This window comes from Eulemur rufifrons, chromosome 28, assembly GCF_041146395.1.
Source record: "Eulemur rufifrons isolate Redbay chromosome 28, OSU_ERuf_1, whole genome shotgun sequence".
Lineage (NCBI taxonomy): Eukaryota > Metazoa > Chordata > Mammalia > Primates > Lemuridae > Eulemur > Eulemur rufifrons.
In genome coordinates this window covers 20,987,416-21,273,481 of record NC_091010.1, presented here as the reverse complement: position 1 = coordinate 21,273,481, position 286,066 = coordinate 20,987,416, and the positions used below count along the sequence as shown (strand labels likewise).

Here is a 286,066-nt window from a genome sequence, read left to right as displayed (position 1 = left end):
CTGATATACCCACACACTGGAGTACTATGCAGCTACAAAAAAGAGCAACGAAGCTCTCCATGGACTGATATGGAGAGATTTCTAGGACATACTGACAAGTAAGAGAAGCAAAGCACAAAATACTGTCTATGGTACACTACCTTTCATGTGAGAAAGAAGCGGGTCTAAGTCCAGGCCAGACCTGCACCTATCTTCTTACTCGCTTTTAATGGCCTTTGAATGCATTCTGCCTCCCCCTCTGATGTCCCTCCCACCCTGCTTACAGATCCGGGCAGTGAGCCAGGCATGTGGGGCACGTTCCTTGTGCTGCCTCACAAGTGCCATCCTTGCCCCAGCTTGGATTGTCGTTCTGGCTTCCTGTGGTCCTGAGCACATCCCTTCAGCCCCCTGGAACTCGATCTCATCTTCTGTAAAACGGCAACGAATCCTACAGACAGAAAGTGGGACCAGCGTCACAATTAGTTCACATGTGTGCAAAAGGGCTTTGCACAATGTAGGATATAATTTTATTATTTACCTACAGGGTCTGCAGGTTGCTCCTTGGGTCTTTAGTCCTAGACCCTCCTTTTCTAGTCCCCTGTGACACACACACGTGCACACATACACCACCCTTCTATACAGAGCTGCAGAAGATGCTGAGGTGGCTGCTTAATTTGACCATGAGGGTCCCATCCCATACGCTCCATCCGCATGCCCAGTGTGTTGCAGTTCCTCAGAGTTCCTGGCCTCCCTCCCACTGAAGCTTGAGCACACAAGGACACCCACTGGGCCTGCTCTGTGCCCACTTTGCATATACTGTCTTATTTAGTCCTTGTAATGACTCTGGGAGGAAGGTCTCAGCAGAAGAGCTAAGTGGGGCTCTAGGAAGTGAAGTGACCCACCCAAACCTGCTAGCTTTCAGTGTCAGAGCCCGGTCTAGGTTTAGCCCTAGACTTTGGACTCCAGATTCAGTGCTCTGTCCATGAGCCCCCTCCACATCCACTCTTGTCCCCGCGCACCTCTCTGAATGCTGTATGCTCAGGAATTACTTGTGGAGTGATTAGCTGGTGAGTGAATAGAAGCACTTGGACCTGCTTTGTAAAATGCAGACTCCTCCGCCAATGTGATTGTGGTCTCGATAAAGAGCTGTTGATTGATGGACAGAACTGGGCCTTTCCCACAGGCCGGTCTCGGCCAGCTTCAGTCCGCCCCTTCGCCATTTGAAGGATCGGCCAGAGAGAATGAGTGTTCTTGTGGGCATATGGGGGCAACCCTAGCAGCCCCAGGGGCTGTGCCAGACCTCAGCGCCCCCACAGAGTGGAGGGGGCCTTGGGCAGGCCAGCGGGGACATGACTGCCTGAAGATCATGCTCCAAGCCTGAGAACTCCGCTTACCAGTCACTAAGTCGTTTATTACACTCATGACAGTGTCCTCCACCCCCGCCCCTGGGTCGTGTGGAGCCAGCTGAGGACCTGGCCTCTCCGGGGGAAAGGGCTGCCAGAAGCCTGGAGTACGCCGTCCTCCCCCTTCCCTGTGGACCAGAGCGCTCGCCCGAGCTCCAGAGGCCCGATCTCTGCTGGAAAGGGCAGCCGAAACGGAAGTTCCCTGGGTGCTTGGAACATCTCCCTCTCACTTCCCTGGGCTTCCTTTCCAAGGGTCCTTCTAGGGAGTTGTCGTGCTTATGGGGTGGGCATTGCAGTCTTCAGAGTTTCTTAGGAACCGCAGCCTGGCAGACCCTATAAAGGGGAGCCTGAAGGCCCAGCATCCCTTGGTTTGGGTGAGAGCTGGTGGCAAGAGTCATCCCCAGACCCTCCCTGGCTGTCATGCCATCACAGGCCAGGTAATGCCCCTGGCTCACCTTCACATGGACTCTGAGCTTCTTGGTAACCCCACAGTCTGCAATGTGAGTGCTTTCACTCTCCTTTTACAGATGGGGAAACTGAGGCAGAGAGGGAGCGATGACTTGCTTAAGTTACCTTCCGACTGGCGCTACTGCTGCCTGACCTTTCACTCCCACCACCTCCTCTCCACTCCTGCCTCAGGTTGGTGCCTGAGAAAGGTTAAGAGAAGAAGCATTTTAGACCAGTCTAGATTGTCCTTTGAGGACACGCTGTCTTACCTCCACCTTTTACCTACCTGTCTTACCTCCGCCTTTTACCTACAGGGAACTCAGCGGGGGGATTAGGAGGAGCCTGAGGGCTTTATCGCTGATTGGTCAGACAGTAGGGGCGCAGACCTGTTCCGGAGGCAGGCATTCACCTCCCCTCCCGGCTCAGCGGGAAAAGATGCTGACCCCAGCACGCAGCAAAGCCAAGGCCAGGCAGGCTGAAGAAGGGCAGCCCCTGGTCTGCAGCCCCCCTGGCTGCACCACAAAGGTGGAAATCACAGCTGAGCAAGAGCAGGCCAGTGGCCAAGTTCAAAATCACTTTCAATGAATGGTCTGTCCACCAAGTGGCTCAGTGACCCAGCCTGCCTCTCCTGGGAGGGACGTTCGAAAGACAGCCAGCCACTTCTCTCTGCCCATTCTGCCCTCCCACCCTGGGCACGTGGGCCACCTGCCCCCTCCCCGCAGAATGACATCCCCTCCCTTTGGGTGCTCACCAAGGGAGGACAGCTGGGGCCAACCTTCCCCATCAGGGAAATTCCAGATCCCACCAAATTCCAGATTCCATGGCCTTATCTGGCACCATTCTGTCTGGCCTTTGATGGGCTTCCCCGTGTGGCAGGAAGGACCTCCCACCCTCAGCGGAGGTCCCCACCTTCCCACCACCCACACTGCCTGGGTGTGCCACAGGCTTGTACGGGGCTGGGACACGGGTTGTTTGTATGGAGAGCAACGAGCACCAGGGATTTGGGGTGGGGCGGGGGTGGCAAGGGCTCCACAACAGCAGCAGGCAAGCTTCACAGTGAGGTCATCGTCCCATTGAACCCTTGCAGAGCTGAGATGCCACATCAAAGCAAATCACTTCCTCTCTCTGAGCCTCAGTTTCCCCATCTGTTAAATGAGGGGGTTGGACTAGTGAACCCTGGGCTTCCTTACAACTTTCAGCTGTACCTTTTCTAAAGTCCCCTTAGCCTAGCTGCCTGTAGTGTGTCCTGAGGGGCAGAGGGTATAATCGTGACCCCACTGGCCTCTTCCAGGCATTTCCTGTCTAGCCAGCCACCCCGTAAACAGGGGTGGGGGATGGGGGAGTTGGCGAGAGTGAGGGCTCTGCAGCCGATAGGAGATGTCCCTTCCCACATCAGCAAACGTGCCCCTGTGTGGATGCGCTCCCGCTGCACCCGGCGCCGCTGGCTTCTTGTCCTCTAGGTCTCGGCTCAAATGCCCCCTCCCGGGAGAGCCCTTCCCTGACCCCCTGCCTCTCTTTTCTTCCAACACCTGTGGGCATCTGGAATTACTGTTTGCAGACGCACTTACGTGTTTGCACCCCACTCCAGCAGGGCAGGGCTGTGTCCCTCAGTAGTGTGCCCGCATGCCCACAGCACAGAGTGGGCCTTCAGTGAATGAATAACCACAGTTGTATGTAAATCTCCTAGAGTTTTTTCAAAAAGGTTCTGGTTTAGGAAGTCTGGGTCAGGCTTGGGCATACGATTTTTGACAACACTGCAGGTGATTCTGATGCACACTTCATATTAAAATGAGACTACCTTGAGGGTTCTCAACCTTAGTTGGACATTGGGGTCGCCTGACACCTAGGCTCCACCCAGAGATTCTGACTTTATTGGTCTTAGGTTCTTACCTGGGTGTTGGGATCTTTAAAAGCTCCCCAGAGAGCCCTGTAGTGCAGCTGAGGTAGAGGACCCCAGAATCAGATGATCTCCAAGACCTCTCTGACCCAACATTCTGCCATTCTTGCAAAGCCCTACAAAATGAAGCCATTCTTTGTTCCACATGGCAAACTGAATTCTCAAATGGGGATCCTTGCAGAACCCTCCTGCAAAGGTTAAGAAAGTGATACCCTGTTTGACCCTCATATCTGAGTTGAGAGCATTGCTGGGGTCCTGTGGCCCGGGGCCTTGTGGCCCATCTCCGATGACTTCCCAGGAACAGCCTGTGGCTCTGCGCACAGCCCCCAGCACCTCCTTTTCTTGGCAAGCCGGCTGAGCCGTGTTGGATCCTGTCTCATCTCCTCCTCTGATAGCACACAGTTTTAAATAAGATCTTCATTTACCAGAAGTTCACACCACAGCTTATGTGTTATATGAGAAGCAGCAATCTTGTGTTCATGGGGGAAAAGCAATCAGGGGGCTGGAGGAGAAACGATTGCAGAGGGCGTGCACGAGGAGGGGAGGAACTCGCGGAATCCGAGCTGGCAGCCCGGCCCCTGCCCTGGCAGTGCCATGCTCCTCTTGGCTCAGTGAAGGACTTGGGGGTGGGGGGGGGACTCTCTGCGAGCTGACCTCAGCTGCTGGAAGGCTTGGAGCCGGGTAGGCATGTGATGTCACCGCGAGCTCCGCCAGTTGGCACCCCCAGGGTTGCTCTGGGTCATTTACATGTCTTCAGTTGGTTAAGAAGGAGCTGTGCTGCTGATTTATTAGCTGCCTCCTGCCTAGCCTCGCAGGCTGCGATAAGGAAGGCATTTGGTGGCCATAGACGGGTATCAGTCCCCCAGGCCATCCTGCCTCACTTCTTTCCAGCCCAGCCTGCCGTGCAGCTTGTAAGTGAATGAGCAGGTGCCAGTCGTACAGGACTTCACGGTTCCAGGGGGTTTGCATGCAGTCCTCCCAACCTCTGTGAGGTGGGTGTGATCACCTTGCTGCGCAGAGGGAGAAACTGAGGCTCAGGGAGTTTGAGTGCCTCGTATACAAAGCTGACCTTACGCCAGGATTTCTGTCAGCTCTGCCCCTACGTGGTAGGGACTGGCGGGCAGGTCGCTGTCACGGCTCTGAATGTGGTTGGGGTATTTTTACTCCGAGGGTATTTGTCTGTGCTAATGGCCTGAAAGCCAAGAGAGCAGGGGGTCAAGGACCGGTGTGCCCGTGACCTTGAACAAGGCTGTGTCTGCCTTGGGCCTCAGTTTCCCAGAGGTAAACCAAAACTTGGATCTGGTGATCTTTCAGGAAGGTAGAGCCCTCCGGCTCTTTCTTGCAGGTTTTCAAGCGTGTCCTGGCACTGAGGAGATGGGGGAAGGGGTCTCTCGGCGGCAGGGTCCGCGGTACGAAGCCAATGGGCTTGTAATAAATATTGAGCCAACAGATGCTGAGCCGCATCCCCAACCTCTGAATAAATAAAAAGCCCAGAATAACAACCCGGAAAATGCTGAAGGCTCCAGGCAGCTCTCATTTTTGCCCCTCCCACTGGCCAAGCCTGCCACCTCCTCCCCCACACCAGCCTGGCTTTAGTCCCACCCCAGCCCCAAAGGTGACCACCGTCCCAGCCTGGCTTTGGTTCCCGGCTCTGCAGCCTGCACACCCCCCGCCCCCTCAGCTGCCACAGCAGCTAACGAGAACCAGTCCTTGCAGATGACAGCTGGGGGACAGGCCAGCCAGGCCCTCATGGGGCCGGGGCGGGGCACAGGAGAGCGTGCCTTTAATCCCCAGCCCAGTCAGAAGTCTTTCCCTCTTTGTCAGGACCCTTGCGGGTGTTTTCTCCTCTGGCCCCTCCCCAGGGAGTTGAACTAGCCCAGCTCCTGCAGGCCAGCCCACTCCAGCTGCTCCTAGCTGAAGCCACCAGGATGTTAGAACCAGCGTCCACACAGGTGGCCCCAGGATGCTCTAGGACACACGGGCACACATAGTTTGCAGTTTTTGTGACTGACGTGTGTGTCAGTACAGTTATAGGTGGTTCCTGGTTCAAGTTTCTCAGGGGCAGGGCCCAAACTGTCAGGTCAAGTGTAAAGTCGCAGAATGTTAGTGCTGAAAAGACATCTCCCTCACTTTATGCATGAGGAAACTGAGGCATGGAGGTTAGGGGAGGGATGAGGACATTTGCCCAGGGTCACACAGCCAGGAGGTAACAGAGCCTGGATTTGAACCCAGATCTAGGGTCTGTGTCCTGGACCCCCATTGACACTGCCCTCCTCCAGGGGTGTCATCCTTGGGATTCAGCCCCTGCCCAGAGAAGTCCAGGCCAGGCAATCAACGCTCCTCGGTCCTAAGGTTGATGGACCACCCTGGGCAAACCTGCTTTCTGCTCTATGATAGGGACCTCTGCCATATTGTGGGGTTTCACTGAAAGTGTTGTGGGGCCAGAGCCAAGAAGCCCCTCACGTGGGCTCCCAAGCTGTGTGAGGCCCCTGGGGTGGGAGGCTCGAAGCCCCAGGCAGATCACACCCTCCCTTTGCCTGGTTCTTTTTAGATGGTATCTCTGGGGAGGATCCTAATAGCTCAGCACGAGAGAGGCAGTGTGGGGCTTCATCCCCATTCTACAGGTGACAGCGCCTGGGTGCAGCCAGTCGGAGAAGTTGGCCAGAGTCTTGTGGGGAGGCTGTGGCCCAGCCAGTTCAGGGCTGCTGGGTCGGAGTGCTCTGCTGGTTTGTTGGGAGCTGGGGGACTTGGGGACCTTAACCCCTCCCCTTTCTGTGTGTGGAGGTCTCAGGGCCAGTCTGAACACATGGGGAGACCCATCCTGAGAGCTGGGCAGGACCAGGCAGGATTTGGCATCCAGATCCCCTCCCCAGCAGGCCGGATTCCCATGGCCTCCTGGCCCAGAACAGGCCATCCCCTCTCCCCCTCCCAGTGCCCAGGGTGAGCCCCCCCGCTGCCGCCCCCCTGCAAATGCTGGGCTCCGTGGCAGGACTGCCTGCCCTGCTGCCTGCGCTGACATTCCGCCCCAGAAGATAAGGATCCTGTCTGGCGCCGGAGTGCTTTTCTTCCTCCTTCTTTCCGAATCTGTTCCCTGATTATCTGCAGACAGACCCTTGCTGAGGGGGCCCAGCACACAGAGAAAAACAGGAGGGGTGGGACCAAGAGGCCTGGGGCCTCGAGATGTCTCTTTGCTCCCCCGCCCCCTCCTGGGGCTTGCCGGCCATTGCTAAGCCCCCACGGTAGGGTAGCCGGAGCCCCTGGAGTCCCTGGGGCTGAGAGCTGAGGACTGGTTTCGCTGGGTGGGACTGACCCACTTCGGCAGGAAGACGGGGGCCATGCCAGAGTGGGCCGGCATGGGGACAGAGGGTGGGGTCACTTCCGTGGTCAGCGTTCCTGAGCACTGGGCCTGGAGAGTACCCAGAGGGGATGTGGTGGAGGCTGCAGCTAGCCAGACGGCCACATCCTGTGGGAGACACTGGTCCTTGCCAGGCCAGACAGGGGGAGGGAGGACTGAGGACACTTAGGGATGGGGAGGGCCTCCTAGGGGGCTCCCAGAGCCCAGCCTCCAGCTCTGGGGACTCGTCTCAGAGGATGGCCAGGGTGGTATGGCCTCCTGGCATCAGCCTAAAGAGGAGGGGCGGCGCCCCACCAACTGGGCCTAGGACCAGGCACCACTGTGGAATGCCAGCCTTAGAGTACCCGAGCTGCTCAGAGCCCCGGGGAGCATCTGGTGGCATTTAGGCAGTGTGTAGACAGGGAGAGCAGTTCGGAACACAAAGGGATCATCTCCATTTCGCTCCCCGCCCAGGTCAGGAGTCTGCCATCTCCCAGGAGTCTGCATCAGAGGGGCCTACTGCACTGGGAGTTGGGAGCCCTAGGTCAGGTCCACACTCTGCTGTTAACATGCTGTGTGACTTTGGGCAAGTTTCTTTCCCTCTCTGGGCCTCACTGTCAACTGTAGACTGAGGAGGCCTTCTGGTAGGGGCAGGAGGGAACAGTGAGACCTAATACCACAGACACCACCTTTCCAAACCTTTTCAAATTTTCTAGGATTCCTGGGAAGAGTAAATGAGATGTTAAGGGTGATACCCTGGCTTGGAGTGGGGCCACCTAAACATGAGTATGTGCAGCCATTAGAAGCTCAGCTGGGGACCCCAGGGCCGGACTGTAGGTTCCCTCTGTTAGTATCTGCTTGTGTAGGCTTTGAAAAAGACCCTACAACATCCCTGCCCCCAACCTCCGCTGCTGTCCCCTCCCCACCCTCCCTAAAAAGCCATTTGGGGGAAGGGAAGCAATGCAAGATCATTTTTTATGGCTTCCTGGCCCCGGAGCCAGAGGGCTGAGGGTCGGGTGGTGTGGGCTGGATTCCTGAGCCTCCCCCTCGGAGCCAGCTCGTAAATATGCAGCCTGGCGCTGGGAGGAGCTGGCTGTTAAGCTGTCAGCAGAGGCCCACTTAGAAAGTCGTAAAGCGTTTCTCGGAGCTGGGCCGGAGCTCCCCCACCCCACCTTGACCTGCAGTTGCCTCTGTGGGTGCTGGGCTTCCCTGCCCCGCCCCCATAGGAACCACCAGTCAGTCACTCATGTGTCCTCCCTGCCTCCTGCCGTTAGCTGTCCCTTGGTTTCCCCTCTGTGCAAAGGAAGTCTGCTCTGCTTCTCCTCTGGGGAGATGGATGGGGAAGCCCGGGCTGGGGGGCCCTGAAGCTCTTTGGAGGCCAGTGGAGGCCTCAAAAAGTCATAGGGACCCTGGTCCTGAGTATAGCAAACCCCATTATTTATACTTCCTTTCTCTGTGCCTGGCCCCAAGGGGATCTAGAACCTACCCCCAAGGAACTCACAGAATTCCGCTTAGGAATGAGAGAAGATGCATGCCCGTGAAGAGAGAGCTCGCATTTTCTTTAGCTCTGAGGAGTGATCTCTATGGCTGGGATGCAGAAGGCAGTCTGGAGGAAGGGGGAAATGTATATGGAAGACTCCAGGGCACCGGGGGATGCAGAGATTTCAGGGGAGTGGGGATGGGTGGGCACAAGGGCTGCCTAGGTGGAGGGGGCCTGGGAGCCAGGCTGGGTGTGGGGCAGTACAAGCCGTGAGAGCCAAGACCCTTGTGAGCAGAGGTCCACTCTGGGGACCCGTGCACATTCCCCAGGACCCCTCCTTTTCTTGGTCACCAAGACGCATGCTCGTGTGGACAAGCTCTGACAGCAGACTGGGTTCCTACCCTCCCCGCATCTGAGCCAAGCGTCCTTGGACAAGTTATTTAGCCCACCTGAGCCTCATCTTCAACCACAAATGGAGTTAATATCCATCTGCCCGATAGTGTCATCCCAGGCTGGAATGAGCTTCTGTAGAGAGGGCAACCGCGCGGTGCTTCAGGATCTTTGGAGCTGGGCAGCCTGGCTCTGAAACTCACTTGTGCCTCTTACTGACCACGCGCCCTTGGGTGATTATGTCCCCTCTGGAGACCTCAGTCCTTTCATCTGTAAAATGGGGGTAAGAGTAGTGAAACTTCAGTGAGTAAATAACAGGGAAGCCCTTAGTGCCAAGTCGGCACAGCCTGAGTGCCAGTTGTTGTGAGCGTCAGCTATTGTTATGCAAAGTGTCCGGGTAGGTGTGGAAGAAGCCGCCTCCCTCCCCCAGCCTCAGCCAGCAGCAGCCTCTGTAGGGTCGGTTGGGGAAGGGGAGGCTTTATTGGGAGCAGGAATGGTCTTTACCGGGACTTCTTAAGTCATTTTTTCTGTCTTAAGAAACATTTAATGCTTACCTTAAGGCAAGTAAAAGCAATAAAACGCCCGGCCAGTCCATTTCCCTCATTTGCGGCCAGCTGGGTGAGTCTGGGGGAGGAGGCAGAGTAACCAGAGCTAGGAAAGAGAGGAAGGAGGGAAGAGGCCCTGTCGGGCAGGTAATTGGGACCAGGGGCCTCCTCTGTCTTCCCACAGGGGGGCAGGAGAAAAGTCAGGTTCCACTGAGTCGCCTCATTAACTTCCCCACAAATAGCCCGACTGCCTGTTACCCTCTCAGGCAGAAATCTGGAGCCTTTCAGAAACTAAATAAATAGGAGTATGATCATTAAAAACAACAGGGCGCTGGGGGCCTCCACCCCAGGTGGAAAGCCGGCTTCCTGTTGGAAACCCCAGTTTCCCCCACCTGCCGCCTCCCTGATTTGGAGCCCCAGGAAGGGACTGCTCTGGAGGGTGCCGGCTGGTATCGAAGGGGCATGAGAGTGGGGCAGAGCCCACCGGGATGCCCACCCAGGGCAGGCCTGGGCACACAGATCATTTCCCTAGAGTTGCTCTTTTCTTCCTGAAGCTTCTGATGACCCCAAGCTTTGCTGCCCACACTCACTCCTGTCCTTGATCCCCTCACTGGGAATATCCCATAATCTCTGCTGGGGGTGTGAGGCCCCCTACTCTGTGCTTGTTTGTTCCCTGATCTTTCGTTTTCAGTCTTACATATATCCGCAGAGTTTGGTCCTGCCGGGACGTACAGACTGGGGCATGGAAACACCTTGCTCATGTCCTGCCTTCAGCTACCCTGGGAGGGTGGAGGAGAAGGTGACTTCAAGTTTGAGTGGCCTGTCCTCCAGACATCCGGAGCTCACCCGAAGCCCCAGGGTGCCTGGGACCCAAGCAAGGCTGACTTACCACCTCCCGCAAAGTGGGTGCCAGAAAGCCCCGGTAGACACCCCACCATCGGGGGCTCACTGGCAGCGGGATGGCTTTGGGGGTAGGGGGGCAGGTTTTAGCAGCAGCCCCGGGAAGGGGAAACATCTTCCATAAGGAAACATCAACAGAGGCGACACGCCAACCCAAGGAGAACCTAGTCATGGGGAAGTTCCTGAAGCAGCAGGAGGCCCAGGGCGCAGGGAATGAATGGCGGTGGCCATCGGGATTGTGGGGTGGTGGGATGAGGGACTCTGGGTGGCAGGCTGTGGTGGCCCCTCCTGGGAAGTTAGGGGATCCTTGCCCATGTCACTGGCAGATCACTTAACCTCGTGGGCCCTGTTTCCCCAGCACTAGAAGTTCCTACTTCATGGGAGGCCGGGAGGGTCAGTCGGAGGGTCCCTGAGAAGTGCTCAGAGAATGGATGCTCCTCCCCGCGCTGCCATTGGCATTTGATGCCCAGCTGGCCAGGACTCAGTAGTGCAAGAGGGGAGTGTCCCCTGGAGGCAGGCAAGCCCCTGCAGAGAGGATGGGCCACATGTGGTGGCCAGTGCCACAGGGTTCCTGGGCTGAGGCCCAGATACCTCCCCTCAGCTTCGCAGAGTTCCGACCTGTCATCTCCATGTGAGCACAAGGGGGACCCTGTACATACACTGCAGCCCCGGGCCTGCCTTCAGGCAGCTGCCCATGCCATCGGGGGACTGGCCTTGGGCTTGTGAATAAATAACCAGGTGCCCTGTGTGGGTGCTTGGAGGCAGGAAGGGCTGGGCTCGGGGTCAGGCAGGTGTGAGAGGCCGGCGGTGTTGGAGGCTGTGCTGTTCCGCCTTCCTTCCCCTCCCTCCCTGCCTGCGCCTCCCCGTGCTCTCTCTCCTTCCCCCCCTCCCAAACCTCTGCCCCAGGAAGGAGTCCCAGAGATGTGAGCTGCCCTTCTCACGTGCTGGCCCGTGCTCCCCACCACACGGGGCACTTTTGCTCTCCTGCCACGAGGCCTGCCCTGTTTCTGCGTAACTGGATGGCTGCTGGTGTCTAGCCCAAATCTGCATCCTCTGGCTTCTACTCGCTGGCCCCAGGCCAGCCACTTACTACCAAGGACACATCGATTCCTCTTCTGATGTAACCTCCTGAGCCTAATTTCCCCCACCCCCAGTAAAGGGGACCCCAATTCCCAGGAAGGAAGGAAGGAAGGCCCTCAGGGGGTGGGCAGTGTCCTGAGAACCAGTGGTCCCAGTGGTAGAGGTGATGCTCGCGGTGGGCTCAGGCCAGGCACAGGGCCAGCAGGATGGGCGCCGGCGGTGAGGCCTGGAAGGCCCAAACTCCATCCCCTGTCCTGCCTTCTGCTCCCTCAGATTCCAGCCTCCCAAGAGACCCACACAATCGCTTCCTGTTAGGGTCACAGCTAAGCACAGGCCAGCAGCAATGATTTCCTCCCTGCCCGGCAGACGCCTGCCTCCTGCCCACCCCCCAGCCCCCACTATCCCTCCACTGCCTGGTTTCATTTCTAAGACACCGAGGGGAGGATGGGGGCAGGGGAAGAGCAGAGGCGTGTTTGATATTTCTGGCCGTCCATCTGTCTAGCCTGAGAATGCCTGTGGCTGAAAAGCCAGGGAAGGTCCTTTGATGACCCTTAGAAGATGAGACAGGCTCCTTGGTACCAGTCCCTAAGGGCCAAGAAGACTTGGTGAGAATTCCTGCCTAAAGGGCAGGTTTGGGATGGCCTGTTAAGCTTCTTTTAATTTAACAGCCTGGGAGTCTAAGATTCTGTGATTTTTGTTTTGTTTTGTTTTGACTTAATGTGCCTGAGAGTCCATCATCTTGCTTGCCTGCATGGATACCAGGAACTTTCCCAGCGCTATATTTGTATTGACTCCATTAATCTCCAAAGCTGCCTTAGGCAGGAACCATATCCTCATTTTACAGATGAGCAAACCGAGACTAGGAGAAGTTAAGCAACCAGCTGGGTCTGGGTTTCACATCTTGCCTCTAGACCTCCTGTATCTCGAGACTGGGTTAGCTGTGATTCACGCTAGCTGGAGCAGAGGTTGCCTAAGCAGCCCTGAGAAGCTTGGTGAGTCGCTGATGCCACAGGGTCCCCCTGAAGACACTATAACTGAGTGGCTGCAGCAAGAGCCCCCAGAGATGTCCTCCGCAAGCCTGGCTTGTTGCAGAGGCATTTGAAGGCCTCAAACGCCCCACGTCCCCACTGCAGCTCAGCCCTCTCGAGTCAGAGAACCAGGTTGTGTCTTGGAAGCTGGTGGCCGACCATGTCCCTGGTCAGTGCTGTCTCCAGTGGCTCTGGTCTGCTCGGAGAATAAGCCAGAGGCCATGGTGAGCTCGTGCGTTGTCTGAGTAGGGGTAGAGTGTGGAGGGAGGGGACATGTGCTTACTGGGCACATCTAGCTTTGTCCCTGGGAGGATGGGCCGACTTGAACAACAGCAGTAGTAACTGGCACCAAGACAGAAGGCCTGTCTTCTTCTTTGCCTGGCACCTCCCCAGGAGATCCCTATCTTTAAATCACAGGCTGTCGGGGCTGGAGAGAGCCTCCCATTACCACTGCCGAGTGGAGGCCCAGAGCCTCTAAGTGCCGCCCAAGGACACAAGACCGTAATGGTGCTGGGCCATTAGAGTGGGCTGAGAACAGGCTGATATGAATAATCAACTTCTGACCGTGGGATAATCACAGCCCAGGCCGCTGCCCTATCATCTTGCACGTCACCTCTGATGCGCTTGCAGCCGGGGAGAGTGTGGGGCTGGCCTAGAGTCATGAGTGAGGAGGTGGGCATCGCAGGGGTCTCTAGCTGTGGGTAAAATGCTCACACGGCCTGGTGCTCGGAGAGGCTACAGAGCGGCCCACCTTGCTGATCTGCTTTCCTGAGGCCTGGGGCCCTTCTCCCTGGGCCACCCCCAGCACCCTGGGGTGGAGTAGGGAGGGGGCCGGGAGCAGGAGGGGCTCAGCCGCAGTTTGTCTGACTCCCTGCGTGGCACCCGCTGGCCATGGCCAGGCCCTGTGCATCTTGCTTCATACACGTGGGTGCGGTGGTCCCTGTGTGTGGCTGAGGAAGCTAAGGCTCAGAGTGCCACAACAGCATGGCCAGAAAGTGGTGGTGTTCACCGTGGGGTAGTTTGAAATCCCCAAGCCCTTGTGTAGTACGTCCCTATGAGGCTCTGGCTGTCCTAGAAGAGGATTTGGGGCCATGTCTGTTCCTGTAGACCCCTGGGTCTGAACTCTTGGTTATTGGGCCCCAAATCTCACACACGTGTAGGAGGCACCTCAGTGAGGCCTGGGTGAGGGGAAGATGAGCCACAGGTACCACCTCTCTGTCCTAGGCTTGGCCCCGCCAGCAGCAGAGCACCAGGTGTGTGCTTGCCTTCCAGCATGTGGGACCTGGAGCACCTGAGGAGGACCCTAGCCCACCTACAGAGGAGCCTGAGGGCTCCTTTGGGGCCGAGCAGAAAGAGCCTGGGCTTCAGGCTCAGTTTCCCCATCTGTGCAGCGGTGGCCGTCACACCTTCCCTTTGAACAGCGCTGTCCAGTGGAACGTTCTGCAGTGATGGGAATGTCCTCTGCCTGCACTGCCCAATACGGTAGCCACTAGCCACACGTGGCTATCGAGCACTGCAAATGTGGCAAGTGCAATGAAGGAACTGCCTTTTTAATTTTAACTAAAGTTTAAACAGCCACATGTGGCTAGTGGCCACCATGGTGGATGGCACAGCTCTGAAGGCTTCTGGGAAGACGCCATCCATCCATCAAGTGCCCAGCACAGAAGAGGTACTGAGCCAGGGTTAGTTCCCTCCCCTGTTCACCAGCAGGCTTAGGAAGCCTTCGCCCACCACCCCTTCCTCACAGATCACCCCGCCCGAATGGCCAAGGTTGTTTGGAGGGCCTCTCTGTCCCGAGAAGGCCTTCTGCAACATGGAGGAAGATAACTATAGCAACAGTGATCACCCAAGGTCCCTGGGTGGGTTCATACTCTTAAAATCTCTCCTGCGCATTGTAATAATAATATTTGTTGAGTGCTAACCATTATTCTCCTTATTTTATAATTGAGCACAATGAGGCCCAGAGAAGTGGAGCAACTTGCCCAAGGTCACACAGCTAGTGTGTGGCAGTACCAGGATCTGCACCTGAGTGTGTGTCTCCAGAGTCTGTGTCCTTTTCACAAGCCCATGTCTCTCCATTTTTTAAGCCACCACCTATTCTACTGTATCCAGTACTGGGCCAGGCATCCTTGAGGACACACAGTTATACAATACAAGGTCCCTGCCCTCCAAGTCCCCTTGGAGGAGCTCCTTGCATACCACTCCCCCAAACAGAAATGGTGAAAGGTGCCCCAGTACACAATCAGCATGAGTCTCTGAGCCCTGGCCTTCATAGGGCGACAGCATGTTTGTCCCTGCAGCCTGGGCCAGGTGACCCCCTAGACCTAGGTGCTAAGGTTTGATCATAATCTCCTAAAATGACAGCCAGCACTTAGCACATCGTCTGGCACTGCAGAAGGCTTGCGCTAATGTCAGTAGGATGAATGTTCTCCAGTGTTCTAGTGAGTGCTCTGGTGTCCTGGTGAGCCAGGCAGGAGACAGCATCCCATTTCACAGAGGAGGAAACCGAGACCTGGAGGAGCCTGGAGACTTCCCTACATCTGCCCCTACTCAGGGCAGAGCAGGATGGCCCCGGCTCTCCTGATGCTCTGGGCTCTCTCCGCTTCCCTCGGCTGCTGCTCTGGGATGACCAGAGAGCAGGTGGAAGGAAAACACTCAGCTTGCGTACTCAGAGAGGCGAGTCATAAATATGATAACATCCAAGAGGAGAAGAGGGCGGAGGGAAGGCGGATGCTGAGAGCAAGGATGTCCGCTTCCGAGAACGTGTGCTCTCCAGCCGCTGGGAGCGAGGGTCCTGCAGTCCCGGGGACTGCCCCGTGTGTGTGTGTGTGTGTGCGTGCGTGCTCTGAGCTAGGCGGTGGCGTGGGCGTGCTGGCGTGCCGTGTGTGACTGTGGGCGACCACGGCACGCAGACCGCCGGCAGCTCCCTCTGGCCCTCCCCAACCCGCTTCTTAGTTCTCCGGCAGCCAGATGTCTCCCAGATGTTTCTCGCTTCCTGCCTGGCTCCGTGCAGTGCATGCGTGTGTTTATTTTGGACAGCCTACTAAATAATAACCATTTTAAGAAAAGCTTTTCATAACCTCGTTCCCACGAGGAGTCAGAGTTCAGGAAATAATCCCAACTCTATTCACTATTGTCCCTGGGCTCCCTTCCCTCTGACCTCCGCTCCCCCCACCCTCGGGACCACTTTTGAAAAGATTTCTTTTCATCCTACATGGCGTGTGCGCTCTCCGTGAGGCTGGCTGTCTGGGAAGCTGGGCTCAGAGCTGGAAGCCCCTTAGAGCTTTGCCACCAGCATCACCTAGAAGATTGTTAGAAATGTGACGTCTCAGAATTGCCCCAGACTGGAAGCAGAGTCCGCGTTTTGACAAGATCCCAGGCGACTGGTGCCCATTCAAGTTTAAGATGTGCTGGTCTGAGCCCAGCTCTGCCTCGTTGATGGGGTAATGGGACTGAGTCTAGGGGTGGCGAGAAGGACCTCACTTTCAGGTCTTCCTAAGCAGAACCCAGGTAGGGCCTGGGGGTGCAGACCGAGAGCCCTGAGCCCTCAGAGGTTGGAGTTCGGACTGCCCTTCTGGGTGGGCTGGGGGGAGGCAGCCCAGCTAGCCTCTGATGGGGGAGGCGAGCGGGTGGATGCATCCAGACACTATGCCGTCGCATCCTTGGTAGCCAGTAGGGCAGCAGGCTGGTGCCGTGCCAGCCCGGCCATGCCCCATGGTAAAGGGGTTGAGGCCAGCCCTAGATCTGCCCCGGGGGCTCCCGTGAGCCCCAGCCCTGCTGCAGCAGCTCTCTGGAGATTGGCCAGGCCCTCTCTGGCTGCAGGCACTCTGGGTGCTCAGTTGGTGTTCTCCTGTCCCTATGTGACCTGGCTGTGGTCCTGCCTCCTGTTAAAATAGAGCAAAGTGTCAGCTCTGCTCACCTCACAGGGGACCTGAGGCGCCCTGTGCTGTGACTTCTCCATAAACTGTCAAACTCCCTACACGTGCCTGGGGTTTTTGTCTCTCGTTCCTGTCGCTCAGCGAGGGTTTGCGGAAGGCCTGGCACACCTGGCTCCAGGTGGAGGCAGTGGATGCCCTGAGAGGGCTGAGACCCAGGCTTGACCTCAGGCAGCTGGTGGCATAGCTAAGTACAAACCAGACTGCAGGTCAGGAGACCACCACTTGGCGAAGGCTGCCCCTCAGCAAGCGTGGACTGGGCAGGAGTTTATTCACCGACAAGATTGGCACAAGGCTGGGGGCGGGGCTGCGTACTGGAGGCTGGGAGAGGTGTGACCTTGAGGGCATGTGGGAGGTCCCAGCGAGGCGGAGGACCCCAGGGGGAGAGGAGCCGAGAGGTTCCTTCTAGGAGGATGGCTTTGTGGCTCTTCAAGCCCGGGACGGGTGGGACCACGCTGGGAGGGAGTTCAGGATGGTAGGGAAGCCGTCCTGGAAGGAGGGGGCCGAGGCAGGGACATGCCCTGTGGGCACTCTGAGCGCCCTCTACAGAGGTGCCCAAGTCGTGTGTCCGAGTGGGTCCACATTCAGTATCCACTCTTCAGCTGACCAGGCCGTGGCCTCCCTCCGGGGCAAGTGCTTGGCCAACCCTCCGGGGTCACGGTGCTCCCTGCAGCGGGCAGGGCCTGGCACTGAGTCATCCGCACTCCCTTGCCCATTCCCTGTGTTACCAGGGCCCCACCCTGCAGGTGTCCGGGGCCCGTCTGATCACGCCCCGGCTGCTCGGAGAGCACTGGCGCCAACAGTGCCTCAGCCTCCAGCCTCTGCCCGGATTCCAGCGCGACCCAAATGAGAAAGTCGATGGCCCTGATTGTTCACTGGGGGCACGTCCAGGCCCAGCAGCGTTGTCCAGGAAGCTCGCCGCTGAACAGTAATTGAGCACCAGCTGTTTGGCAGAGGTTCCTTGACATAGTAAGGATAGCAAAGGTCTGTCCCTGCCCCAGAGGTGCCTGTAGGGTCTGAGAACAGATGTTGCACAGAGGTAGCAACCACTCAGGCTACAGAGTGGATGTCCCCAGAACATCAGGGAAGGCTTCCTGGAGCAGGTGCCATTGGCTCTGAGTGTGCAGAGAGAGTCGGCCCTGGCGAAGGCACTGTTCCGTGTGGCCACCCACACCCAACTGTGCGCTGGAGAGGAAAGGTGAATCGACAGGCCCGGCTCGTTTCCTTCTTGCCCACTGAGGACTCGCTGTTGGATAAGCTCCCAGATGTTGCAAACAGTCAGCTGGAGGCCTTGCCTTCTAAGCTCCCCAGATCTGACCTCCTGCACCCTAACCTGCACCCATTTCCCAGCCGAGCTGGCTGTTTCAGGGACTCGAGTCTGGGCCCTTCTCACCTTTACGCTCCAGGCCCCAGTGTGGACATGAGCAAGCCGCACCTGACACTGAACCTTTGCGTGGTTGGGAGTTCCGTGCCATAAAACAATGAGAAACCAAGCAGCAGGTTGGAAATCAGACAGAGGGCCCAAGGAAAGACATGCTTCCTTATTAGCTTTGTCCTGGGAGGTAGGACCCAGGTGAAGTAAGCTGCCTGGTGATTTGGGGGTTTCGCTTGTGTCCTGGTGACCCCTGGTGACCCATTCTGAGGCCTCAGGGAAGGGAGAAAGGCTGGGGAACACCCCACTTGCCTTTGGCTGGCTGCCGATCAGCTCCTCCCGTGTGGCCCTCACCTTCCCGCTCCATGTAATAGGGGTGGACTCAAGGACCACCCCCGGCCCCTATTCTCCAGCACTGTCTTGCTAGGCTCATGCTATCTCAGGGAAAGAGCTGCTGGTTTCACCCTGGGACCCACCCATGCCCCCAGGCCCCCAGCACCAGCTCTCAGCTCCTAGGAGCAGAGTCTGGGGGCCTCCCCAGGCCCCTTCTCTGGGGAGCAGAAGAGGAGCTGGGTCCCCCCACCCATGCCCACCCCTTGCCCCTGGCCTCAGCAGTGCTCGCCCAAGCAAGAATGCCTGGGAGGCTGTGCGGCCAGAAGGGAGGCAGTACAGACAGAGCCCAGAGGGAAAAGTCACAGAGGAGGAAGGGAAGAGGGGGCCCTCCCCGTCCGGGAGGGAAGGAGCTGGCGGGAAGCAGGGGAGAAGAGGGGGCACCTTCCCCTTCTTCCCCTGAGCTGGCAGTTTTTTCCCTGGGTGTTAAACTCAGCTTTTCCTTTTTCTCCTATTCCTGACTGCCTGTTAAATAATTTAAATATTTGGGCCTAAAGGGCTTCAATTATCCTTTAATTTACATTAGTAATTTATGTATTAGGCAGAATGGACACTCGGTTAGTGTAACAACCCCCAGTAGACCAGCCGATATCTGCTGCACTCCACATTCTTAAGAATCCCATCGTTTTTCTTTGCAGCCCAAGGTCTTTGTTTTAAAAGTGGTTCCTACTCATGCACATTTACGCAGACCTGTGTACACGCTCAAGGGTGCACACAAGAGGATGTCTGTACTCATAGTGAACATGGACACACACCAACTTAAGTACAGGCATGCTGAGGCCATGGACACAGGCTCCTCCCTGACATACACACACACACACACACACACACACACACACAGAAAGATGTAAAACACACACCCCATCAGACCTGCTGTCTCTACTCCTACCCGTCCCCTCCCTTGTTCCTATGGGCAGTAGTGTACACATGTGCTTGTATTTGAATCCGTTGGCCGGGAGACTCCAAACACAGCTCTCTGGCAAAGAGGCTGGTGGGCCCCAGCATGGCATTCAAATGGTCCGAGTTTTCAGCCCGTTTTTGTGCAGTCCCACCTGGGCACCTGTCCCCGGAGTTGAACACACACATGAGAACGTCCCTGCGGCCACGTCTCCAGCCTGCTCACATGCCACAGGCTAGTACCAGCCACAGACTCCCGCTGGGCTTCTCAGGCGTGCCGCCCACCAGCACCCACAGCCTGGGCACCAGCAGCCTGGCACAGCCTGAGCTCTTGCCCTGACATAGCCAGGCTGCCAGGGGGAGCACATTTGGGATTGCCAGCTCCTGGCTGCCCCTCAAATCTTGGCCCAGCTGCCCCCACACCAGCTTGTAAGGGCTGAGGGCTTCCCAGGGGATGGGGACAATGGTGGCAGAGAGTGTTGTCCCTATGCGTGAGTGTGTGTATCCAAGCTTGTTCAGCTGAGATGGCCCCGGCCCTGTGGGGACGCACCCTGCAGCTCTGTGCTGAGAGCGTGTATCCAGGCAAGGGCCTTCGGATCCAGAGCCATCCCTGAGAATGTGGCTCTCCCCAGCTGTCATTTCTGACTCCAGGAGCCCCCTAGCCTGGTCTCTGGTCCCTCCTACCACAGCTCGTCGTCTCTCCTTCACAGCCCACAAAGCCCAGGGCAACTAGGAGGCAGGTGGGTGGGCAGTGTAGACATCTGGTTGGTGGGGTAATCCACATATGGAGGGAAAAACCAAGGCTGCAGTTTAGGCCATGGGACAGAATACTTAAAGAATCTCCTGGAAAGGTCCCTTGTAGGGTACTGGCCATGTATCTTGGTGCCTGTGAAGCCTTTTGGAGCCCCGATTTCCCTCTTCCCACTCTGGTGCTCAGGCTGTGGTCCTGCTGGCTGGGATGGGGGGAGGGGGGACAAGGCTCCTCTCCCCAAGCACATGTCTAGGAGAGCATCCTAGGTAGAAAGTGTGTGGCCAGAGGTGCCCCTTCAGGGGACTGCCCAGGCACAGGCACCCCACTACTCCCAAGCAGGGTGTGGGTGCTGGGAGCCCACGGTAAACCCTGCTGTGCCTGAGCCTCCACCTGCTGAAGGCCTCTTGCCACGTGGGGCCCCAGGCCCTGCTCCACAGGGTGCCTTTAACGAGGGGCGGTGCCAGTGGGGCAGACATGAGAAGCCCTTTCACCTGGCCCCCAGGGGTGACCCTGAGTCCCAGCTGTTCTGCTGGGTCCAAACAGGATGCTCACTGCTTGGCTGCGTGTGCTAGGCCCCCCTGGGAATCGCCGCCATTGCCCATCTGCCATTGGCCTCTCCTCTTCCTCACCTGTCTGGTCTGGCTTGGGTGTTTGGGTGCTTCCTCAACTCCCTGCTCATTTCCTGACTTTCCCAGGAAGCCTTTCCTGATAACCCCAACCTCTCCAGACCTGTATAGCCTGTACCTCAAAATCTAGGGCAGCAGCGGCAAACGGTTTATCTCAGGTGGCTGTTTTGAAAGCCAGAGAGGCTGGTGTGTCATGTTGAGAATTCCAGGGCCACATCTGGACTCATTTGCAAAGGGCAACATCAATTAGTAATGTCTGCTGTGGCATGGGATGCGGAGGCGGAGACTCTCATGCCAGGCTTGTGCCGTCACAGATCCAGGGCTAAATGACAAAGTCCCATGATTGCTCTCCAGTGTCCCAAAGAAGGTTATCCTCCTCGTAGCTCCCAAAACCCCAAAATAGATTATAACTTTCCTTAGGAGCAGGAACATGCTTCTCTGTCTCCCACAGATTCTAACATAGGTCTGGGGATAGCATAGAAACTGGACAGGGGAATGCATGCTAGAGGTGGAAGAAATTCCAATGACCATTGAGCTCAGGGACAGCAAATAGGTTTCCTCTTGTCTACAACTCTGAACGGTCCCGACTTCCAGGAACTGTGCTGATGATTCTGAGACTCAGATTAGGCTCAGTCGGAGAGAGTGCCGCAGTCAACTAGTGATGTCTGTCACAGGCTCAGCTGTGGCAGCAGTTGTACCTTGGTATTGCTATCTGTGTTTTATTTCAATCTTCCAAATATATTGATAGGGGAAGTAGGGCCCAGAGGGGGGTAATGTGTGAGAGGTCACCCCACTGCTTGCTTGGATGATTAGAGAATCGCAGCTGCTGCCAAAGGAGTTCCCCTGTGAGGGGTCAGGGTAAGGAAGGCAGGAGCTTCTCCAGCACATGCTCGGAAATTCTCACTTGTGCTCATACTCACTCTCTGACACACACACAGACTTTTCCTTCTCCCCTGACAAACCTCATCCTTTCTCAGCGAGTCTGTGGGACCCAGGGACAGCTCCAGGAGGCCTGGACAGACAAACTGATGATGTGTCTGTCCGAGACTGGTCCCTGCAGCTGTCTTCTTCATCTGTCTTCATGCAGTTTTTAAACTTTTACCCTTTTGCCTTTTAATATCATAGGTGGTAGGGGCAATAGAAACCCTCTGTACATGGCATTCAAAGGCAAATTGGATTTTCTTCTGGCAGCTGCCCTGAACTTGAGACTCTAAGGTCCAAGCGCACAGGGGCTCCTCATCTGAGAGAGTGATTTTCCCTTTGGCCCACGAGGGGAAAGGAGAATCCATCATGTGCCATCGTGTCGGGAAGGTGGCCTCTACTTTGATGAATTTGCCTTTCAGTGCTGGCTGTCTCTCCAGCAGCCTGTTTCACTCGTGCCTGCAGACAAAGCGATTAAAGTTGCAGAGTGTGCACGGTCCCTACGAAGACCCCGAGCTCCGTCTCTGTCTGAAATCCCTACCACACAGTCAGTCCGGGGCCAGTAAAGGAATGAATGAACCAAGAGATCACTCCTGTCCCGTGAGTCTCATAGGCACACGCTGAAGCACAGGCAGGGAAGAATTGAGGATGACAGTTATATTTCTTTAAGTTGATTTCTCCCCCATGAATAAAGTCCACAGGCTAAGGATGTATATTTCAAGCCATTCGTTTTATTTCCTTTCAAGTTGACCTTACTTTTCCAGGACTCTGCATCTTTAAGTGGAGCAGCTGGGACAGTTTTGTGAGTAAGTGAAGTGCTATGCAGTGCTTCCTCTACCCCCTGCAACACAAAAGTGACTTGAAATCTGGGTTAAAATTAGTATCATACATGTATATATTACAATATTTTTCCAAATGTCTGTGCTTTAAAAAGAAGATGGGGGGAACAGTTAACGCTCTTCTTCAGTGGTGTCTGAGTCTTGAGTTTTATCTTTCTGGTTCTAGTCCCTTCAGTTGCTCACTCACTGTGGGACTCTAGGCTGATCTATTGCTCTCTGGGCCTCAGTTTTTTCATCTGTCAAATGGGCCAGCTTTGGGCCTGGGGCAGCAGAAACTGTGATCCAGCACCAGGCTATGGAAGGTGGCTCTCTTTTGTGGCTCTGGCCCGGGTGGGTAGGACAGGGTTTGACCTGCTGCCTGCCGAAGTGTCCCAGCCTGTGTCCCACAGAGCCTTTGCAGGTAACAGCAGTGCCATACCCTCAGCCTCACCAGCCACTTCTGTTACAGAGCACTTTCATAGCTCTCATCTGTCTCATGTCACAGTCATCTGTGAAGACAGGACTGGGGTCGCACTGGCAAAGGAGGAAACGTAGGCTCGCGGAGGTTGCTGATAAGGACAGCCACCAGCAGTTTTTTAGCTTTTATCATGTGCCAGGCATTTGTGCTGCACTTGTCATATGCATTGCTTCATTTAATCCTCAGAACAGCCCTGGGAGGGAGGCTTCATTTCTCCCATTTTGGAGTGAAGGAAACAGGCTGAGAGAGGTGAAGTGCCTTGCCCAAGGGCAGACCCCTTCGGGAGGACTTGCCTGGTTAGACAGCACCCATGAGTACAGGGAGGGCATTGGGAGCCGTAAGGTGCATTCCAGAGAGCAGAGAGGAAGTGACTGAGGGAGCTCCAGAGACAACCAGGACCCTCCCCAAGGGAGTAAGGGGCTGGCAGAGGGGATCGGAGGCTGGGCTTTAGGGCAGAGGAGAGGGGGGTTTTCCTGGAGAACTCAAGGGACAGGAGGAGAAAAAAAGGGCAGAGCACAAGTCTCAGAACCCCAGGGTCAAAGGGCATTTCACCCTGTCCCTCTTAGCTCTTTGCTTCTTTGCAGCTCAGACCTCTGACTCCACCCCTCACACCCACGCCCACCCCCTCATCAGCTGGACTCTGGGCCTACACCCTCTGCTCCTCACACTTGCTTACTGCGATTACAGCCTCAGGGACCCCCCCAAGGCCCAGCCCTCCCCAGCATGGAGAATCACAAGTGTCACACCCCCGCCATTAAAAGGGCCCTGCTGCCTCCTTTCCCCATAACTTGGTCTTTGCTTGCTGGCCACCCCACTGCAAGGCCCAGGCACCGGAGTAGACAGTAGCTGGAGTTTTGGTCTCCTGCCCTTCCCCCGACACCATGCCCCAGAGATCCTGATGCAAGGAGCAGCAACGGCAGAGCTTCCCAGGAATGAGGTTTTCTTTCCACCTGCTCCTCCTCTTCCATTGCCCCGGAAATACCTGTAGCAGGTGGGCAGGCTTGCAGAGAAGACCAGGGTGGCAGTCTCACGTCACTGCTCCCCACTGTTGTTTTGGTGCCGGCTGTGGCGGAGGTGGTGGTGGTGGCGTGTGTGTGCCTATGTATGTATATGTGTGCTGAGTCCACTAAGCCCAGGACAGCCCAGGGCTTTGCCTCCCTCTCCCTGGGGCCCTGCCAAGCTCTGTGGCACCTGACTGAAAGCATTTCCAGGTGTCAAAAGCTGCTGGCTTCCCCAGGGTTGCCAAGGGAAGGAGGGGCAGGAGAGCAGGGCAGGGCCTGGGCACCTCCCTCCCCAGGGAGCCCCACAGTCTGGGGTGAGAGGTGGGCACCGCCTCAGTGGTCAGTGGAGGTGGCATGCCCAGGAGGCCAGAAAAGCCGGCAAATGGATGTGTCCCAGGAGGTGTCCAGGGAGCATCTGCCCAAGGTGGAGATCACTTGGGGAAGTGATCCCAGGGACCGCCCCCCGGCTCCAGAGGTGTCCTTCCTGCTCACCATATCATCTCAGCTCCATCAATCCCCTGGTCAGGTGCAGACTTACAGACCAGCAGTCCAGTTCCCCAGTTCAGCAGGTGGAGAAACTTACGTAGAGAGGACAAAAGTGTGCGCAGGGTCACATCAAGTTAGTCGTATTGTTGGTGCTGGACTCCAAGGTCTGCTTCTTGGTTCAATGCTCTTTCCACTATAGCAGGTGGTTATGCAAATTGATGTAAAATATATGCAAATATCCCTGCTTCCTACACCTAGCAAGAGGGGTGTTCTGTATCCTAGTGGTGCTGACAGGGGTCTCCTCCCTTCATAGACTATCAGATCCAAAAAGGCCTGTGGAGATCATTCTACCCACCACCCATCCCAAAGCGCAGGCCATGATGTAGCGTTCCCTGGTGATCAGGAGGGTGTGAGATGGCTCTGGGACCATGGGCGCCTGGCGTCCTGCTGCCGTGGGGGGCGTGGGGCTGACAATGCCAGGAAACAGCCAGAGGAAGCCTCTGGATGGGCCCCCAGAGTCTACCAGACAGCGTGGGCCCGGTGCAGAGCAGTTTTCTCACGAGTCCTGGGAATGCGGCTCACTGTCCCTAGGCCCCCTGGGTCCCCATCAATAAGCCGGCCTGAATGGAGAGGCTGGGGGAAGATTTATTTCCTGGCTTTGGAACCAGCCGTTTTCCCTGCCCCCCACCTTCCTCCTGGCCACAGAACAATGGGGCATCCCCAGAGAGGCCTTCCTGTGGCAACAGGTGCACAGAGCAGGGTAGGTGGCCACCCTGGCCCCACAAGCCCCGGCCCCAGCCCCGAGGCTGTTATGCACACCATGAGCCTGGACTGTTTGCTCTGCTTCCAGAACAGTAGCCTGGGGCCCTTACAGTCTACACCGGCTCTGGCCCTCTCCCCATATCTCTGGGTCCAAGAAGTGGTTTGTTTGTTTGTTTGTTTATACAGTCCAGATAATGTTGCCATATTTCCCCAAATGATGGGAAACAAAGGTCTGAAAAATAATCTCCCATAATCCCACCCGGACCCGATCACTACTTGCATATTAGTGTGTTCCCCTTCAGGCTCATGCCCAGGTTTGTTTTATGGAATAATTGTGTACTTAGATGTTTCATTTCATGCTTGGGCCTCCTCACTTGGCAGTATTCCATGAGCCTTTCTTGCATAATTACATAGACTTCATAATTAGCACCATTAATACCTGAGAATAATCCACATTGGGGATATACTTTAAATTACTCAACCAGTTCACCCCTTGTTGGATGTTTGACTCTGGTAAATAACACTGTGGTGAACATCTCCGTGCTGTGGGCTGGGTTGAGGTCCGTGGGAGAGCTTCCCAGGAGTGGAATTCTAGGTAGAAAGACAAGCCCTCCTTCATTCACGTTGCCAGATTGCTTTGCGAATTTGAAGCCAGAGTCATCCGCAAAGTTGTCATTCTCAGAAGTCCCAGCAGATGTTCATGGGCCCATGGGGTGGTATAAAGTATGCCCTGGCCAATCCAGACTTCCAAATGTCACCAGGTCCCACTGACGGTGGGGGAAGGGGATGTGAGTTGGACACAACGGGAGCTCAGTGTTCTCACTTCCGGAGTCCCTCACTTAGAAACACTTGGGCCCTTAGGGACCTGCTTTACTGAGAGGCCACTCCTCGTTTGTAATTAGCGCCATCCATCTGCAGTCAGATCTGGAATGAGCGGAAGCCCTTTAAAGTAATTTGCTCTTTTAATATCACCCCTATGATCTCATTTAATTTTTCTCAACCCAACTTTGTTCACTGAGGAAGCCAAAAGCTCCCGTGCTCCTCCAGCCTGGGCTGAATTCTCACCCTTCCCAAACAGTGGGCCTGACTCCTGGAAGCTCTGCTGAGATTTGCTCCGCCTCTGGCAGCTTGCATCCCAAGCGAAAGAGCTGTCCCTGGCCAACTACAAAAGGGAAAAGTATGGTGTAAAAGCTGTAGCTTTAAACACGGGCAGGCAGGCTGCACTCCCCGCTCCGAGCCCGGAGCCGGCAGTGGGAGGTAAGCCATTATGTGCTCTTTGGCAGGCTCTGCACTCGCATTTTTTTGGTTGAAGGGAACCCTATGAGATAGGTATGATCGCCCATTTTACAGATAGGGACGCTCAGATAAGTCTGAGTCCCAACAACTTGCCAAGGTCCCTACCAGAACCCCTTCCTTGAGGGATCTCCAGGTGACACTGTGCAGGGAGCTGGGGTGCTGCTCACAGTGTCATGCCCCAGAGGTGACCAGATGAGTGGCCGTGTGCCTGCCGCACCCCCATGCCACTGCCACTCACATGGTCCCTCCCAGCCGTGGCCCCAGCTCCTCCAGCAAGGGAGCCACAGAGGAGCGGGGCTGGGAGAGAGAGCCACGGTGATTTATGGTACCCCGCCTGGGCCCGGTGTACTCACTGACTAATGGAAGCTCACATGGAGGGAAATAACTGCCAGGCACTGGCTCCAGTGACAGGGGCAACCACCATTGCCTCAAGGAAAGGATGGGATAGGGAACAGAGGGAACTTGGGCAGGGGCCAGAGGCAGAGGCACAGAAGGCTCTGAGAGAACAGATGGAGCCCAGGTGGGGACTCAGGGGTGTAGAGAGTGGCACCGCCTGGCAGTCCAGTCCCCAGACCAGCTTCTCCAGGGTCCCAGCAGGGAGCAGGGAGGTGAGCCAGGAGCCCAAGGCCCCAGATGCCCAGCAGCACACCAGCCTGTGCATTTGGTGTGTGGGTTTTGACATTCATAGAACATCCAAGCTTCTCACCTACCCCCCACCCATGACAGATGGGAAAGCAGGGCCCAGAGAAGCTCAGGGACTTGTCCAGGGTCACACAGCATGTGGGTTACTGAGCTCAGACAAGAGCCCAAGCCCCCTGCCTTCCTGGGATGTCACCAGAAGACCCCAGCCAGTGTGGAGGGGAGTGGAGAGGAGGACCTCGCAGAGGGCAGAGAGGGGAGTGAGTGGCAGAACGGGGCATGTGGAGTTTGGGGGACAGTCAGGGTCCAGGGATTAAAGAAGCTTGCCAAGGAGGATGATTGGGATGGCCCCAACAGCGGGACCCAGGAAAGGGGTGCAGCAGCTGGTACAGACCAGGCCAGGGCAGGTTAAGGGGAACCCTGGAAACCCTCAGCCCCGATGGTTTCCCTCTGTTAACCAGCAGGTGCTTCCCGAGGCTGCCAGGCACTGAGGGGTGAGCTGCACCCCAACCTCACCTTGCTGCTTTCTACTGACACCCTCAGCCAGCGCTGCCCCCACCACCTCTCCTGAGCTTCTGTGTCTTCATCTGTTAAATGGGACTAATGCCCACCTCAAAGGGCAGGTGAGAGGTACCAAAGAGAGTGAATTGGGAAGTTTGGTTTGAGAGAAAGCCTAAGTGAGGAAGAGACTCCAGCCTCGGTTCAGTTGTCTAAGCACCCCTGGCACCTCTCTTGGTCCGCTTCCCCCTCCAGGCCCACCCAGACCAGTCATGTAGGTCGCTAGGGCCTCTGTGATGTACCCCAGCTGTGAAATGGGCACCTCCCCTGGCTCCCGGCTGCCCTCCCAGGCCCTGGCAAGAAGGAATCTCGCTGGGCGGTGAGCTCCCGCCTCCTCACCTCCTCCTCACGCCAGGTGCCATCGAGGGCGCTGTGTGGGCTTGGAAGATGTTGCCCATGGCTGGGGGCCCGGCAGCCATCTGGGCCTGACAACAAGAAGGAGTGAGGAAACAACCCCCGCCTGTTGCACAGCAAAGAAGAGGCTCTGTCCCCTCCCTAGAACCAGGACAGGCTGTGGCCAGGTGTGCAGAGAACTCTGCCAGGTCACCTGGCCTCAGTGGCTTCTGCAAGCACCTTGAAATGTGTGCTGTGAGTAGGCGCCGAGTCTGTGCTGGAGACCTGTCATATATGTGAGCCCTGGGAGGCAGGCAGTGTTCTGATACCCACTTTACAGATGAGAAAACAGAGGCCAGAAACACGTAGCACCTTGCCCAAGGAAAATAATTTCACTGGGAACTGTTTTTGAGCGTTTATGTCATGCCAGGTGCCTAGCTAAGGCTGCAACATGTGATCACGCTTATTTCTCCCCCTATCCTCCAGGCGAGGGACTGTTAGCCCATTTTACAGGTGAGGAAACCAAGGCCAGGGAGGCAAAATCGCCTGCCTGAGGCCCCACAGTCGTGGATGCTGAGATTCCATCCTGAGTGTGTTGCGCCCGTTGAGGTGAAAGCGAGGCCCTCGCTCCCTGGTGTCTGCTGGGTGCCCTCAGCCCGGGCAGGGCAGGATGGAGGCAGGGCTCCCTCCTTTCATCCCAGGCTGGAGGAATCTGTAAATTGCTTCATGCTTGTCTCTGCCCACCTGCTGGCCAAGCCCAGGATAGCAGGAGAGGGCTTGCAGCTCAGGGGACCCTGGGATGAATACCTGGTGGTCTCAACTATTCTTGTTTCTTGAGGGTCCGGACACCATCCCATGCCCCTCCAAACCCAGCCCTGCTGCTCCTCCAGGAAGCTGTGTGGAGGGTCCAGCTCCCTGGCACCCGTCCTAGAACCTGCACTCCAGAGCACCTGAGAGCAGCAGGATAAGCCATGGACTTGGATAATATCTTTGCAGAGGAAGGAGGAGGTCCAGAGAGGGGAAGGGACTTGCCCGAGATTGCACAGCTTGGGGCATCCCAAGTAATCCTTCTGAGGTTCTTCAGAGCAGGACAGAAGGAACCAAGGATGAGCTTTGCTAAGGGCTCCCACCCATGCCCACCTGCCCACCACCACCTGTCACTAAAGCCCCCAGCCCACCTCAACATGACCTTTTCCCTTGGGGTTGATTCCCAGTCTAGAAGAGGAGCCACCTGATGGGTGAAGACCCTCTCCCCAAAGAAGTAAGCGTCCCAAGCCCCTCTTGGTCCTCCCTGCCCAAGGACCATCCAGTCACCTCCCTGTCCAGGAGGCAGCTGGCAGATAACAAGGGAAGAACTGAGCCTCAGGGTGGCAGCCTATGTGGGGCTATGTGTCACCAGGGTCCCACAGGGTGCCTCACGGGCAGGGTGGCAGGAGGTGAAGAGTAGCAGTTCATTAGAAGAGTAACAAGGAAGCCGGGCGTGGTGGCTCACGCCTATAATCCTAGCACTCTGGGAGGCTGAAGCGGGAGGATCGCTTGAGGCCAGGAGTTTGAGACCAGTTTGAGCAAGAACGAGATCGTCTCTATTAAAAAATAGAAAAATTAGCCAGGTGCGGTGGCGCGCAGCTGTAGTCCCAGCTATTGGGAAGGCTGAGGCGGGAGGATTGCTTGAGCCCAGGAGTTTGAGTTTGCAATGAGCTATGATGACACCACTGCACTCTAGCCCAGATGACAGAGTGAAACCGTGTCTCAAAAAAAAAAAAAAAGTAATAATGACAGTCTTAGACTTGGATGACACTTTATAAAGTACTTTCACATCCATAGGAAGAATGTACTGTTCACCCATTCAAAGATTAAGAAACCAAGGCTCAGAGAGGTGAAGTGGCTGGCCCAGGATCACACAGCGGTTAGTAGTGGTTGGGTGGACTTGGCCCTAAAGCAAGTTCAGCATGAGTTTGCTGAGGCCCAGTGAGACCCTGGCTGGTTACTCTCACATACATGACTTTGTTTACCTTAACAACAGGCCTGGGAGATTCATGTGGATCACCCCATTTTATAGAGGAGGAAATTAGGGCACAGAGACCTGTGACTTGCCCGGGGCCACACAGGGAGGGAGGGTGGAGCACGGCGCCTCAGCCACCGGCGGGCTCAGCCAGGTCAGTGGCCTGGGCCCTGCCCAACTTGTTGAGGGCCTCAGGGGCCCTTCTGCCCTCTCCGGACATTTGGGGGCAGACAGCTGGGGCCAGCCCGTCTTGGACGTGGGAGAACACTGTCTGTTGGGGACAGTGCCTGGGACAGCACAGCCTGACTGCCAGCAGGACCTTTGTCATTGTCCCCTCTGGTGGAGAGAGGTGGGGGGCACAAAGGGTCAGGGACAGAGGCCCTGGCACCCACTCCCTTCTGTGGCCACTGCTCCCACCGCCTGCCCAGAGGGCGGCTTCTGCACCTCAGCCAGCTGTCTCCAGCACCCCCGTTTCCATGCCCGGCTCCAAACCTCAGCTGGAGAGGCCACACCTGAGAAATCCCGCCTTCCTCACCAAGGGCTCAGGCCGGGGGGACTCACGCAGGGGTGCTCAGGAAGGAGGTGGCCGTGGGTGGAGGCGAGAGGGGCAGGTTGGCCTGGGAGCGTGGAGGCCTCTGACGGCACCGGGTGTGGCCCATAGTCCCGATGGCTGGCTGCCCTGTTTCCTAATTAACGTGTCCTTCTGAAAATGCCCTCCGGTCTGCGCCCAGCACTGCCAGGTGAGGCGGGCACCTCCCCAAAATCTCAGTGGTTCTCCCCTCTTCCCTGCAGGGCCTCTGGGCTCAGGGCCTCTGGTCATCCAGGTGAGGCTGGGGGGCGTCAGGGCTGTGCTCACCCTGTCGTGGGCCCTGTTCCCCCAGCAGCGCCAGCTCCCTCCCACCCCTTTGCCGAAGGCAGCAGGCTGTCCTTATTAAAGAGCCTGGAGAGCCGGATCAAAGGCACTATTGAAGAGGCTCCCGAGAGCTGGGGGATGCCAGGGGCAGAAGACAGGAGGGGGAGGTACCAAGGAGACTGAGTCACCGCGGGCCAGTTGTGGTGAGTGGGCAGTGGGTGGCTGGAGCCAGCTTTTCGGGCTGGGAGGAGAGCCCAGCCAAGAGGCCCAGGAAGGGGCAGGAAGGCAGCTGCGAGCCGTGCGGAGAGGTTGCCACTTCTGCGCCCAGACACCTCTGCTGGTGGGCAAGCCTGTACCCCGACGGTCTCTTACGAAAGCCGCCTTCTGACCAGGGCAGCGGAGCAGCTGGCCGTCTCGCACTGGGGCCTGGGTGGCGATGGGCGAGTCCAAGTCTCTCCCACCCAGGAAGCCCAGAGTTGACGGGGCTGGTGGCAGGTTGGCAGTACTCACAGCCTGATTGTTAAGGAGTAAGTGCCACTCACTTATTTGGGCAAGTTGCCCGAACCCTCCGGACCCTGTGTTCCCCACGGGTTAAGAGCGGATGAGCAGGACTAATCAGATCTGGAGGGTGGGGCTCTTCTTTGTCACTTGATTGGTTGTGGCTGAGTGCAGTCCTGTGCTGAGAGTCTGAGCCCCTCTCCAGATGTGCCACGATTGACGGGTGTGCCCGCCACAGCCCTGGGATGGCCCAGGCCGCCGTGCACCTACCCCTGCAGTAGGTTTTCCCCATCGCCCTTGCGCACGCGAACTTCCTGAGATTTCTGAGGCCCACAAGTCCCAGGCTGGGGTGGAAAAGGCCTCCCATATGCTGGCTCTGCCTCGGTGGGTCCTGAGATGTCAGTGGAAATCTGAACCTCAATCTCTTCATCTCCAAAAGGGGGAGAAGGACTCAGCTGCGCCTCTCAGGCCTCAACTTGCAAACCACGTCATTCTCAAGATTAACTGAGAATGCCACTCCTGTGCCCAGTGCGGTGAGGGGTGCAAGATGGAGGGTACCTACGCTCTAGAATCTTCCCCCGTGTGGGCCTGGCTGGAGCCCTGCCCCTGCCTCTTGCTGGCTGTGTGACTGGGGGCGAGTTATTTTAAGCGCTGAACCTTGGTTAGTAAAATAGGGGTGATGGTGCCCATGTGACCCCAGCCCTTGCACAGATGGCCCAGCCCTCAGGTGGGGGCTCTCATGGAAGGGCTAGAAGAAAAGCCTCAGTTGGCTTCTTTGCCTGTTCTGACCTTGGCTTTGGATGGGAATTTTGACGAGGGTGGGGCGGGGGGAGGTGGGAGGATAGTTTCAAAGCAGCACAGGCCCAGACTGTTAGCTCTCAGCTCGCCCGAGACCGCAGCCCCAGCCCGAGCTGGCTTCTCCATAAACTCCGGGTCCCTCCCTTTAACCAGCCCATAAAAAGGGAGTGGGGCAGGAGGGAGTCCGGCTGCAGACTTTGTAATTTGGCTTGGAGGTGGCTCCTGTTCGTTTTAACCAGGCTGTAATTATAGCTGGCACCCGACACCCCCTCATTACCGGAGCCTGGAAGGAGGACTCTAATTATAGCGTGCTGGGTCCCGGCTGGAGTGGTTGGGAGGGGGCAGACCACAGAGGAGGCCTGTGGAGGCAGGGAGGGACCCTGAGCTGGCAGGGGAACGGGGGCAGAGCTGGGGGTGGTGAGGCCAACACACTGCCCTCCGGGGGCGCTGCCCTGGGCCTTAGGTGCCCTTCCCTAAAGTTCCTCAGTTCTCTTCCAGAGCCACCCGTCAGAAGGGCGGGCATAGATTGAATGGAGGCCACTTCCTCAGGGAGAGGAGGACCCAGAGGGGCCCACCCAGGAGGTTCATTCATCATGCAGGGAGCATTTATGAAGCATCTAGTGTGTGCCAGGTGGCACTGGGGGTAGGGCAATGGGCAGACAGGTGCCGTCCACCCAGGGATGGTGTTTAGACAGAAAACACAGTAAGGCTGTCCTGCTGATGGGAATATCTGCAGATGTCCCCATTGTGGGAAATGGCCACTGTCCCCAGCCTTGGGTGCCCTTTAGTGGCCCCAGTCACTCCCCAGGACCCTGCCCCTGAGCCCTGTTAGATTGTTTGGTGCCCACATAGGTGGTTAAATATGTGACTATCACTGTCTGCCTCTGGGACCCCAGGTTCCGGGGGGGCCCAGGCATTAAACACAGAAATACATAAATGAGTATATAATGTGAGAAGGTGACGGGGGCAATAAGGAAAAGAAACGCTACAGGAAGAAACGGGCCCTGGCTTAGGTGGGAGGGGTGCAGTCAGGGCAGGGCTCTGAGCAAGTGACCTTGAAGGTGAGACCTGAAGAAGGAGCAGGGGTTAGCCAGGTAAGGGCAGGTGGGGCGGGAAGGCAGCAGTCCAGGTGTCTCCACAGGAGGCTTGCAGCCTGGACATCCGACACTCTGAGGTGTCCCCAAGCCGGAGGGGAAGCAGAGGGATTTCTCTTCCACGTCGTACAAAGAGCACTGGACTATGAGTCTGCCAGAGCGCTATTCAATCTCAGGCCGGTCACACCCTTTCTGGACCTCAGCTTCCCCATCTGTCCAAAGGGAGGCCCTTCAGACCACAGGCCCTCCCCCTCTGCCCCAACCCTGAGGACTTGGGGAGACCAGCAAGTCCTGTTCAAATGCCACTGCTCAGGATGCCCCTGACTGTGTAAGGCAAAGAGGCCCGGCTGCTGGCGCAGGGGGTGGCGGGCCAGAGAGCTCCGGACCATTCTGTCTCCTTCTCTGAGTTATTAAGAGCCACCCGGAAGCAGACACAAAGAGAATTGTCCTGAGCTAGAGTCAGCCCCCAGCCCCCAGCCGAGAACAATCAGAGAGGAAAACCAAGGCCATTTGTCCAGCACGGAGTGCGGCAGTGACGGCGGCTGGGAAAATGCCGAGTGTTTCTCAGCTAAAATTAGCCACCTACTAAACCTTTACATCAAGGGCAACCTGAAGCCTCTATTGTTTTGAACTTGGGATCCCAGGGGACTTGGGGGCAGGGGCTCTCAGGAGAAACAAGTGACCATCGCCTCTCCCAAGGACGGGGCCAGCCAATGCTGAGCTGGCTCTTGAGCCTCAGGGGTGCCCAGTAAGGTGCCAAGAGGACAGATGGACAGACAGGGAGGGCTGCCCAAGGTCACCAAGTGTTGGTGGCTGACACAGTCTTTGGTTCCCCCAGTTGAGACATTCTCCCTTCAACAGTAACATTGATTATACTCTGGGCTAAACGGGATGAGGGCAGGTGTTGAACTGGAAGGAATTGCAGGAAATATAAGTGAGAAAATAACTCTTCATCCTTTCCAGAAGCAGCAGCAGAGTGGGCATCACGCTTTGCTACCCCTGGTTCCTGCCACTGGGTCGCAAACCTGGCTTAGCATCTTCCCTTCGCCACTTAGTAACCTCTGATTTTGGGCAACTTTAGGTAAACAATAGAGGTGGCTTTGGATACAAACCTCATAAGGTGGTTGCAGCGATGAAGTGAGATAATGTAGATGATGTAGATATTAACAATGGTAATAACTTTAAAATGTGTTTATATTCATTAAGCCCCTTTGATGTGCCAGGCACGGCCCTAAGCTCTTTATGCGCATTAACCTTGCTAGAAATACTACTACCCCATTTTGCAGATAAGGCAGTGGAGGCCCAGAGAGGATAAGTAATTGGCAGGAACACACAGGCGGGGCGCGGTGGCTCACGCCTGCAATCCTAGCACTCTGGGAGGCGGAGGTGGGAGGATCGCTTGAGCCCAGGAGGATGACACCACTGCACTCTAGCCGGGGCGACAGAGTGAGACTCTTTCTCCAAAAATAAATAAATAAATAAAAATTTTTAGAAAGGAACACAGGTGGTGGCCGTCACTACCATCATCGCCACACACAGGTCCTGGTTCAGACTCTAGGAGCCGAGGCCCAGCACGGTGCCGCCATGCCATTCCTTTAGGTCCTTTTGAAAGGCCTCCAGCGGAATCACGGCCGTGCAAAGGGAGAGGGAGCTGACGGATGTCAAGCACCCTCATCCGCACCAAGTGTTTGATATTTTCATCGGGAGGCAAGAGAGCGTGGAGCCGTGGCCCGGCAGCGGCACCCGGAGACTCGTCAGAGAGGCACGTCCTCGGGGCCCACCCCACACCTGCTGACTCAGAACCTGGGCCGGGGGGCCGGCTGCACTTTGTGTCATTACAAGCGCTTCGGGTGGCCCTGGTGTGTGCCACGGTTTGAGTGCCACTGGCACGGAGGTTAAGGAGTGTGGGCTTAGACTCAGAGAGCCCCAGATTCCAATGCTGGCAACCCCGCTCTGTCCTCGGGCAAGTAGCTCAACCTCCCTGTGGCTGAGTTTCCTCACCGGCAAAGCGGGGAGGATGGTAGGAGTACCTACCCGGGCGGGCTGTTGGGAGGATTCGGCCAGATAATGGACGCCAAGTGCTTGGCGCCGTGCCTGGGAGCCGGTTAGCGCTGTAGATGGTGGCTGTTATGGGTCACCTGTATTGCCTGCTGGCTCTGAAGGGGTACTAAAGGGAAAGGCGGATCGCTGTGGCCAGGGAAGCCCATTCACCCCGGCTGGAGTGAAGCTTCGCCTGCTGGGCAATCCGGCACAACTGGGGGACCAGTTAACAAAGGCCACCCTCCCAGGCTGAGGGGATCAGGACAGCTGAGATGGACACCTCCTCCCCTCCGACAAAGGCCCCCTGTCTTCCAGGAGCTCACGATGCCCAGCAAAGAGACCATCAACTAAGTACTTTTCTCCTCCCCTCCCTCAGGGAAAAAACCAAGGCATCTCCAGGAAAACCAACTTTGAGAATTATAGTCTGATGATGTGACTCCAGCCCCTGGGCTGGTGGGGTCGGGGGTCCTCGGCTGCGTGCAGGTGGCCTGGCAGCTTCCAGGAGCATGTCTCTGCTGTTCTCTGCTCCACCTGCATGTTTTTGATGGAGGCCCAGGGGAGCGGTGTGCTACTTTTCCCTGCCTTCCTCCCTACGGAGAGGCTCCCGGGGCCAGGCCCTACCCTCCCCGCACAGCCGCTGCTCAGGAAGGGCCTGCTCAGCTTCTGGGGGCCCCAGGCTCTTGGTGAGGCACCCCACCCCTGACTCCCGGCTGTCCCCAGGTCCCCCCAGCTGTCCATACACTTTAGTGTCCTGTCACACTTTCACACCTCTGGCCTCCAGCTGTCTCTGTGAAATGGGTATAGTGGTGATGTGCCCATTCCACAGATAAACAAACTGAGGCCTCAGGAGGTAAGGCAGCTGGCCCAGAGTCACCCACAGAACTGGTAGCCAGCCAAGATTGTTCTGGTGTTTCCCGCCACTGAGCCACACTTCCAGCTTTTCTTTTTTTACCCTCTCAGCCTTCCTTATCCACCCTCCAGAGAGCCATGGAAGAGAACTGACAAACTGAGTACCTGTTATGGACTAGGTTCATTTCATGAGATCCCTGCTGAGGGAAGCCGGGCTCAGGGACGGGGGACAGCTCCCTGAGCAAACGGTGGCAGAACGGGGGTTGAAGCAGCCCCACTTACTTCAGGGTTCCTGCTCCTCCAATAACCTTGTGCAGGTTTTCAGGCTCTGCCGCCCTCTGCCCTCCCTGGGACAAGGGCCCTCTCGTGGTGCCCGTGGCTGGACGCCCGCCCGCCCCCTGCACCCTGCCTCTGGCTGCTCGCTGAGAGGACAAGGTGAACAGGCTGCGCCCTGAGCCAAGGCGGCCCGGCGATTACATCAGCAGATGCAAACAGGCAGGCAGGGGCAGGGACGGGCGTCCCCCGGGGCAGGAGACGGGCTCCGTCCGCCCCACGCGAGTCTGTTTCATTCCCTCCTTCTAGCTTGCATCAGCCTTTTGCAGCTCTGTGTCATCACAGAGTGGGCCAGAGCAGCAGTGGGAAGGCCGGGCAGGTGCGGGTGGGGAGCGGGGGCCTGGCTGGCACCTCGAGCCCGGAGGACAACCCTGGGGCTGTTGGCGAAGGTGTCCCTGGCAGCTCTGGAAGGCGTCGTGCCCACCATTTCTCATGGAGAAAGGCAGTGCCGTGGTTCCCTCTTACCCGCGGTTTCGCTTTCCGTGGTTTCAGTTACCCATGGTCAGCCTCGGTCCAAAAATATTAATGGAAAATTCCAGAAGTCAACAATTCACAAGTTTTAAATTGTGCACCCTTCTGAATAGCGTGATGAAATCTCACACCATCCTGCCCAGGACGTGAATCATCCCTTTGTCCAGCTTGTCCACGCTGTATGAAGTGACCCGCCCGGTAGTCACTTAGGAGCCGTCTTGGTTATCAGATCGCAAAAACAGTATATAAAGGGTTTGGTACTACTCGAGTTTTCAGGCACCCACTGTGAGTCTTGGAATGTATCGCCCGCAGATAAAAGGGGTTACTATAATAAAAATTAGCTGGTGCACAGGGCTGCCCAGCTGGCAAAATATTTGTGTACTTCTGATATTAACACCAGGGCTTGGTGTTAACAACAGCCCTGGAGACAAAGCAAGTCAAAGTGGTCCCATTTCTCAGAAGGGCAAATTGAGGCCCAGAGGGAGCTGGCTTCCCCAGGGTCACTTTGGGGACCCTGTGAGTCAGTGACAGCACCAGTGCATTTCGGCCCAAGCCATGGATGGGATTATAGGAGCCTGAAGAATAAATCCCTACAGTGGTAAAAGTAGACAAAGCCTGCTTCCTAGAGGAGGTAGGCTGGCTCCCCGACTGAGGCGGAAGAGCTACACACAAAGCTATAGATTTATTCTGCGCTGGTCGTGGGTCGGCAGGCAGAGGGGCATTACATGACTGCAGAGCTAGGCTGAGCACTGGTCTGAGAGTCAAGATGTCTGGGTTCTAACCTTGAAGCTTGGCTGCGAGCTTCCCACTGGTGGAATTAAATCTTGGTCACTGCTCTCAGGGCCCTGCCACAGTCAAGGTCAAGAGGAGGCAGTCAGGAAGTGTTTGGTGAGTGAATGAATGGGCACGAGTCCCTGCCCACCATCTGCCTCCCTCGCAGCACACCTGAGCAGCCACACGGGCCTTCCCCTCGGCCACCTGTCTTCCCACTTCTCCACCAGCTGACAGCTCAGCTGCTCACCCAAGCCCCAGGGCCAGGGTCTTCCCCACCGCTGGCCCAGAGAGGCCAGGGCAGGCGCATCGGGCTGCCTGCCAGGAGACCCACGCTCCATCCAGTCCTAGCTTTGCCTCCAAGCTGCTCTGTGACCCGAGGCAGGTTGCTCCCTGCCTCAGGTCCCCAGGGTGTTCCTGGGAGCCTGTGTCTACAAGGCCTGCTCTCCCAGGGGCCCATGGAGCCTTAGCCCCAGTCCTGGCCTCAGGGAGGGAAGCCAGAGGTGGCTGCTGCCTTCCTCGCCCCTGGGGACTGAGCAAGAACCCAAGTGGCTTCCAGGTTCGGAAAAGTCCAAGGTCCCTTTCCCTCACCCCCCACTGGCAGGCACTCTCAAGGGCTCTCTCTTTCTCCCTGTCCCCGTGATGCCATCTCTTCCTCTGTTCATCTCTCCCCTTCACCCTCTTCTCTCGCTCTGCCCCATTTCACAGACTGGCAAAGGCCAGAGTCTGGGAACCCCTTTTTTTTTTATCTCCCTGCTATGACTGTTCTTATGCCAATGCAGTGCAACGTAGGAGGGGGGCTGCAGCCACAGACTGGCTATTTGCCCTTGAACAGGTCATTGTCTGACCTTGAGGTCCCCATCTGGAAGTGAAGTGAAGTAGCCTAGGGTCTGAGCCGCCTCCTAGCAACAGGTTATGGCAGTTTTTCCTCTTGGTGACATGTCTGGCAGTTGCCTCCCCTTTGCAGGGAAGGGTGCTGGGCCCTAGAGTGTGGCGCTGAGGGAGGCAGAGAAAATCCACGTGCCTCGGGCGCTCCAGGAACAGGCTTGACCCTGGACTCCCCGGGGTGGCATGGGGACACAACCACCCTTCTGTCTGGCCTAGCCTAGGCGGCCCCTGGGCCAGAAGGTATACCTATGGGCGTTTTGACATTTCTGAGGGAAAGGGGCAGGACACTGGGCATTTTTCCGTCTGGCACCCAGACACGCAGACCCAGCTCGATGGCATTGCTAGGCCGGTCCCCCATGCCAGCTCTGTCTCCTGCGGCTTCTGCAGCAACCTGGAACACCTGACGGGAATCAGCAGCCCAGCTGGCCCACCCGTCTGACGCATGGGGGTGGGGGCAGGGCCGGAGAGAGAAGCCCAGTGCATTCTGCTGGTGGTTTAAAAGTCTGCAGTTAACAGCCTTGAAAGGAGAACAAAGGATACACAACTGCAGATGGTGGGACCCCATTTAAGTAACTAAATATTTGTGCATTTAAGAAAGTCAGAGAGGATCAACATCCAGTGTTAGTCACCTGGCAGTAGGAATGGGGTGGTTTTTATTTTTATCTTTATTTTTTCTTTTTACTATTTACAATGCAAGGGTTTTACCTTTGTAATCAGAAAAGGCCAAAAAAAGAAGTGCTTTCATTGGAAGGAAAAGAGGGATTTTTTTAAAATGAAGTCCCCCCTCCTCCACAGGAGTCTAGTGCCCAGTTTCTCTTTCTGGCTCTATTGCTCAGTTGCTGTGTGATCTGAAGCCAGGCCACACCCTCTCTGGTCTCTATCCTGGAGGGCAGTGATTAGATGGTTTCTGAAGTTCCATCAGTCGGTGGCATCCTGCAGGATGGGATTTCCCAAGAGATGAGCTCCTGCAGCCCAGGTCGCCCCAACCCGTGCCCACTCCCTCTGGCTGCTCCCTCCCACCAGCACCTGCCAGCCCCAGTGCTTGTGGAGAGGCTGGCCATGTGCTGGAGGAAGTCTTGCGTCTGCAGTGGGCCTAGCTACAAAAGCAAACAAGGTCTCCAGCCCTCATGGAGCTCTTCTAGAGAGCAGACCTCTCCAGAGACAGGACAGCAAACAAACACATACGTGAAGAGGGTGGTTCCAGAGGGAAGTGTCCACGGGACAGGAAGGTAGAGGATGACGCGTTTACATAGGGTGGTCAGAGAAGGGCTCACTGGGGAGGTGGCATTTCAGCTAAGGTCTCAATGGCAAAGAGTCAGCCCAGAGCATGTCGGGGTGGAAGGGCTAACAGGGCGGGTGGGTAACATCCCTGAAGGAGAGATCAACACGGTCCCTGGGGTGGGAATAAGCAGGGCGTGTCCCAGGGACAAGAAACATGCCTGGGTGGCTTGGAGCCCAGGGAAAGATGGTGAGCATCTGACGTTTGAGGGTCTCGTGTGGCTTAGGACCTCCTTCCAGGTGCAAAGAGAAGCCACTAGTGGGTGCAAGCCACTGAAGGGGTGGTTTGTATTCTACAAGCTCACCCGGCTGCAAGGTGAGAGGCAGGGAGCACGCTGAGGAAGGGTCCAGCAGGAAGACTTGGGCTTGGAGACTGCAGGGAGGTGGGGCGGGGGTGGCCGTGCAGTTTGAGGCATGTCTTGAAGGTGTATCCGGCAGCGTCCAGGTCCATCCAGCAGCGTGGGCTGGGTGCGGCCGGGAGAAAGGGAGGCACCAGGGGGCCGACCCAGATGGGACCTGAGCAACTGCTGTTTGGTGGAATCTGAGATTACAACTGAAATTCACCCAGTCCAATTCTGGATGGGGGAGAGGTGACCAAATAAAACAGCAGGTCCCCCACAGGCTGGAGTCACAGGTGGGAGACTGCCATTGCCTTAGAGGGGACAACAGCGTTGACATAGGCAGCCTGGTTGAGGCTCTCAGGGTGTGCAGGGGAGTCAGCTGTGGGTGTGACCTTGGTGGGGCATGCGTGGGCCTGCCATTGTGAGCACGTGTGTCTGAGTAGGGGTCAGTCACCTGTCACTGAGTGGGGTGCCAGGCTGGCACCAGGCCTCTCCCATGGATCTCTGTTTGGCTTGAGCATTCCAAAACAAGTCCAAGCCTTGGGAGGGCCACGCCCACAGAAGAAGGGAGGCCAAGACTGGGGTTAGGAAGCCAGACCCCCTCCCATCCAGCAAGCTAGTGAACTCCTAGCTGTGACCTTGAGCATGTCCTTTCACTTCTCAGAGCCTCAGTTTCCTCCTCCATAAAATGGGACAACTTTGCAGGACTGTTGCGCTGTTGATGATGTGTGTTATCAAATTCAAACACACGGGCTTTTAAGTGCCGTGCTGAGTGTGTGGTTATTATGTGGAGTAGGATGGATGAGAGGGCTTTGCGCTCCTTGTCTGGGAGAGGAAGGGGGAGCAGAATGCCCCCTCCTCAGGGCCCTGGCTTCCAGGCACAGTGACACCATCAGACCTGGGACTTGGACAGAGAACCAAAAATTAGCCCAGAGGGACCCAGGTCCAGGCCAAAGGAGCCCAGCTGGCCAAGGAAGGGTCTGGAGGAGGGGCCTGGGCCTGTGGGTGTGGCATGCAGCCTCCCCAGTGCCACTGCGAGTCAGAGAGACCAGTGACCCAGTGACAGTCGTGTCCTTCCCCACTCAGTAAGCAGTGTGTCCCCTGTAAGATGGGGCCGGGCTCTGTTCCAGCGCTCTGTGCCTGCCCCAGGCCTGTCCCCAGCCTCCCGTCAGCTCCTTCACACACCCCTCAGTCCTTCGAGGGGACACGTCACAGCAGCAGCAGACACCCCTTTGGGCTGCAAGCCCCCGCCCCGTGGCCTGCCAGTGCAGGAAGTGACGTCACGGGCACAGATGGGTGCAGAGGGTGTGGGAAAAGGGCTGTACAAGGGGCCGCCTTTGTTAGCAATGACTCGGCGTCCCCCAAGCCCACCGGCCCCATTTGTCATCAGTAACGGCCATTGTGACCGCCTCTGAGGGGGGCCCCAGCCTGAACCCCACAGCCACGAGGAGCCAGGGCCAGATGGAGGAAGGGCTTTGTGTCCAGAGAGGGGTCCGTCCAAGTGGGGCTGTGTGTTTTTAAAACATAATAATAAACGGGCTCCTCTCCCCCAGCTCCCCGCGCTCCCCACTGAGCACATCAGCCGGGCGGTGAATGGAAGAGATTTTCCATGCAGTGGGCGAATTAGCCGGTGTCCAGGGGCTAGAGAAAGACTGTGATTGCTGATGATAAATGTGCCCAGTGTGGGGCGTTTCTCTGTCCTCACCTCCCGCCTGCACCCCTACCCGCTCCCAGTCCCGCGCCAGCCAGCCCTGCAGACACGGCCCGCTCAGCTCCAAGTGCCCGCCCTGGTTCTGAGCCTGGGGGGCCCAGGCCTGGGGACAAAAGCCAGTGGCAGGGCTGTCAAGGCCCTCCCTACCAGACCCCTGCAGCCTCCCGCTGAGGTCTCCGCCCTGGGCAGCAGGGCTGACCACAGGTGGACCGGCTGAGACGGATGGCAATGAGTTTCCATCCCAGGCACAGGGATGACAGTGCCCAGGCCTTTACCCACAGCCCTGCCATGGCCGTGCTGTCTCTCTGGGCTCTGTCTCCCCTTCTCAGTCCCGAATCTGACACCGGGCTCTCATCTGGCTGGGCTGTTAATTTGCTGTGTGATGTTGCATCGGTCACTTCCCTTCTCTGAGCTGTAGAATGCAGGGCTCTAGGGGCCCCAGACCATCTGAGCATCAGCTTTCCATGCGTCTGGTCTACTGGGGCTCCGGCCACGCTAGGCCGCTAGGCCGAGGGAGCGACCAGTGTGGGGTCTCAGAGCTCCCACTCACAGCTCAGCTAGAGAACAACTCCTGCCTGCTGCCGTCTCCTGGCACACGTTCTGCCCAGTTAGTGTAGCATATTTACGTCTGTTTCTCAGCTGACCGTCACAACAGCACCTCAAAGTTGACAGAGCCGGAACTGCTATCTCCTTTTTTATAGACGGGGAAACTGAGGCCTTGCGAGTTAAAGACCTTCCCAAGGTCTCCTGGTGAGGAGTGAGGATTTGAACCAGGGCTGCTGGCTGTGGGGCCAGCCTGTTCTGCTGCACGCCCGCCCAGCTTGGGCCCCGGGCTCAGGGCCAGGGTAAGGGATGCAGAGCCCCTCTCGGCTCGCCCGGGATTGGTGGCAATCTCCCATTCAGGGATGTCTGCTGCTTCCTCCTCCCTTCTGGAGAGGACACACGGGAAATACAGTTGTCCTGAGACTGTTCCTTCACCTCCCAGGCCCTGACTCCTGCTCATCCTGGTGGCTTAGATTTTGCATCTCCCATCCAAGTACTAACTAGGCCCGATGCTGCTTAGCTTCCGAGATCGGACGAGATCGGGCGCGTTCAGGGTGGTATGGCCATAGACAGATTTTACATCTCTGAAACACATCTGTCCCCCCTGTGGGCGCTGCCCTGGCCCAGCCCCTGGAGGGAAGCCTACAGACTGGCACAGGGCCTGCTGTCCTGTAAGCTCCGCTTCCCTCCCAAGCAGGTACCCTGTCCTGGACGCCGTGGGGGACACCAGGAAGGGTGTGATGTGTTCCCTGTCCTCCAGGAGCAGCCGCCAGAACTGGGAAGCAGCCTTCAAGCTGCCTGGCTCAAAGTATTCTCACCAGAAGCAGGAAGGCACCCACTAGACCCTACTGTGGTCACCTCACCACCCCGCATTTTAAGTGGGTTGTGACAGGATGGAATTTGTCCAGAAGGAAGCCAGGATGGTGGTGAGGGATGCAAAACTGTGTTGTAAAGAATATTTGAAAGAAAGATGAGAAGGCCAGGAAGGGCAAGCTGCAGCCTCCAGAGACCAGGAAGCTGTCACCGGGAAGAGGAAGCACACTGTGTGGTGTGACCTCAGAGGTTAGAGTTTTAGCAATCGCTGGAACTTCAATAGCAAATTGCAGCTGAGAGTAAGGAAGCCCTTACTAACTGTTAGGTCTGTCCAAAGGAGAGCCTGGCTCAGAAAAGCAGTGGTGAGTTCCCCGTCGCTGGAGGTGTGTGAGTCAAGGTTGGATGAGGAGTTGATGGGAGATATCCGTCGAGATGAGATGGCCCTCTAAGTAACCTCTAGAAAGACCTCACCCAGAGGCGCTGGTGGTCATTTTGGTCTGAGGCCTGGGATGGGTGGGCTGGGGCGTGGTTGGGAGAGCCCAGCAGCACGCAGTTCTTCCTCCTTCTTCCCTGGGCTCCGCCCACGCTCTGCCTTAGGACCACTGTATAGGGCCCGGGGGAGGAGTTTGAGACAGGATCTCACTCTGGCTAGAGTGCAGTGGCATCACCACAGCTCACTGAAACCTCACACTCCTGGGCTCAAGTGATCCTCCCGCCTTAGCCTCCCTAGTAGCTGGGACTACAGGCATGCACCACGACACCTGGCTAATTTTTCTATTTTTAGTAAGACAGGGTCTCGCTCTTGCTCGAGCTGGTCTCGAACTCCTGAGCTCAAGCGATCCTCCTGCCTCGGCCTCCCAGAGTGCTAGGATTACAGGCGTGAGCCACCGCGCCCATCCTATGCTGAGTTTTTGAGTCAGGAATGGCAATAAGTAACCCTACCATAAGCAAATTTGCTTTATGGAGAAAAGCTTGACTCAGAAGGACACTTTCACACATGATCAGTTTCTTCATGAGGGACCTTAAAGCCGCAAAGTGTTAGAACCAGAGGAGGGCCTGCGCCACCGGCTTGGCGCCAACCCCCTCGTTTTACTATGGGAACGCCAAGGCCTGAGGGAGAAGGGCGCGCAGCTGTATCAGCCCCAGCTGGGGTGCAGACCGGCTCCTGACCTCAGTGGTGTTCCTTCCCTGCGTTCAACCGTGCGGCAGTTCCACTGTGCGGGGACGTGTCCTCTTTCATGCCTTCATCTTGGGGTATCTGGACCATTCTTGTACGGCTTTAAGGGCAGGTTGCATTTTTGCAACTTGAGCCCAAATGAGCGCTACTATTTGAAAAAAACACTTGCTGTGAGAAGCTTTCCTGCCACAGGAAGTCCAGATCTGGCCGTCCGGGGAGCCCTCCTCAGGTGTTGCTCCTCTGTGACGCTGGGGCCGGCGGGGACAGCTCTAGGGCAGCCAGGGAGGCAGGGGGCCGAGAGATGTGGCTCCAAGCCTGGCTTCCTCCCCTTGGCCAGGTGACCCTTCATGGCCCCTGAAGCCCCATGTTTCATCTGTAAAAGGGGGAGATAAAGAATGAATGACGTGAAATGTTGGGAGCCCCTGACACAGAGGGTAGGTACAGAAATGCCAATTTCCAGTTCAGCAGAGTTCAGAAGACAGATTCCAGTATCAGATTACCTGCATTTCCTCCATAGCTCTGCTACTTACTAGCTTTATAGCCCTTTGCTAGTTATGGAAACACTTTTGGTCTCAGTTTCCTCATCTGCAGTATGGGGCTAATAATAATAGCTAACTGATAGAGCTATAGTTCCCAAACTGTGTGCCGAGTCACCCCAGGGTGCCACAACAGACTCACAGATTTTTAATCTTCAAAGGGAGCACAGCAATACCCGACAGCTGTCAGACATCACCCCAACTACTAGCTCGAGGTAGCTCACAGTTTTCAACATCACTCTACTTTCCTTTATTTGGCACCGTGTTTTTACAAAGCTGGGGGAAACAGTAATGGTGACGGTGTCCATTCTGATTCCAAAGTTTGAGAAGCTGTACAGTGCCCAACAGGCACACACATCCCCATTAGTAAGTCATGGAGGCTATTTAGAAATGCAACAAAAATATTCTTTTTTCTTCCCATGTATCCTAAGATTTTAGGATATAAAGACTTAGGAAGCTGTTTGGATCTAATTACTTAATAATACATTCCCATTAGGAATTTATTTTTGGCCTTGGGATACCATGAAAAAATTACTGAGACACTAAAGACTAGAACCGTTTGGGTATCTCTGTCTGGGGTTATCATGGGGTCACTGAGTTAATAGGAACCCCCCTCGGAGCAGTGCCTGGAGCAGAGGACTCATCTGGGAACCCCGAGAGCCTGGTGCTCTCCCTCCGAGCTGGCACCTACGGGGCCTGGCTTAGGGCGCCCTCATCTGGCCCACCTGTCAAGCCTCACTCAGCCACCGGCCCCCAGCCAGGCCGAGGAGGAGTGAGCGCAGGGGCCAGCTCAGCGTCACACAGGCCCTGGTGGCCACACACAGCCCCTCATTAATTGCATTCGCCGTGCCCCTGCTGCATGCCGGCCAGCACACAGCCCACCGTGGCCCCTCTAGGCAGGAATCTCAGGTCAGCCTCTGATTCTTCGTCCTTGTCTCCTGGCAGCGTCTGCCTCCAGGACGCCTGGATGTGGGGACACGGCAAGGGGCCAAGAGCTCCGTCAAGAGGCGCTGAGGGGATGCTCAGCCCATGTCCCTGCCCAGGCCAGAGACGGATCTTTGTGCCAGGGCGGAGAGGAGCGGCGGGGCAGGGAGGGCGGGGCGGTGGGGCTGCAGGGCTGCGGACACAGCCCCGCTGCACTAATGGATGTCTAATGTTTGCTTTCCTCGGTCACGTCTGCGCCTGCTTTATAAATGAGCTGCATTAGGGTTATAAAACAAGTCATAAATGCAGCCCGCAGTGCCTCGGAGCACCGGGGCAGCCGTCACCTGGGGACTGGGGGTGACGTGGTTAGAAGTAGGGGCGGGCACGCTACGTGCACCCACAGGCTCCCATGCCCCTTCTCTTGTGGCCGTCGCCCGCCCCCACGGGAGGCCTGTTACCCCCACTTCCTAGATGAGCTGCCTGAGGCCAGCAAGGGGGGGCGGTCAGACCCAGGGGTGTCTGAATCCGAAGCCTGAGTCTGCTTCGCCGCCGTCGGGGCGGAGACAGGCAAGAGGCTGGTGGGGGAGGTGGGCGTGGAGCCTGGCAGGTTCTCTGCTGCCCAGATGCCCTTGCAGCTCCGTCCTGCTCTCCCAGAGCTCCCGGCCTGGCTGGGAGGCCACAGTGCCTATCTCAGGTTGGGTCAGTGACCAGCTCTCAGGCCACTAGAAACCACTGTCCAGCTCCCTGGGCTGTGATCATGTCACTGTGTCATTGTCCCATCAACTCCCCCAGCTCCCAGACCCTAGGGGACTGTCAATTTGCCTACAGAGAACGTGTCTCCATACTGGCAGAGGGAAGTGGGTGTGAGGTGAGCCCTGGCCTGGCCTCGAGGCATCCTATTACTGTTTCCAGGTTAGCTGCCCACTAACAGGTGGCCTTGGGCAAGTCACTGGCCCCATTTGGATGGTCTTCAGGTCCCTCACTTTGAAATGAGAAGGACAGTCCAGCCTTGCCAGCCCTTGCATGAGAGAGCCCTGTATATTGTAGGGTCCTGGCCAGTGTCCGGGTGCTATTAGGATCCTCGGGTGTGGAGACACCCACAATGTTAGAGTTACATCATGGGAGCAGTGTGGCAGCTGGGGCAACATCCCAAAAGCTGAAGCCTGTTTCTCAGGTTTAAACCTTAGTTCTTCCTCTTACTAGCTGTGTGACCTTGGGTAAGTTGCTTAACCTCTCTGAGCCTCCATTTACCCATATATAAAATGGGTACTAATAGAACATGCCTTACAGGATTGTTGCAAGAGTTAGATAAGTTAACTATTTAAAGCATTGAAAATATAGCACCTGATGCTAGGTAAGCAGTAATTATTGCAATGCAGAAACATGTACCTACTATGTGCCCGGGCCCTCCCAGGCATCCACACGTTTATCCCACAGGATCCTGAAAGCAGCCCAGAGAGAGGGGAAGGGCACTCACTTCCCTTAACAAGGTGGGAATTAGGTCCTCTCCCTGGGCACATGGAACATGCTGGAGGGAGCTGGAGCCACACCCCATCTTGCTGGCTTCCCCTCTCTCCCAGGTCCCTCTGTCTGCCTTGCTCTCTCTCACACCCTGCCCATGCCTGGAGCCAGAGCCAGGGACAATTCATGCATTTTCTCCCTAAGTTGCTCCAGTCTTAGCAGGGTCTCCTGGTCCACAAAGAGAAAACATGGTCAGGCATGTCATGTTCATTCTGCTCTTGGGAGACAGGGTGTCCCTTGGCCCCTCTGCCTGTAGGGGGACTCTCTGGGCCCAAGCATGGCCTCCTGGACTGGAGAACAAGTGCGTGATCCCAGTGACCATTCAGGCCTCCCGGGACACCTCCCCCCACCCTCCACGCCAGGCGGGCACTCTGGCTCGAGGGGCTGGGCAGACATGCACCCCACAGCTCAATTCGCTGTTTCCTCTGGAGCAGTGAGCAGAGGAGGACAAGCTCCCCATGGCTGTCCCCAGCCACCTGATCGCTTGGCATTTGGTGTCGGAAAATCAGTTTTCCTAAGTGGACTGTAAAGTGATGGCCTGGCCTGGTGTCCCTCCCTCCCAGCACTGGCGGTGGCCGGCCCCTCCCTTCCTGTTTGTCTCCCCTCCTGAGGTGCTGTTCTTTCCAGGGACGCAGGCCGGCCAGGGTTTCCATTGGCCCCTTTGGGGAGGAGACTGCCGTGGCCACAGGCTCGCCGTGTTCTCTGGAGTCTCCTCACCCGTGGTGCTGAGGGCGTGGGTTCGGCTGAGGTGGAGGAGGCCAAGGGATGGGTCAGAGCCTCGGACCGGAGGCGGCTCTGGCGGGGGCTGCAGGGAAGGAGGCCTGCAGGGGCCCGTGCACCAGGGAGCCCAGGCCCGGGATCCTCTTCCAGCCTCCGTCAGCCTGGCAGGCCGGGGCTGCAGAGGGCGGCTGTGGCTCCGGGCAGGGCCAGCCTGGTTTGAGCTCCAGCCTCAGCTCTGCTTCCAGCACAGTACGTGTTGTGGCATCACCACAGGAAACCGGAACAGGGCTGAGCAGGGCCAGCGCAGGGGACACTAGGGGCTGGAGGGGTGTCCTCACCCTGACGCATCACCTCACCTCTCTGGGCCTCCCTGACATCTCCATCTGTAAAGTGGAATCACACAGCGTCACAGAGCTAGGACTGGCCCTAAAGCCCAGCCTATTCAATGCAGGGCCAGAGGGGAAACTGAGGCCTCAGGAGCGCCAGACTCTGCCCAGGTCGCAGAGCGCATCCCAGCAGGTCTTCCTTTGTGGTGGGCCCCCGGGGTGGGCGAGGGGCCGTGGGGGCTCCCAGCCCGCAGCCTCAGCCGTCTCCTTCCCCCGCAGGCGCTGAATCCGAGGTGCTCCCCGACTCCTTCCCGTCGGCGCCGGCAGAGCCCCTGCCCCACTTCCTGCAGGAGCCGCAGGACGCCTACATCGTGAAGAACAAGCCCGTGGAGCTGCGCTGCCGCGCCTTCCCCGCCACGCAGATCTACTTCAAGTGCAACGGCGAGTGGGTCAGCCAGAACGACCACGTCACCCAGGAGGGGCTGGACGAGGCCACCGGTGAGCCCACCATGTGCCCGGGGCACCCGGGACACCGAGGCCCAGAGGTGCAGGGGAACATTGCGTCCTGGGACTGGGCTCCACGCGAGGCTTCACAGAGCCGTGGTGCCCCCGGGCCTCAGTTTCCCCTCTGGGCTTCACCTTGGATTGGTATCTCCCCAAGCGTTGGCCACCTGTCCCAGCCTGGCTTTGGGTGACCATCTGCCATGAGCTGAACAGCACCAAGTCCCGTGCTGAGCACACTCCCGTTCCCGTTGCCCCGTAGGGAGCAGGTCCCAGTGGGGAACTAGGATTCCCCAACACTCCCAGATACCTGCTGGTCTCCCCATGTGACAGAGGGCCAGGCCTCTGTCCCACAGCCCTGGCGCCCCATGGCACCGACCCAGAATTCAGTGCCATTGTTATTTTGACAGGTCCTTTCTGTCTGTGGAACGTGAGGCTGTTTTCCATTCAGAATATAATATGACATTTCCTCTATAGAAATACGTTGTTTTAGGTTAAAAACCAAAAGGTTAATAATGTTCAGTAAATAATCATACAAGTGGTGCTGGGACGTACCGGAAATCCAAAGGGAGAGAGGGGAGCGGCTGAAAGCTGAGAAACGGGAGAAAGAAGGACCCTTCCGTCTGTGGTGCGAGGGGGGCTCCGGGTTCCCCAGGGAGGAGGGTGAGCCCTGGGGCTCCTCGCGTCTCCCAGAGGCGGGGCCTGCCCCAGTGGTACCCCCGAGTCTAAGTGGGGGGCTCGCTTGTCACCAGGGCCCTGTTTACAATGCAAGAACCCTCAGAGCAGAGGGATAGGTCCCCCCACTGCTGGTCACCTGGCAGACGGCTGGCAGGGGGGGCTGCAGCCTGCCTGGGTTTTTGTTTTGTTTTTACCGTCTCTTTGATCTCTTTCTTTTTTCTTCTTTTTCAGCCCTCTCTTCTTTTCTTCTTTCCCTATCTCTCCCTTCTCATCCCTCCCTTCCTCTCTCTCTCTCTCTCTCTCTCTCCTTTTTCCTAACAAGAGGAAAGAGGGTTCTTCCTCTCCCCCTTGTCTTGTTTTTCTCTCTCCACCCCCTCTCTCTGTCTCACTCTCTCTCTCCCCTGCATTTCTTTCTTCCTCCTTCAATTTCTGCTTTGCCGGGAAAAGCTCACGGGTTTCAAAACCACCCAGGCTTAAAACCACACCCCAGAACGGATGCAAGGCCACGGACCATACGCTTAAAAATGGCTAACGTGCCAAGTGTTATGTGTATTTTACCATCATTTTAAAATAACTTTTAAAAATAGATTTGGAATCCCATTCTCACCTGAAATGTAAACACGAAACAAGGAATTTTTTAAAGGCAAAAAAAAAACCAACAACCCAAAACACCACATTTGCCAGCTGTCCCCACTCTCTGGCTGTGTGACCTTGAGGAAGTCACTTAACCTCTCTGAACCCCAGTCCCTCTCTTTGTAAACTTGGATGTTAACAGAACATCCTGGTGAGGGTGGAGCGTGGTGGCTCCACTCGGCGCTGAGCAGCAAGCCAGGACCCGGCAGGCGCTCGGTGAATGCTGTTTCCTGTCCTCTTTCTGGGTTTTCTTGGCCTCTTTCTGTCTGTCTCTCATAACAGTCCTTGACTTCTCTGTCCCCTGAGCCCCCCTGGCCAGTGCCAGAAGTCAGCCATGGGGGTCCGGGCAAAGCAAGGAAGCTGTGTGCCTGCTGGGCCCTCACAGATGATTAGAAATAGTAGTAATAACCCTGTGATTATTAGTAATAGCGTGGCTCTTACTCCCCCACTCCCAGGCACACAGGCCCTGCCAGCCTTAGAAATTGGGGCACTGTTGTCCCCATTAGCTGCAAATAATGGACAGGGCTCCCCTGGCAGCCGTGGGGCCTGGTTCCACTTCAGCCTCCTGCTTCCCAGCCCCAGCCGACCCTGGCACCCCCCGAGGCCCTGGAAACACAGGAGCACAGCCGGGGGCCGGGAGAGGTGGGACAGGCCCACCCACCAGCTCGTGCCAGCACTGCCATGGTGGGGAGACCAGAGACCTCGTCCTTGTCCTCTCTGCATCCCTGCTCGTTGGTGACCGTGGACAAGGTGTCAAGCCTCCCTGGGTCTCCCTGGGTCTCTCTGTCCGACTGTTGGGCACTGCTGAAACCTTCTTGGATAGGTGACCCCCTTGAAAGGGACCGCTCCTCCAGATTCACAACCTGGTAAATAAGGGGCAGGGGCCGTGCAGCATCCATGGTGGAGCCGACCCTCCAGGCAGCCACCATGGACAGGCACAGCCGCCCACCCCTGAAACAGCCTCTTCCCTCCATGACAAACCCCAGCCGCCTCCATTTAGTTCCTTGGCCATCAGGTTGGGGCTGTCCTCGCTGTCTGCACCCCCAGTGCGAGGCCCCCACCCTCCCTGACAATGCAGTGATGACACCGGGAGAGGTCCAGAGGCATCATGGTTAGGGGACAGAGACACCAGACAGCTGACTTCCACCCTGTGACCACTCACTGAGGGCCTTTGGGCCTGCCACCTACCCTCTCTGGGCCTCAGTGTCTCCAAATGTAAAAGGAAGAAGCTGGATGAGATCCAGTGACTTGCCGGAGTAAACGTGTATCCAGCCTGGGCTGGGTGGCGTGGCAGAGCAATGGCCACGACTCACTTAGAGTTACCCTGAGCGTTTACTATGGTGAGGGAACGGAGGCTCAGAGAGGCTAAGTAACTTAGCAAAGGCCACACAGCTAGGGAGTGAACCAGGATTCAAACCTGTCTGGCCACCCAACCCTGCCCTCAGCCACCATTCCACAGGACCACACTGTGCTCAGTCCTGCCCTCAAGGGTCTTAACAACCCATGTGCCATGAGAGGTTGAGACAGAACACGCCATGGCCAAGAGGAAGCTTTGGAAATTCTGAGGCAGGAGGCAGTCAGGGAGGCTTCCTAGAGGAAGAAGCCTCACAGCCTCCCCTAAGCTGTGGGGAGGAGCTTTGGGTGGGTGCCCTAATCCAGGGAGGTTCACCCCTTTCCTGAGCATAGAGGGTTCTGTTGAGGGAGGGTGGCAGAGGATGCCCCCCACCCCCTGTAGGCTGGGAGCTCAGGGGCTCCCAAGAAGAGGGACCACCCCCAGCTCCAGTCCCACAGGCTCCTGGGTGGGGACCAGGGAGAGGCTGGCATCATACCCCTGCCACAGGCTGAGCCCCTTCTCCGTGCTGGGTCCTGGGCCACAGTGGCGAGCAGGACACAGCCCCGTATCGTTCCCCCGCAGGAGGCAGGCAGTTAACACGTGAACACGTCAGTAAATAATCTGGGTGCGGATAGTGGTCGGTGCTGGGAGGAAACGCGGCTGGGCAGGGGACCGATGACTGTGCAGACAGACGTCCAGTGCAGCCGCGGGTGCCGCGTGGCACCATGAGAGCGCGTGGGGGTTGGCGTGGGACGGAGGGCGGCTTCCCTCAGCAAGTGAGGCCGAGCCGAAAGCTGACGGTCACTGGGAGTCCACCGGGCACCGAGGGGACAGAAGAGAGTTCCAAGCAGGGGACTAGGGTGCAGTGGCCCTGTGGCTGCAGAGCCGGGGAAGGTGGGGACTGGAAGCTGCCCAGTGAGGCTGCAGCGGGGTGGGGAGGTGGGTACACAGCCCACGGCAGCGTCCTGGGGTGGGGGTGGGAAGGGGGGGCTCCTGCAGGGCCTGGAGGCCGCACGGAGGCTCTGGGTCCTTACGCTGGGACCCAGTATAAAGGGTCTCATGCCAGGGAGGAATGAGACACCATTCGAGCATTTGGAAGAGGACACTCCAGCTGCCAGGTGGAAGGTGGATTGGAGGGGACAGAGGGCTTGCGTTAGCCATTACGGTGTCCAAGCCAGTGGCCCTGGCAGGGTGGAGGCAGGGGACTAGCGAGAAGGGGAATATGTGAAACGAGGGGCATTTGGCAGAGCAGCCAGCAGGCCTCGGGCGGAAGGGAGCGAGCCCCGCGTCCCCCGCCTGCCCCTGACGACTCTCTCTCCTCCCAGGCCTGCGGGTGCGCGAGGTGCAGATCGAGGTGTCGCGGCAGCAGGTGGAGGAGCTCTTCGGGCTGGAGGACTACTGGTGCCAGTGCGTGGCCTGGAGCTCCGCAGGCACCACCAAGAGTCGCCGGGCCTACGTCCGCATCGCCTGTACGCCCCGACACCCCACCCCCGCCCCGCGCCCTTCCCTTCCCCGTGGATCCCAGAGAGGGAATTCCACGTCCATCCCTGGCTGAGGACGCCCACCACAGAGACACCCAGGCACGGGGACGCCAGCCCAGAAGGGGGCTGCTAGACCCAGAGCCTGGGCCACCTCTGGCCCCAGGAGTCCTAATGGCCCCTTTTCACTTATTTCTGTATAAAGGAAGCTGGCGGCTTCCTCACCACATCCACTGTATGTTAGGATCCCAGAGTCAGAGAGGGAACTCTGCTCCCCAAGTCCACCTAGTGAGGCCCCTCCTTTGGAGGAGGGGGAGTGCGCCAGGTAGAGGCCAGGTGGCCCCCATCAACAGCTCCCTTGGTGTGCACCGCCACCTAGTGGCCGCAGTGGGGAACTTCAGTTCCAATCCCCCTCGCGCCGCTTGACCGTGCCTTGGGACCCTCTCACTTCTCCCAGACCTGCGCAAGAACTTCGATCAGGAGCCTCTGGGCAAGGAGGTGCCCCTGGACCATGAGGTTCTCCTGCAGTGCCGCCCGCCGGAGGGGGTGCCTGTGGCCGAGGTGAGCGGGGACGTGGGCGGCACTGGGCACGGGGGAGACCAGGCAGGCACAGTATTTACTGCTAGTCTCCCAGAGCCCTCCCCATTCACAGATGGGAGCTCGAGGCTTGGGACAGAGATGGGAACTGCCACCTCTGCAGAACTCGGCACATTCCAGCTCCCAGCTGGGCCTTCCCCAGGCGCAGCCCCACGGGATGGGGGGAGCTAAGACAAGAACCCCCAGGCTCAGCCTGTCTCCCCCCTGCCCCACCCAGAACCCAGGACCCCAGCTTTATGGATGCCAGATGGTCTCATAATGTGCACGTCCTAGTGTGTTCTCACCCCACAGGCTGACGACCCCGTCCCCTCACCACACAGCCTCTGGAGTGTCCCATCCCCTCTCACCACCCTTCCAGACATGCTCCCTGCACTGGTGGGCCAGGAGTTAAAGCTGGGCATGGGGGACGTCTCAGCTTTGCCCTGGGGGCCCCAGTGGAACAGGGGCTTGGGGAAGACAGGACCCTGGACTTCCAGCTTAGGATCAGCCCTGTCTGACCCCAAAACCTTGCACTCATCCCTTAGCTGCCCCCAGCCCAAGCCCTCTTCTGTGTAAGGAGCTCAGACAGCTGGGCAGCAGCCGGGGAGGGGGAGCGGCCACCAGGGTGAGGAAGCATGTGGCAGAGCTGGTATTTGAACCCAGGCCTGCCCAGCCCAGGCACCGTGCTCCCCATCACCCGCCAGGCCACTCACCCTGGCTAGTGGGGCTGGTGGGAGGAGCTACTGAAGCAGACAGGGACTGCTGGCGGACGCTTGTTTGGTTAGCTGAACTCAACTCACCCTGAGCCAGGTGCTGCACTCACAGCAGCCCTGTGAGGCAGACGCCATTCAGCTCCCACCTCGGGTGATGAGGTTGAGGCCCTGAATAGGGAGTCCCTCCCAAGACCACCCAGTTGGCAAATGTCACTCTTAACCATGGTGCTGCGTAGCACCTGGCACAGTGTCCCGTCCTGTGGGGTCCTGCCTCACTGTTCCCACCAGTTAGGACTGCTGGCCTTCTGTTTATGTGCCCCCTTCCCCTCCACAGCGGGCCCCCTCCCCAGGATACAGGCAAGCAGGCCCCGGGCCCTCACTGTCCCCCAACCCCGCTCCTGCAGGTGGAATGGCTCAAGAACGAGGACGTCATCGACCCCACCCAGGACACCAACTTCCTGATCACCATCGACCACAACCTCATCATCCGCCAGGCCCGCCTGTCGGACACGGCCAACTATACCTGCGTGGCCAAGAACATCGTGGCCAAGCGCCGGAGCACCACGGCCACGGTCACTGTCTACGGTGCGGGCCTCTCGCAGTGGGGGCAGGCACGGCCGAGGGAGGGAGGAGCGGGGCTGTATACCCCCCTGACACCGCCCACCAGGAGGCCAGCAGGGCCCCTGGACAGGTGGGAAGGATGGGCCAGAGCGGGAGGGGAACTGACCAAGGTCACAGCACAGCCAGTCAGGCGTCCCTGGGTCCCCAGCCAGGAGCACATCCCGCCTCCTGAGACCTGCCTGTCTCTGAAGGAGAAGACCCAATTCTCTCCAAGTCAGGGGGCTGAGGCAGGGCCTGGTCAGCTCCCCATACCCAAGCCTGTTGTCCCCGCAGAGGTGGGAACCAGTGCCCAGGCCTGTAAGCTGTTCTCTGCTGCCCCCTTGGGCCCGCAGGTGGGAGGGACAAATCCACAGCTGAGGTGACTTGACAGAGAAGATCCTGTGCTAGGTTCTAGCTCTAGGCCCAGTCCCAGGCCCCGTCACTGATGGGGTGACCCTGGGCAAGTCAGGCCTCGCTGGACCTTCATTGGCCATCGTATAACGGGCTGGGGAATAGACAGCGACCCCCGGGTCCTCTCTGGTGCTGGCGGTTGCAGCTCAGTTCTGCCTGCTGGTGTCGGAGACCCGACCCCTGCCGCCGGAGGGGTCCAGCCAGGGAGGGCCAGGCTTTAGCAGAGAGCCCCCTTGTCAGGGGTGGGGAATGGGTTTGGGGGGCCCAGAGGGTCCCAGAGCCAGGCCAAGCAGGTGACAGCTGCTCCCTTGCAGTGAATGGCGGCTGGTCCAGCTGGGCAGAGTGGTCGCCCTGCTCCAACCGTTGTGGCCGAGGCTGGCAGAAGCGCACCCGGACCTGCACCAACCCCGCCCCGCTCAATGGAGGGGCCTTCTGTGAGGGCCAGGCCTTCCAGAAGACTGCCTGCACCACCGTGTGCCCAGGTAAGGGCCATTGGCCAGGTGGCACACTGCCACGCCCAGCCCCACCCCAAGCCCATCCTCACCTCCTGTGGTGTGCGCCAGAGCCCGGACAGCCACTCTCTCCCCAGCGTGCTTGTCCCAGGCCCACAGCTGGCCGCCTGGTCTGGGTTAGATGCTCTGACCTCTGACCTCTCACTCTGCCCTGCGCTGCTGGTGAGATGGAGGCAGAGGCTTTGAGCTGCGGTCTGAGGGGTGGCTTCTTCTCCCTGACCTCTAGCCGAGGGTTCTCAGCGTCAGCCCCAGGCCAGGGTCCCAGAGCTGCCCAGGGTCGGGGGAGCCTCCCGCACCTAACTGTTAAGACACACCCCGACCACGGCCCTGATCCCCTAACCGTCCTCTCCCCTTTCTGTCTTCCTCCTGCTCTCCGTGTGCCCCTCTGTTCGTCTGCCCTGGCACATCTGTGTTCTCTCCCTGTGGTCATGTGTTTGTGTGGTGGTGTTTACCGTTGTGCATGGGCTGTATCTGCGTCAATGATCTCATGCAACTGTCTGTGCCCTCTCCGTCCGCTGGTGCATCTGGCTGTCCGTCGGCACGGGCCGTGTGGGTGCGGTGGGATGTCCCTGTATGGCACGCATGCGTCCTGGGTTCCTCTTTCCCTGCCACGGGGTGTATGTGTGCGTGTTGGTGTATTGCTGTGTTCTATGTTCCGCACACGTAACTGCGTGCGCACGTGTCTGTGTGCCGTGCTCCTGCAGTGGACGGAGCGTGGACGGAGTGGAGCAAGTGGTCGGCCTGCAGCACCGAGTGTGCCCACTGGCGCAGCCGCGAGTGCATGGCGCCCCCGCCCCAGAACGGAGGCCGGGACTGCAGCGGGACGCTGCTCGACTCCAAGAACTGCACTGACGGGCTGTGCATGCAGAGTGAGTCCCCGGGAAGGCGGGGCCCTGGGGGGGTCTCGGAGCCAGGGAAGGGCCCCCACCCCCACCCAGCCCCAGGCCCCAGTGCCCGCCTAGTGCAGCAGCCCTCAGGGCCCCTGCCCGCCCCCCACATCGTCATCTCATCACATCATTTCCCCACTGCCGTGTCTGTCACCCTTTCCCCGTCACCTGTGTCATTGTCTTTCCTTTTATTTCCCTTAACAGATAAGAAAACTCTAAGTGACCCCAAAAGCCACCGTAAGTCCCATTTCATGGCTGTCCTTTTTCCTCTGGGAGATCCCTGGTTCTCTTTGGCTGGCTTTCCTGGGTGTGGGTACATGGCAGGGACAGTCGAAGGTGGCCCCCCATACCAGCGCCCCACGGGATGCCCTGCACCCATGCTGCATGTGTCTGTGTTCTCCATCGCAGACGGACCGCAGAGCCCTGGCTGACAGAAAGGCCCCAGGACACCCTGCTGACCCTCCTGCCACAGGAGAGGCGACTGAGTCTCAGAGAAGGGACATGCCAAAGACTCAGCCAGGAAGTAGCAGAGCCAGGATTTTAGCCCAGTACTTTTGAGGCCAAAGCTAGTGCGCTTAACCCCATGCCCTCAGCCTCCCTCTCTGGGACAGGGCCGGGGGCAGCACCACCCAAGTCCACCCAGGGCCCTCACCTGTACCCCCAGCAGCTGGGCCCAGCCTCCCAAGTTGCCTGTGACGCCCACTGCCCTGCGTCGGCTCCCGAGGGGCTCGCCCTCCAGCCCCGAGGGGCTGCGCTGCGGCTGCAGTAACATCGGAGCAATAAAGCTGCTTCGGCAGACTGCCCTGTGGCCATGAAACCACAATTTCCAAATAATTGTGGAAACGTAAGATCAGCAGTGAGGCCCTCGGCCCGGCTCACTGGGGGCCAGGCTGGTGACTGATTAGAGAGTGTAAGTCACCAGGCAAGTGGCCCAGGGTCAGTGAGGACATTAGGAGGCAGAGCCCAGCCCAAGGTCCTCTGGGGAGCTGGGCACAGGGACAGGGCAGAAGTGGGCAGTCGTCCGGGCCGGGAGCCACACTCTGCCTTGCCGAAGGCTTAGGCTGACCCAAGCGCGAGGACTGGGAGGGCGCCAGGCAAGGAGAGTGGGCCTGCTTCTCCAAGGGCCCCAGGGAGGGACAGTGGGCAAGTGCTTTCCGGTGCTCCCAAAGGAGCTGGGGGAGGAGCAGCTCTGCCTGGGATGTCCAGTGTGGCAGCCACTAGTCACGTTGGCCGTTGAAACTTCCATTTAACTTAATTAAAATTAAGCTCTAAAAATTCACCAGTCTGGGCAACATAGTAAGACCCCATCTCTACAAAAAATTAAAAAATTAGCTGGATGTGTTGGCACATACCTTGAGTCCCAGCTCCTCGGGAGGCTGAGGCAGGAGGATCGCTTGAGCCCAGGAGTTGGAGGTTGCAATGAGCTATGATGATGCCACTGCACTGTAGCCTGGGAGACAGAGCAAAACAGTGTCTCTAAAAAATAATAAACAAAAAAATTCAGTTCCTCAGTCGTACCAGCCACATTTCAGGTGTTCTGTAGCCACTGTGGCTAGTGGCTATATACGGGACAGTGCAGACATAGAATATTCGATCATCCTAAAAAGTTCTACTGGACAGCTCTCCTGCAGACCCTGCCCCTCTGACCTCGACACTGCCTGCCTGGCGTGTCTGCCTTGCGGGGAAAGTGTAGCCATGGGCTGCCTCCCTGGGCCCTTCCCCCCTCCTGCTCACCCCGCTCCATCCCATTGCTGTGCATGTCATTCCACCCCCCGCCCCTCCCGCCCTCAGAGCATGGGGTGGAGGAAGAGCTCAGAGCTGCTATTTACAGAGATTCCAGGAGCCGGGGCCTTTGGGCCTGTGGAAACTGCTGTAGGCTCAGAGCGAGGTTCTGTAGGGTTGGGTCCCAGCTCTGATAGGACAATCATGTAGCCTCAGTGACTGAGCCGCAGAGCCCTGTCCCCTCCTCAGTGGTGAGCAGTGAGTTGGCTCCTGGGAGTGAACATGCTGTTGTCTTGCTCGCGTTGCCACCCTGGGAGGGCGCTAGGGCAGGGTCCTTGAGACCGTTTCACCCATAGGGACGGACACTCAGAGAGGTTCAAGGCTTGCCCGAGGTCACCAGCCTGTCGTGGCGGGACTCAGACCAGGCCAGCAGGCCCCAGGCTCTGCCCCTCCCCAGGGATTGGGTCTCTGCAATGCCCCTCACGTGGCCCTCCTGTCCCCACAGTGCTGGAGCCCTCAGGGGACGTGGCGCTGTACGCGGGCCTTGTGGTGGCCGTCTTCGTGGTCGTAGCGGTGCTCATGGTGGTGGGCGTGGTGGTGTACCGCCGCAACTGCCGCGACTTCGACACCGACATCACCGACTCATCCGCCGCCCTGACTGGCGGTTTCCACCCAGTCAACTTCAAGACTGTGAGGCCCAGTAAGGACCCGAGGACGTCTGGGGTGGCTGGCGGAGGCGGGACACCGGAAAGACCATGGTGGCAGCCAGACCAGACCTGGGGCCGCAGTTGAGCCTTTCCCTGCCAGGCAGCTGGGTGGGGCTTTACAACAGGAGCAGGGGTGGGGCCCGGGCCTGTGAGGCTCGGCTGGGTCTGACCGCAGCCCCCACCCCTGCAGACAACCCGCAGCTCCTGCACGCATCTGCGCCTCCCGACCTGACCGCCAGCGCCGGCATCTACCGCGGACCCGTGTACGCCCTGCAGGACTCAGCCGACAAGATCCCCATGACCAACTCGCCCCTGCTGGACCCCCTGCCCAGCCTCAAGGTCAAGGTCTACAGCTCCAGCACCACCAGCTCCGGCCCAGGCCTGCCAGATGGGGCCGACCTGCTGGGGGTCCTGCCGCCCGGCACGTACCCTGGCGATTTCCCGCGGGATGCCCACTTCCTGCACCTGCACAGCGCCAGCCTCGGCTCCCAGCAGCTCCTGGGCCTGCCCCGAGACCCGGGGAGCAGCGTCAGCGGCACCTTTGGCTGCCTGGGCGGGAGGCTCAGCATCCCCGGCACAGGTGGGCCCCTGCCCTGCTTGCCCACAGGCCTGGCCTGAGCACATCCTCCCTGGACTGCCCCAGCGCCCCCCCAGCAGAAGAGGGGCTCTTCTGATCCCACCGCACAGATGCAAAGGAAGGCCTGGGGGCAAGAAGTGACTATCAAACGGAGAAGTCTGATGAGAAGGCCTGAGGTTCAGGCCTGGGGCACGGGAACCTTGGGGAAGCCACCCTTTAAGTCTCAGTTTCTCTGTCTGTTAAGTGAGGGGAAGAGCCCCGTGTAGTTCAGCAAACCTACAGAGTGCTGTCCTGGGCTCTAACAGTAGAGGGGCAGGGGTGTCCGTCTTCAGCTGCAAAGCCAGCAATTGACAGCGACCCAGCATCATGCACTGAGCTCTGGATGGAGCTGGCGCTGGGGGCAATGTCAGAGGTCCCCGTCTTACTAGACAAGCAGGCTCTGGTCAGTGGCCTGGCCTGGCCTCACATCCAGTCCCTGAACTCTCTCCCCACCCCGGCTGGTGTCCACCTGAGCTCAGGAGATGTTCTTCTCTCTCCCTAGGGGTCAGCCTACTGGTGCCCAATGGAGCCATTCCCCAGGGCAAGTTCTACGAGATGTACCTGCTTATCAACAAGGCAGAAAACACCCTGTGAGTAGAGACCCAGCCCCGGCCCAGGCTGTCTTCCCTCCGCTTCCGCTCTCCTCCTGCCACCTGTCCACACCACCTCCCCGTCTGGGCCTGATCCTGAGGCTGGAGGTAGTCCTCAAAGGAGAACACTGGTCTTACTGTGTCCATATTTAGAACTTGCAAAACCAACACCATAAATCATAAAGCTGAAAGACAGCTGACAAGCTGGATGCAGGTGCAATAAGGGCTGAATAGCCTCACTATGTAAAGAGATTTCACAGACCAATAAGAAAAATTGAGCGTCTCAGTGTGGAAACAAGCAAAGGACATGAACAAGTGATTCACAGGCATTCTCTCTCTTTCACACACACACTCACACACGTATACCCTCACACAAATGCTAACACACACGCTAACACACACACACACACACACACACGATGCCAGTACGTTGTGAGAAAATGTCCAATCTAATTTGTAGTCAAAGAAAACTAATGAAAACAACCATGACAAATGTTGATAATGTATTTGCTTAAGGAATTGGCAAGGATTTTTTTTTTTTCAAATGTTAACACCAGGTGCTGGCAAAGGGTTGGGAACATGGTCCTCCTGTGGCCTGCTGGTGGGAGTGTAGGTTGGGAACAGCTTTCCAGAGCGCACTCTAGTGACACCTATCAAAGACATTCCAAGAATGCAGAACCTTTAATAATTGGAGCAAAGAATTTCGAGCTATGAGAATGCTGTGGTGTAATGGCAAAAACGTGGAAGCATCCTCAGAGTTCATGCCATCTTCTGCTCCTTGGGCCCCCTGACCTCTGGGTACGCAGGGCGCGGAGCAGCAGAAACCAGCCTCTGCCACATGGGCTGGGGCAGGCTCGGCACCAGCAGCCCGTGCCCTTGCTGAGCTCCTCGGGCCTCCCCTCACAGCCTCCCTCCTGTGCTCCATCCTGCCCCCAGCCCGCTTTCGGAAGGAACCCAGACAGTATTGAGCCCCTCGGTGACCTGCGGGCCCACAGGCCTCCTGCTGTGCCGCCCCGTCATCCTCACTGTGCCTCACTGTGCCGAAGTCAGCGCCGGAGACTGGATCTTCCAGCTCAAGACCCAGGCCCACCAGGGTCACTGGGAGGTGAGGGCCCCGGCAGGGACCGGTCCAGATCTCTGAACCTGCCCGGGAGGCCTGGGGAGGCGAGAGAAGGCCCAGCCTGGATGGCTGTGACCCGTCTACCCTGCCTTCGCTCTTTCCCTGCAGGAGGTGGTGACTCTGGACGAGGAGACCCTGAACACGCCCTGCTACTGCCAGCTGGAGGCCAGGTCCTGCCACATCCTGTTGGACCAGCTGGGCACCTACGTGCTCACGGGCGAGTCCTATTCCCGCTCGGCAGTCAAGCGGCTGCAGCTGGCCGTGTTCGCCCCTGCCCTCTGCACCTCTCTGGAGTACAGCCTCCGGGTCTACTGCCTGGAGGACACGCCCGTGGCACTGAAGGTAGGCCAGGCCACGGGGCCACACGGCCAGCCAGCTGCAGGGTCCCTGCCAGCACCCCTCCCCAGGCTCGTGGGGCCTCCCAGGAAATGCCCCCTGCAACCAGCCTCATTCAGTCACACTGCATCCCTCGCACACTGATGGGCATCGGACCCTTGAGATGCAGAGATGAGCCAGCTGTGCTAAGGGCTCCGGGGGGGGGTTCTGACGGGGGACTAAGGGAGCCCCAGGCCTGGAGGGGCTTGGGTGGTTGCGGAGGGGCCCTGAGCAGGCCGGCAAGTAGGAGTTCAGGCCGAGGGGTGAAGGGCGCTGCGGACAGGCAGGAGAGCCTAGGCAGGGGCTGGCGTGTAGCCCAGCGAGCCCCCGGCATGTGGGGATGTGCGAATGTGATGGCGGGAGAGAGGGACAGGCTCAGCCTCCCGGAGCCTCGGGGGCCATGCCAAGGAATCTGGCATCTGTCTGCTGGGAAGCAGGATAGACCGGAAGACACCTGTTCACGGGTGCTCTTTGGAAAGCTCCAATGGCTACACTGCAGGGGCGGGTGGATGAGAGGTGGAGAGGCTGGTCAGGAGGCTGGGACTGGACCCTGGGCCGTAGGCAGTGGCAGTGGCCAGGAGAGGTGGGGCTGGACTCCATGTTTAGTCAGTGGAATGGACAGCACCAGGACTGATGGGATGGGCCCGGGGAGGGGGAGGGCTGACAGCCAGGCCCCTGGCATATGCAGGGTTTGCATGTGGTGATGCCCTGAGTGAGGGGGGCCATGGCCCGTGAGCAGTGGTTGGGGCAGGGGGGAAGGAAGGGGAGGGGATTGGACTTCAGCACCTACAGCCTGATGATGGCAGGTGTGGAGCCCTGTGTTAGCATCACCCACCCCCGCCAGCCCCAGAGCCCCTGTCCATTCCCTCCCCAACCCTCCCCTGGTTCCTAGGACCTCAGTCACATCTTGCCCCAGCACTGGAGAGTGCAAACACTCTCCCTCCCTTCCCCCTCAGAGCCTCATGGCCCCTTCCCATGGCTCCATGCCTCCTCCCACCCCAGCTCTGTGGTCCCTTCAGCTCCTTTGTCTCCCAGTCTCATGGGGCTTGTCCCAGCTCTACACTGTACATAGGGGGACAACACAGGGGAAAGGCCCCATGGGAGTGAGTGTCTCCTGCTGGGGTGAGGCAGGTCTGACATGCCAGCGGGCCCCTGATGGCTGGGAGGCTCCTGGGAAATGGCCCTGCAGCCTGGACCTCTTGCTGCTAGGCCATGGCTAATGTGCGGCTTTGGCCAGAGAATGGTATGGAGGTCAAGAGGGAAGTCACCAGACTTGGACCTGATGGCATTCTTTGTTTATTAACCCCCATCCATTTATCCACCCACCCCTCCATCTTTCTGTTCATCTGTTCACACACTCAGGCATCAGCCCTCCTGTCCACCCAGTCGTCACCCATTCAGCCACTCATGTGTCTGTCCTGGCATCTATTCTATGCACACACCCATCCGTTTGTATATCCATCTATCTGTCTTTCTGTCCATCTGTCCACCTGTTTATCTATCTCTTTGTCTGTCCATCTTTTCATCCAGGCATCTGTCCCAGTATCTGTTCATCCTTCTATTTCTCTGTCCATCCACTCGTCTATTCATCACACCACAAGCCTTCTGTGGCCACCTGCCACATGCGCAGCTTGTGCTCAGAGGGTCCCCGCGCCCCAGCTTGCAGCAGGAAAGGGCCCGTTGGCCAAGTATGACAGGCTCCCCCATCCCCTCGCCCCGGCCCACAGGAGGTGCTGGAGCTGGAGCGGACTCTGGGCGGCTACCTGGTGGAAGAGCCCAAACCCCTGCTCTTTAAGGACAGTTACCACAACCTGCGCCTCTCCCTCCATGACATCCCGCACGCCCACTGGAGGAGCAAGCTGCTGGCCAAGTACCAGGTGGGGGCCGGGCTGAAGGGGGAGGGGGGACCTGGGGAAGGGGCACCACTTAGGGGGCTGCCCGGGGAAGACCAATTCCTTATTCCTGGGCCCTGCCTCCTCCCTCTGTCCTGCAGCCTTGTCCCTCCCTGGCGTCCCTCTCGTTGCCATCTGCCTCCCACCCCAGCTCCGTGCTCCCAGCCATCCTCAGACACACCCCCAGATTCAGTGCCACTGACAGCCACACTCACACTTCTGCTCTGTCACTCACTCCCATGCACAATTACCTGTCATCCTCACGGAGGCTTACCATCTCTAAGAGCATTCATGCTAATCTCTGATGGCCACAGCCCTCCACCTAGCCTGAGCGTGGGACACCCCTGAGTCCACGAGGCTTCCCAGCCCCAGACACATGCACACTCACACACACCTGTGCCTCTCCGTCCCCACGTGCCCCCTCCTCAGCTCTATCTGGAACCGAGGGCCCAACACAGACTCAGCCAGCGTAAGGGCCCTTGACCAGCCCTTCTTCCTCTGCCCATCTGAGTGGAGAGGCCTGAACTGCCCCTGAAGGTCCCAGCCCTCCCTGAGGCTCCCAGCCCTGGTGGAATCTGGCCTGTTGCCCATTGCTGCCTCGTTCCCTGCCAGGGCAGGGCAGGCTGGCCTCACCAGCTTAGCCCTGACCTCTTCCTCCTGCAGGAGATCCCCTTCTATCACATCTGGAGTGGCAGCCAGAAGGCCCTGCACTGCACTTTCACCCTGGAGAGGCACAGCCTGGCCTCCACGGAGCTCGCCTGCAAGATCTGTGTGCGGCAGGTGGAAGGGGAGGGCCAGATATTCCAGCTGCACACCGCGCTGGCAGAGGTGAGGCCCGGAGGATGCCGCTGGCAGTGGGGGCTGCAACACACAGACCCTGTGCTTCCCCCGTGGGGTGGAAATGCCGCCTCCCATAAAGCGTCTCTCAGAACTCCCAGGTCTGAACGAGATGTGGTCATTTGTGTGAACAACTCTCATTCGCTGAGTGCCGTTCACGCGCCCAGCGTGTACTCACATTATCTCACTAAATTTTCACAACCTCCTGGAAACAGACGTGACACAGGAGCCCACCTGGGAGGTGGGAGAGTGGGCTTTAGGGAGGGCAGGTCCTTGCTCACAGTACACCAGTGGCAAGACTGGATTGGAGCCCAGGTTGACACGAGGACCAGGCCTGTAGCTCTCCACCACAATAAATCCAGTTGAGGGTTAAAAACCCAGGCCACCCAGGGTGACAGTGCCAGATCCTCCTCTCTGGGCAGCGTAAAGAGCTCTGGACATAGGTTGGGACCCTGCTCTGCCACTAACTTGGCATGTGGCTGTGAGCAAGTCACTTCCCCTTCCTAGACTTCATTTTCCACGTGGGTAAAAATGGGTCCATGTGGACTAGACTGTGGCGGAAGCTCCTCAGGGGGCTTCCTAATGGTGACACTGCGTCAGCATTCGCGCAGGGCATGCATCAGCACGGGACGGCCCCGAGGGCTCACAGCCCCAGGGCAGGTGCCCAGTGCTGTGCCCCCCTCACTCTCGCCGCCTGCCCTTCCAGACGCCTGCTGGCTCCCTGGATGCTCTCTGCTCTGCCCCTGGCAGCACGGTCACCACTCAGCTGGGACCCTACGCCTTCAAGATCCCGCTGTCCATCCGCCAGAAGATATGCAACAGCCTAGACGCCCCCAACTCACGGGGTAATGACTGGCGGATGCTGGCGCAGAAGCTCTCCGTGGACAGGTGAGTGTCCCACACCACAGCCCACCCCACCTGCCTTAGCCCTCAAGGCCCAGAAGGGCAGGCAGAGCAGGCCCCGATCGTCCAGGCTGGGCTCCCAGCTCGGCTGCTTGTTGCCACCATTTGCGCAGATCAGGGGCTCAGGTTTGGATGCACCAAGTCTGAGAGTCCTGCTCCTTTGAGGAGGGTCACGCCCAGAGTGCTGGTCCGAGAGCCAGGCAGACTCTGAGTGACCGCCACACTCCTCTCCCGTTCGTTGTGTGCCTGCCCATCTCACAGGCATGATGTCACCTCACTGGATAAAGCCAGGACACCAGCCAGGCGTGATCACCACCGACACCCAGGGCCCGGGACAGAGCAGGTGCTCTGGAATCCACCCGGTTGTCAAAACTCTGGGAGACTTCCAAGTGCTGGCTAAATACAATGGCAATAATAAGTATTATACTTACTAAAAAAATGTTTAATAAACCTGCATTGAGCAGGTGCTATAGATAAGATATCTTACTAGAAACGGATAGGATTTACAAAGACAGCTAAGGTTGTGTTCCCGCTATCGGGAGTTTAAGATAGGCATGGAACAAATGTCAGGGGAAGAGGAGAGAATGTGTGGACAGTCTCTCTTGGGGCCAGTGTCTTTCAGTGATAGTGACAGTGATGGCATATGATGATGATGAACAAGATGTTTACGTGTTACAAACAATGCTAGACCCTTACTCACTATGCACTTGGATCTTGTTTATAACACTGGGAAGTGACTGGCATCGTTCCCATTTTAGAGATGGGGAAACTGAGACTCAGAGAGGTGCACTGACTTGCCCAGGACCACGCAACCTGCAAGCAGAGGAGCTGGGACTCAGACCCAGGACTGCGGGGCCCCAGAGCCACAGTCATCCCACCTCCTGTGTGCCCTCCACCCCCAAGCTCCTGGGAGGTGCCGAGCGCTCAGGGAGCTCCAGACCTTTCTCCTTCCCTCTGCCAGGTACCTGAATTACTTTGCCACCAAAGCGAGCCCCACGGGCGTGATCCTGGACCTCTGGGAAGCGCTGCAGCAGGACGACGGGGACCTCAACAGCCTGGCCAGTGCCTTGGAGGAGATGGGCAAGAGTGAAATGCTGGTGGCAGTGGCCACCGATGGGGACTGCTGAGCCACCTGGCACTGCAGGCTGGCAGGGACTGGCAGGAGGCGGGTGCAGGGAGGCCTGGGGCAGCCTCCTGGCGGGGATGCTCAGCCTCTGCTGCCCCTCAGCTCACAACTGGAGGTTCCCCCTCCTCCTCTTCCTCCCTGCCCTCCGACTCCAAGCCCCAGACCACGATCAGCCTTAGAAAATCCACATACCCTGTTGCTAGAGGGCCCAGTGTTCCTTCTCCCTCCCCTGCTGTGTCTCTCCCAGCCCCAGACCCCCATGTGGGAGCCCGGATGGGGCTGGGCCCTCTGGAGGCGGTTGCGGACAAGGAGGTGGCCCTCCCTCCACCCTCACCCGCCCCCAGCCCCGCGACTTCTGGGTTCCATTGGGTTAGCTGCGTTCTTCATTTTCCTCCTCCTTTGCTGACCTCCCCTCCTCCTAAGCCCCGGCTGCTCTCCCACCCTTTTCCTCTTTGAAGAGTCAAGTACAGTTCAGACAGACAGACAGACAGACTGCTTTCTCCCACCCAAAAGCAAAAAGGAAAAGGAAAGCAAGCAAGCTTTAGACCGCTAGTAAGGCTCAAAGAAGAAGAAAAACTCCAAAACCACAAGGGAAAAGAAAAACCCAGTTTCTTAGGAAACGCAAATGATATATTATCCAGATATTTGGATAAGTCCTTTTTAAGAAAAAAAAAAAAAGAAAATGAAAAACAACACACAAAAAAATAGAAAACTCTTTTCTTGAGTGTGGATGCGAGTGGGCATGGTCACGGTTCTGGCCAGGATTGAGTGTGCGTGTGTGTGTGTGTGTGTGTGTGTATGTGTGTGTGTGTGTGTCAGGTAGAGAGAGACTGAACAGGGACTACTTTCTGGCTAATGAATCCGTCTGGGACTAAATTCTGACAAGGCCTCAGTCTCCCCAGTTGTGCAAGGGGTAGGTCAGACAGGATCTTAGCCACGGTACCAAGTTTCCATCTAAAATCTTAGGCAGAGGCTGAATCTGTAAAGCCAGGGAACCCCGAGGGCTGGGGTCCTCCCTCCCACAGCCCAGGCACACGCCCCTCAGGCTCGTCGGGGTCCCTGGGTATGGACAGCGATGGAAGGTCAGTCCTGCTGTGAGCCGGGGAGAGTGTTCTGGCCTGGTCTTGGTCTGGAGGCTCCTGGAAAGGAGACAAGGCCCAGAAGTAGAACTTAAGCAGAGAGATGGAGTGGGGGAGGGAGTAGAACTTAAGCAGAGAGATGGAGTGGGGGAGGGAGTAGAACTTAAGCAGAGAGATGGAGCGGGGGAGGGGAGTCCTCCGTGCGCACCTCTCTCCTGAGGGGCTGGAGAGCTTCACCCTCAGGGTGGGGCCAGCCAGGGCATCCTCGTCCCCTCCCAGCCCAGCAGCCTCTAGACCAGGCGGGCTGGAGCAGATTTGCACTCTCTTGGTGCCCAAGAATCCAGAATCTGCTCTTCCTCAGCCTCAGTTTCCCCTTCTGGGAAGCAGTAAGGGATGGGTAAGAGGGCCTCCCTTGCTGCAGAAGCCTGAGCCTCCCAGCCTCAGGGTGGCTTCAGGAGCGCATCAGCACCCCATGGCTGGGAGGCTGGGAGGCGTGTGGCCGGCTGTGCTTTGCGTGCCTGGAGGAGGAGGGTGGAAAGTGACTTTCCCATCTCTCATCTCCACTGGCACCGCCTTCAACCCTCTTCTCACCCACCCTCTGGGGCTGGGAGGTCTGAAAGCAACCTTTATGAACAGGCGGGGTTGCCAGGGTGGAGGGGCTGGCACACGCCACCACACCCAGCCTGTTCCAGGACGTTCCAGGAGCCCTGAGTGGGGAGGGATGAGTCCCTGGCACTTTGCCACTTGCAGCTGGTTCAGAGGTCTTTTCCAAGGCCCCTCCTTGGCACTCGAGGCAAGGCGAGTGCCAGCTACCCTTGGCACTGCTGGGTGCTAACCCCAGGGCTCGCCCCAGCTGGCCCCAGAGCAGCCGCTGGGACCAGCCTCAGCACGTGCTGGCCTTTGAAAGTCTGGTCTCCCGAGAGAAGGGCAGGTTTTAGGCAGAGTCCCAGCCAGTGTCCCCAGCCTGGCTCACCTGCCGTAGATTCAGTGGCTCTCGGGACTTCTCCCCACCCACCAGCCCCCTGGGGTGGGGTTGGCTGTGAGCAGACGAGGCAGAGATTCAAGAGGATTCCTTCTGTCAGGGCTGCTGACCGGGCCAGGCCTGTGTGAGACTGAGACCAAGGCTGTCGTCCCTTATGCCTGTGTGGACGCTGCCTCAGACGGACAGCGAGCCTTGCCTGTCACAGGTGCCATCCCTGTGGGCTCAGCCCTCCCAGTCACTGTTAGCCCAAGCACGTGTGTGGGCCTCTGTCACGTGGCTTTGGGAGCAGCCTGACCAGGCTGGCCCGCAGTTGTGCCATGACAGGCTTTCCTGGTGCCATTCCTATCACAAGCTCTTAAACACCCACAAGTGACCTGGGAGTCCAAAGACCAGGAGTCAATTCCCCCCTCAGCCATTAAACTGCTGTGTGACCTCAGGCATATTGCTGCCTTCTCTGGGCTTTGGTGTCCTTTTTATACCTAGAAGGCTGCTCTCCAAGGCCCTTCAGGTTCTGACACACTTTCTAGGCTTCTGAAGGGAGCCCCAGAGGGGAGAAGTTGACCATGGCCTGCCCTGCCTCCCCTCCCTGCCCTTTCCCACCCCCTCCCACCCACCCACTGCAGCCTGCTGGGAGGACAGGAGCCCGGTGCTGTTTCCAATCTGACTTCCAGAAATCGTGTACCATGTCCTGGAGCACAAAGCCAATTGGCTGAGTCTCCTGGGAAGGTCCAAACTGTTCAGCTTTGTAAGAAAGCCCAGAAAGGGTGTGCCGACTCCACCAATCAGCCGAGGCTGCCGTGACTGTGTCCCCACGCCGCCTGCCTGGCGTCCAGACCTGAGAGCTGCAGCGGAGGTGCCGTTGCAGGGCCCGCAGGGCCCTCGCGCGGTGTGTATGTCTCTCTCATCCCTAGGGTGTGTGTGCGTGTGCGTGTGCGTGTGTGCGCGTGTACGTGCCTGTGCTGTTCTCCACGGGCACATCAGGGCCCCTCCAGGAGCATGTGCACATGTCCCCACCTGCGTGTGGGTGCGTGTACCCACCTCTGCGTCCCAGGTCTGGACATCTGGAGGTTGGTGTGCCTGTCCCCTGCCGCCGAGTCCACAGGGTCAGTCAGTGTATCTTCTATGTGCCTCTCCCTCTGCCTTCTCTCACAGTGCCCCGGCTCCAGAGCTCGGGCACGGGGGTCCTCCTAGGGTGCGGGGGACCCTCCTCATCTGGACCATCCAGGGCCCTCTGGTCCCCTTCCCCTTGCTCCCAGGCAGCCGAGCCGCGTCCCTTAGCAGGCCTTCTGAGGGGAGGTGACCAGGAGCTTGGGTGCAGGGAGCGGCTCTCCTGGGGGCAAAGGGCTGGACCCCCTGCCTGGGCCATGGACACAGTTGTATGCCCAGGGGGTGCAGGACCCCAGGGATGGTCCCCGGTCCCACCTCTGTTTATTCTGTAAACTACAACCTGTACATAGCCTTTAGCATTCCTATTGTAACAAAATTAATTTTTATGAAATAAATTATATTTCCTAGTCTAATAAAATCCAGGTTGTATTTTGCTGTCTTCTTGGCTGTCTGTTGGCCATTGAGAACAACTGTTGCTCTTCTCAGAGTTCCACAGAGGGTAGGGCTGTCACTTTCGGTTCAGAGCTCTCTGAGCCCCCGGAGATGATCAAGCTCAACTACCTCATTTTATAGGAGGGAAACTGGCCCAGAGAGGGTGAGGACTTCTCTGCAGTCACACAGCAAAGTAGAGCCTGTGCAGGATCTGGATCGCAGCCAGTGCTGTCAATGCATAAGCATCCCTGGAATGTGTTCTAGAGCACAGAACCCTCACTTGGGACATGGGACTATTGTGCAGGCAGAAAGGGAATGATGAACAGGTTGAGATCGTATGACTCTGGGCCCAGGGCTGCCATGCATGATTGGGCAGGTTACATACTGGGCAAGAGTACCATATTTAAGGGGGAAGGAGGCACATTCCCATATATAGTAGGTTTGTGTGTTTACTATGAGATCTTTCCAGCAGATGGCAGTAAAGCATCTTGTTCTAATAAAATCAAGGCTGGTGTTAATTTTTGCACAGATGGCAATGTCCTAAGGAAGGGACTCCTTGTACTAATCTTCACAAAGGTGCTATAAGACTGGCAGCAGCCCCATTTCAGCTGGTCCCCTCTGCCCTGTGGAACTCAGGTCTCCCTGTGTGAGTTGAGTCTGGCTCCTCCAGGACAGTCATGATATCCAGCTCTGAGAAGTCCTGCACGAAGAAGCTCGTCTCATATTAACACAGAACGTGCTGGATGTACTTGGCCATGCAACCCTTTCCACCTGCTCACACCCTGAAGTATGTGGCGCCTACAAGCCCTGCTAGTCCTGACTTTCTGGGGTCTGTGGCTCTGGGTTCTATGCCAGGTATCACCCAGCTGTCTCCCGGGAATGGGGAGCACCTGTGGGCTCAGTCTGAGACTGGAAGTTACCAAGACAAGGGAAAACCCACATTGCCCTCTGGGGGCCCACGGCGTGGTGGGGGAGACAGAGCAGTCGGGGCACACTTGCACATACATGCACGTGGACCCTGGGCTCAGACTGCCATCGTTCCTGGGGGACCCAGAGCACCTGGAGCAAGGCCTTCCTAGAGAAGCTGATCTGGGGGTAAGGATTTGTAAGGGAGAAGAGGAAAGGGACACATCTGAGTCGGGGGGTGAAGAAGGGGAGGGGGAGGGGTGCAGCACAGGGAAGACGCGGGCAGAGTGAGGTGCGGGGTGGTTGTTTCGTACAAGTGGTCCCCACAAGTAGGCAGATTGTTCAGGTTTCCCCAGGAGTCAGGACACCCATTTAAACCCCCTGCCCCTTGGAAGCTCACCTGAAAACAGGTTGCACAGCAGGTGAGGTGCAAGAATTCTGGTCTGGAAAGTAAGGGACCTGGGTTCCAGTCCTGATACTATGGAGTCATTGTCCTTCCCTGAGCCTCAGTTTCCCCATCTGAAATGCAGGGTTTAGACCTGCTGCTCTGTAAGAGTCCCCCTGGCTGGTGCAGTTCTATAATTTGGGGTGTCCTGGCTCTAGGCAGGAGTGGGACAGCCCCATCCCTTGGACCCTCCTCTCATCTGAGGCCCAGAAGTAGATGAGGGAAGACCAGGAGAAGGCAGAGGAGGGGCTGGTTCCAACCCTCTGGCTGTCCAGTGAGGCACCCAGAGCTGGGCAGTGAGTTGACAAAGCTGTCACGTGAGCCCACTGGCCAGCCAGCCTGCACAGCCCCAGCAAACTGCGGGCCACCACCTGTCACCCATGAGCAGATGCTAGGCCCGGGCAGCCAGCTCCCTGCGCCTCCTCCACTAGGGGGCGCAAGAAGAGCCCCCGCCACGCCCTCCCTCTTAGGAAGGAGGGAAGATTAAACAAAATAAAGAAAAGAAGAGGAAACACACTCCAACTCCAGCCCACTGCCTGAGGTCCAGGTCTGTTCAGCAAATTTCTCAAAACCTTTGCCCGTTGTTTTTGAAAATGATACGTGCCTACCGTTTTAAAAAATTCAAAAGGTACAACGGAATAAGAGCTACTGGCAAGTATGTATTTGTTGGTTTTCGGGGGAAGGATGTGATCCAGAAACATATTTGTCCTGAAATAAATTTAAGTTGGCAAGAATGTGTCTATTTTTACAATCAGATTAACTTTGTAGAATAGTGTGACTCTGTTCTGACGTTTCCCAGGCCCCAGGATGGAAAGTGAGCACCTAAAGTAGGGCTGTGGAAATCGCCTGGCCCAGGCGCAGGTGGAAGTGGCCAAAGTGCGGCCCAGCGACCCAACAGAATACCTGGCGCACTGGCTTTACCATTATAGGAAAGCAGCTAGAGCTTGAGTGTAACAAACTTTATATGTATATTTCTTACATAATCAGATTTGAAATTCAGGTTTTTGTAAAGCAATTCTATTTCAGTTTTCCATATTGTTTTTAGAGACAGGGTCTTTGTTGCCCAGGCTGGAGTGCAGTGGTGTGATCATAGTTCACTGCAGCCTTGAACTTATGGGCTCAGGTGATCCTTCCACCTCAGCTTCCGTAGTAGCTAGCGCTGCAGGCATGCACCACCACTCCGCCTAATTTTTTTATTTTTTGTGGAGAGGAGGTCTCGCTATGTTGCCCAGGCTGGTCTTGAACTCCTGGCCTCAAGCAGTCCTCCCACCTCGGCCTCCCAAAGTGCTGGGATTACAGGCGTGAGCCACTGCACCTGGCCTGAAACTGTACATTTAAGCCTGTCTCTGTCCTGCCTATTACACTGGAGCATTAACTGAAGACATGCAGGACTGCTGTGGAAGTGCTAGGGGAGATGAGGACCATGTGAGAAGAGCCAGAAATGCAGCAAAATATTTTAGGGTTCACAGTAGAACTGTGATTAGCACCTTCCTTATTCTAATTCCCCAGACGTGCTAGAGAATTGACAGAAAATACTCTAATGAGGGTATTTGGAATGGTATTAGGAACACACTTGGAATGAGATGATGAGGGTGTGTTTGATAGAGATGATGCAGAAGACTATTCAATATCAGAAGGTATGGGCTGTCCTGCTAGTGCACGAGGTTGGACTGTCTTGGGGGATCTAAAAGCAGAGGAGGGGCTCCTAAGAGCCAGGGGAAGTAGTTGCAGAAAGGATAGAGCACAAAAGTGAGTGGATGTGGAAATGAAAAGAAAGCAACTGGGTTGAAGGAAACTGAATTTACCTACATCAGAGTAACAGAGCAGGGAAGCAGGTTAGGATATAAAAGGAACAAGAAGAAGAAGGAAAAAAAGTAGGAACAGAAATTTAATGCTAAAGAATGATTATTAAGACTTTACATGAGGTGCATAGTTTTTCTTTGTGCAAGGTTCGAAGCCATATCTTTTTCAGGGTGTGAGCAGAAGAGTAGCTAGGAAAATGGGACTATGTTGTATGTATAAATCCAAAGGCAAAAATCTGGGAAGTTTTTCCTGAGCACCTTTGCCTGTGCTGTATTCAGTTGCCCATTTAGAATATGCCTGCACATATTCCTTGTGCCAGGTGCTCTTCAGAAGACAGTTCTCCACCTTCAAGGAGCATCTTTCCAGGCTTTCTGTTGTGTTCATTGAACGGTCACTGAGACTGTAGAGGGCAGCCTTTCCTTGGTTTGGGTTTGGGTTTCTATTTTTGAGAGAAACCGGCTGCCGCCTCCCTCCCACCTTGCCTCCTATCCCAGGGAAGAATTTGGTATACAAACTGGCATAGTCTAGCAGCACTTGGGTTATTTATAGCTTCTTCTAAAAAGCTCATGTGTCATTTTTACATATGTAGTAATAATAAATACATATTAAAGTTACACTTAGATGAAGGAAAAGAAGTTCATGAAGCCTCCATATTATATCCTTCTCCCCAGACTTAAACTCCTTGAGGGCAGGGACCTTGTCTATCTTGTGTCCCTGCCACCTAACATAGTGCCTGACACAAAGAAAGTGCTCAATACCTTTCAGTTGTATGAATGAATGCAAAGTAGAACTCAGTACAATGTATACTGATTTTCCAAGCTAGGGAGAGTTATACTTTCTCCATTTCAGTGGTAGTTTATATCTCCTAGTGGAAATATTTTTGTTTAAACCTTTTCTGGTTTAATTTAACTCTCAAATCTCTGGAAGCCCTCATGTTAACATAACATCATTAAACCATGATCATTTATTTAAATTGTCCCTTTAAATCCCAAAGTGACTAGGTTGCAACAAAAATTTAATAGAACTTTTATTTCCTTCTACTAATTCCTGCCTTTCTCTTTTGCAGGGAAATCATGATGAGAACCAGAGTGTAAACCACCAAGTGGCTCAGGAAGATGCTCAGCATCCCTATCAAGCCGGTGAGGGAAGACTAGGGACAGATGAATCTTGCTTTAACATGATCCTTGCCACGAGAAGCTTTCCTCAGCTGAAAGCTACCATGGAGGCTTATTCTAGGGTATGAGCTTTTCTTTTGAGGATTAGGCTTCTATTCTAAGATGTGAAAATATTTAACCCTGTAATTTTTCTTTGCAGCTGGCTAATCGAGATTTGTTAAGCAGTGTGGGCCGTGAGTTTTCCGGATATGTTGAAAGTGGTTTGAAGACCATCTATAAGATACTTTTTGCTTTTTTTCTGCTTTGTTTTTAAATGAATGGGAGCTTTCAATAGTCTGTTCCCATTAAGTGATGATAATTAATACAGCCTCCTGGAATCTGCTTAGGCAGCAGCTGAGCTAATCCTACATTTTTTAGTGCAATTTCCTATGAATGGTTGGTGTGATCACATAACGTTGTTCTGCGATTATTTGGCCTTCATCTATATGACTTTCTTGGGAACGATGCAACAGTGTCTCATAGATTGTAGCACTTCCTTTAAGGTGAATGGGAAAGCCCTAAGGAACTACTGGTGCCACATTAAAACATTTTGAGCCCCCCAAACGTATCTTTTAAGTCCTCAGCCCTATGAGACCCTTTTCCCTTTTGAAATTAAACGATTTCTGGTAGTCTAACACCCAGATGTCTAACAAAATGGGAATTTCATTCCCGTTGATAATATAGGACTAGGGAGAATATTAGTAACACATTGGTATTAGCAATGGAATGTCTTATAAATGTTACTATAGTGATTGTAGTGAAAGTAAAAACATACAGTTAGTATATCTCTGTCATCTGCAGGGGGAGACTTTGCTAAGTGAATTTTCCAAAGAGAAAACCTGTCAGATTTCTGAGCATCGCTTTGAAATCTTTGCTCAAATCTGTGTTTTCTCTTTTAAATTGGAGAGTATCTCATATCCTTCTCTGAGCCAGATGATATCCTTATCTTTTAGAATTCAGATTTTTGTCGTTATTCCTTTTGGTGTGAGGTATTACTAGGGCATAGGTGCTACAGATTTTCATACTGTAAAGGGAAAACATGTACAGAATCTAAGTCACTGCAACTATGGAGAGAAAATAGGATTTATTGGCCAAAGGAGATCTTCTAGAATTGAAGGCAATCTGTCTGATGAAGTTAGGAAGTTGCATGCTGAGAAAAATCAAGTGGGAGAGAACGTCCCCAACTCATCTCAGGTTTCTGAGATGATTACGTAGAAAAGAATCAGTGGTGGTACTTGGACACAGTGGCTCATGCCTGTAGTCCCAGCCCTTTGGGAGGCCAAGGCAGGAGAATCCCGTGAGGCTAGCAGTTCGAGACCAGCCTGGGCAACATAGCAAGACCTCATCTTTACAAAATATTTAAAAAAATTAGCTAGGCAAGGTGATGCGTGCCTGTAGTCCCAGCTACTCAGGAGGCTGAGTCTGAGGCAGGAGGTTTGAGCCTAGAAGTACAAGGTTGGAGTGAGCTATGATAGCATAACTGCACTCCAGCCTGACACAGTGAGACTGTGTCTCTTTAAAAAAAAGAAAGAAAGACTCACAGGCAGGCTGGAAGTGCCAAATGAAGTTGGAGGGGTAGACTTGTTTGTCAAGTCAGGATTCCATTTCTGAAGCATGTCTGACCTGCAGTGCAGTGTGCCCTGCACCGCCCGCCTTCTTTGCTGAGAGGCTCTGCTGTTCTATGAAAGGGGCCAGCACAGATGACTCCACCCTGGTCAGGATTGTGGTCACTCGAAGTGAGGTGAGACAGGGCTTTTCCTCTTTGGTCTTACTTGATGTTGCATGTTGATTTCTTAAAAATTTCCCAATTGGTTGTTAGTTCGGCAGGACTGATGTTAAGAAAGAGCTCTTTGTCACTGGTGAGAGCGGTGGTATTAACATAAGGCACAGTATTCACTTTCTTTGGCTGTGGGAGAGGCGTGCGTGAGTGAAACAAAGCGCACACAGTGCCTCCATGAAGACAGAAAGCCAGAGTTTTCCTACTTGAGAAGGCCCATGGAGAGTACTAGCTTACGGGAAGTCGGAAGACATTTATCTTTCGGTTTTTACTTTGCATCTGTAAAAAATTACATGAAAGAGCTATGTAAATTAATCCTATCGGATATCAAAGTTCTCAAAATTTAGCATCCCTTATTAATAGTAAAACAATTTAAAAAAAAATTCATTATCTCTTTACCTAAATATAGCCTCAGATTTTTTTACCTTAAATTTATATATTTATCGAACTTTTTTAAATTTAAAGAACATACACAGCTAGATTTTACTAAAGAAGGTAGATCAGTTTTTAAGAAAACAACCAAAATATGTTTTGAAAAAACTTTATTTGTTCTTAGGCTTAAATTTTCTAAGCGGGATCTTTTTGTGAGTGGTGATATAATATGCAGAACATAAAATTTACTGTTTTAACCATTTTTAAGTTGCATTTAGTACATTCATATTGTGCAACCGTCGCAATCATCCATCTTCAGAACTCTTCATCTTGTAAAAAAGACTCTACCCATTAAATAGTAACTTCTGTCCCTATATTTGACTTCTCTAGGCACCTCATATGAGTGGAGTCATTTGGTATTTGTCCTTTTGTGACTGGCTTCTTTCACTTAGGCTAATGTCCTTAAGGTTTATCCATGTTGTAGCATGTGTCAGAATTTCCTTCCTTTTTAAGGCTGAGTAATAGTCCTTATGGCTATGAAGACAGGGTTCTCATGCTTGTATATGTAATAACAAAAACTATCACAAAAGTCTTTGCAAAAACCACAAGCTTGCACAAAGGCCATTGCAAAACTTACACAAAAAATATTTCTACGAGAACATCTATCAGCAACTGCCTGTTCAACACCACATTGGTGTCACCCATGTTATTGATCTTTATAGATAAGAATGATGATCCCCCAGAAAAGATCAGTTTCGAGAGCGCTGGACCGAGCCGAGCTTGTTGATAACCTGAGAGGCAAAACCTGCTAGAATTCCCATGCGCGGTGACAGTTTAACTGAAGGTGGCGCGTTCCTTCGTCTGGCCTTCCTTCTCTCATTGGCCTCTCGCCTGTCAATCAGACACCGGCTCCGCCCCTGAAGTTCCTGACCGTTTTCTCAGGCTGATTCGCCCCGCCCCTTTCAAATGAGGTCCCACAGGAGCACAGTGGCCCTGGCCTACAGTGATGTCACCCCCCCCACCCCCGCCCCGCGGTGGAGCATGCGCACTCTGGGTCGCGTGTGTGCCGGAGGCACGCGAAACTACGGGGTCTTGCTTGTGGGCACCAGTGCACTTGCTTCGGACGTCGCAGCCTCAGGACTGGGGTACCTTTGGAGCTGGTGACTTGTCCCTAGCGGAGATCAGGAGCCTGCAAGGCCTAGAGACCTGGGGCATGCCAGCCCTGCTTCTCACTGTGAACTGAAATAAAAGCTTAAGGCTCCCCCTCACCGGCTGACTGAGTGGACCCCTCTTGGCCAAGGGATATCCTAAAACTAAATTGCCTGCCCTGAGGAGGGAGGTCAGACATGCCTCATCATGCTCCCCCCTTCTTGGAGACATCCTTTGTAACCCACTAACAGGCCTAGGGTACCCCAGACAAAGCTGCAGGTCCTCAATTTACACAACAAATATATGTCTGTGGCTTGTCTCCTGGTGGCTTGTCTCTGACTGACAGAGCTCCTTAGCTTCAAACATTCCAAGCCTTTTGACAAAGCTTCATGTCTTTAACCAATTAAGAGTCAAAGAATCTTTAAAGCCACCTAGAACCTGTAAGCCCCGCCCCCTTCGAAATGGCCCATCTTTTGGGGCCAAACCAATGTATGTCTCCCACGTATTGATTTATGACTTTACCTGTAACCCCTGTCTCCCTGAAATGTATAAAACCAAACTGTGACCAACCACAGCGAGTCCACTTGCTCAAGGCTTCTTGGGCGTGGCTCGGGCCCTAACTTCTTTTCCGTAGACATCACAAGGTGTGTGATTCTGGCATATTATCAAACCTCCAGCGCCTCTGTGTCTTCCTCTAGTGTGGGTAGCTCATACCTACTTCTTTGTGCTGAGGGGAAGATTCAACAGGATACAGGTCGCGGCATGATTAAGAGGTGTCTAGATGTAGTGACACCCCAGTGAATGGAGGCTGCTGTTACTTTGCTGAGCTCCCATTGCGTTAACAGTGTACAAACTGCGATAAATGGGAGGGACACATGGCATCATTCCTTTTTTATATGAGCAAGGTCTAGTAAAAACCATACAGAACTACAGCGTGTTTACTAAGTGTGGCTTTCAAAGGCTGGGACTCAGAATTTCCAGGCTGTGTAACAGCCACAGTCCAAACATCGAGCCATGAGTGGCGTAATTCCCCAGTACAGGCCTGGGCAGGGCCTGGGCAGGGCCTGGGAGCTGCAGGAGGGGCCCGGAGGGAGGGGGTGGAGGGCGTGGTGGCTCTGGGTGAGGCCTGGAGCCTGTTCACAGCGCCACACCCCACTGAGCAGCCTGCTGCAGCGGCCAGACGTGTGGAGTCTCCGCGTGGAGGTTGATCTGCGTCTCTCCGTCTCCCTGCGAAAGGTGGCCTCAAGGTGAACAAGATGGCCTGGTGGAAAGCTTGGGTAAGTGGGAGCTGGTGGGGAGGCAGGTTCCAGCACGCTGTTGGGTGTCAGTCACTCAGGAGGCCCGAGAGAACATAAAGGCAGACCTTGGCTGTCCCAGGCCTAGAGGTGCTCACCGCAGGGACAGGACCTGAGCTGGGGAGACAGGCAGATGAAGAAAGCTTGAAATGCAACAGGGGAACCTGAGGGGCAGGAAGATCCAGAGGAAGGGCCCCTACAGGAGTCCTGCCACTTGAAGGAGGGGGTGTCAGGTGGAGCTGTGCGTGTGCCTGAGTGCGCACGTGCGTTTGGGGAGAATCAGGCAGACTGCTCCTTGCAGGGGAACAGTGTGTGCAAAGGCACAGAGCGGGGGGAGCTGCTTTGGAGGGAAATGGCTCCGCACAACTTGAGGATCCTGGGTGGGGAAGACACGGACCTGGGGAAGCAGGCAAGGCCGAGTCCTAAAGGGGCTTGTATGGCAGGCTAAGGAGTTGGGGCTTTACCTTAAGGACAATGGGGAGCCATGGAAGGGCTTTAAGCTCCAGAGTAACCTGATTGAATATGCTGATTTGAGGGCCATCCATGCCCACACCTCAGGGCACGGGAGGGCTGCAGGCCTCCAGGGGTCAGAGGTGCTCATTTGTCAAGACTGGGGAGGGAGGAGAGTGAGCAGGAGGACCTGGCTGGCTGGGGCCTGCAGGGAGAGCCCAGTGCTGGGTGGTTTCCAAAGCTGGGCACTGGCTAAGGCAGTCTGATACTGGGCCTTGCACCCAGTGCAGCAGAGGCGAAGGAGCCTCCTTAGGGGCACCTGGCCAAACTGGCAGGATCACGACAGCATTCACTGACCCCCACTGTGGGCCAGACACGCCTCTGAGCACGTCACATTCAGTGTCTCCCTTGAGCCTCACCACAAGCCTATGACATAGATACCAGTATCCTTATCTGCAGATTAGGAAACTGAGGCACAAGTAGGCTATGCAGCCGCCTGAGGTTGCCACACTAGTAAGCGTCAGGGGCTGGGTTAGAATCTGAGCAGCCTGGCTGCAGAGCCCGCACTGTGGCCTGGGCCAGCTACCACTCACGCCGGAGCTGGCTCGGGGCAGCAAGTGCCCAGGTAGACCTCACCTGCGACTGCTGAGCTGCCAGGGAAGACCAAACGTCCCCTGGGCACAAAGCCAGGCCAGGAACAGGACTGGGGGGATGGAAGAGCCACACCCTCCTTCTTTAGGGCATCCCCCCGCCCCACATGCCTCTCTTGTAGAGACAAACTGCCTCCCAGCTTCTCTGGGCAGCCCCGTGACAGGGAAGGCAAAGGTGTGGCAGTTCCTCTATGCCATCACAGAATGTGTTAGATACATAGAGTCACACACTGTCTGGGTCACCTTTTCAGTGAAAATGTTCCTGTCTGGATGGGCCCAGCCCTGGACAAGACCCAGCCAGAACCAGAGGCTCCTCCAACAGCAGGCAGCCATGATAGAGACCTCTGGAGCTTCCTTCCCACTCCAGGATGACATCCAGGGCTCTGATTCCAAGAACATTGCTCCCCCCCCCCCTTTTTCCTAAAACCTTAGAGTGGGAAGTGGGCCTGAGGCTTCTTGATGTGGGGAGATCAGAACCACCCAGGGAGCTGCTTACACACAGTGTCACTTGAGCCCTCCCTTGCACCTGCTGAATGGGACACTCCTTGGTGACTGGGCCACATGGCCTGGCCAGTGGCTGCTGCACCACAGCCCCCTAATGCCCACTTGGGTGCAGAGGGAAGCCCCCCTGGGGGGTCCGCAGAGCCAGGCACTGAGAGCTGGGATGCCCCCACATTCCCAGACGACCTGCGTTCCTGTGGGCAGGGCTTCCTCCTGTGAAGCGTTCTGGGAACACTCATTCCCTGGGAAAGGTTGAGTCATCGGTACAGTGGGGACGGTCAACACAGCTCAGCTCTGAGTCACGCCGTGGGGGAGGTGCCAGCACTACCGCTTACTAGCTGTGTGACCTGGGCAAGCTCACCGAGCCCTGCGCCCTTGCTTGTAAAATGGGCATCAGTACTCACCCAGCACAGCTGCTGGAGATGTCCAGGGGGCAAGCATTGCACCTAAAGCACCTGGCACAAACGATGTGCTCAAACCACTAACAGGAGGAGCAGCAGCGCGTGACTCCACAGGTGAGGGATATCATGAGTCTGCCCACGTTTGGGTAGCATCTGGGAACACACGGGTTCTCTTTGGATGGAATTTCCACAGGAACTACTTCTATTTCTGCTGTGAAACATGGTGCTAAGAAATGAGTCAGGAAGACAGGCCACCAGACATTTGAAGGTCAAGCAAAGGGTACAGGGTACAAAAGGTATTTAGCTCTTACTCAAAGGAAAGATCCTTACAGACATACCACTGATGGGAATCTGTTCTGTATTTTCAGGATGTAACCTAGGGATTGGCTGGCTGGCTGGGTGGATGGATGGATGGATGGATGGACAGATGGTCGGTGGGCGGGTGGATGGGTGGGCGAGTCGGTGGAAAAGTAGATGGCTCATGGGGGTGACGGAGCCGATAGGTGAACAGGTGAGTGGAAGACCAGACTCAATGTGACTATAAACTCCTTTCCATTTGAGGATCTCTGAGTCTTTCTCTAATTCAATGCCCATGTCCAATCTCCGTCCACTCTCTACCATCCCTCCTCCAAAATGTACTTATAAGGGGTCACCCATCTTAAGCATCTGAGACATTGCGCAGGGCACAAGTTTAAAGATTCCTCAGGCAAGCCCTGAATTGCAGGCTTGGGAGTCTAGGGCCCAGGTACTCCGGTCATCTGGTTTATGTCACAATCTGCAGAGCATCCTGTGGTTCTTTCCAAACCTAACCCTCTGCGCCCCATGAGCCTATGGACTTGCACATACCCTTATCTGTCAGGATGCTCAGCTGGGCCTCCCACCCCCTAAGGTCCTGGAAGCCCCCACTCCTCAGGAGGAGGGCAGACTGAGCTCAAAGCATTCCTGAGAGGCAGAGAACCACGCCAGCCTCCCAGCTTGTCTGCCGGCTCTCACGGCAGCGCGTTCAGCTCCAAGAAGCCGTAACTCAAGTGCTCTTTTGTCTCGTATCTTTGGGTGGGTCTATCCCTTCCTGCTGCCTATGCGTGATGCTGCACCTGCCTTCAGGTGCGCAGGCAGGGACAGGAGTTTGTGCGGCTTCTCCCCACAGGCTGTGGCTCCGGCTGCTCTGGCCTGTTGGCCAAGGGGCTGGAAGGCTCTGCACTGGCCTGCAAGGGCCCAGCTGCTCTCACAGCCCAGGGAAGGTGCTCGCCCTGCCGGGCGGGCCGCAGGATGGGCCGGGAGCCTGCGCTGCCTTCCCGGCCCCTTCCTGTTTTGAGCAGGCCTGGCTCTCTTGCAGGTTGAACAGGAGGGTGTCACGGTGAAGGGCAGCTCCCACTTCAACCCAGACCCTGACGCGGAGACCCTCTACAAAGCCATGAAGGGGATCGGTGAGTGGCGTCCGCAGCCTTGCCAGGGCTGGGCCTCTCTGGGGCTTCACCTCTCTGCTCAAGACCCCTCCACTCACAGCCCTGGAAAGTGGGTGCTGGGGACAGCCAGGGAGTTGGGGTGCCCCCAGGATCCTCTGAGAGTGACTCCAATACCCAGAAAATCACACAGGCCCCAGGTTCCCCAGCAGTGGTTGGCACCTGCCCTGCTAAGACTGGAGCGGGGGAGGGCGGCTGTGGATCCCTGAGTAGCGGGGAAGGGGGAGGCCATCTGCTGTGTGTCCCTGTGCAAGTGACTTCACCATCAGTCTGAGCTTCTCACATATAAAATGGCCCCATGAACTCTGGACCCATGTGTGTCTGTGAATTCTGGGTGGGACGTTGCTGGAACAGCACCTGGCATGGGGGTGTGGAGGGCTGCGGGGCTGACCCAGGGTCCCCTTGCCCCATGCCGCTGGCCACAGAGCTGCTTCCTTCTGTCTCCAGCATCCACCCAGGGCTGCCCTCAGTATTCCTGGGAGTGGGTGAGGGCTGGCCCAGCCCTGATCTCACCCCAGGCGGGATTTACCCCTTAGCTGGCTCTGCCCCATGAACTGGGCATTAATGGGAACCACTATTCCTAGACAAGCCTGTAAAACATTTTCATGGCCTCCCCTTTCAGTGAAATCTATGCCATTGTCTCCATTTCCAAATGAGAAAACAGAGGCTCAGGGAGAGGTGTAGCTGGGCCAGACTTCAGACCCAGAGGTCTGGGCTTAGCGCTGACTGCCCTTACTGTGACCAGCACCAAGGAGGACAGGAGATCTCACTTGGCCAAGGCCAAGGCCCAGGGGCAATGTCCAGAGCCAGCTGGTCCTCCGATGCTGTGACTGTGAGGGTGGACCTGGGCCACACCCCAGCACTGTGTGGGTGCGGGTTGTGTGGGAAATGGGGAGGTGGATTTCCTAAGTGTGTTGTTTACACCATGAAAATGATCCGGGCATTTAGAGCTATCCAGGCGGCGTGTCCCCGCTGCTCAGCCACCAAGTAGCTGCCTCCCCTTCCCCAGCCCGAACTAGTGCCCTGGGGGTAGGGGGGTGGTCACACTGTGTACCCCTGCAGGGACCAATGAGCAGGCCATCACCGATGTGCTCACCAGGAGAAGCAACATGCAGAGGCAGCAGATCGCCAAGTCCTTCAAGGCTCAGTTTGGCAAGGTGAGGGGGGCTAGAGGGTGCCTGGGTGGGGGAGGGTTGGGGAAACAGCCTGGGATGCAGCTGCCCTGGAGCAGGCCTTTCTCTGAGCCAGCCCACTGGAAACACGGGCACATGGGGCCCGCTTACACCAAAACCGGTCTCATTTATTTGTCAGAAATTCCAATCTAATTGGCCGCCCTGTGTTTTGCCTGGCAGCGCAGTTTATAGCTGCCCAGAGCCCTGGCCTGGCATCAGCCTCCTGTGGCCTGGCCCCACCTTCCTTTCCCGCCTCCCCCCCCCCCCCCCAGCTCCTTCACGCTGTCCCAGGGGCCCCAGTGGGAGCTGCTTCCTGCCCCAGGCTTTGCTTGTCCTGCTCCCTGAGCCTTGTCCTCCCTTCTCTTTCCCCAGCCCAGACGTGCAGGCCGGCTCCGTCCTGTGCCGTGGCTTGGGCACTCTCATGTTGGCGCTGCTTGTGCCCATGCCCCATCCCTTCTGCCACCCTGAGGGGAACTCTAAGGGCAGGGAGCAAGCAGGCCAGACCCTTTGTTTCTCCTCCCAACTGCCCCAGCCCTAGGACAGAGCCTGACACGTGGGGACTCAGTGAGCACAGGAGTAATTGTGTGCATAGCCGGGGTTGCCTGGAAGCCTCCACTGGCTCAAATCGTTAGTTTGGAGATTTAACAAAGGAAGATCAGTGATGAAGCCCAAATATCCCCTTGGAGAAAGCGACGTGCATTTTAGTTTCTCTCTTAGTCCTCGCAGCTATGCATTATTCTCTGCACTCAACACTTGGGGACACTGATGTTCAGAGAGGTTGAAAGTTGCCCGAGATCCCAGAGCCTGTAAACAGCAAGGTTGGGATTTAAACCCGGGCCTGGCAAAGCCCTTGACCTTGCTGCTGCTCTGTGCAGACCAGCTGGGCTGCGGCTCCTCGGAAGGGCATGTGCCCTCAGAAGGAGACACACGTGAGATGGGTTCTTTCATTCATCCTTGCATTCACTCACTGGGTGCCTGTGGGCCAAGTGACAGGCACATAATGGCCGTGCCACCTCAGAGCTTGCAGTCTGGTGGGCAATGGCAATTTTACTGGGGGCTGATGGCGTGCCCAGCACTGCGTCGAGTGCTGAGCTGAGTCACACACGTCTCTCCATCAGCCCCGGAGCAGCGGCAGAAGCAGGGGCGCCCTTGTCGCTGTTGAACAGGGGAGGGTGTGGATGCTCAGAGGGAGGAAAGAGCGAGCACGTGGCAGGGCCCACTCGGGACCCAGCCCCAGCCCTGGGCCCGGCCAACGCCCTGCTGCCTGCACTCAGCTGTGCCCGGCTTACAACCGGTCCCCCTCTTTCCTTTTCCCTGCATCAGGATCTCACCGAGACCTTGAAGTCAGAGCTAAGTGGCAAGTTTGAGAGGCTCATTGTGGCCCTCATGTACCCGCCACACAGATACGAGGCCAAGGAGCTGCACGATGCCATGAAGGTAAGTAGGCAAGTGGGGCGGGGGCAGGGCAGAAACGCTCCCAGTGGCCTGGGGGGTCAGGGGCCAGGCACTGGCAGCCCTGGGCTCCCCTGAGTGACATCTGGCACGGCCTCCTGGGCCCTGCCTGCTGCTGAGACTGCCACCCAACACCAGGACGTAGTGGCCCCTGACTGACACCTCCAATGGCCGTGATGCCACCAAAACCCTAACTCCCCAGAACCTCACTAGCCCAGGTCCGCAGCGGAATCGGGACCCAGCCCTGTGGTCCCGTGTGGCCCCTCGGGCTCCCCTTTACTTCCTGCCACTCCTTTTGCTTCTGCAGATTAAGGGGAATGGGGACCTAGTAACAGCAATCTCGTCCGTGGAAAGGACACGTCCCGTGTGGACATCCGTGATCTCCAGTCTTGATCTCTAAGGCTCCCTCAGGGTGGGGCCAGCTTCTTATCCCCATCCCGGGTGAGGCTGCTTAGGCTCCGGGAGGTGGAGCGACCTGTCCGAGACCACCCAGCTGAGGAGGGGGAGCAGGCACAGAGCGCCCATCGCCAAAGACCACCCTGTGATTTCCCCCGTAACATCCTCCAGCCGAGGCCCCCATCAGAGTAGGGCAGAGCAGTGACGGTCCTCCCTGAGGCTCAGACCTCTGGAGGAAAGAGGGTGTGGGCAGCACAGGGCCGCGGCAAGGCGCTCCGGCACGCAGAAGTTTCTGTCCACAGGGCTTAGGAACCAAAGAGGGCGTCATCATTGAGATCCTGGCCTCTCGGACCAAGACCCAGCTGCGGGAGATAATGAAGGCATATGAGGAGGGTAAGGGGGGCTACCAAGGGGGAGAGGCGTGGGGGCCTGAGGGAAAGCTCCACTTGGGGCTGGCCATGAGCTCTGGCAGCCTGGCAGGGAGCAAGGGTCATGCACTGATCTGGGCCACCTCAGACAGGACCGTTTGGGGTCCATGGGTGCTGAGTGCCTACTGCGTGCTGAGTCCTGGGCCTGACAGTGAGGTTGGGCGTGACTCAGACCCCATCTGTGAGCTCACAGCTGCTGGGCAGAGAGGCGTGTGCCCAGCTAAACTCTCTGCCCTTGAGGGCCATGGCAGTGCTGTGGACCACAGGCTGCATCAGCGGTGGACAGGGCTGGCCCCTTCCTGGCTGGGCACAGGCTGGCCCACGGGGCTGCAGAGAGCCATCCACCAAGCCCTGTTACAGTGGGGTGTGGACCACAGGCTAGCAGAGGCCAGCACGTCCCCCGCGCTATGTGCCTGGTGGGGCTGCCTGAAGGCTTTGGCTCTGCTGAACCTGAGATGTAGTGCAGCTCCATCGGCAGCCCCAGCCTGGCTCTCTGGCCTGGCCCATCTTTTTGCTTCGAGCTTGGTTGGGCATCCATGTCGCTTTTAGTTCTGAACAACCTCCCAGGTAACAGCTGCCATTTGGACACCTGGGATTGCATCCATGCCCATGCCAAGGACTCGTCCTTCCTAGAAGGCTTTAATCAGGAGAAGTGTGGCAAACAGGGCTGGAAGGAGGAAAGCAGGCCTGGGGAGGCTCCAGGTCTCTGCCTCCACCTCATGGCCCTGTTTCCCTGCAGACTATGGGTCCAGCCTGGAGGAGGACATCCAAGCAGACACCAGTGGCTACCTGGAGAGGATCCTGGTGTGCCTTCTGCAGGTATCACAGCCAGGCTCCTGGGCATCCCCACAGCCCCACCCCAGGGAGCAGCCCTTAACAGAGCTGCTGGGGTCAGGGCCGGGGCATGGGACAGCCCCAGTGGCCTGGGCTCATTGGGAGTGTCTCAGTGTGTTTGAAGGGTCCCAGTGGCAGAGGCCCTGCACCTGTCCTGACTCTGCCATACGTGGATACCCTGGAAGTGGGAAGACAGTGGGTCCCTCACGCAGGCCCCGTGCTTCCCTTAGCTCACTGAATCCCCCATTCCCTGTGAGGCGGCCCTGACTACCCCATTGTATAGATGAGAAAACCGAGGCTTGGAGAGGATAACTGGCTTGCTGAAAGTCCCGTGGCCAAAGAGCACAGAGCCCTGCCTGCCCTCCAAGCCCGGCCCTCCCCTCAGCCCGGCTGCTCGGGTCGCCCAGCCTGCCTTACAGAGCCACCTCCGCTGTTCCTAGGGCAGCAGGGATGACGTGAGCGGCTTTGTGGACCCAGGACTGGCTCTCCAAGATGCACAGGTGAGGCTGCGCCCTGCTGGCCACAAGGCCTCTCCCCCTGCCATCAGACTCCAGCCCCTCTGCCTGTGGGGGCTTTCTTTGACACTAGGCTGGGACCCACCCAGCTCAGGTTCCTGCAGGCCTTTGTCCTCTGGTGTCTAAGGATGAAAGTGAGGGTGTTGGGGAGACTCAGGGGGGAAGGAGCGTGACTTGGGGTGGGGGTGCTGAAGCTCTATCCTGGCAGGAACAGCCCACACCTGGGGATGCCGGGGCTCAGGGCGGGGCCCGTGTGTCCAGGCCTCTGTAGGTCAGCCTGGTGGCAGGGCACGTGGTGATCAGTGCTGCCCGGAGAGAGGGCAGCCACGGAGGGGCAGTCCCTCAAGCAGCCTGTGGCCCATATGGAGAAGAGGTTTTAAGCCAGAGCTGTTGGGGGAAGAGGAGACAGCCAAGCAGAGGAGAGTGCTGGCCTGGCAGAGCGGACAGGGGCTGACGTGGCCCCAGCTCTGGGACTCTGGGCTCTGTCCCTCACCTCCCTACTCTCCTTCCTTGCTGTGGGGTCTCAATGCCAGGATCTGTATGCGGCGGGCGAGAAGATCCGCGGGACTGACGAGATGAAATTCATCACCATCCTGTGCACTCGCAGTGCCACTCACCTGCTGAGAGGTACCGGGGAGGAAGGGTGCAGTGCCGGGGCCACAGGGCGCGCCCTGGCTGTGCAGCCTCTGCCTTGGTGCTGCGGCCTGTCGTGCTTGGAGCTGGGGAGAGAACCAGGGCCCTGGGCTCTTTCCCTGGTCTCCACGTGGGAGGTCAGGGTGGCACATGGATGTGCAGTCTGATCCAAGATGCTGGGGGGTGTCATGCAGAGGTCCTAGTGTCCCCAAAGCAGAGCCTTCTCTCCACAGTGTTTGAGGAATACGAGAAAATCGCCAACAAGAGCATTGAGGACAGCATCAAGAGTGAGACCCACGGCTCGCTGGAGGAGGCCATGCTCACCGTGGGTAAGAGCTGGAGCTCAGTTCTTGGACTCACGCCACCATACTGTGGCGCCCCTGTGGAGCTGAGTGGCTGGATTCTTGGAGGAGCTGTCTCTGGGCACGAGAGCCCAGGGGCTGCCCTGGGTCTGAGCTGCCCTCGGATGGGCCTGAGCTGGTGTCTCCAGAAGAGTCCTGTGGGCTCCAGTGCATTTCATGTCTGGCCCTTTTGCCTGCCTGCTCTGGGCCGTTGGAGCTGTGCCCAGTGCCCCAGGCCTCCTTCACAGCCCTGCCCCACCTGACACAAAGCCTCTTATTTGGGGATAGGCAGGGCTCAAAGACATATACCCCGCCTTGCACAATGCTAACCCTGAGGTGAGACATAAATAAGTAGTTGTGTGCAATGCCGCCTACAACCTCCAGGCCTTAACAGAGCTCTCCTGTTTGCCAGTGAAGTGCACCCGGAACCTCCACAGCTACTTTGCAGAGAGGCTCTACTACGCCATGAAGGTAACTGTCCTGTCTTTCTGTGCCCCATACAATTCTCACTATGTGGCACCAACTGCAAAGCTGAGGAGCTAGGAGCCACCACTGTCCTCAACACTGGGGTCTTCTCTTATCCCAGCCTCTTGTGGGTCAGAAAGGCTTTAGTTCTCAGAGGGCAGGCTGAGTTTGGGAAAGGGAAGCCATGCATCCTGCGGTGAATCTGAGCAGGTGCACTCACAGGTGTTCACTGCACTGAACTTTTACAACAGTCCTGGGAGACCCGTGTTGTCATTGCCATCCCAGAGGTGATGAAACTAAGACTCAAGTTCAAGGTCACACAGCTGCTAAATGGCAGAGCCTTGACTTCAACCCACGCTGGCCCAATTGCCCTTTTCATTGCACCACGTGGGCTCCCTGAGCGAGCTACTGGGGGTCACAGGCCGGGCTTGCAGGAATCAAGGCACCCTTGGTGGACAGGTTCAGAGGGGGACTGCAGCTCACAGCAGCTCGGCTTTCCTAAGTGTGCCAGGGGTGCCATCCTTGGTTTGCCTACTGCCCAAAAGGCTGCATTAGCCGCAAAAAACAGATGCCCAAACCACTCTTATCAGGTGGAGTTTCTGCTGTCTGGAACCAAACTGGAAGACAGATAGTAAAATTAATTCCCTAGACTAAAGTCAGTGTCCATCTTCTCTGACTTACGGTTGCTAACACCCCCCGCAAGTAAGATCCGTGTCACAAACTCTGGCCTCTGCCCTCTGGCCACGCCTGCCCAACAAATGAGAGAGGGCGTGGGAGTCCCTGGGCCACATGGCTCCAGCCGACACGAGACTGGTCGGGGTGGAAGTGAGCAGGACGGCCCTGCTTGCGAGCTGGCAGGTAGGTCACTGATGCTGCTGCTGCTCTACGAGGAAGCACCATCCCTGGAGCCGTGAGCGTTTTGGGTCTAGAATCTGGTGTGGCAAACCAAACACATCCTGCAGTTTGGGGCACTTGGCATCTCCTGGAGGAAGAGGCGTGGGCAGTGAGTGAGAAGAGATGAAGGCAATGGACCCCCTAGGCCACCAGAGCATTCCTCATCCCGCCTTCCCCGCTGGAGCAGAGGCTCCTTCCTGCATCTCCCTCCCTCCAACAGTCCCAGAACCTGACACACAGATCTGTCCATCACTACAGAGACGGCCAGGAAAGGCGAGACATGGTCATTGATTGCCACTTTCTTGTCCAGGGAGCAGGGACACGCGATGGGACCCTGATAAGGAACATCGTTTCAAGGAGTGAGATTGACTTAAACCTCATCAAGTGTCAGTTCAACAAGATGTACGGCCAGACCCTCAGCAGCATGATCATGGTGAGCCTGGGGCCCCACTCCTCAGGCCAGTTGGAAACGTAGACATTCCTGGGAGACCTGGATGCCGCGGCCAATGCCACATGTGTCCATCTCTTCCCAGTGGGCACCACGCACTTGTGCTCGTCATTATGTGGTGCGTTCAGGGATCAGCAAGGAGGTCAGTGTGGCTGGAGCCTGACTGGGGCTGGGGGTGGACACAGGGACCAGGGCACAGAGGCCTCTCTATATCTCGCCCAGAAAGCTGGCTCTGCACTTGAGTTACGGTGGCCCCTTCAGAAATGCACTAGATCCTCGCAGAAGGTGCCACATCTGAAGAGTCAATGAGAGTAAAGCACTGGGTAGGCATCTGGGCCCACCACTCACGCCCAGAATTCAGTAGCCCTGGCAGCAAACCACTAAGGAGATAAATCCGTGGGCTGCAATGGATTGCCTAACCAGACTGGAGCCTGCAAAATGCAGAGTGATTACCACACTGCTGAAACTCAAAAGAAATAGCTCATCTGGTGATGTATGCAGATTGAGGCCTTGACAATTTTATTGGCTGAAGTCAAATCATGAAAAATACCCCCAGGTCTCCATTGGCTACTAAGTCAAGTCTCTAGTTCTCCTCCAAATGTCTGTTATTGTTAACTACATTTTCCAAGAAATACACAACTGACAATTCTGCTTTAACTGGGGCAGCAGGTTGGTGGGGCTGAGAGGGGAGGGGGCCACTGGAGAAATGCCTGGATTTGCCTTAGGCTCCCTGCCCAACTCAGCAGGAGGCAGGAGAGTCAGGCAGAAGCCATCGGGGCCACAGGTGGTCCCCGCTGAGTGTACTCTCAACCACATGTGGTTACTTATGGCATCAGAGAGATTTCTAGAAATACATGAAGCCTACCCTGTTTGAATTTTGCCTAATGTTGTCACTTAAGAAAATTCAGTTAGAATCATGAATAAGTTGACCATTTTCTGCTTAGTATAAACCACTCTCCATAGATGTCACCAAAGCAAAAAATATTTCTAAGATGAATATGTGTGTTAAAAACTCCTGCAAAGAAATTAATAGGAAAATGTATGAAAATTCCATGTATAACTCATATGTTTGAAAAAGGAGACAAAATTAATGTTTTTCTTATAAAAACCATATGACAAAAGTTGCCTTTAAAATAGTAAAAAAAAAAAAAAAATTAAAATGTAGTTTAAAATCTACAGCAAGATTTCAGGCCCCAAACAGGCAAATTTCATTAAGCTGTCAAGGAATAGACGATTCCTATGAGACCTAAACTGCTCCAGAGCACAGGAAAGTGGCGCTGGCCCAGCCTAGCGCCTCCTGACTGTGCGGCCTTGGACTGAGTGGCCTTGGGCCCATTGTCCCCGGCCACATGAAAGGGGAGCTGGATGCTTTGCCCTCACGCCGTCCCCCTGGCTGTCTGTGCAGACCCCAACTAGCCAATCCTAGCAGAACCTACCAGCAGCTAAGACGCAGGCTCAGCCTTGGCCCTGTGGGCTCTATGGCATTGGAACATGAGCTCCGCAGCCCCCAACGTGAGCCAGCTGCTGGGCAGGCCAGCTTGCCTTCCTCCTGCTACTTTGTCCTCACATCTCAGCGAGGGCATGGTGTCACCAGCATCACTTTATAATGAGCCTCAGAGAGGAGCGGGACTCGCCTCAGCCATATGGTCAGTGCAGCACAGAGCCGTGTCCAGGTCTGCGTGGCCCAAAGGCCAGGCTCTCTCCACCCCATGGCCCTGCCCCCAGGTGTGGCACTGGGACCCCTGTTCCCAGCCTTGGTTCCCTGAACTGCCGTGGCAGGTGTTGGATAAATAATGGATCGTGCTAAGCATGGTTGGGTGCACCTGGCACCGTGGGGCAGCGGCCTGGGGCAGCTGCGGGGTTAGGGAGCCTCCCACACACCATCCTGTTTCCAAGCAGAGCTGTCTCTGTGATTCATTTCCATATCCATCTCCATCTCTACGTAGTTGGTAAGAGAGTCAAAAGCAGACACAAAGGAATAGCCTGGAAAGAGGCACGGCACAGCATGGAGACTGAGGTTCAGGAACTCTCGGAGGGAGGGGGCCAGGTCCGACACAAGGAGCACGACTCTGAGCAATAACAGCAGCGGCTGCTCTGAAGAGCAGGCTGAGGGCACCAACGCCTTCTCCTAACCCTCGTGCCCCCACCTCCCACCCTCAGGGGGACACCAGTGGTGACTACAAGAACGCCCTGCTCAGCCTGGTGGGGAGCGACCCCTGAGGCACAGAAGAACAAGAGCTACGCATGGCCAAGAAGCCAGAGCCTCCAGGCCCTGCCTGCTGGACCTTGGCCATGGACGGGGTTGGGCGGGGGGACCACAGCCAGCCTTTCAGCCTTCTATTTCCCAGTTTCCAGGGTTTTCCTGCCACTGTTTCTGACCCAGAGGGAGGGACCAGCCTCGGGCTCCTCTTTCCCAGGTCATGTCCAGGTGTAAGCACAACGCCAACTGGTGTTCCTCTGGCTGGACAGCTACCTTAGCATGAAGGGGCCTGCAGGGGCTCGTGGGTCATTTTCCCTCCCTAGACAGGTGCTTCCTGAGCTTGACTGGTCACAGCATCCCCTGGGCACAGGCCCCTCTGCTGACACAGGTCTCAGCACGTGCTTCTCCGTCAGTAGCCAGTTGCAGGCTGTGACACACCCTTTGCTTTAGAGCACACACGTGTGCGTGGGCAGCTGAGAAAAGACACGTGTATCCATCCCAACCAGGATGCCATTAACCTTCACTTACAGCCACCAGCCTTATCTAAAAATGTTAGGCTCTGGATGGAAGAAAAATTCTCTCACTGTCCTAGTAACGGAGTAAGCCGCAAGTCCCTGTCCTGACTTAAGGACACTGTGTCCCAGGAGGCTCAGGCTTCCCCAGGCACTGAGCAGATCAGCCGCCCTTGCCCTCCGAGGCAGCGTGCAGCACAGGGGGCGTGACAGGGACGGGATACCTGGAGATGCTGCGGTGCCTTTGCTGTGGTTTTCAAAATAATAAAGATTTGTACTCAGATCAAAGTGTCTTTGGATTTTTAGCAGTGACCAAAGTAGGACCAATTTAATTGGTCAGAAACAAAGCTTTGGAGAGCAGCCAAGCGGAAGCACATCTGTGGGAGCCCTCTTTGTGTACGGCGCCCACAGTGGCCCTGGGGGTGGCTCTTGTAGGTGAAGGTAGTTTCCATTCGCCGCCTGACTTGTGGCCTAAATCCCACATCTCAGCGTTGGAAGGGGCTTCAACAGTCATCTAGTCCTATTCCAGCCTGACCACTCTCCACAGCTTCCACACAGGGGTATACCTGTGGTACTTGGGGTGTACTTGGGGTATACTTGGTGTACTTAGGGTGTACTTGGTTTGCTTGGGGTATATTTGGTGTCCGTGGGAGGTACTTGGGGTATACTTGGTGTACATGAAGTGTACTGGGTGTACATGGGGTATACTTGGGATATGTGGGGTGTACTTACAGTATACTTTGTGTATACTTGGCTGCCTCCAAAGATGGGAACTCGTGGCCTCCCTGGACGGCCCAGTCTTTTTCCGACTGGTGACCGGTAGAGCTCTTCCTAGACTGAACCAAAATCTGCTCCGTCAGGCCCACTACTCTCCACTCTGCCTTCTAGGACCACACGTTGATTCTTGCCCAATAACAACATTTTGGATATCTGAAGAAGGCCCACAAATTCCCCTAAGATGTCTGTCAAAACCCAATGTCCCCAGCCCTTCAGCTGTCCTCCTGGAGCTTGGTTTGGGGCCTCTGAACATGCCCCAGTTTGCAAACTTCCTCCTAAATTGCACCCCTGAGGGGAGAGGACATACCCAGGAGCCAGGCCCACGGGGGGCAGGAGCAGTGAGGGCTCTGAGCTCCCACAGATGGAAGTTCTGGGTCTGCCCCATGTGGGCTCAGTGACCTTGACCTAGTCACTTGCGCTCTCTCTCCCTGAGCCTCAGTTTCCTTACCTTCCAGTGCAGAGTGGGGTCCCAGCTATAATTGCTACATTTCAAACCACCCCCAAGCTAGTGGTATAAAATAGTCACTTTACAATGCTCACAGATTCTCTAGGTCAGGAACTCACCCAGGCACCGTGGGGATGGCTTGTCTCTGCTCCAGCAGGTCTGGAGACACTGCTGGGAAGACCTGAAGGTTGGGGTGACTCTGCATCAGGGGGCTGGGATCATCTGGATGCTTCTTCACTCACATGTTGGGTGCTTCTTCACTCACATGTTGGGTGCCAGAGGAGATGGCTGGGCTCGGCTGGGACCGTCCGTGGAGCTCCTACATGTGGCATCACCAGCATGACGGCCTCAGGGTAACAGGACTCCTCATGCAGCAGCTCAGGGCTCCATGGTCTTCTAGTGGACAAGGAGGACGCGGCTTTGCCTTCTTCGAGTGAGTGTCAGGAGTCACATGGCATCACCTCCACCGTGCCCTATTGGTTGAAGACATCACGTTCCACCCCAGCTTCAAAGAAAGGAGACACAGACCCCATCTGTCAATGAGAAGCATCAAAGAATTTGGAGGCTATTGTTTTGTTAATCCACCCCAGCATTACTCAAAATATTTAACAATTGGTGCAGCCCAACCAGCTCATCTGCTGTCTGCAGGGCAGGAGCAGAGCTGGAGTGGCCCCTGCAGGACCAGGCCTCAGCCCTTGGTGCTGCATTGTGGGGTGTCTGTGGGTCTCCAGGGGAGGCTTCTGGGTTTTGGTGGGTGGGGCAGCAACTACATACCAACATGTCTTAGTCTGCCCGGGCTGCCATAACAAAATACCATAAATAGGTGGCTTCAACAACAGACATTTATTTCTCATAGTTTTGTAGTCAAAGGTCAAGGTGCTGCCAACTCAGTTTCAGGTGAGGGCTCTCACAGACAGCTGCCTTCTCCATGTGTTCTTTCCTCTGTGCTGGCATGGAGGGTGGGGAGAGAGAATTCTCACTCTCTCTTCCTCTTTTTATAAGGGCACTAACCCCATCATGAGGGCCCCACCCTCATGACCTCATCTAACTCTAATTGCCTCCCAAATGCCCCATCTCCAATCACTATCACACTGGGGCTTGGGGCTTCCACAACACACATTCCATCCGTAACACAACAGTGCTGAGGCTTCCCAGTGGTTCAATAACAGCCATTCGGCAAGCACATCAGTGCACATCTCCTGGATGCCAGCCCTGGGTGATGACTCCATTTTTTACTTTCCTTTTTTTTTTTTTTTTTTTTTATTTCCAGTCCATCTCTGGACTTCCCTGCAGTGCTGAGTCACTGTCTAATCACTCGCTGCTTTCTGCCCACACCCTTTAGAAAGGACTCAGAGGATCCCTGTGCCCTGCAAGCCCTTCTGACCACCGCTTTGCTGGGCACAGGATTATTTGACAATATCAATGTGGACTTGCATATTCTCATTTCATTCAATGGGTTGTAATCTATTATTGTCATTGTTTGGTTTGATGCTCAAATTGTCCCTGATTTGGCCAATGGGAGTCCTTTCAAGCTGGCTCTTAACAGTGGAACATTTTAAGGTATGTATATTGCTAAAAATTCATCTATGTTGTGTGTGGCTGTTGTTCATTCATTTTGACTGCTTGTCTTAATAACATGTCTTCTTTATTTTTGAGAGGTCTCATTCTGTTGTCCAGGATAGAGTGCAGTGGGCTCATCAGAGATCACTGCAACCTCAAACTCCTGGGCTCAAGCAATCCTCCTGCCTCAGCCCCATCAGTAGCTGGGACTACAACTACAGGCCTGCTAATTTTTTTTTTTTTATTTTAACAGAGATGGTCTCACTCTTGCTCAGGCTAGTCTGGAGCTCCTGGCCGCCTCCAGCCATCCTCCCACCTTGGCCTCCCAAAGTGCTAGGATTACAGGCGTGAGCCACCACACCCGACCCTATTTTGTGAATATGCCACAGTTTATTGATTCATGCTTCTCTTGATGAGCACTTGGGTAGTTTCCCGGTTATTGCTACTGTATTTTGCTATTCTAACTCTTCAATGTTGAATTTTGAATGCATTAAAGAATTGCATTAACATCATGTACTTCAAATCTCTTTATTCTACAAATATTGAGAACCTAGAAGCAGCACCATTTTCGGCCTCCCTTTTTAAATACTGTCTTATTTGCATTTTTCACGGAGAAAGATTTAAATGATCTGTTTTCAAATACGTTTAATACAGGCTTTTTTCTTTAAATTCCCTTTAGGTTTTTTTTTCCCTCCTATTTTTAGAGGAATGTTGAAATAAGGGTCGAGAAAGCAAAATCGAAAGGTGGAAACTTTGTACTTAACGCAAACTCTTGCCAAGGTAAAGCAGCATCAGCAGAAACAGCAGCCACTAGACGCGCACAGTTCGCAGCTCGCGCGGGCAAACTTCTTGCCCCGCAGCTTCTCCCTGAGCGCAGGCGCAGAAATTCGCTCAGCGACCCGCTCGCTCTTCCTGCCCCGAAAACGTTATCGCGAGACTGGAATAAATCTGCCGCCATTGCAAAAAAAAAAAAAGGAAGTTCTCGCGAGAGGTAATTGGTTGCTATAGTTGCGAGAAACACATCTGTGGCTTCCTGAGGTAAGACAGTTATTCCCCTCAGAGGACCCTGTCTCTTCCCGGCCTCCCTGCCCGGGTTCTGCGGCCACGTTACACGCCGCCACGCTACACGCCGCCACCCCAGTCTTCTGCTGTCTCAGCTAAGGCCAGGCTGCAACCTAGTACAGACCCAAGCGCCGCTGGTCCCGCTAGGTGCGGACTCTCCCGCCAGCCCCAGCCCCCACCCCAGAAAAGCGGACGTAGACCTCCCTTCCTCAGGCAGCCCTCACTGCTCCCCTGTCCCCACACCAGAGCCAGTCACCTCGCTTCCTCCGCCTAACCTTTTTCTAACTGGACTCGTCCCTTGCAGCTGCTTCTGCGTAGATGACAAGAAATGCGTGCCTTGGTGGGGACGAGAGCCCCCGCCTAACTGCCCTGGCCCTAATTTGTAACTAGTCGGATTTCTTGCATTCATTATTCAAACACAGCGTGACCGCCTTTTGTGTACAAGGCATGGCGCCAGGCTCTCAGGAGCCATAACTATGAGTAAGACAGGTTCCTTGTCTTCAGGGGTGTAATCGAACTTTCAGGAAAAGCGGTGCATATTAATAATGCCATTTGTGCAGTGCTTCCTAGCTTACAGTGTTGCTATTTTAGGGGATGCTCACAACAAATGTGAAACAGTTCAGAAGGTATATTATTCATTTTACAGAAGGTGAAACTGAGGCTCAGAGAAGTTAAGCATTTGCCCAGAGTCACATAGTTATTAAATGGGAAAAGTCTTTAGAATCCCCATATTCATAAATAAGACAGCTTACGTGCCACAAGAAAAGTATAAAGTGCTAAATGAGTTCCAAGAGAAGGCAAATGCTTCTGACTGGGAAGCTTTATGGACTAGGAAGCTTTTTAGCTGGATCTTAAAGGACGAGTAGGATTTGCCCATGTAAAGATGGAGTTGGGAGGAAGGGAGTGATTATTCCAGGAGGAAGAAAAAGTGCAGAGGTTCAAAAGCGACTAAGGTCATGGAATCTTTGAAAGTACTAAGCTAGATGAGGGAAGTTGTCTGGCATTGCTAGATCCTAGAAGGCCTTGAATATAGTGTTACAGTTTAACTTTCTTTGACAGGTGACATGGAATAAGACAGTGATATGATCAGATCTGTATCAGATCTATAATACTTTAATAAGGTATTTATCTCTATCTTCAATCTCATTTTCTCCTTATTCTCACACTATGCTCCAAGTGTACTAATCTACTTGACTTGCTGGGCTATGTTTTTGTTTTTATTTTCCTCTGAACCTTTTAAATCTGTTCCCTTTGCCTGAAATATCCTTCACTTTATTAAGACGTAATTCCAGGTCACCTCCTGCAAGGAGATTTCCTGGCAAGCACACCTACACGTGTACTCTCAAATACAGCTAGGTTCCAGCTCCAGCACTTCCTTGCTATATGACTGCTGGCAAAATAACAAACTTCTCTAAAGCTCAGTTTCCTTTCCACTAAAATGGAGATTTAAGAATAACCTGGAAGCCAGGTGCGATGGCACACGCCTGTAATCCTAACACTCTGGGAGGCCGAGGTGGGTGGATTGCTTGAGCTCAGGAGTTTGAGACCAGCCTGAGCAAGAGGAGACTCTGTCTCTACCAAAAATAGAAAAATTAGCCGGGTGTCATGGCGTGCGCCTGTAGTCCCCCACTCAGGAGGCTGAGGCAGGAGGATCACTTGAGCCCAGGAGTTTGAGGTTGCAGTGAGCTATGATGACCCCATTGCACTCTACCTGGGGCAACAGAGTGAGAATCTGTCTCCAAAAAAAAAAAAAAAAAAAGTCACCTGTAAGGGTGGTAAGCTAACATATGTAAAGCACACTTAGCACACTGGTGCATAGTAAGCTATAATTAAAAGTTAATTTTCTCCCCCTTCTTGTCTCCTATTGCTCCACCCTTCCCCTCTTTCCTCTATCAGAGCATTCATCCCACAGATTATAAAACTCTTGGTCTACTTACATGTCTTTCTTCCTCACTAGATTTTAAATTACTTGAGATTAGGGAGTTTACATCTTACCTCTTGTATGCTCAGCACCTACTGTACTGCTATCATAATAAATGTTTGTTCAGTGAACAGTTCTGACAGAAGTGGGTTGGATTACAGTAAGAAGAAACTGGAGTCAGACCAGTTACAAGGCTTTTGTAACAGTCTAGCAGAAGGGTAGTAAAGGCCTAATTTATGTTGTATCATTGAAACGAAAGAAGACGACTGGTACAAAAGGGTAGTTCCAATGCACACTTGATAAGGAAGTTGTCAGTGCCACTTAGGCCCTAAAAAAGCCCAGAGACATGGTGTTGAACAAGTGATCTGAGGCTTTTAGATGACTGGAAAAATCAGGGAGTGGCTGAGAAGAGGCAAAATAATTATAAAGTCTGAAGGCTGTGAAGTGTCATATTCTTTTCTGTAACTCCTCAGTAAATGTTTGAATTGCATAGATTGGTTCTGCTTTGAATTGAGTTAGAAAACACGTTTTTTTAAAGAACAACTATGCAATTTACTTTTGAAATTATTTACTGTTGTAAAATAATTGGAAAATATATCTGGCTAAATAAGAAATGTGTCAAGACCTTTTCTAATATACTACCATTTTATATGGCTGCTTTTTTCTTGCTCTCAAAATATATTTTTGTAAAACTGAGAAATAATCTTTGAGAGGAATTTTGCAGATTAAAAGTTTCCAGAGAATACTGTGAAGGATGTGGAGGATGGGAGGTGGGGGGGGGATGGGGGGGATGGCATTCCTACTCTCTTTGTTTTGTGATAATTTGTGCTTAATGGTCAGTTACATGTATAACAATCTTTTTATCACTAACTGGTGGAGTCATCCTTCTCACCAGCTCCCTAAAACTGCCTACTCAGCAGCCAAGGTTGGATGGGGGGGAACAAAACAATGCTAGACTCCGGCATTTCCTTAGGTTCTTCCCTGGTATTGGTTATGATGTAATGTGGGTATTTATGCAGCTATGGTGTGTGAGGGGACAGGTTTATTCATTCTGTTTACAGAGACCAAAGAAAACGAGGACTTTGCGCAATTGCTGATATGGAGCAGGTGCCATCAACGGGCAGACTCGTGCAGATCACTGTGACAGATGGATATGATTTGGTAAAGTCATTTTTGGAAATCCACAAAGTCCCTAGTTTGGAAGCACCGGCAAGAGGAAGGGAGCTTGCATCATTCTGTTCTCCAAACCTCCTGGCTTTACGTAGCAGTGGCTTTCCTCCTCATTGTTCCTTATTGTTAGTCTATAAATAATAAGTCACATTACTGTGTATCAAAATACCTGGCAATTTGAATACTAAATTTAACAGGAGTGAAAGAAGTGGCTTTAGCTTTTCTAGACAGCAGTTCACATATAGTTTGGTTTTTTTTTTCCTTTTTCCTAGAAGGATCTGAATTCTTCCAGTTTCCCTTGTGATTAATTTCACTTGATGAATTTGAATAATAAAACGACATTATGATGGAACTGTTAAAAATTAGGAGAATTCTGAAGCAGCAAAATATTCAGTATTATGAAGTTAAAACAGCTCATTCCAAAAGAGGATATAATGAATGAGCTCTACTTTATTTTAAAATGTATATATAAAAAATATATATGGGGGGGCACCAGACATGTACGTATACTCACAGCAAAACACTAGAAAATATATTCTAAAATGTTAATAGTGCTTACATGTTAGAGTAAAATTACATGTAATTTATTTTCTTATGTGATTTTCAAATGTTCCACAATATACTTTTATTATCAGGTAAAACACAATAAATGTTATTTTTCAAAACTCCAACATAATGGCATCTAAATGAAATGTTGCGTTTAGCTGCAACTAGATTTGTTTAATGATTTTCTACCTACCCCTTTTGTATTTGTGATGTAGCTTGTTAGGAAAAAACTGGAAAATGCTATTTACCCCAAGTAAAGTGGTTTGCCAGATGTGTAGGAAAATTCTCTATTTGAGTAAAATTATAAAGTAATATGTTTCTGCCAACAGAAAGGTTCTAAAGGAGATACTCCAGTTACCTTTATTCGTGCAGAATTCAATCAAGTGGTTCTGGGAGACTCTGCAAAAATTACTGTTTCTCCAGAAGGAACTGCAAAATACAACTTCACTTGCAGTTTTGAATTTAATCCTGAAGGAGGAATCACTTTAGATGACCTCGCTCGCAAACCTGTGTTCTGTAAGTCCCTGTGGTTCTAAAAATGGTAGTTATGTGAGTATGTTATGAGGAGATCCTGATGTATTTAGTGGCTGCTGTTGGGACAGTTGAACACACCTTACCTCCTTACTCTAGGAACAACGCAGTGCACTTTTGAGTCCTGCCTGCTTCTGGCAGCAGTCACCATGTCCTACTAATTTTCATCAGTTTGTACCAAACACCTTTTGACATATAACTGAGATTTGCAGCCTTTATCCCCTAAGCTGAGTTGGGAGCTTTTTTTTTCTTTTTCTTCCTGTATTTAGGCTTGCCAGATTTAGAAAAAAACAAAAACAAACAAAAAAAAACCACACATAAAATTTGAGGAATACTAAAAACTTATTTGTTGTTTCCTTGAAATTCAAATTTAACTGGGCTTCCTGTATTTTTATATTTATTTCGGGAGATTGAGGGGATCTCTTTTTGTTGCCCAGCTAGTCTTGAACTGCTGGGCTCAAGCCCTCCTGCCTCAGCCTCCCCAATAGCTGGGATTATAGTCGTGTGCCACTGCACCTGGCTCTTATATTTTGTCTGGCAACTTTATCTCTACTTTTGTATAATCACCTTATTTTATAGCAGTTATTCATTTGCCTCTTCTGCTAGAGAAGGGGCTTCTTGAAATCAGGAATGTATTTTATTTATTTCAAAATTTTTAGTGCCTAGAAATATCTGGGATATAACTGGGGCTCAGAACGTGTCTGTTGAATAAATGAATGGATGGTTTCTCTATCCACACCTTTACAGTTTCCACATACACAGTATTATCCCTAACGTAATTTGTTCCTGCACCTACATACTAGGCTAAGGCTTTTTTTTGGTTTTATCTATACTCTTTAATTTTTGTTTTTATTTATTTATTTATTAATTTTCAGACAGGGTCTCACTCTCTTGCCCAGGCTAGAGTGTAGTGGCGTCATCATAGCTCACAGCAACCTCAAACTCCTGGGCTCAAGCGATCCTCCTGCCTCAGCCTCCCAAGTAGCTGGGACTACAGACATGTACCACCCCACCCAGCTGATTGTTTTTGTAATTTTTTAGTAGCATATCTCCTAGGATACCTGCCAGAAAAAACACAGAATCCACAGTCTTAAACACAGAATCCACAGATAGGCAGGACCTGGGAATTTATTCAATATTCTAGATTCTATAGTATTCTAGTCCCATGATTTTTTTTCTATAAGAGTCACTTGGGGCTCTGAGATCCAGTTTTGGGGTCCCACTCCATGCTACCAAATTCACAATTGCCAGAGGTGAAGCCTAGGAAGCTGCACCTTGGAACAAGAGTCTCAGGTGGCTCCTAGGAAACACTGCTCCAGAGTAGTGATTTCTAGCTCTGTCCTGTCTGGGAATTGGTCACCCATGGAAGCATCAGTTTGACTCACACTCTCTTACTACCTCCTTCTTCTTCTCCCTTTTTTGTTATTTAATTTTCTGTTACCCGGAATAAGAGGGGAGTGTATTGATTGCCTTCTTCCCTACAGTGTTGGATGGGAAAGGCAGAACTGAAACATTATTTTAAACATGTTATTGAGGTCATGAGAAAGAAAGGGCAATCTCTTTGTTCCCAGAAGCAAAGCAGGAACTGAACCCTGGAAATCTTGAACAGCTGCTATTGGTGTATATGTGGTAGTGGTGGTGTGTGGGGAGAGGGCAGTACTCCAAAACCTAGGAGGTTGGGTTTTACTGTAGTTCTGCAAAACATTACCATTGGGAAAACTAGGGTACAAGAAAACTCTCTCTATTATTTCTCATAACTGCATATGAATCTATAATCATCTCAAAATAAAAGGTTAATTTAAAAAATTAAATAGATTCTTAAAGGGGAAAAAAGCATCTTTGGTAGGAGTAGGAAAGATCACGAAATCCACCACCACTTGGGTGCTCAGTGCTACAATGCAAGGGCATCACTGTCTGCTCAGGAGGGAAGGAAAGTACACACATTTATGAGTCTACCTAAAGCCACCCCTCCTCTGCATGAAACCTGCAAACTGTGAAAACAGGAAAAAATCTTTCTGGAGACTATGGGTACCCCCTGAAGTATAGAGTCTGTCATCTTTTCCTTGGTTTCTTCTTGAGATAGACTACTTAATGCAGAGAACTTCTGTTCAATTCATCAAAGATTAAGCTATATAAAAGAAATGTTACTCTTTGTTAGTAGGATTTTGTTAACAGTGCATAAGTCTTTTAGGATGGTAAAAGAGGGCCCAGACCACCTCATTTTTGAAGCTCTAAGTATATTAAAGAATGAAGACATGCCAAACATGGTTACAAAACTGTGGGGTTTTGTTTGTTTTTTGAGACAAGGTCTCACTCTGTTGCCCAGGCTAGAGTGCAGTGGCATCATCATAACTCACTGCAACCTCAAACTCCTGAACTCAAGTGATCCTCCTACTTTAGCCTCCCCAGTAGCTGGGACTACAGACAGGCATATGCCACCTGGCTAATTTACAAAAATGTTTAATTATAGTCTATTTTAAAGGTTCATCTTTAATAAATTGATGCTCTTGACAAACATAAAAAGATTAAAAACAGATGAGTTAAACATTCAATTTCAGAAGCTAGAAAAATAGCAGGGTATCTCAAAGAAAGTGTCTTATAATTAAGATGAGAACAAAAATTAATGAAGTGGAAAACAAGCAGTAGAAAGGGTCAACAAGGATCAACAGGCACATGCCTGTAGTATTGGGAGCCTGAGGCAGGAGGATTGCTTGAGCCTAGGAGTTTGAGGCCAGACTGGGTAGCATAGTGAGATACTCATCTCTAAATAAAGAGAGAAAGAGAAGAGAAAGAGAGAAAGGAAAGAAGGAAAGAGAGAGAGAGTAAGAGAAAGAAAGAGAGGAAGGGAGGGAGGGAGGGAGGGAAAGAAAGAAGGAAGAAAGGAAGAAGGAAGGAAGGATGGATCAACAAAACAAAAAACTGCTTTTTTAAAACTTTCATTTAACTTTTGTGCTTTTTATTTTAAAATATTAAGGAGGTACAAATGCTTTAGGTTACATGGATTGTTTTTGTAGTGCTTGAGTCCTGGCTATAGGTGTGCTCATCACCCAAAAACTGTTCATAGTACCCATTAGGTTGGTTTATTTCCCTCCCCTCCCCTCCCACCCCCAGTTGCTTTCCACTGAGTTTTACTTCCCTCTGCGCACATGTGTGCTCATTAGTTAGTTCCAATTTAATAGTGATTACATGTGTTTTTCCATTCTTGAGATACTTCACTCAGGAGAATGGCCTCCAGTTCCATCCAGGTTGTTGCAAAAGGTATTAATTCATCCTTTTTTATGGCTGAGTAGTACTCCATGGTGTACATTTACCACATTTTATTAAATCCACTCATGAACTGATGGGCACTTGGGTTGATTCCACATCTTTGCAATTGTGAATTGTGCTGCAATAAACATTCAAGTGCAGGTGTCTTTTTGATAAAATGACTTCTTTTCGTTTGGGTAAATACCCAGTAGTGGGATTGCTGGATCAAATGGTAGGTCTACTTTTAGTTCTTTGAGGAATCTCCATACTGTTTTCCATAAGAGTTGTTCTATTTTCAGTCCCACCAACAGTGTATAAGCATTACTTTCTCTCTGCATCCACACCAACATCTATTGTTTTTTTGACTTTTTACAAATGCTATTCTAACTGGGATAAGTTGATATCTCACTGTGGTTTTAATTTGCATTTCCCTAATAATTAGTGACATTGAGCATTTTTTATATGTTTATTGGTGATTTGTCTTTTTTCCTTTGAGAAGCTTCTGTTCATGTCTTTTGCCCACTTTTTAATAGGGTTGTTTTCATCCCTAATCATCAGAGAAATGCAAATCAAAACTACAATGAGATATCACTTAACCCCAGTGAGAATGGCCTTTATCAAAAAAACCCAAAACAACACATGTTGGCGTGGATGTGGAGAGACAGGAACACTCATACACTGCTGGTGGGACTGCAAACTAGTGCAACCCCTGTGGAAAACATTATGGAGGTATCTTAAACAGATTCAAGTAGACCTGCCACTTGATCCAGCAATCCCATTATTGGGCATCTACCCAAAGGAACAAAGGTCATTCTGTAACAAAGACACATGTACCCGAATGTTTATAGCAGCACAATTCACAATAGCAAAGATGTGGAAACAACCCAAATGCCCATCTATACATGATTGGATTAGTAAGCTGTGGTATATGTATACCATGGAATATTACTCAGCTATAAGAAATAATGAAGATATGACATCTCTATGGTTCTCCTGGAGAGAGTTGGAACCCATTATATTAAGTGAAGTATCCCAAGAATGGAAAAACAAGCATCACATATACTCACCAGAAAATTGGTGTCCCTGATCATCACCTAAATACACATCTGGAAACGACACCAATCGGATATCAGACTGAGGTGGGGGGTGGGGGAGGGGATGGGTGTATGCCTACCAATGAGTGCATTGCGCACCATTTGGAGAATGGTAACGCTTGAAGGTGCTGACTCGGGAAGGGGGGGTGGGGAAGGGAGGGATATATACCTACATGATGGGTGCAACGCACACTATCTGGGGAACAGACACGCCTGGAGCTCTGACTTGGGGGGAAAGGCGGTACATGGGCAACGTATGTAACTTGCAATTCTGTATCCCCCATAACAATAAGATGAAATAAAAAAAAATAATAGGGTTGTTTGTTTTTTTCTTGTTAATTTGCTTGAGTTCTTTGTAAATTCCGGTTATTAGCCCCTTATCGGATATGTAGCTTGTGAATATTTTCTGCCATTCTGTAGGTTCTCTGTTGATTGTTTCCTTAGCTGTGCAGAAGTTTTTTAGTTTAAACAAAGCCCATTTATTAATTTTCGTTGTTGCCATGATTGGCATTGGGGTCTTTTTCATAAATTCTTTGCCTAGGCTGTTACCTAAAAGAGTTTTTCCTACATTTTCCTATAGAATTCTTATGGTTTCATGCCTTAGATCTAAGTCTTTTATCCATCTTGAATTAATTTTTGTGAGTGGTGAGAGACAGGGGTCCTGTTTCATTCTTCTGCATGTGGCTATCCAATTTTGCCAGCATCATTTATTGAATAGGGCTTCTTTTCCCCAGTGTACGTTGTTGTCTTCTTTGTCAAAGGTCAGTTGGTTATAGGTAGATGGTTTTATATATGGGTTCTCTCTTCTGTTCCATTGATCTATGTCTTGATTTTTGTACCAATACCATGCTGTTTTTGTTACTATAACCTTGTGGTATAGTTCGAAGTCTGATAATGAGATGCCTCCATATTTGTTCTTTTTGCTTAAGATTGCTTTGGCTATTCGGGCTCTTCTCTGGTTCCAAATGAAGCATAGAATTATTTTTTCTAGATCTGTGAAGTATGACTTTGGTAACTTGATGGGGATTGCATTGAATTTGTAAATTACTTTGAGTAGTATAGATATTTTAACAACATTGATTCTACCTATCCATGAGTATGATATGTTTTTCCATTTGTATTCTCTGTAATTTCTTTCCTCAGAGTTGTGTAGTTCTCCTTATAGAGATCTTTCACCTCCTTGGTTAAGTATATTCCTAGATATTTTATTTTCTTTGTAGTTATTGTGAATGGTATTGAGTCTTGATTTGACTGTCTGCTTGACAGTTATTAGTACATGGAAATGCTACTGATTTATGTACATTGATTTTGTATGCTGAGACTCTGCAGAATTTATTTATTAATTCCAGGAGACTCTTGGTGGAATTTTTTCTAAATACCAGATCATATCATCAGCGAAGAGTGATAGTTTGACCTCCTCTTTCCTGAGTTGGATACCCTTAATATTCTTTTCTTGCCTGATTGCCCTGGCTAGGACTTCCAGAACTATGTTGAATAGGAGTGGTGACAGTGAGCATACTTGTCTTGTTCTAGTTCTTAAGGCGGAATGCTTTCAACTTTTCCCCATTCAATCTTTTTAACATATTAACAAATAGACAAAACTCTGGCATGATTGAGCCAAAAAAGAAAAAAAAAAAAAACAAGGAGAAGGAGAAGGAGAAGAAGAAGAAGAGGGAAAAAGTGGCAAACATTGCTAGGAAGAAAATAGACCATAACTACAGATACAGTTTTAAAAATTATAAAAGAATATTCTCTCATTACTTTTGAAAACTTCAATTAATGGATAATTTTTTAGAAAAATGAAAATGGAAATATCGAAAGAGATGGATGGGGGAACCTATAGAGTAAAAGAGACATCTACTCATTACAATATGTGGACCTTACTTAGATCCTAATTCAAACAAAGATCACAGAGTTTGATAATATACTGTGGAGGCAAGGGTCTTATCAAAATGTATTATCTTTGCTTAAAATGCTCAAGGAGAACCTTTTTATGGGAAACATAGGGATTGAGAAACAAGCACCATGAATGGGGGGAAAAAAGGCAAATCCAGAAAATGTAACATTCTACTGTCCTGGTGTCTTCAACAAATCAGTGTCATTGAGAAAAAATATGTGGAAAGGAGGGACTGTTCCAAATGAAAAGAAATGTAAGAAACAAGACAACCAAATGCAACATGTGGTCTTTGAGTGGATCCTGGCTTGAACAAACCAGCTGCAAAATAAATTTGGGGATAATTGGGAAATGTTAAATATAGACTGGGCATTAAATGAATTAAGGAATTATTAATATATTTAATGCTATTGTCACATACGTGCTAGATGTGATAAAGTTATTATGGTTTTATGGGAAAATGTCATATTTTGGATTTGCATACTTTGATATTTAGGGATAAAATACCATGACGTCTGTAATTTATTTTAAAATTCAGCGAACAAAGCAAATATAATGAAAGTATTTCAGCAAACAACAATATATATGATGAAGCAAATACAGAAACACATTAATTATTAAATCTCGGTGATGGTTATATGGATATTCATTATTCTATTCTTTTTTGTGTATTTGAAATTTTCATAGTAAGTGTTAAGCACACAAACAGAGTAATGCTACAGTGAAAAACTTTGGACACACTTTGCATGCTATGAGGATCACTCCAAGGTTTGCTAAGCCTTATGTTAGGCAATATGGAAGGATCTAGAACAATGTTTTTCAAACTTCAGATTATGACTTTTTAGTCATTCCTAAAATCAGTTGAGGAGGATTATGACAAGTTATTTCTATATGAAATAGAATAGAAAATAGCTAAGGATTTGATCTAGTGAGGATTACTATTGCATGAAACTTTGTTATCATATAATCATATATCAGTTACTGTTATACATATGCATGTATATGATTATGATGTAAAATCCATTTCTTATTATAACTTTCAGGCAAAAAGTTCAGAAGTCACTGAAGTGGTCCAATATTTTCCACCAGAAGTTACTGATGTTGGTGCCTTCTCTGGTTTCAAGTTCATTTTTCTTAAATATCTTTGATAATACTTTCTTTGCTTGTTGTACCTTGGTTATCTGATGAATAAATTAGAAATGTTCTCATTTTCTTTGTTTTGATTTATCTAGTAACCATGACTGAAGTTTTACCAAAAGAAAGGAAACTAAAAGAGGAGAAGACCTTAATTCTTGGTCAAGCTGTGGTGGACCTTCTTCCCTTATTAGCAGGTTAGGTATATGATTTTCCCAAGAGAAATAGCAACGCTTATAAAATTTAGCTCCAGAGAAGTACAAAAAATGAGCCTCAATTAATTTGAGGGATTTGAGAGAAAAAATGAGAACATTTATCTCTGCCTCATTTATATCTGTTCTCCTTTTTTTTTTTTTTTTTTTGTGACAGAGTCTCACTCTGTTGCCCAGGCTAAAGTGCTGTGGCATCAGCCTAGCTCACAGCAACCTCAAATTCCTGGGCTCAAGCGATCCTCCTACCTCAGCCTCCCGAGTAGCTGGGACTACAGGCATGTGCCACCAGTCCCAACTCATTTTTTCTATAAATATTTTTAGTTGTCCAGCTAATTTCTTTCTATTTTTTTTAGTAGAGACGGGGTCTCGCTCTTGCTCAGGCTAGTCTCAAACTCCTGAGCTCAAAGGATCCGCCCGCCTTGGCCTCCCAGTGTGTAGAATTAGAGGTGTGAGCCACTGCGCCTGGCCAATCTGTTAAGTTCTAACCTAACCTCTTCTTTGCCTCAACTTGGCCTTCTTTTTGCAGGAGAGACTTCATTTGAAACAACAGTCCCATTGCATCCTGTGCAGGGCTCACCTTTAGAAACTCCTCGATCAGGTGCTAAGGTAATCTGAACATTTCAGCCTGCCATTCAATCTAACAAGTCTTGCTGTTATGAAGGTTCAGTTCAGTTGAGTCTGATTCATTACGCACCTTCTTTTCACAGTACACATAGTGTTAGATTCTGAGAAACAAAGATGAATTAGGCAGAGTCCTACCTTTGAAAAGCCTACAATCAACATATCATGGATTATAACTCAGTGTGATTAAATGATGGAGTGCGGTGCATGGGCACAGAGCAGGTATCAGTTACTTTGCCCAAGGGTAGATGTAGGGAATGCTTAATGCAAATGCCTCTTGATCTATGTCCTGATAGATCAAATAGTATATTAAAGCACTTACTGTACTTTCCAGCATGGTAGCCTGCCTGTGGTTGAAGACTTACTCAACAATTCCAGCCCAGACCCTTCTCCTGAATCCCAGATTGTCAGACTTTACAAGCACCTTCTAGATTTCTCTATAATGATATCCTATAGGCACCTAAAACTCAACATTCCAAAACTGAACTCAGTATCTTCCCCAAAACCTACTCTTGCTCATATCTTTGTTATTTTGACTAGTAGCATCACTCATCCATGAAAGCACAGACCATAGAACCAAAATTACATCCATGACTGCTTGCTCCCACCCTAGCTACCTCTAATCCCCAAATCCTCCTTTCACCAAATCCAGCCTTTTCTTTCCTCTAAGAGTCTGTAAACCCTTCTTAGCTTCATTCCTATTCTTTCTTGCCTCATCCTCGCTCACCTGGATTGTTACAAGTATCCTTGTACCTACCCTTGTCTCCCTCCAGTTCAGCCTTCCCACAACTTGTACAGTGACTTAAAAGTGAATTTGATCATACCTCTTCCTCTACTTAGTAGTGTGGTTCATGGTTTCACCTACTGCTTACACATTAAGGTCCAGATTTCTTAGCAGGCATATAACATCCTTTATAATGAGAGCCTCCTGCTCCAACCTCATTTCCCAGCACTTCTCTTCTTGTACTTTATGTTCTAGAATCCTGAACTACTTACTTGTACCTGAACTGAATATGCTATACTGTTTTAGTCCACTTTTACATAAACTGTTCTTTTTATCCACAGTTATTTTCTCTTTCCTTGCTCTGCTTATCCAGGTTGTAAATTTCTATTCATCCTGTAAAAGCGAACTCAGATGTCACCATCTCTTCCTTCTTCCCAGCCTAATAATTAATTATTCACTTCCTCCTTGACTGCAGCATTTTGTACAGGTCTCTATTATAGCATTTATTATAAATCATGCGACTGTAACATGAATTCCGTGATGAAAGGGACCATGCCTCCTTCATCTTTATATCCCCAGTGCTGTAGTAAAGTGCCTAGCATATAATTAGCAATCAACACACATTTCATATTACTTTATTTATTTATTTATTTTTGAGATAGGGTCTCACTCTGTTGCATAGGCTGGAGTACAGTGGCCTGATCTTAGTTCGCTGCAATCTTGAACTCCTGGGCTCAAGCAATCCTCCTGCCTCAGCCTCCCAAAGTGTTGGAATTATAGGCGTGAGCCACTGCGTCCAGCCCAGTACATTTATTTCAAGCCATCCTCCTGCCTCAGCCTCCTGAGTAGCTAGGACTACCGGTGTGTGCCGCTACACCTGACTAATTTTTTTTTTTTTTTTTTTTTGTAGAGGCAGGGTCTCACTATGTTGCCCAAGCTGGTTTTGAATTCCTGGCCTCAAGTGATTCTCCCACCTTGGTCTACAATACACGTTTTACACCTCCTTTGTATTGTATCCTGTGTGAAAATATCAGTTATACATGTCTATACCTATTTATGCGAATATATACAGATATATTTGAAAAATATTTTCTTATTACAAAGCATTACATTTAAATTACAAAAATAATCACAAAATATAGACAATAAAAGCACCTAATCTCACTTATTCATGTACAACCACTATTGACATTTCAATATAGAATCTTCCAATTACTCTTCTATATATATTTGTGTACACACTTTACTTCAGTATGGTACAATGGGAAGTGTTCTAGTTTAGGGATAAGGTTTTCTTTTTGGCTCGATCTCCAACTCATGGGACCTAGAGAAAGTTATTTCAACCTTCTTTATGGAAATAATTAAGCTTCGTCTTCTTATCTTAAACAGTGGTATGAGATTCAAATGAGGTAATTCAAAACAAGGAGGGACTTTGGCAATCTTCAAAATGCTACGTAACTTTGTTCTTTTACAGCAGTGCAGTCTTGAAGTGAAGGTATTTGCAGCAGAGCCCTTACTGACCGCAGCCCAGATGTCAGGGGGCAATCTACTGAAGGTCACATTGGAGGCTGCCTACTCTGTGCCTGAATCCTTTGTTCCAGTAGGGACCCTGCAGAACTACATGGTTGGTCTGCAAGTTCCATCGCTTGGAGAGGTACAGCCCTACTGCCAGATTTTATGTAGATTCAAACATGTCTACACTCATATGGCCATCTCTTCCTCACCTGCTAAGATTTCATTCAAAGCATTGCTCTGCTAATGGCTGAGATTTATTTTAAGCTTGAAAAATAAAGTTTATTTCTGTTTTATAAATTTTGTTTTATATAAAGATTTTTGTGGCCGGGCCTGGTGGCACATGCCTGTAGTCCCAGCTACTCGAGAGGCTGAGGCAAAAGGATTGCTTGAGCCCAGGAGTTTGATGTTGCTGTGAGCTAGGCTGACACCATGGCACTCTTGCCCGGGCAACAGAGCAAGACTCTGTCTCCAAAAAAAAAAAAAAAAGATTTGTGTGTTTATAATTTACATATTATATATAATACATTAAATATAATTTATATTAGTAAATGTATATTTATGATAGACAATATGTAAGACATTTAAAATGGCCAATTTTTGGTATGTTTCTATGGAGATTGTTTTTATGCATATGCAAAGGGACTTTAAAAAGTTCATGGAATAATAGAATTAAAAGATAAAGATAAAAAATATAAACTTTATTTCTCAACATAAGCTCTATCAAGGTCAAGACAATTTTGTAAGTGATGATAACAGCCATTTAGTCCATCCCTAAAGAACTGAAGATCCTGGGAATTTAACCATGCCAATACAGTCTTTTTTACTTATTAACTGAAGAAAAATGGGTGCCCTTTACAGATTTATTAAGATTAGGAAATGGAGTTAGAAAGAGGAGCCAAATCAGAACTGAAAAGTGGATGCCTAATGATTTCCCATCAAAACTGTAACAAAATTGCCCTTGTTTGATGAGCGGAATAAGCAAGAGCATTGCCAGGGTAGGGAAGGACTCTCTGGTGAAGCTTTCCTGGGAATTTTTCTGCTAAAGCTTTGACTAACTTTCTCAAAACACTCTCATAATAAGCAGATGTTACTGTTCTTTGGCCCTCCAGAAAGTCTACAAGCAAAATGCTTGAGCATCCCCAAAACCTGTTGCCATGACTTTTGCTTTGACTGGACCACTTCCAACTCATGGTAGCCATTGCTTTGATTGTGCTTTGTCCTTGGGATTACACTGGTAAAGCCATGTTTCATCTCCTACTACAGTTCTTCAAGAAATGCTTCAGGATCTTGATCCCACTTGTTGAAAGCTCTGCGTTTGTCTACAGCTGCTCTGGGCACAACAGTTTTGGTACCCACTGGGTGTCAAGTTTGCTCAACTTTAATTTTTCTGTCAGAATTGTGTAAGCTGAACCAATTGAGGTGTCTGTGGTATTGACTATAGGTTCTACTGTTAATCATTGGTTCTTTTCATTTCAGGCACAAAGAGGATTAATTTTTTCCTCAAAAATTGATGTGGATGGTCTGGTGCTATGGGCTTCCTCTTCAACAATGCCTCATCCCTTCTTTTTTATTTATTTTGTTTTGTTTTTTAGAGACAGGTTCTCACTCTGTTGCCCAGGCTGGAGTGCAGTAGTATCATCATAGCTCACTGCAACCTCTAACTCCTAGGCTCCAGTGATCCTCCTGCCTCCTGAGTAGCTAGAACTATAGGAGCATACCACCACCACGTCCAGCTAATTTTTCTAGTTTTTTTGTAGAGACGAGGTCCCGCTCTTTCTCAGGCTGGTCTCGAACTCCTGGCCTTAGATAATCCTCCCGCCTTGGCCTTCCAGAGTGCTAGGGTTATAGGTGTGAGCCATGCAGCACCTGGCCATGTCATCCCTTTTTAAAATGAGCTTAGAACTGCTGATTTTGGGGGAGCATTGTCCCCCAAAACTTTTTGTAAGGCATCAATGATTTCACTGTTCTTTCACTCAAGCTTTACCACAAATTTAATGTTTGTTCTTGCTTAAATTTTAGTGGAATTCATGTTGCTCTGATAGGGACTCTTTTCAAACTGATCTCTTATACTTCTTAGTGCCTCAAACTCTAGATACTGTTCAGACATGTTATTACAAGTTAGTATGAGTTTATTTTGGTACAAAAAACTTTTGAAATCCATCATGCATGGTTTTTTCATAATATGAATTTTCCATGAGCTGTTTGATGTATCCTCGTATTTTGTGGATTTTGCACTATGTACTTTACTATACAAAACTTTCTCTTCATTCCAGGTTATTTTTGTAGGCCAAATTTCTAGATACAGGAATGTTCGGATATGGGTTTTTTGAGGCTTTTTTTTCTTTTTTTGAGACAGAGTCTCACTCTGTTTTGCTCGGGCTAGAGTGCAGTGGCATCATCATAGTTCACTATAACCTCAAATTTCTGGGTTTCAAGTGATCCTCCTGCCTCAGCCTCCCAAGTAGGTAGGATTGCAGGCATGTACCACCACATCCAGCTAATTTTTTTTTTGGGTGCCATTCCTTGAAAATTTTTTTTTTCAGCTCATTATGGGGGTAGAAAAGTTCAGGTTATATATATTGCCCATGCCTCCCCATCCCCCCGAAAATATCTTCTAGAGGCAGGGTTCTATGTTGCCCAGGTTGATCTCAAACTCCTGGCCTCAAGTGATCCTCCCTCCTCAGCTTTCCAAAGTGCTGGGATTACAGGCATGAGCCACCATGCCCAGCCATTTTTTGAGGCTCCTATAGAGATTTCCAAATTACTTACTAAAGCCTTGTAATCAGTTAACACTCCCACCTGTCTTATTTTCAGGGCCATGTATGTGAATGACCCCCTAACTTTGTATAGGAACTGTTCAGTTTGCTCTGGACTTAAAAAGTTCCTGGGACACAGGACTTTCAATACTAAAACTGGGACAGCCCCAGGCAAATTGGGTGGTTGATCACCCTTCCAAAGGACAACTTACATAACTATCACTAGAAGAAAAATAATAAGTTTGAGCTGGGATACCAGCTTTTTCCTGCCTTCAGACTAGAACTGAAATGTTAGCTTTTTCTGTGCCTCAAGCCTGCTGGTCTTTGGATTGGAATTTATACAATCAGCTCTCCTGAGTCTCCAGCTTACCAACTCACCTTTCAGATTGTGGGACTTGTTAGCTTCCAAAATCACATAAACCAATTCCTTATAATCTCTCTCTCTATCTCTCTCTCAAAAAAAAAAAAAAAAAAAAAAATTAGCCAGATATGGTGGCAAGTGCCTATAGTCCCAGCTACTTGAAAGGCTGAGGCAAAGAGGATCGCCTAAGCCCAGGAGGTCAAGGTTACAGAGAGCTATGATTGTGCCACTGCACTCCAGCTTGGGTGACAGAGTGAGACCCCATCTTAAAAAAAAAAAAAAAAAAAAAAAAAAAAAAAGGCCAGCATCTATGGTTCTTGACTTTTTAGTAATGGCCATTCTGGCAGGGGTAAGGTGGTATCCCATAGTGGTTTTAATTTGCATTTCTCTGATGATTAATGATGTTGAGCATTTTATCATATATTTGTTCATCATTTGTATATCTTCTTTGGAAAAATGTTTGTTCATGTTATTTGTCTACTTTTTATTGGGGTTATTTGGTTTTTTCTTGCTGAATTGTTTGAGTTCCTTGTATATTCTGTATATTAGTCCTTTGTCACTTCCACAGTTTGTAAATATTTTCTCCCATTCTGTAGGTTGTCTATTTAATTTGTTTATTAGTTCTTTTGCTGTGCAGAAGCTTTTTAGTTAGGTCCTATTTTTGTTGTTGTTGCTGTTGCATTTGCATTTGGGGTCTTATTCGTAATTCTTTGCCTAGGCCAATCTACAGGTGCTATAGTAACCAAGACAGCATGGTACTAGTATAAAAGTAGACACATAGATCAGTGGAATGGAATAGAGACCCTGAAATAAAGCCATATACTTACAACCAACTGATCTTTGACAAAACAGACAAAAGCAACAAAAGCATTCACTGGGGAAAGGACACCTTATTCAATAAATTGTGCTGGGAAAATTGGATAGCCATATGCAGAAGAATGAAGCTGGATCCCCATCTCTCACCATATACAAAAATTAACTCAAGATGGATTAAAGACTTATATGTAAGACCTGAAATCATAAAAATTCTGGAAGAAAACCTAATATGTTTTTATTTAAATGTTGGATTTTCTAATTTCCTCTTCTGTAAATTGCCTATTTGTATCTTTTATCAATTTTTCATTGTAAATATAGTTTATATAAATTGTAGGATTTGAAAATGCCTATATTTTTATCCCCTTATGAGATTTTAGTTTTTTTAAAGAATAATTTTTAAACAGGTCTAATCATGACTCCATATAAGCATAAATGACAGTTTGAGCAAAGATTTTATTTAACTAATTAGTCAGGGAATCAGTAAGATATGAAAACCAGTTCAAGGGAGAATCTGAAGAAGTGACCCATATATGGCCATCAGGACTGCTGAAACGAATTTACTAATAATTCAAAACTTGTCCTTAGCCCCAGGGCAATAATTGGTTAGATCCTTGTTGGACAAAATGTATTTGCATATTTATGAACAATAATAATTTGCATTATTATCAATTTTTTATAAATTACAGGGTTGTAAAATAACACAAAGACCATAAAGGGCATAGTACCTGCTATAGAATTATATAATCACAGAAGAGTATGTTTTACAACACCCAGCATTCCACTGAAAAGACAATTCAGTAATCTTTTTGTCCTTCACAATTTTTCCTGACATATGGTATTGATTTCTGTAGAAGGACTACCCCATTTTATTCAAGAATGGAACTCTGAAGCTTGGAGGGGAAAGAGAACCTGTTCCCCGGCCAAAAAAATGGCCTATTGCCAACATTCTGGCTCCAGGAGCTAATAACATTCCTGATGCATTCATCGTTGGTGGTCCTTATGAGGAAGAAGAAGGAGAACTCAACCACCCTGAGGTGAGAGAGAGTCTGAATTATGCCGGTTTTTGTGATAAACTCAGTGTACCGACATATGATAAAACATTTTGTGAATTACTAATTTACATACATCTGTCACCTGTCAAAATAAAACAATTACTTGGCAAAATAAAATACTTATTCATCTAATTCTGATGAAAATGCCTTTGGACTTCTTAAGCCCAACAAAATAATTTAAATCAAATTTGCTCCTTATTTTATTTTAAATTTATTTATAAATGTGTAATAATCAGTCACAGTTCAAAATAAAAGATTAAGATACACATGGTGAAAGTCTCCCACCTACCCATGTCTTTCCTTCCTAATTCCTTCCCATTTCATTACCCTAATAGTCACCTTTATTATAGTTTCTTGTGTTTTCTTCTAGATTTTTTATGCATATAAAAGCAAATATATGAGGGGTGTCTGGAAAGTATCCAGCCATTGTATCCACGTGTCCAGTATCCATAGCTGGATACTTTCCAGATAGCCCTCGTATAAAGCCAAAGGAAGACTCTGAGACAGGAGCATTTAGAAAAGTAAAGAAAAAGTTTCATTACGAATTGTGAAAGGGAGTCAGACTTCAGAAGGACTGGCTCACCAAATAAAAACTAACAAGGACAGTCTTCTCTCCATATACTCAGTGGATTGATTCTAGGACCTCCTGCATATACCAAAATCTGCACATACTCAAGTCCTGCAGTGGGCTCTGCAGAACCCATGTGTATGAAAAATTGGCCCTCTGCAAATGCAGGTTTCACATCCCACTGATACTGTATTTTTGATCCACATTTGGTTGAAAAAAGATCCACCTGTAAGTGGACCTGTGGAGTTCAAACCTGTGTTGTTCAAGGATCAAATATACTTAAAAGACAGCAACACAAAATTACCAAGGTTACCATGTTTACATTAGTCTGTTCATGATGGAAAAACTGTAGTTTTTTTCATTTGATTCTCAGATTTCAAATGTCATAAAATACCTTCAGACATCAGCATAATACTACTTTTATAAAAAGTAGCATAAACTACTTTTATTCCTCACTTTTACTTCACAGGAAGTATTCAAATCCTTGTTATTTTTAGAACTAGAACCTATCAGGAAGACCCCGCTATTTTTGCTTTATCTTAGGGTATAAAGCATTTTTGTTTTTTTCTTGGAGATTTTCCACATTACTACATAAATAGCATTCTCATTCTTTTTCTTTCTTTATCTGTACTTGCTGTATGATGTGGCATTGTATGGACACACTTTAATATAATACTTATTATTTATTAATTAATATAATTAACCAGTCTCCTATTGGTGGTTTTTAAAATTACCCTCTTCTTTCTTAAACCTATTTTATTACAACACAAATTTGTCTTTCCTTCCTTCCATCCTTCTTTCCTTCTCCTCCCCTCCCCTCCCCTTCCTTCCCTTCCCTTTTCAAAGCCAGGTGTGGTGGTGCATGCCTGTAGTCCTAGCTACTCAGGAGGCTGAGGCAGGTTTTGAACTTGCTCAGGCTGGTTTCGAACTCCTGGCCTCAAGCAATCCTCTGCCTTGGCCTCCCAAAGTGCTAGGATTACAGGTGTGAGCCACCATGCCTGGCAACAACACAAATTTGTGAAGGGCATAGGAAATGGTGTAAATATACTTGGAGATGTTTCTTAAATTAGCTGATAATCGTTGGTGGAAACATTCAATAAAATAATTTGTAAAATGAGGGTGGTGAAATTATTTGTCATTGACTCTAAATATTTAAAATAGTACAGGCCAGGCGCGGTGGCTCACGCCTGTAATCCTGACATTTTGGGAGGCCAAGGTGGGAGGATTGCTTGAGCTCAGGAATTCGAGACCAGCCTGAGCAAGAGCAAGACCCCATCTCTATTTAGAAAAATTAAATTTAAAAAAATAAAATAGTATAGATAAGGCTAGCAATATTGGATAAACACTGTGCAGTATCATTGTGACTGGTGAAAATTCATACTTTCCTTAGATTTATCTTTTAATCAGGGCAGACATTTTGTTTTATATATTTAGATTTCATATTTTAGTTTAGATCATTAATTCTCACCCCTGATTGCACGTTATAATCACTAGGAAAGCTTTCAGAACAGTAACAATGGCCATCCCTTAGCCCAAATGAATTATATAAGAATTTACTTTTAAAAAATATTAGTGCCCATCTACCTGTGAAATTAATACCTGTAAAAAAAAAATCAATGCCCAGGTGTTGATTTTTTGAAAGGTCCCAGATGATTTTAATATGCATCAGGGGTTGAGAATCACTGATTGAGGTTACATGAGTGAATATTTGGCACTTAGTACTGGATTGATGTAAGGATTATATACATAGTTTATCATTTATACTTTATTAACAAAGTACCTATAGTTTGAAGGTGGTGGTAGTAGTTGCAATAGTAGTGATACTTACAGTAGTAATAAAAGTATTGTGATCAAATCTATTAAAAGGATGCCCCTCAGGTTGAACAGGATGAAACCATGGCACACACAGAGAATAGAAGTTTCTGTCTTATTATTTTATAGGACAGAGAATTTAGGAACCAAGCAGAGTGCATGAAGAAAAGGATTATTTGGGACTTGGAAAGTCGCTGCTATCTTGATCCTCCCGCAGTGGTCAGGTAGGGAGAGGAAGGGAATATGTCTAACCAACAAAGGCTGTAGGTGGGAAGAAGTATTACTTTTGTTAATTCTATTTATATTTGAGTTAAGGTGATTTGAGACTTTTTCTTTTACCACAGCTATATCAGACATTGTGTTCATCTGTTAAAATCAGTGACATCAAGCCGGGCATGGTGGCTTATACCTATAATCCCAGACACATAGGAGGATCTCTTGAGGCCAGAAGTTTGAGACCAGCCTGGGCAATATAGTGAGACCCCCAACCTAAAAAACAAACAAAAAACAAAGGGACCTAGTGATGTTGGCTTAACAAATATGAATGCTTATTTCTCTTTTATATGAAAGAAGTCCAGAACTGCTTACACAGTGTTATCAGTTATTAAACAGGCTCAATCTTTCTTTTACTTCTACCTTCTTTAATACATGCCTTCTTTCTACAAGGTTGTCTCATGATTCAATGATGGCTGCTGGAGCTCCAGCCTGCATACTCAAATTCCTGGGGGAAATTTGGAAGAGGGGACTGGTTATGGATAAAAAAGGACACATGCTAGCTGTCTTAGCCCCTCTTATAGAACCTTCCTGGAAATGGCAACCTCTGTTTACATCTCAGTAGCCATCTCAAGATGCAAGAAAGTCTAGAAAATAAAGGATTTTAGTTGGACACATGTCACACAGGCTAAATCAGGATTTAATTGCTAAAGTAGACCAGGACAATGATATTGTGTAGGTAACTATCAGTCTCTGTCACAGTGACCTGGTGATTAGGTAGAGATGACAAACAGGATTATCAATATATGTATAATCTGAATGAATAGCTCTGATTTTTAAAAATTAATAGATTTTTTTTAGAACACTTCCAGATTTATAGGAAAATTGAGCGAATATTTTAGAGAGTTTTTATATATGCTTGGTCCCCCACTTGGTCATAGTGTGTAATTCTTTTTATACATTGTAGGATTTGATTTGCTAGTATTTTATTGAGGATACATTATTGCTGTTATTACTTCGAACACATAGTTATCTATTAGATCAATTAAGAATAAGAAACACTAAAAATTATTTTATATTAATTTGTGACTTTTTTTGATGCTCTTCCTTTCACTATGTGGATCTGAGTTTCTGACCCATACCATTTTTCTTCTCTCTGAAGAACTTTTAACATTTCTTACAAGGTAGGTCTACTGGCCATTTTTGTTTGTCTGAGAAAGTCTATTTCTCCTTCACTTTTGAGAAATAATTCCAGTGGGTACAGAATTTTAGGTTGGTGGGTTTTTTCTTTCAAATCTTTAAATATGTTACTCTACTCTCTTCTTGCTTATATAGTTTCTGAAAAGAAGTCCAATGTAATTCTTATCATTGTTACTATAAAGGTAAGGTGTTTTTTTTTTTTTTTTGCTTTCACATCTTTCAAGATTTTCTCTTTGTTTTTGTGTTTTGTAGTTTGATTATGATATGCCTAGGTATAGACTTTTTTTTGTGTTTATTTGTGTGGTTTTCTTTGAAATTCTTGGATCTGTACTTTGGTGTCTGCCATTAATTTGGGAAACTTCTCAGCCATTATTTTTTCAAATATTTCTTCTTTTCTTTTTCTTCTGGTATTCCTGTTATTCCTAGTTAAACCTTTTGTAATTGTTCCACAGTTCATGGACATTCTGTTAAGATTTTTTTTTCCATTTTTTCTCTTTCCATTTCAGTTTGGGAAGTTTCTATTCATATATCTTCAAGCTCACTGATTCTTTCCTTCAGCTGTGTCTAGTCTACAGATAAGCCCACCAAATGAATTCTTCATTTTTGTTAATGTTTTTTATTTCTAGCATTTCCTTTTGATTCTTTCTTAGATTTTCCATCTCTCTGCTTACATTACCCACTGTTCTTGCATGTTGACTACTTTTTCCATTAGAGCCCTTAATATATTAATCATAGTTTTTTAAAATTCCCTATCTGATAATGCCGAAATCTGTGTCATATCTGACTCTAGTTTGTATGCTAGCTGTATCTCTTCAGACTGTATTTCTTCTTGCCTCTTAGCATTCTTTGTAAGTTTTTATTGATAGCTGGACATTATGTATTGGGTGATAGGAATTGAAGTAACTAGGGTTTGTAGTGTGAGGTTTTATGTTAAGCTGGTTAGAAGCTGGGCTATGTTTAATGTTTGCTGTAGTTGTAAGTGCCAGAGGCTTCAGTTTCCTGCCCCCACCCCCTATTGTCTGTGGGTTTGCCTGAGAACTCCTTCTTTATAGAATCTGTGTTTTGCAGCCCTCTCAGTTGTAATCTGCTGTTTTTATGTTGGAACCCTGTTGATATGGTGGCAAATTGTTGGGGAAGGGAAGTGTTCTATGATCCTATGATTAAATCTCAGTATTTTAATGGGTTTGAGTCCCCGGGCTGTGACTTTCAGAAGTGTTTCATAGTCTTTTATTCTTCTTTTCCTCGTATGAGACAAGAAGTCTAGACAGAGCTGGAGTTGTCTGCCATTCCCTCAGATCCAATAAGGCTCTCGTAAGGTAGTTTCCCTTAAAGGTCAGGCCTTTAATATTGTCAACTTAAAATCTTGAGACCTACACATTTAGAAAGGAGAGCTTTTTTTCGTATAAAGGATTGCAGAAAGCTTTATTTATTATAAAGGTTGCAGCCTGCAGAGACCAAAAGTAGGCACTTCAAAAGGAGAAGAATGAGACAGGAATTTATGCTGAATGGGATAGCTAAGTATACATATTCAACAGGCTATAGGAGGAGCTATGAATATTCACAAAGGGGGGCACACGCATGTGTAGTAGGCAAACATGCATGTTCCCTACATCCCATGTTCACTTTGGGGGTGCAGATTTAACATCTAAAGGCAGTAAACTTAGGCTATGTGCGTCAAAAGGTGAAATGAAGGACACAGAGGCACCCTACGCGCAGCCTCTGTGCACCAGCCAGACCAGTGCGTGGTTGATGGTCACTTATCAGGAAGGAATACTGGTCAGTTGTTGTGTTGAAACTGCAAAAAGGGAGGGGAGTCTGGCCGCAGTGTCAGACGGTGGGTTAAAATCAGCAGTGGAGCAAGTCTTTCAGAAGGGCTGGTTTATGTTTAACTCTTAGGAAAGAAAATCTAATGACAGTTATCGAGGGGAAAATATAATAAGGTATGTCCAACCTCTGATCCCATCATGGCTGAGAACTCAGTTTGTTTGTTTCTTTTTTTTTCCACAGACAAGGTTTTGCTCTGTTGCCCAAACTTGAGTCCAGTGGTACAATCATAGCTCACTACAGCCTCAAACTTTTGGGCTTAAATGATCCTCCTACCTCAGCCTCTAGGCATGTACCACCATGCCCTGCTAATTTTTTAAATTTTTTGTAGAGATGGGGTCTCACTACATTGCCCAGGTTGGTCTCAAACTCCTGGCCTCAAGCCATCCTCCTGCCTTTGCCTCCCAAAGTGCTGGGATTATGGGCGTGAGCCATTGCACTCATCCAGAACTCAGTTTTTAAGGTTTCTCTTGTGTCCCTTTGGCCTAGAAGGTGTTCCGTTCTGTCAGTTGAGAGGCTTAGGATTTTTTTTTTTATTTCACAGTATGGAGAATCCTATGGGCATATTTCAAAATAATTACATTTTCCTTGTCCATGCCCGAAACATGAAGGGATATTTCTCTTATCTCCACCACAAGAACCTGGTGGGGCTCCTGGATTTAAAACCCACGAAAGTATGAGGACCCTTAAGACTGGGCCCCCTGGAGTTTTTAACTCCCTCCTAGTCCACACTCAGCCTCCAGAAATTTGTCAGTATTAGCATTAAAGTATTAATTTTTCTAGCAGTTACCAGCTTCAGTGGCTTCTGCTGTCTTTAAGCTGATTGCAGCTGTGATCCTCTGTATTTGCCTTTCTCTCCAAATTTCAGGTTGGCAGTTTGCCCTATGACTTCAATTTTATGATGAATCTAAGAAATGTTGTTGATTTTTTATTTCACCAGCTTTTTTCTTGTTGAGAGAATAGGAGAGACTACTTCAAAGCTGTGTCAGAGTTGAAACTGGAAGTCCCACTCTATTTTCACAGTAGAAATAAACATATTTTATACCATTTGCAAACTTCTCTATTTCTTTAGAATAAATCATTAGAAGTTGAATTTATGGTCAAAGATTATGGAGATTTTTGAGGCTTTTGATTCATGTTGCCAGATTGTTCTCAAAAATGTGCAATTTTCCTCTCCTAGCAGTCGAGTAGTAGTATTTTTAGAATTTTATAAATTTTGGAAGGTTTAAAAAATCACCAACCTAATAAAAAATTATATATAGAGATGTGTATTCCAGTACTTTCTATAAGGAAGACTATTTCCCTTTAACCTAAATTATACTGACCCCAATTTTACATATCATGTTAATGGGCTGATTTTTTGATTTGCAGTTTTCAGAAGCGAATTGTTGATTGCCGGCTTTGGCCTGTAGAGATCACAAGAGTTCCTCTGGTTGTTGTACCCAAAGGGAAAGCTGGCAAATTTGATAAGGTAAATGTGTTCACTCAAAAATATTTATGTAAGAAATGCAGTATCAAACCCAACCTGTTATTCTGCTTCTAGTTCTGATACCAAAAGAAAATGTGAACTAATATTGCAGTTCTTCCTAGAGTGACCAAATCATTTGCCCTAACCGTTTCTGGTTTTAGCTCTGAATGTCTCATGTCCCAAGAAACCCCTATGTCCTGGGAAAACCAGGATTATTGGCCACCTAGCTCCCTATTATTCACTAAAAATTTTTCAGGCTTTATTCCAAGATATTCTGTTTCCCTTTAGTCCTTCATTATAGTTTTACCATAGGTAAAACCATATGAAATAGTCATTTAGGTAAAACTATATGAAATAGTCATTTATCTAGGTCAAAAGTGGTTGAATATTGGCAATATAGTTCAACCCAATACATTTTTCTAAATTTCTTTTAGATTTAGCTACTTAAAATGTTTTTGTCTGTTAATTAATGTAATGGGGTTCACAGACATACTACTATTCTGAAAAGATATAGCTTGGATGAGCCTTGACCATGTTCTCTGTTGTTTCACTTGTGCATGTCTGGTCTTTCCTGCTCGTTTATAAACTCCCTGAGGGTAAGGGTGTTATAGTAGACTGCTTTGTGTCTTCCACAGTACTAGCATGATGCGTGGCACATAGCAGGTACATAACAAGTATCTAAATTAGTTGATTGATTTTTAAAATTGATATTTTTGCCTAGTAAAATTACTACCACCATATAACCATTTCTCCCTTTGTAGTGTATTATATGTATTGGCTAACTTTCTTTAGATTTCTAGACTGCATAATGTTATCACATGAACATAGGACTTTTTAATCTAGTTTCTAATTATTATCATTGTAGGTGAAATCAAGGAGATTATTTTAAGCTTGGAATTAAATGTGTTTTCATTCACCAAATTGATTTTTTCCATATAAAAATTTTCTGTGGCAAACAATGTAACCTTTAAAAATGATGTTAAGATATTATTTATTACCATGTTCTTCATCTTTGCAATGAGAATTTAGGTGAGATCCAGTATGGCAAATACATGATTGCAGACTGTCCTTTGTCCTCCTTCATCCGTGGTAGATATTGCTAATTAGCCAAAGCACTCTTTCCTTCTGAGCCCAGATAAATACCCAGAATCTTTCTCAACAAAGCATTCTGAAACACCTCCACCAATTGATAAGAATTTAGGCATAAATTAAAGCGTATTTTTCATCATTGGTCCAGATAAATTATAAGGCCTCTCTCATTCTTATGAGTTTGTAAACTAAAGCTAAAAGCCACAACTTCTGATTTCTTTGAAATTTTTGTTTTTATTGTTTTTTGTAGAGCTTCATTTCTCCTAAGAAGTAACATGGTGAAATAGACCTTTTGTTGAATATATGTATTCAAAATTAATTTGAGTATGTATTGATACCCAACTACTGCCATTATTATTCATTAACACTGTTTATGTGCATTATCTTAGTGATCATGGTATTATTAAACCCATTTTGAAGATAAAGAAACTGAGGCCCAAAATGTCTATGTAACTGCCCCAAAGTCCCATAACTAGTTACATAGCAGAGTTAGTTTCTAAAACTGGTCTTTGAACTGCTGAGTCAGAGCTCTATACCTTATGGTACAGTACTTTTTAGCACTAACTATTCTCTGATTTTATTCCTTTAGACTGAGGATGAAGGTCAGCTTTCATTTCATGGAGTAGCTTACGTTAATATGGTCCCATTGCTATATCCAGGTGTGAAGAGAATTCGGGGAGCTTTTCATGTTTATCCTTACCTAGACACTACAGTCCATGAAAAGGTAAGAAATATTTGCATAAAAGCTATCATAATTTATCCTTTATATATGTGTATACTTATATCTTTAGCGCACACATCTTTGCAGCTCATGTTAAAACCAGTTGGTATACTGCGATATTAAGTGTACAGCTTCCTGTCATTCTACCATTGGCTCTTAGAAACTTCAGGGTAATGAAAAGCCATAAACTGGAAACAACCCAAATTGCCATCAACGGGTGAACAGAAAAATGAATTGTGCAGTACATGTGTACAATGGAATACTACTTGGCAATAAAAAGGAATGAACTAATGATACATGCAACAACATGGATGAATCTTGAGATGCATTATGCTAAATGAAAGAAGCCAAACAAAATAGAATATATACTACATGATCCCATTTATATGCAATTCTAGGAAAGTAATCTATACTGACAAAAAGCAGATTAATGGTTGCTTGGGGACAGGGATAGAGGGAGAGATGGATTACAAGGAGCTGAGAGGAAAATATTAGGGAAGATGGAAATGTTGGTTATCTTGATTGTGGTGATGGTTTTGTAGGTATATGCATATGCCAAAATTGATGAAATAGTATACTTTATGTATGGTTTATTGTCAATTTTGTCATGTTGCTTCCCAGGAGAAAGTGAGGCTTTGTAAAACACAACAGCAGCAGCAACAACAACAAAAACATAGTATTATTAGGAGAGCTGTTTTTCAATAATATTATAGATTCATGAAAGCCCAATCATCTATTTGCATACCAACTGAGTAGTAAACTAACTCTATAACAGTATCCTTTGAACCAGAAATCACACTTTTAGGGATTTATCTTAAGGAAATTATTTAATAAGATCAAAAACCTGATACTCAAGAAGACTTTTTGTAATCTACAATAGCAAAAACTAAAAATAAGATTAAATGTATAATATTAGAGAAAGGCCTAGTAAATTATGGTAAATAAAAATGGTGGAAAGGCTGGACATGGTGGCTCACACCCCCTACTTTTTCTTTGGTCTGAACTTTTCATTCAGCATAATTTATTTTGACAGTCATCCATGTTGTTTAATTAAAAAATTGTTGTAAAATTTCTTTCCAGTCACTTATCTGTTGTTTGAATTTTTCTGTACAAAGGTTTTACTTTGAACTTTAATCTTGCCTTATTCTTCCAGTTATAACTAATAGGTTAATAGTAATTAGATAGATACTGTTTCTTGAATAGAAGTGAATTCTACCACTTAAAGTTAATTTGAAATTATGTGTCAAAGATTAAAAGCATTCTGATGATAAGAGTTATGACACGCCAGAATTAAGCCAACTTGTAAAGTCTTTTCTAAATATAAATAATAGGTCAAGCACCTAACTTTCTGTGATGGTTTTACCTGTTCTAGAAGTAGGGAAATACAATGAAGTTTTTCAGGTCCCTTTTCTACCTGCAATTGTAAATGTTGAAATTATCTGGACAACTAAATGATAAAAAAAATAATATGGATTTCTTTCAAGTGTGTCTCATTTGCCTGTGATTCATTGCATTCTTTTGTCTCTTTTCAGACCAAGTGTTTATTTAGCTTATTCCGGGATACTGGCCATCATTTCATTCAAAATAATAAAATAGGAGGAATTAATTCCCCACTTGCCAAACAAGTTGTTGCTAAGAATCTGAGAGAAGATAAAACAGTCAAAGAAAAGGATATAGATGGAAGGCTTAGGCCTGGGGATGTGGTAGGTTGTTGAGAAGGTGACGGTTTTGCCTATTTTATTACATTCCAGAGGCTTACACTGATTTCTGATTTGGTGAATTGTATTAATATAGTTTGCGTTTTGATGCAGTATGAGTGTCATTGTTCCTGCCCTTACGAAAACCATGTAACAATTCAACTTTTGGGGTATGTTCATTTTCTTTCAGCAAGCATCTAGTATAAAATCTCAGAGCTCAGATACGCCGTTGGAAGGTGAACCCCCTCTAAGCCATAATCCAGAAGGACAGGTAACTGTGCATAAAGTTTTGGAAAATTGAGTTTAATTTCATAAGACCTGTAATGAGCAAGGCAGTTAGAGTGGAAAATGTTCAGGGCAGGTTATAAGTTCCCATCCGTATATGCTCATGACTAGTTTATGACTTTGGGCAAAGTTGTCTTGTGAAGATTTTATAAAATGAACTGGTACCAGTTTCACTTTAAGGTCCTTTCAAGCATTAAAGTTTTATGTCCTTTATTAATTCTACCATGTTAAGCACTATGATGGATGCAAAGATACACCAACTGCAACATTTATTCATCGGTCCTCAGGACACTCAGCCATCGAGTAGGAGAAACATACATACGAACCATAATACATAATTTTGATGGGTGCCGTAAATAGAGGTACAAATAAAAGTTCTGTGTGGACTCAGATGAAACAAAGATTAATATCTATTAGGATGGGGTAGTCTCAGGGAAGGCTTTTTGGAAGAGGTGGTATCTGAACTAAGTAGTGAAAGATGAAGAGAACTTTTCGCCAGATGAAAATGGGCCAGGGAACAGCTTTAGTCAAGGCACAGAGAGAATTTGCAAGGACAGAATTTAGGGTACATCTATTAATTCAGTGTATGGTATGTAGAGGAATGAAAAGAAAGGAGAGATTCTAGAAAGAGCTGAGAAAGAGTTAGGTTATAGAAAGACTTGAAAAGGCTTGGGCTTTGTTCTGTAGCTGTTGGGGAAACTCGAGCCTCTTCTTAGAGACTCACCTTTCCTCTTCTTAGAGACTCACATCAAAGGTTTTTAAGTCACGTAGAAATAGGACCTTATATGTACTTGAGGCCAGAATTCTTGAAAGGGTGTGAAAAAAGGAGATTGAAGGTGGAATAGGGCTACAGGTTTTTCTTGTAATACAGATGAGTGTTGATGACAGTTTGATTTAGTGCAAGGGTAAAGAAAGCCAGAAACCTGCAGAAGCCAGGTGTTTGGAATTGTGAAGCTTTGGGTGTATTGATGAAGAAAATTTAAAGATAATTCCACTTTCAAGCCTCACTTTCTGGAAGGATGGCGACTCCATTAAGAGGAAAGTCAGAAGAGGGGTTGATACTGGGAAAATGAGAAGTTCACTTTGGACACATTGTATTTAGGATGCTGGCAAAAATCTGAGTAGAAGTTTCCAGCAATTAAAGTTGGTAGATGGTGGTAAGGAGACTGAATGGGAATGTAAGGTTATAAAGAAAGTAGTTTTGCAGGACCCACGAAAGAGTGTTGCTGAAAGAAAGAATGAATTCACTTAAAACAGTTCTAAGGAAAGTATTATAAACAAGTTAAACAGGGCTTCATCGGAGGTAGAAGTTTCCAAGAATAAAATTGAAAACCCTTTCCTCCAAGAGATAACCACTGTTGCAGTATTTATTTCCAGTTATTTTTCTATGTAAAAATATTTTAACAGTTGAGATCATACTATATATGTAGTTATATCTGCAGTTTTCTCACATTATGCTGTAAGCATTATCTTATGTTATTAAATTTTTTCATAGTATCTTTTCTCTGGAAATAATAAATGAGAAAAAATGTTTTTACAGCAATATGTAGAAGCAGGGACATACATTGTGTTGGAGATCGAGCTGGACAAAGCCTTGGTTCCAAAACGAATGCCAGAGGAGCTAGCCAGAAGGTATGTAGCAATGGTTCTCATACTTGTTTTGCATAATTTGGGTGTAACTAAGAGGAAGTCAGTTTGTCCCCACAATTGTAATTTTCCCTGGGATAAGCAGCAGTTTACTGGTTTTTTTCCAGATGAAGTTATTGTTGTTGTTGTTACTGTATTTCCTTATTACAAAAGCATTGTATGCTCATTACAAAAAATTTTAGAAAATGGTGATAAGCAAGAAAGTATATAAAAACATCCAAATTTCTACTCACCTAGTGATAACCATTTTTAATACTTTTGTTTTATCCTTCTGGAGTTATTTTAAAGCCCCTATATTACACATATACACATAGACACACACTCCCATGTCACATATACATATATATAATTATTTAAAATAATTTATATTGTACCATAGTGCTTTATTTGCTTGTGTGTTACTAGGAAGTTGTGCATTTCATCTAAGTTGTCCAATTTGTTGGTATATAATTGTTCACAGTATTCTCTTATAATCATTTTTATCCCTATAAAATCAGTAGTTATGTCTCCACTTTCATTTCTGATTTTATTTTTATTTATTTATTTATTTATTTTGAGACAGAGTCTCACTCTGTTGCCTGGGCGAGTGCTATGGCGTCAGCCTAGCTCACAGCAACCTCAAACTCCTGGGCTCAAGCGATCCTCCTGCCTCAGCCTCCTGAGTAGCTGGGACTACAGGTGTGCGCCACCATGCCTGGCTAATTTTTTCTATATATTTTTAGTTGTCCATATAATTTCTTTCTATTTTTAGTAGAGACGAGGTCTCGCTCTTGCTCAGGCTGGTCTCGAACTCCTGAGCTCATACGATCCACCCACCTTGGCCTCCCAGAGTGCTAGGATTACAGGCGTGAGCCACCTCGCTTGGCCTCTGATTTTACTAATTTGAGTCTTCTCTCTTTTTTTCTTAGTCAGTCTTGCCAGAGGTTGGTAAATGCTGTTGATCTTTTTGAAGAGCCAAGTTTTTGATTTTGTTGATTTTCTCTATTGTTTTTCTATCTCTATTTTATTTGTCTCTATTCTAAACTTTATTATTTCTTCTGCTAGCTTTGAGCATAATTTGCTTTTCTTTTTCTAGGTCCTTAAGGTGTACAGTTACATTATTTATATGAAAGCTTTTTTCTTCTTTAATGTATGTATTTAGAGCTAAATTTCCCTCTCAGCACTGCTTTTCTGGTATCTCATAAATTTTGGTATGTTGTTTTTTGTTTTCATTTGTTTCAAGGTTTTGTTTTTTCTAAAATTTCCCTTGTGATTTATTCTTTGACTCATTGGTTGTTTGAGTATTGTTTGATTTCTACATATTTGTGACTTTGTCAGTTTTCCTTCTGTTCCTGCTCCTGTTACTAATTTCTAATTTTATTCCATCGGGATCAGAAAAGATACTTCATGTTATTTCAGTCTTTTTAAGTTTTTTTTTTTTTTGAGACAGAGTCTCACTCTGTTGCCCAGGCTAGAGTGAGTGCCGTGGCGACAGCCTAGCTCACAGCAACCTCAAACTCCTGAGCTCAAGCGATCCTCCTGTCTCAGCCTCCCAAGTAGCTGGGACTACAGGCATGCACCACCATGCCCGGCTAATTTTTTCTATATATATATTTAGCTGTCCATATAATTTCTTTCTATTTTTAGTAGAGATGGGGTCTCGCTCTTGCTCAGGCTGGTCTCGAACTCCTGAGCTCAAACGATCCGCCCACCTCGGCCTCCCAGAGTGCTAGGATTACAGGCGTGAGCCACCACGCCCGGCCCAGTCTTTTTAAGTTTATTAAGATTTGTTTTCTGGCCTGACATATGGTCTATCCTACAGAATGTTCTATGTGCACTTGAGAAGAATGTTCTGTTCTTGGGTGGAGTATTCTATATATGTTTGTTCTGTCTAATTGGTTTATAATGTTGTTCAAGTGCTTTATTTCTTTATTAATCTCATGTATGGTTGTTTTATCCATTATTGAAAGTAGGGTCTCTTTTATTGCAGAACTGTCAATTTTTACCTTCAATTCTGTCAATTTTTACTTCATAAATTTTGGGGCTCTGTTGTATATGTTTATAAATGTTATATTTTATTGCTATATTGAAGCTTTTATCAATATTTAGTGTCCTTTTTGTCTCTTATAACTTCTTTTGACTTAAAGTTTATTTTATCTGATAATGATATAGACACCTCAGCTGTTTGATTACTATTGGCATGGAATATCTTATTTTATCCTTCAACTTTTGACCTCTTTGTGTCCTTATATCTAAAAGGAGTGTCTTATAGACAGAAGATAGATGGATTCTGTGTGGTTTTTAAAAATCTAATCTGTCAATCTCTGCCTTTTAATAGGAAAACTTAATCCATTTAATGTGATTACTGATAAAGAAGGATTTCTTTCTGCCATTTATTGATTTGTTATCTGCATGTCTTATGTTTCTTTTAATTGACTTTTAATTTTTTTTAGAGAGAAGGTCTTGCTCTGTTGCCCAGGCTGGAGCACAGTGGTGTGATCATAGCACACTGTAACCTCAAATTTCTGGGCTCAAGTGATCCTCCTGCCTCAGCCTCCCAAGTAGTTAGGACTACAGGCGCACACCAACAGCCTCACTAATTTCAAAATTTTTTGTATATGTGGGGTCTCACTTTGTTGCCCAGGCTGGTCTTGAACTCTTGGGCTCAAGCAATCTTCCTACCTTGGCCTCTGAAAATACTGAGATTACAGGTGTGAGCTACCGCACCCAGCTATATGTTTTTTGTTCTTTTATTACTGCGTTTTTGTATTTAGTTGATTTTTTGCAGTGTATCATTTGGATTCCCTTCTTCATTCCTTTTCTGCATATTTTTTAGTTATTTTCTTAGTGATTACCCTGGGGACTACAATTAACATCTTAAACCTGTAAAGCTTAGTTTGATAGTACTAATTTGGTTTCAATCCTATACACTCTGCTCCTATACATCTCCATCTCTCTCCCTTTATGTTGTTACTGTCACAGATTACATCTTTGTACATTGTATGCCCACTAACATGGATTTATAATTATTATTTTATGCATTCATTTTCTGAAAAAAGAGGAGTTACAAACCAAATGTACAATAATATTGGCTTTCATGTTTACTGCATTCTTTATTTCTTCATCTGGCTTTGAGTTACTGACTAGTGTCTTTTTATTCCTGCCTGAAGGACTCCCTTTAGCATTTTTGGTAGAATAGGCCTTAGTAATAAACTCTCTTACTTTTGTTTCTATGGGATTGTCTTAATGGTTTGTTCATTCTTGACAACTAGTTTGCTGGATATAGAATTCTTGGTTGATAGGTTTTCTTTTTCCTTTTAGACTTTAAATATGTCATTCCAGTACCTTCTGACCTTAATGATTTCTGATGAGAATCAGCTTTGATTTTTTTTTTTTTTTTTTTTTTTTTGAGACAGAGTCTCACTCTGTTGCCCAGGGTAAAATGCAGTGGTGTCATCATAGCTCACTGCAACCTCAAACTCCTGGGCTCAAGCAACCCTCCTGCCTCAGGAGTAGCTAGGACTACAGGCATGTACTACCACACCCAAATATTTTTTATATTTTCTGTAGAGACAGGGTCCTGCTATGTTGGCCAGCCTGGTCTTGAACTCCTGGACTCAAGCGAACCTCCTTCCTCTGTGGAGAGGGAATCTCCCAGCCCTTTGTCCGAGCTTCTAGCAGTGGCCTGGGTAATAACCCAACAATCCACACAGAGATTATCCAGCAACGGCTTGGACTGTGACAATCACAGAGCAGACAACACAGAACAGCTGCATTACAGGCTTGCAGTGCATTTGCCCCTCTCTTGGTGAGTCAGTCACCTGGAGTAGGTCACAAAAGCACCATCTAGGGACCTTTTCTTCTTCTCACTAAGTAGGAGAGTTCCCAGCAAAGGAGAACAGGTGCAGTGTAAACCTGTCTGCCCTGAGCTGAAAGAAGAGGTTTCAGTTGAGAAGAAACCAGAAAAAGGACTCTGACAACATGAAAAAATGAGCTAGTTCAACATGTCAAAAGGATCACAGTAGATCTACAGCAATGGACCCCAACCAAAAGGAAATTGTTCAAACGTCAGAAATGGAATTCAGAATATGGATGGCCAATAAGATGAATGGCATTGAGGATAAAGTTGAAAACCAACACAAAGAAGCCAAAATATATTTCAGGACTTCAAAGAAAATAAAAAAGTTGCTAAAGAGCTAGACAACATAAGAAAGGATATAACAGAACTTAAGGAAATGAAAAAGTCATTTAGCGAACTTCAAAAATACAGCAGAAAGCTTCAACAACAGGCTAGCCCAAGCAGAAGAATCTAAGAGCTTGAAGACAAGGCTTTTGAACTAACCCAGTCAGTCATAGATGCAGAGAGAACAATAAAGAAGAATGAACAATGACTCAGAGAAATGTAAGACTACATGAAATGAGCCAATATGTGAATTATAAGTATCTCTGAGGGAGACGAAGAAAAAGCAAAAAGCATGGAAAACCTATTGAAGGGAATTACTGAGGAAGACTTCCCTGGTATCACCAGAGATTCAGATATCCAGATACAAGATGGTCATTGAACATTAGGAAGATTCATAGCAAATAGGACATCTCCAAGACACATAGTCATCAACCTGGCCAAAGTCAAAAAGAAGGAGAAAATTCTACAAGCTGCAAGATGAAAGCAACAACTAACCTACAAAGGAAAACCGATCAGGCTAACAGCAGACTTCTCAGCTGAGCCTTTGCAAGCCAGAAGGGATTGGAGCCCCATTTTTAGCCTTCTTAAACAGAACAATTGTTAGCCAAGAATTTTGTGTCCTGTAAAACTAAGTTTCATAAATGACGGAGAAATAAAGACTTTTCCAGACAAGCAAACACTAAGGGAATTTGTCAGTACTAGGCCTGCCCTACAGGAAGTACTCCAAAGTACTTGACTTCAAATTACACTACATGGCCATAGTATCCAAAACAGCATGGTACTGGTATAAAAGTAGAGACATAGATCAATGGAACAGAATAGAGAACCCAGAAATAAAACCGTATACCTACAAAAAACTGATCTTCGACAAAGCAAACAACAACATACACTGTGGAAAGGAAGCCCTATTCAATAAATGGTGCTGGAAGAACTAGATATCCACATGCATAAGAATGAAACAGGGCCCCTATATCACCATATACAAAAATTAATTCAAGATGGATAAAAGACTTAAATGTAAGGCATGAAACCATAAAAATCCTAAAAGAAAAAGTAGGAAAAACTCTTCTAGACAAAGAATTTATGACTAAGACTCCAAAGGTAAATACAGCAATGACAAAAATAAATGGTACTTAACTAAATTAAAAAGCTTCTGCATAGCAAAGGAAATAATCAACAGAGTAAACAGACAACCTACAGCATGGGGGAAAATATTTTCAAATTATATATCTGATAAAGGGCTAATAGCCAGACTCTACAAATAACTTAAATCAGCAAGAAAAAAACAAACAATTCCATTAATAAATGGGCAAAAGACCTGAACAGAAGATAGACAAATGGCCATGAAACATATGAAAAAATGTTCAACATCATTAATCATCAGGGAAATGTAAATTAAAACCATAATGAGATACTACCTCACCCCTATCAGAATCACCATTATTAAAAAGCCAAAAAACAATTGATGCTGGTGTGGATGTAGAGAGAAAGGAACACTTAAACACTATTGGTGGGACTGCAAATTAGTACAGCCTGTGTGGAAAACAGTATGGATACTCCTCAAAGAAATAAATGTAGACTTATTATTCGATTCAGCAATCCCACTACTGGGTACCTACCCAAAGGAAAAGAAATCATTATATCAAATAGACAACTGCACTTGAATGTTTATCACAGCACAATTCACAATTGCAAAGATGGGGAGTCAATATAAGTGCCCATCAATTCATCAGTGGATAAAGAAAATGTGAAATATATATATATATATATAAAATATATTCCATATATATGCATATATGTTCCACATATATATTCTGTATATATATTCCATATGTATATTCCACATATATATATATACATATATATGGAATACTACTTAGCTATAAAAAAGGAATGAAATAATGTCTATTGTTGCAACTTGAATGGAACTAGAGGCCATTACTCTAAGTGAAGTATCTCAGGAAAAACATAAACCACATGTATTCACTAACAATTGGGAGTTAAACCATGGGCACACACAGGCACAAAAATATGTAAAGGGTAATGGAAACCAAGAAGGGAGTGGTAGAAGGGGACTGAGGGGTAAAAACTATTGGGTACAGTGATCACTATTATGGTGATTGGCACACTAAAAGCCCCAACTTAAGTATCCATGTAACAAAAATATTTATACCACCTTAATATTTTGAAATAAAAATAATAAAAGAACTTCAAATTAAAACTACCCTGAAATACCTTTTTTTTTAATTGCTGAAGATCAAAAAGTCTTGATAACTAATTGTGTTGTGATGAGGATGTTTGGAAATAGCTCCTCTCATACAAATTGCTGGGAGTGTAAATTGGTACAGCTCTATTAGAGGGCAATTTGGTAATAGCTATTTAAATACAAGTTCATGAATCTTTTAATCCTTTGCTCAGGTAATTTACTTCCAATAATTTATCTTCAGATAAATGTTCTCATTAAAGTCTCATTTTGACTTGTTATCAGTGTTTACTCAATCTTCCTTGAGGTGCTTCTCTTTTCCTGGTATTCAGGACCCTAGAATCTCTTGGTTTTATTCCTCTCTCCCTGGCCTCTCCAGCTTCTAAGTGTTGGAGTCCCCCAGAACTTAATCCTTGCCTTCTTTTCTATATATACTTACTTCCTTGATTTCTATCAATTCACATGGCTCTGAACACCATCTATATGCTGATGGCTTACAAATTTATATTTCAAGCCTGGGCTCCTCTCCTGAACTCCAGATTTTTCTATCTTATTCTCACAAACTCTCTGGTCAGAGCCATAGTAATCTTGCACCTGTTCTCCCCACATCTTCCATTCCACCCTTCAGTTTCTTCTCCTTTTTTAAAATAACAGCTTCATCAAGATATAATATAATTGACGTATCATACATTTCACCCATAAAGGGTACAATTCTATGGCTTTTAGTATATTCACAGAATTATGCAGCCAGCACCATTATCATTACCTCTAAAATTGAAACCCCATATACATTAGAAGTTACTCTCCATTTCCTTCCAACCATCGTGCTAACCCCCTACCCTTCCCTCCAGACCTAAGCAATCACTTACCTACTTTGGACATTTCATATAAATGGAATCATACGCTGTGTGGTGACTGGCTCCTTTCATTTAATACAATGTTACCATGGTTCATTCATATTGTAGCATGTGTCAGCACTTCATTTCTTTATTGCCAAATAATATTTCATTGAGTAAATATACTGCCTTCTGTTTGTCCATTCATCACTTGATGAACATTTGGGCAGTTTTTCCTTAAGACAGCATTCTCAAATGATTGTATTAAAATGGACATCAACTCATGTGACTCCTCTGCTCAGAAACTACCAGTGACTGCCCATCACACTCTGAGTAAAAGTCAGACTCTCTACAGTGGCCTACAAGGGCCTACATACTCTGCATATACTTTGCCCTCACTTTTTCATTCCATCCGAACTGGCATCCCTGCTATTCCTCACAGGTGCCAGGCACATTGTTGCAGCAAGGCCTTTTGCATGCGGTTTTCTTGCCTGAAATGTCCTTATCCCAGATACCTAGATTATTTGCTTCCTCATTTCCCTCAGGTCTTTACTCAAATGTTACCATCTAAGTGAGGACCTTCCTCGGGAAATATGCTCCTACTTTCCACCACCCACAGCCCCCAGCATAGTTTATCTACTTTTCTGTATTATTTTCCTCCATGGCACATATTACTAGCATATTTATCCCAATTATTTATATTGTTTATTGTCCTCCTTTCCTTGCTAGAATGTCAGCTCCATGAGGGCAAGAATTTTTGTCTATTTTGTTTAATGCTGCATCCTCAGACCTGGAAAAGTACCTGATGGACAATAGGCACTCAGTATATATTTTGCATGAATGAATGAGTGAATAACACTGTCTCTGGAGAGGAAATGAGCAGGCTGGATAACAAGGTTGAAAGGAGATATATTTTGCTATATATTGTTTTATACCTTTTAAATTTTGAATCCTATAAATATGTTACCTATTAAAATAAATAAAATTAATGTGAACAGAGGCTTACAATTACATAGGTCTTAGTAAAGAAAAATTGATTTTGTGAGTTTGATTGCAGACTTCAAGGCAGTCCAATATATTTAGCAAGAATCTGAAATTATAAGAGAGACAAGCTGTAACTTAATTCCTTCTAGGTTCTTGTAAGGTCTCCTGAAAATGAAAGGTAGTTTTGGCATAAATAGTTTGATAGTGACAAAGCGGGTTTTTTTACTCACCTTAAAGTTTGATAGCATTATTGTAATTTAATGCAGTCCTATAAAGTATGGCCAAGATTACATTTTTTATCCTAGGAAAGAAAAGCTTTCACTTGTCTATACCACCCAGATTTCCAAATCTTTGTGTTTTCAGAGACTTTACTGAGTGCCTCCAAAATCATGACACCCATTTCTTTCCAAACCCCTCATCAAGCAACCACGTGTGTACAACAAGGATTAAAAAAATGTGTAAAGGTAAAGCCAAATTAGCCAAAAGTACAACTTAGATACTCTCTGAGCAGCTGCTTCCTGGCTTTCGCCCTACCTGGTCCATACCCATGTACTGTGCTAGTGTTCACATCTAGGGTTTTACATGAGAGAACAGCACAGTGCTCAAGTGCGATGGAGGAACAGACCTCAGATCTCTCCCATCCAGACTCTTTGAAGGTTGGATGTAAGAAAACATAAACCTGCAGACAATAAAGTGTTTTTTGGTTTTGTTTTTCCTGATATAGGGTCAAGGAAATGATTCCTCCAAGGCCACCTCTTACGCGTCGGACAGGAGGAGCTCAGAAGGTAAGTGCCAAAGCTAAGGTGAAACTGTAAGTAGTAAGATGTTGAGTGCATGCATTTGAAAATTGCATGAACTCTTTTTTTTTTTTTTGGAGACAGATTCTCGCTCTGTTGCCCAGGCTAGAGTGAGTGCCGTGGCGTCAGCCTAGATCACAGCAACCTCAAACTCCTGGGCTTAAGCGATCCTACTGCCTCAGCCTCCCAAGTAGCTGGGACTACAGGCATGCACCACCATGCCCAGCTAATTTTTTCTCTGTATATTTTTAGTTGGCCAGATAATTTCTTTCTACTTTTAGTAGAGACGGTGGGGGGGGGGTGGAGGGGGCAGGGCGAGGAGGTCTCACTCTTGCTCAGGCTGGTCTCGAACTCCTGAACTCGAGCTATCCACCTGCCTCGGGCCTCCCAGAGTGCTAGGATTACAGGCGTGAGCCACCGCACCCGGCCTTGCATGAACTCTAATGTGTCTTCCAGTTGGGTGCAAACTTGTTTGAAGCTTTACATATTTTCATGCTGGTTCCATTGTGATCAGTGGCATATAGTGAATACCAGATAATGTTTAATCTTTGGCTGATGGTGTCTAAGCTGGGAAGAAAAGGGCACTTTAGTCTAAAGAATTATTGAACATAAAACCAATCTGGTATTAGACTTCCAATCCACGGTCTTGACCTCTTTGAGTCCTTTTTACCAAATGTTTTATACTTTCCTAGGCAGTGAGTGACTACCATTCACAGATCAAGAATATTTCTAGAGCCATTCTGGATGAGTACCACAGAATGTTTGGAAAACAGGTGGCCAAACTGGGGAATGATATAGATAGTGAAACCCTGGAGGAGCAAAAGTGCCAGCTCAGCTATGAACTTAATTGTTCTGGAAAATACTTTGCTTTCAAAGAACAACTCAAGGTAAAACATTCATTTATTTAATTATTCCATGGGTTTTTATGGAGCACCTTCTCTACATACCCAGTTAACGTTTTTTTTTTTTTTTTTTCTCTGATTACATTCAGCTGCACTCTTACCTTTCTTGCTGTTGGTGCAAAGAGCTATGTTCTCTATGATAGAATGTCAGCAGAAGCTCTGTTCTTGCAGTCTTGGAAGGGTTTAGTATTCATCTGAGTATGAGCTTTTAAGAAACTAATTCTTCACTTGAGGCTAGGCCAGATTTTGGTCCAGATTTCACTGTTGCTGTAGGAGGCATAAACTCTGTCTGGTACTGACTCCATAACTAATTCTCTTTGTCTCCTATTCATGTCTCTCTCTCATCCATAGAATCACTAAGATTTGGGAAATAGTTAACGTAATAGTAATTTTTTGAATGATAATGGCTAACATTTACTGAGTGTTTGCTGTATCTAGGCAAATTTGTCAGTGTTTCATATTTTACTAATTGAATCCTTATAGCAACCCTATGAGGTTTCATTTCCCCATTTTACAGATGGGAAAATGAAACATTAGTTAAGTTATTTGCCCAAAGTCACAGAGATAATAAAGGTCAAAGTCAGGATTCAAACTCAGCAGTCTGGCTTCAGAACTCATACCCTTAATTGCTACACTACACTACCTCTGTATGCACTTTTCCTATGTGTCCTGTACTGTGCTAAATGGATACAAAGAAAGAACGTGGAAGTAATAAAGTGAAAAACAACTGAGACTAATGGAGGCAAGAGTGTATTCTCAGCAGGTGGTGTAGCCGTGTCTCAGCTTGATTCCTGGTTCTGTCTTTACTAGCTGAATGACCTTAGACATATAATTTTATCTTTCTGTGCCTCAATTTCTTTATCTAACAGTGAAGGATAGTAGTATCACATGGGGTCATTATAAGAATTAAATCATATAATACATGGAAAGTACGTAGTGAAAAACCTGGCAATAATGTTACTTTAGGGAGAAAAAAAAAAAAAAGCAGCAGCAGCTATCCTGGCCATAGCAATATGCTATGTTTATATTTGTACAGCATTTTAAGCTTCTACATCTGATATTTCTCTTGCTTTCTCAATCATCTTCAGAAATAAGATAATAATACCAGAACTACATATCCACTTTAACAAATGAGGAGACTGAGGTACCAAAGTGTAAAATAATTTATGAGGTTATACAGGGGCAGCATTAGAACTAGAATTCCATTCTCTGGACTCTCAGACCAGGCCTTCCTCCCTTTCTCCCTTAAGCTGTATGGCCACCATGACACAATGCTTAAACCTAATGCTAAGGTTTTCTTCAGCTCTATGGCTCTCTTCACATGGTATGAGTCCTGCATTGCACCTATTAGTGATAATGATGATGTCAAGGCAAGAAGAAGTCATACAGAGTATGTTGATGGGAGGAAAATCAGGGATCCAATAGTCTAGCAGCCACCAAGGGAGAAATCAGTCGCCTTCTGAAGTTCTGATCAGCCTTAGACCAGAAGCCCTATAGAGACCTGTGCTGTCAGCAGGCATTAGACTGCTATCAGATGGATGATCTGTGTTTCTTGCAGCATGCTGTGGTAAAGATTGTGAGAGAGAAATACCTGAAGACAACATCATTTGAAAGCCAGGAGGAACTGCAGACATTTATCAGTGAGCTCTATGTGTTCTTAGTAGATCAGATGCACGTGGCCCTAAACCAGGTTGGTGTCAAGAACTGAGAGCCCTTTCTTTTCTCTGTAGAACACCAGGGACTCCTATAAATGGTTCCTTCCTTCCTTGCTTCCTTTCTTCCTTTATTCAAAAAATATTTATTGAGGTGTCTGCTCTGTGTTAGACGCTGAAAGCACAAAGATGAATAGTAGAGATTGCCTAAATTATAAGACTTAGGGGGTTGGACGCAGTGGCTCATGCCTGTAATCCTAGCACTCTGGGAGGCCGAGGCGGGTGGATTGTTTGAGCTCAGGAGTCCAAGACCAGCCTGAGCAAGAGCGAGACCCCGTCTCTACTAAAACTAGAAAGAAATTATACGGACAGCTAAAAAATATATATATATAGAAAAATTAGCTGGTCATGGTGGCGTATACCTGTAGTCTCAGCTACTCAGGAGGCTGAGGCAGGAGGATTGCTTGAGCCCAGGAGTTGGAGGTTGCTGTGAGCTAGGCTGATGCCACGGCACTCTAACCATAGCAACAGAGCAATACTCTGTCTCAAAAAAAAAAAAAAAAAAAAAAGAATTGTCAAAAATAGATAAAATAGGCTATGTAAATTGTGAAATGAATATTATCATTCAGTTTATTCTGAAAACGTGTACAATTCTCAATTCTTTCTTCAAGATAGCAAAAACAAAGAAATACTATGGAGTTTTCAGATATTACCACCCAAATGATAGTGACACTTGAAACATTCCTTTTCTGTTTGACTGGTAGTCTGCTCTCCACTCACTTGTCTTTTTATATCTTTATTTGTACAGCTTGTGTATTGCCTTCATATGCTTATTTTTGTACAATTTCAGTTGTGGTTTATTTGAAAATAATGACAAAATCCATTTTTTTGTCCCCCTGGTAGTCTCTAACTAGCTGTGCTTCTCAAAACCTCTATTCTATTTGCTCTTTCCTTCATTATGGTTTTTCTTCTCTACCACCATCACCATTTCTTTCACTCTGTTCAGCTTTCCTGGAAGAGATAGGAAAGGAGTGTCCAGGATCATGAGTTTAAGAGAACAGTCCTGCCTTAGGCATGGATGATTTGGATGATTTGATTTGGACAACAGTTGAGAGTTGAGCATGAGCAAAGGAAGTTTTAAGTTTTGAGAAAAAACCTCAGTAGCAGTGGGAGCAATAAATTAAATTATTTTATACTGGGGTGTAGTATGAATTCAGGCTTAAATTTGCTAAAAACACTCTGATAACAGTGTGGAGGATGGGTCAGAGGTGGTAAAACTGGTGATGTTAGCTGTAGCTGGTTATTGCATAATAAGGAGGAAGAAGAGTCAAAGATTCTTAAGTTTAAGGTTCAGTGACTGGGTAATTGATATTAACGTTAACCAGAACATGGAATACAACATGATTACATTTGTTGGCCAGCAGGTAATGTTGAATTCAGTTTTGGCTCCAGTGAGGTTTTGTTCAAGAGAGAGTTCTGAACTAGAGATGGGATTTGGGGAGCCATGACATATGGGTGCTGTGGTCATAGATGAGACTGCCTAAGAAAAACATAAGTAAAGAGAAGAAAGCTGGCAGTAGAGCCCTAGGAAACACCAACATTTAAGGGATGAATGAGTGAAAGAGTTGAAGGAGACAAATGGAATTGTTAAAGAGGCAAAAAACCCAGAAGACAGTGGTGTCACAGAAACCAAGGAAAAATAATTTTAAGAAGAAAAGGTGGTCAACCTTGTCAAACATTCCTAGGAATTTAAGAATAAAATATGAAAAGTTTTCACTGAATTTGGTAATAGGAGATTATTGTTAACTTTTACATAGCAATATCATTGGGCTAATGGTGTGATTCAAATTATAATGAATTGAGTAAATGAGTGATTAGGAAACAGAGGAATATAAATTCAAGAAGTTGGACAAAGAAGGAAAAAAGTGATCAAGTAGTACCTAGAAATTATAGAGATTTTCTTTTTAAGATGGAAGAAACTTGAGCACATCTACAGGTTTGGGAAAAGGAATTAGCAGAATGGGAGAAGTTGAAAATTGAGGAAAGATAGGAGGGTAATTTATGGTAAACCCAGGATATACAACTGAGAAAGAACAAAGAATTTAAATGGAAAGATTAGCCTTGAAACAGAGAAGGTTGGAATGCCTCTTCCTCTGAGACTGAAAGGAAAGAGATACAATAGATGCAAAAATAAATAATTTAGCTAGGGGATTTAAAAATTGAAGGATTTCTTGCCTGATGATTTCTATTATCTCTGTGTAGTAGGCTCTTTACTGAAAGTGAAGGGGATAAGGGTTGAATGAAAAGCTTGAAGAAAAGAAAATTTGGATACTGCATAGCATTACGGAATATGCTGCTGAATAAGGACAAATACATAGATTTCTAAGAGTATTAAAGGTTTTCAGCTAAGACTGAATCCCATAAGAGTCTGGTGGCTTAGATATCTCTGTCCCTGTACAGTTCTCCTTAGGACCAGTGAGTGTTCCTGTTTAAGAATGAAGAAGTCATAGGTAGTAGAGTTTTCAGGACAAGGGCAGGCGAAGGACAGGATGCCTGAGATTTAAGTATGCTGGTGAGAGAATATTATCAGTGGGTAATCATTAGGTCTGATCCATTATGCTAATCATTAGGCTGATCCATTTGGAAAATGATGGGCTTATTGGATATGAAGGAAATAAAATCACAGAGCAGTTTTAAATGACTAAGTGACAAAAAGGTGGAATGTTGGTTCTGGGAGTGGGATATTAGAGTAGGTTGGATGTAGAAGTGTGTTGCTGAAGGGATTTAGAGGTCAAGATCATCAAAACTAAAAAAGAACAAAGAATAAAAGCACTGATAAAGTGATTAGAAACTCTCTTTGGCCCATCTCAAATCTGGCTTTACTCTCCACATTCCCTAGCATCTGTACTTGTTAAAGTTACTGGTATTATTTTTACTTCTAATTAAAGAATTTTGTAGGCTCTTTCTTGGCCATAGCCTCTGACCCAGGATATTACTAATTACACCAGACCTGCTCTCCCAGTCTGGATGTGTGGGATATATTCTTTTTCTGATTTACTTCCTACCTTTCCTTCTGTCTCCTTTGTAGGATCGATCAGTCTATATATCCTCCTAAAACTATAGATCTGGCTTCCAAAGCTTTACCTTTAGTCTCTTGCTTTCTCCATGTTTAAAGACCTTTGCTAGTGCTTGCCAACCTTTTCATGTCATGGCACCTAAAAAATGGAAATATTTGTCCTATACATTACAGAAAATGAAGGAAGCTGTTTGAGGTCAGAGGTGATCTTCATGGGAACTCTGAGTACCCTAAGCGTTGAGGAGAGTTATTTCTGCCCTAAACAATTTTTACTCACTTCCATGAGCTCAGACTGGTGGTATTTAGATACCTGAGCTTCTCTCTCACCTGTGATATTTCTCTCTTGATTCACTCTCTCTTACTGTATTGGCAAGACTGTAAGAAACATCAATATCATGTTAGATGGCATGACTGGGTCTCACATCCAATTTATGCTTATAAAACCTCTCTACCTGTAATTGCTTTCTTTTGTCTGCTTAACATCTTGACGTGGACAAGACCATGCCAGGTGATATTCAAGACACTATTTCAACCATTTATACAAGCAATGAACAGCTTCGACTCTTTGCATTTGAAGCAGAAGTCAATGAGAACTTTGAAATGGCAGCAGTGTATTATGAGGAGGTAATTAAACATCTTCCCAGTGATTGCAATTACTATTATTTTTGAAATATGGGTATAAGTAGTAATTTTTGATAGTTTAAAATCAAACTTTATTGGTGAAAGGGTAGACACATAGATCAATAAAACAGAGAGTCTAAAAATAGGACCACATAAATTAGGTCATTTGATTTTTGACAAAAGTGCACAAAAAATTCAATGGACAAAGGACAATCTTTTCAATAATGTTAGAACAATTGGTTATCCATTTGCAAAAAGAGATGAACCTCAATATAAACCTTAAACATTTTACAAATATCAATTCCAAATGATTCATATATTTAAATGTAAAATATAATACTATAAAACCTTTAGAAGAAACATAAGAGAAAATCTTCTTGACCTGGAGTTAGATAAAGAGTTCTTAAACATGATACCAAAGCACAATTGACCAAAGAAAAATATTATAGATGAAACTTCATAAAAATTAAAAACCTTTATGGAAAACATAAGAGAAAGAAAAAGTACAGATTAGGAGAAATTATTTGCAAAAAATATATCTGACAAAGGGTTTGTATCCAGAATATAAAGAACTCTCAAAACTCTAAAATGTTTATATATAAACATTTATCTCAGTACCTGTTTTTAATTATTTTGGGTATATACCTAAGAATGAAATTACTGAGACATATGGTAATTCTATATTTAACTTTTTGAGGATTTTGAGGGTTTTCACTGGGATTTTGATAGGGATTGCAGTATATCTAGATTGCTTTCGACAGTATTGACATGGTAACAATATTGTCTTCCAATCCATGAACATGGGATGTCTTTCCATTTATTTATGTCTTCTTTAATTTCTTTAAGCAATTTTTATAGTTTTCACTCATCATAAGGTGCTTTTTTTCAAATTTTTAGATTAACATATTTGCCATTTCAAGATTATGGCAGAAATTATTATAACTCGATATACCATAAAATGAATCTTTAGGCTCCCCAATTATTAGATGAGTTTAGGGTGACCAGAATACTGACACTAGGAAGAAATGGCTTGATGATTCAGTTTTTAAATTATTTCATCAAGTGTTTTTTGACCACCTACTAAAAGCCAGAACAGTGATTGTGCTAGCCATTTGGGATTCAGTGGTAAGCAAAAAAGAAGTCATGGCATTAGCTTTCATAGAACTTACAGTATTTATGGAATGTTTACTGTGTGATGTTATATGCATAAAAAATAGTACATAGTGTCACAATAACCTTGGCCTTCCTGATGCTTTATGTGCCTAGAGGTTGGTTCGTGACCCACAGAACCTCGATCACTGGCTGGACTATGGTGCCTTCTGCCTTCTAACTGAAGACAACGTCAAAGCACAAGAATGTTTTCGGAAAGCCCTTTCCCTCAACCAGAGTCATATCCACAGGTATAGGTGGAAGGGAGATGAGGAATGAGTAGGAACAGATAAGCTTCTACATGAAATTGTCTTGGTTTTATGAATGTTCCATGCAATCATGTTGTTAACCATGTTGGTGGTCTCTTTTCAGCTTGCTGCTATGTGGTGTCCTGGCTATTCTGTTGGAGAACTATGAGCAAGCAGAAATTTTCTTTGAAGATGCCACTTGCTTAGAACCAACCAATGTCGTAGCCTGGACTTTACTTGGTATGGTATTTTCCTGTGATCTGAATGTGGTTTTTTTTCCCCCATTATAAGAGTCTCTCTTTTCCTTTCTACTCTTCAATGACTCATCAGGTAGTTCTTACACTTGGTAGAAACATGGGACAAATAAGTGAAATGTTACAATTCTTCAATATATGATGGTGGGAAATTAGTCATATTTCAACATCTTTCTTTCCTTAGGTTTGTACTACGAAATTCAAAACAATGACATTCGAATGGAAATGGCATTTCATGAGGCATCCAAACAGCTTCAGGCACAAGCAACAAAGCAAAAGAGCACTGACAGCATAGAGTATGTTGAAGAAGGAGGGAAAATAGGATCCAGTTTAGGCCCTTGGGGACCCACAGATGGTTCTTCTACAATAGCAATCAAGGCGGAAGCCTCAGCAGGTAGGGTCAGGGAATGGAGAAGATGTATGACTATGGAGAAAATTACTAGCCTTAAGAATGGGAGCTGGCACATAGTGAGCACTCAGTAAATATTTGTTAAGTGAGTGCGTACGTGGACTTCAAGTTATTTTAGGGATACCAGAAAAGACTCCTTACTTCTGAATAATATTTTCTCTTTTGTACAATTGGCAGTCTAAAGCTTCTACTGTTGAGATTCAGTTTTTTTAATCTTAGGGAATTTACTGTCTTTATAAATATTCCTAAAAGGGGCACGTCTCTTGGATAAATACCTAGGAGTTGAATGGCTGAGACCATGGATTATTTAGCTGTGTGCTTTTTATTTTCTGAATATTTGGGGATTTTTCCAGATATCTTTGCTTTTGATTTCTAATTTAATTTCATTGTGGTTAGAAAATATACTTTGCATGATTTGAATCCTTTTAAATTCATTGAGACTTGTTTCATGGCCCAGCATATGGTCTACCTTGGTAAATATTCTGTCTATACTTGCAAGGGATATATATTCTGCTATTGTTGAATGGAAGGTTCTATAGATGTCAGTTAGGTCTAGTTAGTTGATTGTGTTCGATTCTACTATATCCTTTGTCATTTTGTACCTTTGTAGTTTTTGTCTTAGAAGCTCTTTCTACCTCAAGTCACATTTTCTTCAATTAATTTGATAACAATTTCACATTTATATCTTTAACCTGTAAGGATTACATCTTTGAATGTGATGCTAGGTAGGCATCTAGTTTGACTTTTCTCCATATAGGGATCTAGTTTTCTCAACGTCATCTATTAAACAATCATTGTTTCCCCTTTGATTTAAGGTATATAACCTTAAATTTAGTTGTTTTCAATACTTTGCTTGATTGGCTATTATTGCTGGAAAAGATACTTCCCAAAGATAGGTAGATCCATATGTTAAAGCAGTAAAGAAAGATAAAAATAAAAAAGAACAATAAACCAAAGGTAGGTACAGCCAAATGGAAGAAGTGAATCATGATGTTCAATTTTCAAACTAATAGACCAATTATGCAAAAGTTTTTGTGGAAATGCATCCGGTAGATTTATTTATTCCTGATGCTAGTTGTTCCAACAAACTAGTTGGAAGGTGTTACATTTAAAAATTATTAACAAATGAGTTCAAAACTCACTGAAATTCTTCTTTCAAAGATTTTCAAATAGTGAGAAAAGCATATTTCTAAGTTTTTAAAAGGTCAGATCTAGGCTTTTAAAAAGTAGCCTACTGACTTCATTTTTTATTATAAAATTACATGCTAGCATTACCAAATATTAATAAATACTCATCTTCAAAATGCTCTCTCTATATCATAAATTCCTGTCACAAAGCAACTACTTTCTGTCATTGCTGATGTCACCACAACCTTGAAGCAATAAAATATTAATACTTGTGTTTATTGTTTTTAAAATATCTTTTAGGGAGCATACTTTTTTTGATGCCTGGCTATTTTTAAAAATTTTTTATAGAGACAGGATCTAGCTATGTTGCCCAGGCTGGTCTTGAACTCCTGGACTTGAGTGATCCTCTGCTTCAGCTTCCCAAAGTGCTAGGATTACAGGCACGAGCCACCATGCCCAGCCAGGGAACACATTTCTAAGGGGACTTGTCCTCACTGATAAAAGAGTAGAATATTCAGAGCCCTTCTCCTTTTTATAAAAGGAAATTGCTCAACTTGTTGTAAAGTTTAAGTGTTCTGCAACAAGAGAATCAAAAAATCTCTGTGTGGTATAAAAGATGTTTGTAGTCACTACACATCTCATTCAGACTATTGTTAAGATTCTACTGTGTTTTTATAGCCTTGTTTTTATAAAAATTACCAAATTGGTGATATCTTTTAGCCCCGAGGATACTTCTAGCTTCAACAGCATTGATGAAAACTTGGCTTTTTAATAATTTAATGAACTCATTTCATCTAAAGTATTACCCATATAACCTTAACTCTGAATGCTCTTTTGTGTATCATTCAAAGCAACCACTCCATTAATGATCACATTTACACAATTCTTCCTAAAATCATTGAGTTTATTAAGAAGCCACCCACTGTTGAAAATAAATCTTCTTTTTGTGGGTTTTCCTTTATTAACTCAAAATTATTTCTTTAGGTATTCCTGTTTGAAGTTTCCAACTATAATTATGTGTTTGTCTAGTCCTTCTTTCTATTCCATCAGTATTTGCTTTATGTATTTTAAAACTCTTTTATTAGGTACATATATATTTAGGATTGTTATTGTCCTCTTAATGTATTGGCCCCTTTATCATTATTTAATATCCCTCTTTATAACTGGTAATATTTCTTGGTCTGAAGTCTACTTTTTCTGTTACTGATTTTAGCCACTCTACCTTTTTATAAATTACTGCTTGCATGGTATATCTCCTCCCATCTTTTTACTTTTCACCTATCTATGTCTTCATATTTAAAGTAGGATTTTTTTTTTTTTGTGGATAACATATAGCCAGTCCTGCTTTTCTTTCCAATCTGACAATCTCAGTCTTTTATTTAGAATATTTAGATATTTGCATTTAATGTAATTATAAATATGGTTGTATTTAAATCTACCACCTGATAATTTGTCCCATTTGTACTTTGTTCTTTTTTTCACTTTTCCTGCTTTTTTGGATTAATTAGGTTCTTTTTATAATTCTATTTTATCTCTACTACTAGCTTAATAGTTACACTTGTTTGTTTTACTTTTTAGTGATTACTCTAGAGTTTACAATATACAGCCTACCTTCAAATATTATACCTCTTGAAGAATAGTGGTAGAACCTTATCACATATCCTCCCTCCCATCCTTAGTGGTATTATTGTCATACCTTTTAAGTCTATGTATGCTTTACCCACCTCCCCTACAAAGCATGCATGTTTCCCTCTCCTCTCCAGCAGCAGTTGGCTTTTACTTCTGCCCCTATCCCAGAGGTGGTAGCTCTGTGCCCAGGACCAGGGAGCAGGAGAATTGCTTATCTCCTGTGTCCCCAGAAGCATATGACTTTTGACTCCTATGAAATGAAGAATCTGTGAGGCAAGTGAAGTCTACGCCTGTGCACCACAGAAGGGAGAGCTCTCCTAGGTCCCCAATCTTTTTCATGAGCACTTGGTGGAGGCTCATACAAAAGAGCTGGAGACTGAGTATGGGATCCCCTTGGGTCTGGAGTTTCAAGGGATTCTAAATTGTCATACTAGAACCACATTTGACCATTAAGAATTCATTAAAATTTCAGAAATTTCCTCCCTACCTGCTTTTTTTGGCAACCTCTTCTTTCCCCCATATGCTACCAAAGGTGAAAACAGTTCATGTGTCTTGTTGCTGATCAGACAAACTTCTCATTCCCTGGAATTTAATTAGCCTAAATATGTTGATTTGAGACCTCAGCTCTCTAATGGACTCAAAAATATTTAATGACTTTTTAAAAATCTTTAGGCAGCTTTTTTCATTACTTAGGGAGGCAGCAATGAGCTCTTGTGGCTTTCAGTATTCTAAAAAGAAGGGAAATTTTTGTGGTATTTCTTTATTGAAATAAAATTTAGGAATTATCATAAGCTGAAACATGTTAGACATCTATACTTCCATCCAACTGTATAAAACACCTCCTACACTGAGCAAGTCCTTACAATAATTCTTGCTTCAAATCTTAAGCAGTATTTTCTAAGCATCATTCAACAATTTTCAGTGTTCTTTTCCTGACAAATGAATGCATCTTAGTATTTTTTCCATACTGTTTTCTATGTATTTCATCCAAGAAGTCAGAAAGTATTTCCCATGGTCAGGAAGTATTTCCCAATAGCGTATGGCTTTTTGTCTTTTACTATTACATAAGAAACCCCAAAAGAGACTATTATTGCATATGTATCATTAAATTTAATAAAATTTCCTAACAAATAGGATTGATTTTTCATGACTTTAAACATTGCTGAAAAACTGGAGAGAACTGTCTTCATATTCTGGATGCTTATTTTTTTAAATACATTGATAAATGTGATGGTTTTATAACTCTTAGCTAGAATCGAAAAGTATGATATACATTTAGAGGGAGGTTCAGCTTAAAGATTGTGGATGTAAATTCATATTCCAAATAGTCTTCTTTACCAACTTTCCCTCTCTTTTTTTTAACCAACTTGTAGTCAGATCTGATTGGATTGTCATTGTTCTTGTAACGTGGCTGCCTAATACATCTCATTCTGGGAATAGAAGTATCCTCCTACCATTTATATGTGTGTGTGTGTGTGCATGTTTGTGTGTGTGTATGGTTTGCTTGTATTTACATTTCAGTATTATTTTCAACCCATGGCTTCTTTTTAAGCCACTTTTCTACTTTGTGAGGATTATTTTGTAATCCATAAATCCATTAATATTTATTATGGTTTGTCTCAATATGTTAAAAATGAATGAACAGAAGTCTAAGGGTACCATTATTAGCTTTCTGTGTGGTTGTAACATCCATTCTGCCCTCAAGATACATCACATGCCGGGCATGAAGGTACTAGTTTCCATTAAATATTAGTAAAATTAAGATTTTGCTTATTTTGTGAATTGGAAACTAAATATAAGTCCAAGTATGTTCTTCCTGCTCCCCAATGGGTCATCCTTAGGGATCTCACACCCCATGTAAGAGAGCATTAGTGTAAGAAAAATAGTGGATGCTTCATACTTAGTTGGTCTTAACTAATGCAAATTCTCCCTCCTAGGAGATACATGCTTGGAAAAAACATTGGGATATCATTGTAGGGGAGAAAACATAATTTCTCCCCCTCCATTTTAGGTTTTTAGTCGAGAAACTTCTGAAAACAAAAGTCCAATTAACAAAAGAAAAACAAGCAAAAGTTTATTAATGTGTGCTGTACCCATCACATGGGAGAAGCCTCAGTTTAAAAATATTTCTCTCTTAAGGCAATGGCTTAGGGGCCTTGCTTAAATAGCATTTTAACAAGGGGCCATAAATCCTATAGGAATAGAGAGCAGTTCTAGTCTTCTAAAGGGCAGGAAAATGTGGGAAGATAGTAAAATCTGTTCCAGATTCCTCTGGTGCCTGCTGGTGCCTTCTCTGTGCTGATAAGCAAGGGCTGTCTTCAGTAAGGAAGGATTTATGTCCTACCATCAGGCAGAGAGAGGCAAAGGAAGAGTTTCCTCTGCATTTTCAGTGTCTTAACTTAATAATCCTCAATATTTGGGGGAGAAATATTTTGTTTTCCTTCATCATCCAGTCCTCAGCTCTCTGGTGGATCTCAGAGGTTTATCCCTATAGGCAGAAGACTCAGGGAAGAACAAAGAAAGGGACCGACTCAGGGGGACATTTGGGAACCTGTGAGGCTGGACAAGGTTTGCGTTATGAGTATGAGGGCCAAGGGATGGGAGTTCCTCACAAGGCTGAAAGTCTGGGGATTACCATCAGCAGAATTAGCTCACCCAAGTGTTCCTGAAGGCAGACTCTCCTGAAAAGGAGGGAAGAGGATTCTGATGAGAGGGTCCAGGCTTCCACCCAGACAGTCTGACCCTAATAACAGCTATCTTTAGCTGACAGGAGCCATGCCAGTCCCACGCAGCCATGGCCATCTGTTAGATTCCCAGCAACATACAGTGACCTTTACTCCAAAAATACAGCTGTCTTCTTTTCTAAGTGTTCTCTTAAAAACAAAGTTGTTAGGGATACTGCAGCCAAAGCCACTGGCCTGGTACTTCTGCATTCCTAGATGTGACAATGAATATTGCTTGTCTTGCCTGTGACTTCTGGGATCTGGATAAACTCCATGGGCTTCCTCCTCTATCCTCTTCCCTACAGAGGGGATGGAAATGAGCCCTGTGGTTCTTCCAAGGGGAAGCCCGACAGAGAATCTCTGTGCCCACACAGAAATAGCTCTGTGGATCCAGTTACTGGTCTATATCCTTTGATAAAGCTACACAGGGAAAACCTCTTTCAGGCAACAAGCGTCACCAGCAGAGCTTTTATTGGCCCTAGCAGTCCTATGATGTGTAGGTCGCTGCCTCCTCCCTCCACCCCACTTCAGAGGCACAACTGAAATAATGGCTTTCATGTTATACCCCAAAGTGAGCCAAGGTTTGGAAGCTCCTGGCTCTTATGATATGACTTTCCTCCTGTTTTGAATGGTCTCCTTTGACTAACCATAAACCAAGCTATCAATCAACAAAAATTTAGTGAGCTCTAACTATTTCATTTTATCTCAACAAACAGGTTTTTTTTTTTCAGAAATTTTTTTAAATTTCAGAACATTATGGGGGTACAAACATTTGGGTTACATATAATGCCTTTCTTTGCCTTGCCCAAGCCAGGGCTACAAGCATGACCTTCCCCGATACAGTGCGTTCCACATCCATTAGCTGTGAATTTGCCCACCCCCACCATCCCCCTCCCACCTGGCCGACACCCAGTGAATATTACTTCCATGTGAGCACCTTAGTGTTGATCAGTTAGTACCAATTTGATGGCAAGTACATGTGGTGCTCGTTTTTCCATTCTTGTGATACCTCACTTCAAAGGATGGTCTCAAGCTCCATCCAGGATAATATAAGAGGTTCTAGTTCACCATTGTTTTTTGTAGTTGAGAAATATTCCATGGTATAAATATACCACATTTTATTAATCCACTCATATATTGATGGGCAGTTGGGTTGTTTCCACATCTTTGCAATTGTGAATTGTGCTGCCACAAACATTCAAGTGCAGATGTCTTTATTATAGAATGTTCTTTTTTCCTTTGGGTAGATGCCTAGTAGTGGGATTGCTGGATTAAATGGTATTTCTATTTTTAGCTCTTTGTGATATCTCCAAATTACTTTCCACAGGGGTTGTACTAATTTGCAGTCCCACCAGCAGTGTAAGAGTGTTCCTATCTCTCCACATCCACGCCAGCATCTCGGTGAGATGGATAATCTGGATGGTCCCATACCAATGAATGAAATTGAATTTATAGTTTAAAACCTTCTGATAAAGAAATATCCAGGCCCAGATGCCTTCACTAGAGAATTCTACCCAACATTTTAAGAAATAACACAAATTTTACACAATGCCTTCTTGAAAAAAAGAAGAGAAAGGAACACTTCCTGATTCATTTTATGAAGCCCATTCATTTTATGAAGCCCCCTGATACCAAAACCAAACAAATGTATCACAAAAAGGAAAACTATAAACCTATATACTTCATAAACATAGACAAAGATATCCTCAACAAAAAAATTAGTAAATAGAATCCAGTAATATCTAAAAAGAATTATAGACCACAACCCAGTGGGACTTATTGTAGGCATATAAGACTTGTTCAATATTTGAAAATTTATCAGTGGATTCTGCTGTATAAACAATCTGAAGAATAAGAATCACATGATCATATCAACTGAGGCAAAAAAACATTTGATAAAAGTGAACACCTATTTACAAATAAAAACTCAACAAAGTAGAAATAGAGTGCAACTTTCGTAAATGCCCCTAAAAGACAGGATATAAAAGTGTATTAATCTTCTCATCTGGCCGGGCACAGTGGCTCACGCCTGTAATCCTAGCACTCTGGGAGGCTGAGGCGGGAGGATCGCTCGAGGTCAGGGGTTAGAGACCAGCCTGAGCAAAAGCGACACCCCATCTCTACTAAAAATAGAAAGAAATGACCTGGACAGCTAAAAATATATATATAGAAAAAAATTAGCTGGGCATGGTGGCACATGCCTGTAGTCCCAGCTACTTGAGAGGCTGAGGCAGGAGGATTGCTTAGGCCCAGGAGTTTGAGGTTGCTGTGAGCTAGGCTGATGCCACAGCACTCTAGCCTGGGCAACAGAGTGAGACGGTGTCTCAAAAAAAAAAAAAAAAAAGAAGAAGAAGAAGAATCTTCTCATCTGGATTCTTGAGATTCTGGATTTATTGAGTGACTTTTAAAATAGGGATCTATTTGACATTGTCATGACTTGAACTAGCATCAAGGTTGTACTGGGAGATAACAGTGATGAAAACTGAACTGTCAGTTTAGCGAGTATTCTTTAAATTATACATAAATATTAACAAGTCTACTAAACAAATCTGTCCTTCATGCAATATTTAGGGAATATGTTTCTTAGGCTTTGGAAATAATATTTTAATACCCAATATAGGAAGTTTTTTTTTTATTAAAATTTAATCTATTTAACCAGGAGCTGCATTATCCATTCTAGATGACTTTCTTGATGAATCCTCCAAACTTCAGTCTGATTCACGAGAACCCATTTTGACTACACAATCTCAGGATCCAAGTGTGGGCCCAAAACTATCTAACATGTTTCCCAAGGAAATACCAGCAAAAAAAGGTAACCAGAAATAAAAATTTCCACTTGGAGGAGGGGCATAAACAAACTAGACAAGGATGAAAACTCTTATGGTTATAAAAGTGGCCATCCTGATTTGTTTGAAGTTGATTAGTTTATCTGTCACATTGCCCAAGTTCCTCATATTAGGCTAGGCTCTGAAATCCAGACTCAGTGCTGTAACTCTTTCAATATGTAAGCAGTTTATATTTAGCTCACAGAAGTAGCCAACTACAGACCTATGGTTTTCTAACAATTCTTCATTTTTAAAATATCCACAGTTGTGTTTCACATTAAAGGAGATCTGAATATTTTTTAAAAACCCTTTTATTTGGTTGTGACTTGTATTTGGAACCACTAGTAGATTCACCTGAAGAACATTTAAGTTCTTCTCTTTGGGGACCATTGCTAAAGAGCAGTCTGTTGCTTTTCAGATTATGATCCTCTCATGTATTAGATCAGAATACTCTCCCTGCTATGCTAGTGTGTCTGAACTTCTGACATTTTTTCTATTACATCTACTCTATCCTTTTTTTTTTTTTTTTTCAGAAGCATCAAAATGTCAAGATTCAGCCGCTTTTCTGCATCCTGTCCATTATGGTGCTTCCCAAACTCCTCCTACCACTATCTTCATGGAGACCATACGTTTCTTGATGAAAGTTAATGCTGTGCAGGTCAGAATATTCGGAAAAGGGCAAGTAGATGGAAAGACTTTAGTGAACTGCTTATTCTGTCGATAATGGTATTTATGCAAGTTTAGATACATGTGAAGTAGAAATCAAATATGCTTTTAAGAGCACACCTGAAGCCCAGTAGGAAGAACCTCCAAACATAAATCACTCTCTGCAGATGGCACCAGAAGACCTCACTGCAAGTCTGCTCCCTGTAGAATACCAGCAAAGTCAGATTCTCAGTCATATGTTGCCTGATGTTACTTTGTTATAGGAATTCATATTATGTGAGTGTTGTGGGTTCACAGGAGCCTAAACATTCCCTTCTTCCCTTCCAGGTTCCGAACCAATTGGAAACATACACAGTGCTATATTGGGGGGAGGGATAAAAATATTAAAACTGGCCGAAGAATGTAACTGGCCCCACATTTGACTTACCCATGCAGTAGTAACAGGTAGAGCAACTGAAGAATTGAAGCCTCCTCCCATAGAAAAAGAGCATCCTGTGAGGTCTACCTGCCACATGAGAAACAAGAAGCATATCCAAGAGCAAGCAGTAGGAGAGAAAGCAAGGTTCAGGAGCTAAGAGTGTTGGCCCTGATTGTACAGAGCTCTTGCCCCATTTGAGGGCAGGCTAGCTCAGGAAAGGGCACTAATTACAAACTAAGTGGGATTAGGCCACATTAAACAGGAGCCTTTAACACATTAACCCTTCCCAATAGAGAAACAGGCTTCCCACTACCTCCCAGGTAAATAAGTCATTAATTATCCCCCCAGGTCAGAGAGCCAGAAGGCAGGCAGAGAAAACAGCTGCAGCTACATTTATTTGTTCCCTCTAGTATTTTCCTAAGAAGGCATAAGTGTTAGTGCAAGTATCTATATTTAGGCTGAGATGGAAACAGAGGGAAAAGAAAAGAAGGATTTCCCTCAGCTTAGCAAGTACATCTGACTTTGTCAAATTTGTGAGTAAAACAAAAGTTGGCCCAAAGTGTAAAACCTGTAAACAAATGTTTGGAGGTGCATCAGAAACAGACCTTTATGTTTCCAAGATCCTAGGTCTAGAATTTTAGAAGGGTAGTTTTGCCTCACTGTAAGTTTCCTTACAATGATAGTTGCCTGAAAATATTACCTCATGTGTAAATGGGGTGGTCGATGATGTGCCTTTGTCTGCTGCATAATACAGTCTAACATTCACCTAGTGTGGTGACCAGCAAGACCAAAATTGTGAGATACTGCAGGTTATTCACTTGGAAATGTCTTCATTTGGTGACTAAGTGAATAGCTAGTAATGGAACCATGAAGTGCTGAATGTTTGTAATTCACCCCTAACCTTTTGAAGTTAAGGATAATCATTTCACTCGATAATATGTTCTTACTATTTATTGTCAGAGACAGAATCCTTCAACTTTGAAAGCCATGGGACTGACACAATCTAGCCCTTTACATGTTCCTTATAACCTGATTTTCCTTGCAGTATGTGCACAGGGTGCTTGCACATGAGCTGCTATGCCCTCAAGGTGGCCCCAGCTGTGAGTATTACTTGGTGCTGGCCCAGACACACCTTCTCAAGAAGGACTTTGCCAAGACAGAGGAATACCTTCAACAAGCAGCCCAGATGGACTACCTGGTAATGACTTTTGCTAGAGCCTCTTGAGTCCGGAGAAGGGGCGAGCAGGCTTTATTAAAGGTGGTGATGCCATATTCCTGGCAGATTTATGGTCACCAGCAGTGGGGGTCTTCAGCTGTCAGTAGACTCATCTGTTCCATTTGTTTTTCTTAAGTAATCATGAGTTTTGCAAAGGGCAGAGAAAAGAATAAGGATGGCTTTTTAGCAGATAGTGTTTTTCTATTTTAAGTTTTCTAGACTTCTAGTTTCTCATTGTGAACACTATCATGGTTATGCTTGGAGCTTTTTTTTTTTTTTTTTTATTTACCCCAAAGGCAAAATGGTTTTGAAGAATGCAAGAAATAAATGAGAGAGCAGACCTAGAAAAATATTTCCCAGTGTAATTAAATGATTCTCTTTCTGAGTGCTATTAGAAAAAGAAAATGGATTTAATCTAAATTTAAATGTTAAACAAAGGTCATTAACATATTTTAAGTATCACGTCATCCCACATACTACTTGTTCTTCATGTTCTCAGAACCCTAATGTCTGGGGTTTGAAGGGCCATCTCTATTTCCTAAGTGGAAATCATGCTGAGGCCAAGGCGTGCTATGAGCGAACCGTTAGTTTTGTAGTAGACGCTTCTGGGATGCACTTCATCTTCCTGCGACTGGGGCTTCTCTATCTGGAAGAGAAAGAGGTAAGGGATAGAGGATGGGGAGTATCCATGTAAATCAAGCCATGGTCTGGGACCTAATTGTAGTTCAGGCATTAACATCTATCTGTATGTATGGACTAAAAATAGTAATATGACGATGACACTTTAACATCCAAAGATAAAGTGACTTGCCCAACATCAGATAACCAGTAAGTAGTAGAAGCAGGATTCAAACCCAGGCAGTCTAAAATCAAGAGTCTGTGGTTTTAACCATTATGCTACTAAAAAGTTACTAAAAACTCAGTAAATGAGTTCTATTTTAGCTACTAAACTTTAGCTACTATTTTAGCTAAAATTTTATTTTATCAGCAGTAGTAGAAACTTTATTTTCAGTAGCAGAAACATTCTTAGCTTTACTTAACTAACAAAGTGTCACAGGCTTCAAAACGACTTCTCCAAACTTCCCACTCAACAGGAAGGGTTATATTTAATCTAGCTGAGGCTAACCTCATTCCATAGGGCACTCTGACCTGGCTATAGAAGCAATCCATCCCCGTATTTGGGGAAATATGCCAAGGCCTTTGGAAAAAAACCTTTCTCTTATAGAAAATTTCAAATAAATACAAAGTAGACAGAATAGTAGAATGAACCACCATGGACTCACCCTCTCACTATAACAATTATCAACATTCTGCCAAAGACCTTTTGACTCCCTGCTTTTGTTTTGACTTTATTCCATTTTTCCCCTCAGAACACCCAACTCTCTTTTTATTTAATGTAAAAACAATAACAGCAACAAGAAGTTACAATGCCTTATAACGTGAGTGGGAAGGCTCACATAGGCTTAAGGGAAATCACTCTCCCATTGCAGTGAAGTAATAAGGAAAAGTTTTCTTTCTATTGTCATTACAAGCTGAATCACCAGAGTGCTGTTGCCTTAAGCACTCACTAGGTAAGCAGTTCTCAGGCTGTTTGCTGAGGCAGAGCTATAGATCCATTTCTCACATTGGAGAGACAAGACAAGAAATGGCCCCTTCAGGGCTACTTCTTTTGCAAATTTGTTTTTTGAGTTTTTCTAAAATTCTAAGACCTTTTACAACAAAGGAACAGATTTTCAGAATGATGAGGCTATATCAAGTATACCTCTTAGTCCAGAGATTGTCTGTCATCCTACTACATGGTAACACATTGAAGCAAAAGAGGGCAGTCCATAAAGTCTAGGTGGGATTCAGATAATCATTGTGGTCACCCAGAGCATTCAATGTAACTCCTTGCCTCAACTCTTACAGAGACTATAAATGTCTTTGGAACTGCTTCCAGGCAAAAATCTGCCCTTTCATTTGATCTATTCATCTCCCCTCACCAGGCTTCTTGTGATAGCTCCCTTAAAGTAAACATAACAATTCAAGGACTCACTTAACTTAGGTTGTTCTGGAGTGCAACTATGAAGAGGTCCCATGATCATCCTAGAAATACAGTGTTTGAAGCTTCCAGAACAGTAGCTTAGTGGTGCTTTCTTTCTACAGTATGACAAGGCAAAGAAAACCTACCTGCAAGCTTGTAAGAGATCGCCTTCATGTCTTACCTGGCTAGGACTGGGAATCGCCTGTTACCGGGTAAGAGGAGGAAGGTTTGAGACTAGGCCTGTGCATACAGCTGACCTTGATTCCTTAGTCTTCCAAGAACCCTGGGGTTTTTTGGTGACCAGGGAAGTCCGCTCTAATAAAAAGTTGCTCTTCAGGCTGGGCATGGTGGCTCACATCTAGCATTTTGGGAGGCTGAGGGCAGGGGGATTGGTTGAGGCCAAGAGTTCAAGACCAGCCTGGGCAACAGAGCGAGACTCTGTCTCTATAAAAGAATAGAAAAATTAGCCAGGCGTGGTGGCACGCACCTGTAGTCCTAGCTACTTGGGAGGCTAAGGCAGGAGGATCGCTTGAGCCCATGAGGTTGCAGTGAGGATAATGATGCCACCCAGGCAATGATGCTAGCCTGGGCAATAGAAGAAAATAGAGCACCCTAGAGTCTTTGAATACTGTATTGATTGCTCAGGATTGGGCTGATAGTAACTGATATTAGGGGAACAAAACTTTCTAGACAATAGTATTTTGACAGGCAAATCAGACTTTAACCTCAAGAAAGGAATGTACACATACTTTGGTTTCTCTTCAGATAATATAAATTTTTTGCCTTTTACTAAAGATTTCCATGGAAAAGAAAGGGATGAACAATGTAAAGAAAAAACCTAGAAATGTATCTGACAGACCACTGTATATGGAGAAATCTCTGAATGATGTACACGTGGTAGGCATTCCTAAGGATTTCCAATCCTGGTACCTGGAGCTCCATGGTTTATAGATGCCCTGATGAGTACTGTAGAGGGAAAGAGGAGGAGAGGGGTATAAGTTGGGAACTTATTAGGCAGGGCTCCAGATTCCTCTACTTGTATTTTTAATCAGAGATATTCCACTTTTAATCAGTTCATATATTGAACGACCACATAAGATTTTGTTTGAAGAAAGTTCTGATGCTAAAAATGTAAAAACCATTGGTATAGGTCACATATATCAATATTACTTGGACATAGTGGTTCCAGCTAAGCCTACTCTGGCTGGCTAAAGTGAAAACTACTTTGACTTACAACTCACATGTGTCACGTGTGTCTTTTCTGTCAAGCTGGAGGAGCTCACAGAGGCTGAGGATGCTCTCTCTGAAGCCAACGCATTAAACAACTACAATGCTGAAGTATGGGCATATCTGGCTCTGGTATGCCTGAAAGTGAGTGTTTATTATCCTTACACATTGCCCTTTTAGGCCACAGAGGTGGGTATCAAGCAAGCCAGAAACCGCAGATTGCCATTAATGCATAGTAGTTGAAGTTTGATGAGCTCTAGATTTGGTCATTATACTGATGACAAAGGAGAGGTCAAGTCCGGGCATCCTCTACTTGGCATGTGTTTAAAATCGTATAGGTATGTTTTTCTGGAAAGGAAGTTCTAAAAGTTGGAGCAATATTGTCCCAGAACATAAACCAAGTCAAGGACTAGTGAAGATGCTTCGCTAGTCTTTCTGCATCATCATTTCTTCCTGTTGTAATGCTGGCTGAGGGTGCTTGTCCTTGATTCAGATGGGAAATTGGGTGGAGGTATATTGTGGGAGTTCATGATAGGTACCTGTTTTTACCTATTAAAAACAACTCTCCCATAGTTAGACTTGAATAACTTGCATTATCAGTCTAAGATCAAATTGGAAATAATGAGAGCGGCCCTCAGTTTTCCATTGGCCAATATGACCCCAAATTGACAAAGGGACTCTTATTATTAAGAGAGAAATGAACAAAATAAAAATTACTGGATTTTTTATTTGAAGTAAATATCCCAAATGTCAATATGAGAAATACCTGAGTTCATAGCCAGCCCAGCTCTGCCCCATCGAGCTGTGAGATCTGGAGCAAGTCATTTAACTTTACTGGGCCCAGTTTCCTCATCTAAACTAAAAGAGTCAATAGGGAAGATCTTATTATATATTAATACTTCTCTCAGAAACTGATAGACCAAATAGGAAAAGAATAAGGATATATACAGATATATATAACCCAATTAAAAGGCTTGAGTTCAAACACCAATGTAGAACTTTGCACTTAATAATTAGAGGACACATATTCTTTTCAAGCACAAATGAGTTATTCATAAAAGTTGACCACATGCTAGAACACAAAGAGAGGTTCAACAAATACATACAGATCACACTGTAGTGAAATTATAAATCAATAACTAAAATATAGGCCAAAAGACTCATACACATTTGGAAACTTAAAACATTCTTATAATTAATTCATAGGTCAAAGAGGAAATCAAATATGAGGTATTAGCTAGGTAGAATTCTGAAGATGGCCCCCCTCCCCTAAGATTATTCCATCAAACACTAATCTAGGTACTGCTGTGAAGGGATTTTGCAGATGTAAATAAAGTACCAAATTAGTTTACCTTTAAATATACAGATTATCTGGATGGGCCTGACCCAATCAGGCAAACCTTCTAAAAGCAGTGAGTTTTCTCTTGTTGGGGGAAGAAAGGAAGTCAGAGAGATTTGAAGCACAGGAAGCATCCAACACACCATTGCTGGCTTGAAGATGGAGAAGGACCACATGTGGGTGGCATTGGGAAGCTAACAGCAGTCCCTGCCGAGAACCAGAAAGGAAATAGGACCTTCATCCTACAAGTACAAAGAACTGAATTCTACCAACAACTTGAAGGAGCTTGGAAGTTCATTCTTCTCCAGAGCCTCCACATGAGAGCCCAGCCCGAATGACACCTTGCCTTTGATATCATGAGACCATAAGCAGAGAACCAGTGAAATAATGTCAGACTTCTGACCTATGGAAACGTGATATGATAAATGGGTATTGTTTTAAGCCACTAAATTGGTGGTAATTTGTTACATAGCAATAGAAACCAATACAGGCCTTATAGATTTTTATAGTAATGGCCTCCACTTTCATGTCTACACTCTTTGCAATGTGATATTGCCACTCACTCCCATCAAGAGATGGCGTCTCTTTCTTATTTCTCCATCCCCTTGAATCTAAGCTGAACTTGTGACTTTCTTTGAGCAATGGAATATGGTGGAAGGGACATTGTGTGAATTGTCAGAGGCTAGACCTTTCGAAGCCCTGAGCTACTGCTCTTGCTCTCTTGAAATTCTGGGACCACCATGCCGTGAAGAAGCCCATTTTAGCCAAAGGAGGCTTGAAGTGAACAAGGAAGAGAACCAAATAACATCAGCCAACAGCCAACATCAACTTCTATTTGAGTAAGGCTATCTTGGACCCTCTAGCCCTAGATCAGATGACTACAGCTGCATCAGTAACCTCAGGAAAGACCAGCAGAAGAAAAGCCCAAACTGCCCAGAGAATTTTGAGCAATGATATATTATATTTTAAGCCAGTAAGTTTTGAGTTGGTTTATTATACTTCAATAGATAACTGAAATGAAACTGAATAAAAACAAAGCCATTATGTATTAGAACTACTGGATAAAATTAAAGCAATAAATAGAGGATAATTTATATCCTTAAATACACATATTAGAAACAAAGATTGAAAATCAATGAATTAATTATTTAAACCAAGAAAGTAGTAAAGGGAAATCAAGGAAACTCAAAGAAATGATATTTGAGAAAATGAAAAAGTAGAAATAAATGAAATTTTTAAAAGGACACAATACAGAAGATTAACAAAATCATAAGCTGGTCTTTTAAAAAGACTAGCAGATAGACAGACTTCTTGCATGACTAAGAATTTTTTTAAAAAAAGAAGGCACAGGGTGGAGAACAAAAGAAAAAAGAAGGAACAAAAAATATTAGCAAAATGGAGACAATGAAAATCATTGTCTGCAATTCAATACCCATTCAAAATGATACTGACAATTTATCTTCCAAAATCCATACTATTATATGAAATGGTGAAAAGTTAGAGGCATTCCTTTTGAATTCAGGAACAAAGGTACCTGTTATCATCACTTCTATTCAACGCTATACTGGAGGTTCCATCAAGGCAGTAACACATGTAAATACATACATAAAAGAAATTGGAGGTAAAGGATTAGGTAGGATCCCAAGAAAATCAACAAACTGAAAGATGTAATAAAAGGGTTCCATACTGAACGGGTAGATAAAAATGAATGATGATTACTAGTCAAGGCAGGGGTTAGGGAACAGGGTGTATAGAGAGAGGAGTGGAAGCAAAACTTCTTGAGGTATGCCTTATTATGTCCTTTTGATTTTTGAATCATATAAATATATTCAATAAAGAGTAATAAAAAGAAGTGGAACAACCAATTTGAAAGTCTAATTTTAAAAATCCCATTCAAGACCTGTGTGAAGAAAATCAGAAAACTATATTGTAAAGAAGATCTAATAGTTAGAGAGGTATATCATGGCCATGGGCAGGAAGTTTTGCTAACATAAATATGAAAAATTTTCCTAAATTACTATGTAAATTTAATGCAATTCCAATAAAAATGATAACACAGTTTTTTAGGCACTAAATGGGATTGAGGTGAATCCTAAAACTCAATAGGCTGAATAAAGGCCAAAAAAAAAAAAAAATAGTCATGACAATATGGAAAGAGGAATAAGGAGGGAAGGCTTTCCTATTAAACATCAAGCCTTATTATTAAGCTTTAACAATGAAAACTAAGTGATATTAGTGTAGAAATAGATAAGTGGAACAGACTTGACAGACAGGAATAGACCCACCCATATATATGACAACTTAGGTTTTGATTAGATAGTATTTAAAAATAATTGGATTTTTCTAGGAATGTACCCTGAAGCCCTTCTTCCAGCAATTCAAAAATGGGTGTCAAAGTTACTAATTGCAGCATTATTATTGCAATTTCAAAATAATGGAAACAACCTAAATGTCCATACATAGGTGAATGTTTAAACTATGGTATATGGAATACTATGCACCTGAAAAAATGATGAGGAAAATCTCTATGAACTGATGTGGAATGATTTCAAGAATATATTATTAAGTGAAAAAGTAAAGTACAATATTTTAGCACCTTTGAAAAGGAAAAAATATATAGGAATCTGCTCTTTTGTGCAAAAAGAAGCACAGGAAGGATAAACCAGAGATTAATGAGAGTAGATTGTACCGGACATGAGTGGGCATGGGTAGAAGGAGGGAGGAGATGAGGGGGGTGACACTCTGTGATTATGCCTTTTTATAGAGTTCTGACTTTGGGGACCATGCTAATGTTTCATTTAAAAAAAAACAATCAGTAAAAAATGGAGAAAGCACATAATTGAATATAAATAAAACTATTTCAAATGAATGATATACTGACAGGGGAAAAACAACTAACTCAGGATACTTTTGAAAACATTCTTTGAAAAAATATATATATACATATATAATTATGTATCAGGCTAAAGAGAAAAGAAAAACCTTATATAAATTTTGGAATCTTGTAGGCTTCTTTTTTTGCAGAGGCATGGGAAGTTAGCATTTCTGAAATTACTAAGTATTCTGTAACTTACTTATTAGTAATTATATTATGGATAATGGGAGCCACATTTTTCAGTGTCAGAAAAGGAAGTTACAAATAGGGAAATGAGAAGGGTAAAATGACCTTGTATTGGTAGATTAGAACTGGAGATATTAATACGAGCTCATGGTTTGATAAAGGAAATAGACACAGACATAGATAGATACATAGAAATATATACAAATATATAGAAATACATACCTATGTCTGTATTTATCTATATATAAAAAATGAATGAGGGGGAGCCATGAGCACATCTGGTGCTCAGGTCTTGAATTGTAAATCCATTATAAGGAACTAATGCATTTGTCTAGTTTAGGGGGGAAAAGGTGGGGGAAAGACCAGAGGCTTCTTGGAAAATGGCTGAAAATTCCAAAACTGGTGCAAAGAAAGTAAAAGATGAGTCTGGAATATCTTATTGAGTCAAAAAGTAAAAAATGCTAAAAGAAAGATTGGGACATGTCAAAAAGACATGGGAAAAAAATTAAAGACATAGAAACTAGCTTAAAGGGAGCTCCCACTGGCCAAATCTGGGATAATTTGGGCGTCCAAATAAATAAATATAGAAAAGGATTACAAATAAGAATCTATGATCCAGGCTGGGCATGGTGGCTCACTCCTGTAATCCTAACATTCTGGGAGGCCAAGGCGGGAGGATCACTTGAGCTCAGGAGTTGAGACCAGCCTGAGCCAAGCGCGAGACCCTGACTCTACTAAAAATAGAAAAAATTAGCCAGGTGTGGTGATGTGCGCCTGTAGTCCCAGCTTCTCGGGAGACTGAGGCAGGAGGATCACTTGAGCCCAGGAGTTTGAGGTTGCTATGAGCTAGGCTGATGCCATGGCACTCTAGCCCAGGTGACAGAGTAAGACTCCATCTCAAAAAAAAAAAAAAAAAATGAAATGTATAAAGAATGATGGAATTAGAAAAATCACAATTTGGAAACCATTGTAAGTGATTCAGTGAACAGTCATTAATGTATGCTAAAATTATGGGTGAAAGTTTAAGGAGTAAGAGAATATTTACAGTCTCAAAGTATCTCTTATTAATCTACTTATTAATTACAAAGGGGAAAATGCTAACATTGTAATAGAGAAACCTGGCAGATAACAATCTAAATAAATGATCAAAGTTAACATCACCAGTATTGGGATAAACAGTTTGTGCTTCCTGATGCACTGAGAACACATCATTTTGTGATATTCCTGCCAAAAGTTTATAACATGATATGATCATGAGGCAACATCAGACAAACACAAATTGAGGAATATTTTACAAAATAACTGTTCTGTACTTCTAAAAAATGCCAATGCCATGAAACACAAAGACTCAGGAACTATTCCAGCTTAAAAGAAACTGAAGACATAAATAATGAATGCAATGCATGATCCTGGATTTTATTTTGCTTTAAAGGACATTATTAGAACAATTGGAAAAATCTGAATAAGGTCTATAGATTCGTTAATAGTATTCTATCTATATTAATCTCCTGATTTTGATAATTGTACTGTGGTTAAATGAGAGAATATCCTTGATTTTAGAAAACACATACTAAGATGTTAAAATTGCATCATGTCTACAATTTACTCTCAAATGTTCAGGAAAAGTTAAAGTATGCATGTATGTGTGTGTGTGTGTGTGTGTGTGTGTTTATATATACAGTAATGCCCCCTCATCCCCTAGGGATATGTTCCAAGACCCCGAGTAGATGCTTGAAACCAAGGATAGTACTGAACCATAGATATACTATGCACAAGTTTCTTTTTCCTTCTTCACAATTTCACAGATAGAAGATTCATTCTTAACATAGATTTTAGCAACCTCAGCATATGATTTTTTTGTTTCCTTATTAAGTCAAGAACTTTCACCTTTTCACATAAAGGAAACACTTTACGGCTTCTCTTTGGCATAACCCAATTGCCAACATTGGTACTCTTGTGCTTTGGGGGCATTATTAAGTAAAATAAGGGTTACTTGAACACGAGCACAATAATACCATGACAGTTGATCTATATATAACCCAGAGGCCTACTAGGTTACTAGCTGATGTGTAGTGTCTACAGCACGGAAACACTGGACAAAGGCATGATTCACATCCCAGGCAGAACAGTGGAAGAGTTCATCATGGTACTCAGAACGGCCATGTACAATTTAAAACTTATGGATTATTTCTGGGATTTTCCATTTAATAATTTCAGACTGTGGTGGACCAAGGTTGACTCAAACTGCAGAAAGTGAAACCACAGATAAGGAGGACTACTGTATACATAGGCATATGTATGTACATGTATAGAGAGAGAGAGAGAGAGAGAGAGGGAACTGCTATTGTAACTTTAATCTGAAATTATGTCAAAAACATTTTTAGAGATACCTCATCAAGATAATGCAAAGTGACACCATACTAACACACCTACTAGAATAGCTCAAATCATAAATAAAATATGCTATTAAAATTGACTCCATCTGTTTCTTGTCGCCTTTTTAATGTGGCTAAGAGAACATTTAAAATTGCCTATGTGGCTCCCACTATTAGACAGTGCTGGTTGAGCCCAATACTCTTTTATTACAAATGAAGAAACTGAGGCAGAGAAGCATGATGGCAGCTCTTTGGGGATGAATTCCCTCTTCCAGTGTTAGGCTTTTCCTGTTGCCATAAACCATCCTGTTAAAAAAAAAGGATAGCTTAAATCAAAAAACACAGACAATACAAGGTTGTGGATAAATTAGAACTCTCATACACTATTAGTAGGGTTGTAAATTGGTACAATCACTTTGGAAAACATTTTGGCAGATTCTAAAAGAACTAAACATATATTTACCATATGTCCCAGCAGTTCGACCTCTCCGTATCTAGCCAAGAAAAAGGAAAACATAGGTCCACACAAAGATTTGCATGTGAACTTTAATCACAGCATTTAGTAATAGCCCCAAACTGGAAACATTGAATGGGTAAACAAAAATGAGGTATTTTTACACAATGGAGTGCTACTTAGTAGTTAAAATGAAATTCTGATTCATGTAACAATATGGATGAACCTCAAAAACATCATGCTAAGTTAAAGCAGCAAGGCACAAAATGCTATATTTCTATTATATGATCCCATGTATTTGAAATAAAGAAAACTATAGAGACAGAAAATAGATTAATGGTTGCCTAGAGCCAAGGGTGGGAATGGGGACTGACTGTAAACAGGCATGAGAGAACTGTTTGGGGTAGTAGAAGTCTTCTAAAACTGAATTGAGGAGATGATTATACAACTGAACCCTAAAATTAGTGGATTTTGTGGTATGTAAATTATACCTTAATGTAGCTATTTTAAAAAGACAACATAACGTCCTCCTAAATGAGGAACAAATGGGACTATTCAATCAATAGTGATGGGGGGGCTGGGCGAGGTGGCTCATGCCTGTAATCCTAGCACTCTGGGAGGCCGAGGCGGGAGGATCACTTGAGGTCAGGAGTTCGAGACCAGCCTGAGCAAGAGCGAGACTCCCCTGTCTCGACTAAAAATAGAAAGAAATTATCTGGACAACTAAAAATATATACAGAAAAAATTAGCCGGGCATGGTGGCACATGCCAGTAGTCCCAGCTACTCGGGAGGCTGAGGCAGAAGGATTGCTTAAGCCTGGGAGTTTGAGGTTGCTGTGAGCTAGGCTGACGCCACGGCACTCTAGCCCAGGCGACAGAGCAAGACTCTGTCTTAAAAATAAAATAAAATATCAATAAATTAACTATGTAAAAGTTAGAAACTCATGTATAAAAAGGACACTAATATAAAGCTTAAGGCCTTTACTATAAATATTTGCAGCATTTGTAACTAATAAACAATTAGCATACATGTTATATAAATAGTCCCTATAATAAGGGGAAAAACTCTACGAACATCCTGATTTAAAAATGAACACAGGATAGAAAAATGCAGTTTGCTGCTGTGGAAATTATAAAAGCCAATACATGTATGAAAAGAAGATCTGTGTCACTAGTAAGCATGAGCAATTTAATGATGTGGCAGAAATTGACCGCCATCAGATTGGCAACAATTAAAGCATGGTATTACCAACATCGATGAGGAGTCTCATAATTGATAGTGGATGTAAATTGGTACAAAAACTTTTAAGTGCAATGTGGCATTATGTAGTCACATTGATATCTATAATTTGGCAATGTCATATCTAGATATAATCCTAAGAAAAATTCAGGAAGACATGTACGAGGATTGTTTACAGCAGCAATGTATATAATTGCAACAAATTATTATTTTTCAAAATTGTTTTGGCTATTCTGGATCCTCACATCATTTGGGCTGCTGCCTCCCTATGGCAGGAGGGAAACAAAGGTGGTGGTGGTAGGAAGGGAATGTGTGCTGGAAAAATGCCCCTGGCAATTCAGTGAACTTCAGGTGAGAACATTTCAAAGTGTAGCTATTGTAGGAAGGAAGGGTTTGGTGTATGAACGTTTTGTGACCTAGTAGAAATTATACATGGACTAGAACTGGTCAGAAAATTGACTAGATATTCCCTAAATTCCCTTCCTGCCCAAATATTCTGAGGTTAAATATTTATGTATTTAAGCTTTCCCAATGACTTTGCATACTCTGACTAATTTGCTATATAACAAATTTGTGAAGTATAATAGTGGATTTATATTATCTCATTTAAGCCCTGGAAGAGTGTTTCAAGCAAAGAATAATATTAGCTGAAAGGAATAGTTAGTATTCTCATCCCCTATTCAGATCTGCATTCTAATATCTACTTTGTCTAATGCATAGAGACGGGATAAAGTGCAGTAGTTAAAACCTTGGACTCTGGAGTCAGACTGCACTGTTTCAAAACTTGGTTCCTCTAATTACTAGCTTCATAACCCTGGCAAGTTATTTATCCTTTCTGTGCCTAGGTTTCTCTCTCTGTAAACTGGGAATGATAAATAATAGTTATCACCTAGGTCTTGAGGATTAAGAACGAGCATATGTAAAGCAATTAAGACAATGTCATCAATGAAAACAAGGTAAATCACATAGTAAGAACTATGAAAGTGTTAACTGTTATTAACAGAATGGCTTTGATCATAAAAGGAACAAATGACTCAAGGTGCTTTCAGAAAAAAATGAGAGCCCAAGCTGTTTTTAAGCTTTCTGAAATGGAGGAATTTTTAAAAATCTGTTTTTCCCTACTTCATTTCATTTTCCAGCTTCTGCTTTGAATTCAGAGGTTCTTAACTGGGAAGGGGTAGACTCCTCAGTCTTAGGTAGAAACAATTGAGGCAATGTAGTTTCCATACTATAATGTTTGTGACAAGTCATCATCACCAGCTGCTGCACTTTTTTCAGGCTGGACGGCAACTGGAAGCTGAACAGGCCTACAAGTATACAATGAAGGTATGACACAGACACCTCTATCATTTGTGTGCACCATACTGAAGTTGGGAAACTGGGAGGAAGGTACTGGCTTAATTCAGGACTTCAGAGCATTGCATGATGTGAATATTTTTCTCGAGGCTTTTCTTAACCATCTTTGCCCTTATCACGGAATTGCTGTGTTTGTAATAATAACCTACATAGTCCACGGGTGAGCTTTCTTCCAACTCTTTAGAGAGACCATATCCATATCTTTAGAGAGACTATGGTTTTGTAGGGGTTGGTCTAGTCCAGGAGTCAGCTATCTTTTTCTGTAAAGGGCAAAATAGGAAATTGTTTAGAGTTTGTAGGCCAACATCTTGGTTGCAACTACTAAACTCTGTACTTTTAAGTGCAAAAGCAGCAATAGATAATACATAAATGATTGGCTATGTTCCAATACAGTTTTACTTACAAAAAACAGATGGTGGGCAGCATTTGGCTCATGAACAATCCCTGGTCTATTTATTAGTTATGAATTGCAAGTAATTGGACCTGACAAGTAATAAGACAATGGCTTAAACAAATTTATTTTTTTCTTACCTAGTGAAAAGTCCAAGGTTGGTACCACAGCTTCACAGTGTCATCAGGGACCTAACCTCTATCTTTCTGCTCTGCCAATTGTAGCATGCAGTTTTCATCCCTCATAGTTGCAAGATAGCTAAGGTAGCTCCACCTACCAAACCCATGTTTCAGGAAAAATAAAGAGAAAAGGAAAAAGGGGCCATGCTATAGCTATTTCACGTCCCTTTATTTTATTTATTTTTTTGGACCCCAGCTCTGTGCCCAGGCATAAGAAACAAAGGCCCTCACTTCCCTTTAAAGGGCTTTTCCCAGGTGTCCCATCCAATGACTTTAGCTTCCATTTCATTGGGCCACAGTTGGTCGTATGACTACCTCTAGCTGCAAGGGAGGCAGAAAAATGTGGCTTTTTAACTGATTGCATTGCTGTCCTGAAAAGAAATCAAGATTTCGTTAATAAAAGAGAATGGGTATTCAGTAGGCTACTAGATGTCTCTACTACACATCTAGATTCTAAAATTAAATTCAGATCTAATAAAAGCCTGTGATTCCTGTGTCTTTGATTACTTGCTGTCACTTGCCAAATGAGAATACTACACATTAGCCTAGAGACGTTGGTGATAATATGAACACTTTAAAAAATAAACATTAAGTTATTTTACCAAAAAATGTATAAATCATGAGTGTTCACATTGCTTGATGAATTTTCACAAAGGAACCATATTCATGTAACCAGCACAATGTTCTAAGGTATTTTAATGGAGCTTTCCTGAAATAGGGAATATAGGAAGAACCAATTCCATCCCAAGGAACTATGTTCTGTAGCTCTGGTCCCACAAATGAGGGGTCTTCAAAGCCACATAGGTACATCAGGTATGACGTGTCTTTCCCTTCCTTCCTCTCTCACGTAGCTGAAATTGAAAGATGAGGCTCTGCTTGCAGAGATCCGAATGGTACAGGAAATGGTTGGCTTTGGAAATCCATCTTTCTGACATCCTTCCAGCTGAAGAATTTTCTGTGTGGGACTCTGAGCTGCTTTCCTTCCCAGAGAAAGTTTCACCATATGAAGCCTGGAGCTGGAAAACAAAAGAATCTTCACCATAAACAGAAACCCATTCATTTATTTCCATCGGCTATGTTACTAGATGTTTTACTGGTTGACAGTAAACTAGATCACAATAAAAAATTGAAATAAAAGACTCAGAATTCATCAGTGTGGTTCTGAAGTTAATTATGTATGCTGAGTATATGTAATTTTATATGTATTAAAAATTATATATAGTATAGCTACTCTATACATTGGGGTCATTATTAGGCTTTCTGATGAAAGCTTATCAGATCACTCCTGGAGGAAGTCAGCGGCTAAGTGGACCCTGGCCAGGTCCACTTAACTGAAACTTGGGAATTAAGGCATCATTTTCAAAGGTGGGCCTATGGAAGACAGCTAGACTTGGTCACTGTATCGGGGCAAAGAGCATACTATTAAATAGTTGTGGCCAGCCCCTTTGGAACCAATAGTGAACAAAAATGCTGAACAGAGAGGTCTTTGCTGAAGGTGGAGGTATTGACTCCCTCTAACCAACCACAGGTATCTTCAGATATAAACTACAAGGGCTCCATGAAGACACCACTACCCTATAATATAGTTGTAAAAGCTTTCACCACTGAGGCCGTATTCTAGGGCTAGAGATAACAAGTCATTATTTCACCCCTGCCCTCCTGGATCACAGCAGGAGTAAAGATTCCCTGTCCTTTATTTTTTAAGGCTTGAATACCACTTTGGGGGTGGGAGAATAGGTGGGAAGGTGAGAGGCAAATTAGTTACCAGAGAAGGAAAAAGTAAACTCTACAATCATTTATAATCCTTCCCCCAGTCTCGGCCCTGACGCTACCTCCTTTGTGAAGTTTTCCTGAGGAAGTATCAAGCGTGTCTAGCCCCCGCACTGTGTACAGGCCGCCCTAGCTTCTCTGGTCTAACCTCTCCGTCTCCCCACCAGACTGAGCACCACGGGGGCAGGAACAGCGCCCTCTCACGTCTGCGTTCTCAGTACTGCGCCTCGGCCCTAATGGGTGCTCAAAAAACGTTTGCAGGATGTATGGATTTGTAGAGAATTCATCACTTCTCTTGGCGCGCCTGGGATGCTAACAAAGCTCCTCACTCCCGCAGCAACTCGGACCAGTGACGGATGGCACGGAAATTCCCACAGGACGCCAATTGAAACGCGCCCCCTTTGCGGCAGTTTAAGGTACATTAGTCGTCACCGGGTTGCATTATGGGAAGTGTAGGCGCGGAAAGCGGAAAAGGCAGGGGGAGTGGACAACCCGCTTCCGGAACTGAGGCTGTCGGGCTGGGCTGACCCCGCGGTGAGGTCTGCCGTAGGGCTGCATCGAGCGTTTGGGTTTGGGTCCTCGCCCCGCCAAGGCCGTGGGGCCGGTCAGTGCAGGCAGCGGGACGCCCCAGGGAGCCGCACGCCGGCCGCACCATGGTGCACCTCAGTGAGTCACCGGGACCCCGCGAGACCTTCCGGGCGTTCGTGGGGGCTTGGGCATTCGGGACGGGGTGGAGCGGCGCTCCAAGGCGTGCTGGAGACAACCCGAACCTGAAAGAGCCACACTGCCTTACGATTGATCTTTCTTTTAGTTTTTTCCCACTTAATCCTCGCTGAACTCCTCATTTCATGTTACAGATGAGGCAACTGAGTCTTCAGCACAAGGTCATAAGACCTAGTAAACGGCAGGTCTATGCTGAGTGGACTTGGGTATGAGGAGGAGGGCATTTCTGACAGTAGATAAAGAGGGGTTTCACAAAGAAGACGATATCTAAGACAGATTAAGAAGAATAGATTGGAAGTGAGGATATTTAAGTGGAAAAGGGAATTGTTCCGTCTATCTCATTTTGCCCATTTTGCGTCCTTATTTCTTGTGCACTAACCCAGCGATTTTTCTACAGCTACCGTCTTCTGCAAGGCCTACCACGGGGGCCACTTAACCATCCGCCTTGCTCTGGGTGGCTGCACCAACCGGCCTTTCTACCGCATTGTGGCTGCTCACAACAAGTGTCCCAGGGATGGCCGTTTCGTAGAGCAGTTGGGTTCCTATGATCCACTGCCCAACACCCATGGAGAAAAACTCGTTGCCCTTAACCTGGACAGGATCCGGTATTGGATTGGCTGTGGGGCCCACCTCTCTAAGCCTATGGAAAAGCTTCTGGGTAACTCAGCTCTGGTCTTACCTCATTGAGGGGTTTTAAACTGAAATCAGCTCCAGGATAATGAGAATGAAGAATGATTTTCATTCCTTCCAGGCTGCTCAGGACTTGAATGGGAGCTGAAGTTATGATCTAATTGCCATTTTGAATCTGGAGGCCCTTTAGTAGACTCCTTTGTGAGACTTTTTGGGTGACTAGAACTTTTTGCTAAAAATGGGAATAGTGTGTATTGATTGGCCATCTTGTCACTTTAACTTTTTTTCAAGTCAGGAGAATAGTGTTAGTAAGTAGACAACATCCACTGTCTCCTTGCAGTAAATTAGGGGGAGAAGAGGAGGTAGTCAGAGTTTGGCAAGTGAGGAGCATGGTTTACCTTCATGCCCTGGGTCAGGTCTCAGACCTCAGTTCTGTGAGGCAGAGTTCCCAAGGAGACTGGCTTGTACTGTGTTATAATAAATGAAAATTCTTTTGCTTTCAGGTCTTTCTGGCTTTTTCCCTTTGCATCCTATGATTATCACAAATGCTGAGAGACTGCGAAGGAAAAGGGCACGTGAAGTCCTCTTAGCTTCTCAGAAAACAAATACAGAAGCTTCAGCAACAGAAACAAGCTGACTGCCTTGAGCATAGCCGTGGGAATAAGGACAAGGTCCTCTTAAAACACTTGTGCAGAGATCTTAAAATTGTTCAATTTGGAGGTCAATAAATGGAGTTCTTTGAGTCACCCATTCTCTTCTGACCTGGTCTGAGCAAGGCCCAGGGAGAGATTTGTTCTTGTATGACATAGAGCTGAGTCTAGGTACTAAACAACTTTTCAGCCTTTGTCTTGGGAAAGACAGTGACTGTGGGAGTATTGGACTTTGGGTTGGGCCCTGGGTCTCTTGGACAACTTTATAATCTGCTGCCTTCCAAGATCTCCTGGTTCAAAGCCCTCAGCCAAAATGTTCATGGCATATTCAAATCGTTCTTTAATCATTTATGATCAGCACATAAGTGTAAGAATAGTTACCTTGCTTATTGATTTTGTAATTGGAAGATTTAAATTGTCTTGCTTAACACATATTCTCAAATTTGCAAAGGTAGATTCATTATGGAAATCGCTTTTGGGCTGTAATAACCTGCCTTTTAAGAATGAGAAACTGGGTCGGGCATGGTGGCTTACACCTGTAATCCTAGCGCTCTGGAAGGCTGAGGCTGGAGGATCATTTGAGGTCAGGAGTTTGAGACCAGCCTGAGCAAGAGTGAGACCCTGTCTCTACTAAAAATAGAAAAAATTAACCAGGTGTGGTGGTGCATGCGGCTGAGGCAGGAGAATCTCTTGAGCCCAGGAGTTTGAGGTTGCTGTGAACTAGGCTGACACCAGGGCACTCTAGCCTGGGTGAGAGAGCAAGACTCTGTCTCAAAAAAAAAAAAAAAAAACTGGAAGAAAACTAATATTGTTAAATACCTATGTGTATCCTAGGCCATTTACATGCAAGGTTGTTCGTGAAGATTATAAGATATCATGAAGGAAGGTAGGACTATCTCCATTTTACATATGGGGAAGCTGAGGCTTAGAGGTGGAAACTTGCCCAGTGATACAGGATTCAGACTCCAATATGCCTACCTGGAAATCTCTTTCCAACATATGTTGTCTGGAGGGTGGAAAAATGAGCAAAAATTGAGGCGTTTTTAAGAGTCCAATTAGAAAGTCAGTCATAGAATCATATTTAGGTATCATGAGTTTGATAATATAAATTGATTGGTTATGCCAAAACAAAACATCACATTGCTCCACCAAAACTGCAGGATTTTACAACCATAACTGTGATTTACATGGTTTTAGTGTACACTCTGGATAATGTAGACTTCAAATTCTGGCATAAGACTAAGATACAGGAAATTTATAGAGGTTATAAAGCCCTATCAATGTACCAGCTTATTTTTCTCCAGGTTTTATGTTCTGAGAACAATTACTGGCCACCCCAAATTCCAGGGTCATCAAGGCTTCTCTGGAGTTGTTGCTGACTGGCCTCCACTTGCTTTGAGGATACTTTGAAGCCAGGAGAGGTCTACAGGAATTGACTTGAGTTTGCTCTTGGATCTGGGAAAGAGAAATGCTTTGAAAACCATGACAACTCTTGGAGGTTTAAAAGATGTTACTATACCCTGGAGAGTTTGAGACTTTGCAGAAACTTACTGGCAGAGCAGAATGATTCTCAAAAGTGAAGATCAGTGAAGGGAATTGGTGTGAAATTGGTTAAAGTAAAAAGTTATTTTGAGCCACTAAATTTATGGCAACCCAGGTAATCACTTTGCATTCTGGTTTATCCTTTGTCTATGATCTATATAAACATATTTCCTGGGTGAGCTTGTCCTCTCCCTGATTACCAAAGTTTTCTCCGGCCTTAGTCTTGCTTTGGATCTCAAGGCTGAAGTTTCTCACCATCTATGTCTTGGATGTTTGCTCCAGCTGACACTGTTACCACTTCAGATACAACATGCTCAAACCCAGCTATGAACTTAACAAAGCATTAAAAGAAAGCCTTCCTTCAGCAGCGTGTTTTTATTAAGATGAGGGTTTGGGTCATATTATCTCCACCAATGTGAAAGGTGACTCGGTAGCAGGAAGGTGCATGAAGATGATTCTGTAATAAACGTCAAATCCATCAGCTCTGTCAAGAGTTTTTTAGAAGACCCGTGTTTTGTGGTTTTTGTTCAATGTAGGGTTTTTCCTGCAGGACTCGAGGGAAAGTACCCCAGCAGTCCCAACCTATAGGTTGCAAAATTATCTGGGTGTACGGCTCTACCTATTGCTTTCAGGATCATCGTTGGAAAAACAAATCTGTTAGGTTGAACCATGTGAAATTGCCGAATGGTGATGTTTGGCCGTTTTCTACTTTTTTTTTAAAAAGGCCAGCAATTTATAAAAGCCAAATATATGGACGTTCCATATATATTATTGAGTAAGCTTTCTGCCCTGGGCACTGGGGGTAAGACAACTGGTAAGATGCCAGGTTTTCAGAATCACGGGGAGGCCGCGCAGGAGACGCTGTGATGGGACGGAGCGCCGCTGCGCCGCAGGCAAGGCGTCCCCGGGCGGGCGCCAGTCTGGCCACGCCCTGTCTGCGCGGCCGCCGTAAAGCGCGGCAGCGCAGCGTAGCGTAGTCCCGCCCCTTCCGCCCCTCTTGTGACGCGGGTGCTGTGGGCTATTTGAGCGGGAAAAAGCCGTCCGGAGCTCTAGTCCGTGAGTCTGTGAGCAGCTGTTTTCGTGGAGGTTCCCCCAAGCCTAGCATGGGGCTGCTGGAGCTATGCGAGGAAGTGTTCGGTACCGTCGACCTTTACCGGGTGCTAGGCGTGCGGCGCGAGGCGTCGGACGGCGAGGTCCGACGGGGCTACCACAAAGTGTCCTTGCAGGTGCACCCGGACAGAGTGGGCGAGGGTGACAAGGAGGACGCCACCCGCCGCTTCCAGGTATACAGGTCGCTGCCCCAAGGCAGGCCGTCCTCCCTGGCCTCTCCCGGTCTTCTAGACACCTACCCCCGCTGCGGGGAATGTGCTCACTGTGGCTTGGCGCTTTCTCTTTTTCTCGAGGCGCGGTTTCAGTGGGGTCGGGGGTGCAGGGGTGACTTTTGGATACTCTTTTCCCTCAGATTCTGGGGAAAGTCTATTCCGTTTTAAGTGACAAAGAACAGAGAGCAGTGTACGATGAACAGGGAACAGTGGACGAGGATTCTGCTATGCTCACTGAAGACCGGGATTGGGAGGCATATTGGAGATTACTCTTTAAAAAGGTAGGAAACTTTGGAGGTTTCTTTGTGACTTACTATTATTCAATCAACAAACGTTTATTCAGTGCCTTTGAGGCCTTGCATTTTTGTGTTAATTTTGTCTGAATGAGAAATTTGAGTTTGGTCTTGAAATATAAAACAGGCACATTTATTGAAACAGCGTTTGTTTTCCTGTTGATATAGTGAGATTGTTACAGTGAAAAGGGAGGATTTGTTTTTTTACAGGGTGTACTTTATTTTACATATCTAAACGTAAGTCTTGAATGTTTATCTCAGTCTCTTCCCTACTTTGGAAACTTTAATTTCCCTTCCCTGGTCCCTAGTTTAGCAGTTGTGAAGGTTGGACCAGGGAGAACTCTGGAATAGCTTAGGCATAGAAAATTTGGTTCCTTACAACAATATCCACTCAAGCAACTGTTGTATATGGGGAGAAACATTTCAACTTCTAAGTCTCTAGTCTTACTAGAGTACTTTACTTCTTATTTAAAATAAAATTCTCAAAGTATATCTCTCTTATCAGATATCTCTAGAGGACATTCAAGCTTTTGAAAAGACATACAAAGGTTCTGAAGAAGAGCTGGCTGACATTAAACAGGCATATCTGGATTTCAAGGGTGACATGGATCGGATCATGGAGTCTGTGCTTTGTGTGCAGTACACAGAGGAACCCAGGATAAGGAATATTATTCAGCAAGCTATTGACACCGGAGAGGTCCCATCGTATAATGCCTTTGTTAGAGAATCGAAACAGAAGATGAATGCAAGGAAAAGGAGGGTAAGATCTGGAATGCTATTGATTATTCATGTCTTGACTGATTCCGAAGAGGATTTGAGGGTATTTATAACAATGGAAGTATACACAAAACTACTGAAGTGAGGATTAGGGTTAATTTCATCTGTATCTCTCATCTAATAAAATGGGCATACCAGTTCAAGAGAAACCCTTTTTTCTAGTATGTTGTGCTCAAGATGATTTTACAGAATGGATTGTTTAAATAATATCTTAAAGTAACGCTAAAATATTTTTCATATAGGCCAATTCTTGTAGCTTTGCAGAGGCATTCCTCAGCAGATAAAGTAATGGAGTCTGGGTACATAAGACAGACAGTGGTCTTCACTCAGTTGAGGGATGGGGTGAAGACAGCAGACACTGTCTTGTTAAAAGTGTAGATTCTTGAGCCTTTGCCCAGAGATTGATTCTTGGGTTGGATCCAGAACATATTGTTTAAACAAACATTTTAGCTCATTTTGATAAAGGTGTCTTTCTGACTACACTTTGAGGAAGGAATACTTTCTTGATTGTCAAGAATTGAGGATTATGGCCTGTTTGTTCTTTACACCCATATTAAACTGGGGGAGTGAGGGAGTGACTATAGCCCAGAAGGCTGGCTGACTCATTAACAGGACTCAGTACCATCCCAGGTGTAAAACAGGTTCTTCTGCCCACCCATTTTACACACCTGATTTCAAGACCAAATAAAATTGGGAGAGTGGGTTCCCATATTCACACTCCTGGAACCCTGTTTCCTATCCCTCTCTAACATTTCCTATATAAAAATGGTTAAATTCCTGGAAAGAAAAACAAAGTAGGAGTCCAGAAGCCTTGGATTTTAATCCCTGCCTCAATTAATGCTTTGCTATGTAGCCTTAGGTAATCCACAGGAAACTCTACAGGCCTGTTACTTCAGCTACATAATACAAATATGAGAATAAAGGAGAATATCTGAAAAAAATAAACTGGGGAGTAGGGAAGGGTGGGGTGATGGCAGAGGAAAGGTGCTTAAGACAGAGTTCAGGGAAAGAGTGTATTCAAGGTAGTAAACATTTGTGTCTCCTCTGGTCTTTTGGGAAAGTTGTCTTGGACTTGCACCAAAGTAACCATTACCTCAACTTGGCTTTCATAATAAGAGCTCCAAGGAGAGAAGACAATTTAAAATTTTGGATCTCTGGTGTGTGTTTGAGGTGCCTTAATTTTATGTGGCTGAACCGGGGGGTGGGGAGAAGTCTCCAGGTTTTAGGTAAATGAGGCACGTACAGAGTAAACTGGCCTTTTTGGTTTGGTGAAAATTTAAAGGACCTGTTTTGCCTAGAAGGTCATGCCATCTCTGTGTTGAGCTGTGGGGAGAAGTGGAATGCATACAAGATCATCATTTTGGTTCATAGGCTACATCTGCTTAGACTCAAGCTGACAGTTTCTCCTAAGTTGTTAATCATTTTCTCAGGTGAAACTGAGCACAGCTGCATTCAACAATAGGCTATTAGCTTGAGAAACTTCCCTAGAGTTTGAGGGAGAAATGGCATAGTTTTGAGAGACTGACAAACTTAGAAGGGATGCTGAATTTAGAAAGAGAATTTGAATACAAGGAAACTGTGTCTCTTGCATAAAGAAGTCCTAATGTATCATCATTCCCAGAATTATTTGCATTCTTTGCCACTTAGAAAATTCACAAGGGGTTGGGGCCTCTTATAGTTGTTGCCCTAAGGTATTGTATTTTGAAAACAATGCCCTAGGAAAATTCAGCAAATGAAAGTGGCTTTGAAATCAGGTAAAGAAAGGTTAAAAGTGAATTTATTACTGTTGTTTCTTCTGCCTACTCAGGAGAAATCATTTTAAGCCAGGGTTGTTCACAAGACTGCCTGAGTCCCATGTGGTAAATTCAGTTTCCAGAGGAGGAATCTGAAGTGCCTGGAGAACATCCTTGGTTAAGTGACCTTTCCTAGCTCTCCTAGCACATTTTTCTTTTCTGTCACCATGCGGTTTATGAGTGCCAAAGTACTTGCTATCTTCAGCAACCAGACATGGGGATAAAACAGAATTGCTTATTGGAATCAGAGCATCTATTGCTTGCTCACAGGAATGTTGCCCTTTAATGAATGACATGATTTATGTAATTTTATTCATTTAAAAAATGTTATTCATTTTGTCTATTTGTATAATCCTCAAATTGAAATGTCTTATCATAAATTTGTTTTTAGGAAAGAGGATGTATTTTAAGCATTTACTAGTTGCCATGGAGTCTCATGTGAGTCTCTGTTTCAGGCTCAGGAAGAGGCTAGAGAAGCAGAAATGAGCAGGAAAGAGTTGGGGCTTGACGAAGGAGTACATAACTTGAAAGCAGTCATTCAGGTAAACTTGGCAGGTTGTCACTACTTCTCTTATGTTCTGATTCCTACTGCTAATATTTTCTTTGGAGTGTATGTGTGGTAGTATGGGTATTTTGTTTTCTTTTAAGATGTAACTTATATACCATCTGTTTGTCCTTTTAAAGTGGTTTAAATTCAATGGTTTTTAATATATTCACAACCGTCAACACTAATTCTAGAACATTTCACCACTTCAAAAAGAAACCTCATACCCATCAGTAGTCATGCTCTATTCTTCCCTTCTCCCAGCCCCTGGCAACCACTAAGTACTTCCTATTTCTGTGGTTTGAAAGCTTGTATTTTAACTTCTCAAACAGAGCAGACAAAAGGATCGGCAAAAGGAAATGGACAATTTTCTGGCACAGATGGAAGCAAAGTACTGCAAACCTTCCAAAGGAGGAGGGAAAAAAACGGCTCCCAAGAAAGAAAAGAAATAATGGAATTTTTCTCTTCAAAGGACCTTAGGTGTTAATTGGTGCCGTTGTAGGCAAGGTGCGGGCAAAAGTCAACCCAACCCTTAGAGGAGTTGTCTTTCCAGCCTAAATTATTCCGATTGACTAAACCAAGAAGAATCTCTCAACTTGATTTTAGTATTTCCCAGAAATCATCTGACATTGTGTGAGTCTCCTATGAAGGAATTTGGTGGTGATAGTTGGAAAGGCAGTATAATTTGTGACAGCACTTGCTTCCTTGGATCTTCTGTACATGGAACTCTGTCTGGAACGGGGGTCTCTCCATACTGTTTTCTGTGATGTGCATATCTATTAGAATTGGTACTCTGCCTAGCTAGAACACTTTCAAAACACTTTGCTGAACAGCTGTCTTCCAAATAACTGCCAATTTACATTTGGTCTTAATGATCCTAAATAGATCCTTTCTTTTTGTTTTATTCAGTCAGGTTCTGTACTCTATGCTTGAAGTATAGGAAAAATAGGTGTTCAAATTACTTCAAGCATTTTTCTAAGACTTGTATATGATTAAATAAGTATAAAACGACGTTAAGTATGGGAGCTTTTTAAATGATCCCAATGATCATTTAAAATGTGATCTAGAGAAACAATATGTTCTTTAGGATAGAGAAGGGAAAAAAATAGTCCTAGTCAGTGTTATAATAGACAGCCCAGTTTAAATAGCATAAAGAGATGTGTGTTATAGTCTTGCCTCTAACTGCTGAATTTCCTTGGTCAGGTCACTGAGCTTGCCTGAAGTTGTTTCTTCATTTATAAAAGAGTGAGATCTAAACTCATCAGATTGTATACCTTAAATATGTCCAGTTTTTTTGTAAAAGAAAAAATTTGCACTCACTTTGAATGAATACACACACACAAAAGGTGAGGGGATTAGGCTACATGGCTTCTTAGAGGCCCCTTTCTGACTCTTTAATTTTGAAAGGCAAACCATACTGATCCAATCATTTGTTATATTACACTTACCGTATTGGTTTGCGAGAACAATACGGAGATTTTCACTTATGTTTCGATGAGGTGGTATGTGTTCTTTAGAATATACAGAATTTTTTTAGGGACTGTTCAACTTAAAATCTCTGATTTGTGGACTAATATATTCAACATACTATATGCATAAAACAAGCCTTCTCTTGCTATTGAGCTTTATGTATCATAATTTATCTAAGGTAAGCAAGCACATGACACATTTTCAGTTTGTGATTACAAGCAGGTTAAAAAATACTCTTTAATTGTATTAAAAATATAATTTAATGTGGGTTGTCCGAAGCATCTGTCTTTGTATGATAGCATTAGAACACCTTGGTATGATAAAAAGTTATCCCAATTTATGATCATTTGAATTTATCCACTCTGAAAGTTAACAATTACATTTAAAACTGATATGATAAAAGATTAGTGTTCAGTGAAATTTAAATAAAATAAATTTAAGCCATAGTTCTTAAGCCATAGTTCAAACCATTGTTGCATTCATGAGTGCCCTCAGGAAAAAGGCCTGTGGTAAAATCAGAATGCTGAACCTCTAATTCTGCTGCTCTTAGGACATGTTTGTGCTGGACTAACTGCCAGGGTTTCATAAATTTTTAAGGAATTGTACCTTGGTGGCTCACTAATAGACCCTACAAATTATTTTTTAATTGACTTTCTTAGAGCTATAGGAGAAAATCTGGCAAGGTGAGTTTAATATTTGGGGAAAAAAATATGACCAGTAATTTATAGAGAAAATAAGTGTAACCTGATATCAAATAGGCATTGGAAGGTTGAGTTGTCCTATCTGGAAAAAAAAATATGCAATATGATTTATTACATAAGTTACTTTACACCAGTGTTTAACATTTATGTCTTTAATTACTCACCCCTTACATTTTTATCTGCTGATAGGATTGGACATACTGTAAAGAGAAAGCTATGGAATGACATCTGTTTGATGAGTAGGTTGGATTTTTGACAGCACCGTCTCTTAAAAATGACTTCGAACTTAGTTACAGCTTTCCAGAAATTAATACATGCGGAAGTATTCTAAAGCCAATAATATTGTTACCAACAATCATTTGCTGCTTTTCATGTATGTGTAATCTCCTAGAAACCTATAATAATTGAACTGGTCATTGTTAACAGACAACATGAGCAGTGATTTGGGTATTTTTCATTGTTACATTTTTGGATACAAACTTTACTGTCCAGTAGAATGGGTTAATTTATGCTGCAAGAAGACAGTAACTGGATATAGAAACAGTATCCATGTAATCTTTGGCAGATACTCTGTTGTGTTTTTCACAGTCAGTTGTACCAAAATAACTCTTCATGAAGATGGTTTCAAGTTGATCTTGTATACAAGTTCTACATCACTCCATAACTGAACACTGATTCATGAATTCTTCCCACGTGGTCCCTGCAGCCTGGTGCGTTCTTCTCATTTCCCTATCGTCCCTGCCTGTTTCTAGAGACTGGTCCACCTCTGCTTTGAGATTTTGTAGACCCATGTAACTGAGGACCTGTCAGACACAGATGACATCATAGAGTAACATTAGTAGACAGTCTAGGTTTGGTAACCCCAAGTTCATATCTCAGGGCTTTTTTGCTCCAGTTATCTGTTATACTTTAAATTTGGAAACTGGGACTAAGTAGTACAGTATATATTTACCAAGGCAACAGAAAACATGTTTATATATTTTATCCTGTAGAAATAAAAAACTTATATCCTGTAGATATGACAGCATAACCTAGTGTTGGAGAAGAACCCACTAACTAAAAAGGACTAAGGGCCAGGTGTGGCTCACACTTGTAATCCTAGCACTTTGGGAGGCCCAGGTGGGAGGATTGCTTGAGGCCAGGAGTTCAAAATTAGCCTGGGTAACATAGCAAGACCTCATTTCTACAAAAAATGGAAAAAATTAGCTGGCCACGTGGAGTCCCAACTACTTGGGATGTTGAGGCAGGAGGATCACTTGAACTCCGCAGTTTGAGGTTGCCTTGAGCTATGACTGCACCACTGTACTCTAGCCCAGGTGACAGAGTGAGACCCTGTCTGAAAAATAAAGGACTAAGATGTTTCACTCGCCTAAATGTTACATTAGTTACACCTGACTGTCAGTGTGGCTGAAACTGTAGCTCAGGGGCAGCAATGCTTCTCTATGAGGACTGAGCCAAAAGCAGAATCTGGTGAAAGCATTTAAAAACTACCAGCCAGTGCTACTAGGAACTGAACTAAGAAATCACTAGGACTACAACGATGGCTTGGGCAGATTAGTTTTTTCTGTATTGCTGATTAATCCTACCATTAACAGGAAACACTTCAGCTGCCCAGTACTTCCAAATTTGCCTACAAGATAGTAAGAGTGACTCTGATGGTGGTGAGAAGACTGTCATAGGAAGAATTAAGACAGCCCTAAATTTTCTTCCATCACTCCTTTTTTAATATATCTACAGAGTATAATTTAGAGATAAAAAGTTAATGGGCTAGAATCAGACTCAGCATATCCTGACATTTAAGAGTTTTTCTTACCTTGGCCTAACAGGTTAACTGACCAAAGCAGTTTAATCCATAGGAGTATCAATTTTTGCCTACATTGTAAAATCCATGCCATGTTCTTAAAGATTATTTCAAATGTTATGAAAATTATTTATTTGGCTTAATTTGTTTAGATTCAAAAATAGTAGTTTACCACAGTAGTGAGAGGGTTAATTTGTATGGTATGAAAACAGCAGAAATCTGTAACTTTTTGGCTCTGAGCAATAGAACTCTTCTATCTTTTTATTATACCTCATGTCCCAAAATGAATTTGAGGTGATTTACAAAGATGTGTGAAAACAAAATAAATATAAGAATATCTGGAAGAAAGGAAAATAAGTGTAGGGGAAAAAAAAAAAGACAAAACAAAGGTAGGGTCTTAACATATCCACCCACGGTAAAATAAGGGCCATGGCCCGACATGTACCTGCAGATCCCCTACCAGGTCGGGCCTGATGAGGATACTCAGCTGCGCGTGAACGATGCTGCTGCGTGTCCAGCTAAAACAGAAGAGATGAGATACAGCTTAAAATGCAACTTCTCCCAAAGGGTAACACTTGCTTTACAAAGTGCACGGAGGAAAACCTTCAAATTGACAGCAATGTAAAAGGCATAGTCTACTGGCCTGAGGGGACAGTTGACTGAGTGTGCTGTGTTGAATTCCAAGTAGAAAAATCCCAAGCCAGATGCTGACAAAGCCATTTGTTAACTCGTAAAAATTACAAATTCTACAACTTTATTAATATGCTTTTAAGAAAATCTTACCATTTATAAATAATCCATACGGCTTAATATTTCAGTTAGATTCCAAGGGAGTGTTGTCTGATTTCTATTCACTACTTACTGACTATTTAAAACAGAACCAGCCTTTTCAGCAACAGTGAAATACCCATGACTTTACCACCACAGTGAAATTTAACTCTACGTTTACTTTTCAGTGCCTTTTTTTTTTTTTTTGGACAGTCTCACTGCATTGCCTGGGCTAGACTGCAGTGGCATATTATAGCTCACTGCAGTCTGAAACTCCTGGGCTCCAGTGCTCCTCCTGCCTCAGCCTCCCAAGTAGCTGAGAGTCACCATGCCTGGTTAATTTTTCTATTTTTTGTAGAGATGAGATCTTGCTATGTTGCCCAGGGTGGCCTCGAACTCCATGCCTCAAGCAATCTTCCCACCTTGGCCTCCCAAAGTGCTAGCATTATAGGCATGAGCCACTATGCCCAGCCTACTTTTCAGCTTTATGAAACTCAGACATTTCAGAATTATCTCAAGGAATTTAAAGATGTAAAGATATGACTAAAATGTTAAATTGCAAATATCCAAGGCTAGGCACAGAGGCTGCAGTGAGCTATGATTGTGCCATGGCACTCCAGCCTGGGCAACAGAGTGAGACCTCGTCTCTTAAAAAAAAAAAAAAATACAAATATCCAATAAAAAGCTATATATGCTATCCTGTTGGGGCTTCTGAATAAAAACATCCCTCAGTTCCCTGTCAGCACTCAAATTGAGAGATTTAAGGAATTTTTTTTTTTTCTAGTGAAGCCCCGATATTCCAGAGATCAGGGGCTGGCAAACTTATTTTTTGTAAAGGGCCAGATAGTTATTAGGTTTTGTGAACCATATGGTTGTTGTGAGTACTCAACTTTGCTGTTGTGGTATGAAAGTAGCCATAGACAGACAGTACATAAACAAATGAGCTTGCTGGCTCTGCTCCAGTAAAACTTTATTTACAAAAACAGGCAGCAGGCTGGGTAGCCCATGAATTGTAGTTTACTGACCTTTATTATAGATGAAAACACTAAGGAGCAGAGTGGTGCCAGGACTCAGCCAGCACTCTTAGATTCAGCTACTAGGTATCTCCTTTTTTATGACAGCAAATGGGGAGAAAAAATGGCTATGGTAAGTAATTTTTACTTTGTTATTGTTATAAACTTATGAAAAATGGAAACTTTGCAATGTTTTATGTGTTTACTAAGGCAACGAAAAATAAAATGTTAGGAGAGAGTGCAGCTATAGAATATAATCAAGCACTGCTTAACAAATATCCTGGATTGGATTATGAGAAGACAAATTCAATAGAAGTTCTCAAACTTTCCAGGATTCACATGCTAAACTCCAAGAATCAGAAATGCTCACACATTTCCTTTTTGCCCTTATTTTTGGTGAGTTTCCCCCTAAATCAAGCTTTGTGAGGTCTGCTGTGTTGAATAGTCTCCCCCGCAAAATTCATGTCCAGTTGGAACCTGTGAATGTGACCATATTTGGAAATAGGGTCTTTGCAGATGTAATCAAGTTAAGGTGAAGTCATACTGGATTAGGGTGGGCCCTGCAGTCAATAAGTAGTGTCTTTGTAAGAAGAGGGAAACATGAACACAGATGTACAGGACAGAAGGCCATGTGATCAGAGGCAGAAATTGGAATGATACAGCTGCAAGCCGAGAAACACCAAGGATTGCAGGCGACCACCAGAAGCTAGGAAGAGGCAATATTTCCCTAGAGCTGGCAAAGGGAGAGGGCTCTGCTGACACCTTGATTTTGGGTTTTTACCGTCTGGAACTAAGAGAATAAATTTCTGTTGTTTTAAGCCACCCAGTTGTTGGTCATTTGTTATGGCAGCCCTAGGCAACTAACACAAAGCCCCGTTCATTTGTTCTCACCACTCTTCTAGTAGAAGAAAGATTGTACAGTGGTTTAGGCTGATTTGGTTCAAGGTTCATGAGTTGGGATAAGAGAGTTGCAAACACTAACTAACACCCTGAAAACTGGTGCAGGATGAGGGGCCCTAGTCAATTCCTGAGGCTCTCCAAGCCCTCTTGCCACAAAGCAGATGAGGTGGGTTTGAGCTTCTGGCCTATATATAAATGGGGAAGGGTGAGTGCATGATGTCCAGTCTCCCAACCAGGTTTGGCTTAAAAGTAAAAGGGCTAGTAAATGGGAAGGTAGTGTCCAAATTTAAAACACCAGTGGGAAAAGTCCTAAACTAGGTGTGCTGGTGCATACCTGTATTCCCACCTCCTCAGGAGGCTGAGGCAGGGGGATTGCTTGAGCCCAGAAGTTTGAATCCAGCCTGGGCAATAGAGCAAGACCCCATCTCTAAAAAAAATTAAAGTTCTAACTCATTCATCACCAGTCCTTATAATCTGATACCACTTTTGATGTAATTCCATAAGAGCAGGGTTAGACAATGAAGTTATGCTGATCTGATATGCATGGGAGTTTAACATTTTTGCTTGAACTGAGAAATATCTAAACTTAAATTGTTTAGAATTTGTGATTTCTGTGTAAGGCATTTTACTGACAAAAGAATAAGTGGCAGGGACATTCTACATTTTGTAGCATTTCAACAAAGTGTACTTATAACACTTTTTATTGTTAGTACCTCAACTTTTATATTTAGAGTTGATTAAACCACCAGATAAAGTCTTAAGTCTGCTAAAGTAGTAAATTTTTTTCCCTTTTCATTCCCCAACTATCAAGACCATATTAGGAAGTATGTCACTCTACCAAAAATGACTGCGTTGTGTTGGGCCTGGAGAAAAAGTCAGGTAAAAGGAGCCTCTCTTGGGGCTGCTGATAGTTGGGTTCATCCACCACTGCACTTCGAGCTCGACTGGAATCACTATGGGGTTTCTGCAGAGGAGATAAAAGTTATAGAAACAATTAAACTATTAGTAGTGGGAGCTGCATATGTCCTACATCAACCCTGGTAGGTGTGGTAACTGCATGCCAAGCAGCTCCAATTTCACCGTTATAAATTAGCACTCAGTTTGTACTTTTGTGGACAAAATACAGTATAAATCAAGACCAGAGTACAAATCCTACAGAATCACTGCCCATGAGGTATCACAATAAGCACATGGAAAGGCAATATGAAAGAGACATACCGTTTGCTTTTGTGGCCCCACAGTGCTCAGATGTTCAGCTTCAACTGTGCCAATAGGTGGCAGCAGATTATTTCGACTCAAGGGCATCGGTGAGGGGGAGGAGAGCGAGTCGGCTGCCACTGGGCTGCAGATCCCACCAGAGAACACCAAGGTATGAAAGCATGAAGTTAATACCAGCAAACTGATTAGAAATCAAATAAATGAAGCAAATGAGTTGAGTAGTATTTTCTGATTTTTTAAAAACTCTTGTCTTGGGCACACAAGAGAAGTTGACCCTTTCACAGAACTGGATGGTAAAACAACTTTCTCTGCCAATCTTGGATTTGTAAATTCACATCTGATGGAATTCTCCGCACTTCTGGGCCTTCTGGTTGTCCTTTCCCTAATAACTGTAATTCTCAGGTAGAATTCCTAAACTTTCATTCCCTTCAATGGGATTTGGAACAGCTTTCAGTGTTACTTATACCTAAGACAGTAATTGAAATGGAATGAGATTTTCATGTTCTAGAAATAACAAAGCAACTTATTTTTCAACTTAGGAAAAAAGTACTGTCAGAGAGAATGAGAGATTAATTATACCTCAAGACTGCTCATCCCCAAATGAATGAATCTATAGCTCTGTTGGTATAGATATAGCTACAGCCACATAATAAAATAGCTGAGCAGGCGAGAAGAACATTGGTGGCCTGACAAAGATTTTTGGTAGTTTGGGACATCCTTGTTTGTGAGTCTGTTGGGAAAAATTATAACAAGAAACTGAAAAATCAAGATCAAGAAACAGCATGTTGGGAGAGAAGTATGATGACTCATGCTTAACTTAGAAGCTGAATTCAATACACAGTTGTGTACTGTAATAATATCTTATACTCTTGGTTATAGTCTTAGAAATCAATTATCCTAAGATATTTTGTGAATCAATAACTAAAAGAATTCTGTGTTGAAAATTGGCTTCTGCGTATTTTTTGCATATTGAAGCTCAGAGTGTCTAGTGAATGGAGGGTGAGAAAAGGAAAGATTATTTTTAGTGTTACTTAAGTGTTTCCTAAGAAGTTCTAAGGAATATTTTTCCTGGTATATAAGCAACTATTATAATACTCATCTGAGGTTTATAAAGTTTTCCTTGTCAATGGAAGAAGCAGATCCCAATGGTACAGAAAAACATTAAAGGAGAATTAACTATTATTTGGGGATGAATTTCACTCAACATGCTCCCACTAAGGAAAATGTATGATACAATACACATATCCTTTCCTTTCATAAATCCCACTACAGTGTTCTAACCAATATTTTATTTTTAGAAATGGGAATCTTTAGCCAAATCAACAGAAAGTTTCAGTATTTACATTTCATTAAAATTTAACCCCATTTAAAAATTTTGTATTGGATACAAACTCCATGGGTCATCCATCATAAGAATGATTGTTAGTTTCCAGGCATAAATTTCAATCTTATATTTAATTCTCTATGTAAAGTTTATTAGTTTTACCATAGTTTCCAGAAATTCTGCTTTTGAAACCTACATTCGGGATCCTCTGAGGAGCTCTTCCACAGGTCTTGGCGTTCCAGCACGTGAATGGCTTGTGCTAATGGGATGAAGGGTACGCGGCGGGGGATTGCGTCTCCTTGCGGACTGCACTGTATATGACAGACACGATGTGCTAAACTCCATGGCTCGATTTGGCCAATTTCGGGTTGAAAGGATGGTACTTGACCCAGGCCTCATAAGTAGCTTGTCATCAAGATCTCTAGTGGTTCAATCAGAAAACCACAATGAAAAAAAGATCACTATGTACAGGAAGACAAGACTCATGGGGTAAAAAGCTTTAGACTATAAACTACATTCAGAGGAGGAAAAAGTAAAAATAAAACCTTTGAAGAATTAATCAACTTTCCAGAAGGTAATCTAGCTCAGGCATGAGAATCTGCTCTTAAAAGTAGGGCACCATTTCAATCATAATTTGCTAGAGTGGAGATTTGGGAAAGCCAAGTCCATCACCTGCCATCACGGTCACTTGTTCAGTCAAAAGTGAAGGCAAGCCCGAAGAGACTTACTCCAAAGTGCTTTCCAAAAGCCTGCCACTGGGGCTGAGATTCGTATTATATTTGAGGCATTCTTTTGTGCTGAAGAACTGTCACCAGAAAGGCAACTGGAAGGCAAAGATTGGTGTTTGGGAGCAGTTGTGGCACCAATGTGGCTCCCACTGCAGAGATTCAAGTGTTGAGCTAGCTGGAGCCTGCAAAGGTAGGAGTGCAGGTTTGGGTTCCTTGGAAAGCTAGGAGTAGGCCCTGTGCTGCCCGGGGCAGTGGGACCACAGTAGCCCAATTAGCATAAACAACTGGTGAAACTCAACCCTTTTCTTTTAGTCCTCTGATAAAGAAAATACCACACCTAAACAGTTCAGTAGGTTTAACACACTACAGATTCAGGGGGGGTTTAGTTTTGTTTTTTTAAAGCAGATGAGAGTCCAGAGCTCCTGGGGGAAAAATAAAAAATAAATCAGATGAGAGGATGTTTGACTATTGTAAGACATCTAGGAAACAGTATTTGCAGAATGAAATGGAGGGGAAGTGAAAGAATAGAGCAGCTAAGCTCTGCCACTTGCTCCTATGCAGGTTCCTCGACCTTTCAGGCCACTTTGGTGCTTTTAGTGCAAAACATGCCTCAGTGTTTGGAGGACTCTGAAGGGAAGATGCCCATCAAGGAATAGGACTAAACCTTGAGAATTACAAGAGATATTTCTGATTTTCCTACCTTCTTAACCATTCACATTTTTTTTGCATGCCCTAATTGCTTTCTAATTATAAAAGATTTAGGCATTAGCTGCCCTGTGTTCATCTTTATTTTGTCTGTAAACTTCTCATTCATAATTCTGGATTCAATTATCATCTCTAGCCAGATAACCTTTAGATCAGTCTCCAGATCTGACCTCTTCCACATTTCCAGCGAGATGGCCCATCAATGTAAACTTAACATACCCCCAAAGAAACTCATCTTTTCCCCCAAACAAGCTTCCCTTGAGCTTGAAATCTCAGAGCTGACTTTGATGTCTCTATTTCTATATCATTTCTATATCAGAGTTCTTTTACAGTAACTCCTAAAATAGTTCATTCTTTTCTTACCCTGTGCTACAGCTTAAGTACAGACCCTGAGCAGCTCATGCTGGAACCCCTGCATTAGACCCGTTACCTTCAGTTCCTCCTTTAATCTAATCTATGGTCCACTGCTATGAAATTGATATTTCAAATTCCTGATTTAAATATATGTGCTCCCCAATTGAAACTCATACATTGCTTATAGAAGTGTAAAATGGTACAACTACTTTAGGAAATTGAATGAGGAGTCTTGAAAAGGTTTATGGAAAATACATATATAAAAATTATACATGGATTTCAATTTTATTTTGCACCAAAATAAACTTTTACTAACTTGTTATAACATGCCTCAACAGGATTTAGTTTGAGGCACTAAGAGATCGGTTTGAAAAAAGCTATCAGAGAAACAGAATTCTGCTAAAATTGAAGCAAGAACAAATGTCAAATTTATGACGAAGCTTGGGTGGAAGAGTGGTGAAATCAATGGTGCTTTTTGAAAAGCTGATGGGGACAATGCCCCAAAGAAGTCAGCAGCTTACAAATGGATAGCTCGTTTTAAGAAGGGTCGAGATAATGTTGAAAATGAAGCCTGCAGCAGCAGACCATCCACATCAATTTTTGAGGGAAAAATCTTGTTCTTGCCCTAATTGAAAAGGACAGATAATCAACAGCAGCAATAATAGCCAACACCATAAACATCTAAATTGGTTCAGCTTACATAATTCTGACTAAAAAATTAAAGTTGAGCAAATGTTCCACTCAATGGGTGCCAAACCATTGCACCCAGATCAACTGCAGACAGGGGTAGAGCTTGCAATGGAAATTTTAAACAAGTGAGATCAAGATCCTGAAGCATTTCATTGTAGAATTGTAACAGGAGATGAAACATTATATTGGCCTTACCAGTATAATCCTGAAGACAAAGCACAATCAAAGCAATGGCTACCAAGAAGTGGACATGGTCTAGTCAAAGCAAAAGTGGACCAGTCAAGAACCAAGGTCATGGCAACAGTTTTGGGCGATGCTCAAGGCATTTTGCTTTTGACTTTCTGGAGAGAATAACATATGCTTGAGAGTGTTCTGAGAAAGTTAGCCGAAGCTTTAGCACAAAAAAATCTTCACCAGAAAGCCCTTCTCTACCTCAGCAATGCTCCTGTTCATTCTTCTCGTCAAACAATGACACTTTTGCGAGAGTTTCAATGGAAAATCATTAGGCATCCACCTTATAGTCCTGATTTGGCTCCTTCAGACTTCTTTTTGTTTTCTAGTCTTAAAAACTATTTAAAGGGCACCCATTTTTTCCTCAGTTAAGTAAAAACTGTATTGGCATGGTTAAATTCTCAGGACCCTCATTTCTTTAGGGATGGACTAAATGGCTGGTATCATCATTCACAAAAGTGTCTTGAACTTGATGGAGCTTATGTTGAGAAATAGTTTACATTTTTTATTTTTATCTTTTGTTTTTGAGACGAGGGTCTTGATAAATTACCCAAGCTGGTGTCAAACTCCTGGGCTCAAGGGATCCTCCCACCTCAGCCTCCTAAGTAACTGGAATTACAAGCTCAAACCATGGCACCTGGTTTATTTTTATCTTTTAAATCCATTTTTTCCACAAACTTTTTGAAGTTCCCTCATACATGCACACTGATGAACTGATTTTACTTTCCCTTTATTTCTCAGTGATCTACTTACACTCTATAGTCTATTAAAATTTTATACTTCTTACAGGAGCTTGTCCATTAGAGAGAGATTTCTTGGCTGGAGAGGCATCCCATGAACCAAGAGACCATTCACATTTGGCTGATGACCACTTGCTTGACAGAGATTCATCTACATGTGAAAAGAAGATGTTAATCATTACTGGTTGGTGAAGATAACTGGTTTCCCAGCTTTGCTAAAAGTTAATATTTCCAATTTGGTCATCTATATATTTTCTCCCTGTATCTTAACTTTTATAACATCTTGGCCAGCAGCCCTGGCAGGGACGTCATGACCCAACTGTCAAGACAACAGAGTGCTTTCCTCCATTTGTAAATGACAGCAGGTGGGGGAAGGCTGATCAACCTGGATGACAGTAATTAGTAGCCACTCTCTTAGGGGAGAGAGGACCTTTATTATTATTATTTACATTACAATAGAAAAGAAAACCTAAAAAAGAAAACTCACAAAATATGGAACAATAATAGAAAAAATAAGGGTAAACTCTAACAATCTCTTTTTTCATCACATAATCCTCTAATCTGCACAAACTAATCCTTTCTCCTTCACTACCCATGGAGTAGTCAGCTCTCAATGATAACCTACATCTGAAGACTGTTGACCAGGAGTTAATCTTCCTTGTTCTAATGTTAGCAGGATTTGATCTTACTTGGATTGGTATTGCCACCTGAGAGACCTGTTTATTTTCTCTCTTGGGTCATCAGCCTTTCTGACCATCTCCTCTGCCACAGAATGTAGTTTCCTTCCTCTTTCTTTCAAGAATGTTTGAATTAACTCCTCCTTCCTTTGGTCACTAACAACCAGAACCATCTAGTTAACTGTTCAGAGCTTAGGCTACCTTAACCACAGCCAGAGCAGTTCAACATGCAGAAGTGTTTTATTACCACCAAAGGAACAGGAGTTTATCTGGTTCATCCCCGACGTGGTATGTTATGAACCTTGCTGATTATATTTTTAAATATCCCTTTTGTAAATCCAGCTGTACAATATTTGGCCATATACCAACAAAGCTTATGACTAGATCTGGTAGCAAAACCCAGGGTTGATGAGCATGGCCCCAGGATTACAATTCTTTTTCTCTTTCTTTTGTCCCCCTCCTTTTTTTTTTCCCCCACAGTAACATTAGGAAACTATCATGTAGGTACTGAGACTACATAAATCATTACACAGGCATGAGACCACGCTCGCCAGCCTCCTGCAACAAATGCTATCTTTGTGCTTGTTCAGACTAACTTGAGACAGGTTTTCTCTTTGCTTTGGTTTTATTTTCTACCTGATTTTTGAGTACTAAACATCCAAAAGGCAAAAAAAAAAAAGTCAATTCATTCAAATATTAAAAAAAAAAAAAGTCAATTCATTCAAATATTGAAAAGAAAAAAAAAAAAGGCTGAGTGTGGTGGCTCACACCTGCAATCCGGCCGGCACTTTGGAAAACCAAGGTGTGAAGATCGCTTGAGGCCAGGAGTTTGAGACTTGTCTGGGCAACAGAGTGAGACCCTGTCTACAAAAAATAGAAAAATTAGCTGGGCAGCGTGATGTGAGCCTGTAGTCCCAGCTACTAGGGAGGCTGAGGAAGGAGGATTGCTTGAGCCCAGGAGTTTGAGGTTGCTGTGAAATACAATGATGCTGCTGCACTGTAGCCCAGACAATAGAGCAAGATCCTGTTTAAAAAACAAAAACAACAACAAAAAATCAGGGTAGGCCAAATTAAGAGAAAAAAATACGAAGTTAAAAAGAAGGAGTTCAAAGGATAATGTTAAGGCCACCATAGAAAATCTGAGATTAGTCCCTATTTTCATCACAAAGGTATCTTCCATTCCTCCCAAAACAGACTTAGACTGACCACATAGTTGATTCTAGATTGCACAATTTATGGATGCCTCTTCAAAAGAGTTGAGAATTATTTGTCAACCCTAATTTGCTATTAATTTTTTAAACTGAAACGGATCAATGCAAAGAGTCACTGGATTATAACAAACACATAACTACTGAAAAATATTATGTCAAACATAATACAATTAAGGCAAACAACTCTGAGCAAATTTCCTCTGGCAAGAACAGCCCTAGGGCCTCCAATTGATCCCTTCTGGGGCTTACCGGATTTGAGGTGATGGACAGCACCCTAGACTGTGGCACTCTTGGCAACACCAAAGGGTGTGGTTCACTCAGCATACAGGGACTCTCTGAATCTGGCCTGGTGATTGCAACATTACTTTCATCATCTGGGCAAAGGAATAGAGTCTATTATCCATGGATATCTTCTAATGCACAGCAACAGTACTGTGAAAAAAAATCTCCCTTAAGAATTCATAATCTCTTGGCCGGGCGTGGTATTCACGCCTATAATCCTAGCACTCTGGGAGGCCGAGGCAGGAGGATCACTTGAGGTCAAGAGTTCAAGACCAGCCTGAGCAAGAGCGAGACCCCGTCTCTACTAAAAAAATAGAAATTAACCGCACAACTAAAAATAAATAGAAAAAATTAGCCGGGAATGGTGGTGCATGCCTGTAGTCCCAGCTACTCGGGAGGCTGAGGCAGTAGGATTGCTTGAGCTCAAGAGTTCGAGGTTGCTGTGAGCTAGGCTGACACCACAGCACTCTAGCCCAGGCAACAGAGTAAGACTCTGTCTCAAAAAAAAAAAAAAAAAAAAAAATTCATAATCTCAAGGCTTCACTCATTTTTGCAGCCCAATTTCATACCATCTGCATGGTTCAAAACACCCCTCAAACCAAGAGTAGTTGAAAGTAGTTTCCCAGATTGGTGATGCCTGAAGGTACCTGGAAGAAGGAAAAGGAAAGATTTCTAGAGCAAAGCTGTCTGACAGAACCTTTGGAATTGATGGAAATGTTTTACATCTGTGCTGTCAAATGTGGTAGCTGCTAGCCACATGTAGCTATAGAGCACACTTAAAATGTGGCTAGTGACTGAGGAACTGAATTTTTAATTTTACTTAATTTTAACATAAATCGCTATCCATGCTAGTGACTATTCTATTGGATGTTGTATCTCCACAGGAACCATCAGATCATTAATCCAGATCTCAATTCCCACAGGTAACGTTAGTTATGAGATTAGAAGCCACTATTAAAAATCACACAATCCACGAATAAACAAGGCACCTTGAAAAAGTGCAAGCAGAAACAAAATAATCAGATCAGCAAATACTTTAGAAATTGGAACAGATGCAGAATATAAAACAAAAGAAGCGACTGAAAATACAAGAGCAAGACATAAAAAATGACCAAGCAGATTTGAAAAAGAACAAAATAAAACTACAAAAGAGAACTAAAATTACCTAAAATTAAAAACTCAGCAGTAGGTTAAAAGCTGAAATTAGAGGAAAAAATCTGAAGAAATTATCCTGAAGTCAGAGAAACAAGATGGAAAATATGAACTGAACATTTTTAAAAGGATAAATTTTACTGTATGTAAATTGTACCTTAATAAATTTATACCTTACATACAGAAATTAAGAAAATGGAGAAAATAAAACCACAAGAAAACACCCTTTGACGCAGTGACCAAAAAATTGAATATTGAAGAACAACAGTGAGTATTGAAACTATAAGCACAGGAACTTGTGTACTGTTAGTGGGCATATAAACTAGTACAATCACTTTGAACAATTTGGTAAAATTGATTGGAGACCAGCCTGGGCAACATAGCAAGACCATGTCTCTACAAAAATAAACACCAGAAAAATGAGCCAGGCATGGTGGCATGTGCCTTTAGTCCCAGCTACTAGGGAGTCTGAGGTGAGAGGATTGCATGAGCCCAGGAGTTTGAGGCCATAGTAAGCTATGATTATGCCACTGCACTCTAGCCTAGGTGACAGAGTGAGACCCTGTCCTAAAACAAAAAAAGAAAAAGATTATAAAAATAAGTTATTAATAACTGAGTACATTTACTCAGAGTTTTATATACTTTGGGGATACAATTCACAACCTTAAAATGTCCCAAGTTATCATGTAGCCCTATTGCATATATTGCACACTAGCATGCAGTTTGGCTTTCTTCCTCACTCAGAGGTAGAAAAAGTTGCTCTAGTGGTAGAGATAGGTTTGTATCAGCACCTGTCAGTTTGCTCCAGCAACAAACAACTAACCAACTGGTTCATGCCAAAGCTAAAAATGCAAAAGTTCTCTTTCCATACTTCCAAGTATTATAGTTTAAATAAAAAGTAATGATAATAGCTAACATTTATTGAGCTCTTATATATTCCAGGAACTGCACTATACTTATACTTTCATGTGACATGTTTATTTCTTAACTCTATGGAATAGATATTAGTGTTTTTGTCATTTTATAAAGAAACTGAGGGACGGAGAGGTGGTGTCAGAGCTAGTGGTCGAACCCAGGTTGTCTGGCTTTTAACCATTATACTATACTACTTCTTGAAGGAATAGCATTTTAGAGCAGGGGTTAGCAAACTGGCCCATGGGCCCATCTGGCCTGCTACCTGTTTTTTACTTATTTTGGTAAAATACACATAAGACTTACCATTTTGCCACTTTAAAGTATAGTCATGTGTCACTTAACGAGAGGGATGCATTGTGAGAAATGCATTGTTAGGTAATTTCATCATTGTGCAAACATCATTAAGTCTACTTATACAAGCGTAAATGGTACAGTTTACTATACTCCTAGGCTACATGGTTTAGCTTATTGTTCCTAGGCTACAAACCTATACGGCATGATACTGTACTGAATACTGTAGGCAACTGTAACACAATGGTAAGTGTGTATCTAAACATAGAAAAGGTACAGTAAAAATACGGTATAGGCTGGGTGCAGTGGTGGTTCATGACTGTAATTCCAGTACTTTTGAGAGGCTGAGGAAGGAGGATCACTTGAGGCCAGGAGTTTGAGGCTGAGACAAGGACTGCTTGAGTCTGGGAGTTGGAGCCATGATCGCATCACTGCACTGCAGCCTGGGCATCAGAGCAAGACCTGGTCTCACTAAAAGAAAAACCAAAAAAAGGTATAAAAGATAAAAATAGTGCACCTGTATAGGGCACTTACCATGAATGGAGTTCCAGGACTGGATGTTGCTCTGGGTGAGTCACTGAGTAGTGAGTGAATGTGAAGGCCTAGGACGTTACTGTACACTACTGTAGACTTTAAGCACTGTATACTTACACTATACTAAATTAGAAAAAAAAAATTTCATCAACAAATTAACCTTAGCTTACTATTACTTTTTTACCTTCTAAATTTTGTAATTTTTGTCTTTTTTACTCTTTTGTAATAACACTTAGCTTAAAACACACCTTATACAGCTATGCAGCTGTATAAAAATATTTTTTCTTTATATCCTTATTTTATAAGTATTTTCCTGTATTTTAATTTTTTTTAACCTTTAAACTTTTTTGTTAAAAACTAAGATACAAACACACACATTAGCCTAGGCCTACAGGGAGTTAATATCACTGTCTTCCACCTCCACATTTTGTCCCACTGGAAGGTCTTCATGGGCAATAACACCCATGGAGCTGTCATCTCCTATAATAGCAATGCCTCCTTCTGGAATACTTCCTAAAGGACCTGCCTGAGCCTGTTTTACAGTTACCTTTTTTTTTTTAATAAGTAGAAGTACACTCTAAAATAATAATAAAAAGTATAGTATAGTAAATACATATTCCAGTAACATAGTCATTTATTATTATCAAGTATTATATACTCTCCATAATTATATGTACTATATTTTTATATGACAGGCAGCACAGTAGGCTTGTTTACACCAGCATCACCATAAACAATAATGAGTTGTGCTATAATTTTATGAGAGCTGTAACATCACTAGGTGATAGGAATTTTTGAGCTCCATTTTAATCTTATGATACCACCTCCATGTATATGTGGTCCAACATTGACTGAAACGTCATTATGCTGCACATGACTATACAATTCAGTGGCATTAATTACATTCATGATGTGTGCAACCATTACCACATCTAATTCCAGAACTTTTTCATCACCCCCAAGAGAAACTCCAAATCTGTTACCACTGCCTGTTTTTGTAAATAAAGTTGTAATAATAGTTTGTATATTCTTATTGCTGTATAGTATTCCACTGTATGAAAATATCACATGCTACTGTTGATGGACATTTGGGTAGTTTCCAGTTTATGTTTTCCAGCATATGGTGATATTAAGAACATTCTTGCATATGTCTTTTGGTAAACCTATTTAATGAGTATATAGTAGTGTACATGGCAACACACATCCATTTACGTATTGTTTACAGCTGCTTTCAGGCTAGAAGGGCAGAGTTGAGTAGTTGCAACAAAGACTGGATGCCTGTCAAAGGCTAAAATAGTTACTAGCTGGCTCTGTATAGACAAAGTTTGCTGACTCCTGTTTTAGGATATTTCAGTCAATCCACTGAACCAGTTAAGAGGTCCTCCAGCTCCATTTCATAATCAGTGTCTTTTTTAGACTTTAAGCACTGAAAATTATAGTTACAATACAATGAAATGACCTAAATTTATGAATGCACAGAAAAATAAAAGGATATTAATTCACAGCCCAACACTGGTAAATTGTGAAAGGTGAAATAAAGTTTTCTCTGATATCAGTGGTTCATACTGAACCCTGAAGGAGTTCCTTTACTTATTACCAGGGTTTATTATGATAGGAGTTTGGATATGACTCTGGACTTTAATTATCATGTGTCCTCTTTCTCCAGAAACTTAACCTCACATAATATAAACCAATTCATTTTAAAGATAGTGTTAGTCCTATTCTCTAATATAAGCTTTAAAAGAGAACTTAATACACATTCAATAGAGTGGCTTAAAAATAAAACAAACTCATAAAGACAGTAACAAGTGTGTCAAACATATGGAGCAACTGGAACTCTCTCACAGTACTGGAAATAGTGTAAGTAGGTACAACCTCTTTAGAAAACTTTTTGGCAGTATCCTCTGAAGTTAGAATAGCATATCCTATGACCTAGCAATTCCAATCTTATGTATCCAGTACATGTGTTTACCAAAGACATATCCAACAATGTTCATAACAGCATTATGTTTTGGAAACTACCCAAATGTCCATCAGCAGTAGGGTGTGATACATTCATAAAATGGAATACTATACAGCAACAAGAATAAACAAACTATTGTTACAAGCAAAACATAACTGAATATAACAAACATAATGTTGAGTAAAAGAAGCCAAATGCACAAAGGTATATACTATATGAATCTATTGTTACAAAGGTTTTTTTTCTTAATGAACGTGACATTGTGAACATAATTACACAGTTTTAGAAGATGGAAAATCTGTGATGTCAGAAATCAGGGTGGTGTTATTCTTGGAGGAGTAGAGGTTAAGTAACTGGCTGAGAGAAAGCATTTGAAGGGCTTCTGGAGTGCTGGTAATGTTCTGTTTTTGATCTGAGTGCTGGTCATATGTATATATTCAGTTTTTTAAAATTCCTCAGGCTTACTTGATGTAACTTACTTTGTAATTTTCTATCTGTGTATTATACTTTAATGAAAAGTTTAAAAAACATATTTGCTGGACTTCTACCCCCAACAAGACAGAGTAACAAGTATTTACCCTCTTGCTTACAACCACCCATAAAACCATAAAACAATGGCTTTCAAGACACTGTACATCAGATAATGAAAGACAGTGAATTCTGAGATGATAAACAAATGAGACTAGCCCTACAACTGCCTTGAAAGAGTTTACAAGATACGGCACAACGAGGGGAACTGAGGCAGAGCCTGGTGGACTCCCTGAATTGAGAGTCCAGAGAGACCAAGGCAGCTAGGATTCCTAGAACAGAGTACCAGAGAGGAGGAAAATGCACAGAAAGAGAACCCAGGATATCTGCAGAGGGTGAGGTATTCCTTGAGTATTCAAAGAGTACTGATTAGTGCATGTGTGAGAAGAAACTACCTAAAGCTAGGAAAAAGAACCAACTGAAAGAATTAGAGGGAAAAGTGCCTGCTGTTCACATGGGACCAGGAATAGTGCCTGTTCCCACCAGCCAGACCATAAAAACTCAGTGCATGGGGCTCTGGGCAGAGTAAGATCTTGCCTCAGTAGGTGAGGAATAATTAGCTCTAGGCTGAGCATTGTTCCAGACCAAATCATAAAAGTACAACCAGAAAGGATCAAACTGTTTCCAAGTAATTTAACCACATTTCATAACAAAGGTCAAGAAGATATACAAGAATAAAAAGAAGATGAAAAAAAGAAATTCAGCCCTTAAAGTAAAACTGTATCTGAAACCTAATCAAAGATTACCAGGCAGGAAATTACAACCCATAATGAGGAAAATTTCAATAATTGAAACCAACCTAGAATTAACAGATGTTCAAGTTATTCCACATTTTCAAAAAATTAAATAGAGACATGGAAGATATAAAAGTCACCAAAATAACATTATAAGATGAAAATGACAATGTCTAAGATGAAAATTACACTGGATGAGCTTAACAGCAGATTTAATATTGCAGAAGATTAATGAACTTGAAGGCACAATAGAAATTATCCAGAATGAAATACAGAGAAAAAAGAATAGTGAAGAAAATTTTAAAGCATCAGTTATCTGAGGAATTAGTGATTAAATGGACTAATATATGGAAGTAACTGGAGTCCCAACAGACAATGCGAGACAGAAAATGTATCCAAAGAAATAATGACTGGAAACTTTCCAACTGATGAAAACAATAAACCCACAGATCCATGAAGCTCAACAAACTCCAGGCAGAAGAAACATGAAGAAAACTACATTAAGGCACATCATAATCAAATTGCTCAAAATCAGTGATAAAGAGAAAATCTTAACAGCAGCCAGAGAGAAAAAAAAAAAAAAAATATATATATATATATACACACACACACACACACACGAACAAAGATAAGGATGACATCAGATTTCTTTTCAGGAACAAAGCAAGCAAGAAGAAAATGAACATCTTTAAAGTAGTAGGAGACAAACTGTCAACATAGAATTCAAAAAATTATCTTGCAAAAATGAATGCAAAATAAAGGAATTCTCATATCTATAAAATAAATAATTCATCACCAGCAGACCCATGTATAATATAAGAAATGTTAAAGGACACTCTTCAGGCTGAAAGAATTTCAAAAACTTTTTAATAAGATTCATATAACATAAAATTCACCATTTTAACCATTTTAAAGTGTACAATTCAGTGGTTTTTGGTATATTCACAATGTTGTACAATCATCACCACTATGTAATTTCAGAAAATTACCATCACTCCAAAAAGAAATGCTCTACCTCCCAATTTCCCTCTTCTTCCATCCCCTGGCAACCATTAAATTACTTTCTGTCTCTATGGCTCTGCCTATTCTGGATATGTCATATGAATGGAATCATATAATATGTGGCCCTTTGTGTCTGGCTTCTTTCATGTAGCATTATTTTCAAGGTTCATCCATGTTGTAACATGTATCAGTACTTAATTCCTTTTTATGGCTGAATAATACTCCATTGTGTGGTATATTAGTCTGCTAGGGCTACCATAACAAAATAGCACAGACTGGGTGGCTTATATAACAGACATTTATTTTCTCACAGTTCTGGAGGCTAGAAGTCCAACATCAAGGTGCCGTCAGGGTTGGTTTCTGGTGAGGACTCTCTCCTGGCTTGTAGGTGGCCACCTTCTTGTGTTCTTACATGGCCTCTTCTCTGTGCATGCGTGGAAAGAAAGAGATCTCTGATGTCTCTTTCTCTTATAAGGACACAAGGCCTATTGGGTGAGGGCCCCACTCTTATGACTTCACTTAACTTTAATTACCTCCCTGCTCTGTCTCCAAATAGTCACATCAATGGTTAGGGCTTCAACGTATGAATTTTGGCAGGAGACAATTCAGCCCGTAACACGTGGCTACACCAAATTTTGTTTTATCCATTTATCAACTGATGGACATTTGGGTTGTTTCCACTTTTTGGCTATTATAAATAATGTTGCTATGAATATTCAAGTGCAAGTATTCTTTGTGGACATGTTTTCAGTTCTCTTGGTTATATACCTATAACCAAGTGGAATTTTCTGGGTCATATGGTAATTTTATGTTTAACATTTAGAGGAATTGCCCATCTACTAACTAAATGGGGAAGAGAAAAATTTAAAACTAAAATAAATTTTTAATAAACCACCACATTTTGAGGAACTGCCAAACTGGTTCCACAATGGCTGCACAATTTTTCATTCCCACCAGCAATGTATGAGGGTTCCAATTTCTCCACATCCTTACTTTTTATTTTCCCTTTAAAAAATAAAATTTAATTTAAAAAAATATATCCATATAACCATGTGGTTTTGATTTGCATTTTTCTAATGAGAGATGATGTACAGCATCTTTTCATGTGCTTACTGGCCATTTGTATATCTTCTTTGACGAAATATCCACCCAAGTCATTTACTCTTTTTTTTCCACCCCCCATCCCCGCCAGAGACTGGGTCTCATTATGTTGCCCAGAATGGTCTTGAACTCCTGGTCTCAAGCAATCCTCCTGACTCAGCCTCCTGAGTAGCTGGAACCACAGGCACAGGCCACCATACCTGGCTTATTGCCCATTTTTTAATTGGGTTGTTTGTCCTTTTATTATTGAGTTGTAGTTCTCTACTCTGGATACTAGACTCTTTTTTTTTTTTTTTTTTTTTTGAGACAGGGTCTTGCTCTGTCACACCGGCTGGAGTGCAGTGGCATAATCATAGCTAAGTGCAACCTCAAATTCCTGGGCTCAAGTGATCCCTCTGCCTCAGCCTCCCAAGTAGCTGAGCTGGGACTACAGGTGCACGCCACCATGCCCAGCTAAATTTTTTTTCTGTTTTTTGTAGAGATGGGGTCTCACTCTTGCTCAGGCTAGTGTCGAACTCTTGGCCTCAAGCGATCCTCCTGCCTCAGCCTCCCAAAGTGCTAGGGTTACAGGTATGAGCCACCACACCCGGCATCTGTATTCTTTTTATGTATATGATTTGTAAGTATTTTCTCCCATTTTGTAAGCTGTCTTTCAATTCTTTGATAATGTCCTTTATAGCATAAAAATTTTTAATCTTGATACAGTCTAATTTATCTGTTTTTTTCTTTTGTTGCTTGTATTCTTGGTGTCATATCCAAGAATCTGTTATCAAATCCAAGGTCATAAAGAGTTATTCCTATGTTTTCTTCTAAGAGTTTTATAATTTTAGCACTTAAATTTAGGTCTTTGATCCGATTTGAGTTCACTTTTGTATCTGGTGTGAGGCAAGGGTCAAACTTCATTCTTTTCCATGTAGATATCCAGTTGTTCTAGCACCATTTGTTGAAGAAACTATTCTTTCCTCATTGAATCATCTTGGCACTCTTATTGAAAATCAATTGGCCATAGATGTGTGGGCTGATTCGGGACTTTTAATTCTATTTCATTGATCTATTTGTCTGTCCTTATGCCAGTTCCACATAGTTTTGACTACAGTTAGCTTTGTAGTAAGTTTTGAAATCAGGAAATATGAGTCCTCTAACTTTGTTTTTTTTTTTTTAATATTATTTGGGTTATCCAGGGTCCCTTATATTTCCGTATGAATTTCAGGATCAGCTTGCCCATTTCTACCAAAAAAAAAAAATGCAGGTAGAATTTTGATAGGGTTTGCACTGAACCTGTAGATCTATTTTGGGAGTATTATCATCTTAACAATATTAAGTCTTCCAGTCCATGAACAAGAGTCTTTCCACTTCTTTGGGTCTTCCCTAATTTCTTTCTACAATATTTTGTAGTTTTTCAGCATGCACGTCTTATACTTCCTTAGTTAAATTTATTCCTAAGCATTTTATTCTTCTTAATGCTATTGTAAATGAATTGTTTTCTTAATTTCTCTTTTTGGGGGGTTTGTTTTGCTTTGTTTTGTTTTTTTTTTTTTTGAGACAGAGTCTCACTATGTTGCTCAGACTGGAGTACAGTAGCATGATCATAGCTCACCACAGCCTCAAATTTCTGGGCTCAAGGGATCCTCCTGCCTCAGCCTCCTGAGTACCTAGGACTACTGGCTACTAAATACCACTCCTGGCTACTTTTTTTTTTTTTTTTTTTTTTTGGTAGAGATGGGGTCTCACTAAGTTGCCTAGGCTGGTCTCAAACTCCTGGCCTCAAGCGATCCTCCCATCTTGGCCTCCCAAAGTGCTGGGTTTACAGGTGTGAGCCACCACACCTGGCCTTATTTTCTTAATTTTATTTTCAGTTGTTCATTGACAGAGGCTGGAAGAATTTTGAGAAGCATGATAGAGAAGGCATAAATTGCCTTGAACAGACTGATAGTAGAAATCTAGACTTGGAGGATGCTGCAGGGGAAGGCTCAGAAGAAAATGAGGAACATGTTATTGGCAACTGGAGGAAGGGAGATGCTTGTTACTCAGTGGCAGAAAGCTTAGCTAAATGGTCTCCTGTGGTTATATAGAAAGTATAACTTGTAAGTGATGATCTTCCAATCCATATGTTGAAAATGAAGCCTAATTTTTTCTTGCTGCTGGCCGGGCGCGGTGGCTCACGCCTGTAATCCTAGCACTCTGGGAGGCCGAGGTGGGCGGATCGTTTGAGCTCAGGAGTTCGAGACCAGCCTGAGCAAGAGCGAGACCCCACCTCTACTAAAAATAGAAAGAAATTATATGGACAGCTAAAAATATATATAGAAAAAATTAGCCGGGCATGGTGGCGCATGCCTGTAGTCCCAGCTACTCGGGAGGCTGAGACAGGAGGATCGCTTGAGCTCAGGAGTTTGAGGTTGCTGTGAGCTAGGCTGACGCCACGGCACTCACTCTAGCCTGGGCAACAGAGTGAGACTCTGTCTCAAAAAAAAAAAAAAAAAAATTTTTTCTTGCTGCTTATAAAAAAATGCAAGATGAGAAAGAGAAATTGAAGGAAAAACTATAAAACAAAAAGAAACCAAGACTTGATCATTATGAAAATTCTCAGTATCTCTACAGGGCAAAAGATGCTAATATTAGACAGAGTTATCTAGAGAAAAAGAGTGTAACTATACAACTTCTTACTCATACTGCATAAAGATCAAAAGGTTATTCACTCACACAAAGAGCCCTTTCAAGAAATTAAGGTTATATCTCAAAGATGCTCTTAATCAAACCACAGAGCCTTTAGAAAGCTTAAGGGCACTGTGCCTCAGCCAGCCAAGTAGGAGCTCAAGATAGAGAAGAGATTACGTGAAAAGATCTATAGATGTGGGTTTTGTCTATGTGGTGAATCCCGCTGATATTCATAGGAGAGCCACAAAGTTTTTAAGAAAATTATTTCAGCAGAAGCACTGCCAACTTCGACTAAGGGGACAGAGTGAGTACTAAATGAAAAAAGGTTGTCAGACCCCCAAAATTCTACAGGCAAGACACAGCCTGATAAAACTAATTAGCTGCAAACACATGCTTTCCTGAAAAAAGGAAGCATGAGTAAGAGGATGAAACCGGGAGCCCAGAGGATAGAGCAGTGAGCTAGAGAGGCTTACTCCCAGGTCTTGAAACTTAATCAAGGAACTCCCAATATTTATCTAGCTGGATTTCAGAATTGCTGTGAACTCTTTTTTTTTTTTCCAAACCTTCTGTCCTCCTCCCTTTTAACTGTAATGTCTATAACTTATCCTTCGTCTGTCCCACTATTGTATGTTGGGTGTGTTGGATTCAGACAACTTGTCTCTTCAGTTTCACAAGTCTACAGATGGAGAAAAACTGTGCCCCATGAGCTGTACTAAATGGATTACGTCTAACATAATCCACACCAGGACCCAATTTAGATGATAAGATTTTGGACTTTTGAGCTGATGATATAATGGGATGACACTCTGGGAAACCTTAGGACGGACGAGAATGTATTTTGCATGCGGGAGAACATGTGTGACAGACAGACTCTAAGATGGTCCCTGCATGATTCCCACCTCTTTGTGTTCATGCCTTTGTGTAATGCCCTCCCTTTGAGTGTGGATAGGACTGTGACTTGCTTTAGACCAATAGATAACAGTAAAGGTGATGGGATGTCACCCAATGATCATGTTGTTATATAAGCTTCTGTCTTGCTAGTCGACTAGCTCGTAGTCTTTCTTGCTGGCTTTGAACAATAAAGCTGCCATGAATACTACAGCTACAAAGAACTGTATGCTTCCAAGCATACACAAAAGGAGAAGTGTATCTTTCCCTAGTTGAGCCTCCACATGAGAACCCAGCCCTGGCCAACACCTTTATGGCAGCTTTGTTAAACCCTAAGCAGAAGACTAGCTAAGCTGTTCATGACTTCTGACTCACAAATGTCTGAGGTAATAAATGTGTACTGTTTGAAGCCACTGTGATAATTTGTTGAGCAGCATAGTTAAATATATATCTAACCATATAACTCAGCCATTCCACCACTAGGAATTTACTCAAGAGAAAAAAATATATGCCCCCAAATTCTTTTACACTAGTGTACATAATAGCTTTTCATATGATATCCCAAAGCTGAAAACAATCCAAATGCCCATCCACAGATAAACAAATTATGGTACAATGGAATACTTCTCATCAATAAAAAGGAATAAATTACTGATATTATTATTGACACAGATAAATCTCAAAATCATTATTGAGTGAAAGCAGCCAGACACAAAGAGTATATATTGTATGATTACGTTCACATGAAACTGTACAAAATGCCAACTAATCTATAGTGATGGACAGCAGATAACTCTTTTTGGTCACTTTGGGGATGGGGGGCCAGGCAAAGGCAGGAGTGAGGGATTACCAAGGGCCAACTTTTGTAGGTGATGGATATGTTCACTATATTGACTGTTGTAATGGTTAATATATAAGTAAGTCAGAGCTTGTCAAATTGTACACTTTAAATGTGTCATTTATCACATATCAATCTTTAATAAAGCAGTTTTAAAAATGTACGTGCCACTCGCACGTTTTTCCTCATAAGTCATTATATTCAAAGAAAGTGCAAGCTCTGACCCATCATCATAGACTAGACCTTGTTGTTCATCCACTCATTCTCAAATATTTACTAAATGCCTGTTAGTAAATATTTGTGGGAAATACAAACATGAATCAGACCCACTAATACTGTGATATAATAATAAATATATATTTGGTCTCTGCCCCTGGCTCCTGGCACACAGGGTTTTAACTTGGAATATTCAAAGTGATAAGTGTCTTTTTGTATACTAATGACATAACTGGTGGTTGAGGGCTCCTGGATAGTCTCAGGATGGGGTGAGGTGGGTAATTGCTAGGGGAACCAACCATGTAATTAGAAAGTTAGAACTTTTTCATCCCTATCCTTTGACCTTTGACCTCTGGAGAGAGGAGAGGAGCTGAAGGTTGCGTTTATCAGCGTTGGCCAATGATTAACTCAATCATGCCTACAAAATGAAGCCTCCATAAAAACCCAAAAGAACTGGGTTCAGAGAGCCCTGATTTATAGCTGGTTGGTCAAAAGCACAGGTCACAAAAAAAAAAAGGAGGAAGAAGAAAGAAGAAGAAGATGAGAAGTAGCACCGGTCACAAGTTGGGGCTTGCAACTGGCATCTGAAGTCAGGGAGTGGAGGCAGTCTTGTGGGACTGAGCCTTCAACCTGTGGGACCCGATGCTATCTCTAGGTAGATAGTGTTGGAATTGAATTGAATTAGAGAACACCCAGCTGGTGTTCGCTAGAGACTCTGGTGTCAGAATTGTTTGTGTGGGGATAAAACCCTACACACTGGTGTCAGACATGTGGTGTGTGAGAATAGGAAAAAACACTTGTGGTTTTCCTTTTTCATATCCACCTTTTACACTAACGAAGCATATAATCTAACAGACTGGTTAGGGTTTGGAAATCATAAACAATTACTTTTTACATTGTCTTCATAAAGATCCTTACCAGAAGCAAAACCCTCCCAATGACTACGTGTCAACTGCTCCATACAGCCCACAGCCTTGCTCCAGACGATGTCAAACACGTAAGCAAGGACATCCTCTTTCATGCAGTAAAAGGGAACAATGGGAGGATACCCTAATTTCTGTTTCTCTGTATCTGCTTCTGATTTCTCTCCATGAAATTCCTGTTCCCTGTAACAGAAGCAAGAGGAAAAGACTTCATGATTATTCTTTGCTAAGTCTCCACCAGTGTCCTTTGTACTTCTTAGGAGTGCGATTGTTGCCCCCCTACCACAAGCCTCCTCATTACTGAGCAGATGCAGCACATGTATGAAGCTGCCTTGTGAACTAAGGGAGTTCTGACAGAGGAGACTGCATTTCCCTTTTTACCCCCACCCCATCCCACTATTCTGCCAAAACATAAAGTGAGCAAAAGAAATCTGAGAATTATTCTACATTTTTTAGCTTTAAACAGATGAACATTGTCAGTTGAGCAATCAGCTATGACAATTAAGCATACAGAAATAATCTCTTTGTTATAACTGGATAAAATTTAGATTAATATTAATGTGACATATTTAACAATGTACATCGAACTGTGATTATGCTGCATAATTATTTGAGGCAATGATTCATTAGAAAAACATTCCACATAAATTATTAAAATTAGTATACTTTTACTAAGGCAAATAAGCATTTGGTAAAAGGCTGGAAAGGAAAAGGAAGGAAATTAAACAGCACAGAAGCTCCTCTGTTTCTGTAACCGAGAAACTCTTAGTTAGCAAAGTGCTTCTCTGCCAAACAGCCAATAGTCCTGGGGTTCTGTGGGGAAAAAAATCTCACTGATAGATGTGTTCACTTATAATAGATATATAAACTAAGACAAAGTAAATTCTGCAACTGGCTTGGGATAGGGAGAAATATCTCTGGGCCTCTATGGTGAAAGTTACTCCTGAGGCAGCAAAGATCTCAAGAACTAAATAGGAAACTGCAGGCAGGAAAGAAGGGTGAAAAGAGTCTCAGAAAAGCAAATGTTGAGAGAACTTGTCACCACTAGACGAGCCCTATAGGAAATGCTCAAAGATGTCTTATACATGGAAACAAAAGGTCAGTATTCATCATCATGAAACCGATTGAAAATGGAAAAACTCAAAGGTCTAATAAAATAATCACATAAAGGAGGAAGAGAAAGGGATTAAATGGCAACATAACAGAAGTTCAGCAAACCACAAAGACAAAAAGACAGGAAAAACAAAGGAAAAATTTATAAAACAACTAGAAATCAACTAACAATATTACAAGAACAAAGCTTCACATATCAATATTAACCCTAAATGTATATGGATTAAATCAGTGGTCCCCAACCTTTTTGGCACCACGGACCAGTTTCATGGAAGACAATTTTTTCATGGACTGGAGGGGTGGAGGGGATGGTTTTGGGATGATTCAAGTGCATTACATTTATTGTGCAGTCAAACCTCTCTGTTAATGATAATCTGTATTTGCAGCTGCTCCCCAGTGCTAGCATCACCACCTCAGCTCAGATCATCAGGCATTAGATTCTCATAAGGAGCATGCAACCTAGATCCCTCGCATGCATAGCAGGGTTCTCACTCCTATGAGAATCTAATGCTGCCACTGAACTGACAGGAGGCGGAGCTTATGTGGTGATGCAAGCAATGGGGAGTGGCTGTAAATACAGAAGAAGCTTCGCTTGCTACCCTGCTGCTCATCTCCTGCTGTGTGGCCCCAGTTCCTAACAGGCCACGGGGCTTGGGGACCACAGGATTAAATGCTCCACTTAAAAGATGCAGATTGGCAGAATGAATTTAAAAAAACATTATCCAACTATATCCCGCTCACAAGAAACTGACCTTATGCATAAAGACACATAAAAGACACATATAGACTGAAAGTAAAGGGGTGGAAAAAGATATTCCATGCAAATAGAAACTAAAAGCAAGGAGGAGTGCTATACTTATAGTAAAAACAGACAAAGAAGATTATTATATAATGATAAAGAGATCAATTTAGCAAGAGGATATAATGATCCTAAAAATATAAGCACTCAACATTGGAGCACCCAGATTCACAAAACAAATATTGTGAGATCTAAACAAAGAGATAGACAGCAACACAATAAAAGCAAGGAATTTTAATACCCCACTGGCAGCACTAGACAAATCGAGACAGAAAATTAGCAAAGAAACATTGGACTCAAATTGGACTTCAGACCAAATGGACTAACAGACATTTACAAAACATTCCACCCAGCAACTACAGAATATACATTCTTTTCATCAGCACATGGAACATTCTTTAAGAGAGGCCACAAAATGAGTCTTAACAAATTTCTAAAAATTGAAATCATATCAAGTATCTTCTCAGACCAAAGTAGAATAAAGCTAGAAGCCAATACAAAGAGGAACTTCAAAAACTATACAAATACATGGAAATTAAACAGCATACTTCTGAATGGATCACTGGGTCAACTAAGACATAAAGACAGAAATTAAAATTTTTCTTGAAATGAATTAAAATGAAAACACAACATACCAAAAACTGTGGGATACGGCAAAAACAGTGCTGAGGGAAATTTATACCATGAAATGCCTGCATCAAAAAAGTACAAAGGTCACAAATTAACAATCTAACATTGTACCTCAAGGAACTAGAAAAACAAGAACAAACCAAACCCTAAGTTAGCAGAAGAAAAGAAATAACAAAGATCAGAGCAGAACTAAATGAAATAGAGACCAAAAAAACAATATAAGGGATCAACAAAACTAAAAGTTGGTTCTTTGAAAATATAAACAAAATTGATAAACTATTAGCTAGCCTAAGAAAAGATCCAAATAAACACAATCAGAAGTGAAAAAAGAGATATTACAACTGATACCACAGAAATACAAAAGATCATCATAAACTATTATGCTATTATTAACAAGTATATGCTCACAAACTAGAAAACCTAAAAGAAATGAATGAATTCCTGAAAACATACAACCTCCCAAGATTGAACCAGTAATAAACAGAACTCCTGAATAGACCAATAACAAGTCATGAGATTGAATCAGTAATAAATCTCACAAGAAAAAAAGCTCAGGAACAAATGGATTCACAGCCAAATCTTACCAGATGTAAAAAGAACTGGTTCCAATGCTACTGAAACTGATCAGTAGATCAAGAAGGAACGAATCCTCCCTAACTCATTCAACAAAGCCAGGATCACCCTGATACAAAAGCCAGAAAAGGATGTCACAAAAAAAGAAACCTATCAACCACTATCTCTAAAGAACATAGATTTAAAAATCCTGAACAAAATACTGGCAAACCAAATCCAACAGCACCTCAAAAAGACAGTTCACCACGATCAGGTGGTTTTTATCCCAGGGATGCAAGAATGGTTCAACATACACAAGTCAATAAATGTTAGTCACTACATAAACAGAATTAAAAACAAAAGCCATATGATCATCTCAATAGATACAGAAAAAGCATTCAGTAAAATCCAGCATCCCTTCATGATAAAAACCCTCAAAAATCTGGCATAGGAGGAACATACTTCAAAATAATAAAAGGCTATATATGACAAACCCACAGCCAACATCATACTGAATGGGGAAAAGTTGAAAGCATCCCCCCCAAAACTAGAATGAGACACGGATGCACACTTTTACCACTCCTATTCAACAAAGCAGTGGAAGTCCTAGTCAGAGCAATCAGGCAAAAGAAAGAAAGAAAGAAAAGGCATCCAAATTGGAAAAGAAGAAGCCAAGTTATCTCTGTTTGCTGATGATGTGAGCTTTTATCTAGAAAACCCTAATGACTCCTCCAAAACACTCCTAGATTTGATAAATAAATTCAGTTAAGTCTCAGGTTATAAAATCAACGTACAAAAATCAATAGCATTTCTGTGCACAATGATCAAGCTGAGAACGAACTCAAGAACATAATCCTATTTACAATAGCTGCAAAAAAAAAATAAATTACCTAGGAATAAATTTAACCAAGAAGGTGAAAGTTCTCTACAAGGAGAACTACAAATCACTGATGAAGGAAATCACAGACAATACAGAACAAATAGAAAAACATCCCATGCTTATGGATGGGAAGAATCAATATTGTTAAAATGTCCATACTGCACTAGCTCAGACAACACAGCAATACCCTGTCACAAAAAAAAAAAAAAAAGTGGGCAAATGACATGCACAGGCATTTTTCAAAACAAGATATACAAATGGCCAAAAAAATGCTCAACATCACTAATCATCATAGAAATGCAAATTAAAACCACAATGAAATATCATCTTATTCCATTTAGAATGGCCATTATTAAAAAGTCAAAAAAAAACAATAGATGATGTCATGGGTGTGGTGAAAGGGAACACTTATACACTGTTGGTGGGAACGTAAATTAGCATAACCTCTATAGAAATCAGTAGGGAGATTTCTCCAAGAACTAAATGTAGCTCTACCATTTGATCCCACAATCCTACCACTGGGTATCTTCCTAGAGGAAAATAAATCATTATATCAAAAAGATACCTGGGCTGGGCATGGTGGCTCACACCTGTAATCCTAGCACTTTGGGAAGCTGAGGCAGGAGGATTGCTAGAGCCCAGGAGTTTGAGACCAGCCTGAGCAACATAGCAAGACCCTGTCTCTACAAAAAATTTAAAAAAAATTTGCCGGGCGTGGTGTCATGCTACAGCTACTTGGAAGGCTGAGGCAGGAGGATTGCTTAAGCCCAGGAGTTTCAAGTTGCAGTGAGCTATGAGATAACGCCACTGCACTCTAACCTAGGCAACAGAGTGAGATCCTGTTTCAAAAAAATAAAAATAAAGACACCTGTACCTGTATGTTTATTGTAGCACAATTCACAATTGCAAAGATATGGAATCAACCGAAATGCCCATCAACCGATGAGTGGATTAAGAAAATGTGGTATGTATTAAATATATACCATAGAGTACTACTCAGCCATAAGAAAGAATGAAATAATGCCTTTTGCAGCAACTTGGATGGAACTGGAGGCTATCATCCTAAGGGAAGTAACTCAGGAACAAAAAAGTAAATGCCTCATGTTCTCACTTCTAAGTGGAAGCTAAACTATAGCTACATAAGGGCAAACAGAGTGGTATAATGGACATTGGTGACTCACAAGGGGGGAGGTGGAAGAGGGGTAAAGGATGAAAAATTACCTATGGGGGTACCTCAGTAGAGTACAATGTACACTACTCAGATGATGGGTACACCAAAAGCCCAGACTTCACCACTATGCAATATATTCATGTAATGGAATTCAACTTGTACCCCCTAAATCTATTAGAATAAAAAATTAATTAAATAAAATTTAAAAAAGAAGGGTGCAAAGAGGCTTATGCAGGACAGCTACACTCTCTTCTCTGCCTTCCCAAGGAATACTTGGCCTGGCATTAAGTGGAGGAGTAAGCTGACTAATATTAATTGTATTTAAATTTATATTTCTGTTTAGAAGAGATACATTCATGTGATGAAAAAAATTCAAATTGTACAGGATGTTTAGTGAAAAAGAAGTCTCCTACATCTCTGTCCCCCAATCCCCATTACCAGAAGCAAATATTATACATTGTTCTAGAGAAATAGTTGCATTATATAGTGTATTGCACCTTGTTCTTTGTTTAACAATGTATCTTGGCCTTGATCCCTATCAATACATATCAGTCTGCCTCTTAAAAAAGTACTCCATTTGCTATACCATATGTCTAACTAGTCCCTTACTGATCAACCAATATTTTGCTCTTATAGTTAATACTACAATTAATATCCTTGTTCTTTGGCTTCATAGGTGATATGTCTGTAGGATAAATTCATATAAATAGACTAATTGAGTTAATGGGCATATGCATTTCAATTTGAAAGATATTTCCCAATTTCCTCTAAAGAGATTATATGGCCCAATGGTAAAAGAATATGCCTGTTTACCCACTTAAAGAAGTATCAAACTTCTGGATGGGCACGGTGGCTCACACTTATAATCCTAGCACTCTGGGAGGCTTAGGCAAGAGGATCCCTTGAGCTCAGGAGTTCGAGACCAGCCTGAGTAAGAGCGAGACCCCATCTCTGCTAAAAATAAAAAAAATTAGCTGGACGTGGTGGTGCATGCCTGTAGTACCAGCTACTTGGGAGGGTGAGGCAAGAGGATCACTTGAGCCTAGGAATTTGAGGTTGCAGTGAACTATGATGATGCCACTGCACTCTACCCAGGGCAACATAGCAAGACTCTCTCAGGAAAAGAAAAAAAAAAAAAAGAATTATCAAACTTTAATCTTTTGTTCTCTGCCAATCTGACAAAGTATCACGTTATAGTTTTAATATGCATCTTTAAATTGCAAATGAGGTTGAATTTTATTTCATATGTTTAAAATTCATTTTCTATATATGTGAACTGTTCATGTCCTTTGCCTGTTTTTTCCTTAGTCTTTTCCTTATTGATGTACATATTAAGGAAAGTAACTTTGTCTATGAATAAACTGCAAATGTTTTTGCCTAGTTTATCATTTATTTTTTGACTTTATGAGTTTTTTCTATGTAGAAATTTCATCTTAGGTAGTTATTTAAGAATTTCTTATATGACTTGTAGGTTTTGTTTTATGGTTTAAAAGGTCTTCTCCATTCCCAAATTATTATTTTTTGAAAAAGTCTTCCATTTTTATTTTCTTCTAAACTTATATGATTTCATTTGTCCCATTTAAATTTTTTATACTTGTGAAATTTTTTTGGAATTTATTTTTATCAAAATAATAAGTTAGGAACCTTATTTTATTTCCAGATTTCTTTTCATTTGCACCAAAATCATTTGCTGAAATTATTGTATGCCCTAATTTGCTAGAAGTCCTTTGGTTTATTTCTCAACCTTCAATCTTTTCAAGTAGGAACATTCTAAAGGTCCAATTAGTCTGTCATTTTACAAGGTATCTTGGTAATATCTCTAAAGGGAAGGCTGCCTTCCTTCATTCCTTTCTTTCTCTTTCTCTCTCTCTCTCTCTCTCTCTTCCTCCCTCTTTCTCTGTTTCTCTCTTTCTTTCTTAGAGACAGTGTCTTGCTCTGTTGCCCAGACTGGAGTGCAGTGGTGTGATCACAGTTCACTGTAGCCTTGAACTCCTGGGCTCAAGTGATCCTCATGCCTCAGCCTCCTGAGTTGCTGGGACTATAGGTGTGAGCCACCAAACCTTTCTAAAAATCTTCCTTGTATTACCTGAAAATTCATTTGGACTATCAGAAAAAGGGAAAGAAATGCCCTGGGGATACCTATCAGCCATTTTAAATTAGTTAAATGAGCTTTATTTTTTATAAACTGAAACCAAGGGAGAAGATGTTTGATTTGAGGAAAAAGAAAAGATAGAAAAATTTTGACACAGGCCAGAAGTGAAGGGGAATGGGGCAGTCTTTGGAAAACCAGAAGAACCTACTTTCCATTCTAGCTCAGTAGTGTGATGTATGGAAACCTGGCTTGTGTTTAGCTAGCACTAGGGCTGTGTGCACTTGAGTGAACATGGCTCAGCAAGAAACGTAACGGGAAAAAGAGAAGTCCAGAATCATGTGACACAATACTAACTAGACCTAACTACAGCCTCACAGCCTAAAATGAAATTCTCATTTTCAGATATGCTGCTATGATTTTCAATTCTGGAACTTTTAATGGCTTAGAGGAGTATGCTCTATTTTAGACAAATCATTTAATCACTCTGATTCTCACCTATCCTATAAAGAAGGTAAGTAATATCTATGTCATAGGACTACTATTAGAATACAATAAGAATAGATATAAATAAGCATTATTAATTACAAAGTCTGTGCCAAGAGTAAGGTTTTAAATAAACTGTATATGCCTTTTGCAAACAGGATTTATGTAAACAAACTTCACACCTCTTCAAATGCTATTTTAAAAGGTTTCAGAGTTTCCACTCATGGTAATTTGCAAAAGGGTAAAATCAAACTATGTGGAAAAAAATTAACTCATTTTAAAATCTCTGATCTCAGAAAGAGGTAAATGATGTGTGAAACAATCAAATACACAACGAAGTGTGGTATATGGGAGCAATAACTAAGAATATGAACTCTGGATACCTGAAAAGTAAATACCTGAAAATAAATAACAGAAATTGGCATAGATCTAATTATAGATAATACTGGTAGCATAGTTTGCAAAAAACAGATATTAGTACATAAAATAGAAAGGGAGTAAAAAGCTTAAAAGACATAGTACTCACATATCTGTGTGGTCGAATGCTAGGTATTCCTCAATTATTCCTTCCGAGATTATACAGTCTTCCTCTTCTCTTTCCATAGAACATAAGCTGGGGGATTTGGCAATGGAATATGCATTATGAGCATAAGAAGATGAAAAGTGTAACTTCTTTCCTCTTATACCAAATCTGGGAGAGGAAAAAAGAAGCAAACATTAATTATGTACAATATAAGCTGTTTTCACGGCAACAGTCACATGAGTTTTGGCTCAAACCCCCCTTGCCCTGGCAACACCTGCCTGGACTATTCTAAGCCTTTAATAACCTACCATTCCTCAGAACAGGAAGATTAGATTCTGGCGATACACCTATTCTACCTAGGTGCACTATGCACTATCTGATACTGCTTGTTATCTTTTCAGATGCAAACAGCTATAACTATAAAATAAGTTTTTAAAAATCTGAGAATACTCACATTCATAATTACATCTTTAAGGTACCTCAGGAGATTATATGCTTATTTCAGTAACTCCATCATTGCTCAAAATGCATGCTTCTTAAAGGCATAAATCTTATTAATATTTAAATTCCTTTTTCTACCCAGGCATTCAATAAATATATGATGACTCATTCATTTCAGCAGGTTTACTTTGAAGAAAGTCAATCAAATCTGAGCAATATAATTTTTGAAAATGGCTCTCAGTTTAACCAAATATTAAATATAACCAGTTTATGCTTTGTATTATTCTTTATACTTTTTATGCCTTAAGTATTTTTTTAATGAGGAAAAAAGAATAAACCCATAGTACTTTTCAACAAAGCCAGTGGGAGAAGCTTATTCAAAGGCATTTGGAAAATATGTACTAAAAGCCTTAAATATACCTTTTGATTCAGTGGTTTCATTTGTAGAGATTTCCTTTAAGGATATGACCTATAAGATTTAGCTATAAGAATTATCATCACAGAATTGTTTATAATTGCCAAAAATAAAAACTATCCAAACTGTTTCAAAATAGAGAATTTGAGGATGGGTTGCTTAAATCATGCTATATTCATGCAAAGTAATACTATGAGGTCATTAAGTTAATGTCAGAGAAAATGGAAGATGTCCACAATAAAATGTTAAGTATAAAAAGATTACAAAATGTTTAATTTCACAAAACCATATACATAAGTAGCAGAGAATGCTAGATGCCCCTCAATATCCATTGTCCCCTTCTTTCCTAGTAAAATCATTCCAATTTAATTCAGGAAAACAATACACCCACCTCAAAGACTACATTTCCTAGCTATATTACAGCCAGATATACTCAACGAGATATGAGCGGAATTACTACATGGGACTCTGGGAAGGCCGTTTAAAGGGAACTGGCTTGGCTACAAGGGGTACCTTTTTGCCCTTCTGCCTTTCCTCCTTTCTGCTACCTAGAAAATGAATGTCATATTTGGAGCTCTATCAGCCATCTTAGACCATGAAGAAAACTTCAGAGAAAGCATGGGCTAGCATGGTAGACCAGAAAGATGAAAGGAGTATTGGTCTCCGAAAACACCATGCTACCACTTTACATTGGTTTCCTCCAGACTTGTTTTCCATAAAAAGAAATAAACTTCTATTTAAGCCATTAAACAAAGTGTAAGGGTCATAGAATGTGGTTGGAAAGCTACAGTGAGGCCAGACTATGAAGTACTCCGTGTATTACCTTGGCTAATTTACAGCAATGGAAAGTTTTAAAGAAGAGGAATGGTAATATCCTTGCTTTGGGTAGTGAAGAGGATAATGTGGTTAGGAGACTTCTGCAAAAGATGGAGCAAGAGCTGGTAAGCAAAAGCTATAATTTGTAATGAGTGACATGGGGGAGGTGGACTTAGGACAAACATTAGCAGCTATACAATATCACTTTAATGACTTTTTAAAAATCGGGGTGAAAAACATATAACATTCAATTTGTCATCTTAACCATTTTTAAGTGTACAGTTCATATTCACAGTGTTGTGTAACAGATCTCTGTAACTTTTTCATCTTGCAAAACTAAAACTAACACCCATTAACACACTGACTGCCACACTAGAAAAAAAATTCTTTTCCTTGGGGCCAGGGTGTTTTATTACAAAAATAGAATAAAAACTTTGAAAACAAAAAGATCCTTTCTAACTGAATGAAAAATTTGTTATTTTTATTTTCTGTGCATGAGTTACATGCAACTTGAAAAATAGTTATCGCAGCTCTCAAGGTAAAAAGACATGTGAGTTACATATGCTTCATGAGTCCCCAGGCTCAAAACTAGCATGAGTTAAATACAACTCACATGGCAGTTAATGTGTTAAACTCTAACTTTCCCTCTACCCAGTCCTTGATACCAACTTTCTACTTCCTGTTTCTCTGATTTTGAGTACTTTAGATGCTTTCTTTGAGTGGAATCATACAGTACTTTTTCTTTTGTAACTGCTTGTTTTACTTAGCATAATGTCTTTGAGGTCATCCATGTTGCAGCATGCAGTAGGATTTCCTTCTTTTATGGCTGCATACTATGCCATTGTATGTATATACCACATTTTCTTTATCCGTTCATCTGTCAGTAGACGTTTGGGTTGCTTTCACCTCTTGGCTATTCTGAATAATGCTGCAATAAACATGGGTGTTCAAATATCTTTTTGAGACCCTGCTTTCAATTCTTTTGGATATATCCAGAAGAGGGATTGCTGGAGCACATGATATTCTATTTTTAGTTTTTTGAGGAGTCTCCATACTGTTTCCTATAATGGCTGCACCACTTTACATTCCCATGAACAATGCACAGGGTTCCAGTTTCTCTGCATCCTGTCAACATCCTGAAGGAAGTCAGGTGTGGTATTATGGTTTTGATTTGTATTTCTCTTATGAGTAATGATGCTGAGCATCTTTGCATATGCTTGTTGGCTATTTGTATATCTTTGGAGAACTGTCTATTCAAGTCCTTTGTCCATTTTTCAATTGGGTTATTTATTTTTTTCTTTACAACTGTAGAAGTTTCTTAAATATTCTGGGTGTTAACCCCTTCTCAGACATAATTTGCAAATATTTTCTCCTATTCCATATGTTGCCTTTTCATTTTTTTGATTGTTTCTTTTGATGTGCAGAAGAGTTTACATTTGCGGCAGTCCCATTTGTCTTTTTTTGCTTTTGCTATCTGTGCTTTTATTGTTATATCCAAGAAATCAGTGCCAAATGCAATGTCCTAAAACTCTTTCCCTATGTTTTATTCTAGGACTTTTATAATTTGAGGTCTTACATTTAGGACTTTAATCCATTTGGAGTTAATTTTTGTATATAGTATAAGGTAAGGGTCCAACTTCAGTATTCTGCATATGGGTTTCCAGTTTTACCAACACCATTTGTTGAAGGACTGTCCTTTCCCCATGTGTATTCTTGGCACTCTTGTTGAAAATCATTTGGCCATATTTAATTATTTTTAAGGGTTACAATTCTGCATATAGTCATGTACTTTAGCAACTTATTAGATCTTATAATTAGTTTTTTGTTGAGATATGTATTTAATTGTAGACAAGCCCTTTAAGCTAACTTGAAACAGCAGAATTCATAGTTTTTTTCAAGTGAAAATGTCCTCAGACTCATCCTCTTTTGGCCTATGTTTCATCCATATGCTGTCACCATCTTCTATTGTGTGTGGTTTTTTTCTTTGTTTTTTTTTGGTTTTATTTTTCACAGACACAAGGTCTTGCTATGTTGCCCAGGCTGGTCTCAAACTCCTGGGTTCAAGTGATCCTCCTGCCTTAGCCTTCCAAAATGATAGGATTACAGGCATAAGCCACTGTACTCAGCCCATCTTCTCTTGTTTTAAGTTCCTGGAATTTCATTTTGACCTACACACTAATATTTGTTTTGATTGAGAACTCTGTTTTGCAACCATAATTTCAATTTATATATTAATTCATTTTGTGTATCACATAAATATGGTATGCTTTTGTTTAGTAAAAAAGAAAAGAAAAAAGAAATTTGAATGCTAACCATGTTCCAGGCACTGTGCTAGCTATTAAAGATACAAAGGGGAAGATACTATATTATTGTGTTGATTATTGTACCTCCTTCCTCTGGCCCAAGAACTGAACCAAATACCTAGTTTAGTACATTTGAGATATGAAAGAAAGCCAGTGTTGGGAGAATTAATGAATGAGAGAAAGAATGACAGATAATAGAGAAGTAGGCAGGGGCCAGCTGATAATATAATTTTAGATTTTTATCTTAAATTCAATGAGAAGCTACTGAAAGGTTTTAAGTGGGACACAGAAAGGATCAACACTGAATTTTTTTTTTTTTTTTTTTTTTTTGAGACAGGGTCTTGCTTTGTCACCCCAACTAGAGTGCAGTGGCATCATCACAGCTCACTGCAGCCTCAAACTCCTGGGCTCAAGTGATCCTCCTGCCTCAGCCACCCAAGTAGCTGAGACTACAGGAGCACACCACCATGCCCAGCTAATTTTTCTATTTTTTTGTAGCGATGGCAACTCACTCTTGCTCAAGCTGGTCTTGAACTCCCGGCCTCAAGCGGTCCTCCTGCCTCGGCCTCCCAAAGTGCTAGGAATATAGGCATGAGCCACTGTGCCTGGCCTGAATTTTTTTAAAAATTTGATTTAATGTGGAGAACTGAGGTGGGACCTTTAGGAGGTGACTGGATCATGGGGGTTCTGCCCTCATGAATGGATAAATCCATTTATTGATTAATGGATTAATGGGTTATCATGGGAGAGGAATCGGTAGCTTTATAAGAGGAAAAGAGACCTGAGTTAACACATTAGTCCCAAAACAATAAATGCTGGCATGGGTATGGAGAGACAGGAACACTTATACACTACTGTAGAAAGTAGTATGGAGATACCTCAAAGAGCTAAAAGTAGAACTACCACTTGATCCAGCAATCCCATCACTGGGCATCTACCCAAAAGAAAAAAAGACATTCTATAAAAAGGACATCTACACTCGAATGTTTATAGCAGCACAATTCACAATTGCAAAGATGTAGAAACAACCCAAGTGCCCATCAGTACATGAGTGGATTAATAAAATGTGGTATATTTATACCATGGAGTTCTACTCAGCCACAAAAAACAGTGGTGATCTAGCACCTCTTGTATTATTCTGGATAGAGCTGGAGCCCATCTACTAAGTGAAGTATCATAAGAATGGAAAAACAAGCACCACAAGTACTCACCATCAAATTGGTATTAACTGATCAACACTTAAGTGCACATATAATAGTAACATTTATTGGGTGTCAGGCAGGTGGGGGGAGAGGGGGATGGGTATATTCACACCTAATGGGTGCAGTGCGCACCATCTGGGGGATAGATACACTTGAGGCTCTAGCTCGGGTGGGGCAAAGGCAATATACGTAACCTAAACATTTGTACCCCCGTAATATACTGAAATAAAAAATCAAAAAATTAAAAATTAAAAAAAACCCATTAGCACTCTCAGCCCCTTGCCATGTGATTTTCTGTGTGGCCGGCAAGACGGCCCTCACCAGACATTGCCCCTCAACTTCAGACTTCTTAACCTTTAGAACTGTAAGAAATAAATTCCTTTTCCTTATAAATTACCCAGTTTCAGGTATTGTAAGCAACAGAAAACAGACTAATACACTTGAGGAAATATCTTACTTTTTTTTTTTTTTGAGACAGAGTCTCACTCTGTTGCCCGGGCTAGAGTGAGTGCCGTGGCGTCAGTCTAGCTCACAGCAACCTCAAACTCCTGGGCTTAAGCGATCCTACTGCCTCAGCCTCTCGAGTAGCTGGGACTACAGGCATGCGCCACCATGCCTGGCTAATTTTTTTTGTGTGTGTGTGTGTATATATATATATATATATATATATTTTAGTTGTCCATATAATTTCTTTCTAATTTTAGTAGAGACGGGGTCTCACTCTTGCTCAGGCTGGTCTCGAACTCCTGACCTCGAGCGATCCACCCGCCTCGGCCTCCCAGAGTGCTAGGATTACAGGCGTGAGCCACCGCGCCCGGCCTATCTTACTTTTTTGAACAAAAAAATTATATAAAATTTTTTCAATATACACAAAGACTATGGCCAATCTTACAGAATTTTCTGTGCTTTACCAAATACCAATTAAGTTAGAAGTATTTTAATCCCTTAATAAAACTGATAGAATATAATATTCACATATTAGGATACTGAAATACTTACATAGTAGAATCTCTTTCTTGAGACAAGGTTGCTTCGTATGAAGCTGAAACAGAAGGGGATCTAGGATACAATCCATAATCTTCACTTGGAGCAATTATCTGTCTACCTCGAACCCTTCCAAATAATAAAACAGAGACACAATTTAGCACCTTCACCTGGCATACATACAAAATCTAGATATTTTTGGACCAAATTTTATGGCTCTATATAGAAGTTCTGTACACACTTGGACTGATAACTGATTAAGAATGATTCTTGAACTACTGCCGATATGATCAAGAGGAAAACTCCTGAGGAGATTTGCAAGACCTTTAGTATCAAAAACAACTTTACTAAAGGGAGGAAGCCCAGGGGCACAAAGAGAACCAGTGGTGTAAAGAGAAGTCAAATGTTGTGCCTGACACTGTGACACTGTAACACTCTAAGGTTGTTCCAAATACTAGTTGCAATGCACTGTTTATAAGTGCTAATATTAGACAAACAGTAGAACAATGCAGAGGCAAATCAATTGCATTAGTAGAATGTAGTTCTCATTGCATGTGTACTTTGAGTACAGATCCCAAACCTACGGCTGACTTTCCTCTAGTATGATCAAATGTTTCTTTTCTATTTGCTCTGAAAAAAACTGAACTGTGGGTTCTCTATGAAAAAAAGAGAGAGAGAATGATTCTTGAGAAAAAATATGAATCCAGAGCCTTACTATAGGTATATCTCTCTTCCACAGAGTGGAGATGGAAAAGATAAGCTATAGCCCAGGAGTTTAAAAAAAATCCAAGGAAACTGAGCAAATGTTTATAATTTGCCTTTCATCCTCTATCATAATCCTCTTAAATCAGCCAAAATAGGATGAAGGCCCAGGCAAATTAGTGAAAACTATGAATTGTATTCTTAAGAACATGAAGCTTTATGAATTTTAAGGAAGTGGTATACTATTGTGGTTTCTGAGGGAAGCTCCTGAATAGCCTATGTCTGCTTTCAAGTATATGTAAGAATTTAATTGTAGACAACAGTGCAAACAAATACATTTTTTGACCATCTTGTTCAAAAGAAGGGGTCTTTGGACAACCAGGATATCTAGACCTCAGCTACTGGTATAGAAATATTTTGCTCAATTAGGATGACATATTGTAACTTATGGAAACCCTAAGAAACTTCCACCAACTTGAGGTTTTTCTCAGCTGAGGATTTACACCACATGATTCATTAAAACCATGCCCACAAAAGTTTCAGAATGCAAGCTTTTTGGAAATCCACTTTTTAAATTTTAGTATTAGTCATGAATATAAGTCGACTGTAGGGCTTCACTACCTGAGGTGAGGAAAGCTAGTTGTCCACTGTTGGCACTCTACTTGTAGAATCCTTGTATGCACACTCAACTTCTGCTCATATAAGAGCTCATCAATGGCTGTGAACATTGCCTGGACTTTTTCAGTGGCATTTTGATCAAGTTCCTAGAAGAAAATATCCCCCAAAAAATATTTAGGTGAGTTTCAATCTCTGTTAAAAATTAGAAAGACTGAAAGCAATAATATCTTTATTTTTTTATTTTTTATTTTTTTTGAGGCAGAGTCCTGCTCTGTCACCCTGGCTAGAGTGCCGTGGCATCAGCCTAGCTCACAGCAATCTCAAACTCCTGGGCTCAAGTGATCATCCTGCCTCAGCCTCCTGAGTAGCTGGGACTACAGGCATGTGCCACCATGCCCGGCTAATTTTTTCTGTATATTTTTAGTTGTCCAGCTAATTTCTTTCTATTTTTTAGTAGAGATGGGGTCTCGCTCTTGCTCAGGCTGGTCTTGAACTACTGAGCTCAAACGATCCACCCACCTCGGCCTCCCAGAGTGCTAGGATTACAGGCGTGAGCCACTACACCCGGCCAATAAGATCTTTTTTGTTTTAAGTATTTAGTCCATTTAAAATACTGTTGTGTTTCCATGAAAGAATAGTTAGTGAGCTTTCATATCTCAGAATTTTCAGATGTCCTCTCTATTTGTATTTCAAGAAAATTTACAGACATATCTATTTTTGAAAAGTAACACTATCATCATATAAATATTGTGTTTATTGTAAACATTTTGAAAAATACAGAAGAGTATAAAGAAAAAAATTAAAATTATCTATAATTCAACCAAAGATAGTAACTGCTAATTTTAGTAGATAGTTGCTTGGTTCCAGTACTTTTTGGAGCAAAAGGTAGACAGACATTCCTTTATATGTTACTTTGTATTCTACATCTTTCCCTTAACAATCTGTGTTATGTCCTTGTCCTCTATAATCCATCCTTTAAGAGCAGTCAGAGGGATGGCTATACAATGCAAATCTGATCATGTTATCCGATTCCCTGCTTCCGTACTGTATCTATATTTACATACCCCTTTACACTCCAGTGGAAGAAAGGTGATACCTTCCTTTAAAAGTGTAAGATGAAAACTATGTATTTTCACTCTAAGAATGAAACTCAGCCTCTAGCCAGTAAAAATTATATCTACCTATATAGGAATGTTTTTTTAAAAAATTTGTCCAAAGCTGGGCACAGTGACATGACTTTGAGTAGTCCCAGCTACTGGGGAGGCTGAGGCAGGAGAATCACTGGAGCTCAGGGGTTCAAGACTGTAGCACATTACAATTGCACCTGTAAATAGTCACTGCACTTCAGCCTGGGCAACATCACAAGACCCTGTCGCAAAAAAAAAAAAAAAAAATTGTCCTTCACTTGATATACTTTTTCAACATGTCTGTCTTCAATTCTAAAAAAAAAAAAAAAAATGGAAATCACTGATCATTTCTTTGAATATTGCCTCTTTCCCATTCTCTTTCTAAAACTTCTTTTAGAAATACATTGCAGTATCTTAATCCATCTTCCATGTCTCCTCCTAACTACTCCTCACATTCTGTCTTTACCTCTCTGGTTGTAGGTGATTTTCTTAGTTCTATCATTCAATTCACTAGTATTCTATTTCACTGGGTCCAGTTTACCCTATCTATTGAGGTATTTCAGATGCTATTCATTTCCAAGATTTGTAACTGGTTCCTCATATCTGCCTGTTCTTAAATTAAAATCTTTACCTACTTTGTTTTAAAACCTCTAATAATTTTAATGGATGCTATCTTGTCCTTTAACTCCTTTAGTATTTTAAATTTTTTAATCAACTAATAATTTACATAAAAAACACATTTTCAGTGTACAGCACAATGAGATTTTGACAAATGTATTCATCTAAGTAACTACCATTCCCTTCCAGATATAGAACATTTCTCCTCACTCCCCTTGATAATTCACTGTTTTGGCCAAGAGTGTAAGAAAACAGGCCCTTCCATACATCCCTGGTGGGACTGCAGATTGGAATAACTTCTACAGAGGTCAGTTTGGCAACAGCTTTTGAAATTACAAAAACACATATCTTTTGACCAGTGAGTCCACCCTACAAATTTATACTTACATATATTCATGTTTGTGTAAAATAATATATGTGCAGGGTTAAAAATGCAGCATTCCTTTTGTATTAGCGATGACTATATAGTCATTAAAGAACAAGTTTTTATAATATGGATATTCTTCAAAATATATCGTTAAGTGAAAATAATGGCACTGAACAGGGTGTATAATGACAACCTTTAAACATAATATAAATAAAATGTACAAAGTTAGCAAAGGAATCAATTAAATTTGCTAATATAAAATTCCTATATGGTTCCTATTTTGATTTTAATAGTTTTTAGTATTTTGCAATTTAAACTGATATTTGCTATTTAATTGGTAAATAGTCTTCATTAAACTTCAAGGGTTCCCTTCTCCTACCTTATTGAGAATTTTGATAAGAAATGGTACTTTAAGTTTATCAAATACCTTATTAGCATCTCTTGGTTTGATCATATGTTTCCTTTAATTCACTGATATTAATTAATAAATTTGCAGATATTGATCCAGCTTTGTATTCATAGAATCTTACTTGATTATTAAAAAACAAAAACAAAATCAACCCAAAGTATATAAAATTAAAATAGGACAAAATTAGATCAGCTATTTTTATTGTTGGCTGTAAAATTTAAATAATTAGAATAAAAAAGGAAAGAGTTCCTTCACACCATTATGTTAACTTTAAATTTAAAATAATATTTTGAAAGAAATAAACCTAAGGATATAAACCCAGAATGATTATAAATCATAAATATATTTAGCAAAGTAGTAGGCCATTAATTAAATTGGGAGGAGACTAATTCCTATATACCCAGTGATAGTACAAAAACACTAAGTTCAAAAATAAGTAAAATTTATAATTAAATTCAGTTTTAACACCTATTTAACTTTAACTCTCTTGTTACAGTAAATAATAAAATGATAATGAGGACTAAAGTAAGATCTGAATAAATGAAGACTACTTCTAACTAGAATTCTAAGGTCGGTTAAGATTAAAAAATGATTAAAACTTATATATAAAGTGCTTAGCACAATAACTGGCATTATCCTCTACACTTTCCTTTCTTTCTTTCTTTCTTTTTTTAGAAACAAGGTCTTGATCTGCTACCAGGGCTAGAGGGCTAGAGTGCAGTGGTGTCATCATGGCTCACTGCAACCTCCAACTCCTGGGCTCAAGTGATCCTCCTGCCTCAGCCTCCCGAGTAGCTGGTACTACACAGCTGCCCCACCATGCCTGGCTAATGTTTTTTACTTTTTGTAGAGCCGGGGTCTCGCTATTTTGCTCAGGCTGGTCTCAAACTCCTGGCCTTACGTGATTCTCCCACCTTAGCCTCCAAAATGTTAGGACTATAGGCATGAGCCACTGCACCAGGCGAGATCATTATATTTGAATATTAAAAAATCTGTTAGACAATAAATACCAAAAAGAAAGCAAGGGAATGGAAATATCTGTATGACATTTATAACTTATAAAGAGATACTAATCACAATATAGATGGAAATCTAGTTAGTACACTGAATCCTCCTGATAAGGCATCAAATTAATTAATTAATTCCCTTAAAATAAAACATAAATTCTTTTTTTTTCCTTTTTACTGATGGACAGTTTGCATAAAAACATAAATTCTTTACCATGGCCTACAAGGCCCTACATGATCTAGTCCTGCCTACCTCTCCATTCCCATTTGTGTTTTTTGCCCCTGGTTCACCATCCGCCGACCTCCCTGACCTTTTTTCAGTACCAAGAACACACCCCACTTTCCCTCAGAAACGTGAAGCTCTTCTCCTCCTAGAGGCTTTTGCATATGCTGCTGGTTACCTGTCTGGAAAGCTCTTTTCCTCACTCCTCACATGGATAGCTCTTCAATCTTCAAGTCTCAAATCTACCCTACCTGCTAACCCTATCTAAAGTGAATCCCCTATAATGTTCTATTTCAGCACCTTGTCATCTTCCTTAGAGCACGTTTATATCCTTTTGTATTTTATTTGCTTTTATCAATCTCCCTCAGTCTCCCACTATACTACTGAATCATTTAAGTCTCACTCACCCCATATTTCCAGGGCCAAGTACAGTAACAACAAACATGTTCAATAAATATTTGTTGAATGAATGAAAAAAAAGTGAAAACTCAACTGTTAGATAATAAGGGAAACCTCCAAATATTAACCCAGGAAATATATAACTATTCAGATTGACAGGTATGGAGGTAGTAAAAGAAAATGTCTATATGCAATAATGGTAAATGAAAAAAGTAGACCACAAAATAGTATGTCCATGTATCATACAACTATGTAAGTAAAGTATATATACATTCCAAAATGATTGGAAAATAAGTCATGTAATAATAAAAGGTTTTAACAATCAGCAGGCTTTCAGTAAAGAAATCAGGTGCTAACAATAATATTGTATAAAGTCAGAATTGTGGAAAAGTGCTTATAAAATGATATTAAGTAAAAAAATAGAGCATAATATTATATGTACACCATGATTATAACTAGGCCAAATTAAATACAGATTGAAAAAAGATATAGAAATAAAAATACCTATTGCATCAAGGTGGTAAAATTATGAATAAGACTTGTCTTTTAATTTTTTTAAGATTGTTAGTCTTGGCCAGGCGCTGTGGGTCACACCTGTAATCCAAGCACTCTGGGGGCCGAGGTGGGAGGGTCGCTTGAGCTCAGGAGTTCCAGACCAGCCTGAGCAAGAGTGAGACCACCGTCTCTACTAAAAATAGAAAAATTAGCTGGGTGTCATGGCATGCACCTGTAGTCCCAGCTACATGGGAGGCTGAGGCAGGAGGATTGCTTGAGCCCAGGAGTTTGAGGTTGCAGTGAGCTATGATGCCACTGCACTCTACCCAGGGTGACAGAGCAAGACTCTGTCCCAAAAAAAAAAAAAGATTGTTGATCTTTTAAAAATAGTATTTTATAATGAGAGATAGCCAAAAATAAATAAATAAGCAAAAATCACTATATCATCACCTAATAAATAATGACAAAATAACATTTTGGGTAAATATCCTCAGTCTTTTTTCTATATATGTGTGTGTGTGTGTGTGTGTGTGTACACGCGCGTGCGCGCACACACACACACAAATATGCAAAATATATGTAAAACAAAATTAGAATGACACTATACATACCATTTTTAACTTGCTTGTTTTCATTTAACAATATATCATAAACTTGGCCGGGCGCGGTGGCTCACGCCTGTAATCCTAGCACTCTGGGAGGCCGAGGCGGGTGCATTGCTCAAGGTCAGGAGTTCGAGACCAGCCTGAGCGAGACCCCGTCTCTACTAAAAATAGAAAGACATTATATGGACACCTAAAAATCTATATAGAAAAAATTAGCCGGGCATAGTGGCGCATGCCTGTAGTCCCAGCTACTCGGGAGGCTGAGGCAGTAGGATCGCTTAAGCCCAGGAGTTTGAGGTTGCTGTGAGCTAAGCTGACGCCACGGCACTCACTCTAGCCTGGGCAACAAAGTGAGACTCTGTCTCAACAAAAAAAAAAAAAAAAAACAATATATCATAAACATTTTCCTAGCCTATAATGGCTTAACACTAAACTTTCAAAAACATTCTGAACAGCAAGGTAACATTAGTGGTGGAGATGCACATTAGTGGACTGAGAATGACAAAAGGAATAAATCCAGAGACCAGATCCATGCTAACCTGCAACTGTAAATTGAACACAAGCATCTTTAAGCCTCAACTATTTAATACTATATCCATAAAACAAAGCAAATACTGAAAGAAGATGATGATTGATGCTTCTTTACAACTATTATAAAGTGTGGTAAATGTAAGCATTAAAATGTAAAGCAACAATGTAGGGAAGTGAAGGAATGAAATATATTGACAAATCCTAACTCCCAGAATAGTCTCCCAAGCATTCCATCAGACCAATAACATACAACTCACACCATATCCCCAGGAGAAGTCTGAGCTGCCTTCAGTAGAAATCCCTGTGCCTGTATAACTTGGAAAAGCAGACCTTGAATTCCCAGTGTCAGCTGATGTAAAAGGTGATTCTTGAGTGATGTCAGATTCACTAAATGCACGGTTTGGGAGGAGGAGAGAAAACAGAAAAATTCTCATATTTCCTCAAGGTTCTGCAGCATTAACTGCTCAGCAACTTACTAGGTGATAACCATGTATACAAATATATCCACAGAGGCAAAAATAAATGAACTTGAAATTCAAGCATCATGAAAAAGTCCTACCTAATTCCTATAGAATTAGTAGCAAGCAGTCCAAATAATTCTAGTTATAGTTTACAATGAATACTTTAACATCCCACCTATAACTATACTCTTGACAACTAAAGATATTACAGAAATATTAACAGTAATATCTGAACTTATATGGCACTTTTATAGTTTACCAACCATTTTTAAAGATATTAATCTCATTTTATCTTTGTAACAACCTGGTAATGTAGAATACAATTAACTCCATTTAAAAAACAAAGAATCTGAGGTTTAGTTTCAGGTTTTAAAAATAGGTTTAATGATTATGTAATTTTTCTATGATAACACATTGATTCTCAGAACCCTCTTTGAAGCTCTGTGAGACCAAAGAACAGTCTTCTCTGTTCTATTTCTTAAAATAATAACTGCAGCTATTATTTACTCAGCATGTACTATAAACTAAGCATTGTGTAAAGTTTTATATACTTTATCTCATTAATATTCACAACACCCCTGTAAGAGATACTATTATCAGGTAAGTAACTTGCCAATGTTACTCAGCTAATAAGTGGCAGGACCAGGATTAAAAATCAGATGTTGGACTCTTCCTGAGTCCCTGTTCTTAACTACTTCATAATACTATTTCTCAGAGGTTATGAAAATAAGTATGATGTTGTTGCCATTAGCTGCTTCTGCATGAAAACCAAATGGTGCTGAAACGTGATAAAAAAAATTCTTATTTTGTTTCACTAGCACAGGCTTAATACCAATCCTAAACCAAAAACCAAAACCTCTGCCATTAGCAAATGCAACAAGCAAACAAGAATACTTTGTGTTATTACCTTTGAGAACTTGTGTCTTTTTCATGGTTGTCACTGGTAGAGGAAATTTCATCCAGCTGCTCTGGAGGGGGATGATGATTAAGAGCATGTTTTGTTATTCTTTTCCTGTGAAAGATAAGACAAAGTTATATTTCCTATAAAGAAAATATATACCTTTCAGTAACTAGATCTAGAAGATAGTCACCTATTAATACTTCCTGCTGCTCTGGAACTTCACTGTTATGGTAGCCACTAGCAGTTAAAATGTGGCTAGCAGCTGAGCGCAGTGGCTCACCCCAGTAATCCCAGCACTTTGGGAGGCAAAGGAGGAAGACTGCTTGAGGACAGGAGTTGGAAACCAGCCTGGGCAACATTGCGAGACCCAATCTCTGAAAAATAAAAAAATTAGCTGGGCTTGGTGGCGCAAACCTATAGTCCCAGCTACCCAGGAGGCTGAGGCAGGAGGATCACTTGAGCCCAGGAGTTTGTTGTTACTGTCAGGTATGATGGTGCCACTGCCCTCCAGTCTGGGCAACAGAGTGAAACCCTAACTCAAAACTAAAGTGTCCACATTACAAAAAAAAACTAATATGGCTAATAGGAATTGATTCTGTTTTAAGTGTAAAACACACCAGATTTCAAAGTCTTAGTACAAGAAGAATGTGTAATATCTCATTAATTATATTATCCTGACCACATATTAAAATGATAATATTTTGTGTATATTGGGTTAAACAAAATATATTCTTAAAATTAGTTTCACTGCAAATTGAAAATACAGTAAGACATCACCACACACCTATTAGAATAGCTAAAATAAGAAATAGAGCTGCGCCGGGCATGGTGGCTCACACCTGTAATCCTAGCACTCTGGGAGGCCAAGGCGGGTGGATGGTTTGAGTTCAGGAATTCGAGACCAGCCTGAGCAAGAGCAAGACCCCGTCTCTACTAAAAATAGAAAGAAATGGCCGGGTGCAGTGACTCACGCCTGTAATCCTAGCACTCTGGGAGGCCGAGGCGGGAGGATCGCTCGAGGTCAGGAGTTCGAGACCAGCCTGAGCAAGAGTGAGACCTTGTCTCTACTAAAAATAGAAAGAAATGATTTGGACAGCTAAAAATATATATAGAAAAAAATTAGCTGGGCATGGTGGCACATGCCTGTAGTCCCAGCTACTCGGGAGGCTGAGGCAGGAGGATTGCTTAAGCCCAGGAGATTGAGGTTGATGTCAGCTAGGCTAACGCCACGGCACTCTAGTCCGGGCAACAGAACGACACTCTGTCTCAAAAAAAAAAAAAAAATGAATCACAATATTTAAAAAAAAAAAAAAAGGATACACACAGAAGTTCCTTGGTGGTAATAAAACAGCTATCTTGATAATACTGGTAGTTACACCAATCTACAAATGTAACCAAATCGTACAGAACTATGTACACACATACACACACAGGAGGGGATATAAAAACTGGTAAAAACTAAGGTATGTAGTCTAGTTAACAGTTATCATACAATGTCAGTTTCCTGGCTCTGAAATTATACCACAGTTACCTGAGATGTCATCATTGAGGGAAGTTGGGTAAAAGGTTCATAAGACTCTATGTACTATTTCTGCAACTTCCTGTGAGTCTATAATTATTTCAAAATAAAAAGGTAAAAATATAATTTCACCTGTTTTTTATATGGCCAGCTGAAAATTTAAAATTACGTATGTGGCTTATATCATATTTCTATTGAACACTGCTGCTCTGGAGAGTTCAACATGTGCACCGGAATAAACTATGGGGTCAACTATTACATGTTCCAGTCCTTGAACATCTACAATAGACTTTCCTCTCCCACAAAAACCTGTATTCAAATAAATTTAAGAAACATGATAGGTTAAACAAATTTACACAGGTTTCTTTACAAGAGGTCTTCCCAGGCCCTTTAATATGCAAATGTATATCATAAATCTCTAACACTCTTATTTCACAGGAAAGGAAACTGAGGCATGGAGGGATTAAGTATACTATTTAAGGTCATATGGTTAGTAAGTGGTGGAGCTAGGATTCAAATCTAAGTAGTCTGGCTCTCAGAGGAAATCAAGAGTTTGAGATTTTGGTGAATTGTACCATTTTTGAACATAAAGATAAAGCCAACAGCCCTCTCAGGGGGGCTTACACTTTATTTTTCTAATGCTGGAGATGGATTTGGGCAGAGCTATCTGTACTTCTCTCATTCAGTGATCCTACAATAAAAAGCTTGTCTTTAAGAAAGTGGTAGGGATAAGAAATATGTATCCCAGCCATAAAATAGAGACTTAAGATATTTTTTAGTCTGGCAGGGAAATCTGACTATGAAGTGACAATTAGATAACAAAGAAATATTATTAAATTTGATAATAGCCTTGTGATTACATAAGAAAATGTCATTAATTTTTAGAGATGCATAATGACAGATGTAGAGGTAAAATGATAGTGTCTGGGGCTTTGCTTTCCTTCTTTTTTTTTTTTTTTTATTTTTCTTGACAGGGTCTCACTCTGCTGCCTGGGCCAGAGTGCAGTGGCATGATCATAGCTCATTGCAACCTCAGACTCCTAGGTTCAAGCGATACTCCTGCCTCAGCTTCCCACGTAGCTAAGACTACAAGCACACACCACCATGCCCAGATAATTTTTCTATTTTTTGTAGAGATGGAGTCTCACTATGTTGCCCAGGTTGGTCTTGAACTCCTGGCCTTAAGTGATCCTCCCACCTCAGCCTCCCAAAGTGCTAGGATTACTGGCATGAGCCACCATGCCTGGCCTGCTTTCCTTATTTCACAAAGAGGCACAGAAAGGACAAGAAAAAAAAATAAAGAAGACAGATGAAGCAAATATATTAAAACTTTGGTAACTGTTGAATGTGGGGTGATGGGTAGTTCATTATACTATTCTCTATAGGTTTATGGTTAAGATTTTTCATTAAAAAATGTTAAACTAAATGTTGTAAATTGCTCTTTTTCCAAACTCTTTTCAGCATCTATAATTTATAATTGTTAGGGAGAAAACTGAAGTTACCATTTCAGAGTAGATGTTTATTGTACCAAGTAAAAGTGGGAACAAAGAAAATACCATTTACTGAGGACCTACTATGTGTCAAGCCCTATGCCATCACTTTAGATATGCTTTTAGATAAGGTCTTATTCCTATATTACAGAAATGAAGGCTCTGAGTCTTACTAATTTGCCTAAAAGACATATGACTGGAAAAGAGCCTAGCCAGAAACCCCAGTGTGACTCAAAATATCATGCTTACTATTACCATGTATAGTTAATATTTAATTAATAAATATATGTTTGCTAAAATTACATAGCTCAGTGCAGGCAAAAGAACCCTGGGATTTGGTTTCAAAAACCCCAAGCTCAAATCCTGACTGTATTGGCTATTTAATCTTAAAATATGTAACATTTCTGATATAATTTTATCTTCTGAAAGACTGAAGATAATCATACCCATCTTACAGAGTTGTTATAATGATCAAAAAGTGAAAGTCCTTTTGACAGTGTAAAGCATTAATAAATCTAAGACATTATCATTAACTTGCTAAATTACAACACTTCACTAGGAGTAGGAGGTGGTATTTCCTTTCTAAATCTCAAAAGCAAAACTGGTCCGCATGGATTCTGATGCTTAATTGCAGAGGTGGGGAGGCAGTGTGTGTAATGGTTATGACCACAGGCTTCAGAATCAGATGGACACCAGGTTTGTACCTCTCAGCTCCACCACCTTCTGGGAATGTGATCTTTGGCATGCTACAATCTTTAAATTTGAAATCTTTATCTGTAGAATGTGCAAAATAGGATAGCTTTGCATAGTATGGCACTAGATGTATTCAACTTTATTGTAGCACTCTGCTATTAATAACTTCTCTAGTTGTTAATGGCCATTGGCAGTGGAGCCGGAAGTACTGCGCAAACTATAAACGCTCTAAGAGACCCCGTCCCTGAATTCAGGAATTACAGCCCAAGAGGCTAAGTCCCAGGATAGCACAGGTGACATGCCCTCAGCTGGAGATGGAGGGACAAGGGGCAGGGCCGAAGGAGTGAATTCCGAGGAAAAATTTCTCTTCCCAACCCTGGTAAAGAAAAGGAGCGACGGACTGGTCAAAGGGGGTCCCCAGAGAGCCCGCGGCCCGCCTCAGCCTCCCCCGGCCCGGCTGGGGTGGCTGAGCAGTCCACTCACAGCTCCAAGCTCTGTGGCACGGCCTTTCGAGTGTATCTGGAGATCATGCTCCTCCTCCTCCTCCTCAGCCGCGGCCGGGGCGGGTACGCCAGGGTGGGAGCCTCCGGGCCTGGCCCTCCCGCCGGCTCCGGCCCGGCCCCCTCCCGCCACCTACCGGCCCCGTCGCGCCCCGTCGCCTAGACTCCGGACCGCCACCGCCCCCAGGACCCCGCCTCCCCAGTCCTCCGACCTCCCAACTTCCCCGTGGGGACGGAAGTGACGGAGACATTTGGGCACCCGCCAGATGCTCCCGGCGACACGCAGCAGTGACGATACCCAAGGTTCCGGGGACTGAGCAGGTTTCAGACTCTCCCAGTGCTTCCGCAGGCCTCAGGTCCCAGGCGAGCGTTGGGACAGAGCCTGACCCAGGCTTTGGCGGCCGGTGGCAGCTCTCAACCGGCTGAGAGGGGCGGCTGAGGAGAAGTGTAACAGCAGAGACGCGCAGGAGAGCCCGTAGGATCGTAAGAAGAATTTGCTTAGTTTTGTCAGATGGAAGGAGGGAGCCTGGTCTGAGTAAAGAGCACTAGATTCCAAGTCAGGCCCCTGCTGCTTGGTCGCTTCTCTTTCTATGCTCTCAATTGCCTCATTTGTAGTGTGGTGTTAGCCTAAGTAATCTCAAAATCCCTTCCAGTTCTGACACTAAATTCTGCGTAATGAGGTGTGTTTGGCGTTATGGAGTGGGTGGGTAGAATTATTGTCTGTACCTCTGGGTTGAAGGGCAAAATGATGATTTGGACAGACTGTAGTGGGTGGGTGTCTGGATAGAAGATGCAAGGTTCCGTATTAGTCTGTTAGAAAGCCGAGTAAGCATGAGAAAAGAATGCTGAGTTAGGGTGGCCGACCATTGTAGTGCCTTCCTTTACCAAGCATCACCTGGCAGTAATAGCAAACTCGTGTTCTTATTTGTAAGGAAAACCTGTAGGAAATAAAGAGATATCTACCACCTGTTAGTACATCACAGGTGTATAACTGCGACCTGAAAAGGGAGCAAATTTAGGAGAGATAATGGTGGGATCAAGAACTGTGGGCAGATTATTTTGTGATAAGATGATAAGGACATGAATGTTTTGTAGTTTTGAATTCCCCTATGCCATGCAAAGTTTGTAAAAGAGGGAGATTTAAATTCTGCAGAGCAAGAGAGATTGCTCTTTAGAGTGTTTAAATAACAAAATTTTAAAGCTGGGAGGGATTTTAGCGATATTAGGGTAACACTCATTTTAAAATTAAGGAAAAACGCCAGAAAGAGAAAGTGAAGTGCCTCAAATGGCACAACTAATTAGTGGCAGAACTAGGACCTTTGATAGTATTTAAACAGTGGACGTTAGTGCAGTGTTTCTCAAAGTGTGTTACACACACCACTTCTAGTACAAGGGCAAACGTTTAAAATTTTATTCTTACATAGTTAATTTGGGAATGTGATACTGGATTTCCATTCACTGTATTATATCAAGGTTTCCTTTTAACATAATTTTAAATGTAAAGAACATAGTTTTAAGTATAAAATATTAAAAGAATAATATTAAATGTTACTATAGGTGGTACATAGTCAAGGCAAAAACCAGAAGAATGTGGATAACTGAATTTTTGAAAACTCAGTGTTAATAGAGTCACCTAGAAGAGTGCAGGGAATGAGATGTAACTTCTACGTTGTTCTATGTGGTTTATATTTTGAAACATTTAAATGTAGTTTTCAAAGAAGAATGGAGGAAACTATGAAGCTTGCTACAGTGGAAGACACTGTGGAGTACCACCTGTTCCTGATACCAGATGAATCAAGGGATCCAGAAGAACACAAAGAGATTCTTCAGAAATATATTGAGACAATAATGAGCCAGTTTGCACATATGTTGGCCCCCTATATCTGGCAGAATCAGCCTTTTAATCTCAAATATAAACCTGGGAAAGGTAAGGCTCTTTTACTTATTTTGATTAGTGTGACTTAATGTTATTCTGACAACAGTGATGTGTACTAGTCTTTACATCATTCAGTGTTGTTAGGAAGAGATTATATCCTCAACTTTTTAGATTAGTGATGCTTATCTACATTCAGTTAAGCCTTCAACTTAAAAAATTTTTTTTAATTCATATTAATGAAAGCTTTCTAATAGTCATTACCTTAGGAACTAGCATATACTAAGCATTATTAAACGCATGGCTATTCTTTTGAACTTTAGTTACTGTCCTATGCCATAATGTATCTAAGTACCTATACTAAACAGGTTCAGGCATCTGGCTTCCTTAATCAAAGTTCCTTTTGCTGTTATTCAATGTTCTTTATCTTGGTGATGTGTTTAGTATTCTGCCTTGTTTCACATAGTTGTTTGGGTGAGGATCCAAGAGTGGCTCTGCTTGGCTTATGAAGAGAAATAATTGGGCTTTATGACCATTACTTGCCACTCAAAATCATTTTGAGGCTCCTTCACCACTTCCCTGTGTTGTCAGTGCTTGAGATCTGATCTCTGGAAAAATGTGGCACTCTGTCCTATCATTTCTTATAGCTTTACAAAAATTAATCATGGATAGGTGACCAAGGCTCTACTCACATAGAGATTTATGTGGAGTCTTGTTAGGATCAGGAGCGTGGTATCTTGGAATGGTATCACAAGTATATACCACAAGTATACATTGCCGTGATACTCTCAATTTGGTGTTTATCTGTTATCTTTTGGCTAGCAAGTGCTAAATGTCTTCCATACTGTTAATTTTATTAAGCTCTTATTCTCTGATAAACATGTGGTATTTTTTGGCAAGAACACTGTCATATTAGTGCAGCACATCCAAAACCAACCCTTTATCTGCCCTCCTGAAAGTTATTTTTACCACGTTTTCTCACCTTACTTAATGGCATTGCCATACACCTAATTAACCAAGCTACTTAGTAATTCAGAATCCTACTCAAGTCTTCACATCACCATGTTCACTTAGGCATTAAATCCTAATTACTTCTAAAATATGACCTCTTCTCTACATCTGTTTGGCTTCAGTGTAGGCCTTCTTTATTTCTTCATCTGGAAATCTACAATAGCCTCCTAACCCACCTCTCTGGTTCTAGTCTCTCCACTTCCTCATACTGTTGCCAGTTACCTTTGTAAAACACAAATTTGTTCATGTCACTCTTCCAGTCTCCTGCTTCACATCCTTCAACAGTTCCCCATTGCTTCAGATGAAGTTTAAATTGAAGTCTAATATATGAGGTAAATAAAAATAGGTACTTTTTTTTTTTTTTTTTTTTTAGAAACAGGGTCTCATTCTGTTGCCCAGGCTGGAGTGCAGTGGCATGATCACAGCTCACTGTAGCCTCAAACTCCTGGGCTTAAGTGATCCTCCCAGCTCAGCCTCCTGAGCCTAAGGCTACAGCCTGGCTAATTTTTTTATTTTTTATGTTTTTAGAGACAGGATCTCACTGTATTGCCCAGGCTGGTCTTGAACTCCTGGCCTCAAGTGATCTTCCTGCCTTGGTCTCCCAAAGCACTGGAGTTACAGGCATGAGCCACCATGCCCAGCCAAAAATAGATACTCTAATTGGAGTTCTCTAGGTCAAGAAACTTGCAAGATCTGGGGAGGGGAGAAGAGTTGAGTGGGCTGTTCTTCTTACCTGTTTTTTGCCATGGTAGCTCTTGAGACACTCTGTGATATGTTTGACCTTCATTCTGCTAATATGGTATATTACTGTGCATTGATTTTCTCATGTTGAACCATCCTTGCATTCCAGGAATAAATCTTACTTGGTCGTGGTGTATAATCCTTTTAATTGCTGTTGAATTTGGTTTGCTAATATTTTGCTGAGGATTTCTGCATCAATATTCATCAGGGATATAGTGGTCTTCGGTTTTCTTTTCTTGTGTTGTCCTTGTCTGGCTTTGGTATCAGCGTAATGCTAATCTCATAGAATGAGTTTGGGAATGTTCCCTCCCCTTCATTTCTCTGGAACACATTGAGGAGGATTGGTGTCAAATTCTTCTTTAAATGTTTGATACAGTTCTCCAGTGAAACCAACTGCTCCTGGGCTTTTCTTTTAATTACTGATTCAATCTCCTTATTAGTTATTGGTCTGTTCAGATTTTCTATTTCTTCATGATCCAGTCTTGATAGGTTGAATGTTTTTAGGAATTTATCCAATTCTTCTAGGTTATCCAATTTGTTGGGATACCATTATTTGTAGCATCCTCCTGTAATTCTTTTTATTTCTGTGGCATAGGTTGTAATGTTCCCTCTTTCATTTCCAATTTTAGTTATTTGAGTCTTTCTTATTCCTAGTTAATTTAGTTAATAGTTTGGCAATCTTTTAAAAAAAACTCGTTTTTGTTGTTTTTCTATTCTCTATTTCATTTATCTCTGCTTTAATCTTTTTTTCTCTTTTTAAGGCAGAGTCTCACTCTGTCATCCAGGCTAGAGTGCAGTGGCCTCATCACAGCTCTCTGCAACCTCACACTCCCGGGCTCAAGCCATTCTCCTGGCCTCAGTCTCCTGAGTAGCTGGAACTATAGACGTGTGCCAACATACCTGGGCTAATTTTTTTTCTATTTTTTATAGAGATGGGTCTCACTCTTGCTTAGGCTGGTCTCAAACTCCTAGCCTTAAGCGATCCTCCTACTGCGGCCTCCCAGAGTGCTGGGCTTACAGACTTGAGGCATCACACCCAGCCTCTGCTTTAATCTTTATTATTTCCTTCTTCTGCTAGCTTTGGGTTTGGTTTGTTCTTTTTTTAGTCCTTTGAGGTGTGAAGTTAGGTTGTTGATTTGAGATCTTTCGCAACTATAAAATTCTCGCTTAGCACTGCTTTTGCTGAACCCTTTAAGTTTTGGTATGTTGTACGTGCATTTTCATGTGTCTCAAGATATTTTCCAATTTCCCTTGTGATTTCTTCTTTGATTCATTGATTGTTTAAAAGTATATCATTTAATTTCCACATATTTATAGATAGTGCACTTTTTAAAAAATTTCTGCTTCATCCAAATCTGGCTTCCTGGTGTTTCCAGAATATTGTCTGTCATGCCTCTGTGCCTTTGCACATGCTGTTCCCTCTTTCTGCTGAGCCCACCTCTGGTCATTCTTCCAGATAAGCATAGCTCGGATATCATCTCCTTATGCTCACATAGCCTTTAGTGCATATCTCTGTTCTAGAGTTCATCTCGTTTTGAGAAGGTTTGGTTGTCTATCTCTTATTTTAGTCCAGGAGGTCATGGACTAAAACATCTTGTTCAGGATTGCAACCTCAGCTCCCATTATAGTATTAAATACCTGGAGCACAGTCAATGAATGTTTATTCAATTGAATGACTACATGTATTTTTATTTGCCATGAGAAATTTATTTGGTTACATAGTTGCTTTTCTCTTGTTTGTAGGAGGTGTTCCTGCTCATATGTTTGGCATGACAAAATTTGGGGATAACATTGAGGATGAATGGTTTATTGTTTATATAATAAAGCAGATAACAAAGGAATTTCCAGAGTTAGTAGCAAGGTATTATAGTTATTTTAATTATTCTAAAGGAATTTAATTATTGAAACTAAGTAACTACATTTTTATCCTTTTAGTAATTTTTTTCCTGTACTCTGATGGAAATTGTACAAATCTGAGACAGATTTAAAAAGTGACTGTGTTTTCTTTCTCTTCTCTTATGACTTCCTTTTCTTGAGAAAGAATTAAAGTACTATTGGAGAGTTCAACTTCCAAAAGATTTCAAACCTACTTATTTTAGGTTTTATTTTTTAATATTCTAATTATGAAAGAACAAGTAAATATGGTAAACAAAATTCAAACAATACAAAAGGTTGTACTGCTCTGGCTTCCCAGAAGTAATCACCATTAAATTTCTTACGGATCTTTGGGGAAAAAAAATTCATTCATATACATATGTACATATTTCAAAGATTTCTTTTATATGTCTCCCTCTACTAGACAATAGCTATATTTTTTGAGAAATCATACACAGAAGCAATTGAAAGAGAAGTCAGTGAACAATTGTATCGAAAGCAAAGTAGGTATCACTGCATTGTAATTGTTTTAAAAAACAGAAACTGATAGTTCTCTGCAATTACCAAGTATTACCAGAAGAGGGCGTTTTACCCACTTATTATATTTTGTCCTAGCTTTCCTAGTCAGAACCCACAATTCTGATCTTTTTCTGTCCATGCAACCTCTTTCTCAGCAGAAAGAAAAGAGAAGAGTAAAAAAAAAAAAGAAACCTTTGAAAACGTATTATTTAAATTTTAAACATTAACCCACACATACCTATCACCCAGCTTCAACAATTATCGACTTATGGTCATTATTTCATCTATACCATTCCCCTACTTATTATGCCACTTGATCCTTAAATATTTCAGGATGTAAATCTAAGAGATAAGAACTCATTTTATTCTTATTTTAAAATAAGTTTATTTAAAATTTTTTTTTTTTAATTTTTATTTATTTATTTATTTATTTTTCAGAGATGAGGTCTCACTATGTTTCCCAGGCTGGACTTGAACTCCTGGGTCCAAGCGATCCTCCTGGCCTAGCTGCCCAAGTAGCTGGGACTACAGGAACAAGCCACCGTAGCCTGTTTATTTTTTTAATTGACAAATAAAAATTATATATATTTATCATGTATAACATGTTGTTTTAAAATATGTATACATTGTAGAATGGCTAAATTGAGCTCATAACATGCAATACTTCATGTACTTATTTTTTTGTGTGTGATGAGAATATTTAAAATCTCTCAGCAATTTTTAAGAATACAGTACATTGTTATTAACTATATTGTACAATAAGGAAATATTATTTTAAATACTATTACCACACATAAAAATAATTAGCAATAATATTTTCAATAAATAATAGATTTATAAGTGAACACATATAAAAATATTAGTTTAGATCTATAGGGATACTAAGGAGAGGGCAATACCTTTTGTGTGCAGATTCTGATATTCATAAAATGATGGTTCATACTTACACACCATGTCTATAAAGCTCTTTAAATCCTAGGCATCCACTGCCTTGTCAGGTTTTTTTTTTAAACATTCAAAAAGACAGAAGCATTTCTCCTGTAACCCAACCAGGTTAGATAAGATTAATCTTCCTAAAGCAGAGCTGTAACCATTTTACTACCCTGCTCTAAAACCTTTAATTGCTTTTCTTTGCCTGTGAAACTAAGCATATTCTCATTGATTCTGCCAACACTTAATGCTCTTCGCAAAATGATATAACTGTGCCTTTTTAGTCTTGTTCTTTACTGGGTATCATCCTCTAAAGAGTCACTTTAGTTGCTACCTCTGTGGTTTCGCTTATGCTGTTCCCTCCCAAGAACATCTCTCCTTTCTCCTTATAGACACTACCCATTAAAAGTACTGAGCTAGATGGTATATAATGGTATATAGAATATGCTACCTTTTGTATAAAAAAGGGAGGAAATAAGGATATGTTTTCCTATTAGCTAGATTATGCATAAGCAAGTTCTAGAAGGATGTATAAGGAACAGCAGTGAGGGGGATGGAAATCGGGCAGTTAGGAACTAAAGCAGGAGGAAGACTTTTTCATCTGTAACTTTTTATATATTTTTTAAAAATTTTAACCATGTGAATGTATTACCTATTCAAAAATTTATAGAAAGGGATGCAATTGAGGCAAAAATAATTATCTTTCAACACCCAGTAACATCTCCTGCATAAAGGTTTTCCTAATCTTGACTATATATGACTTTTTTTCTTCTTTTAGAATCCTATAGTACTTTGTATATTTTCATATTTTGGTCTAACATTGTTTATTTATGTACATTTCTTATTTTCTCTCTTTATCATCTCCAACTCCTGCACACACTCTTATAGTCTCCTTCAGTGCTTAATGGTATCTTAATTATTTTGCTTTCTCAAAGCCATCTGCACATTGTACATATGCAAATATTTACTAAGATGAAGAGGAAAATGTATTAGATTAAAACTGCTTTTATTACTAGCAAATACATGCTTGTTAAATGCAAAATTGGAACTTTTCTTACATTAGGATTGAAGACAATGATGGTGAATTCTTGTTAATAGAAGCTGCTGACTTTCTCCCTAAATGGTTAGATCCTGACAATAGCACCAACAGGGTAAGTATACCCAAGTTTAGAAGATTTACAGAGATGAAATCATGCTGCATTATTTTTATATGTATTAGAGTTTGCCAGTGCTCACAGTGAAAATTGAAATGTACCATTTGCAGGTGTTTTTCCACCGTGGGGAGTTGTGCATTATCCCTGCACCAAGGAAACCTGGAGCAGTATCTTGGTTACCTGCCACACCCCCAACAATCCCACAAGCATTGAACATAATCTCAACACACCCAGAAAAAATTTTGGCTTCAGAATCTATACAAGCTGCTGTGAATAGGCGCATCAAAGGGTAATAAAAATATCACTTTCATTGCTAGTTGAGGAGTCTTGGTTTAGTGCTGCTTGTCTTTCATTGATTATAAAATGTCTTGCACCTAGATTAATGCTAATTTTCATTTTTCCTACATCAAAATTACTAATAAATTTATGGATTTTAAAATCAAGAAACATACCTTTTAATTCCAATTCAAAAGTGTTATAATCTAGTATCAATATTTTTGCATTTATTTACCTTAGATGTTGTGGCTAAGTATTATCTATATTTATGGATAAAAAAATATGACACCTTTAAAAGTGAAACCTAAGGGAACACAATGTGCCCAGGTTTTTTCTGTGGTTCTGGGGCTAGACGTAGTATTTTTTGATCTATGTGGAACACTTTAGGTTTTATTCAGAAGAAAAGGTTAGTCTACTAACATACTAGTTCAGCCATTCAAATATGAGTACCTGTTAATGTGTAGCACCATTCAGGTCTTAACAATATTAAAAATCTCTTTTAGCTTTGTTTCAGTACACTTTGTACCATTTTTTCAGAAGAATAAACTGATTTTATCTTTATTCCAAAGTATAATGGATTTTTGTTTTGTTTTTATTAAGCTACCATAATCCCTTTCATTTTTCATTTCTTCCCACTTTCTCTTTTTCCCTCTCGTCTTCCTTGCAGTCGCAAGTGTATATTGTATCTTTTTTCATCTCTCTTGTCACTCTACATCTTACTGTTGATGAACCATGACAAGATGTTAAAGGGGAAGTGAATGGTATAAGAATTCTAGATACTTCTCTACAAAAATCCCACAGAAAAAATATTTTTTAAAAAGAATTCTAGATATTTATGTACTATAAAATAAAAATAATTATGTTAACTGTCATAGGTACCCAGAAAAAATTCAGGCCTCCCTTCATCGAGCACATTGCTTCCTTCCGGCTGGCATTGTAGCAGTGCTAAAGCATCGCCCTAGATTGGTGGCTGCAGCAGTCCAGGCATTTTATCTACGAGACCCCATTGACCTTCGATCCTGTCGTATTTTCAAGACATTCTTGCCTGAAACACGAATAATGACATCGGTAAGATATCTCTTAGTTTCTTTTGGTCATTTAGTTTCTTTCTCTAGAAAGGGGGTTGAGACATTATTTTAATTGTTCTCTAGAAAAAATTGGAAATATTCTGTTTCCTTACAGCATGTTAATATAGGTTGATTATCCCTTATCTGATATGCTCGGGACCAGAAGTATTTCAGATTTCATATTATTTTGGATTTTAGAATATTTGCATGATATTTGTTGAATATCTCAAATCTGAATATCTGAAATCGTGAAATGCTCCAATGAGCATTTCTGAGCTCCTCTTGGCACTAAAAAAATTTCTGACTTTGGAAGATTTTGCATTTTCATATTTGGAGTGCTCAACCTGTACACATTTTTTTCTTTTGTCATTTCTCCCCCCAGTGGAGGAAAGTTTCAAGAGACCTGACCCTCCATTTTATATCTTAATGTTTCCTACCTATTTTTGACCATATTTTCCCTATTTTTATAATTCTTTCCTTTTTTTTTTTTTTTTTTTTAGGCAGGGTCTTACCCTGTCACCCTGGCTAGAGTATAGAGGCATCATCAGAGCTCACAGCAACCTCAAACTCCTGAGCCCAAGTGATGCTCCTGCCTCAGACTCCTGAGTAACTGGTACTACAGGCATGTGCCACCATGCCTGGCTAATTTTTCTATTTTTTATAGAGATGGGATCTCACTCTTGCTCAGGCTAGACTTAAACTCCTGACCTCAAGCGATCCTCCCACCTCAGCTTCCCAGAGTGCCAGGATTACAGGCATGAGCCACCACGCCCAGCCAATTATTTCTTTCTTAACAATAAAACATTTCCTCTCTTCTAGAGAATTAAGAATTAGGTGTGGTGGCATGAACCTGTAATCCCAGCTACTTGGGAGGGAGGAGGATCTCTTGAGACCAGGAGCTCAAGACCAGCCTGGGCAATATAGCAAAACCCCATCTAAAATTTTAAAAAATTATTCTTTATGTTCTATCACCCAAACTGCCATATAATGAATGTAACTAATGATAAGAATTCCATGAGTGATAACTAAAAAGTAGGCAGTAAGGTAAATTTTATGGTATGTGAGTTATATCTCAATAAAGCTGTTACTGAAAACAAGTAGACAGTGAATAGGTTGGATCTTCTTTACATTTCATATGAACATGAAGCTCATAAGTGGACTTATTATTATATTTAACTATGAAATGACATCCAAAATTTTAATTTCACGTATTTTGGGTCTGTGTGCCTAGGTGACTTTCACTAAATGTCTGTATGCACAATTGGTGCAACAAAGGTTTGTGCCAGACCGGCGCAGTGGATACAGGCTTCCTCCTCCATCTCATCCCCAGTATCGAGCCCATGAACTGGGCATGAAGCTGGTAATGTTGAACAGAAAATTTTATTTTCTTTCTTTATGTAAAAGGACTCTTAACAGAATAATGGCACAGCACAGTAAGTCTAGAAATATACCCTATTTATGTGAGAATGTAGTAAAATGTGGCATTTCAAATTAGAGGAAAAAATGAATTATTCAGTAAATGATAATAGGACAACTGTGATGCCATCCTAAAAATTAAAGTTGACTCCCTCACACCTATATCAATATAAATTCTAATTGGATCAAATATTTACATGTAAAAATTAAAACTATAAAATTTGAGAAAAAAAAAACATAGAACTTTTTATAATCTGAGTAGAAAAAGCCTTTCTAAGCATGACTTGAAACCAGAAGCTATAAAAGAAAAGACTGATAAATTCTATTGTATAAAAATTAAACATTTCTGCATGGGAAAGAAAATCCATAAAATCAAAAGATAGAAAACCTAGAGAAAGTGCTATATTTTAATCTAACTGAAAAAGAGCTGGTTTGTCTTTTAAAGTGTTCCTTTAAGTCAATATGAAAAAGATAATACTAACCAATTAATTTAAAATGTTCAGAAACTATAAGCAGATGGTCCATAGAAAAGAAACTACAAATGACCTTTAATTTAAACATATGAAAAATGTTGACCCTTGCTCATAATAAAAGAAATGCAATGTAAAGCTACAAAATAGTGGTTTTCACCATTAGATTGGCAAGAACCAAAAAGTTTGACAATATATACTGGGTTGGTCAAAATATATAGAGAAAAAGACACTATCAAGCCTTTTTGATAGGAATATAAATTGTTTCAATCTCTTAGGAAAACAATTTGGCAATGCAGATGCTTCTCGGCTTATGATGGGGTTACCTCCTGATAAATCCATCATCTGTATATATCATAAGTCCAAAATGCATTTAATACATTTAATCTACAAATCATTATAACTTAGCCTGGCCTACCTTAAACAGGCTCAAAACACTTACATTAGCATATGTTCGGCAAAATTATCTAACACAAAGCCTATTTTATAATAAAGTGTTGAACATCTCGTGTAATTTATTGAATACACTGTAAGGTACTGTATGTATTCTACACGATCGTGTGGCTGACTGGGAACTGTGGCTTGCTGCCATTGCCCAGTATAACAAGAGAATATCATACTGCATATCACCAGCACAAGACAGATCAAAATTTGAAAATATGAATGCATATTGCTTTTGCACTGTGGTAAAGTTGAAAAATCATTAAGTTGAACCATCATAAGTCGGGAACTGTCTGTATCTATCAACATTTAAAATGCTCTACCCTTCTGCTCAGCACTTTGACTTCTAGAAATTTATTTTCTCAATATTTTACGTGTGCTCAAAGGCATATATACAAGCACACTCATGACAGCATTGTTTATAGTAGCAAAAGCTTGGAAACTACTTAAATGTCCAGTTGGGGCAATGCTTAGATAAATTATGGTCTATCTATGAAGTGATAAATTTGTGGAGGTGGATAAATTTGTGTGTGCTCACATGAAATGATCTCCAAGATATATGATTAAGTGTGAAAAGCATAGCGTGTATGCTGCCCTTGAATGACAAAAGGGGTGGAGTAGGAAGCTATACATACACAGACACACATGTCTGCTTGAGTGCATAGATTATTTCTAAAAGGATGTGCAAGAAATTGGTAGCAGGCTCCTCTAGAGAGATCAGGGAAGCTCCCTGTTTGAATTATTTTTCAATGTGCATCATTATATTTTTTAATCAAAGGACTCTTAAAATGAAGTAATTCCCTCCCTTTGTTATGTCTGAGATCACACTCTATTTATTTACATTTTTTGTTAGACAAGAAACCTTTTATAAACCTTTTCATAATCAAGAAATAAATTAAGTTTCTGGTTTTATAATGAGCAGTAAACAGTATCTTTTTGAAGAGAATCTTTTCTTTACCTTTATGATTTTTAATATGCTATAGAGATTGAGAAACTTGAAAATAAATCATAATTTTCATAAAATTCAAAAAGTGTTATAAAGGTCCACATGCCCATGTGTCCAGTCAGCTAGTTCTTGAGTGTAACTAAATGGAAAGAAAATAACATAATAAAATGATACTGAAAAAAGCAACTTAATAAGAATTTTACCTGTCTCATCTAGGCTCATGGATTTGAGATCTTATGTTCCAAATGTGGCCCACATTTTTCTGACTCCAAGAAATCCCTTGTGACTACCTCACCACTCTGGGCCAGCTTCCTTGAAAGTCTGAAAAGGAATGATTACTTTAAGGTAGGACTTAAATGTTTTTGTCTTTTGTTTTGCGGGGGTGGGGTGGGGGGGGTGGTTTTATTATTTCGAGACAGAGTTTCACTCTGTTGCCCCAGCTAGAGTGCAGTGACATCATCATAGCTCACTGCAACCTCTAACTCCTGGGCTCCACTGATCCTCCTGCCTCAGTCTCCCAAGTAGCCCAGACTGTAGGTGCGTGCCACCACGCCTGGCTAATTTTTTCTATTTTTGGTAGAGACCGGGTCTTATTCTTGCTCAGGCTGGTCTCAAACTCCTGAGCTCAAGTTGATCCTCCCACCTCAGCCTCCCAGAGTGCTAGGATTACAGGCGTGACCCTCCATGCCTGGCCTTGCAATGTGTTTTTTTAAGTGTATATTCCAGGGAAAATCAAGCCAGTGATTTAAAGTCCTATGGTTCATATTTACGTGTGTAGAAGCTAGAGTTAAAGGAGACCTTTCTAGTTCTATGACACTCAAGATCTTGGAAGATGGTAATGAAAGGATGTTTATGAACTGTTTCCAGTATTAGAGAAAAACTAGTACTATTTGTATTAAGTGATAAAAATTATTATTTGTATGAGATGAACAACTTGCAAAACTTGATAAAGCAAATATGAGACACCAGATAGGAAAATTAGCAAATGTGGATGAAACAATTACAAAAAGGCAACTAGTAAATTTCTCTTAAAATATTCAACTTCACAAATAGTAAAGATATACATATGAACACAATAATGAAGACTATTGTTATTGTCTGTACAAAAGGATATGAATGATATTCTGTGCTGTTAAGAGCAGAGTAAAATTAATGCTCCTATACATTGCTGGTAATATTGTAAATTGGTAGAGAACCTTAACTAGAAAATAATTTGGTTGTGTCTTCCAAGGGCTATACAGAGATTCAAACTCAGAACTTTTACTTCAAATATTCTTTTTAAGGAAATGTCCAAGAATTAGAAAAGTCCATAAAAATATGATTAGTATAAAGACTGTGCAGCAATATGAAAAAGTGCTTATGATATTATAGTTTATTTTAAAAGAATATAAAATGTTTTTAAAATGTTAAGTATGATTACCACTTATAAATATGCATATAGAAAACAGAAATGAGGCTGGCCGTGGTGGCTCATGCCTGTAATCCCAGCACTTTGGGAGGCTGAGGTGGGAAGATCACTTGAGGCCAGGAGTTTGAGACCAGCCTGGGCAACATAGTGAGACCTCATCTCTACCAAAAAAAAAAAAAAAAATTAGCTGGGCGTGGTTGTGAGTGCCTGTAGCCTGTAGTCCCAGCTACTCAGGAAGCTGAGGCAGGAGGATGGCTTGAGCCCAGGAATTCAAGGTTACAGTGAGCTATGATTGCACCACTGTACTCCAGCCTGGGCAACAGAGCAAGACCCTGTCTCAAAAACAAAAACAAAAACTAAAAAGCAGAAATGATAGTTATGGTGGGATTATGCCATTTGGGGTTCTATTTGGCAAACTTTCTGTACTTTGTTTTATGAATTACTAATCAGTTTTGGGGTTTTGTTTTCTATTTTTAGAGACACGTCTCACTCAGGCTGGAGTGCAATGGCACACTCATAGCTCACTATAACCTCAAACTCCTGGGCTCAAGGGGTCCTCCCACTGCAGCCACCCTAGTGGCTAGGACCACGGGTGTACACCACCACACCTGGCTAATTTTTTAAAAATTTTTTTGTAAAGATGAGGGTCTCACTGTATTGCTCAGGCTGATCTCAAACTCCTGACCTCAAGTGATCCTCCCGCTTTGGCCTTTCAAAGTGCTGGGATTATAGGTGTGAGCCACTATACCCAGCCATCAGTTATATCTTAATAAGTAATTAAATAATGGAAAATGGTAAAAAAAAAAAAAAAAAAAAGAAAGAAAGAAAGAAAAAAAACCTCCAAACTGGAAAGAGGTTCTTTTTTTTTTTTTTTTTTTTTTTTGAGACAGAATCTCACTCTGTTGCCCGGGCTAGAGTGAGTGCCGTGGCATCAGTCTAGCTCACAGCAACCTCAAACTCCTGGGCTTAAGCGATCCTACTGCCTCAGCCTCCCGAGTAGCTGGGACTACAGGCATGTGCCACCATGCCCGGCTAATTTTTTGTATATATATATTTTTAGTTGTCCATATAATTTCTTTCTATTTTTAGTAGAGACGGGGTCTCACTCTTGCTCAGGCTGGTCTCGAACTCCTGACCTCGAGCAATCCACCCGCCTCGGCCTCCCAGAGTGCTAGGATTATAGGCGTGAGCCACCGCGCCCGGCCTGGAAAGAGGTTCTTAATGGTGAAAAGGATTAGGAACCACTACATCTAGCCTAGTCCCCGCATTTGAAGAAACTGGAGCACAAACAGGTACATTAATGACAAAACAGGGACTAGGACTTGAGCCTCTTGATTCCTGAGCAGTACATTGTATCATACACTGCCTCCCTGAGAGTTGCTAGGGAACAGGTTATTTTAACGACACCATGTAAGTAATGTTCTGATAGACTATTTTTTTTTTAAGGGACTGATAGAAGGTTCTGCTCAGTACCAGGAAAGGCTAGAAATGGCAAAGAACTATTTCCAACTCTCAGTAAACCGGCCAGAAAGGTGAGTTATAGTTAAGACTTCTACCACAAAGTAAGATAGATTGGTAATTGAGTAGTTCTTTTTAAATAATAAAGTTTGTTTTTTGTTGTTATGAAAATAATATATTCATTCAGTATTACAAATATAGAAGATGTGAGAAGGAAAAAATTTATACCAGAGAGTCAAATACCAATTATCATTTTGATTTATTGCCTTTCAGTGGTTTTTTCCACTTGATTTTTTTATATTTATAAAAATTTGAGGCTGGGCTCAGTGGCTCACGCTTATAATTCAAGCACCCTGGGAGCCCGAAGCAGGAGGATTGCTTAAGCTCAGGAGTTTGAGATCAAAAAATGGAATCATACTAAACATGTTGTTCAGCAATTTTTTTACTTAGTATGACTTCAAAAGCTTTCTAAGTCATTATAAAATAGATTTGCTGCATTAAAAAATAACACAGCTAAATTGTATTCCCAGAATATGCTATAATTTAATTAGTCACTTCTTTTATTTTGCCTTTTGTTATGATTATTTGGGTATTTCTTTTCTCTCTCCTACTAATATTTACATAGTATGGAGTAGGGACAATTTCCCATCACCCACATGATTTTGCAAGGGATGCAAACATTTATTAAATTAATGTCAGTCCTTTACCACAACTAGATTTTCTCCATTCTTAATTGTTCAGATGGGGTTCCATCAATTTATGTAATAAGTCATGTCACTATCATAGAATAACTCACTCATCATATAAATAATCTGTGTGCATATCTCTTCATCAGTTTATAGTAGAAGCAGCACAAAATAGGAGCCAGAGACTTGATTTCAAGCCCTTTTTCTGTCCAACTAATGACCTTGCAGAATTTATAGAACTTCTCTGGACTCGGGTTTTCTCATCTGTAAAACAAGCTTATTATTACCTTCTCATAATAGTATTAATAATTAGAGGAATAAATAAGAAAATGTATTTAAAATGCTAGCATAGAACATAATATATGCTAGATTAATTTTAATTCATACTTTCCTTCTGGGTCTTCTTTTCCTCCTATGAAAAATATGTATAAATTGAAAGAGTTGTACTGGGTCAGTAGTTTCATAACGGTGTTCCATAGAGCCTGCTGCAGAGCCAAAGGGGAAGGCAAATGGGTAGATCTCTGAGTCTGCATCCTCCATTTTAATCAAAGCCATTTTTCTTTGAGCTGTTCTATATTTTAAAGTTCCTGATAGAATTTTATTTGGAAAAAAAGGGGCTGCAACCTAAAAAAATGTTTAAAAACAAATTAGAGCTGGGCACAGTGGCACATGCCTATAGTCCCAGCCACTCAGGAAGCTGCAGCCGGAAGATTGGTTGAGCCCAGGAGTTTGAGACCAGCTTGGGCAACATAGCTAGACCTCGTCTCTAAACAAAAAAACCAAATTAGATTAGCTAATCCTTTCCAGGTTTAAAATGCTGTGTTTTTATGATTACTATTCTGGGTTCTTTTATAAAGAAATAATCATGTCTTTTATTTTTTATAGTTCTCTTGCCATGAGCCCAGGTGAAGAAATCTTAACCTTATTACAGACAATACCACTTGACATAGAAGAACTTAAGAAAGAAGAGGCTAATCTTCCCCCAGAGGATGGTAAGTGAGGGACCAGGATAGAGCAAAAAGATTAAAAAGAATTAAAACATTCCACTAAGTATCCCAGGGTCCTTTCCCAAGAGTACCTGTCATGTGACTGTAGAAGGGCAATATACTTTCTCCTTTTTCAGACGACCGGTGGTTAGATCTCTCACCAGATCAGCTGGACCAGCTACTGCAGGAAGCTGCTGGCAAAAAAGAATCAGAGCCCATTTCCAAGGAAGAGAAGGAGCAGAACTATGACTTAACTCAAGTCTCAGAGAGCATGAGAGCTTTCGTATCCAAAGTCTCAACTCACAAGGGAGCAGAGCTGCCTAGGTAATTTGTGTTAAAGTATAAATATATAAACAGTTAGAACCCACATGTTGAGGTCATCAGTCATTGCATTTCCACTCATTTTTTTTCTTTTGAATAAATAATTGTACTGCTTTTTCTTTTTTTGTGCCTAGTATGGTGATAACTTACTTATCTGAAGTCAGATTTCTAGTAGGCTGATCCTTTGCGATCCATGAAGTAAGCCAGAAACAATACTCAACAGATCTAAAAGCCACCACCTAGAACCATGCAGGGAAACCCTGTACTTTACTCTTTAGATTTTTACTCAGAGCCTTACGTGCTCAACGTTAGCTTTCAACAAGCTCAGACTTTTGGTCTCCGCCCCACCACAAGAAGATTGGAAACTTCAAACTCAAAAGAAGGGGATAAAAGGATTCATCAGAGGCAGAAATAATAACAGAAGAATGTGAAATTACATTGGCAAGTAACAGGAAAAAAAGGTAGAATTGTTACTTGCACAGCAAATACATCTTTATTAGTGTTGATCCTCTAGAGCCTAATGAAAAGAGTAAAATTTATGTTTGGTTATATCTTTAAGAAAGCAGGGATAAGGGAAGGTATGTTTTATTTATTTTTGAAGCTTTAGTTCTTTAGAGGATAGGCTTTATTTAAATTAACTCAGATAAATAACTTTTTGCTAATGCTGGATATATCTGGAAGGGTAGAGAGTAGATAGGTCCCTAAATCAGCCTCAGTTAACTGTGCATAAACAAGGTATGGTTTTTACTTTTTTTGCATCAAACTTTCTAATATCTATTGCCCTTTACAGCCAGTAAGCGCAGGATTTTTAAAATTGAAACTATAATTTTCCATGCTGTGCTTTCTTTGAGATTATATCTTTGGTAGTTTTCCTAAGAATGGTACCACTTTTGCATATAGGATAAATTGTCTTTTTCCTTTAATCTTGCAGAGAACCTTCTGAGGCTCCTATCACTTTTGATGCAGATTCTTTTCTTAATTATTTTGATAAGATTTTAGGTAAGTTACAGTGTGATGTTTACTTTCATTTTGAAACTGTAAGTAGTATGGCTGTTGCTAAAGCATTGGAACATTAGATAACTCAGAAGCCAAAATATTTGTTTTCTCTTCATGGTTTTAAGTTGCTTTCAACCATGAATTACTGCCCTATTGAATGATTTTGTAAAGGCTGCCTAGCTCAGTGCTTGACATAGTAGCTACTCATTAAATATTTGTTGAGTAAATGAATGTTGTGTGTTTAGATAGAGTTTTAACTTGGCTCCTATATTACATTTTTTTTCTCTTTGGGACTTAGTTTACTTATAAGTCAATAAGAAAAAGACAAATAGCCCAATTAAAAAAATCATATTTATATATGTACAAAACTACAGAGATAAAGTTCTGGATACCCATCAAACTGTTAAAAGATGCTTACCTGTGGTGAGAGAGTAAGATATGAGACAATACTTCTGTGTGGCTTGAATGTTTACATCAAAATATATTCATATGTTACGTAGTTTTTTAAGAAAAATATTTTAATTAATTTACTTTTTTTAAAGCTAAATCTTTTGGCTGAGACTGCACTTTTCCACAAATACCTGCCAGCATTACCATTTGTGGAAGGGATTTTTGTGAAGCAGATTGATTATGTATATTAGTCCTTTTCTGTGGGTAACATTCTAATTCTTTTGAGACATGTAGTCACTCAAAAAAAAAAAAAAAAAAAAATGTACCAAGTGGCTCTTTCTTGTTGGGGTCTGTGTAGGGCCAAGGCCTCCTGAGTCAGACTCTGATGATTTGGATGAGGAAGACTTTGAATGTTTAGACAGTGATGATGACTTGGACCTAGAAATGCAGGACCCTGGCAAAGAGGCTTCTCTGAAAGGAACTCTTAATAATCTCAAGTCATACATGGCCCAGATGGACCAGGAACTGGCACACACCAGCATTGGCAAAAGTTTCACCACCCGGAAGCAAGTGGTATGTATGTTTTTAACCTTTTTCCCTTTCTGAGTCTATTATATTGGAGAGCTAAAACCATATTTTATCATAGTTTTTTTTTTTCGTTTTTTTTTTGATGTGTGATTTAAAATAAATAAGAATGCTAATTTTTTCCTAACCCTAGTAGTATGAAGGATTATAAACTTTATTTTCCTAAACATAAGCTTTATTATATTACTTGTGCTATGTTATCTATCAGGATTTTAAATAAAAATTCATGTAATGTGCTCAAATTAGTATGTGGTTGCATACTACTAACAGCTTACTTAATGAATTTTTAAAAAGAGAGAGGATCTTAAATATCCAAATAACTTTCAAATCTTAATAGTTTTGTATATTTCTCTAATTTAGAGCCAAAATTAGAATTCATTTTCCATTTATGTTTTCATCCTAGTTTTTATGCCACCACTGTCTAACCCTAGACAGAGCCGTTATGGAAAGGGCATGGACCCTAGAGTCTTACGGGTTAGGGTTTGAAATCCAGCTCAGCCATGTACTGTGAGTGTATCTATTAACCAGTAATCCTCATGTCGTAGAATTAACATGAGAACCAAATGAGACAACAGTAAAACCTTAATGTTAATTCCCCTTCTTTTGATCATCTCGATAACATTTAAAACTATATTCACTTTCAGTATTGCCAAAGTGTAATAGAAACCATACATTAGATTTATCTAAAGCAGTATTTCTTAAATTTTAATGTAAATATGAACCACCTAGGATCTTGTTACAACATAGATTCTGATTAAGCAGGTCTAGGATAAACCTGAGATTTTCTATTTCTAGCAAGCCCCAAGTGATGCAGCTCCTGCTGGTCCATGAACTACATTTTGAGTAGTAAGGATGTAAAATTCCATAGATCAAGCTGTAATCTTCCAAACCCTTTCCCAGCCTGTGAAATCAGAGGCCAAAGTAACAATTCAGACTCTTTGTGGTTGGATCCACAAAGCCTCATGTTTTTACTTTTAAGCTTTTTTGGAGGACACAAAAAGAAATCTAGCTTCTTTCATTTAGAGGAAAATTTAGATTCTTATGTCTTTTTATGTTCATTTTTGTATTTCTTTAAAACTCTCAGCAAGCTATAAATGTTCCTTCATAATTCTGGTTATCTCTTTTGGGCTAGTTCAAAATAGAGACAAAAATCCATTCAATTTGTAGACATTCTTCTTGGAAAGAAGCGTGTTATAATCTCTAGAACCAAGTTTTACTATGTGTGTTAAATCACATAGTTTATTAGACTGCATTTTCACTCTATATTTCAAAGGATAAGAAATTTCCTTTTGAATTTGGAATTCAAATTTACATTGTTGCTTAGTTAGCTTTTTACTGTAACCAACATCCAACCTAATGGTAATTATCCCCTGATCTTTTCCTTCCATTAATAAGGAACATGTATCCCAGACTACCAATAACAATTCAGATGAGGAAGATTCTGGTACAGGAGAATCTGTTATGGCACCAGTGGATGTCGACCTGAACCTGGTTTCAAATATATTGGAATCCTATAGCTCCCAAGCTGGACTGCCAGGACCTGCTTCCAACCTTTTACAAAGCATGGGAGTGCAACTGCCTGACGACACCCATCACAGACCCACAAGTAAGCCAACAAAAGATTAACCAGCACATCCAGCTTCTCTTTTTTTCTTTTTAAATAAATATTGAGTCTGATTCTGTTCATTTCCAGTTAGTGAAAATGTTTCTTCATTACAAGTTTCACAGGCTGACTTCTCCTCCATGAGCCCCAGCTGTTGCCCTCTCTGCACAAGTCTTTGTGATCTGAACTCCAGAGTGCACGAAGAATGGTTTTGAAGTCAGCAGGGTATAATCTAGGCCCTAGACAGCTTCTGAGATGAGATTTATACACTCCACGTTAACAACATACCCTGCCACTACACCCTTGGTGTCATTCCGGAAGTTTAATTTCTTCCTTACCTCTATTCATTCTTCAGTCAAAATTCCAAGTTGGCAAATTTGGTTTTGATAACTTATTTGCTTTTTCTTTCTAATTTTTAATGAGGAATACCATCTGTATAGTTAAAGTACACAAATCTTAAGTGTACAGTGAATTTTTGCATGTATGTGCCTAAGCCAAGATATAGAACTTATTTACTTTTTTAATAACAGCTATTATTATTATTATGATTTTTTTTTTTTGGTAGAGACAGGGTCATGCTATGTTGCCTAGGCTGGTCTTGAAGTCCTGGCCTCAAGCAATCCTCCCACCCTGGCTTCCCAAAGTGCTAGGATTACCACACCTGGCCAATAACAGCTATTTTGAGATATAATTCACATACCAAAAAAATTTACCCTTTTAAAGTATATAATTCAGTTGGGGTTTTTTAATATATTTATAAAATTATGCAACCATTACCACTAATTCCAAAATATTTTCATCACACCACAAAGAAACCTTATAGTCATTAATAGCTTCTCCTTCTCTCCTCTTCCCAGCCCCTAAAAATCACTACTCTACTTTCTGTCTCTATGAATTTGCCTGTTTTGGACACTTCATATATCACTACTATACTTAATTATTTTAATTAATTAGTTAATTGAGGTTTGATATTTAATATAACTGATCTATTACTAAGATGAAATACGTTTTTTTCTTAGGATGATTCTCATAATCCTCCTAAAATGAATCAAGTCTTATCTATAAACAGTTCCATATGCTGACCATGTTTTTATAATCTAGGTCTCTGGTTTTTCCTTTACTGTGACTGTATGCAGCAGAGAGAAGCCCTTACTGTATCTCACACTGTGACAATAAGGACAGTGGAAGTGATTCCATACTTCCCCCTCTCCAGGGACCAAGGGAGGAATTTGGAGAATGGTATAATAGAGTTCCTATTTGGGAACCTACTATCACAAACTGATAAAAACTAAATATGCTATCCCGCCACTCCAGTCCTTCCGCTTCTTTTACAGTGATGTTCACTGAAATGAGCTAAGGAAGAGGGAAAGTGTCACACGCTGGTTAAAGAAATGCATCAGATGAAGATGTTTCTTTTTATTACATAGGGCAACATTTTAAATAATGTTAATTTAAATGTTTTAAATAAATACATTCTTATTATTTGTTTTGAAGCAATATTTCACATGTTAAAAATGAGATTCCAGAATGCTATCCCAACTTGACTATGAGAAAAAGTTTTCCCCACAATGTACTTGTGGTACATTAAGTTTATCTTCATTGAGAATTAAATGTTTGGTAGAGAAAGGGCAGTACATGGGCAAAAATAAGAAATGAATGAACTGTCTTTTTATTCCAGTTACCAGGGTAACTGACCTTCAGTCAGGCTCACTCTGGTGACAAATTTGTTTTAAGGTTTTACCTATTTTTGCGATTCTGCATCATGGACCCAGCTGGGTTCTATTTATCCTTAGCACCTTCATAATTCATTGCCACATGTATATTCTTCAGCCACGTAAGCCCTGTACCAAAGTTTCTGTTATTTACCTGCCATTTTCAGTACCCCAACCCTGGCCTCTCCTGCCTCAACTTTCAAATATCCTTGTAGTTCTACAGCAAATCCCTCTTCCCACTCACTGCTGGAAAACAAAGTTCAATGTTGTAGCTCCTCCTATCCTCTCATCTTTTCTTTCCCAGAAAAACACATTAATCAAAAAGCAAACAGTTACTCCATGGTAAGTTTGAGAAACTCATAACCAGGAATCCTGCACACTCCCCTATCAGTATTTTCAGATTGGGGATGTGTACACAGGTGCTCACAAACACACCCACATAGAGACAGAAAAGATTGGGAGATGGTAACACACATGGACCTTGAACTGTTTTCTTCTAACTGCAAGATATGAAGAAATCTCAGGACCTCTCTTTCGAGAGTGCTTTTCTCGTCTGTATACTAGGTTCAGCCCGGGTAAAGGCAAGCTGCCAATCTAACAAGACAGTCCAGTCCCATCACATATTATCTCTCACCATTTCCTGATGGAGGCTCATCGATTTCCCCAAAGCAGTGATGGTTTGCTGGCCCCTTTGGGGTCAAAAGGAAATTCAGTGCTTTAACTTTTCTAGTTCTAGTATCTCTTTTGCTTAGTCCTATGAGACTTTGATGTGTGAATAACCTAGGATCTCTGGGGCTTGTGTCTTTAATCACAAATTAGTGCATAGAATCTTTTGAAGGTAGGATTCTTTCCCCAGCCATTCCTCTTTTTAACCAGACCTCTAACAGTAATTCTTCTGCACATTACTTCAGTCATTCACAGACTAGGAACCTGGACTTACATGTTTCATTGTCATGCTAGATAAAGAGATCCTCTCCCCCGCCCCCAAGTTCTCACTTTCTAAAATTTTCTCCATTCGTAGGACAGAAAAATACATCCAAAGGTGTGGAAATATATTTATTTCCTCCAGATAAACTCTTCTCCCGTATGACAAGGTATAGAATGGGATATGTGAATGATGGAAAATCCTAAATTTACTTTATCCCATAAAGTTGAAGAAATAGCTCAGATTTGGCATTTGCTTATCTTCACTAATCCCTTTGTTACAGTTAATCAACACTTAGTGGGCGTGCAAATACCAGCAACTGTTTTATATTTAGGAAAACAGGCATGAGGAAGTGATAGTCTTTTCCCTAAGTCACAAACTGGGTAAGTAACAGAGCTGAAAATAGCAAAAACAATTTCCCATCTTGAGTCCCACTGGAATTCAACTCCCTCAACAGAGCCTCATTCCATCTGACTTATCGCACAGTATTCTGAGGTAGACTTTAGCTCTCACTTTCCACATTCCTTCCAATGACTTAAATATGACTTTTATTTAACTACTGCATACAAGAATGTACCTGTGCATGAATTCAAAACTGTTATATTGTGCTATTTGTCTTAATTCTGTGAGGATGAAAAGTAACTCAGTAGTGACTTGAAATTTGCTATACATTTTCAATAACAAGGGCCTACATCCAAACTAATGCTTTACCCTTCTCTCTGATTTATTTTTATTTTTATTTATTTATTTTTTGATAGAAAGCATCTCACTCTGCTGCCCAGGCTAGAGTGCAGTGTTGTCATCATAGCTCACCGCAACCTCAAACTCCTAGGCTCAAGTGATCTTCCTGCCTTAGTCTCCCAAAGTTCTAGGATTACAGGCATGAGCCACCACACCCGGCCTTCCCTTTAATTGTGATGGTTGACATCTCATCAGTTTTTCTTCTCACACGGGCATTTTTGATTGCTCCTTAGTAGGAACTTCTTTCATTGATGCTTCTGATAGAAGTGTCTCACTGTAGGCTCACCTTCTGCTCTGCCTTATGAGGTTGGCCTGGAGCTGGCCTTTGGCACCTCCCCTTTGTCAGTCGATCTCTGGTACGCCCCTCAGGCATACCAAGGAGAGGGATCTAGGTGACTTGATCTGGGCTAAGCAGGCAGAGAAGAACGGGTCTGTTTTTCTACCCACTCCTTAATCAGTTGGTGGGCAATGGCTAATTTGGGGGGCAGCCAGAATGGGAAAGTCTCATTTTGTTGTTCAATATAGGGGCCCTTCCTCCTTAGGGCTGTGGCCACCTCATCAGGACTAAACCAGGCAGCTGCCTCTAATTCTCTCAAGTTCACGTGGATCTGAAAGACATAAGGAAGAAAAGGATGTAAGATTAGGAGCTACAAAATTTAGAATACTATTATGACCAAAGGTGACATACTAAAGGTGATATACTAATATGACCAAGGGTGACAAAATGGCTCCAGAATTAATCAATCTTAGAAGATAATACCTGGCATCTACAGGCTAGGTAAAAATCTGTTCTAGATATTGCCCAGAAGCAAAAGAGACATAATTAAGAGATAAGAATTAAATGTATTTTTAAAATAGTAAAAAAAAAAAAATGTAAGATACATTAAAAAATCCTGGAAGTACAAATACTAAAATATTAAGTGGTTAACATTAAGGGGTAAATTATATATAATATCTATTTTTCTTTGTGCCTCTATTGATTATATAAATCTTTCAATTAAAAAAGAATGTACAAAAAAGAATGAAATCCTACCATTTGCAGCAACATAGATGGAACTGGATAACATTAAGTGAAATTAAGCCAAGCACAGAAAGACAAATCTCGCATGTTCTGACTCATATGTGTTGGGAGCTAAATAATAACCACAATTGATCTCATGGAGACAGAGAGTAGAATGATGGTTACCAGAGGCTGGGAAGGGTAGCGAGGGGTAGGGGGATAAAGTGGGGATGGTTAATGAGTGCAAACTATAGTTAGATAGAATGAACAATATTTGGTAACACAATAAAGTGATTGTAATCAATAAGTTAGGGTATACTTTAAAATAACTAAAAGTAGAATCGTAATGTTCCTAACCCAAAAAAATGATAAATGCCTGAGGTAATGGATACCCCAATTATCCTGATTTGACTAATTCACATTGTGTGCCTGTATCAAAACATCACATGTACCCTATAAAGATATACAACTATTATGTACCCACAATAATTTTAAAAATTTTTTGAATTTTAAAAAGAATATATAAATTTGACTTTTTTTTTTTTAAAGGATAGGAGTTAACAATAATCAAAAGTATAGCATCTTTTTTGCAGAGTTAAGTAATGCAAACTTTGTCCACAGGAAGCTGAGACAGATTAGATACTCTATAAAAACCAAAGCACATGACAGGCAGACTTTGGCAGGCAGGGACCATCTGTCAGGGATGCTACAGAAGCGCAAGATGAGGTTGGATATCTAAGTCTCTTTCAGCCAGTTCCTATAATTTTATATCATTAGTCTTCAACATCCTGACCAGCTTGACATCTTGAAATCAATCATTGAATTTGATGTATTTATTGTGTGTCTACTATATGTAAGATACTCCTAAGTCTTGACAATAAAAGATAAATTGTATCACATAAATAGTGTTGGGAAAATTGATATCCACATGCAAAAGAATGAAATTTGACCCTTATCTCATACTATGTACAAAAATCAACTCAAAATAGATTAAAGATGTAAATGTAAAGCCTGAAACAATAAAACTTTTAGAAGAAAACATACGGAATAAACTTCTAGACGATAGACTGGGCAGTGATCTCTGAGATATGACACCAAAAGTGTAGGCAGCAAAAGCAAACACAGACAAGTAGGATTATATCAAACTAAAAAGCTGCACAGCCAAGGAATCAATCAACAGAGTGAAGAGACAACTATGGAATGGGAGAAAATATTTGCAGACCATATATCTGATAAGGGGCTACTGTTCAAAATTTATATTGAACTCCTACAACTCAATACCAAAAACAAATAATCCAATTAAAAAATGGGCAACTGAGCCAGGCGCAGTGGCATACGCCTATAATCCTAGCACTCTGGGAGGCTGAGGTGAGAGGAATGCTTGAGATTAGGAGTCAGAGACCAGCCTGAGCAAGAGTGAGAACCCATCTCTACAAAAAAAAAAAAAAAAAAAATAGAAAAATTAGCCAGGTGTGGTGGTGTGCCTCTCAGCTACTCGGGAGGCTGAAGCAGGAGGATTGCTTGAGGAGTTTGAGGTTGCAGTGAGCTATATGATACCACTGCACTCTAGCCAGGATGACAGAGCGAGATTCTGTCTCAAAATAAAAAAAAAAAAAATGGGCAGCAGATCTAAATAGACATTTCTCCAAAGAAGACATACAAATGGCCAACAGGTATATGAAAAGGTGTTCAATATCACTAATCAGGGAAATGTAAATCAAAACCACAATCAGATATTACTTCATACCTGCTGGGATAACTATTACCAAAAATATAAAGGACAAGTATTGGCAAGGATGTGGAGAAAAGGAGACCCTTGTATACTGGGTTGGAAAGAATGTAAACTAGTACAGCCACTATGGAAAACAATATGGAGGTTCTTTGAAAACTTAAAAATAGAATTACTGTTTGATCTAGCAATCTCACTTTTGGGTATACATCCAAAGGAATTGAAATCTGGATCTTGAAGAGATATCTGCACTCCCATGTTCACTGCAGCATTATTCACAATAGGCAAGATATGGAAACAACTGAAATGTCTATCAATGGATGAATGGATAAAGAAAATGTGGTATATCCATACAATGGAATATTATTCAGCCTTGAAGAAGAAGGAAATCCTGCATTTTGCAACAAGATGGATGGACCTAAAGGACATGCTAAGTGCACTAAGCCAGACACAGAAAGATAAATACTGCATGATCTCATTTATATGTGGGATCTAAAATAGTCAAACACATAGAAGCAGAGAGTAGAATGGTGATTGCCAGGGGCTGAAAGGGAGGGGAGGTGTTAGTCAAAGGGTACAAAGTTTCAGTTATGCAAAGTAAGTTCTGGAGATCTGTATACTACAGTGCTTATCATTAACAATACTGTATTATATACATAAAAATTTGATAAGAGGATAGATCTTATGTTAGGTGCTCTTACCACAAAAGAAAAAATAAAAAAGGGGGTGAGAGGAAACTTTTGGAGGTGATAGGTAAGTTTATGGCATTGATAGTGGTGATGATTTGATGGTTTCAAGGGTATATACTTCTCTCCAAATGCATCAAGTTGTATACATTAAATATCTACAGTGTTTTTTACGTCAGTCATACTTTAATGCAGCAGTTTTTTTAAAACAAAAACATTGTCTCATGATTGAGATACATGCAAGGGAGAATGGTGATTATTTGTTTCCTTTACTAGATTGCAAATTCCCTGAGGGTATAAATCATATTTTACATGTCTTTGTATAATCTAAACAGTGCTGGACTAGACAAGTCCTTGATAAATACTTGCTGACCACCAGATTGGATGAAGCAAAAGAAATATCACAGCATAAGGGAAGCAAGAACTTACCTCTGTCTGCCCTGGTTTCACAGTTGCATGGCAAGCAATCATGAGTGAGCTATTGGGAAAGGGCCAGTGCTGGGATGCAGAGTACTGCAGACTTTCCACCTCCAATCCGACCTCTTCTGCAACTTCCCGCCGGACAGTCTCTTCCAGACTTTCACCTACAAGCACTCAGGTTAATTCAGGACAGCCCTGTAGCAGGAAGGGTACACAGATAGCCCGTGTGTGAAAGGAGCCCCAAACTGGCTCCAAAGTTTCAATGAAACACTCTTGGGAGTGTCCTAAAATTCTGAGTCTTTGCAACAATAGGACTCAGGTCCAGAGTTGGATGTTGAACTGCAGTGCTTAAGCTTACTAGGTTAGTTATAATGCAAAGTAAGGGTGGTGGTGGGAGAGATGATAGGTGCCCTCAGCTTTAACAAAACTCCACTTTTTACCACTTGCAAATTTTACCCCAAAAGACTGAAAAAAGAAAGCAAACTTGGGAATAAATATTGAATTCTAGCTAATGTTATATGTGTTGAATATTTAGGGAAAAGTGTACTAATTAGGGCCCGGGTGCAATGGCTCACACCTGTAATCCTAGCACTTTGGGAGTCCAAGGTAGGAGGATCACTTGAGGTCAGGAGTTCTGAGACTACCCTGAACAAGAACAAAACCCCCCTTTCTACAAAAAATACAAAAATTAGCTGGGCACAGTGGTGAGTACCTGTAGTCTCAGCTACTTGGGAGGCTGAGGCAGGAGGATCACCTGAGCCCAAAAGTCTGAGGTTGCAGTGAGCTATGGTGACGCCATTGCACTCTATCTCAGGCAACAAGAGTGAGACCCTGTCTCCATTTAAAAAAAAAAAAAAAAGTATACTAATATCTGCAATCTATGCACCAAAAAATAAGATGGGGCTGGGCACGGTGGCTAATGCCTGTAATCCTAGCACTGTGGGAGGCTGAGGCAGGAAGATAGCTTCAGGTCAGGAGTTCAAGACCAGCCTGAGCAAGAACAAGATTCCCGTCTCTATAGAAAAATTAGCCAGGCATGATGACACATGCCTGTAGTCCCAGCTACTTGGGAAGCTGAGGCAGGAGAATCGCTCGAGTCCTGGAGTGTGAGGTTGCAATGAGCTGTGATCACACCACTACTCTATCCCAGGCACCAGGCAACAGAGCAAGACCGTGTCTCAAAAAAAAAAAAAATAACAGATGGATTGATGGATGGATAGACGAATAGCTAGATGAACAGATATGTGATAAAGTAAATGTAGTAAAAAATTATAGAATCTAGGGGTGTGCTCAGAGCACGGGGCCTGAAGAATGGCTCCTCTGTTTATAACACACCCAACAGGAATCTGGGGTCACTGTGATGAGGGACACAAAACTTGTGGCCTCCCTACGAACAAAGCCCTACATGTGAAGAAGAAAAAAATTATATAATCTAGGTGGTTGGTGTATGGGTGATCACTGTATAATTCTTTCAACTATACTGCGTGTTTGACAAATTGCTTAATAAAATATTAGAAAATTATAATGCCAGAAGGCAGTTTTCTGGGCATGATAGGAAAGAGTTTACTCGAGAATCAAAGCACTATGGCAATAAGACAGAGAAATACCTATCATTAGTAAAATTTTATATCCTCCAATGTTACCTGTAAGTTCCCAAAATTCCTTACCTATATCACAAAAACCTGCCAAGGCAGAATACATTCCCTTGGGAAAGGAGCTCTGACGGACAAGCAGGCATCGGGTCCCATCTGACACCAGAGTGATCACCACAGGAGCCACCTAGGAAAGGAGGATGGAAACTGAGATGCTGGCACTTTGGGGCCTGCTATTTTAGCTAAGGAATAGATAATTAAGGAAAGCCTTCCCCAGGACAGAGTAGTGGGTGCACAGTCTTCTCAGAGTACTGTCCTCTTAGAGCAATGCTTACCTGTGGGTAATAGATGATATTATTGGAAGGGCACACACGCTTGCTGCCAGCCATGTTCTTCTTGGTGGGCTGCCCACTTCTGCTGCAGAACTGGTGTGTATGATGCCAGTGGAGAAGAGCCTGAGCCTAGGAATACAAAGGTGGGCCTGGTTTTGTTTGGAGAGAATGCAGGGCTCACCTTTACAGGCACTGAGCCTTGTGTCTAGAGCAACTCACAGGGAAATGCCAATCCCTTTCCAGCTCACCTACTCTAAATGGTTACTAACGTTAAGATAGGGAAACTATCTGAACATATTCCTCTAGCATCTGAATAAAAGAAAGCATATTTTTAAATATACTATGAATTATTTGAAACATATAAAATATATAAACACCCATGTACCCCACTACCCAGCTTAAAAAGAAAACATTTCCAATATGCTTGGACACTCCCACATGTACTCCTCCCCAGTAAAGACGAAATTTTTCTTTTGCAACTAAAAACGTTCGGAGATTTCTTTTTGGGTTCTTTTTTTCATGGACACTTCGAATGCCATAAGAGGTTTCTTTTTAAAATAAGTGGACAATCAAAACACTGTAGCAAGCAAAATATAAAGCTGTGAGGGCAGGTCATTAAAGCCATGTAAACAATTTCTGATAGGAAAAACATGATGATGTATATGTCATGCTGTGGTCATTAAAAATGTTTACAAGGCTGATAGATCTATTGCTGTAGATCTGCATGTCCTTAGGAGAAAATGGTCTTGACAGTGGTTCTGCCAAAAACAAGGGGAAAAAAAGGAAGAGTAAGCAATCTTCCTATAGCACATCATCCTGCCAACGTTTGGAGGAAGAACTATGATCTGCAAAGGAAGAAATCCAATGTCGTCTTAGCCTTGTGTATGTACACAAGGATTCGCCCATATATACTGCTTTACTAAAATCCCTGTGGAGTTGAGAAATCAAAATCTACCGTGAAAAGCAAGGAGGCATCCTTCACATCCAGGTGAAAAAGAGCCTTTCTCAGCTCAATGAAAGACCCCTTGAGCTCTGCCTCCATTTCAGGTTTCTGTAAGGAGGCTAGAAAATTAGAAAAGAGAATGGAATTAAACAAATGTCAGGCCAGGCGTGGTGGCTCATGCCTGTAATCCTAGCACTCTGGGAGGCCGAGGCGGGTGGATCGCTCGAGGTCAGGAGTTCGAGACCAGCCTGAGCAAGAGTGAGATCCCGTCTCTACTAAAAATAGAAAGAAATTATATGGACAACTAAAATATATATATACAAAAAATTAGCTGGGCATGGTGGCGCATGTCTGTAGTCCCAGCTACTTGGGAGGCTGAGGCAGAAGGATCGCTTAAGCCCAGGAGTTTGAGGTTGCTGTGAGCTAGACTGACGCCACGGCACTCACTCTAGCCCGGGCAACAGAGTGAGACTCTGTCTCAAAAAACAAAAAAAAAATGTCAAACTTTGCCTCAAGGCCCCTCTCCAAGTCTACCCTGTTAAAAAAAATGTTTCCCAAACTTGCATAATAAGATTCAACTGGGGAAAGTAAAAAATTTCCAAGTTCTCAGCTGGGCACAGTGGCATGCACCTGTAGTCCTAGCTACTCAGGAGGCTGAGGCTAGAGGATTGCTTGATCAAGGCTATAGTATGCTAGGATCAGGCCTGCACTCTAGTCTGGGCATCACAGCGAGACTCTGTCTCATAAAAAAAAAAAAAAAGGAAAGAAAGAAATCCAGATTCTCAAACCGCTACCTGGAGATTCTGAAGCAGCAGGTGAGGAATGACACCCAGAAATCTTTATTTTTTTAACAAGCACCAGATGATTCTTATATTCAGGCCAGTTTGGGAAACATTAGCCATTAGTATTTCTCAAGATCCTCTTCAGAGCAATAAGAACATTTGCATTAGCCATACGCTATTCCTGGAAAAGAGATGAAATGGGACTTCACAGCTCCTGTGTGACCCTCATTCCAGCATGGTTCCACTTACACTTAGACCCTTAAAGAGAGAAGGAAAGCCCGATAGGAGCCATAAGCCTATAGCAAAGTGCTTCTCAAATGCAAGTCTGGGAACCCAGAGCTACTCCAAGGAAACATTTTTATTTGCCTCTATTGATAAGAGAAATAAGAATCATGTTATGAATTTTAAAACATTTCTTATGAAATACTTAAAAAAATATAAAATGTATAAAGGTACAGAGAATAATAAACATCTGTCCACCTAGCATAGAAAGCATTAAAATATCCTTTATTTTCTTTTAAATGATGAAGATAATAGATGATAGTTTTTTTAATATCCTTACTGAAAAAAAAAACATAGAAAATTGATACCCTTTTTGTATTCCCAAAATTTTCTTTGAAAGTTTACTATTATGTGAAACCCCAAAGTCTGAGAATGACTGGGAAGTTCTCGGTAGGAATAATGTTCTGTACCACTTAGGGAAGAGGAGCTGTCCAGACCTAGATCCAGAGCAAACCATGCTTCATGCTGTTCAGAGCATCCAATCAGCACAGAATCTTCTACTCTTTGTGCATCCTGTCCAAATTTACCCAGGAGCCCTTTCAACTCTAAGAAACAGAAAGGAGAAGGGAAAAAAAGCAAAAAGCAAAGGTTTCAATTAAATCACTACAGCCATATCAGACTTAAATGAAATCAGCTACTTCAGCTTAAAGTGGGTATACTTGGCTTCCAGTCGCTGCCCCGCAGCTCATTATCTTTGTAACCTTTGGTCTAATCACTTAACCTCTCTAGGCCTCAGTTTTCTCATCAGCAAGCAGAGGAGTTTAGACCAAAGAAGGAATTTTAACACTGTATTCCTATATGATTGTATCAGGAAAGGAATATATCACCTAGTGAGTAAGATGCATGATATTTACTTATTAAGGCATTGAAAAAAATGTCACACAAAATGACAGAGACCAATGTAGTTCTATAATTAGCCTACAGATTGTGCTGCTTTTGTGGGCCAAAGTGGAATATTCATCTGAGATCCTGGTCTGTAAAAGACAAGTGCTATGTAGGGAGAAAACCTGTATTCTTGTTCATGAAGAACTCATATTTGTTTGTAATACAATATAATGTTGCTAAATCTCATAATAATGTTTACTGTCTTCTGATGAAGTCCTCATATTCTTCTGCACTGCTAGAAACTACCTATTCGTGTACTCCAGCATGTGACCTATGGGGGAAACTCACTGGCAAAATATATATATTTTAAAATGTTTTACTTTTAATTATGGGTACATAATAGTTGTATATTTTATAGGGTACATGTGATATTTTGATATAGGCATACAATGTGAATTAATCAAATCAGAGTAATTGGGGTATCCACCACCTCGGGCATTTATCATTTCTTTGGGTTAGGAACATTCCAATTCTACTCTTTTAGTTATTTTAAAGTATATTCTAAATTATTGTTGATTATAGTCACTTTATGGTGTTACCAAATATTGTTCATTCTAACTATATTTTGGTACGCATTAACCATCCCCACTTTATCCTCCTACCCCTCGCTAACCTTACCAGCCTCTGGTAACCATCATTCTACTGTCTCCATGAGATCCATGGTTTTTAATATTTAGCTCCCACATATGAATGTGAACATGTGAGATTTGTCTTCCTGTACTTGGCTTATTTCACTTAACATAATGTTCTCCAGTTCCATCCATGTTGTTGCAAATGGCAGAATTTCATTCTTTCTTATGGTTATATAACATTCCATCGTGTATATGTACCACATTTTTTTAATCCATTCATCCGTTGATGGAAACTTGGTTGATTCCAAATCTTGGCTATTGTGAACAGTGCTGCAATAAACATGGGAGTGCATGTATCTTTTCAACACATTTAATTCTTTTCTTTTGGATATATACTTAACAGTGGGATTGCTGGGTCATATGGTAGTTCCATTTTTAGTTTTCTGAGGAACCTCCATACAGTTCTCCATAATAGTTGCACTAATTTACATTCCCGTCAACAGTATACAAGGGTTCCCCTTTCTCCACATCCTCACCAGCATTGTTTATTGCTCGTCTTTTTGATGAAAGCCATTTTAACTGGAGTGAGATGATATCTCATTGTAGTTTTGATTTGCATTTCTCTGATGACTAATGGTGTTGAGCATTTTTTCATATACCTGTTGGCCGTTTGTATGTCTTTTGAAAAATATCCATTCAGATCCTTTGCCCATTTTTAAATTGGATTATTTGATTTTTTCCTGTTGAGTTGTTGGAACTCCTTATATATTCTTGTTATTAATCTTTTCTCAGATGGGTAGTGTGCAAATATTTTCTCCCATTCTGTAGGTTGTCTCTTCACTTTGTTGATTGTTTCCTTTGCTGTGCAGAGGCTTTTTAGCTTGATGTGATCCCATTTGTCCAATTTTGTTTTGGTTGCCTGTGCTTTGGGGGTACCACTCAAGAAGTCCTTGCCCAGATCAATATCCTTAAGTGTTTCCACAATGTTCTTTTTTAATAGTTTCATAGTTTCAAGTTTTATATTTAAGTCCTTAATCCGTTTTGATTTTTTGTATATGGTGAGAGATATGGGTCTATTTTCATTCTTCTGCATATGGATATCCAGTTTTCCCAGTCCCGTTTATTGAAGAAACTAGCCTTTCTCCACTGTATGTTCTTGGCACTTTTATTGAAGATCAGTTCCCTATAGATGTGTGGATTTACTTCTGGGTTCTCTATTCTGTTCCATTGGCCTGTGTGTTTTCATGCCAGTACCATGTTGTTTTGGTTACTACAGTTCTGCATTGTAACTTGAAGTCAGGTAACGTGATTCCTCTAGTTTGGTTCTTTTTGCTCAGAATGGCTTTGGCTATGCTGGTTCTTTTGTGTTTCCACATAAATTTTAGGATTATTCTTTCTACTTCTGTGAAAAATGTCATTGGTATTTTGATAGGGATTACATTTAATCTGTCGATTGATTGCTTTGGGTAGTGTGGACATTTTAACAATATTGATCATTCCAATCCATGAGCATGGAATATCTATTTTTATGTGTCCTCTTCAATTTCTTTCATCAATGTTTTATAGTTTTCATTATAGAAATCTTTCACTTCTTTGGTTAAGTTTATTCCTAGGTATTTTATTTTCTTTGTAGCTACTGTAAATGAGATTACTTTCTTGGTTTCTTTTTCATATTGTTTACTGTTGACATATAGAAATGCTACTGATTTTTGTATGTTAATTTTGTGTCCTGCAACTTTACTGAATGTGTCAGTTCTAATAGTTTTCTTGTGTGGAGTCTTTCGGTTTCTCTAGATATAAGATCATATCATCTGCAAACAAGGATAATTCGCCTTCTTCCTTTCCAATTTGGATGCCTTTTATTTTTCTCTTGTCTGATTGATCAATATATTTAGAAGCTAGTCAGAATAGAGTAACATCATATAAAACTGAAAGTTAGCATTTTGAATGCCAAATCCCAGTGGCTTAGATATCGCTAAGTATATAAGCTAAAAGAGTTCTCAAAACAAATTCATTTTAATTCACTGTTAATTTTGACCCTTCTAGTAAAAATGAGGTTATGATACAAATCTTAAACAGTACAAGAGTGTGCAACTCTATGAAGGCTGGAAATCACTGCCCTAAGCAGAGGTTGGCAAACTTTTTCTGTAAAGATGGCTGGGCAAGGTGGCTCATGCCTATAATCCTAGCACTCTGGGAGGCTGAGGTGGGAGGATAGTTTGAGCTCAGGAGTTCAAGACCAGCCTGAGCAAGAGCGAGACCCCATCTCTACTAAAAATAGAAAAAATTAGCTAGGTGTGGCGTGCATGCCTATAGTCCCAGCTACTCAGGAGGCTGAGGCAGGAGGATCACTTGAGCCCAGGAGTTTGAGGTTGCTGTGAGCTAGGCTGATGCCACGGCACTCACCCAGGCAGCAGAGTGAGACTCTGTCTCAAAAGAAAAAAAAAAAAAGATACCAAATATTTTAGGCTTTATGAGTCATACAGTTTCTGTCATAACTACTCAACTCTACATTGTAGTGAAAATAGCATAAGTGATTTATAAGTGAACTAGTGTGGCTATGTTCCAATAAAAATTTATTTACAAAATAGTCAGCAGATCCAATGTGGACAGCAGTTTTGCCAACCTCTAGTTTAAGGTATCAATGGTTCATATCATCACCGAATAATATTTGAGTGGAAAACTAGAGTTCACACACTAAATTATTAGTTGGCAGAAGCAGTTACACAGCTCAAGACTAAAAAGCTGTTTGAAAAATCTAGACTCTGAAGTTCAAGGATCTTTCTCAGAAATTCAGTATGGACTGAATTCTATTTAGTAGCCACAGACTAGTCAATGCCTCTGGTCCACTTTCGACTTACCTAACAGGCTATGCTGAGGGGCCAAGTATCGATGTGCTGAAGTCTGAAGCAAAGGAGCCAGGCTATGAAAGAGGTAAAATGCTCCTGTCTGCTGGGCTTGTTTACATGCATCATCATCTTCCTTCAGTTCAAATAAATACCTGTATTTGGGAAATAATCAAACCTTTACAAAACCACAGTTACTTATACAGCATTCATCTTTGAGAATTCTGCTTCTGCATCCCTCTCCTACCACAGTTGTTTCTCTTTATTTATCTACATCCTAATTTGCTCTAAAAAGTATCTGAGGTGGCTACAGGAAACCATTCATTCCCTCTTCTGTCCTACTGTGTACATTGCTCATACTTCTGTGGTTGCACTATTGCATTATTTGTTCATTTGTCTGTTTCCCCTGAAAGACCATGATCTCCTTAAGGGCAGGGTTTGTCTTACTCAGCTCTGTATCTCAGTAATTAGCATACTGAATGGCTCGATTCAATAAATATTTACTGAATTGAACTTCAAGGGTAATAAATATTTACTGAAGTGAACTTCAAGGTACTCTGCCAATATTATACTGTGAGGCAGGAATGCACATGCAGTGAAGTGAAAGGAAAACAAGTGTAGTGATAAAACATCAACCACAGAATAACGAGAGATGCAAACAGACTTTATTACTGCAGACAGAGAGCAAACACCGTGTCTTCAGTAACACTCATTCAATCCAAGGAAGAGAAAACACATTTTACCTTCCACGTACCCTTGTTTCAAACATCTAGCTCCCAAAGTGGCCACTGTTAGCTCCTCACCTCTAGTGAAGGGACCACTGATGAAGCCTATACTTAAACAATTTAACAAGGATAACATTTTCAGTAGCCCAAATGAAATACAGAAAAAGAATATCCTATTATTGGTTTCTCAAAGAGATAGTAATGGGGCAAGTTCTAGGCTTTTCCAGTACCTTCATTAAGGGTGGTCTGAGTCTAACCCTTTAAGAGCTTTGGGAATCAAGTCAGGGTCCTTTTGATTCTGCAGAGACAGAATATGGATTCTCCTGGGGCCTTAGGGTTAACCATTTTTGCCTGTCAAAGGCCCTAAAACAGACTCTTAAATACATGGCACATTTTGTCACTTAAGTGGGAAAAATAGCTTATAGATACTTTCTGTAGGATCTGGGAACTTTTGTAACACCAGTAAGCAAAGTTGGCTCAACGTGAAAATACAAAGCAAAGTGACAAATGCACCCCTGTGTAATCTGTAGGAACCTATTTTGATGGTGTGATAAAAGGGGTTACAGTGAGCTCTTTATAAATAGATGACAAGAGAAACCTGATCTTTTAAGACTCATGATATTTTTAAACTTATTGTGAGTGACTGCAGCCTCCTGGGGCAAAGACTCAATGTATGTCAAAGCAGAGACATGTGTCACTAGGAAGTTACCAAATATAAACAATAGAACAAACACAGCTGCCTTCGTAAAAGAACAGCAGGAGTGGTACAACCTGTGCTTTGCCCTAATGACCCTAAAAAGCAAAACATCTACAAAAACACCCAGGTTAAGGTCTTAAACGCAAGGCCTCACTGGAACTGGAATTGACATCCAAAAGTTCCTTACACTCCTCTTGATCAGGAACTCTGTTTTTTAACAATTCATTTTCTCCCTTTAGTTATAATAGCATGGAAAACACTACATTAAGATTAACAAGGCTGAAACACTACATTAAGATTAACAAGGCTGAAAATATTTAGACTATTTTTAAACTTTAACTGTTTTTTCTTAGTATAACAGTAAAAAAAAAAGTCATTCTTTAATAATCAGAATATACAATTATCAATTTTTTAAAAAGGGACAATCCTGCCACTTGGGGATAATCATTATTTTTATACTTTGAAATTCTCCAAACTATCAATATTATGCATCGATACATAAGTATATTTAGAATCAATTATACCTACTAATTTGTAGCCTTTTTTCTTAAACGTACATAAACATTTTTTCCACATCATTCTATCATAAAATATTCTTTTGTTGTTGTTTTTGGGTGTGTGTATATGTTTTGGTTTTTGAGACAGGGTCTGACTCTGTTGTCCAGGCTGTAGTGTGAGTGCAGTGGCTTGATCGTAGCTCACTGCAACCTTGAACTCCTGGTTTCAAACGATCCTCCTGCCTCAGCCTCCTTAGTAACTGGGACTACAGGTGCACACCATCTCATCCAGCCAATTTTTCTGTTTTCTGTAGAGACAGGGTTTCCATATGTTGCCCAGGCTGATATCAAATTCTTGGTCTCAAGCAATCCTCTGGCCTTGGCCTCCCAAAGTGCTGGGATTACAAGCATGAGCCACCAGGCCCAGCCAAATATTCTTTATTGATAGATTTTTATTCTTTTCTCATGATTTTGATTCTGGTTGTTTTTTGGGGTTTTTTTGTTTGTTTGTTTGTTTGTTAGTTTTTTGCCAAAACCCAGGAACAAACCAATTTTTATTCATTTTTAAATATATCTAATCACTTTAACATACTTAATTTTTAGACTATTCAATAATTGTTATTGTTCTTGGAGTCTCAGTCTGAGAAGTGTAAGCAACATAAATGTCCAACAATATCTAAAACAAGTATTACAATTTTGTTGTTTGTTCACTCTTACTCATGTAGGATTATATGCTAATGTGCCTCTAAATTTTGCACTGGGCATTCACGTTTGGCAGGGCTTTCTATGTAGGAAGCCCTGGTTGTGAGTATATCCCTCCTGAGGAGTTTTACATTTGCATTTGCATACACCCCAGGGGTATTATCAGTCCAAGATTACTACTTAAATTCATTTCTTAAGCTGGAGGTTCTAGGACCACACCACACAGACGGTATAAATTTAAACTCCAAAACTGTATGAGAGCAGGTTAGTGATTTCAGATTTCTCCAGGCTAAGACAAAAAAGTCCTTTATCACCTTCCTGCGCTATTACAGATTTTTTTTCTAGTCTACCTTTCCCTGAAGTTTAGTTCTTGGAGGGTGGGGTAAGGGTAGGAGGTGGAGTTATCTACCTAATTTTCAGGAAACATCATGAAATATTATTCAATATAATTTTTTTTGTTTGTTTATGGGTTTTTTTTTTTTGTTTTTTTTGTTTTTTTTTTTGAGACAGGGTCTCACTTTGTTGCCCAGGCTGGAATACGGTGGCATCATCATAGCTCACGTAGCCTCAAATTTCTGGGCTCCAGGGATCCTCCTGCCTCAGCCTCCCAAGTAGCTGGGACTACAAGCACACACTACCACATCCAGCTAATTTTTTTTTAAATTTTTTGCACAGACAGGGTCTCACTATATTGCTCAGGCTGGTCTTAAATTCCTGGCCTCAAGCAATCCTCCTGCGTTGGCCTCCCAAAGTGCTAGGATTATAGGCATGAGCCACCTCGCACGACCTGCACAAATCGTTATCACACATCTTTAATTGTCAATACAGGATCTTAAGATGTTCAGACTTTACACTTTAATGGGCCAAAGATGGAATAATCAGAGTTCAGGTTGATCAAGACTCACCGTGTCTTAGTCACGTAGGTTGACAGCAGCCTATAGCACCAAAAAGATTTTCTCCTGCAAGCTATTCCACAATACACTGACATTGTCAGGTCCTTAGAGAAAAGAGGAGTCTAAAAAAAGTCATAGTATGAAATTTAAAGTAATGAATTGCCAAGAGGGTTATATTTTAAGCCAGACTAGGATCACTTTGTAATCTTAAGGAAAGAGAACTAAATAGGAGTCAGGTGATCTGGCTTCTAAATTGCATTTCTACCACTAACTATGAGATCTCAACTTTTCAGTACTTATTTCCTAATCTACAAATTGAAACTTGTTCTACCTACCTAGAATGAGAATGAAGTAGGAGGAATCCTGTAGATAAGAAAAATATAAAATCACAGCCATTAGGAAAATATTTCAAAATGCAGCTATGCAAATTCACAGGGATCCAGACATTTTCTATTTTTTGTAGCTCATTGGGTGAGAAAAAAAATTATCTATCTAAAGATCCATTCTGCAGAATATAGTCCCTTTTAAATTGTATATCAGTAAATATTTTATTCGTCATGAAAAGTACCTTTCATATTAGCAGTAAAAAATTCAAGAAATTCCCCTGAAAAAATGAAAAAATCAGTACAGTTAAATAACCAACCACCCTTTTAACTGTGCCTGGGGAAGAAAGCTTTGACACTAAACTACCTAGGAACATATAAAGTGTATGCCTACTTCTTGGTTGCATAATTATGAATCACTGATGACTAATCCTTGGACAGTTTTGGCTACAATCTGTGTCCCAGCCAACGGTAAAATATATTTAGTAAATGACATTCAACAAAGTATTCAGTACTGACTTTGTTCAAGGTCCCTTAAGGAACACAAAAATGTACAGGATGAAAATCCCTGCCCTAAAGGAACTTTAGAAGGAGAGAGAAAACAGATATATAACTAACTTTCACAAAAGGCAATATGTGATATGTGGATTATAAAGCACTCTAGTCGAGTGTTAAAGGTGTAATGCCTATTTTAATAACCCAAGAACTAGTGTGATATCCTGGAAGAAATGTATTTAAACTCAATATTTCTGGATCATATACAACTCTGAGAATGTAAATTGGTAAAGTATATTTGGAAGTTAATTTGTGAATATCTACTAAAATGTTAAATAAACATCCCTTTCACCTAGCAATTCCAAGTCTAAAAGTTTATCCTAGGAAAGAAAGGGTATGTACAAGAATGTTAACTGAAAATTACAATAAAATGGAATAATACACAGCTGTGAAAAATAAATAGAAAATAATAGAACAGTGAAAAATACACATATAGTAACAGGGAAAGATATTCAGAATATATATTAAGTAAAATAAGCACAGGGGTTTGGGGACTTCCTGGGCAATGGGTACAAAGTTTCAGTTAGATAGGATGAATAAGTTCTGGAGATCTATTGTATAGCATGGTGACTATAGTTAATAATAATATATTATACACTTACAAAATTACTAAAAGGGGCTGGGCACTGTGGCTCACGTTTGTAATCCTAGCACTTTAGGAGGCTGAGGTAGGAGGATTACTTGAGGCTAGGAGTTTGGTCTCACTACAAAGTGAGACCAGCCCCAAAGACTCCAACCCCACAAAATAATTTTTAAAAAAATTAGTCAGGCATGGTGGTGCGCACCTGTACTCAGGAGGCTGGCTTAAGCCCAGGAGTTTGAGGTTGCATTGAGTTATAATGATGCCATGGCACTCCAGCCTGGGCAACAGAGTGAGACCTTGTCTCAGAAAAAAAAATTACTAAAAGAATGGATCTTAAATGCTGTCACCACAAAAAAAAAAAGTGTAAGTATGTGAAGTGATGAATAAATATGTTGATTAGTTTGATTTAATCATTTCACAATGTATACATACATCAAAACATCACGTTTTACAATGTAAACATATACAATTTTTTTTTGTCAATTATACCTTAATAAAGCTGGAGGAAAAAATAGGAAAAGTAATAATTAGTTGGTTAGCATAATTAATTTATAAAGAAAAGGACACATACATATATATACTGGTATATATAAATTAGATATGTACTTATTTATATTTTTCAAATGACTAGAAGTATACATACACAAGTGTTAAGAGTGACTAATTTGAGAGAGTGGGATGGAGATAAAGATTGAAAAAGTATTTGTAATTTTTACTTTAGTCATTTCTGTATTTAAAAAATTTTTTTAACCATGTGTGCATATTCCTTTTAACATAAAAGAGAGTATAATAAAATAGTAGTTTCTGGGACTAACTGCTCAATAAGGCTATTTCCAGGCTGCTGTTCCCAGAAACACCTCACCATATTCCCTCTGGGCCAAAGGGAATTCCTTTGGTGAGTGTAGTGGATCCTGGGAACTGCAAGAGCTGTCTGGTTGTAGTTGTGATTTCTGACTAATCTGTATGGCCCATTGGACTTGACTGCCTGGTTTTCCCTAGTTTCTGCTGCTAAATGAACCTTAGCCAGTCATGGAGTATCATGGCCTGCTGATTCATGACTTGGTGGTCACAGAACTATTTTTTTTTTTTTTCCCAGAGTCCCACTCTTTTTTTCTTTTAATTTTTAAATTTTTTTTTATTTGAGCGTACGGAGCTATTTATGTTTTTACAAGTACAAAGCCTGGCAGAGATGAAAGTTAATATTATTTTTATCAAAACTATTATATGATGAGGCAAGGTCCATAAGATTTACAGTTTCTCTGAACCCTTTGTAATAAATGATTCACACGATTCTCATCCTCTTCATCTTTCCAGAAGAAAGATTAATTTGCAAAGCACTACACTATAATAAAAAAGCCCATCTTAAATCTAGTGGTTACTTCCATGGAGAAGAGGCTAGATTTGGTAGCATTTGAGAGAGCTCTTTTGAAAGTCCATCGCTCCATGACTGTGGACCTCAGTGGGGGTGGGAAAATATGCAAAACCGAGGAAACACAAGGATACAGATTTCAAAGTCTCACGGACCAGCTTTATGGTTTGCTTTCTAAATAATAATTTTTCCTCTCTTAAAATGAGGGCACAATGTTAAGAAGTTCCACTTTTAAACAACCCTCCAAAAAAGTCTCAGAAATTGATTAGTTGTGGTCAATGAGATTGCTCCATAGTTATGGTACAAAACTGGTCATTCCCCTGGTTTCTGCAAGAAGGAAAAGAGACTAAGCTAAATCTGTAAAATGCTGTGACAAACAGCTTTTTTCAAGTTCTGATTATGCCTCCCTATTAAGTCCTTCCTGCACTTACTACCTGAATAGGTTTCTGTTTCATTGTACTCACTCTGAATTCTTTTGGGGGCACCTTCCTAGGCCTCAAGAATCAGCAGAAACCAGGAAACTCCAAATGTCCAAGTTCCAATGGCTTCCCTTCCCCAAGGGACCATTGCTGCTTCTGCCACACTTCCCAGAATCCTCCTAAAGATGCACCCTGGGAAGTGTAGTTTAATCCCCATGCCAGCTGCTAAATCCTCCAAAGTTAACTACGGCTGTCAAAAGCGTACTTCTGCCACACTTCCCAGAATCCCATCCAGGCATGCTGCTGTGTCCACCCACTGCAAAATTAACTATGGTTATCAAAAGCATGATCTTAGAAGATCTTATTACCAAGAGAACTACTGTGTCTTTGAGAAAGTAGAATAGTATTAGATCCATTTTTAAATAACAAAATGATAAAGTCATTAAATCTACCCTCATACACAAAAAGCCTATATTATGAGGCTGGAGGTAGGATGAAGGGGAGGTGGGAATCAGATAACTTTCAACATTTCTGTATCTCTAGTTCTATTTCTGCCCACTTTAGAACTAGCTCTAAAATTTCATGAAATTCTGCCCATTTAAAAGGACAGAACTGTGTCTAGATATGTTTGAACTTACAGTAGAATTCATTCTTTGATCAATCAGGAAGAGCAGCATTCCATCTGACTGAAAGAAATTAGCAAAACTACTTTGGCACTGCCCTCTTCTCTTCTTACTACTAAAGTTACTTGCCTGTGTGAGAAGATAGTTTTGAAGACCATTCATTCAACATATATTTGATGAGCACCCAATGTGTCTGGGACTCTTACAGACATAAGATACAGCAGAGAACAAAACATGAAAATCTCTATCCTCTTATACCTGACATTCTAGTGGGGGAAACAAACAAGCAAGTATACAATGCATCAAGTGGTTATAAGTGCTTGGGAGGAAAAATAGGGCAAGATAAGAGGAAAGGGGCACATTTCCTCAGGACTTCTTGAGGCCATGTGCTCTGAGCCATGGTCACACATATTCGGCTCAGAATAAACTCCTTTAAATTAAAAAAGGCGGGGCTGGGTGTGGTGGCTCATGCCTGCAATCTCAGTGCTTTGGGAGGCTAAGGTGGGAGGATCTCTTGAGGACAGGAGTTTCAGACCAGCCTGGGCAACATAGCCAGACCCCAACTCTAAAAAAAAAAAAAACAAAGAGGAGGGATTATTTTGCTATTTTATACAGTGTGGTCAGCCTCGTTGTTAAAGTGATATTTAAACAAATACCCTGAAAAAGATGACAAAGAAGCCAAGTTGATATCTATGGGAAGAGATTTGGAGGCAGAACAAAATGAGTATATGCAAAGGCCCTGGGGTGGGAATGTGTCAGGTTTGAGGAAAGACTAGAACAAAGCAGGGTGATTACAGATGAGATCAAAGAGTAGCCAGGTGTCATATCACATCACATAGGGCCTTGCAAGTCTTACAATTCTTATAAATCATTGCAATGCTTTTGGCTTTTACCCGGAGAGGGATGGGATTTTATCAAAGAATTTCAGAAGGAGAGTGAGATGATTAGACTTACGTTTTAAAAGAATCACTCTGTGTGTGGAGATTAGACTGTAGGGACTAAGGGTTATTAAATCCTGAATGTCATTGTTAATATGTACCTAGATTACAGGGGGAAAAAAAGAGCAGACCTGGTTAGTTGACCAGCCATTCCCTTTGGATGTCTTTCATTAGCACATGAACTGAAGCTTTTTTTTTTTTTTTTTTTTTAAACCAGGTTAGTTCATTATCCTTAAGGAAGACACAGAAAATTTGAGGGAAACAAGATGTAAAGTCAATGAATTCCAAAGAGATGGGGAAGCATGCTTAGGGAAAAATTTGGGCTCTAATAATTAAAAAAGTTAAAATAACTATATTTTTGGGTAATTAAGTGTTAAGTGCTATCACAATAAAAATAGCTAAGACTGAGCATTTACTGTGTTCCAGGAACTCTGCTAAATGCTTCACATAGTTATCATTAATCCTCACATCCTGTGAGATATGACATATTATTTGTACCTTATAGATGAGAAAAAGAGGCTAGAAAAGTTAAAAATTTGTCCATATTTATACAGCTAGTCAGTAGAAGGGCAGAGATTTTAACTCAAGCCTGTCTGACTCAAGACAGAAGCTGTGCTTTTAACCACCATCATGTACTATAGACCTGGATTATACTCTGACTGGGTGTCGGGCAGGGAAACTGAACATATATATTGGAAAATACCAGAATGATGGAAAAAATCCCATGTTCATAGATTAGAAGACTTAATTTTGTTAAGATGGCAATGTCCCCCAAATTGATCTACAGATTCAGTGCAATCCCTATCAAAATCCCAGGTGGCTTTTTTGCACAAGCAACAAAAGAAAAAATAGGATCTTTTGTGCTATAAACAGTACCATCAAGAACATGAAAAGACAACCCACAGAATGGGAAACAATTATTGCAAGACATGAATCTAATAAGGGACTTGTCTCCAGAATATGTAAAGAACACTGGCAACCCAGTAACAAAAAGATAACCCAATTTTAAAAATGAGCAAGAGCCGGGTGCACGTGGCTTATGCCTGTAATCCCAGCTACTCAGGGGGTTGAGGCAGGAAGATCCCTTGAGGCCCTGAGGCCAGGAGTTTAAGACTTGCCTGGACAACATAGTGAGACCTGCATCTCTTAAAAAAAAAAAAAAAAAAGCTTTTTAATTAGCTGGGTGTGGTGGTGGTACCAGCGCAGGCACTTGGGCTCTCTATGAAATAGAAATTAACAAGAGGCCAAATGGGAATCACAGGCAAGGCTTTATTGGGGCTCACATTGGAACATAAGGGAGACAGCACAAAGGAAAAGGTCCTCAGGCTGGCTTCCTGAGGGGAGTTCAGGGCAGATGTTATTAGAGGCTTAGGTAGGAAAAGGTGAAGTGTAAGCATGTAGAGGTGGAGAATTTCTTGCACCTGCATAGTTCTATCACATGCTTCTTCATCGGTCGTACGTCTGATTAGCATGCTAAATCTCCACCCCTATGTGTGATTTTTAGCATTAAAATGAGATTATAATGAGGGAAAAGGGAGGGTAAGATCAGTGTGAGGGTCTTTTCTGGCTTGAGGCGGTTGGATATGGACAGGTCTGGTTCTTTGCAGCCAGGTGCTTCATCAGCCTATGTCTGTATCTTGCTCCAGTGGCCCTGAAAAACATTATTCACAAGGTGGTGCTGCCCCATGCTGTCTCCCTTGGTCAGAAGTGAGGCCCAAGTCCTGTCCCTACACTGCCTCAGTGACATGTACTTCTAGTCTTAGCTACTCAGGAGGCTGAGGCAAGAGGATCGCTCGAGCCCAGGAATTCAAGACCAGCCTGGGTGGTATTAAGACTCCGTCTCAAAAACCAAAACCAAAAGAAAGTAAAAATGATCAAAGGATTTGAATAGACATTTCTCCAAGGAAGATACAAAAATAACCAATAAGCACATTAAAAGATGCTCAACATCATTTGCCATCAGGGAATGCAAATCAAAATCAAAATAAGATACCATTTTATACCCACTAGGATGGCTATGATCAAAAAGGCAGATAATGACAAGGAGTGGTGAGGATGTGGAGAAACTGGAATCCTCATACACAGCTGGTGGGATTGTAAATGGTGCAGCCACTTTGGGAAACAGTTCAGCAGTTCCTCAAAAAGTTAAATATGGAATTACCAAATGACCCAGCAATTCCATTCCTGGGTGTATATGCCCAAGAAAATTGAAAACATGTGTCCACACAAAAATTTATACGTGAATTTTTGTAACAGTGTTATTCAAAATAGCCAAAAAGTAGAAACAACCAAATGTCTATCAACTGATAAGTAGGGAAGCAAAATTTGGTGTATCCATCCATACAGTGGCATTTTATTTGTCAATGAAGAGAAATGATATATACTATAATATGGATGAAGCTTGAAAACATTATGTTAATTGAATAATTCACTCACAAAAGATCACATATTGTATTTATATGAAATGTTCAGAATAGGCAAATCTGTAGAGACAGAAAGTAAATTAGTGGTTGCCTACGTGTGGAGGCTGAGGGTAGCGTTTGAAGATAATGAATGAGGAGTGACTGCTAAGGGGAACAGCGTTTTGTTTTTGGGGGGGGTTATCAGAGTGATGAAAATGTTATAAAATTGGCTGTGTTGATGGTTGTTCAATTCTGTGAACCTACCAAAGATCATCAAATTGCACACTTTAAATGGGCAAATTGTACGTTGTTTCAATTATATCTCAATAAAGCTATTAAAAATGCTCAACTAATTCATTAATTGTATTAAAAAATTATAGTGCATGATTAGGCCGGGCACAGTGGCTCATGCCTGTAATCCTAGCACTTTGGGAGACAGAGGTGGGAGAATTGCCTGAGGTCAGGAGTTCGAGACCAGCCTGAGTGAGAGCAAGACCCCATCTCTACTAAAAATAGAAAAAAATCAGCTGGGCATGGTGGCATGTGCCTGTAGTCCCAGCTACTTGAGAGGCTGAGGCAGGATGATCGCTTGAGCCCAGGAGTTTGAGGTTGCAGTGAGCTAGGCTGACACTACAGCACTCTAGCTAGGGCAACAGAGCGAGACTCTGTCTTAAAAAAAAAAAATGATAGTGCATGTTCATGATTAGTAAATACAGCAAATATGGTATAAACAACTATAATCCTCATTGTTTTTATAAGTCATGAGGTAAAAATTGTCTTTTCTCAGACATGCTTAACTTCAAAGCAATGGGATTTATTCAATCATGTAATAAATTAACACTGTACACACTTTTAAGGGCACAAAACGTGTCTCAAGTCATTTAATCCCAGCCTAGCCCTTTGGTGGTAGAAGTGAGGTAATAGTATATTGAAATACATGTGTTTATTAATTTATTAAACAGATATTTATTGTAAACCTATTATGTGCTAGTCATCATGCTAGAATTGGGAATACAATGGTGAATAACTTAGTCTCTGCCATCAAAAAGCTAGTTATGCATATTACATGTGATGGGGTGTGTGTGTGTTTATGAGCATGCAAGCATGTGAGTCAACAGCCCATTTATTCAGCCTTTGACCAATTACCAGAGTGGACATTAGGATGTGCATACATTAGCAAACTTTGAGAGAAATTAGAAGTTCATTCTGTAAGCAGACTTGTAGTTGAATATTGTCTTACTTCATGTAGGACAAGAAATATATCTTAGCAAATAGGAGTGGAAGGGGCTCAAATAATAAGCCACTGGCAAAGAGACCTGTCCATTTTCAAAGCCAGTGACTCCATAAACACTGGCAGATCCTTATACTTCTATTTAAAAGCAACATACAATAGGTTTCCCTTCCCTCTATCTTCCCAAACATGTAGTAATGCTTAACACATAGCAGTGAATAGAACTAAGACTAAAGGCCATACTCAGCTGGAAGACAAGATAAAAAAAAAAAAAAAACAATCAAGGCACAACAACGTCAAAATTAATTTGAACACATGATTTTGTTAGTACAATGCAATCACTAGGCTGAGAAAACGTTTCTATTTCCTGTTAATTGACCTCTTCCTCTATTTGCTTTACCTCTCCCTACATTGACTTTTTTGTTTGTTTGTTTGGTTCCTTTATGACTGCCTGAAGGCTATTTTATTGGAATTACCAGAATTCCATCAGAAAGTTGGCAGAAATTGAAAAAGAAAGATATAAAATTGTTGGTTTCATTATTAGCTAAAAGCTCTGGCAAAAGTATTTCAATAATGGGTTAAAACCATAGCTAACTTACACTTCTGTAGTGTCTTGTATAATTTAATCTTTATCCCAATGTCCAGAGGGGTTCTGAGTATTACACAACATATACACTGTGTGTGGTTATATTTCAGAAGCAGATATGATTTTTCTGTTACCTAATCTGGTGATTAATGTTTCATTTTTCTGGGCCTCAGTTCAAGACATCCCCGTCTCTAAAATTTTATAATACAAGGATTATCCAAATATATGATCATTAAGTTTTCAATGTTGAATGAAAAGAATTTGGAGATTTCCCTGATTTACATTATCCATACTCTATTCCTACATTATAATAGTAGCTTAAGAGGTAGCTGTTATCAGTCATCTATTGTAACAATAATGCTTCATAAAAAACCCAGAAAATCACAGAGGCATTCAACAAGTGTTTATTAATCACTTACCTGGGGTGGTTGGCTAGTGATTTTGCTAATCCTGGTCACACTCCTTTACATGTCTAGGCGTGAGTATACTGTTGGATAATCGAAAATTGTCTTGGCTGGGACAGCTGGGGTGAGTTGCTCTACTCTACATGTTTCAAGCAGGCTAGCATGGGCATATTGTTTTAATGGTGTGACAAAAGGCAAAGGCACAGGTGAAAATATGCAAGTCTCTGTTTGCATCACAGCCAAAGCATATGATATGATCAGACCTAGAGTTACAATGGGAAGGTATTACAAGATTATATGGCAAAAGGTGTTGTAAGGGGTTTGGGCCAACTACAAAGTTAGAAGAAACAGTCCCCTGAAGAGAGTACCCTCACTTCTGATACCAACTGCAAGTTTGAGGGATTCCCAAAACCACCCTCAGTTTCAATAGAAGGACTCACAGGACTCACCGAAAGCTATTAAACTCATGGTTATTGCTTATTATAGGGAAATGATACAGATTAAAGTCACCCAAGGGAAGAATCACAAAGGGCAGAGCCTGGGGAAGCTTCACTACTAAATGTGGAATTTCCATTGTTCTCTCTGTGTGGAGTCAGGGTGCATTATTTCCCCAGCATTGCTGTGTGACAGTACACACAGGGAAACTCACCC

At 44.0% G+C, this 286,066-nt stretch overlaps 8 protein-coding genes, 1 long non-coding RNA gene, 1 other non-coding gene and 1 pseudogene across 18 annotated transcripts in view; 8 read left to right on the top strand and 3 right to left on the bottom strand.

The window, feature by feature from the left end:
- UNC5B (unc-5 netrin receptor B) overlaps nt 1–69,997 on the top strand; it is an 84,607-nt gene extending 14,610 nt beyond the window's left edge. The window contains exons 2-17 of one of the 2 annotated variants that reach the window (XM_069459814.1): nt 48,513–48,731; nt 52,704–52,847; nt 53,314–53,417; nt 54,550–54,730; nt 55,471–55,638; nt 56,373–56,537; nt 56,760–56,792; nt 58,783–58,977; nt 59,175–59,564; nt 60,103–60,190; nt 61,127–61,295; nt 61,419–61,652; nt 63,413–63,562; nt 64,241–64,405; nt 65,121–65,302; nt 66,279–69,997. In XM_069459814.1, the coding sequence (XP_069315915.1) occupies nt 48,513–48,731; nt 52,704–52,847; nt 53,314–53,417; nt 54,550–54,730; nt 55,471–55,638; nt 56,373–56,537; nt 56,760–56,792; nt 58,783–58,977; nt 59,175–59,564; nt 60,103–60,190; nt 61,127–61,295; nt 61,419–61,652; nt 63,413–63,562; nt 64,241–64,405; nt 65,121–65,302; nt 66,279–66,444 (2,753 nt within the window). In that variant the 3' untranslated portion in view covers nt 66,445–69,997. The remainder of the gene's footprint in view (nt 1–48,512; nt 48,732–52,703; nt 52,848–53,313; nt 53,418–54,549; nt 54,731–55,470; nt 55,639–56,372; nt 56,538–56,759; nt 56,793–58,782; nt 58,978–59,174; nt 59,565–60,102; nt 60,191–61,126; nt 61,296–61,418; nt 61,653–63,412; nt 63,563–64,240; nt 64,406–65,120; nt 65,303–66,278) is intronic. The other variant, XM_069459815.1, reaches the window with a different exon arrangement.
- Nucleotides 69,998–78,841: 8,844 nt separating this feature from the next.
- Nucleotides 78,842–92,207, top strand: LOC138376232 (annexin A8). Of its 3 annotated transcripts, XM_069460341.1 has the most exons (12): nt 78,842–78,926; nt 82,283–82,373; nt 83,472–83,566; nt 84,905–85,018; nt 85,732–85,822; nt 86,597–86,676; nt 87,132–87,191; nt 87,740–87,833; nt 88,073–88,168; nt 88,593–88,651; nt 89,850–89,972; nt 92,148–92,207. In XM_069460341.1, the coding sequence occupies exons 1-12, from the start codon at nt 78,906–78,908 to the stop codon at nt 92,205–92,207; spliced, it is 984 nt and encodes a 327-aa protein (XP_069316442.1). In that variant the 5' UTR covers nt 78,842–78,905. The 3 variants fall into 3 exon arrangements, with proteins under 3 accessions (XP_069316442.1, XP_069316441.1, XP_069316440.1); XM_069460340.1 differs by lacking the exons at nt 82,283–82,373; nt 83,472–83,566 and having other exon boundaries at nt 78,865–78,926; XM_069460339.1 differs by lacking the exons at nt 85,732–85,822; nt 86,597–86,676 and having other exon boundaries at nt 78,865–78,926.
- Nucleotides 92,208–99,562: 7,355 nt separating this feature from the next.
- On the top strand, nt 99,563–171,361 carry CFAP70 (cilia and flagella associated protein 70). 2 transcript variants are annotated; one of them, XM_069459883.1, is made up of 27 exons: nt 99,563–99,625; nt 100,510–100,696; nt 108,178–108,276; nt 108,818–108,897; nt 111,111–111,290; nt 115,936–116,118; nt 118,646–118,740; nt 123,125–123,224; nt 124,900–125,034; nt 126,564–126,734; nt 126,919–126,999; nt 128,554–128,645; nt 137,570–137,630; nt 138,335–138,529; nt 140,103–140,234; nt 143,771–143,896; nt 145,160–145,293; nt 145,415–145,530; nt 145,729–145,939; nt 154,088–154,245; nt 154,792–154,916; nt 156,388–156,540; nt 157,058–157,219; nt 158,704–158,793; nt 159,851–159,952; nt 169,556–169,603; nt 171,055–171,361. In XM_069459883.1, the coding sequence occupies exons 1-27, from the start codon at nt 99,563–99,565 to the stop codon at nt 171,133–171,135; spliced, it is 3,360 nt and encodes a 1,119-aa protein (XP_069315984.1). In that variant the 3' UTR covers nt 171,136–171,361. The 2 variants fall into 2 exon arrangements, with proteins under 2 accessions (XP_069315984.1, XP_069315985.1); XM_069459884.1 differs by lacking the exon at nt 108,818–108,897 and having other exon boundaries at nt 111,241–111,290.
- Nucleotides 159,327–159,421, top strand: LOC138376781 (U5 spliceosomal RNA; annotated as a pseudogene).
- LOC138375987 (uncharacterized) lies at nt 169,855–171,114 on the bottom strand. Its single transcript, XR_011231636.1, has 3 exons — nt 170,806–171,114; nt 170,476–170,574; nt 169,855–169,883 (listed from the first exon to the last, which is right to left on the bottom strand). It is a non-coding gene; the product is annotated as an uncharacterized lncRNA (long non-coding RNA).
- Nucleotides 171,362–172,464: 1,103 nt separating the features above from the next.
- On the top strand, nt 172,465–174,336 carry MRPS16 (mitochondrial ribosomal protein S16). Its single transcript, XM_069460564.1, has 3 exons — nt 172,465–172,639; nt 173,094–173,354; nt 173,830–174,336. The coding sequence occupies exons 1-3, from the start codon at nt 172,627–172,629 to the stop codon at nt 173,961–173,963; spliced, it is 408 nt and encodes a 135-aa protein (XP_069316665.1). The 5' UTR covers nt 172,465–172,626; the 3' UTR covers nt 173,964–174,336.
- A 2,179-nt stretch (nt 174,337–176,515) lies between these two features.
- Nucleotides 176,516–181,809, top strand: DNAJC9 (DnaJ heat shock protein family (Hsp40) member C9). Its single transcript, XM_069460145.1, has 5 exons — nt 176,516–176,801; nt 176,981–177,121; nt 177,639–177,893; nt 180,159–180,245; nt 180,580–181,809. Exons 1-5 carry the CDS (start codon nt 176,622–176,624, stop codon nt 180,697–180,699), a joined length of 783 nt encoding a protein of 260 aa, XP_069316246.1. The 5' UTR covers nt 176,516–176,621; the 3' UTR covers nt 180,700–181,809.
- Nucleotides 181,810–182,603: 794 nt separating this feature from the next.
- On the bottom strand, nt 182,604–236,021 carry FAM149B1 (family with sequence similarity 149 member B1). 3 transcript variants are annotated; one of them, XM_069460143.1, is made up of 14 exons: nt 235,853–236,021; nt 231,674–231,778; nt 230,563–230,692; nt 224,528–224,670; nt 223,220–223,333; nt 217,047–217,211; nt 208,796–208,983; nt 195,028–195,152; nt 192,938–193,041; nt 189,639–189,863; nt 188,119–188,242; nt 187,739–187,864; nt 184,665–184,737; nt 182,604–183,221 (listed from the first exon to the last, which is right to left on the bottom strand). In XM_069460143.1, exons 1-14 carry the CDS (start codon nt 235,897–235,899, stop codon nt 183,148–183,150), a joined length of 1,743 nt encoding a protein of 580 aa, XP_069316244.1. In that variant the 5' UTR covers nt 235,900–236,021; the 3' UTR covers nt 182,604–183,147. The 3 variants fall into 3 exon arrangements, with proteins under 3 accessions (XP_069316244.1, XP_069316243.1, XP_069316245.1); XM_069460142.1 differs by lacking the exon at nt 182,604–183,221 and having other exon boundaries at nt 184,390–184,737; XM_069460144.1 differs by lacking the exons at nt 182,604–183,221; nt 230,563–230,692; nt 235,853–236,021 and having other exon boundaries at nt 184,390–184,737; nt 231,674–231,721.
- A 114-nt stretch (nt 236,022–236,135) lies between these two features.
- On the top strand, nt 236,136–258,410 carry ECD (ecdysoneless cell cycle regulator). Of its 3 annotated transcripts, XM_069459981.1 has the most exons (15): nt 236,206–236,352; nt 237,579–237,796; nt 241,238–241,355; nt 243,882–243,969; nt 244,083–244,261; nt 245,124–245,316; nt 246,547–246,675; nt 248,805–248,933; nt 251,443–251,528; nt 253,026–253,132; nt 253,264–253,450; nt 254,379–254,446; nt 255,192–255,406; nt 256,814–257,024; nt 258,356–258,410. In XM_069459981.1, the coding sequence occupies exons 2-15, from the start codon at nt 237,592–237,594 to the stop codon at nt 258,376–258,378; spliced, it is 1,938 nt and encodes a 645-aa protein (XP_069316082.1). In that variant the 5' UTR covers nt 236,206–236,352; nt 237,579–237,591; the 3' UTR covers nt 258,379–258,410. The 3 variants fall into 3 exon arrangements, with proteins under 3 accessions (XP_069316084.1, XP_069316082.1, XP_069316083.1); XM_069459982.1 differs by lacking the exon at nt 258,356–258,410 and having other exon boundaries at nt 256,814–257,105; XM_069459983.1 differs by lacking the exons at nt 246,547–246,675; nt 258,356–258,410 and having other exon boundaries at nt 236,136–236,352; nt 256,814–257,105.
- Nucleotides 258,411–259,811: 1,401 nt separating this feature from the next.
- NUDT13 (nudix hydrolase 13) lies at nt 259,812–279,339 on the bottom strand. Its single transcript, XM_069460120.1, has 9 exons — nt 279,277–279,339; nt 275,995–276,104; nt 272,484–272,623; nt 268,576–268,710; nt 267,114–267,220; nt 266,162–266,287; nt 265,902–266,013; nt 264,244–264,398; nt 259,812–261,007 (listed from the first exon to the last, which is right to left on the bottom strand). Exons 2-9 carry the CDS (start codon nt 276,075–276,077, stop codon nt 260,807–260,809), a joined length of 1,059 nt encoding a protein of 352 aa, XP_069316221.1. The 5' UTR covers nt 276,078–276,104; nt 279,277–279,339; the 3' UTR covers nt 259,812–260,806.
- LOC138376750 (small nucleolar RNA SNORA11) lies at nt 265,516–265,643 on the top strand. Its single transcript, XR_011231725.1, has one exon. It is a non-coding gene; the product is annotated as a small nucleolar RNA SNORA11 (small nucleolar RNA).
- Nucleotides 279,340–286,066: the final 6,727 nt, after the last annotated feature.

What these genes read in the sequence shown, in the direction of transcription:
- FAM149B1 (XM_069460142.1), bottom strand. Translation starts at nt 235,899, where the DNA reads ATGATCTCCAGATACACTCGAAAGGCCGTGCCACAGAGCTTGGAGCT. An exon ending in ACTTCTCCTGGGGATATGGT is followed by an intron (nt 224,671 to 230,562) that starts GTGAGTTGTATG and finishes ATTTTCTTCTAG; the next exon opens with GAACTTGATCAAAATGCCAC. An exon ending in TTGGGAGGGTTTTGCTTCTG is followed by an intron (nt 195,153 to 208,795) that starts GTAAGGATCTTT and finishes TCCTTTGCCCAG; the next exon opens with ATGATGAAAGTAATGTTGCA.
- CFAP70 (XM_069459883.1), top strand. Translation starts at nt 99,563, where the DNA reads ATGGAGCAGGTGCCATCAACGGGCAGACTCGTGCAGATCACTGTGACA. An exon ending in AAGCTGGCAAATTTGATAAG is followed by an intron (nt 123,225 to 124,899) that starts GTAAATGTGTTC and finishes TTATTCCTTTAG; the next exon opens with ACTGAGGATGAAGGTCAGCT. An exon ending in GCCATAATCCAGAAGGACAG is followed by an intron (nt 127,000 to 128,553) that starts GTAACTGTGCAT and finishes ATGTTTTTACAG; the next exon opens with CAATATGTAGAAGCAGGGAC.
- LOC138376232 (XM_069460341.1), top strand. Translation starts at nt 78,906, where the DNA reads ATGGCCTGGTGGAAAGCTTGG. An exon ending in TGGCCTGGTGGAAAGCTTGG is followed by an intron (nt 78,927 to 82,282) that starts GTAAGTGGGAGC and finishes GCTCTCTTGCAG; the next exon opens with GTTGAACAGGAGGGTGTCAC. An exon ending in CCCTCAGCAGCATGATCATG is followed by an intron (nt 89,973 to 92,147) that starts GTGAGCCTGGGG and finishes TCCCACCCTCAG; the next exon opens with GGGGACACCAGTGGTGACTA.
- DNAJC9 (XM_069460145.1), top strand. Translation starts at nt 176,622, where the DNA reads ATGGGGCTGCTGGAGCTATGCGAGGAAGTGTTCGGTACCGTCGACCTT. An exon ending in GGAGATTACTCTTTAAAAAG is followed by an intron (nt 177,122 to 177,638) that starts GTAGGAAACTTT and finishes CTCTCTTATCAG; the next exon opens with ATATCTCTAGAGGACATTCA. An exon ending in TGAATGCAAGGAAAAGGAGG is followed by an intron (nt 177,894 to 180,158) that starts GTAAGATCTGGA and finishes TCTCTGTTTCAG; the next exon opens with GCTCAGGAAGAGGCTAGAGA.
- MRPS16 (XM_069460564.1), top strand. An exon ending in GCCTATGGAAAAGCTTCTGG is followed by an intron (nt 173,355 to 173,829) that starts GTAACTCAGCTC and finishes TTTTGCTTTCAG; the next exon opens with GTCTTTCTGGCTTTTTCCCT.
- ECD (XM_069459981.1), top strand. Translation starts at nt 237,592, where the DNA reads ATGGAGGAAACTATGAAGCTTGCTACAGTGGAAGACACTGTGGAGTAC. An exon ending in TTTCCAGAGTTAGTAGCAAG is followed by an intron (nt 241,356 to 243,881) that starts GTATTATAGTTA and finishes TTCTTACATTAG; the next exon opens with GATTGAAGACAATGATGGTG. An exon ending in ATGAACTGGGCATGAAGCTG is followed by an intron (nt 246,676 to 248,804) that starts GTAATGTTGAAC and finishes TGTCTCATCTAG; the next exon opens with GCTCATGGATTTGAGATCTT.
- NUDT13 (XM_069460120.1), bottom strand. Translation starts at nt 276,077, where the DNA reads ATGTCAGTGTATTGTGGAATAGCTTGCAGGAGAAAATCTTTTTGGTGC. An exon ending in ACCTACGTGACTAAGACACG is followed by an intron (nt 272,624 to 275,994) that starts GTGAGTCTTGAT and finishes TCCCAAATACAG; the next exon opens with GTATTTATTTGAACTGAAGG. An exon ending in CAGCTCCTCTTCCCTAAGTG is followed by an intron (nt 267,221 to 268,575) that starts GTACAGAACATT and finishes CTAATTTTCTAG; the next exon opens with CCTCCTTACAGAAACCTGAA.